This window comes from Sciurus vulgaris, assembly GCF_902686455.1.
Source record: "Sciurus vulgaris genome assembly, chromosome: 6".
In the NCBI taxonomy this organism is placed as follows: domain Eukaryota; kingdom Metazoa; phylum Chordata; class Mammalia; order Rodentia; family Sciuridae; genus Sciurus; species Sciurus vulgaris.
Window position 1 is genome coordinate 127,143,463 of NC_136466.1, and position 274,730 is coordinate 127,418,192.

At 37.1% G+C, this 274,730-nt stretch overlaps 4 protein-coding genes and 1 pseudogene across 9 annotated transcripts; 3 read left to right on the forward strand and 2 right to left on the reverse strand.

Annotated features, from left to right (window-relative positions):
* Positions 1–27,107: 27,107 nt before the first annotated feature.
* IL6ST (interleukin 6 cytokine family signal transducer) lies at positions 27,108–73,645 on the forward strand. Its single transcript, XM_079145263.1, has 17 exons — positions 27,108–27,297; positions 38,347–38,434; positions 43,495–43,573; positions 46,427–46,732; positions 47,781–47,901; positions 54,272–54,438; positions 54,991–55,145; positions 56,262–56,421; positions 59,269–59,351; positions 59,975–60,185; positions 60,739–60,921; positions 62,754–62,855; positions 63,011–63,157; positions 63,568–63,708; positions 66,169–66,265; positions 67,994–68,075; positions 68,556–73,645. The coding sequence occupies exons 3-17, from the start codon at positions 43,510–43,512 to the stop codon at positions 69,294–69,296; spliced, it is 2,760 nt and encodes a 919-aa protein (XP_079001389.1). The 5' UTR covers positions 27,108–27,297; positions 38,347–38,434; positions 43,495–43,509; the 3' UTR covers positions 69,297–73,645.
* A 19,086-nt stretch (positions 73,646–92,731) lies between these two features.
* On the reverse strand, positions 92,732–182,665 carry IL31RA (interleukin 31 receptor A). The gene is made up of 15 exons (XM_079145264.1): positions 182,456–182,665; positions 135,038–135,128; positions 130,476–130,593; positions 127,947–128,119; positions 124,413–124,564; positions 118,022–118,175; positions 112,344–112,423; positions 109,885–110,101; positions 105,154–105,336; positions 103,715–103,816; positions 102,530–102,676; positions 100,395–100,535; positions 98,321–98,414; positions 97,093–97,174; positions 92,732–95,632 (listed from the first exon to the last, which is right to left on the reverse strand). The coding sequence occupies exons 2-15, from the start codon at positions 135,090–135,092 to the stop codon at positions 95,171–95,173; spliced, it is 2,160 nt and encodes a 719-aa protein (XP_079001390.1). The 5' UTR covers positions 135,093–135,128; positions 182,456–182,665; the 3' UTR covers positions 92,732–95,170.
* Positions 139,942–141,755, forward strand: LOC306663856 (methionine adenosyltransferase 2 subunit beta-like). Its single transcript, XM_079144444.1, has one exon. It carries the CDS (start codon positions 140,040–140,042, stop codon positions 141,009–141,011), a length of 972 nt encoding a protein of 323 aa, XP_079000570.1. The 5' UTR covers positions 139,942–140,039; the 3' UTR covers positions 141,012–141,755.
* LOC306663463 (large ribosomal subunit protein eL19-like) lies at positions 149,966–159,358 on the forward strand (annotated as a pseudogene). The gene is made up of 2 exons: positions 149,966–150,031; positions 158,689–159,358. The product of its transcript is annotated as a large ribosomal subunit protein eL19-like (transcript).
* A 6,307-nt stretch (positions 182,666–188,972) lies between the features above and the next one.
* Positions 188,973–241,494, reverse strand: DDX4 (DEAD-box helicase 4; the record flags this gene model as incomplete). 5 transcript variants are annotated; one of them, XM_079143865.1, is made up of 21 exons in its annotated part: positions 188,973–189,098; positions 189,971–190,081; positions 190,239–190,509; positions 191,670–191,769; positions 200,192–200,337; positions 203,670–203,836; positions 205,185–205,314; positions 208,441–208,595; positions 209,776–209,928; positions 210,539–210,681; positions 210,977–211,024; positions 211,120–211,167; positions 213,051–213,098; positions 213,468–213,548; positions 214,492–214,593; positions 222,399–222,458; positions 225,575–225,625; positions 226,901–226,978; positions 230,407–230,484; positions 235,379–235,439; positions 241,423–241,494. In XM_079143865.1, the coding sequence occupies 21 exons, from the start codon at positions 241,492–241,494 to the stop codon at positions 189,012–189,014; spliced, it is 2,190 nt and encodes a 729-aa protein (XP_078999991.1). The 5 variants fall into 5 exon arrangements, with proteins under 5 accessions (XP_078999991.1, XP_078999993.1, XP_078999992.1 ...); XM_079143866.1 differs by having other exon boundaries at positions 189,012–189,089; XM_079143867.1 differs by lacking the exon at positions 230,407–230,484.
* Positions 241,495–274,730: the final 33,236 nt, after the last annotated feature.

A 274,730-nucleotide genomic window follows, 5' to 3' on the forward strand; every position in this document is an offset into this window, starting at 1 on the left:
TGTTATTGGATGGTTGCTTAGCTTGATGTACAACTTCTGAATATTTAAAATACGGCACATGGGCCTTGTTTATACTCTCTCCCAGTGCCCTACAAATGTGAGGAGCAGACTTGGTGCAGGCTGTTACAGCTCCCTCTGGACTCCTTTCTTAATCTCAATCAATTTCTTTTTTGTTCATTTATTACCAGGGATTGAACCCAGAGGCATCTAGTCACTGAGCCACATCCCCATTTTGGAGGGGGTTTTGTTTGTTTTGGGCACCAGGTCTCACTAAGTTGCTTAGGGCCTTGGTAAATTGCTGAGGTTGGCTTTGAACTTGAGATCCTCCCACCTCAGCTCCCTGAACTGCTGGGATTTTAGGCATGTACCACCATGCCAGATTTCTCAGTCCCATTTCTGATAAAGCAGTCAGTGTTGACCAAGTAATGAATTTTAGGAGAACAATATGAGTTTGATTCTACCTGCATTCAAATTCTTGTCAAGAAATCATACATCATGATCCCTATATAATATTCTTACCTAATATTTAGTCCAGGTTTGCTCTGTGCTGATTAGTCTTAAGCACATTACACATATTAACTCATTTTCTCCTTCCACCAGCCTGTGAGAAAATAAATAATATCACTAACCTCACTTTAAAGATGAGGAAATAGAAATGAGAAAGATTAGCTAATTTTTCAACATCATTCAGCTAGCAGGTGGCAGAGCTGGATTCAAACCAGATAGTTTGGCCTTAAAATCCTTTTCCCAACCATAATGCTATTGCCTCCTTAAATAAGAGTTAATATTTATTTTGTATTTGCTGTATAACAGAACTTTTTCCATTGGTAAAGCTACAAAGTCAATAGTATTTCTCTTCAGTGGGGAGGTGCAGGGGTTGAGTGGTTGAGTCCAGGGTCACTCTACCACTGAGTTATATCTCCAGCCCTTTTATTCTTTTCTTTTGAGACAAGGTCTCTCTAAATTTCCAGGCTGGTCTCAAACTGGGGATTCTCCTGTCTCAGTCTCCTGAGTAGCTGGGATAACAGGCATATGCCACCACACCTGGTTCCTTGTATCTTTTCATTTTCAAGCATTTGTTACCATGCCCAGCTTATTTCTACATTTTTTAAGTGGCAAAATGATAATTTAGCAAGGTTGGAAGATCCTTCTGAATATATACCTCTAGCAAGCTAGGTTGGTACATTCAAATTCAGTTAATCACATTTCAAAGCACATGCCCTTAACCAGACCAATCGGGCTTGTTCAAGGGCTTTTCCTTGAAGGAGAATATGCATGTTGTAAGGAGAACATGCACATCTCAATGGGACAGATGGTGACACCACAGAGGAAATTCATCTGTGCTCTATGAAGAAATAAACTCTTTTGAGTAATCTACTAATTTGAGGAAGTTAAATGGATTAAGATTACAGATTGTGTTTCATACTGGGACCTGCACTTGCATTTTAACTTCTGTGGCTTGAAACGAAATCCCAGAGTGAATCATTACCATCACATTCTGACTTTAAGCATGTTTTCAGTCCCACTAAGAGTGAGTGACTCCTTAGGAATTTATGAGCTACCTGAAACAGGTGAGGTCTGAAGCAACCTAACCTCTTCGATCTGTTTCATTCTCATTCAATACGATCCCAGGTCTCAGATAATATAATGGATCTCCCACAAGAGAGATGGTTGACTCCATATGAAAGTTTGTCAGCTAGGAAGCTTTTCCCATGATAACTAACAGTTACCTTGCTTTAGGATAAATCCTCATCCATGTGGTTAAAAATTGGAAATCTGATGATATTCAGGGTGTCCAGCAAACATGCCATCTCACCTATGAAGGTTCATATCTAAAAGTTCACTGGCATCAAAGAATCACCAAGGATCAAAGTGAATCAAAAACTTCAACTTCTGCCCCTATTTTGATGACCCCCAGAAATCTGCCATCACTCCATCAGGGTCATTCTTATAGTACAGGAACTGATGGATTCCCATGGGACATCTTGGCTCTGCATTGCTTAGGGTATTTTCTAGTCCTTTAGTTCAGCACAGGACTTGGTTTGCTGATCTTCACTGTCTTTGAATTCATTGTTCAATTAGGGGAAGAAGCCTGCTTAGAATAGGTTAAAATAGGAACTCACAATCAATGTGAAAAGAGCGTTGGCTTAGGGGAGAAGAAGGTAGCCCACACGGTATTATTTCACTGGAAGATCCTGTATCTCAAAAGAAAAACCAGACAAACTCTGCTCCCACCCCCAGATTCCTTCCTAGTTAATGTCTGACATTTCTATTGGTATACTTTAATTTCTTGAGCTAAACAAAGCCCTGTGTTCTTGTTTATAATTAGAATATTCCCTTTATCAGAAATATTCCCTTTATCAGAAAAGATGGTATCTAATTCAATTATATGCAAATAATAGTACAGATTAGTTTAGGACCATGGTTCTCAAATTTAGCCTGCGTCAGAATCACCAGGAAGGCTTTTTAAAACATAAATTACTGGGTCATACCCTTAGAGTTTCTGATTTATGTAGGTCTGGAATTGGATCCAAGAATTTGTGTTTCTAGTAAGTTCCCAGATGATGCTGATGCTACTGGTCTACAGACCATACTCTAAGGACCCTGAATTAATAGTTCTTAAGTTTTTTTTTCCAAGCTCTGACACACCTGAGGATAGGACATGCTGTTGTCAGTGATATAGGATCAGCAGGATAGTGATCATGTTTGCAACTTAAAAGTACCAGAAGCTATAAAATATATATATATATATATATATATATATATATATATATATATCAGCCAGGACTCTACTCCAGACCAATGAACTCAGAATACCTGGAGGTGGGCCCAAGCCCTGGACAGTTTGTGAAATTTTCCCAGGTGATTATATGTGTACTCAGGGCTGAAAACCTTTGCTTCATGAAACCCAGGGACAGGGGGGTAGAGGGGAAGGGTCACGTTTTCACAGCCTTTCCCCAGGTATTTTTAATACATCCCCTCCATGGGCAACATTCCCCCCTCTCCCATTTTATAACCAGGTTAAAAGTCAACTAAGAATGTTCAAAAATTATGGTTTATATATGGCTTCCCCCAAAGCTAGATGGTCAGGGTCACATACCTAGAATTCCTTGTGATTAACTTTTCCTTTTTTCTGTAATTGGATAGGAGGATAAGAGGCAAGATGAGAGCAGCCAGAAAATAAAGAAGCTTGAATAAACATGATCAGTTCTTTTTTTGGCCTTTTACCATGTCCCATTTTTAACTCTCCACCTTCCTTCTATACTTACCAATGTCTGGACCAGAGAGAGGACTGACTCTCATTGACTGAGTAGAAGACCTGGTGCACCCTAATTTTTTTTTTTATTATCTAACACTTTTTGACAACAAAGATGTACAGCCCAGAAACAGGTGGTGCTCTTGGAGGCAAGATCTAGGTGGGCAGGACATTGAGCTTACCTCAACTCCAGGAATACCTGGAGCCAAAGGTGTGAAACTCTTCTGTCAATCAGCTCAAAATCAAATGTTGCTAGACATTGACCCTGAAACCCAAGGTCTCCATTGCAATGTTAGCACTCCCTAAGGGACTAATGGTAAGGCATTTAACTTCATGGAATCCTAAGTTTCCCTACATGTAGAATAAGGAGTACATATTAACTTATCTACCAGAGAGGTAATGTGAGACCAACTAATGTGTTCTTAGCTAATCATAAAGCAAAATTTTAAAAAAATCTCAGACTACAGCAATATTCACTGGGTTAGAAAATATTGCCATTTTTAACTTCATAATACTTCTGTGTAACTCATTTTCCTCCTACAAACACACAAGAATTCCAGAGTTCATAATTCAGTAACTATAACTCTAACACATGTACATATAATTCAACCTTTGGCATAAAAAGTGGTCCATAAATATTTGTTGACTAAATAATGGATGACTAATCAATTGATTGAATGAAGGCATTTTCAAAATCAAATGCACCACTAATAAATAAAATCCCAAGTACTTATTCTAAATAAATAACTCAGTGACTAGTTCCTGAATTGAAATAATTACCATAGTCTACAACAACCTTGCATTAAGGATATTGAATATGTAAAATAAGCAATAAATTTCAAAATTAATCAATTTACTCATGGGTGGGTTTGACATATTAAGTAGAAGCAGAAAAAGTGATGGCCACACTAATGAGATCCAATGCGCCTTGCTATTCCATGACCGGGAAGAATCTAGTCCCCAAACCCCTATTTCTTGTTTCCTGCTCCCCTATTTCTTGTTTTCCCTAGCAGTTAGCATGTCCTGAAACAGTGTATAATTGACTTTTGTATGATGTTTATTATTTCGTTCTTTCCTCTCCCTAATACATTAATACCATGAGGACAGGAATGTTTGTCTATCTTGTTCATTGATATGTCCTGGCTTTTCAATATCTAACACACAGTAGGTGCTCAATAGATACTTGTTGAATTAATAAGTGAATATATTATTGAACAACTTCATTCATCTCACTGCTATATGATATTTATAAGCCCCACACCTACCTCAGGTCTGCATGAGAACATAGAGATTTATCTGGTTCAGTGATTCCCAAAAGCTCATTTAGTGACAGTTTTCAGCAGTCCTTAAGGAAAATGTGTATGTAAATTCACCAGTTGTCATTCTATCTTATTCTTCCTTTCTGATGTTAAAATTTTTTTTTTTTTTTTTTTTTTTTTTTTATAAAATGGTAGTAATAGCAGATAGTAATTGGATGGGTGTCGGGGGAGTGGAGGGTATTTTCCTTACGTTAGGAGGGATGTGGTGGCTAAAAATCTCTGGTGTGTGTGTGTTCTGATCTAGCAAAATAAAAAGTTAGACATTTCAATGTTAATCATAAAGCACCCAACTATATTTTTTCATTTTATTTTTATAATTGTATAGTCTGTGAAATCCCAACTTTTTTTCATATAGTTTCATACTTGCTAATTCAAGACTCTTGGATTATAAGTCCCAGAAAAAAACTTACATAAAAACTATGAATATTTCAGGTAACCACAAGTTTAACTGACATATAATGTATTTTCTGGTGTTTTGTTCTGCTGTTTTGTTTTGTTTTGTTTTGTTTTGTTTTCACGGTGCTGGGGCTTAAACCCAGGCCTGTGCATGCTAGGGAAGCACTTTGTCTCTGAACTACACACCCAACCCTAAAAAGCAAAACCAACATTTATATTACATATGGCCCATAAGATATGGAATCTAGCTCATAGAAAGTTATGTCAATGTATTGGTCAAAATGTACTTATTCAGTTCTAGACACCATCATTTTGACAAGGTTGACACAAGCTGAAGTGATTTTGAAGTGGGAAGTCGGTCTAGACAGAAATCTAGAAATTGTATCAGACGATGAAGAATGGTACTCACTGTGCATTTTTATTTTAAAGAATGTGTTAGGATGAGCATGATAGCTAAGAACTTTGATATACAAAAAGGCAGTGTATATAGTCAGTTTCAGTCATCTCAGCCTGCCATGACAAATTACCATAAACTGGACAGCTTGAAAACAAAAATAAATTTATTTTTCAGTTTGGAACCTAGGAAGTCCAACATCAAGGTGCCAGCTAATTTGGTTTCTGGTAGGGCTACCTTTATGGTTTGCAGATGGTCATACTTTCTTGTGTTCTCCCACAGCCTTTCCTAAGAGATTCTCATTCTCTCCATCCCTCTCCCTCTCTCCCACCATCTTAAACTAAACCTATTGGATTTGGATCCCACCTTTCCTCTTTTACCTTCATTATGGCCCCAAAGCCCTGTCTCCAAATATAGTCATATTGCAGGTTAGGGCCTCTAAAACTTGGGGGAGAGGAGGAATGCAATTCAGTTCATAGATTGGTCTATAGATTTCTACAAGTGAATGTATTGAGAAACACAGAGGAAATACAGTGAGTGAGACTCACTGTAAGAAAATATTCTAGCTAAAGTCATTCAACAATAAAAGTAATTGCCCACCCCGGAAATACAGTGAGTGAGACTCACTGTAAGAAAATATTCTAGCTAAAGTCATTCAACAATAAAAGTAATTGCCCACCCCGGAAACTTCCCTTCTCTCAGGGATCTTGAAGGAGGAAACTCCAACAATGAATGGAAGTTTAGAACTGAAGACTGTTAGGAACTCTCCAGCTCAAAAAGTCTACCATATTTATCTTTTTAAATACTGCTTTCCTAGTAGACTCACCCCAAATTGTCCTTATCCTGAAAGATTGGAACCGTATGTGGTTATTTTGGCACAACAATAAAGTCCAGTAAAAGACTTAAAACAACAAAGTTCAAACAATTTTGGATTAACTAAAATTTCACAATTCTTAGTTTTGCAAAGAGCCATGAGAAGCCTGTGATTCTAATCTGGAGAGTGCTTGGGTTTGTGATTTTGTGTGGGGTTGGGAGGAAGTGGTTAAGAAAATTCTTAAACAGCATCCCAAACCCTGCTTGCTATCAGTTTCTTAAGAAAGATCTTCAGAAAGGGTAGGTCTGATTCCATGAATAAGATTAGAAATGTCTAATATGTATGATCATTTCAAACCTACTCTTAGGTCAATTTTAGGCAGAAAAATCCAAGAAAAAGAAACTAGATTCAGAAAGAAAAACAGAAATATTCTTTTATATTTTTCTTCAAGAAATGACATGACCTCCTACTAAAGCTTCCAGATGTTGTTAATTTTCTACAAAAACTTTTAGTTCTAGATGACCCAGAAATACTTGGCAACCAACACCATTTATTAGTTCTGAAGTCTTTTTTACTGTAAGCTAAACTATGATCAAAGTTGTAAAAAGACAGTATTTTAGCTTAATACAAAATGTTTCATATTTTTACAAAAATTGTTTTTCAGTGAACAGAAGCAGAAAAATGAGTCAGTTGCAATCCATGCCCTATTATTTAGTAAAATGAATCATACTCATAAGAATATTAAGATAAAAGAATAGCCAAGGCTACAGTTATGAAGAGTATAGTTTCAATATAGATAAAAGCAATACCCCTAATTCACAGCATTCAGTATCCAACAATATTAAATATAGTTGGTAAGGATTCCTGCTCCCAGCCCCCACTGCCATTAACATCTTGGGACATAAGACAGAGAAGAGATCTCCCAGTTGGAATCACACACTTTATCAATGTATCCTAATTCACAAGCCAGTGTTCACTTGTAGAAAAGGGTCCTTGACTTGAATTCAAAGCTCCTTGTGGTAAGGTGATCATGTCATTTATATGTTAAAATGACCAAGATACTTTTGAGAGTGAAGGGGAACATAATTACACTGGCTTAACATGCATAAACAGGAACTATACCAGGCAAACCAGAACATTTTTTTGCCATGTCAATAGGATACTCTGTGGTTGATGCCCTAATACGTTCCACCCCAATGGATAATTTTAGATAGTGGTCCTCAAGGCATGATCCTGGAATAGCATAACCAGTATCACATCGCAACTTGTTTGAATGCAAAGTTCAACCCCAGACCTACTAAATCAGAAACTCTAGGGTAGGGCCAGACAGTAATGTTGTGTTTCCAAGTCCTCTATTGCAGAATGGTGGCAATGGGGCAAAGTGGGTACCATCAGCATGAAGCTGAATTGAGCACCAGAGATAGTCAAGGGGACCAAGATATCCTCTTCCCTCACAAGCCACACTCCAGATGCCATACAGAAAGGGGGCTTGAGGTTTGTCTGTAGGAGAGTAGTAGGGAACAGTCAACACCTCCTTCCAGGACCATATGCAGCCTAACCTGAAGTCACTGTGCTCTCCACTATTCTACTGCTGATAGCTGTATCTATGGACTCTATAGGAAAGTTCATTGAACTAATTAAAGTTGTTTAAACTCTCAGAGTTTTAATTTCCCCAAATGTAAAATAGGAATGACAGCACCTTTCACACTGGTTTGTTGCAAAGATTAATTGGGATATAAGGAACCCAATGAATACATGCAAGAAAGGGTAACATATGATTATACTTCTTATTTAGGAATTGAAAATTTATCTCTGATCAGTTAGAGGAAACAGCATAACTTATTCCTACATGAAAAAAAAGTCATTTTTTAATAAAAATCACAAACTAAGGTTTACAGTTTTCTGCATTTAGGTTGAACCATTGAGTCCATCTACAGACACTAAAGTGATTTCAAACAGTACAGTTTCTCTTCTCCTACCTCCTACCACTAAAATAAACACCACACAAGAACTTTGATTCATGCTTTCATTTCTTTTTTCACCTCCATGCATGCAGAAAAAGTCACACAAGGAAGTTCAGTGTCTAGAACAGCTATTTTTATTGTGCCCTTTACTTAGACAATTGAAAGTATGGGTTGCTTTGAACATCACTGGGAAATTTTCTACCTAACCTCTGAGACAATTCCCAAGTGAGTCAAACTTTAGGAAAACACCTAGTTTTATGCTCCAGCACCATGTACCTGAAAGCAAGTTTTCAGAATCCAGTTGATCCTTTGCTAAAGTCTTCTTATGTGCCTAAGCAGCAGGAATCAGATTTAAGATGCATACACTCTTTATAATAAGCTGAGCTTTCTTACTTATGACTGTCTTGGCAGATTTAAAAAGAGATTGCATAGATTTGGGAAAGACAAAAACTTTATGTCAGTATTTCAATATATTTTAGTAAAGTATTCATTCCAGAATTTTTTTTGCTCTCTGTGCATTTCTCACTTACCAATCTCCCCAGCCTCCGTTTAAGGTGAAAAAAGACAATACTAGCCGAGAATAAAGGTACCAAACTTCACTTTCAAGTTAAAAATCCTGGTCTAGGTGTAAGTCAGAAATATTTGGGAAGACTGTTTGCTAGCCTGTCTTAAATTGCTACTTCCACTAATATCAACTTCCCACCCCAGGAGAGGTAAAGACTTTTTAAAGGAGGGAGGGCAAAGACGGAGAAATGAGAGTAAGCTAGAGAACTGTATAGGTAGTGAAGAGCTAAGGAAAGGTCTTCCATCCAGTCCTCTACCTTGAGGTCAGCTCCAAGGTGGGGAGAAATGATGGAGGCTCTGGAGAATGTTGGGGATCCACTGGCATCTGGAACCCTTGGAGGCAGCAGCCACGCAGACATTTCTAGAACACAGTGTTGGAACAGTAGTTAGGGAATGATGGCCCTGTAAAGAGAGTGCCCTAGGTAGGGAAAGCCTGAGCAGCCCCCTGAATCTCTAGCAACCCAAAGAAACACAGAGAGCAAAATTGCCTGGTGCCCTCTGAAATGGCAAAGACCTTAGCAAACAAAGGGCCCAAGGGGTCTTCTAATCCTATCCGTGGAAAATGGCATGAAATATACATGCAAAACCCAGATGGGATCAAGGACATCTCTGAAGGTGCCTAATGTGGAAATGATGACACCTGAGGATCACTTGAGGCTGTTGTCTGGCTCAATAGATGCTGGTGCACATCACAGCTGAGAACAGAATCCCTCTTCTACTGACTAGATGTTACCTTACTCCAGGAAAAAGGAGGGAAAGGAGAAAATCCCAAAATTAGTGGACTTATATCTGAAATCATTGAGAAAACTCAGAATTAAATTTATTTCATTTTCTGTCAGATAGATTAGGGTGTTCAAATACAGATTAAGGTTGGTTTTCTTTTCTTTTAGGACAATATGAGTATCATTCTCATATTACAGCTGATAGGTATAAGTAGAAGAAAAGGAAAGGTATATTGGGAGAGGCTGACGCAGCCACAGAAAACAGTGGCCAGGATTCAAGAGGGATGGAGATCAGAACTAGAGAGTCTCCAGGTCCCTAGAAAACTACTCCAACTGTCTCTTAAGGCTCTGTGGTTTCTTATTTAGTTTCTCTCTCCCTCCTTCTCTCTTCTTCTCCCTCCTCCTCCTTCCCTTCTTTTTCTCCTTTTCCTTCTTCTCTCTTTCTCCTCTTTTCTCTTCTCTCTCTCTCTCCCCTCTCCTCTAGTCCAGCTTCAGCTTCACCACACCCAGATCCTCTACCACAACCAAATGACTATCCTCCTCCAGTAAGTTATCAAGAGATCCAGGAGAAATACAGAACCAGACACAGTGGTGCACACCTATAATGCCAGCTACATTGGAGGCTAAAAAAGAAGATGACAAGTTTGGGGTCAGCCTGGGCCACTTAGTGAGCCCCTGTCTCAAAATGAGATATAAGGGGCTGGGGATGCAACTCAGTGTTAGAGCCTTTGGGTTCAATCCCCCATACCCAACCCCCACCCCCAAAAATGAGAGAGAGAGAGAGAGAGAGAGAGAGAGAGAGAGAGAGAGAGAGAGAGAGAGAGAGAGAGAGAGAGAGAGAGATTGGGATTTTTTTTAATTTTAATTTATTTTTGTTTTGTTGGTATTTTTAAGGTACATCTTTCATTATGGTTTCAAACAAAGGGTGAATCTGATCCATGGGTCTGGAATTCCTCAGAGCTAAGGCCTTACACAAATAGAGGAAAGAAACAATGGCAATGTGTAAATTTTGCATTATAACCGAGGGCTCCACACAACCAAGTATCAAAGTGAATTCAATGTCTTCAATGTCGGTGATGAAGTGCTCCACTCCTGCTCACCATCCACCAACTTGTCCATCTCTAATGTCTCCCTGACCTCATTCCTATTTCCAATGATGACCAAAGGAAACTAAAATAACACACATGTATTGGATCTCTTCTCTGTACCAGGTCTTTGTGCCAGTTACCTGTAAGGTTATCTGATTTCAGTCTTTCAGAAACCTGAAATGCATGCATTATGACTAACCATTTAATAGGTGAGCAGTCTGAAACTCGAAGAACACACAGTTAATCATCAGTGATTGCACCAGGCTTTAATCTCAGATCCAATATACATAATTTGCTCACCATATTCCTCTGTTAAGCCCTGTCTATTCTATCTCCCAGGCATCATCAGTCCCACCATCCTCCCTCCTTTCCAGAAGTTGAAACTTCTCTAGTTCAAACCCTCATCAGCACAAGCACAGACCCTTGAAGAAAAACCTAGACTCATTTCCTCCAGTCTCCTGCTCTTGCAGCTCATCACCCACAGTATGAACAGAATTTGCTTTCTGAAGCACAAGTCTGTTCACAGAAGTTTTCTACTTTAAAAACATTAACACCTCTTTACAGTATGAAGTTCAAACTCCCTATGTAGCATGGCATCTAAGGAAAGACTCCATTTTCCTGTCCCATTAGTTTCTCACCCCTGGACTTCTGTCATAAGACCTCTTCATCATGCTTTGTCCTTTCACATTCCAGCTGCTTCCTCTTGCTGTTCCATCTGCCTAGAGCTACCTCCCTCTGTTTTCTCAATTGGTGAGCCCTTATTCACCTTTCAAGAGCCCAAGTCACAACTCCTCTCAAAAGCATCTTTAAATCTCTCCAGGTAAAAGTAATTTGTCTTCTGAACTACCATGCACTTTATTCACCTGGTCAATATAGCATTTATGATATTGCATATGTTGAGTGAGACTAACTTGTAGAATAAGGAATTTTTCCAGTCTACCATTTTACCTAGTGTATTAGTCCATTGTGTTTTGCTATAACAGAATATCTGGTTCTGAATATTTTATAAAGAAAAGAAGTTTATGAAGCTCCTAATTTTGAGGTTGAAAGTCCAAGATCAAGTTTGCCTCTGGTAAGAAAGCACCCTGACTGCATTGCAGCATGGTGAGAAGCAGAAAGGAAAAGAGTCATGTGCACCTTGGGGTAGGCTCCTATGCATAGGGTGGGCCTACCTCCATAACAAGATTGGCATTAATCCTTTCTGAGGCAGTATACCCTTAACCTAATTACCTTACATTAGGCCCCACCTACTAAAGGTGGCAGACCACCTCTCAACATCACTCCAATGGCAAACAAGGTTCAGCACATGAACCTTGGGGGTGACATACTCAAACTATATCCAAACTATAGCACTGATTTCCTTCATTCCCTTTTTGCTCTGTGGTCTAGAAGTCTCCGACTTCAGTTCCTTGTCTAAGGTAAAAAGCTACTCAGTTGGAATCATTTGCATTTGCTGTGCATTTCTCAAGGACTAATACAGATATCTGGGAGGAAATTATTTCTTAGATGAATATTGGAAAGTGGTGAGCAAGTTAGGTGAAGAAAAAGAAGATGGAAATGATAGGCCCAAAGAACAGCATAAGCTGACTTTTCTTGGCATAGAAACAGGAAAACAGTATATTGGATGCTGGCCCAGGAACCATTAGCAAATAGGTAATATGAGAACCTACAGTTGGAGGTCATGTTAGGAGATAAGGTTGGTGGCAGAGGGGAAGTAGTGGAGAACTTATATGACATACATAAAGGGCTCAGGCAATAGGAAAGCACTGACAGATATTCAAGGAGATTAAGATTTTTAGCATTTGTGCATGATAAATTTGACAGTTTTACTCTGGTTATAGTACTCCTACCAAACCAGTGACTTACAACAAACATTTTAAAGTATCTTACAATTTTCAAGTTGGGAATTTGGGCAAGGTTCAGCTAGACAATCCTTCTGCTCTGTGTGGCATTGATTAGGGTCAATCAGCAGAATTTATCTGGTGGCTGACCTGATATCAAAGTTCCAGAATGGCTTTACTCACATGTCTGGTACATTGGCAGGTACAACCAAAGGTGGGGATCAGCTAAGTCACTCTTCTTCTCCAGGTGGTCTTAGCCCTGTCCAGGTAGTCTAACAAGATAGTTGGACTGATTGCATGGTGGCTCAGGACTCTCAGAGACCAAGGTAAAAGTTCATCTTAAAGGAAAGTCCCCGACTGGCAGAGGATCACTTTCTTTGTCCTCCTTTGATCTATGTACTACTGAACCTGCCCAATTTCAAGAAAAAGAAAAATAGACTCAACTCTCCATAGGAGAAAATTGAAAAATTTGTGGCCATCAGAGTATGAGGATGTATAACTGGAGAAAGAGGGAAGCCACAGAGTTCCTTTAAAGTTCAGTTCCAGAAGCATTCATGTGTGAATGCTTCCAGGAACTTCTCTTAACACTTTCCTCATTAGTACTATGACATTGCTATAATCATTCATTTATTTATCTATCTCATTAGACGTTTAGGTCCTCAAGGACAACACATATGTATTCCTTAGATCCATATCTTAGTGCAGGCACATAGTTGATGCTCAATAAATGTTTATTGAGTGAATGAATTGAATAAATTAGAATGGTTAGGATCCTCTTAATTTCTGGAATTCAGGACAACTTGCCTCTTGCTTGATATAATTTCCTTCTCCAGATGCAGATCTTCTTATTGACTTAAGAAAAGTTTGATTTGAATGTGTAAAATTCATATTTTTTCAGATCATATTATAGGAATGTTTAATGTATCCTATAAATCTAAATTATACTCATGCAGTAAAAAAATTTTAAATACATTTACAGACATATGTGAATACAGAGAATATTTGTCCATTGTTACTATAATTAGTAAATATTTTAATGAAACACTAATGAACAGTTACTTCTTTTTTTAATTTGTTCTAATTAGTTTTACATGACAGCAGACTGCATTTCAATTCATTGCACACAAATAGAGCACAGCTTTTCATTTCTCAGGTTGTACATGATGTATAAAATTCACATCAATCATGGCTATTTATGTGAAGAACTTTCAACCTTTGCCCACTGTATTAGTTCTTTATTATTGCTGCATAACAAATTCCTGCAAACTTAGCAGCTTTAAACAACATACACTCATTATCTTACAGTTTCTTTGGTCCGGGAGACTAGGTATGACTAAGCTGGGTTCTCTGCTTCAGGTCTTAAAAGGTGCAATAAAATTGCTTTTGGAGGATGCTGTCTCACCTGTGGCTTGAGTGGGGAAGGACCTAGCTACATTCCTTGAGGTTGAAGGACTTCAATTTCTTGCTGGCTCTATGTAGGAAGAGGCTGCCTTCAGTTTAATCCGTGACTGTCTTCATATGGAACCTCACAACATGGAAGTTTTTTTCATTAAACACAGCAAAACTGTCTCCTTAAGAGACAATCACCTCTTTTTCAAGATGGAGGAATAGAGAAGTTGGTTTTCCTGTCTGCTTTATGGTGTGAAACCAAGAAAGCAAATAGGCAGCTTCTTAGTAAGAAGGGTGAAAAAAGGGAGGGAAAACTTTACTGGTATTTAATATTGGGCATTCGAAGCATATTGGGGACTCAGGAGGTTGGATATAATAAAATAAGAAAGAAATCCCCAGGGCTACCACTGCTGCTATTGCCAGAGGTACCAGCCAGAGCAGTCCCTCTGCAAGCAAAGTGGACAGATAATCCACATTTTTAGGAGGTCTGAGGCATGTCTGGGTATGGAGATATGACCATGAGCAACCAAAGACACTTCCCGCTAAACTGAGAGACCTGCTGCATGATATCCTTGTGTGGGAAAGAAGCTGCACTTCTACTAGTGGCCTGCAGAAGAAGAAGGAACCATTTTGCAGTTGAGATGCGGGGGTAGCAGCAGGGGAAGCTGATTCCTGGCAAACCTGAGTTTGGGCCAAAATATAGGCCCGGCCAAAGACACACCACACAAGATAGAGTGTGACTAAGTACAGGAGGAAATCAAACATGGAGGGGGGTCTACACAGAGGAATACTGATCATGGAAACCCACCTGGCTCTCCCCCTCCCCCTTCAATTTGGCCACTTGAAAGACCAGCTGGAAACCATGCGCCTGGCTGGAAATTCCAAAGGGCAGGGGTGGGGGAGATTGAGTTTGGAGCCGGAACCCAAGAGAGCAGGTAATGTGGGATCTGCAGGTGATGGAGGGGACTAAGAATTGGTTCCTCCACTGCATGAGTGGAACCCAGGGGACATCCCTGGGGTGCAGTCTTCCAGTATGGATTGGAAACTGCTGGGACCTGGAGTTGTGCTGATTTAAAATCTTCAGACCAATTGCCATTCAATGAAGAACCTGGAGCCAAGCTAAGCTTAAACCTTGCCTCCAAGAGTTCCACCCCAACAACCCCATCCTAAGGGTGGGGAACACATCATACTCCAGGCCACCCTACCTAACACTACTGAGAAGGGAAGCTGAGACTCTTTTGACTTCCAATGGAAATAATTCTTTAACTTTTCACCAAGCTCTTTTTAAAATTTTTTTATTTAAATTTTTTTCTTTTTTCTTTTCTCTGTTTAATTGCAACCTGAATGGTTCATGGGCACTTACATATATTCCTATTTAGATTTTTTTTTCTCATTTCTAGCATTTTTGAAGCCAGTTATTTTTCATGGAACAGTATTTTGAGGACTAGGATGTTTAATTACTGTATTTCAGTTTTGTTTTGTATTCTTTTATTTTTATTTTGATGTTTATTTTTAATTTTATTTTTTAAATTTTTACTTTATATATTTTTTCCTCTCACTGATCTGTTTCCCTTGATTCTCTCTCTTTTCTTCTGATAACAGCAAATCTCTATTGTTATCTCTGTCACTCTTACTTTAATATTTTTGTTTTGTTTTTGTTTTGTACCAGGGATTAAACCCAGGGTCTGTTAACCACTGAGCCACATCACCAGCCCTTTTTATGGTTTATTTTGAGACAGGGTCTTGATTAGTTGCTTAGGGCCTCACTAAGTTGCTGAGACTGGCTTTGAACTTGCAGTCCTCCTGCTTCAGCCTCCCAAGCTGCTGGAGTTATAGGTGTGCACCACAGCACCTGGCTCTTCCTTCAATTTTTTACTTCTCTTTTCTCTCCTCTTCCCTTATAATCATCACATCCTACATCAATTCCGTTATCTCCTTGTCCATCATTTGAAATCGTAAATCCTTTTGCAAACTTACAGTTATTATGTTGGGCAATAATTGACCACATCATTTCTGTTTATTGTGACAACATTTTAGATGTTAAAGCAGGAAATACTGGCTTAATGTTATATATTGTTTGCATCGGTTATTATTATTTGTCTCCTCCTAAATGTTGAGGTACTGGAAACATTCAAGGACACTGTAAGTCCAAAGGGTGGAAACTCTATTGTCTCAGATCCGTACTGGGCATACACAGAAAAAGCAAGGGAACAAATTGCTACAAACAAACCAAGATACTTCAGGAACAGAATCCACCAACACTACAGTGGAAGAAATGTCAGAGAAGGAGGTTAGAACGTTTGTAGTTAAAACTGATCTGCAAGTTAAAGGACGATATAAGGAGTGGAATCAGAGAGAAAATACAGAAAGTGAAAGATCATTTCAGTAAAGAGAGATTTGGGAAAAAAAATCAACCAGAAATCCTTAAAATGAAAGAATCAATAAACAAAATTAAAAATTCATTGGAAAGTATCACCAGCAGACTAAACCACTTGAAAGACAGTTTCAGACAGTGAAGACAAAATATATAATCTTTAAAGTTGACCAAGGGAAAAAATTTCAAGAGACCATGAACAGAACTTCCAAGAAATGTGGGGTAACCTGAAAAGACCAAACTTAAGATTTATTGGGATAGATAAAGGCTCAGAGATACAAACCAAAGGAATGCACAATCTTTTCAATGAAATCTCCAAAAGTTTAAGAATGAAATGGAAAATCAAATAGAGAAGGCATACAGGACACCAATATACACAAGTACAACAGACCCAACTAAGGCACATTATTATGAAATACCTAACATATGGAATAAAGATAGAGAAAAGCCACAAGTCCCATTTAAAGGAAAACTAATCTGGATCTCAGTTGATTTCTCAACCCAGACCCTAAGCTAAGAGGTCTTAGAATAACATATAACAAGCTTTGAAAGAAAATGGATGCTAGCCAAGAATACTATAGCCAGCAAAATTAAGCTTCAGAACTGATGATGAAATAAAAACCTTCCGTGATAAGCAAAAGTTAGAATTCACAACTAGAAAGACTGCACTACAAAACATACTCAATAAAATATTTCATGAAGAAGAAATGAAAAATAAAATGAAAGCCAGCAAGGGAGGAACTACATTAGAAGAATAGTTAATCAAAGGAGAAATTAATTAAAATTAAAAACCAGAAATAAATCAAAATGAGAGTGTTGTCAATAATCTAGATTGGATTAAAAAACAAAACCCAATAATATGCTGTCTCCAAGAGACTCACCTCATAAGCAAAGGCATTCACAGACTGAAGGTAAAAGGATGGGAAAAAACATATCATTCAGGTGAATCTTGTAAACAAGTAGGAGTTTCTATCCTTATAACAAATAAAACGGACTTCAAAAGTTACTAAGAAGGGAGCGAAAAGGTCATTTCATACTCTTTAAGGGAATTATACATCAACAAGACATAACAATCATAAATATTTATGCCCCAAACAATAGAGCATCTACATATAATCAAACAAACTCTTCTCAAATTCAAGAATCAAATAGACCACAACATAGTAATACTGGTGACTTTAATATGCCTCTCTCAACACTGGATAGATTCCCCCAAACAAAAACTAAATAAATAAGTTATAGAACTAAAAAATACAATATTTAGACTTAACAGACATATATACAATATTTCATCCATCAATAACTAAATACACTTTCGTCTCAGCAGCACACAGATCCTTCTCTAAAATAGACCATATCTTAGGCCACAAAGCAACTCTCAGCAAATACAAAAAAGTAGGGATAATAACTTGCATTCTATCAGATCAAAATGGAATAAAGTTAGAAATCAATGATAAAATGAAAAATAGAAAGTACTCTAATACCTGGAGACTAAATAATATGCTATTGAATGACCAATATATAGCAGAAGAAATGAGGGATAAAACTCAAAAATACTTTGAGGTAAATGAGAATAATGACACAATATATCAAAATCTCTGGGACACTATGAAGGCAGTTCTAAAAGGAGAGTTCATTCCATTGAGCACATTCACTAAAAGAAAGTTACCAAATAAATAAGCTAACATTATATCTCAAAGCCCAAGAAAACAAGAACAAATCAACACCAAAAACAGAAGAAGAGAGGAAATAATTAAAATCAGAGCCAAAATCAATGAAATTGAAAAAAAATTTAAAAATTGATGAAACAAAAAGTTGGCTCCTTGAAAAAAATAAATAAAATTGATTAACCCTTAGCCAAGCTAATGAAGAGAAAAAACTCAAATTACTAAAACTCATGATGAAAATGGAAATATCACCACAGACACTACTGAAATACAAACAATAGTCAGAAACTATTTTGAAAATCCATACTCCAATAAAACAAAATCACAAAGATATCAACAAATTTCTAGGAACATATGACCTATCAAAATTGAATCAGGAGGACATAGAAAATTTAAACAGATCAATTTCCAGCAATGAAACTGAAGACACCATCAAAAGCCTACCAACAAAGAAAAGTCCAGGACCATATAGATTCTCAGCCAATTTCTACCAGATCTTCCAAGAAGAACTTATACCAATATTCCTCAAATTATTCATGAAATACAAAATGAGGGAACTCTTCCAAACTCACTCTATGAAGACAAAGATATATCAAGGAAAGAAAACTTGACCAATATCCCTGATGAACATACATGCAAAAATTCTTTTAATAAAATACTGGCAAATCACACACCAAAACATATATAAAAAATGGTGCACCATGATTGAGTGGGGTTCATTCCAGGGATGCAAGGTTGCAAGGTTGGTTCAGCATGTGAAAATCAATATACATAATTCATCATATCAATAGACTTAAAGAGAAGAATCACATGTCAGTGACTCTTATCTCAGTAGATGAAGAAAAAGAATTTGACAAAACACTAGAAAAACTAGGGATAGTAGGAACATACCTCAACATTATAAAAGCTACATATGGTAAACCCAAGGCCAACATCATTCTAAATGGAAAAAAATTGAAAGCATTTCTTCTAAACACTGGAACAAGACAGGAATGCCCTCTTTCACCACTTCTATTCAACACAGTCCTTGAAACTCTAGCCAGATAAATTAGGCAAAAGAAAGAAAATAAATGGATACAAATAGGAAAAGAACAGCTCAAACTATCCTTATTTGCTAATGATATGATTCTATTTTAAGAAGACCCAAAAAACTCCACCAGAAAATTTCGAGAATGAATTTAATTCATTAATGAATTAAGCAAAGTAGCAGGATATAAAGTTAACACCCACGAATCAACTGTGTTGCTATACATCAGTGATGAGTCAACTGAAAGAGAAATTAGGAAAATTAAACCATTGACAACAGCCTCAAAAAAAAAAAAAACTTGGGACTCAATCTAACAAAAGAGGTGAAAGGCCTCTACGATGAGAACTACAAAACACTAAAGAAAGAAATTGAAGAAGACCTTAGAAGATGGATCTCCCATGTTCTTGGATAGGCAGAATTAATATGGTCAAAATGGCCATACTACCAAAAGCACTACACAGATTTAATGCAATTCCTATTAAAATTCCAGTGATGTTCTTCACAGAAATAGAAAAAGCAATCATGAAATTCATTTGGAAAAATAAGAGGCCCAGAATAGCCAAAGAAATCATTAGTGAGAGAAGTGAAGTAGGTGGCATCACAATACCAGACCTTAAATTATACTACAGAGCTATAGTAACAAAAGTGGCATGGTATTGGCACCAAAATAGACACATAGACCAATGGTACAGAATAGAAGACATGGAGACAAACCCACATAAATACTCTTCTCTCATACTAGACAAAGGTGCCATACACATACATTGGAGAAAAGATAGCTTCTTCAACAAATGGTACTGGGAAAACTGGAAATCCATATGTAGCAGAATGAAATTTAACTCCTCTTACCCTACACAAAACTCATTCAAAGTGGATCAAGGACCTAGGCTTTAGACCAGAGACCCTGCACCTACTAAAAGAAAATGTAGGCCAAATCTCCATCACGTCAGCTTAGGAACTGAGTTCCTCAACAAGACTCCTAAAACGCAAGAAGTAAAATGAAGAATCAATAAATGGGCTGGTATCAAACTAAAAAGCTTCTTCACAGCAAAGGAAACAATCAAGAACATGAAGAGAGAGCCTACAGAATAGAGGAAAACTTTGCCACCTGCACCTCAGATAGATATTAATCTCCAGGATACATAAAGAACTCAAAAAACTTAACACACACACAAAAAATAATATCCCAAACTATAAATGAGCAAAGGAACTGAAAAGGCACTTCACAGAAAAAATAAATATGGTCGACAAATACATGAAAAATGTTCAACATCTCTAGCAATTAGACAAATGCAAATTAAAATTACATTGAAATTCCATCTCACTCCAGTCAGAATGGCAATTATCAAGAATACCACTAAAAATAAATATTGATGAGGATGTGGGGGAAAAGGTATACTCATACATTGATGGTGGAACTACAAATTGGTGCAACCACTCTAAAAGCAGTATGGAGGTTCTTCAGAAAACTTCAAATGGAATCACCTCTGACCCTGTTATCCCACTCCTTGGTATATACCCAAAGGACTTAAAATCAGCATGACACAATCACATCAATGTTTATAGCAATTCAATTCACAATAGCTAAGCTATGGAATTAACCAAGGTACCCTTCAACAGATGAATGGATAAAGAAAATGTGGTATATATACACACAATGGACTGTTATTCGACCAAAAAGAAGAATGAAATTATGGCATTTTCTAGTAAATGGATGAAACTAAAGACTATCATGCTAAGTGAAATAAGCCAATCCCAAAAAACTAAAGGCCAAACGTTCTCTATGATATGTGAATGCTAACACACAATAAGGGAGTGGGAGAGAAGCAAAGAAGGTCATTGGATTAGACAAAGGGGAATGAAGGGAAGTGAAGGAATAGGAATAGGAAAGACAGAATGAATTGGGCATAACTTTCCGATGTTCATGTATAAATAAACACATGACCATTATAACTCCACATCATGCTCAACCACAAGAATGGGATCCTAATAAGAATAAGTTACATTCCATGTGTACACCCTACCATCATGTATATCTAAAAAAAATATAAAAACTTTTTTTAAAAGACCATCATTACAATGTCATATAATAAAGAGCCCACAACAAGGCAGTTTGATTGACTGATTGATTTTGGTACTGGGAATTGAATGTAGGGGTGCTTTAACACTGAGTTATACTCCCAACCCTTTTTTATTTTTTAGAGACAGGGTCTGGCTAAATTTTGGAGTCTGGCCTCAAACTTGTGATCCTCCTGCATTAGACTCCCAAGTCTCCAGGATTACAGGCATGAACCACCATCCCTGGCACAGTTTCATTTTTAAAAACCACAAGCAATGAGAGAAACTAGCAAAATGGTCACTTAGATCTTATATAACCTAATCATGTATATCCCTTCACACTTAAGGGGAGGAAATCACATGGGAAACACTAGGAAGCTGAAGACCACAAGTTCACCATAAAGTCTGTCATTCACCTTTACATCAAAATAATCATCATTTGACATGTGAGCTAGATTAACTTTGTTTCCAGTTTCATTTGACTCTGATATTAAATTTGACTCATTTGTTAATCATGGAAGATTGACTTATCCTAAAATTCTAAGAAAAATCAGAGTAGCCAATTTTCTGCAAATTCTGGTCCTCTCAGGGAGTATATTCATTTAATTTTTGCCTTTTCAATGACCACTGTCATGTTCCTTTAAGGAACCCAACACACTTTTGCCTAAGTCATTATTTAACACAATCTATAATATCTCTTTATTCAAATCCTATGTACAGTGGTAGATATCTATACAAGCCCACAAAATAATTTATTTTTAAGTTCATGTTGGTACTGTTTGTACCTCCTTTGTTTTAGTATTGTCAGACTTGGAGCCAAGGAATCTCTTTTGCAACTGCAGAATATTCTTTCCAGGAAGATAAGTGAAATGAGAGTAAACAAAGGAAAGTGTTTGCCTCCCAAACTCCCCAGAATGGGATTCTGAAGCAAGTCTGAGCCATTTTGAAGCTGCAGTCCCAAAACCTGATTACATTATCCTATGCACACATCTAGGAACAGGATGCTCCTAACTGCACTTCCACCCTGGAACAATCCTGGGCACGATTGCCCAGTCCCCGGCCATTTGACAGGGTTTCCCCAGAGGTCCAGAAAGCTGAGCAGCTAGACCCCCTCCTCTTCAATCTGCATTCATGGACAACTTTTACAGAGGGAAGCACTTAATTTATTTCAAACTCTTGCTCTATTATAGTTGTGCAAATATGAGTAATATAGAAAGTTTATGCTAACTTCTCAATTTTAAAATGACAGCTAGGAATCAGAATTGTGATCCCTTGTGACCTTCTAACAACTGGAAGGGAACTGGAGGGGTCTTCTGAAGTACGGGTCATGTTCTTTCTTGATCTAAATATCAGTTATCTCAGCGTGTCCAGTTTGTGAAAATTTTTCAAGCTATACTTTTATGATATATAGATTTTTCTTAATACATGTTATTCTTTGATAAAATTTTAAAATGATAGTCATGTTTATTAGTTTTATTGCCATGAAATTAATTTTGTCTGTTTTCCAACTTAGAAATTTAGTTACAGCTTGATTTAAATTCATATTATATCTCAAGTTCCTTTTACCAAACGGATTACAATGTAGTTCAACCTGCTTCATTTCAAGATTTATACTGAAGTAGCTACTTTTCATTTTGTTTGACGGATTCCATGTTATCTTACAGAGGTTTTAAGATATACAAAGAAGTTATCCCTGACTTACTACTGAGTTAATATTTAACTTTTTTAAATTTCTAGGACATTTAATGCTAATAATGAAAAATATAAAACAGGACTGAATTTAGTAGGAAAAGGAGCAAAAACATGGGAGAGAATGAACTTCTACAAGAAAAGGGAACTTTCTTTCTCCAAAGCAGAGGGCAAAAAAGAGGAAAAGGATAAACATATATAGTAGTTGGATCTTAGGCTGAAGAAAAATCAAAGATGCTCAAAAAATAATAGTCTTTATTTCTCTGGGGAATAATGAAACAAGGTTCTGTATCAAGAATAAATGACTTAGTGGGGCTAAGAGTTCAAGGAAAAGGGAAATAGGAAACAGATTGACAAGGTAAACATGGCTGAAAGTCAAGAGAACTGAAGATACTAGTGAGAGTGCAGTTAAAACAGTTGATAAAAGGGTTCTCATTACTTAGAAAATAAGAGAAGGTAGGAAATAACTGATAAGCTATAAGAACAAAGACTGGAAGTCACACTGAGGACAAATTGCAAATTCAGTGGGAATGAGCACAAAGGGGAAGCAGAGGGAAAGGTGGCTATGGGTAAAAAGAAGGAAACAATCCAAAATTTTTGGAGGTAGAGTAATTTCTTTCAATGACTAGGTTGAAGGTGTGGATCTTTGTATGGGTTGCTTCTAACAGTGAAGTTGATCACTGGAAAAGAAAAGGATGTGAAATTGTGAGGTCAGGAAGCTGATTCATTAACATGGATGCTGAAATCATTAATTGATACAAGACATATGGTTAGGTTTAGGACTGACACAGAGTTTCAGAAATACAACTGGGCCTAGACAAGAAAGTAAATGGATGTTCTGCTCAGGGCCAGATTTAGGTGAACAGGAAGGCAGGCAACAATAGAAAGCTTGCCACCTGCAATTTTTTCCCATTTACCTTTGCATTTTGACAGAACTTGCTCTCTTGTTTTCTTTTTTCCACCCTCTCCCCAACCAGGAAAACTGTTATCATCAAAGTGGTATTTGGTATCAACCAGATGCCACAACTACTTTTAAAAAGTTGCCCACTGCAATCTTTGATGAGTTTTTTCTTCTTTTTTCTTCTTATTGGTGCATTATAATTATACACAACAGTGAAATTAGCTATTACATATCCATATGCATACAATTTATAATAGTATAATTTGATCAATTTCATTCTCTTTTCCGTCCCCATCCTCATCCCTTTCCTCTTCTCTACTGGTCTCCCTTCTATTTTCATAATATTCCCCCTACACACACACACACACACACACACACATGTTCTCTCTCTCTCTCTCTCTCTCCCCATCTCACACACACTTTTGTCTTTCTAGCTTCCACATGAGAAAACATTTGACCTTTGACTTTATGAGTTTAGCTTATGTTAGTTAGTTCCATCCATTTACCAGCAAATGACATAATTTTATTCTTTTTTATTTCTGAACAAAACTCCATAATGTCTATCTACCACATTTTCTTTACCCATTCATCTGTTGATGGACACCTAGGCTAATTTTGTGACCTGGCTATTGTGATTTGTGCTGCTATAAACATGGGTATGCACTATAGCATGCAGACTTTAATTCTTTAGGATAAATACCAAGGACTGGTATAGTTGAGTCATGTGGTGGTACCATTCCTAGTTTTTCTAGGAAACTCCAAACTGATTTCCATAGTGGTTATACTAGTCCACAGTTCCACCAACTGTGTAAGTTTTCCTTTTCCCCATCTTCTCCAGAATTTGTTGTTCGGATATTTATTTTATTTTATCGTACTAGGTATTGAACTGAAGTACACTTTACCACTAAGCTGCATCCCCAACCTTTTATATTTTGAGATAGGGTCTCACTAAGTTGCTTAATGCCTAAATTGCTGAGCCCAGCCTCAAACCTGCAATCTTCCTGCCTCAGCCTCTGGAGTTGCTGGGATATAGGCATGCACCACCCCACCTGGTATAGTTTGTATTCTCGATGGCTCTCATTTCAATGAGGTAAGATGAAATCTCAGAGTTGTTTTGATTTGCATTTCCCTAATTGCTAAAGATGTTGAACATTGTTTCATATTTTTGTTGGCCGTTTGCTATTTCTTCATCTGAGAAGTTGCTGTAGTTAACTTCCCCATTTATTGATTGACTTAGCTTGTGTGTGTTTGGGGTGTGTGTGTGTGTGTGTGTGTGTGTGTGTGTGTGTGTGTGTGTGTGTGTGTGTTTAGGGGTGTGGGTGGAGCTCTTTATGTATTCTAGATTTATCCTCTGTAAAGAGTTGCTAGTAAAGATTTTCTCCCATTCAGTAGGTTCTCTTCACACTATTGTTGCCTTGGCTGTGCAAAAACTTTTTAATTTGATGCCACCTCATTTGTTAATTCTTGGTATTAGTTCCTGAGCTTTAGGAGGTCCTGTTGAGGAAATCATTGCCTATGGCTATATGTTGGAGTATTGACCCTGTTTTCTTCTGTTGCAAAATTTCTGTTCTGATTCCTAGGACTTTGATTCATTTTGAGTTGACTTTTGCAGGGTGAGAGACAAGGATCTAGTCTCCTTCTACATATAGACAACCAGTTTTCCCAGCTCCATTGGTGTAAAAGGCTGTCTTTTCTCCAGTTTGTTTCTGGCATCATTATCAAGGATCAGATGACTGTTTCTGTGTGGTTTGTCTCTGTGTCTTCTATTCCGTTCCATTTGATAGGGCTTTTTAATGACAAATTCTTAGCCTGAAGAAGTCATTTCAGGGCCAGTACTCTACAGAGGTGTCTGCAAAGTCATGTAAGTCCAGCAGAGTAGATGTTTCCTGCAGTCTTGCTGATCTGAAAATTCTCTCTCAAATATTGATTCATCATTTTAACCTAGGTCTTTAGCCACCCACACAAAATGTGAGTTTCTTGGCAGCAGGGACTAGGCTAAACCAATATAAAAAACACAAAAGAACCTCACTTTTCAGAACAGTGCACCAAGGTAGGCTAATGTGTGGTTGTATACTGATCCCCTTCTATCCACCTCAACTCCTAAGAAATATTTTCATCATATGCCATGATTTAAAAAAAAAAAAAAAAAAAAAGGCTGGGAAGCATTAACACAGAAGACATTCAATAATGATAACAGCTAACATTTATTGAACACTTACCATGTGCCAGATACTTCATGTATTTTAACTCATTTTATCTTTGCAATAATCCTATTAGCTTGTTACCATTACTTTCATTTTGCAGATGAAGACATTGAAAAGACTTACCCAATCTCAGTCACAGAAAGCAGCAGCACCAGGATCCAAGTGTAGACAGTCTGGTAACAGCCACACATTTAACCACTGTATATTGTCTCTTAATCTTTGCTGGTTCAATGTAAATTTTCCAAATTTTTATAGTTTGTCGTAAAATAAACACCCCTATAAATGGCAAAACTAGAATACAATCTGGTCTCCTGCAGGTTAGATATGATGATAAGGAGCAGCAAGAGATGAGTACTTCAGCTGCAGTATCATTCTGAAGTTTGCCTGACACTCCTTTAATAGGTCCACGTCACTGTTTTTTAAATTATTTATTCAGCAACTAAGATATCATAATTTGTTGTTTTATTACATCTGAATCCTCAGAATAATGAATAACCTTAGTAATTGTTAATCAGGGGTATAATTTGTTCACTAAACCATTATTGCCTTTCTATAGCCTGCCATTCTTCCACGGTAGATCTGATGTTGTGTTTCTTTACAGACACACCCCTTATCTTTCAAGCTTTTCATCTTGCTTTGGAAAAAAATATGTGTACCAGTGCAAGCCTTTATATTCATTTTCCAGGCAGCAGGGTCGGGGAGTAGGGGTGAATTCAATGAAATTGGTTTTTACTAGGTGTTTCTTTTTATCACAGATGGGGAGGCACAAACCGCAAAAAACACTTAATTTCTTGGCAGGTTACCAGTTCTGGGATTCACTGATTAATCATACCCAATCTCATTTACTAACTTAAAAAAAATTATACCGTGGCAAGGTTCGTTTACATGACTTGGACCGAAGCCGCCACCACAATCTGCGGCAATCTCGTGTCCAGTCACAGCCACCAAGCCCTACACGGTCCCCAAGGCGCTCCCACGCCTCCCCGGTCCGCAAGGGAGCCCGGCGGCCCCTCGCGGTTCCGAGTCCCTCGGGAAAGGCCGCCAGAGGAGACCGAAGGCACCCTGGTGGCGGGGTGGGAGGCGCGGGCGGCACCACGGCTCCAGTTCCTGACCCCGTTATTCCACGGAAAAATGGAACATTCTGCCCCTTCCGCCCGTGCAGGGGCGGTGGGGGACGCCTTCGATCTCGTCTGGGAGAGACGACCCAGGCGCAGCCACCGGAATCCGGGATGCCGGGAGCCGCGTTACGGGAATCTCAGCCGCCTGCAGTCCCACCTCCTCGTCGTCGGCGGCCCCTAGGCCAATGCTGGGGTGCGCTGGGACTCGCAGGAGCCAATCAGCACACAGGCCCCGGTTCGGGGCGGGGCGCGGCGGGGGCGCCGCGGGGCGGGGTTAGGGGAGCGCAGCGCCCTGGCGCGGGAGGAGGGCCGCGCGCCGCGTCCGCAAGGAAGACGCTGCGAGCGACCCCGGGTTCCGGCGGGCAGCTAGGGGACTCGCGGAACTCTGCTGCGACCTCTGGTCGCTACTGAGCTGGGCGCCGCGCCTGCCTGGCCGACGGGTCGGGCCGGGCCTGGCATCGAAGGGGACACGCGCGGTGGAAACGCTGAGGATCGAGGCACTGCGGCCTGAGGTGAGGAGGGCCAGGGCGGAGTGAAGGAAGGGTGGTGTGGCGCGGGGTAGGGGCTCGGTCGGCGCGAACCGGCGACCCGGCTCTGGAAGAGCCGCCCCTGCGCGAGGGAGGCGTCCCCGACCGCGCGCGTGTCCCGAACTTGTCAGTCCCAGCATGGAAATCCCCACATTCCTCTCTCCCTGCTCCCACCTCCGAATTCGACTTCCCCAACTTTGTCACCTCGATTTCTCAACCCTAGGTACAGACCTTAACCCGACCACGCACACACTCGGGCGCACACGCTGGCACACCCTTCCTAAGCTCCCGCCTAGAACTCCCTTGGTGATCGTACCTCTGATCACCAGAGCCCACGTTTTTCCAGTTCCACTTCAATGCCTTTAGCCCTGTACTTGACCCTTCATTCTCTACTCGGAGCTCGATTTCTCTCCCCCAGAGCCTTCTTTTCATACTTAAATCGTAAGTCAGCATTGTTGCAAGTTCACAGTGGTTATAAGTATTATTAACATTTATTTTTGTCTTTTCTGTGTATTGTTTTGACCAATCCCACATACCACTGTATCCTAAAGAGAACAAATTCGTCTTTAAGATTACATTTCTTCCCCAAAAATTAAAGGTTTTTACAAGTAGCAAGGTTTTGTTCTTTTGTGGATGAACATTTACTCTTACCGCCAAACCAAAAAAGAAAGGTCAGGATTAAAATAAGATTTTTATTAGAGTTAAAAATAAGGCTTATCTTTTTTTTTTCCTTTTTTTCTTCAAAAGGAAATTCCTTTCAGTTTAATTTGTGTAGTATTGAGTATTTCAGCAACTATACTGCTTTAAAATAATTATTATTGGAAGGGCAGGATGAATCTTCTAAAAGATTATTTAGTTTAGTCCATGCTGTAAACAAACCCTTTAGACTCTGTGTGACTGCCAGCTTCAAGTTGGAACAGCTCTTAATTTGAAATTACTGACTCAGATCATCATATGAGCTGTTCGCCATTATCTTGATTTCCTAAATTTACATTAATACATATTTGTAAGAATTTTTGGACTATAAACTGGAATATTACATTTATAGAACGAACTTGAGATTAAGTTAGGCTGAGCTTTCCAAGTACTTCATTTTGGGCATAATTTATACATTTGTTTTTAATCACAAGTGAAAGAAAAAAATTACAAAGAAGAGTCAAAAGATAAACTTTGTAGTAGAATTTTTTTCCTCATCTCAGATCTGTATTAACAATACTATTAAGTTTTTCATAGGTAATTTAGAGCATTGTAAACACTGCTGTCAGCTAATACAGCATATTCTTATGTAACTAAAAAGTTCTCATTTTTATTTATGAGTTGCAGTGTTTTGAGTTCATTTAAAATTTTTTTCCTGAATTTGGCATTGCAGTTAAATGTTAGAGTGGATGTTGATTATTACATACCTGTGAAGTAGGTGTTACAGTATCTACTTTATAGACAAGGAAACAGGCTCAGGGTCCCTCTGTAAACTAGATCTGTGTGACTCCAAATCCTTTGCTCACAAACATCTTGTGTTGATGTTTTTCACAGAAAGTTGAGTGCTACAGTTTGGTTTGAGATCTTAAAAGCTAAACCAGAACTCCTCTACAGCAGCAGGCATGTTCCCCACCCCACCCCCAAACCAGAACTCCTCTACAGCAGCAGGCATGTTCCCCACCACCACCCCACAAACTATTTCGGAGCGTCTCATGTTAATGGGAGTCAGAATTCCCTAGCCTTAATGTAGCTTGGCTCCTAGAGAAGCATGGAATGTTCTCACAGGCTTCTGTATTTCTGTTATTGCAAAGGCAATGTAATCAGAGTTGAGCTTTCTATTGAGCTTTATTATTTTATGCAACAAAACTCAGCATTAACTACCTGCCACAGGCACTCGAAAGATGCCTAGATGTCATTAGGACCTTCAAAGAGTTTACAAAACTTGGGTTGAAAAATTACATGGATGCAAAGCAGTTTTAATTAAATATAGAGTGATACAGAAAACGTTACATATATTAAAGAGTGATCACTTAAGGATTAGAATGAACAAGGAATCTGCTGGAGTTCAGCCTTGAAACCTGGGTACATTTTGGATGAAAGGAAAAATAGTGGGAGCCCTTTTATAATATAGAACAGAGGACATAATATAGAATGGAATCTAAAGAATGTAATAGATGACTAGCATGTGGAAAGGGTCAGGAATATCTAAGGTATATTAATTATAGTAACCAATACATATTGAATGCTTATTTTGTACTGGTTATATGTTTCGGGCATTTTCCTCCTAATAAAGCATTTAAACCTCATAACCTTATGAGGTAGATCTTTTTTACACAAAGGGAAAGCCAAGCACAGAAAGATTAATTACCTTGTCTAGCTAATAAGTGGTAGATCCTAAATTTGTATTTAGATAGTCTGGCTTCAGAATCTGCGCTCTTAACCATAATGCATATGCTTTTTCATTTGTCATTCTTGAGTGACAGAGAGTAGAATAATGTGGCTATACTAGAGATCTTTTAAGCCCATTCTTGGGCTAAGAATGTGTCCACTTGTAGAGTGGATAAATAAATAAAAACCCACTGTTGTCCACTGGGTACTTAAAAGTATGTTAAATATTAAGACGTAAAATAATTATTGTGCAAATTTACAAGTCCTTTTAGGGAACTATATAAAAGTGCACTGGGAACAAAGATGTTTGTGAGAATGGGGGAAATTCCGCAGAAGAGATGTTCCATCTGAGTTAAGAGTAGAGCAAAGCTGAGTCAGGAAGGCATTGTAGAGGCAGGGCATAGCATAGAAAGAAGTACAGACTCTGAAAGAAAAACATATGTTAGAGGAAGACTAGTAGTTTGCTGTGGCCTGAGCTTAGAATCTAGAGATGATAGAAGGGAACAATGAAAGATAAAACCAAAGTGTGAATGGCATGCTGAGGCCAAACAGAAAGAAGCGTCAATATTTGCTTTGCAGTTGGAAAACTACAAAAATAATTTCAGCATGATTGGAGTAAAAGCCAGATTGCTTGCAGTTCTCTCTTTAAGTATGGTAGTGAGGTAACTTGAGGTAGAAGTCTAAAGAAGGATTTTATTTATCTGTTTTGCAGTGCTGGGGATGTAACCCAGGACCTCCCATATAGTAGGCAAACTCTGTGACTGAACTACAATGTCCCTCCCACCCCCAACCCAAGTGCCGAGTCCCTTTTTTTAAGAAGAGAGAGACTTGAATATTGGGAAAGATCTACTGGAAAAAGCAGGCACACCAAAGCCAAATTTTGAGGTGCTTCAAGTAGCTAAAGTGTTTGGCATTATTGTTCACCCTGTAAAGAGCTTTTAAGAGTGAGTGACAGCTTTAAGGTAGTGTTTTAGAAAGATTCATCCACCAACAGTGTTCAGAATGCTTGGGAGGTAGGAAAGAGACTGGAAGTAGGAAGGTTGTTAAAAGTAATGAGGTGACCAAATTAAATTGGTTGCGATAGAGGATAAAAAGAGACAGGTGGGAAAGACATTGTGAAAGAAGTCTGCATGAGACTTGTAACTGAGAAAAACCAAAGTATAATGGACAAGTAAGGGAACTGTGGACTGTATTGACTCAGGCAGTTGAAGAGGGTGGGGAAAAAGTCCCTGTAAGCCCCTATAATTTAAAGAAAAAAAAAAAAAAGTGTGTATTTATGTTTATGTGCATGCATGAACATGTACACATATAGGTAATGTTTTCAGGCCTTTTAAATTGATTTGAGTCAGAGACAGAATATGCACGATGATGATATAATGGGGGAATTAAAAGAAAGATCCAAGCCAGAATTCTTGAAATTATTTGGTTTTCAGGTAATAATTGAAGTCACATGTATTCAAATAAACTTCCATTTTAAAAGTAGCTGCCAAATACTTTATTATTCATAGCCAGGAAATAAAAACCAGCAGAGAAATCAGTAAAGGAGACAAGAATCAACTGCATCATTTAGTTACATAGGAACCAGAAATAGTTGCCACAATGCTACAGATCTCCCCACCCCGTTATATAGTATATTTAGTGAGATTTAATAAGAAATGTTAGCTGATAGAGGACTCTTTTATTGTATGACTATTGTATAGATTATTGGGATTTTTTGGTCTGTTTGTTTTAGATTATTGCTTTAAAGCTGCATGTATACATACCCAGAGCAGAACTCCGTTCCCTTTAGCACAATAAATTAAAATTTGTTCTGCCTCCAGATTTTCATTTTCTCTTCAATAATCAGTTTCATCCTTTGCTCTAAGGGAGATTGATTTAATTGTTACTTCTGAATAGTGTTTTATGTCAGTGTCTTCTGCATAGTCTTTTTGTTTTTGTTTTTGGCAGTACTGGGGATTGAACCCAGGGCCCTACTCTACCATTGAGCTACATCCCCAATGCCTTTTTAAATTATATTTTGAGACAGAATCTTATTAAGTTGCCCAGGCTGGCCTGGAATTTGGGATCCTCCTGCCTCCTGAGTAGCTATCTCTTGCATTTGGATGTTCTGTTTTATATATGCCCCCTCAATCCCACCACTTATGCAAAGTTAACTCATCAGAGCTATATGTCATATAGCACAACTCTGGTTAGTAGACAGGTATCCTGGGATTTTGCCATTGCTAATCTTAACTGACAATTAGAATCAATGATTTAAAGTTTATGTGTATGCTATTTCCTCTGTCAAGAAAACTCTTACACTTATTTTCTCTCTAAGCTTTGAACTTCTTGAATGCAAGAATTATTTTTTTGGCTTCAATTACATTTGTAATTTTTTTCTTTTTTTCCTTCTTTTGCTCTACTAGGAATTGAACCAAGTATACTTTACCACTGAGCTACATCTCTAGACCTTTTTTTTTTTTTTATTTTTTTTTATTTTGAGACAAGGTCTTGCTGAGTTGTCCAGGCTGGCCTCAAACTTGTGATTCTCCTGTCTCATCCCAAATCATGGGGATTAGGCATGCACCACAGCACCCAGTTTGTAATGTTTTATTTCTTAAGCAATGGTGAGAATATGGGTGCTTATCAAAGTACTCTTTGAAACCTCTTCATTTGACTAATAAAATAGTCAAAGATACTTTGTAAAAGGCCTTCTCTGTGAGGTTATTAATACATTTCATATTCTCTTCCTGAAACCTTGCAATTTTGTTTTTTGCATTTATTTTTTTTTTTTTTTTTTTTTTTTTTTTTTTTTTTTAATTTTTGGGTGCTGGGGATTGAACCCAGGGCCTTGTGCTTGCAAGGCAAGCACTCTACCAACTGAACTATCTCCCCAGCCCCTTGAGCTATCTCCCCAGCCCCTATGTTTTTTGCATTTAGTTCTGTAATAAAGCTGGAGTGTTATGTGCATGTGATAAAATAGAGCTCTTTATTATTGTTTTTATTTGTTTGTGGAACCAGTTGTCCTAATATTTATTGAATAGTCCTTTTTTACCCCAGTGATGTAAGATGCCTTTTTAAATATTTCAGATATTAAATTCCTAGTTTATGTGTATGTGTTTTTTGTTTGTTTATTTTTTGTTTTTGAGATGTGATCTTACTATATTGCCCAGACTGGCCTCAGACTCCTGGTCTAAAGTGTCCTCCTGCCTTCTGAGTATCCAGAACAATAGGCACACACCATTGTTCCCATTCTATAAATTTTTATATGTACTTGAGTATGTTTTAAACCATTGGTTTCGTTGTATATTCTCCTATGCCAGTACCATGTTTTAATTACTCTACCAGTATGTCTTAATAGATGATACAGCAAATATTCTCTTTATAATTTTGGCAAGTTGACTTTTGGCTATTTTAAAATTTTTTATATGAAATTTTAAATTGGTTTGCAAAATGCCGTAATTCTTTGCTATTTGAATTAAAGTTGTATTACACTCATTGGGTTTGATCCCCACCACATTTAAAAAAAAAAAAAAAAACTAAGTGAACAAAATGAAGGCATTGTGTTCATGTTCATTTACAACTAAAAATATTTTTTTAAAAGTTATATTGCATTTATGTATTACTTTGTGAATAATTGATAGCTACATATATATATTTATTTAATTATTTGTGTGTGTATGTGTGAGAGAAAGAGTGGTGCTGGGGATCCAATCCCGAGCCTCATGAATGCTAGGCAAGCACTCTTCCATTTGAGCTAAATCCCCAGCATGCCCCGCTTTTACATAAAGACCTTAGATATTATTAATGTACCTTTTAGTAAGGTTTTATACTTTTCTCCATAAAGTTCTTGGATAGTTCTGATTAGATTTTCTCTAATCTCTGTGGCTTGAGGTGCTTTTATTAGTAGGATTTTTTTCTATTACAATTTCTAATTGGTTATTATTAATATATAGGAAAGCTATATTTTTTAATAATCTTTTGTTCAACTACTAAGTTAAACTCTTAATCCTAGTAGTTTATCATTTTCTCATTTTTGATAGATTATCTTGTGTACAAATTTTTCTTTTACCATTTTATCTTATTTTATTTTTGGCCCCCCCCTTCTGGAACAATGTTGAATAAATGATGACTCCAATAATCTTGTCTGAATCCTGACTTTAATAAAAATCTTCCAATTTTTACATTTAAACCTATAAACGTTTACTGTAGGTTTGTGATATTAGTACTTAAGGCAGCAGCAGCAAGAGCTGTACTAATAACAGCTGTTACCATTATTGAGTATCTACTCTCAACCAGATAGATTCTGAGCACTTTGTGTGTTGATTAATCTTTACAGCATTCCTAGGTGGTAAGCAGATGATGATGTTATGTCCATTTTTACAGATAAGGAAAAGAAGTGAGGAATATTATATAACTTTCCCAAGATGGGGGACTGGGATCTGAACACAATCTGGTTCAGAGTCCCTCCTCTTATAATACTTCATTAAAATAATAGTCTCAAAAGAAACAAAAAGGTCTTAGTTTTCTGATGCTTTGTTATTATTTTTAAATTTTAGGTGAACAGTTATTGAATATTACCATATGCTTTTCAAGCAACTGTTAGAATGATTGTGTTGTTTTTTCTTCTTTATTAATGCAGAAACATTAATATCTTTTTTATTTTGAAGTACAGTAGTCTGCCTCTGTCTACAGAGGTTATAATCCAAGATGTTTCAAGGATATCTGAAACCATGGATAGTTCTGAACCCATAAATGCTGTATTTTTTCCTATACCTGTATATTTATGAAGTTTTATGTATGAATTAGGCAAAGAGAATAACAAATAAGGTAGAACAATTAAAATAACAGTGTACTATATTATTTCAAACTTAACGAATTATTTACTTTTGGAATTTCCATTTGATATTTTTGAACCTTGACTGACTGACTATAGGAAACTGAAACCATGGAATAGAAAACCGTGGATATAGGTTTATATGCTTATATTTTTAAGCTAAGTACTTGTTCGTATCACATTTTAGTTTTGTTTTCAAATATATTTAGACTTTTTTACACAAATATTTGTAATAATTTTGACAATATTTTTGCTATGTAATTTTTATTTATTTGGTATCCAAATGTCTGTGCAACTTACATTTCCAACCAAAATGGAGTAACAAGGAATGTTTTTTGATTTTACTACCAAAAAACAAAACAAAACAAAAAAAATATGAAACAATGGTTATCAAGGCACTGAACATCAGATGATGAAAGATAGTGATGTTGATCGATTGATTGATTAACTGTCCAATTTGATATTGGGAATTGAACCCAGGGGCACCTAACCACTGAGCCACATCCCTAGCCTTTTTTATTTTTTGAGACAGTATCTCACTAAATTGCCAAAGGCCTCACTAAGTGAGGCTGGTTTTGAATTTGCAATCCTGACTCAATCTCCTGAGTCACTAGGATTACAGGCACGTGCCACCAGGCCCAGCAAGACAGTGATCTTGGGAGATGAGAAACAAATGAGGTAAACCCTGCAATTGCTCTTGCTCGCTGCCTTGAGAGGTTTTAAACCATGACACAGGTAGGAAACCCATCACTGAGGCTACTGGATACTGTTGATTTGAAGGATGTGACTGGGGAGACCAGAGTGGCTAGTAGAGTTTACAGAACACAATACTGAAGAGAGGACCCTACAGAGAATTCTGGAAAGATTCAGAGGTTCTTTTCAACTATTCAGATGATTACTGATCAATGTGAGCCTATAAAGAAACTATGAAGGGCAGGGGGAAAAAAAAGAAGAATTAGAAGTAACAGGGCCTGACATTCCCACAAAGTCTGAAATAGTGCCTCTTCTCACCAGTCAGGTTAGAAAACATCTTAGTTCACAGGCTGTTAGGAAGAATATACAGAAGAGTCTTACCTCAATAGAGGGTTTATAATTAGCCCCAAGTATATCATCTCTAAAAACTCAACAAACTTGAAGTGTAAGAAATATGATGAAAACTATACTAAGGGGCATCACAATCAGATTGCTCAGTTGCTCAATCAAATTGATAAGAGATAAATCCTATATATAGCCAGAGGGGATAAAAAGACTTTTCATGCAAAAGATTAATAAAAGTGATAGCTGGGTGTTTTTTTTTTTAAAGCATACAAAGAACACTGATTTCAAGATTTGTAAACCTGTAGTTATCAAACAGTGTAGTAGTTGCATAAAGATAAGTAAATAGGTGAATGGAACAAAAAGAACAGAATTTTGCAGACTGCAGCCCACTTCCTATTTTTATAAAGTATTATTAGAACATTAGCCATCCCATTTGTTTATTATCTTGGCTACTTTTGTGCCACAACAGTAGATTGGCAATTTCAGCAGAAACCTCATGGTCCATATTTACTTTCTAGCCCTTTACATAAAAATTCACCTTTACATAAAAATTGCTAGAAATGAAAGTGCAGAAATAAATCCACATATATATAGACAACTGATTTTTCACCAAGGTGCAAAAGGTAGTTCACTTAAGAAGGAATAGCATTTTCAACAAATGGTTCTAAAACATTTGGTTACTTATATGTACAAAATGAATTTAAAATTCCTACTTACACCCTGTATAATTATTAATTCAAATGATTCAAAGACCTGAACATAAAACCTAAAACTTGGAGAAAACAGGAAAAAGAAATCCTTGTGACTTTTGGCAAATATTTCTTAGATACTACACCAAAAACAGAGTCCATTAAAATAGACTTCATTAAATTAAACCTCTGGTTTTCAAAAAACAATGTTAAGAAGAAGAATAAACCACAGGGATAAAATTATGTGCAAATCAATTTTCTAATAAAAGCCTTGCATTCAGAATATATTTTTAAAACTTTTAAAATTTAATGATAAGGAAACAAGAAACCTAATTTAAAAGTAAGCAAAATATTTAAACAGATATATCACCAAAGAGAATATATAGCTAAATATACACTTAACTAAATGACCTAGCAATTCTACTCCTAGGTATTCCCCATCCCTCTCCCCAGAATTAAACCATTTGTTCATACAAAAACTCAGCACTAAATTACAGTACATTCATTGACATATTATGTATATATTCAAAAACGGAAGTTTTTCTCCATCTGACATAGGTCAAGTGCTTTCTACACTAAGTAGATTATAGATTCTAGGAATATAGCTGGGAACAAAATAGGCAAAATTTCTACTTTGTATTCTTATATTGTTTTGGCACAGATCATGTATTAGTTTCCCAGGGCTACTGTAAAAGACTACCACAAATTGTGTGACTTAGAGCAACAGAAATTTATTCTCTCAAGGTTCTAGAGTCTAGAAGTCCTGAGTCTAGAAAGAAGCCTTTGCTTCTTCCTAGCTTCTGATTATAGCAGTTCTCAACATTCCTTAGCTTGCAGCAGCATCAGTCCAGTCTCTTCCTTTTTTGTCATTTGACATTCTTCTGTGTCTCTCTTCTTTAAAGGACACCATTCATTTGGGTACTCAGAGCCCACTCTATTCCAGTGTGACATCTTAACTAATTACATCTACATGGCACTATTTCCAAATGGGTCACATTTTCATATATTGGGAGTTAGGACTTCAACATATCTTTGGAGGAATGCACTTGAACTTGTAGATCCTTCTGCCTTGGTCTTACAAGTTATAGGGTTGTAGGTGAGTGCCACTGCACCTGGCAGGAATTAATCTTTGTATTAACTTAGATGTGCAATATATAGTGTTAAGTGAAAAAAAACAAGTAATAGATTATTTATCACTTGTGTGATTCCATCTTTGTAAAATAGAAAAGTGTATATTTAAGCAATATAAAGTTATAATGTATTCATAGAATATTTTGCAAGATTATTTGGTGGAATTACAGGGTATTTATTTTCACATGACATTTTTCTACTTTTCATTTAAAATTTTTTTAAATATAAATATATTTCCTTGTGTTATTAACTTATATCAGTCTTAATGTGTTTTAAACAATAATGGAGGATTCCATTCTTGGTCTAAGTTTTAACTGTATTTCAAAAAGGAGTCACCACTACTCATACTGGAATTTAACCTAGGACTGAGCAAACCTTAAAATGAATTTGTGACCATTTATGCATGGAGTAGTTTGGCAGTTGGAGAATTAGCAGTCTTAATTTAGTGCTATCAGAAGACAAAAGATAGGATTCCATTAAAGTACTACTTTTATAAATTCAAGAAAGCATCCTTTTCACATTTCTGTGGTATTCCATAGATATCAAGGAATTTGGAATTAAGTGTGAGTGAGCCTTAATGTTTTCTAGTATGTATCTAAACATAACACTAGACCAATGTGGTCCCAATTACTCTGGAAGCTGTGACAGAAGGATCACTTGAGCCCAGTAGTTTCTGGCCAGCCTGAGCAACATGGCAAGACCCTGTCTAAGAAAGAAAGAAAGAAAGAAGGGAGGGAGGGAGGAAGGAAGGAAGGAAGGAAAGAAGGAAGGAAGGAAGGAAGGAAGGGAGGGGGAAAAATAAATACATAACACTAGGCTATTTAATACTCTTACACAATTTTGATGGGATTATTTTATTCTGAAGATCAAAGGGTCTCTAAAATGGGATACTTTGTGCAAACCTGAAAACTAATAGCAAATAAGGATTTTAGAAGTATATATATAACGAATGTTACCAAAGTCAGCTTTCTGAACAAGACTGTTCTTTCCTTACAGCAAAACCCAATAAAAGAACATGACATTTGGAGGTAGAAGACTTAGTTTCAAATTCCTGCTCCTTCACTTACTATATTTGTGAATTGGGGTAAGTAATTTGTCTTGTCAGAATTTTTGTCTTTTCTTTGCTAAAGTCCAGTAAATAATCGCTGCCCTACCCACCTGCTTCCCTAGGATATTGGGAGAATTAAGTGAAATAATTTATGTGAAAGTATTTTGTGTAAGGTAAGAGTATCCAAATGTTAATGAACTCATAATTGGTTGTAATGGAATAGGGTAGATAGTTTTTTAAGTAATTAATTTAATAATTATTTAATGTAAGTATAATCAGCATTTTGCAAATTAATTTAAATTAGCAATGTACTATAAAAGATAACATATAGAAATTTCCCCCATCCTAATCCCTGTTCAACTTATTCATTCAATAAACATGGCTTTGCTTTGTATTTCATAATTATACTTTACATGCTGTTCTACAATTATAGTAGTAATCTAATCATAGTAACAAACTGATAACTCTACCTCACATGTAACGCTAATGCATTTTTCATGGGTTTTTTTTGTTCTTGAGTTAGATTTTTAAGAAAAAATAAATACAAAAATCACAGTCTCAGGCAATAAAAATTTATAAGGGGCATAACTCAGATATTCATCAATTATAAGTCTGCTGCTTTTCCTCCTACTTAGAAAATCCTTGGAAATGAAAGTGAGAATAAACAGCTAGAGTAGTTATCTCATATTCTAATTTTTTAAATAAGTCATTCATAAACTTTGTTACTTTAACATTAATAGTATCAAATTACTTGTGACACATTTCATAGCTACTTTTAACACACTGCTATGCTGAACTCCCATGGTTGAAGAATTACTGTTATAGAAGATCCACTCAGTTCTTTGCTTTGTCTGTCTATAAGTCATGATTTGGCTTTATATATACAGATTACAAGAAAAATAAATGTAAGCAGGATTGTTGCAATATATGCATAGAAAATTCTACAAGAAGTTAGGAGAAGGTAGTGCTATTAATAGAATTTTAAATTGAGTGTTTACTGTCAGTAAAATGAAAGGAAGGAAAAAATAAGCAGAATACTGTTAGTTCTGTCAATTTTAAAATAAGACAAGGCCCCAAATGAAGTTAACTGTGTTGCATATATTTTATAAATTACTGTTGTCTCCATCTCTTAGATTTGTACTGTGAAATCAAGTGTTTTAATAAATTTTCCCTCTCACTTCTCAATGATTATCTTTAAAAATTAGGAAATGTTACTTTACAACTGTTAAAATGTGAATCTTTTCTTTGCCCATGTCCTTTTACTTGTGTCTCATGACACTGCTCAGTTAAATGAGTGCTTTCAGGTAATCACAAATATTTTCACTATAATCATAAATATTTTGTTTTGTATTTTGTTATAAGAATATAGTACATCAGTAGAAAGATTGCCAATTTTCCAGAACTGTAGAGAAATCTCTATACAGTGTGAGCCAAGTATTGGGTAGAATGAGCGATCAGGCACATTACCACACATATTTTCTTTGTTTTCTGTTTTCATTAGCAGTTAAACAGTGTGGTAGAGTTTTCTGGAATGGGGTCATTAAAAGTGCTTCCCACCACCACCCCCTCCTTTTTTTTTTTAACCTTGGTTGGAATCAAACCCAGGGCCTTGCACATGTTGACATGTACTCTGCCACTGAGCTGTGTTCCCATTCCTAAATTAGACTATTTAAAGTTGGGGAGTAAGGAAAGAAACAGGTGGAAGAAAATGATTCCTGCAACTTAGTTCTTTTATACCTTCTAATGCAATCTAAACAATTCATTATCAATTAATTTTGTACGAATTGATTTACATGGTTAGTAAACACATGGTCAAGTTAGGATATATATTTAATAACAGAATATTCTGTTCTAAGTGTTAATACTGTGAAGCACCAATCAAGAAGTTAATAGTTAGGAAATAAAGTTCGCACATTCTCTTTTATTTAAATTGTATGATTTCGTTTTTGTAGTAGTAGGGATTGAAACTAAGGCCTTGCAAGTGCTAGGCAAATACTCTACCACTAAGCTACATCTCCAGCCCAAATTATGTATTTTTGCGTAAATACTGAAGTCACATTGGTTTATCACTGGAAAGTTGCAAAGAGGGTAATAGAGGGTTTCCCTCCTACCTCAGTTTCTCAAACACCCAGTGACAGCCAGCGTTTAAACTTCTATCCCTTCTAGAAATATTTTATTCATGAATAATGAAATGGGTATTTTTTTAAATTTTGTGTTACCCACAAATAATAGCAGATGTACATTTCTGTACCTTAACTGTGTATTTTAGGTTACATTATGTATCTATTACACAGGACTTCTTTTTTTGGAGGGTAAGGGGGTACTGGGGATTTTGAACCCAGGGGCACTTTACCACTGAGCTATATCCCCAACCTTTTTTGTTGTTGTTGCTTAGGGCCTCAGCCTTCTGAGTTGCTGGGATTGCAGACATGTGCCACCTTGCCCACCCTAGAATTTTTTTTTTTTTTTAATGACTACATGTATACAGTGTTTAGGCATACCATAATTTAGTGCCCTATCAAAAATCTTTAGGTTATTTCAACCATTTACTGTTGAAAACAGACCTGCGGTGAATAACCTTGTACATGAGTTGTTTTGCTCATATCTGAAAAGATAAAATAACTAGAAATGAAATCATTAGATTCAAATGTATATGTATTAATTTTTACTGATATTGCAGTATACCTTATATAGCTATGTTCCTTATCTGGGTATAGCCATCTTTGTTTTTAATTAAGATCTAATTTACAAATAATAAGAATTTATAGTTTTAAGTGTACAATTTATTGAGGATCTAATCCAATTTGTACTGTAATCTGCAAGTGAGTAACAATACCTTTATTGCTTAATCTCACAACATTGTGTTGATAACTTTCTGGGATTTATGTTTTTGTCAATATTATATAAGTAAAATGGTATTGGGATAGTTTTTGGTTTGTTTTTGTGTACTTTCTTGATATTACGTAAAGCTTACACACTCCAAAGTCCAAACTTCATGAGCATACAGCTCAGAGAGTTCTTAACATTGTCCAGGTCAAGATACAGAACCTGCCTAGCACCCTGGAATGTACCCTTTTGTTCTTTTCCCCATATAAAAATAGCCACTCTTCTGACCTCATCACCAAAAGTTAAATTTTGCTTGTTTTTGAATTTCATATGAAGGAAATCATGTGGAGTTTGCCTTTTTTAAATGTCTGGTTTGTTTCATTCTGTATTATATGTGAGATTGATCCATGCTGTGTGTACTTGTAAATAATTCTTTTTCATTGTCATGACTCAGTTACTTGAAAGAATATACCACAGTTTATCTGTTCTAGTGCTATGGATATTTGGTTGCTTTCCTTTTGCAGCATTTTTTTTTTTTTTTTTCTTTTTGGTGGTAGGGATTGAATCCAGGACTTAAAGGCATGCTAAACAGATGCTTTACTATTGGGGCTATACCCCCAACCTTTAACTGATAGAAAATATTCTGTGTATCTTTGGAAGAGTTAAGCATTGGTTTCATTTGGCTCTAAATCTTGTTTATGTAGCTTGTGTTTGGTTATAATTGAGGTCTAATTTAAATACCAGAATTCACCAATTCTTGATATACAATTTGATAGGAAACCCGTGAGTCTTTTGCATTTCTGCAGTCTTCTGAGCAGAAGCCCTGACTGCCTTTTTTTCTGAATTATCTTTTCAAGTTTGTTGGAAGATAGAAATAGTTTCTTCTTGTATAGCAAAGAGCAGGTTTTCTTACAACTTTAGTAGATAGAGATAATATCTCCTTTCAGAGTAAATGGCAGGCATATTTCCTGCTTATATTTAAAGATTTGAGTTTCTTAATCTTGGTCTCTTTTTCTCTCTGCTGTAAGGTGTCACCTGACTCTTCACAACACCCTATGGAGACTTAAGGCTTCAATTGCTGGAAAAAAAAATGTCCTAACTCTGACTACTGCTATTATTAAGAGTAATAAAGTCTTTTCTCTCTGACTTAAGAAGTTTCATCTTTCACCAGATTCCCTGAAACTCTGGCAGGCTAACATGTTAGCTCAAAAGTAAGGTAAAATCTCACCTCAGAACCTTTGTAGTTCTTGACAAAATTCAATAAATTTTGTCAAATCTGTAGCATCTTATAGCCAGCACCACACTCAGGTCATAGAATATTTCCATCACCCCAAAAAGTTTTATTTGTGCCCCTTCTCTACTTCAGACCAGGTGCTACCTGTCACCTTAGTTTTGCTATTTCTAGAATTTACTGTAAATCAAATTATATATTACAGCCTTTGTGTCTGGCTTCTTTTATTCAGCATAATGCTTTTGAGCTTCATTCATGCTATTGCATGTATCACTAATACATTCCAATTTATTTTGGGTTGTTTCCAGTTTAGAACTATTATGAATAAAGCTGTGAACATTTGATTATGTCTTCATGTGGACATGTATTTTTATTTTTCTAGGGTACATTCTTAGGAGTAAAAATGTCAAGTCTTACAGTGTGCTTTTAACTTGATAAAGAACTGCCAAATCGTTTTCCAGAGTGATCATTTTTCATTCCTATATGGGTATTTTTATTTTGTATCTCTCATTTCCAGTGAGTTTGAAAGTTTCTTCATACATTTTGCTTACTTATATTTCCTTTCCTATAAACTGCCTGTCAAATATTTTTGCCTATTTTTCTAGCAGTCTTAGAATTTTTCTAGTGATTTATAGCCATTTTTCATATATTAGGGAATGTTTCTGGTCATGTTCAAAGTTACAGACTTTTTTTTCCATTTGCCAAGTGTCTTTTAAAAGGTTTCTTATAGTGGGTTTTACCATGAAGAAATTTGTGTCTGAAGTTCTTAGTCTCACAGTTATTCACTGATGTATTAGACTTCATATAATATAGAAACAGGATTGATCTCTTAAACTGAAAGTATAAATTATGTTTTCTGTCACTTCTATGTAATAACTTCAGCAGGAATAAAGAAAAATATCCTGAAGACTAACTTTCTGCATTCTCGTAAGAGTTTTACCACCATTTAGAAAACAGTTACATAAAAGAAATAGGAAATAGTGTTTTAAGCTAGGTGTATATTAAAAAGTATTAAAAATAATATATGTGTCTGTTACAGAAATATCTATGCAAGATGTTGGCGTTGCAGATTTGGCTAGTGAAAGCTTTGCTTATTTTCCTCACAACTGAATCTATAGGTAAGGTTAATGAAATGTCCTACCTTCTAACTCCACAAATTAGGTTTATGTATTTTTATATACTTATATAATTACACTTATGTTTAAAATCACATTACTATGCTTATGTTTATTCTTTCTAGTGTTATTGAATGTGTAATGTTGCTTTAAAATGATTTTAATGAATAAAAAATACTCTTAATTTGTTTTATGTAAATTCCGTCATTCAATAATCATAAATGATATTTAGCTATACTACAGTATCTATAAGGTGGGGAGGGCAAAAAAATTATTAAAATTAAAGAATTGGAGAAAAATATGTTAAATCTTAGCGCTTCACTTCTTAATTGCCAAAAGTGTCTCTGAGCAGTGTGATTGTATTACTGTTATGAAGAGATAGCTGAAGCTATTCAAACTGTAGTCTGTAGCCTGATGTCCATCTGAGAACTAGTCATTACTGATCCACCATGAGATAAATACAGAAATAAAGAACACACATTTAGAAACTAACAATTTGGTATAGCCATGACATCCAAGTACAGAATTAGTGAACGTAGCAAACAAAAGTGTAAGTCTGATGGATTGGAAGAAAAAACCGATCTTTCATCAAGATAGTTTAAGAAGCCTTGCTTCTTAAGTCCCTCTCCAGGCCTTCCTTATTTTTTTTTTTTTTTTTTTTTTTTTTTTTTTTTTTTTTTGTGGTGGTGGTAGTGCTGGGGCTCAAACCCAGAGTTTCACATATGCTAAGCAGGCACTCTGTTACTGAGCTATATTCTCAGCTAACCTTCCTTGTTGTTGCTTTTTCTGTTTTGCAGTATCAGAGATTGATCCCAGTGGTGCTTTACCAGCTGAGCTATATTCACAGCCCTTTTTTTATTTTTTGGGACAAGGATTCAATAAGTTGCCCAGGTTGGCCTCAAATTTGTGGTCCTCCTGTCTCAGTCTCCCAAGTAGCTGGGATTACAGGCACACACCATCACATCCAGTCTAACCTTCCTTATTTCTTGAACCCAATTTTCTTTCTTGTATTTTTCTCCATTAATTATTGATTAGAGTAGCCCTATTTTCTTTTCCAACAGTTCAACTTTTCAAGTATTGAAAGACCACTTTTCTGTGTCTCTGGGCCCTCTTTCCCAAACTAAACTTAGCCAGTTATCCTAATCATTTATTTTAGGATGTGGCTTCCAATCCTGCACATGCTCACTGCCCTCCTCATTCTTTTCTTGGTTGCCTGTATCACATCATGTTACCATCCCAGTTCTCCACCTTAGCAGATGTAGGACTTTGACTCATCATTTAGTCTGTGCCTCAAATTTTCACGCCTGTAAGATAGGGATAATAATGATCCTTAACTCTAGGCTTATTGTGACGATTGAGTTAATATAGGCTAGTGTACAGCTAACAGTAGACATTACAAAAAGGATAGTTATGGTATATTATTATAAAAAAGATTGAATAAAATGCACTTTATTTTAAAAATATATCAGAACTAGACACTAGACATGGTCTGATTAGTATCTCTGTTACTTACTTTGATCTGAACATCATTTTTATAAAGTAATAGCTTCCTAGCTGCTAAAATATAGCAATGTTTCATGTTAAACTAGTGACGAACAAAAATTCTCAGGTTATTTTCAGATGAATTACTTTTAAGCCATATACCTAAATCAACCTAAATTGGAGATACTTTCTCCATTGCAAATGTCATTGTATTGGTTTTAGCCTATTCTAATCTTTCAACAGAATTTTTAATTTTTTTTCTCTTGGAACTAGGAATTGAACTCAGGGCCTTGTGCATGGTAGGCAAGTGCTCTACCACTACGCTGTATCCCCAGCCCTTTTATTTATTTTTTTTTTATTTTATTTTTATTGACACAGATCTCACAAGTTGCCTAAGCTGACCTCAAACTTACAATCCCCTTGTCTTAGCCTCCCAAGTAGCTGAGATAACAGGTATGTGCCACCATAGCTGGCACATTTTATTTTTTGACCCAATATAATTGTTTTTTATTAGGAACTCTTATCCCATGCATTTAAAACTAATACATTTCTAATACATGTAAATAAATGTAATTTATTAAATTTCTAATACATTTACATTACATGTGGCTAATGTATTTATTGTTAAGACTAATAAGAATTCCTATAAGAAATAGGAAATTCTATTCCCTACATTTGTTGTTAAAATTAATACATTTGGTCATTTAGTTACATTCAGTTTTTGTTGCCCCTTACTATTTCCTTTGTTGTCTAAATTTTGTTACGTGGATAATACATTTCTGTCTTTCTGTACCCCATCTAAACCACCCCTCCTTGCCCAGTAGCATTCAGGACTGGAGAAAGGAGACTACCACTGCCTATCTTCTGGAGAGTTTAATTAAGATTCTGTTCAAATCAAGGAACAGGACAGATGGTGGGCAAATATGAGTCATGCTGCAGTCAGTCAATATTTCCTAAGAAAAAATGTGAATATTTTATGAGCTGAAGCATCTACAGGTTTTCTTAATCTAGTTTGATATCTTGTGTATTTCTTTACAAATAGACATTAAATTCAAACCACATTAATTGTCAGTTGTATATCTTTTTTTTTAGGGAATATTTTAGTGAAAGTTGGAGTCTTCATTAAGTGACACCAGCTAGAAACCATTTTGTACCAGAAAAACTTTTTTTTCTTTCTTTCTTTCTTTCTTTCTTTCGTTCGTTCGTTCTTTCTTTCTTTCTTTTCTTTTCTTTTCTTTTCTTTTCTTTCTTTTTTAAACAGTACTAGGGATCAAACCTAGGACCTTACACATGCTAGGAAAACACTCTACCACTCAACTATATCCTTTGCCCAGTCCATTTTTATGTTTTAAAAAATTTTGTTCCTTCTTTCAGGTGAACTTCTGGATCCCTGTGGTCACATTGACCCTGAATCTCCAATAATACAACGTGGCTCTAATTTCACTGCAGTTTGTGTGCTAAAGGAAAAATGTATGGATTATTTTCATGTAAATGCTAATTACATTATCTGGAAAACAAACCATCTTACTGTTCCTAAGGAACAATATACCGTCATAAACAGAACAGCAGCCAGTGTCACCTTTACAAATGTGGTTTCACCAAATCTTCAGCTTACTTGCAACATTCTTACATTTGGACAGATTGAGCAGAATGTTTATGGAATCACAGTTCTTTCAGGATGTAAGTTTTGTTTTTTTTTTTTGTCTTACTTCTGATTTTATCATGACTATTGAACTACATTTTTAATGTTTTCCTTTAGTCTTTTTGAAATGGGGTAACTTGTAGGCTCAGTGACTTCTGGATATGCTTTTAAAAAAAATAAGCATAGAAGTAGGACCTACATTTGCATTAATATTCAAAAATCCTAAAGAATAACACAAGCATTTTTCCAGTTTTCTAGAAAAATATTTTGGCTTCAGACTCCCCCCCATAAAAGTTATTGTTGATTTTGAAATCTGTGAATATATTCATAGGAAATTTCAGTATCCCATAATTGCTGTGAAAATGCTATGTAAAGCAGCATCCTCAGAGTGGTAAATAAATACTGGAGAAAGACCTTCTTAATGATCAAAGTAAAGTATGTAAACTGTCCCAGTTGTGGTAGCACATGCCTGTAATTCTAATGGCTCAAGAGGCTGAGGCAGGAGGATCATGAGTTCAGAGCCAGCCTCAGCAACTTAGCAAGGCCCTAAGCAACTGTCTCTATAATAAATTATTTTTTTAAAAGGGCTGGGGATGTGGCTTAGTGGTTAAGTGCCCCTGGGTTCAACCCCAGTACCAAAAAAAAAAAAAGAATGTAAATTATGATCCAAAAATAGGTTATCAGATTTGCAGATGACTCAAAATTTCAGCATTTGCTTTTCTTGCAGTAGAGTTTGGGAAAATAGTAAGAACAGAAAGATAAATGAATAATTTTTGCTGCTACTAAATTGCCTTTTATCAGCAGAGAAATTATTGATTTTTTTTTTAGCCAGTTATTAATGAAAGTTGATTTTTATGTAGAAAATTAATGTGAAACAAACAAGTTAATGACAGCTATGATATAAAATATGTATTACTACCTATAATTGAGTTTTAAAGTTTGATTAGAAAGAAATTAACTTTTTAGTCACCAGTCTTTCATTATGTCCATAATTTTGTCTTGGGTTTGTTTTTCTGTCTAAGGGGATATATAAATTGGGTAATATTTGTGGATGTGAAGATTTTTTAATTGATCATTTTCTTTTAGTTCCCCCAGAAAAACCTAAAAATTTGAATTGCATTGTGAATGAAGGAAGAAAAATGATGTGTCAGTGGGATCCTGGAAGGGAAACATACTTGGAAACAAACTTCACTTTAAAATCTGAATGGTAATTTATTTTAAGTTTGTGCTATGTTGGATTTATTAATAAGACTTTTTACTGGAAGTTTTATTTTATCAAGCAATAATATTGAGTCTAAAATTTTAAACAGTATATCTTCTGTTTTAGAATATCTCAAATATATATGAAAGTAGAAAGAATTTTATAATAAATCCTCCTGTGTACCCATCACCCCACTTCAACAATGATAGCGCTCATGATCAGTCTTACTTTATGTGTATCCCACCCCATATTATTTCCAAGAAAATCTCAGACATCTTCTACTCATAAATATTTCAGTACATAGCTCTAAAAGACAAGGACTTTTAAAAAACATAACCACATACCATTATTATACCCAAATAATTTAAAGAACTTTAGTATCAGTTTTTTAGTTAGTACTAATTTCCTCAGTTATCTCATAGAATGTGTATGTATGTACGTATATGCATGTTTGTGTGTGGGTGTATTTTATATTTGTTTGAATTAAGATCCAAATAAACTCCATACATTGCAAATTGATACTTGTCTCTCTCAAACTACACTTTCTATCTGCTCATTTTTTCTTTTTCCTTACAATTCAGTTGTTAAGATAACTATTATACATTGTTTAACATATTGTCATCCCTAAAAAGTGCCAAGAGCTACAGATTTGATTAAATTTGGGTTTGATTATTTTTCCCCTAGAAAATATTTCATAAGAGTGGTATTTACTTCCATGAAGATCCACTGCATAATGTCTCATTGAAATTTTTATCTGATACTAAAATTGAGCCTTGATTTCAGGTGTTGTTGGCCTATTCATTCTTTTTACAATTTCTCATTAGCTGGGTGTGATGGCTTATGCCTATAATCCTAGCCATTTAGGAGTCTAAAGCAGAAGGATCATTGTGAGGCCAGCTTTGGCAATATAGCGAAACCCTGTCTCAAAATAAAAACAGGACTGAGGGTAGAATTCAGTGCATAAGACCCTGGATTCAATCCACAACACCAAAAAAAAATTTTAAATAAAAGAAAAATTTCTCATTGGTTTGTTTCAGACATTAAAAAGTTGAAAGAATTTCATAGTGAATAAATACATACATACCCATTATCATTTAACATTTTTTGTATCTGCTTTATTATGCATCTATTATCTATATATCCTTCCATATGAATTGATAAATGGATCTATCAGTCCATATTTTTTGTTAATACATTTCAAAGTACAGGCATTAGTACTTTTTTTCATTAAAGACTTCAGTATATATATTATTAAATTACTTTTTTAAACATAAAAAAGGTTGAAAAAATCATCTAGATTCTCCAATTAACATTTTTCTATATTTGCCTTATCTATTTATCTATGTCTCTTTCTCTTCATCTATCAATCCATCTCTCTTTTTAGCATATTTCAAAGTGCAGGCATTGATATTTTGTATCCTCAAACACCTTTGCATATGCATGATCGAATTCAGTATATGCTTGCAAGTTTGATTTTGTTTTTAGGTAAAATTTACATATAGTGAAAAACACGACCTTAACTGTATCCTTCAGTGAATTTTGGCAAGTGTGTACACCTGAATAGCTCAGACTAAAATGCGGAACATTAGTAACACTCCCAGAAAGCTCTGTCATGCTCCTTCTCAGTCAATCCCAGTCACCACCCCACCCCATGAGGCCACTCCTTGTCTGAATTTCTTCACCATAGAGAATATATTTGCCTGTCATATTCATGTAACAATACAGTATACACCCTTTTGTGAAAGGTTTTTATGACTCAGTACAGTGCATCTGAGATTGAACCTTATCACATCCCATTAGTTTTTCCCCTGAAGCTCTGACCAGTCATAAATGATTATTTGTATTTAAGTTCTAAAAAAATTTGGTTTTTTTTTTTTGGTTTTGTTTGAGTTTTTTTGTTTGTTTTGTTACAGTAGTGAGAATGGAACCTAGAGCTTCATGTATGTTGGGAATGCCAGGCAACTGTACTGCCACCGATCTACAGCCTCAGTCTTTTTTGTTTGTTTTTTGTGTGGTTTTTTTTTTTTAGTTGAGATACTTAAAACTTTCTTATATTGATAGGTTACTTTCTTCAGATAGGAGAAGCAAAACAGTGTTAATATCTTATTTTTATTACCAGTCTTATAATGATTCTGTAGCATCCCCAGAAGTAGATGAGGGATTTCCTCCCTAATTACGAACTTATATTTGAACATATTTGATATATTTCAATTCATTATAGTTATTATTCTTACTGATGCTCATACTGTCCCATCCTTAAGTTGGACAAGTTATGCAAATTAGCTTGTGACTCCTTTGTCACAATTTCATTAGTCTTTGATGTCTTTCTTGATTTCTGATAGGATATTTTCCAGGGTCTGCTTTTTTTATTCAACCATTTCCCAAGTGTCCCTGGTTCCATTTAGTATGAACTACCATAATCTATCCAACATTTATATCTCCTTTCTTCTGCACAGAAAACTCTTAATTCCCAACCTACCAATATAATTATTAATTTACCATATCCCACCATAAACACAACTACAGAATAAGAGTCAGTATTAGCATCAATAGTGTGATTACTGAACATTTTAATATTTTTTCCTGCACAAAGAAAATATGTAGTCAAATCACTGTATTTTGAAGTACTTGAAATAGTTACTTTCTATGTGGTTGTACCATAAACTCAATACATAAATTAATATTTTTTAATTTTTCTTTCCCTTTTTTTCCTGGTGGTACTAGTGATTGAACTCAGTGGTGTTCTAGTACTGAGCTACATCCCCACCCTCTTTATATTTTATTTTGAGACATGGCCTTGCTAAGTTGCTGAGGCTGCTCTCAGACTTCTGATCCTCCTGCCTCATCCTCCCAAATCATTAGGATTTCAGGCATGCATCACTGTGCCTAGCTAGAAATTTTTCTGAATAATAATGTAAAATAATAAATTATCCCAGACTGGGGATATAGCTCAGTTGGAAAGAGTGCTGGCCTCTCAAGCACAAGGCCCTGGGTTCAATCCCCAACACCACAAAAAATAAATAAATAAATAAATTATCCCAAAAAGTCAAATCTTTGAAGTAAAGTATATTCATAGAGGTCTAGGTTCTATACTTGTCTCTTCTTTATTATTTCCTTCCTTCCCCTAAAGGTTATCCATTTGGGATTTTGGTTTGCTTTATCCTTTTATTTTTAAAAATAATGTTTGTATATAAATATTCTAATGGAGACATAATTTATACTCATGTGACTAAATAGCATTACTTGAAATTCTCTGTGGTGACAGAAATCAGAAAATAGTTGCCTGGTTTGGACTACAAAGTGACTGAGGAAATTATCTGCCTTGAGGAGCTGGGGTTGTAGCTCAGTGGTAGAGCACTTGCCTAGCATATATGAGGCACTGGTTTTGATTCTAAGTACCACATATAAAAAATAAAGGTCCATCAATGACTTAAGAAAACTTTTTAAATGAAGTTATCTGACTTGACAAATTCTTATACCTAACTTTTAGTGTGTTGTGCTTGGAGAAGCATATTTTGCTTAAAGAAGGATATTGCTGGCACAGTAAAGATTCTGTTTCCAGGAAAGAGAAGAACAGTACAGTAATTCCCCCTTATCTGCAGTTTCAGTCTGAAAATATTAATTGGACAATTCCAGAAATACACAATCCTAAATTTTAAGTTGCACATTGTTCTGAATAATTTGACAAAATCATGTAGTGTCCCTCTCCATCCTGCTCAGGACACAAATCATCCCTTTGTGCAGCATATCCATGATGTTATATGCTGCCTGCCTGGTAGTCACTTAGTAGCCATTTTGGTTATTTGATTGACTGTTGATAATGTGGCAGTGCTTATATTAAGTAAAATTTATTTTACTTAGCAGTGGTCTCCAAACACAAGAGTAGTAATGCTGGCAATTTGAATATGCCAGAGAGAAACCATCCAGTGTTTTTTCTTTAAGTGAAAAGAAATAAGTTCTTAAATTAACAAGGAAAGAAAAAAAATCATATACCAAGATTTCTATGATCCAAGAAAGAATGAATCTATAAAGTTGTGAAGAAGGAAAAAGATAATTATGCTAGTTTGGCTATCAGGCCTCAGACTGCAAAGGTGATAGTCACAGTACATGACAAATGCTTAGTTAAGAGACATTCTTATTTGTGGATGAAAGATATGAACAGAAAACATGTTATAATTGATAGCAACATGTTACACCAAAATGCATTGAGCCTATGAGAAGATTTCAACAAGTGATCTCCTGAGGCAAGTGACACCAAGACATTTACTATAAGTAAAGGATGGTTCTGTGGATTCAGGAATACATTTGAAATGAAAAATACTGAAGAGGCTACATCTGCCAGTGAAGAATCTGTTGGTAGAGTTGAAGTTGATTAAGGAAAAGGGATACCATCTGAAAGAAGATGCCCAGTAGAACCTACATTCATTAAGGTACAAAGGCACCAGGGCATAAAATATAGGAGGACAGATTAACTCTGGTATTATGAGGCCACACTTCAGGCAGATGAACTCACATGCTATCAACCAAAAAAAAAATTGCCTGTGTTTTAGTAACAATCATGTTTTAATACCAGAATTACCAAGTGTGGGTGATAAGCCATCTGGTTTATGGAATGGTTCTATCAATGCTTCATCCCAAAAGTAGAAAAATCCTTAAAAGAGGAAGGATTGAAAGTTAAAGTCATACTGATAATGGTGCATCTGACAATTTTGAATCTGTTTGCTATGAAAATGAAAAGGTCAAGGTGATGTTTTTACCTCCAAATACAATTTAATTGCTTCAGCCTCTTGACCAGAAAATAATTGACTTGTCAAGGGCACATGTGGCCATCTGGTGTTTGATTACATTCAATCAGCAATTAATACAGACCATAATTTGCACATAATGTGGTGCAGAAAATCATTCACTATTGCTGAGGTAATAACATTTGTCAAAGCTGCAGTGGATGAATTAAGACTAGAAACTAGCAAAGTATGATGGTGCGTGCCTATAATTCCAGCTGCTTGGGAGACTGACACAGGAGGATCATAAATTCAAGCCTGGGCATCTTAGGCCCTATCTCCAAAAAAAAAAAAAAAAAAAGGCTAGGGATGTAGCTTACTGGTAGAGAGCACTTGGCTCGCATGTGCAGTGCCCTTCTGTTCAACCCAGTGTGATTAGAAAAAAAAATCCAGAAAATGTAAATACCCACTATAAGAATTTATAGAGTGAAGTGTATGATTTTAAAGGATTCTCAGGGAAGTTAGGAAAATCATTTACATAGTAGGACAAGTTGATGGAGAAGGATTTGCCAACATGCTTACTGAAGAAGTAAAATACTATATTGGAGGCCTTTGAGAAGTATTAAATGAGGAATTAGAAGAACTTGTTCAGTCCTCTACAGAGGAAGAAGATGAAGAAGAAGAAACTGAAACAGAACCAGCAAAGTGAACATTCCAGAAATTTGCCAAAGTTTTAATTGCACAGACATTAAAGAACAAAATTATGTAATATAATCATCGGATAGAATGCATTAAAAGCACTTTTATGATCACCAAAGGATTATATCCTCTCTAGCAACAGTGTTTCAATGAGTTAAAAAGACATAACAATTTCCAATTATGATGTTCTTCCAAAAGGTTTCAGGGGGAAAAAAAAAACTTTGACTGTCAAGGATCCCCAACTGTTGACATCATCTGCTGCAGACATCATCATGGTTTTCTTATCTATGATCAACTGAAACATATGATTCTCCTCCTGACTTATTGTCAGGAGGACAGTAATATTCAGTTATTTTCTCACAATGCCTATATCATTCACCTCACTTCGTCTCATAATGTAGACACTATATCATCTCACATCATCACAAGAAGGGTTAGTACAAGAAGGTTTTTAGAGACCATATTCACATAACTACAGTATATTGTTATAATTGTTCTGTACTATTATTAATTTCTTCCATACCTAATTTATAAATTAAACTTGATCATAGATATATGGGTAAAAACATAGTGTATATAAGGTTTGGTACTATCTGAGGTTTCAGGCATATACTGAGGGGTCTTGGAATGTATCTCTTGTGGATGAATCAGGACTACTGTACAGGGATCACAAGGAAATTGATAATTTTTGGAAAAGAGTCACAAGAAATAGAGCATAAAGTTCTAAAATACAGTATTCTTTGATTAAAACTTTGAAATAATTTTGTCTTAAGATATAGTTTTATAGAAAAGCAGGTTAATTTTTAAGAAAAGTCACTTGATTTTAGTTACAAGCTAAAATAAGTGCAAACTTTGCTGCAACAATCTGAGTCTTATCAAATTCTTTTCAAGTAACTTTTCACTGTAATTTTTTCAAGTCTAATTTTAATGACTAATTCTTCCATTTTTGTATTTAGGGCAACAGAGAAATTCGATGATTGTAAAACAAAACCTGACACCCCAAACTCATGCCTTGTTGACTATTCTCCTGTGTATTTTGTCAACATTGAAGTCTGGGTAGAAGCAGAGAACGCCCTTGGGAACATTACATCAGATCATATTAATTTTGATCCTATAGATAAAGGTAGTTATAAACCTGAATTTGAGAATTTAGTAGATTAATGATGTATCAGTTATTTTTCAGATTTTAATTAATGTAGAAACAAGCATTTAACAGTGATTTTACAAAGTCACTTCTTTTTATTTGTTCTATCATCAATATTAAATAAAATCTGGGAAAAGAAAATTAACCATAATCCAACCACACTAACAACGATTTTCACTTTAAATGTTATCTTCTAGTATTTGTCCCATTCTGTTAACATTTTATACTATTGCAATCATAATATACATGTTCCATTTTTATTCTTTTCACACTTTTGATTTATCATATTTACTTGCTTTTGATATCTGAACCTGAAAAACATAATATACTAAGCTGACAAGGAAAAGCAGTTTCTTTATAAATCTTTTCTTTCCATTTTATAATATACCACAACATTTTCAGAGAAATTAGTTTATGTGCTAAAAATAAGTGACTATTATAAAGAAAAATGTAAAAAGAGTATATTTCATTTTCTTTTTGAAGTTGTAAAAGTATAATGTGATCAACATTAGATTGTATTTTATTCTTTAGTGAAGCCTAATCCACCACGTAATTTATCAGTGAGCAACTCAGAGGAACTGTCCAGTATCTTAAAATTAACATGGATCAATCCAAGTATTAACAGTGTGATAAGACTGAAATATAACATTCTATATAGGACCAAAGATGCCTCAACTTGGAGCCAGGTAAATTAAAAGTTACTGTTTATTCAAGTAATCTTTCTTGAACCTGTAACTTAAAAGTCTCAATCATTTTCTGAATGTCTGAATTTCTGGTTATGTGAAATATTTTGCTTAACCTCTGTTGTAGATCTTTATTTCTAACAAGAGCAAACAGGAAGACATTCAGATAGAAAAATACAGCTATGTCGTATACAGTAACCTTTAAATGAAATGTGGAAGTGATGCAGGGTGACAGAAAAGCACATTTTTGATGGGAGGTAAAAGAAACACAAATAATAAGCAAATTAAGTAGAGGAACAAAAATAAAGAGAGTATAAGGATGAAGGTAGAGCAGGTGTTGGCACACTACAGTTTACAGACAGTATTCAACCTGCCATCTGATTTTGCAAAGTTTTATTGGAACACAGCCACACTCATTTGTTACATACTATCTCTATTTTTGTGCTACAATGGGAAGAGTTGAGTACTTGCAACAGAGACTCTCTGGCCCTCAAGTCTAAAATAATTTACTATCCCTTTATAGAAAGTTTGCCAACTTCTGAGGTAGGAGGTGGGGTGTTGAAGGGTGGGCTTGGCAAAAGAGAGAAGGGATAAAAGAGAAATGAGATAAGCATGTTTATTTCCCCTGCTCGTTCCCTGAAGCAGGATGTGTCTGTCCACCTAAGATCGTGCCCATCAAGGCAGCCCTCTCTATTGGACCCTCTTCTTTCAGGCTCTGGTTCCTTGCCTCATCCCTCAGGCCTTAAAGATGGTAACAGCTACAAGCCCCAGACTGTTAACTGCACTAAGGAACCCCTGTACTTTTGTTCATAGTCCTTTTACAAAACCCTCTTCAAATTCATTCTTAGTGGGATGTGTCATCTGTTTCATACTGAGATCCTGAGTGGGAGGGAGGAAAAAAAGAGGAAAGAGGGAGAAGGAAGGAAGAAAGGAAGATAAACAGATGTTTCCATACTCATCAAACCTAAGAATATTTACTGATTTTGACTTGCATTTATTTCTCTCAGAGGTCAAGTTTAATTTGTTAGTCTTATTAAATTGTTTTCTAGAATTGTACGCAATTTAGTCCTAATTTTGGGGGATTTGTTGTTGTTGCCGCTGAATTAGCTTTATTTTCAGATTCCTCCTGAAGATACAGCATCTACCCGATCTTCATTCACTGTCCAAGACCTGAAGCCTTTTACAGAATATGTGTTTAGGGTTCGCTGTATGAAGGAAGATGGTAAGGGATTTTGGAGTGAGTGGAGTGAAGATGCAAGTGGGATCACATACGAAGATAGTAAGTAAATAAATAAATGAAGATATAAAGCCAGTAGAATTTCTGTGAATCATGTCTGGTTTTAATAACAGATCTCATTGCTTCTTATTTTATGATCAAACTAAACTTTTATACTTTCATTTTTTAAGGATATCAAGATAGATTTAGTATACATTATTGATAGTTTATATCTATTTTATACTTACACTTTCATGGAAAGGTACCTTAAATGCCATCAAAAAAACCTTTAACTGTTGATAAGTACAGAACATTTTATTCAGGAAGAGTGGTCCCACAATACCCCTAACTAGAGAAAATATATTTCTCATATCTTTTATTCATTTTTTTCTATCAGCACTTGGTAATCCCCTGGAAATGGAATGATCTGGGATCTGAATTGGTTGATTTTCATTTTCTTTATTCCCCTCATGGATAATAGAAAACGTATAGTGAAGAATACAGCAGGGTGTAATGTCTAAAGTAAGATTTCCTGCACAAAGCAGCTAACATTACCATGTCTCTTGTGTAACCATCAAGCAGTAATCCTGTGGCATATAGATTTTTCATTTTGGACCTTTTCCTATTGCAGTTTCACCCTTTAGTTGTCAGCAACAGCAGCTCTGCTTATCTGTATCCCTTCACTTCCAGCTGTGTTGGAGGTTTAGGTCATTGTGTGAATTGAGAATGTTAAAGGCCCAAAAGTAATCTTCTCCCCTGAGAATTTCCTCTTTGTGCCAGGAAAGAAAGCAATCCTGCTATTTGCTATTGGAGAGTCCTCAACCAGAATCCTTTGACTTGACCAGGAATTCTTAAACTAGGATTCTTAGGACCTTTAGAGTTACACAGTTCTTTGGAGAAATTCATGAAACACTTCAAAATGCAAGCAAAATATTGTGTGGTTAGTATTAGCTTGTACATCTCTCTAGGGTGAGATCTCTTATCTTAGATAAGAGATCTTTAGAGGCAAGAACATGAACCATTGGACAAAGCTTTTCCTAAACTTAAAGAATGTAGCCTCTAGTATTTTTTTATGTTAGAAAATATTTCAGGCCAATAAATTTTTCCTTAGAACATCATGTTCTTCACTTTGTGTGCTGCACCATACTTGTGTATATGTTTATTTGAGCCTTTTCCCCAGATTCCTGACCTGTTTGTCCTATTCTGTTTTGTCATTTATCATTATTTCTTCATGACCAGCATATCACTGCTTAGGTTTTATTCCGATCCTGACTTTACTCCATTGAATACTGTACTTACAATTTTACTTATCAGATTTTTGAAATATCAGATATAAGAATGTTTTTAAACCTAATTACAGTGGTCCCTCCTTATCTGTTTCACTTTCCTTGAGTTCATTTTCCTATAATCCAAAAGTACAGGATGGAAAATTTCAGAGATAAATCCTTAATAAGTTTTTAATAACTGTTATTACTACATATCGTTATTATCTCTTACTGTGCCCAATTTCCAAATTAAAGTCTATCATTAGTATGTATGTATGTATAGGAAAAACATAGCATATATGGAATGCAGTACTCTCCAGAGTTCCAGGCATCTACTAAAGTCTTGGACTGCATCCCCTATAAGAGGAGACTACTATACTGGTACTTTACACTTTTTTTGTTGGTTTTTTGTTGTTGTTGTTTGGTTTTTGGTTTTGTGTTTTTTTGTTTTTTTTTTTTTTTTTTTTTGAAACTAAGGATTGAACCCAAGAGCACTCTACCTCTGAGCTACATCCCCAGCCCTTTTTATTTTTTTATTTCCAGACAGGTTTTGATAAGTTGCCCGGGGTGGGCTCAAACTTCCAATTCTCCTGCCTCAGCCTCCCAACTGACTGGTATTACAGGCATGGGCCACATGCCGGGTGATATTTGACACTTACATCCTCCTATCTCTTTGAATTATCCCAACATAAAGTAATAAACTTATGTTACATTTAGTTTCTTTTTATAATCTATTTATGTGCTTAGAGGTTTTAGGCATGTATTTTTGTATTTCTGTATGATTTTTCAATTTGATATTTAACAATAAATAGTACCAACTTATTTATATCATATACACACACATACACACACACACACACACATATATATGTACACACACATATTTGGTGGGGTGGGGATGCTCGGAATCAATCCCAGTGTCTTGCCCAGTGAGCAACTCCAGGCCTGTTTTCTTTTTAAAATGTTATTGGTATCAACTGATTTTTTAAAATTATTATAATTGTAAGATATGGCATTCAATAGAATGAGAAAAGATTTAGAATAAAATTAAGCAGTAATGTGTTGATCATGAAGAGGCAGTTAAATGACAAAGCAGAGAAGAGGGAATAGGCAAATCAGGAAGACCAGAGGAAAGGCTGCCAGCACAGAGATTAACGTGGTTGTACATATGAGTATAGTGCAGCATCTGAACAGAATAAAGAACATAAAATTATAAGAAATAAATAATGACATCTTTTGATTATGACTCAGAACACATTTTTATCTTTATAATTTTGAGATTAGAAAAAGTTCCTTTAATCTGTAGGTAGGCTCAGTGGCACAGGCCTGTCCTATAGTCCCTGCTACTTAGGAGGCAGAGGCAAGAGGTTTACTAGAGCCCAGGAGTTTAGGGCCAGCTTGGGCAACATAGCAAAACCCTATTTCAAAAAAATAAATAAAGTAAAATTATTATCTAAATCATCAAGCGGTTACCCTGTCTGAAGAAAAACTCAGATATATCTTGATGGGATAGGGAAATGCTGTGAACAATTAGAGACATCATGTAATTGAAGAGCAAGAATATTAAGAACAAAGTAAGAATAATGGATAGGATTTTACCATATTGTTCAGATAAAAATATTGTAAGTTTTTGTGCTTTCTTTAGGACCATCCAAAGCACCAAGTTTCTGGTATAGGATAAATCCATCCCATTCTCACAGCTATAGATCTGTACAACTTATATGGAAGGTAAAAAAAAAAAGTTTCTATTTTTATCTCTTATAAATACATTTTAATGTTATAGTGTTTTAATACTTAAATTTGACATCTTAATATCAGCAAAGCATTTGATATTTTTAACAAACAGAAATACAAAGCTTTATATAGACCATAAAGAGATTAAGTTCATAAATTGTAAATAATATCTCGGGTTATTTCAGCACAGTTTTCCGAAAGTTCAATAAGAGGTACCCTTTTGTGTACTTCATTGAATTCACCAGGGTGCCTCATAGAAAATAATAAATGTTTGCAGTAATCAAAATGTATTCTAATAAATTGATACATGTACCTGAGTAAAAAGAATAGGGAGAAAATACTCAAGTGTAAATAATATAGACCAACATGGCCATAATGTAGAATTCTCTGCAGAACTAGAAGCTAACTGAATAATGCTTCTTCCCCTTGTTCACTTGAGCTTCATGCTTTTACTCTTCATTCAGTGGGTAGTGGTATTACTTCAATACTGAGTGCAAAATAAATTTGCCAGTTTCTTTCAATTAAATGTTTAGAGGTTTGACATAATGGCAGAATTTGTGAATATAAAACAATTATTCAAAATTTATTAAACTTTTTAAAATAATATTTTATTACAGACATTGCCTCCTTTTGAAGCCAATGGGAAAATCTTGGATTATGAAGTGACTCTTACAAGATGGAAATCATACTTACAAAATTACACAGTTAATGACACAAAATTGACAGTAAATCTCACAAATGATCGCTATACTGCAACTCTAACAGCAAGAAATATAGTTGGCAAATCAGATACATCCATTTTAACTATTCCTGCCTATGACTTTCAAGGTTTGTGTCTGTAAGATGGAGCCTGGTTCGTGGATGAAAAGGGTGGTTTAGGTATAGATAGGGATCTTGCAAAAACACAAGCAGTCTAAAATTATCACTTTGGTATTAGGGATGATCGTATTTTCAGAAATCAGTCAGAAGGCAGATTTCTTCAGAATATATGGAATAGCTTCCCATCCCTATGTGACTCACTTAAACTTTGTAGCATGCTACTGAGCTCATTTAAGCATTTTCTGATTATTAACTGATTTTAGAAATATTTAAGGTTTTGAGAACTTTCTATGCATATATTGTTTATTGGAAGCTTTCAGAGAAGAAAAAATCGCTGTTACAAACTTAAATACACAAAACACTTGAAGAATTTGGGGAAAGCAAGAACTTAAGTTTCAAAATAATTCGACATATAAGTTATAGTAAAGTACTTTTATTCATCAAAATAAATGTTATGTGCAACAAAACATGATAAATCACATTTAGAAATGACTATAAGAGATTGAAGTTTCAAATTCACAAATGTTCATTCATTGTATCGGCATCAAACTTTGTTTTAAAGCTACTCACCCTGTAACGGATCTGAAAGCATTCCCCAAAGATAACATGCTTTGGGTAGAATGGACTGCTCCAAGTAAATCTGTAAAGAAATACATACTTGAATGGTGTGTGTTGTCGGATAAATCACCCTGTATTCCAGACTGGCAGCAAGAAGATGGTACTGTGCATCGCACTTATTTAAGAGGTATACCTGGCTAGAAACATTTAAGTTGATATCCTTTTTCTAGTGCCTTTAGACAGTATTTTCTTTTGTATATTCTTTTCTGGTTTATAGGCATTGGAGTCCATTGAAAAGAACCAATTTATCATAACCCTACTAATTACTAGATATGTGACTCCCTTGCAAGTCACATTTAACCTCTCGGAGCTATGGACAGAGAAGGGGTAATACTGTATTTTTTTAATACTGCAATATTGTTTTCATCACCACAGGAACACTCACAAAACTGTAAAGTAATGGAGAAATATAAAATAATCTAGTCTTGGGTACTGATTGGTTGTATCTTTTCTGTACCTGACTTGACTCCCTTATCCTTCAGATGAGAAAATAATTCCATAAAGCATCTGAGTGATTTACTAAACTTCTTATAGCCATCAAGTAGAATGCCCAACCAGAATGCAGGTTTCCTTATACTTTTCAATTTTAAATGCTAACAGACAGAAAGTAATGTTTTTTGTTTGATTGAGTTTTTTGATTTGTTGTTTTGGTTGTTGTTTGCCATGCTGAGGATTGGACCCAGGGCCTGGCATATGCCGGGCAAGCCCTCTACCACTGAGCCACATCCCCAACTCCAAAACATGTTTTGTAGCATTCCAAAAAGAATTATTCTGTGTAGTAAGTTACCACTTATGTGACTGTAAAGTGATGTAACAGCTATAAAGATAAAACAAAAGCATTCAGTGAGTATTTGCTTTTTTAATAAAGAAGGGGACAGTCATTACAGTTTAGCTGTGAATAATATGATTAGTCAGAGAAAAGGCTAAACAGAGAGAGAATCTGCCATAAAATTTTTGAGTTTTATTCATTAGGTTGTTTGGCTTTTACTCACCTATTATTTAATGTACAGTTTAAATACACTCAATTGTCTAGTTTATCAACCTTCATTGTCAAATAAAAACAATGGTGGAACCAAGGAGAAGACAGATTGGAAATAACTAGACAATAGAAACCTAAGAAGCCTAGTGTAGGTTCTGGAAACATCAGGGTTTCCAAGGCTCAACAGCCCTGAAAGAATCATCAATGTCACAGCAGACTTTAAAAATAGCTCATTTCTTGGTAATATGGTCTCATCAAAAACAGGTAAAATTAATCTGTTTAAGAAGGCAAAGGTACATATAACTTCATGAATAATAGTTAAGGAAATACAAGTTCTCATTGAAGATAAAAGCTTCAATATAACAAACACTATTTTCTGATATGGATAGATAATACACTGTATTAAAAGAAGGAAAACTATTGCATGCTAAAAGAATAGATTACTTTGATAATTTTTAGAGATTTTTTAATTAAAGAAATTCTGCATTTAAGATAAGTTTTTCTTTTAAAATTGCAGGGTAAATTGTCACTTTTTTTTTAAATTATCTTTTTTCCCCAACTCTCCTGAGAAGCCAGAACCCTTAATGCTTTCCCATAGGTCTTATTAGTGGCATCTTGCTCATTAGGCAATTCTCAGAATTAGGTAATACGATTTATGAGTTGTCAAACTAAGTAAGATCTAGAATAATTTGAGGTCAGTGTTTTATAAATCCTGAATGTAAACATGATCATTGTTTATATTAACAATATAAATATTTTTTATACACTGTATTGGCAATAAAAATAACCTTGACTTTTTATGAATAGTTTTACCCTAAGCTTGTGTCCCATGCACAAAAGATAATGCTTACTTAGAAAACTGCCATTTTAAAAGAAAGGAAAAATAATTGGTAATGAAATTATAATGTAAAAATAGATAATGGAATTAATTTGAATTTTTCATTATCAAAAAAATGCTTATTCTGCTATTCTTATTTTAGGGAAACTAATGGAGAGCAAATGTTATTTGATAACTGTTACTCCAGTATATGCTAATGGACCAGGAAGCCCTGAATCTACAAAAGCGTACCTTAAACAAGCTCGTAAGTCCACACTTCCTTTGAAAAATATTGTTTAGTTTTAACAAAGACCTTTTATCATCTTTAAGTAAGGATACATCTCATTATATCCAAATAATTCTAGTTATTTTCTAAACTCTGTTGCTTTTCAGTTAGCCAGTACATTTATTCTGTTACAGCACCTTCCAAAGGACCTACTGTTCGAACAAAAAAAGTGGGGAAAAACGAAGCTGTCTTAGAGTGGGACCAACTTCCTGTTGATGTTCAGAATGGATTTATCAGAAATTACACTATATTTTATAGAACCATCATTGGAAATGAAACTGGTAATAAAACTATATCAGTTACTAAGAATTAGATTTTTTTTTCCTTAAGCTAGTAAATAATAGTTTCTCACCTGTGGCATTATCCATCTTTTTATTGTGTATATTGTTCTTAGGAGACACTTGAGAATGTCATGCTTCTGTTCATAAATTTATTTTAAAAAGTATTATGTTGTGCTTAAGGAAGACTATGTCAAGAGTTTTGAAGGTTGTTTTCTGGGAAAATGTTTTTATTACTTTTTTTTTTTGCGGTACTGGAGATCAAACTCAGGGCCTTGTGCTTGCAAGGCAAGCACTCTACCAGCTGAGCTATCTCCCAGCCCTTTTTATTACTTTTTAATCCTTGCACAATGCCAAATATAGGACAAAGCAAAGATCTTGAATTATTGAATAAAGTTGTTTATTTCTTCCAGCTGTGAATGTGGATTCTTCCCACACAGAATATACACTGTCCTCCTTGACCAGTGACACTTTGTACATGGTCCGAATGACAGCATACACAGATGAAGGTGGAAAGGATGGTCCAGAATTCACTTTTACTACACCAAAGTTTGGTAAGAAATGTTAAAGGTTTGATTTTTCTTTTCTTCTTTTTCCTTCATTTAATCAGACTAGAAATGGGCTTACTGTGCTAAAATTTTGTTTCAAAGTTATACTTTTAGCGGATAGGGGCATAGCTCTGTGGTACACAAGGCCATGTGTTTTACCCAGCACCAGAAAACAAAACAAAGTACCTTTGGATTCATTAGAAATGAAGTGTTCATAAATTATGATTTTTACATTTATATGGTTTCAGTTATTTGACCTTTTTGGTGTTTTACTATTTCTGACTGAATTCACCTACACTCTGAGTCCCACCAGAACTTGCATATCCTCCTCAATGGGTTCATTTTTTTCCCACTTTATTAGTTATAGTAGTTTTCCATCTTCTCTACTCTTGTTCCTTCCCTTTATAATCAGGTTACTTGAAAAACTAGTACCTGTGGCGTCTTCACTAGTACCTCCAACTCAGTCTTTAACCTACTAAAATCAGGCTTCCCACCCCACCGCTGTTCTGACACCTCTCTGGTGTTCTCGTTGAAGACCTAGACATCATATCCACTGTGTACTTTATCATCTTTACCTTTTATAGGATCTGTTGGCCTTTCCATCCTTGAAACTCCCTCCTCCCCTGGTTCATCTAATCGTATTCTTTTTCTAGTAGCACTCTCCTAAATATTCTTCCTCTCTGGCACTTCCCTCTTTCTTTTTCTGTTTAGTTTTTATATCATCTATTCCCCAGAGGTCTGTTCTTAGCTGATTTCTTCATCTGCTATTCATACTCCCTGTCCATGACTAAACCATCCTCTCTTTCCTTCTCAGATACATTTCTCTTTCTTTGTTCCATGCCACAAGCATCCAGCTCTGCCAAAACAAATATAGATGTAATTACAAAAAAAAAAATTGTTTCCCTTTTTTCCCTCCTTGACACCAGTGTCAAGTTCTATCAGTTATACCTAATCATTGCTTGCCCCTGTGCTTTCAGAATCAGCTTGTTCTGACTGCAAGCTCCTCATTACTCAGTCCACCTTTCCGCACATTGTTCTAGTGTAGGTCCTCCTCTTTTCTTGTTTTGGTTGTTCCTGTAGCCTTCCAAAAGAAGGCTTAAATGCATTCCTTCTTCTCCCACTATTTGAATTACTGTAGAAATTACCTTATTTTCTTGCACTGTATTTGTGGCTCTCACCCCCAAATGCCAACAAAGGGAATGATAAATAGCAATCTCCATGTCCCTAATTAGTTCATTGATTGCTGAATGAGAAAATAAATGATGACTACATAAAATAGATAATAAAAGGTCCTGAGCATTCCTGTTAGGGCCAATAATGAGTACAGTTTTGAGGATAAGGTTTGTCCTGTGTAGTGACATGTTAATAGATATATAGCAAATGATACTTGAAATGAAGCATTGAAAAAAAAATAATAAAACGTGAAAAATGTTTTTCCTAATTACAAAAGCAATGTTCATTTTAGGGAATATATACAGTAAAATATAGAGGAAGAAAAACCATTCTTAATTCCTCATTCAAAAATAATCTAACATCTGTCTTTTCTATGTATAACTTTTTTTTCCAAAATTAGATCATACATACTAGTATTAGTGCATAATCTGCGTTTTTTCAATTACTTCCTCATGGCGTTCATTATGGCTTCCTCACATGGCGTGGGTCTTGCCCCATAGAATCTTATAACTTAGTTGAAGAAACATGACAAAAATAACTAAAAACGGCTGTGTAGATAGTGAGTGGGGTTTAAAGATGGTAGGGTTTTCATCTTTAAAGTTTTCATGGAGAAGGCAGTGCTGGAGCCTTAGGTTTAGGATGTGGACAGTTAAGAAAAAGAGGATGTCATAGAGTAGCATGAGCAATGTCCACGACATGAAAACATAAAAGCCACCTTTTCTCTGCCAGTCTGCGTGCCTAGTGAGCATCTCTCCTAAAATTCTCAGCCCTATATCCAGTGTATCATCTTTTTAAAAATAACTTAAAATTTTTATCTCAATGTATTTTTATTCCTTATAGAAAAGTTAGATTTGTAGTTTAGTTGTTTCATAGCTTTTTCAGTTCCACCCAGTGTTCATATTTATTCTGATATGATTTTTCCATTATACAGTGATGAATATTAGAACTCAGAGATAAGCTTTTGCTAAAATTCTGAGTGCAGATCATAAATGTAATGAATGGTTAGGTGTGAAAGCTCTAACCTACCAAGTAGATTGTCTTTTGAGTCATCTCATTCCCCCCAACATGTATTTTATGCTTACTACCTCGCCAGGTTATTATGTAAGGAGAAATGGTTAGGATATAATTTACCAGGGGAGAGAGGAGAGGAAAAAAACCACTTTAAAGTCTAAAAGACTGAAAAGTCAAATTAGGAAAGTACTTCATCTTTTCAACAGGAATTGGTTGGGAGGTTGTGTTATTTCCCTTTTGTGTATGCGTCAACAGTTATTTCTCATCACAACCTTTTTTTAGCTCAAGGAGAAATAGAAGCCATAGTCGTGCCTGTTTGCCTAGCATTCCTGTTGACAACTCTTCTGGGAGTATTGTTCTGCTTTAATAAGAGAGACCTGTAAGTACCCATATTTATATTTTTGCATTCCCCTTAGCATTATTGATCTATAATTTACATACAGTAAAATTCATCCATTTTAAGTTTATAGTTTGATGAGAGCTTGTAAAGGTGCACAGATGAATAACTACCACCAAAATCAAGATGTAGAACATTTCCATCACCTAAAATTTCTTCATTGCTTTATACTTGCCTTCCTCCCTCAACCCCTGACCTCAGGCAACCACCAGTTTGTTTTCTGTAACTATAGTTTTGCCTTATCTAGAAATTCACATCTTAGAATCAAACAGCTTGTAGTCTTTGTGTATGATATCTTTCACTTAATATCTTTGAGATTCATTCATGTTGTTGCATTTACTACTTTTCTCCTTTTCATGGCTGAATAGTATTCAATAGTATGAATATGTCAAAATCTATCCGTTATGGAAGTTTAGGTTGTTTCTAATCTTTGGCCATTATGGATAATAGTGCCGTGAAAATTCATTTACGAAACTTTGTATGGGTGTATATTTTCGTTTATCTTGAATAAATAACTCAGATTGGGAGGGTTGGGTTCTATAGTAAGCATATGTTTAACTTTGTAAGAAACTGCCAGACTTTTTCAAAATGACTACACCATCTTCCATTCCCACCAGCAGTGTTCTGTACCATCACCCACACTTGATTCTGTCAGTTTTTCATTTTAGAGAGTGTGTAGTACTGACTCATTGTGGTTTTAATATTCATTTCCTTGATGATTATTAATGGATCTTCTCTTATGTCACATATCTTCTTTTGTGATGTGTCTGTTGAAATTTTTTGTCCATTTTTAAATTGAGTTGTTTTGTTGATGTTGAGCTGCAAGAGTTCATGCTCTCCTTACTAATTTTTGCCAAATGTGTTTTTGCAAATTTTTGTCCCAGGCTGTACATTGCCATTTTGTTTGCTTCACTGTGACCTTAGAAAAGCAGACATTTTAAACTTTGAAATTCATTTTAATTTCTGCATTCTGTGTCATGTTTAAAAAATCTCTGCCTGACCCAGTGTCAAAAATATTCTCTCCTGTGTTTTCTTCTAAAAATTCGGTAGTTTTCACTACCGTGTCTGCAATTTATTCCGAGTTAATTTTTGTGCATGGTGTGAGTTCAGGGTCAAGGTAGATTTTTATCCTACAGATACTTAGTTCTAACACCATTTACTTTTTTACATGATTATTGTTTTGCTGTTATTATTTCACTTGCCTTGGCACCTTTTCCAAAAGTCACTGGTCTGGACATAAAGGTTTGTATCTGTTTCCGAACCCTTGGTTCTGTTCCATTACACTGTGTGTGCATTCTCATGCCAATCCCACATTGTCTTGTCCTTTTTGAAAAAAAAAAAAAAAAAAAAAAAATTGATCATAATTTGTATTAGTGGCTCTTGATAATTGGAAATTTTTGCTTTTAATTTTTTTTGGCCAAATTAAATTTTTAAGGGGTTTTATTGTAGGATGTAAGAGACTTCAAATTGAATACTGATTGAGTTTTAGTTTTTCATTATAAATATATTAAGATCCCTATGTATTTTTAACAATATTTTTCTATTTGTCACAAGAAAAATAATTTGTTTGGCTTTAGGGTAAAGTAGGTATGTTTTGTTCTTTAGTTTAATTGATTTGCTTCTTAATACTATTAATTGACCTATTCAGAAAGAGAATATTATTTGTTCATTACATGTGGTTCTACATATGCCTTTTCTCCCTCTCTTCAGAATTAAAAAACACATCTGGCCTAATGTTCCAGATCCTTCAAAGAGTCATATTGCCCAGTGGTCACCTCATACACCTCCAAGGGTAAGATAAATGCTTCTGAGTTGTTTGTAAATCACAGATATATTAGGATACATTTATAGAGTTCAACCAAAAGATATTCAGTCTGAATCAAAAAGTAAATGAGCCAGGTGCAGTAGCTTGCACCTGTAACCAGCTACTAGACTGGACTGTAGGCATGCACCACCACACCCAGCCTGATTTTTCTTGTTTCCTAGTTTTTCTGTCCTTTTAATCATAGGCTGCCCTCTCTAAGCATAAAATATTACTGTTTGTAGACCATTAGCTATCAAAACATGACACCAACAGTATTGATTTAGAAATTCTAAGGAAAGAGACATATTGCTCATTCTTAGCTCATTTTATATAACATCTGCATTTTGAATAGTTGACAGTCATTTAGTGACATTACTTCCACACCCACTAAAAGTTATTGAGAAGTTTCAGAGATATATTAACTAAGTGTTGTGGCATAGTTAATAATCCACTTTTTTTCTTTTCTAGCACAATTTTAATTCAAAAGATCAAATGTATTCAGATGGAAATTTCACTGATGTAAGTGTTGTGGAAATAGAAGCAAATGATAAAAAGCCTTTTCCAGAAGATCTGAAATCACTGGACCTGTTCAAGAAGGAAAAAATTAGTACTGAAGGACACAGCAGTGGTATTGGAGGGTCTTCATGCATGTCATCTTCTAGACCAAGCATTTCTAGCAGCGATGAAAATGAATCTACGCAAAACACTTCGAGCACTGTCCAGTATTCTACTGTGGTGCACAGTGGCTACAGACACCAGGTTCCATCTGTCCAAGTCTTTTCAAGATCTGAGTCCACCCAGCCCCTGTTAGATTCGGAGGAGCGGCCAGAAGATTTGCAGTTGGTAGATAATGTAGACAGCAGTGATGGCATTTTGCCCAGGCAACAGTATTTCAAACAAAACTGCAATCAACCTGAAACCTGTCCAGATATTTCACATTTTGAAAGGTCAAAGCAAGTTTCATCAGGCAACGAGGAAGATTTTATGAGACTTAAACAGCAGCAGATTTCTAATCAGAATTCACAGTCCTGTGCATCTGGGCAGATGAAAATGTTTCAGGAAGTTTCTGCAGCAGATGCTTTTGGCCCAGGGACTGAGGGACAAGTAGAGAGATTTGAAACAGTTGGGATTGAGGCTGCAATTGATGAAGGGATGCCTAAAAGTTACTTACCACAGACTGTTAGACAAGGTGGCTACATGCCTCAGTGAAAGACTGATTCCTTCAACTTCACCTATGAAATAAAGCTAAAAATATTTTATCTGTGACTTCAGATAAAAAAATATCTTCACTCCCTGAAGATGAGTATTTGCCCTGAAGGACAAAAATCTCACCTGAACTGTTTTATTCCAGAACATCTGGGATTGTACTTTAAGCACTACAGAAACTGACTTTATCCTCTGAATAGCTGAATGACTTTGTGCTGTTTTACAATGTTTGCACTGAAGAAAAACAGAAAGCTTGTCTGAACTTTATGGAATTAAACTTTGTGTTTTGCTACGTAGAAAATAGAGTATTTACATAATGAGTAGCGATCGAATAATTTTTCTTATTTGGGTGAGAATAATCATCAAAGAAATTGGTTTAGGGATAGTTAATGTAAAAAAGAAGAGCAAGATCTAGATCCTCTACTTCATCTGACATCATAATTTAAAAAGAGGTCCATAAGGCATGACTGAGCCCAGCGTTCAAAGTTTCACCAAATAAATGGTAGGGGTGGGTTCATTTATAGGACACAGAATATTCTTTAGTTCCCTTGTTAAGGTAATGATGCTGCCAATTGTTATTTGAGAAAAGGAATTCCGGATCTTTAACTTGGCAGATTAAAAATATTTTTAATATTGTATAATCAATCTCACTAAATTAAAAAAAAAATTGACAACCTCTTTGAAGGTCCATTTCACAAATTGAGCAGAGTGCCCTTATAAGAGCTAGGAATAAACATCACGAACTGTCTCAAGCATTTTAAAAGTTGTTTGCCATTTTTAAGGCTTAACATTTTTTATATATGTGTGTAAACATCAGTGACCCTTGTTAAGACTTCACAGAATTTGGTTGACAAAGCATTTTATACAATGTCAGCAGTTTAAAATGTATTTTTATTGAATATGCCTTGTTTTTAAGTATGCCAAGGTTAAAATTTTTCTAATAAGCATTTGAAGCAAACTGAGTTAGAGGGCAGTATTCATCACAACAAAAAGCAGAACCCTAAAAATGTATATATTGATTATAGTAAATATCAGTTAGCAAATAACCTTATTGTAAAGAAACCTAATTGAGAGGTTTTTTTGTTTTGTTTTACATGGGTAGGGGCATCAGTTTTTGTTTTTGAGATGAGGTCTTTCTGTGTGGCCTGGGCTGGCCTCAAACTTCTGAGCTCAAATGATCCTGCCTAGCCACCTGAGTAGCTGGGACACAGGCATGTGCCATGCATCTGGCAAGGGATAGTATTTTAATATCTGCCAGTTCTGAGATAGAGTGGAACTTAGTTCTACATTGTGATTTAGGAATATTTTAAACCTCTCCCTTCCAGTTCTGTTCTTCAGTGGAGAAGCAAGCCAGGCTTCCAGGGTTTAGCATTGAAGTCACTAACGCATTTATGCCATCCTCTAATAACTGTATGTGACCTGGAGGCAGGGGTTAAAGAGTGGTTGAGTAAGAAGACTTGTCATGCTCTATTAGTGGTTAACTACTACCATCAAGCGAATTCAGAGGGGAAAGGTTTGTTTTTCTACTATTAAGTTTCAGAAAACAGGCAGACTTAAAATAGTTTATAGATGTTATTTTGAAAAAAGGTAAAAAAATTGGAATGTATTTACAGTTGAATTCTTTTTACTCAGAATATTGACCTTATTAGGCTTCCTGTTTTATCATTTGTATACTTACATTTATATAATGCCTAATACTTTTCTGCGTTCTTTCACATATGATCTTCGTGAGAGTAGATGCTTTATTGTGATATTTAGTTTCCTACTTTAGGCAAAACCGACATGAGATTAGTAAAATGATAGAATAAGTAGATGAAAATAGGGCACAGAGAGGCCAAGTAGGGACAGAGACCCCCAAATTCACACTACAAGATTACAGTGTCACCAGCATTCTAGATGGGTCATCAAACGCTGGTCCAGATCAGAACTAGATGTGTCTTTCGCTATGTATATTTGTTAGGAAATTTGTACCTATTTTATTTTCTGTTTCCTCAAATTAAGTAGTAATGTTATTGTGATCATGTTCAGCTCTAACCTTCCTCATAACAAATAAGCAGTGTTGTGAAGAACATTGTGAAGTTTGTACATTTGGGGGAGCACTTATTAAATGTGAACTCATGATCCAAGGGTATGAGAATAGAGGGTCATGGAAGAAAAGACTGCATGTAAGTAGATTTGCATGTTGAATCTCATATAGAACATGGGACAGTGACAGAATGTCACAGAGCACTTTAGACATATTAAGTGGTTACATGGTTACTGTGCAAAAATTCGTTCAGGAGAAAAATATTGACGCACCAATAAGTAATGTGCATTTTTGCCCAAAAAGAAAAGCAATCATAAAACTTGTTTTAAATACAAAATTACTTTTCTAGAGCATGTTTTAGAAGAATCTTTTAATGCATGTACATTGTATTGTAGGTAGACAGAGAAATCCCATTTATTTATGTAAAAACTAGTTTAATAAAGTTAGTGGATCTATTACTCTTTAAATCTTCATTGTGGTTTAATGCTGGCACACCAGAAAACTGTCTGTGGACAAAATTAATACACTGCTTCTAATGCAGTTTGCCCCCTTTAGGATTAAAGAAAAAAAGAATATAACCTGTTATATGTGCTGCTATTGTAATTTAAGTGTCACTTACTGGTCTGTTTGGTATCTTACCCTTAGTTCTCATAAAGGCATAATACTGAATAATTATTAGAAAATTAAAACTTCAGACTTTTTTTCTATTAAAATCTAATTTTTTTATCCTTTTTTAGTATGAATCTGTGAGTACTCAGGAACATACCCAACATTTGAATAGAACCAGGGAAAAAAACACAAAACTATTTATATGTCATCATGCCTGTTCTCTACCTAGTTCATTTAACTTCAACCTTATTCCTTGAAAAGTGATTTTACCACCTGAAGTCACCCGCTACCCTAGCTCTTATCATGAAATTAAAGGTTAATGAAGTTTGTATACTTCTAAGACATTTATTAAAGCTCATATTTAAAATAGTTTTAGAAATAGAAATCAAATAATTTTTAAAGGTGTCATTTTTGCCCATATTAACTAGTTAAAACCATACATACAGGTAAAAGTATAATAGTCATATAGAATTCCCAGAAATATTTATCTATTGGTGTGTGTTTAAACCAAGGAAATCAAGCAGGAGCAATCTTTCTCCATTCACTTATATTCTACTTCATTCTCCTATTTGATTTTACTCAGCTGGTTTTAAAAGCAAATTTCTGAATTTGCTTGTATTTCAGTAAAGTTTACTTGTGTTTCAGTAAAGTTTTATTATGGTGAAATGAGTAAAATATCAAAAAACAATAAGCTATGTAAAACAATGTTATTTAAAGGAATTGGAATAGTGCTTTATTGTAAGCATTACCATTAGATTATATTGCCCAGGTAAGATTGCTTTTTAAAAACTTTTTGTACTTTTATGTAAATTTAGAAAATATGCAGCCATAAAATGGCAAGGTAATTAGGATTAGCCTAAAATCAGGGATAATCACAGACTGCAAAGAAAAAAAGGTCTATACTAGCAAATCTACAGCCTAATTCTTTAGAGTGGTCCTTGGCAGCAGTTCCTATTCCAACTGTTAATAAATTGGATTCAGATATAAGAAGAAATTTTCTAAAGCCGAGTATAATAGCTTTTTATTAGTTGATTTTTCATCATATATTCTCTGAATCTGTGCATTAGCATGATATTCTAGAACACACAGCATTAGATTAAAAAGGTGGCAGCTCAGGGTGAGCTCTTCTGTTACTTGTTCCTATATTTTTAAAGGCTCTTTGCAGTCAGTAACTCCCTCAGAGTGGTTAATTTTATTACCCAATTGTTGACAGTTGATGGATCATGATAAAAATGCACTTAAGGCCAGTGGTGATAAATATTCCAAATCTTTTATCCCTTGAACACATGCTCTGTCTGGTAGCTACAGGTTTCAAGTGTTGTTACATGAATAATAAAATGATGTGTCAGAAACAATATAAAGGTGGGTATTTGAAAACTGTTTAGTCTTAATGTGCATTATATCGAATGATATACGCTAAAAGTAAATGTGCAATTTGCCAGCACGACATGCAGTGATTAGCATTAGGTATGTGTCCTGTGTATATCCTAGCCATGCCCTGTTTCTTATGAGTGCAATCCTTTGTGTTCACATGCTGTCTCGCTCCACCTCATCTGACTTCATTTAGGAAGCTCTTGTATGTATTTTTACCTTTGTAGTGAATTGCATGTGCTAATTAAAACCATGGCTGTGATTTTATGTTAATGTAACTAAATATTATCATAAATGTTTATATATCAGCTCTAATCATTTAAGAAATAAATTCTCATTCAAGTTTTTTCTGTGTGGTTACAACCATGTGTCACGCGTAATGCTTGCGGTAATGTCAGTTGACAGTACTGGTATTGGTTAAAAAAGGGTCTTAGTATAAACAAGATGTTTTATGAGCTGTGGCTTTTTAAATGTTCATTTGGCATTGTGGAATAGGATTTAGAAGAGCAATACACGGTATTAGCCTTAGTAACGTAGGATGGAGATGGCAGATTCATTTACCAGCCTTCTAGATTTACTCCCAGTTCTGGAATCCCAGCAACTTTTTCCTTCAGGGATGAAAGGGACCTAGCGCAGAGGTACTTGCCTTCTAATGGACTGTGTGTGCCCACACTGTGCTGCATTTTCCCCCCTTGTCAGGGGAAACCTAAAGCAGGTTGTTACAGTTTGGATGTGAGGTGTCCCCAAAAAGCTCACATGTGAGACAATGCAAGAAGATTCAAAGGAGAAATGATTGGGTTGTGAGAGTCTTAAACCAATCAGTGAACTAATCCCTGAGTTAATGGGATTAACTCAGTGGTAACTGAGGTGGTAGGGCATGGCTGGAGGAGGTGGGAACTGGGGGCATGGTTTTGGGGTACATATTTTGTATCTGGCTGGTGGAGTCTCTGCTTCCAGATCATCATATGAGCCACTTTCCTCTGACACACTCTTCTGCTATGAGCCCCGAGGAATGGAGTCTGCTGTCCATGGATTGAGACCTCTGAAACCAAGAGCCCCTAAATAAACCTTCCCTCTTCCCAACAGTTGTTCTGGTAGGGTCTTTAGTCACAGCAGCAAAAAACTAAGGCACAGGTTGACAACAGAGTGTCCCACTGTGTCCTGTTGAGATCACTGAGTAGGAGTTTATGAAACATGCAGTCAACAAGCCCACCTGGAAGGAAAACATCTTAACTATTAGAATTTTGTGCCTCCACATTATGATTTCATCTAATATATGCAGTGAGTTAAAAAATATACAAACCAACATTTTATCCCTTCAAATATATCAGTTTATAGAAACAGTATCTTGGCTCTAGACAATGTGTTTTGTTATTTAAAATCACATGTTTAGGTATGCCTGTTTTTTGTTTGGTTTGTTCTGCTTGGCAGTACTGGGGGTCGAACCCAGGGGAACCCTACCACTGAGCTACATGGCCATCCTTGTTATTTTTTGAGACAGGGCCTAAGTTACACAGGCTGGCCTCCAACTGACAGTCCCCTTCCTTGGGCTTCCACATAGCTGAGATTACATGAATGGGTCACTGTGCCTGGCTCAGCCTGATATCTTTAATGTATAGTGCCTCTTGTCTGATCCTAATTTGTACAATGGATATAGCCCTTCCTGCTTCCAAAAAGATTGCAAATTTTGTTTTTCTGGCACTGAGGCCAAGAAATGATTCAGGATTACTTAACTTTCCATTTAAGCTTTGTTCTTTCTGAAGTAATATTACACATTCTTTTTATACTTTCAACACACAAAACAGTACCTCAAACTATATATATGCTCTTCCATACACAGTTAAGTTCAATGCTTTGGCTAGTTAATGGGATAAATGGGGAGAAAAGGAGAAAGTTTGGTAAAGCAGCAAGTCTGGAGGCAGTTAGGGCCCTGATGCATGTTTGGGCTGCCTGTCCACCAACCTAGAGAGCCCTTAGCCAAGCTACCTAATTTCTCAACAGCCTAAACCAGTTCTATTTCCACTGAAGAGATAAAACTCACTTTATTCAAAATTCAACATTTTTTAAATTATATTTTCTCTCAACTACCAAAGCATTTGTTTTTTTTAACTTGGGTTTTTTGTTTGTTTGTTGTGTAGCAGCAGTGGGAATCAAACCCAGGGCCTCATTCATGTTAATAAAGTGCTCTACCAGTGAGCTCCACCTCTATCCTCTAAGGGTTTTAAGCAGATGAGAAGGCATAGCTTAGTTTTAGAAATCTGTAGACAGAGCATTAATCTCCAGGATATACAAAGAACTCAAAAAACTTGACACAAAAAAAACAACCCAAACAATAAATGACAAAGGAACTAAAAAGGCACTTCACAGATGAAGAAATACAAATGGTCAAAAAATATATGAAAAAATGTTCAACATCTCTAGTAATTAGAGACATGCAAATTAAAACTACCCTAAGATTCCATCTCCAGTCAGAATGGCAATCATAAAGAATACAAGTAACAATAAGTGTTGGCGAGGATGCAGGGAAAAAGGTTCACTCATGTGTTGCTGGTGGGTGCAACCACTCTGGAAAGCAATATGGCGATTCCTCAGAAAACTTGAAATGGGACCACCATTTGATCCAGTTATCCCACTCTTCGGTACATACTCAAAGGACTTAAAATCAGCATACTACAGTGATGTGCCACATCAGTGTTTTTAGCAGTTCAATTCACAATAACCAAACTGTGGAATCAACCTAGCTGTTCTTCAACAGATGAATGGATAAAGAAAATGTTCACATACACAATGGAATATTAGCCATGAAGAAGAGTGAAATTATGGCATTTCCCAGTAAATGGAAGGAGCTGGAGAATATCATGCTAAGTGAAATAAGCCAATCCCAAGAAACCAAAGGTCGAATGTTCTCTCTGGTAGGTGGAGGCTAACGCACAAGGAGGGAGGGTGTGAGGGGAAGAACAGAAGTACATTGGATCAGACAAAGGGGAACGAAGGGAAGGGAGGGGAGGGGAATAGGAAGGACTGTAGAATCAGACATAACTTTCCTATCCTTGTATTTGAATTCATAACCAGAGTACCTCCGCATCATGCACAACCACAAGAATAGGATCCTAATTAGAATAAGTTATAGTCCATGTATGTATAAAATGCCAAAATATACCGTCATGTATATCTAAAAAGAAAAAATAATTTTTTTAAATGTGTAGACATTCCACCCTAGTTCTTTTATATTTATTCTTTGTGATTCTAGTGATGTCATTTTTACATGTCAGGAAAATATAACTAGAATCATCATGCTTGAACTTTTTTAGTAAGAACTATCCCCTACTTTGTGGCATTTTATTTATAAAATTGTGCCTTTGTATGACATTCTAGCTTACTGAGATAACAGGGTAAGACATTTAGTAGGAATCCTCACAAACAAAAGTGAAGAAAAGAAACATGAAATGTTTGCCAGTTTGCTTCCTCATAACCCTGGCTGTGGACAGTTCTTTCAAGGCAAAGTAGTCAGAGGAACGAAGCAGCCATAGTGGTTTTGAACAGGACTTGTTCAAATGCTGGATGACACCCACCCAGCCACTAGAAGTCGCTTGCCTCACACCAGGTCCACTTTCTCAAACACTGTTGTCTTAGGAACAGTCCAAGATACAACTATTATGTATATACTTGGGTCCCATAATGGTAGTAAATTGTTTTCTTCCAACTTTGACTATAACCAGAAAAATGCTATTGACTAATAATAGCTTTTAAATGAACTAACAAATTATTTTTTGATTCTATAAACTTCTATGAGGGAAAAATTCTTCTAAATGAAAGGCCTAATAAGGAATATCTTAATAAAAGAGTGCTCAAAGTCACTAAGGTTCTGGCATCAGAAAATTTTTCTACACAGGCATTCAAAAGTAAAGTTGGTTTGGGTTTTGCGGCTGTTAAATCTAGACTTATAAACACCAGGGCTACTGGGCCAGCATCAGAGCATAGGAAAGGAAATCTAAGTTCAAGGCTGATCATGTCGCTGGGGTAAGAAGTTGTTCTCTGCTTGTTCAAGGTGGTTCCCCTTCAAGGCAAACCGGCACACATTTCTGATCAGCTAAGAGGGGCCACATGGTGGCACGAGTGTCCAAAGGTGAGCAAGCACTACCATCTGTGGAACGTGTGCTTTGAGTCATTAAATCCTTGGAAATATTTATGGGGCAAATACCAGCACCATTTATAGACTTGGACTGAGAGGTTGCATAATTTGCCGAAGGTCATGGTCAACAAACAGCAAAGTGGAATTCTGACTCAAACCTGACTCCAAAGCCTACATCCTTCAGTGTGTGACCAACAGTTCAAATGGCCTTCAGCACGCCCAGGGCCCGCTGGCAACAGCTTGTGGAGAACATGTTTGCCAGAGCTTCCTGACCTTGAGTGTTTCTCCTCTCTTGTTGCTGCCTTCCCACCCATGAACACTGTGATCGGGGCCCCTCACGTTGTGCACCACCGCCCACCCCCAACCCCCCCACACACACTGGTTGTGGCACCCTAACCAACCTTGAAGCCAGAGCAGTGCTTTGAACAGGTTCTTCCCACTTTTGCCCTCTTCGGACTTTGTCCTGGGGCCTGATCTTCCCCTCTAGCACCTGCAAGTTCGCTCAACCCCTGTGGCAACACCTACAGGAGAGGTGAGCATTTTCACGTAAACACACTTTCACAGGAGAAGCACATTCTCATCATCTTGGCCAAAGAGTCCTCTATTGCTGTCATCTGGCCTGATACAGCTGATGACAGAAGGATGATCCTGTTCAGACTTCCCTGGCCTGTCCCATCTCAGGAGCCTCTCATTTCTGGAGGCGCCTACAGCTCCTGTCCTCCTCCTGCATCTCCACTGGGGGGCAGCCCAGGCAGCCCGCTGGTCCAACTGCTCTGACAATCCATTTGCTGTCTGGCACCTCTTTCCAGCCTGACATAGCATCTTCTCCAGCTGCACTATGTTTGCAGACCATACTGAGTTTCCTTGAACCTCCCAGCCTATGCACATGACTTCCCCTTATAAAATGTTTTCAGGTCCCAATCCCCATTCAGCTGAAAAATTCTTATTGTTCACCAAGAATCCACTCAGAGATTCTTCTTAGTGAAACTTTCTAATTTTCTCCTCTATCCTTCGCCCAGAGTGAAGGGCCTTCTCTGTCCCGAGACCACACAGAGGGCCTGATCCTCCTGGAGGGGCCCAGCTTAGTCACCACCAATCCTCTGACACTTAGTATAGTGCTTGGTCTATAGCATGCGTCTGTTAAAGCTTGCTGTGTGAAGAGATAAACAGACAGGAGTGGAGGCAGCGTTTAATTTTTAAAGGTGTTTTTGTGTAACCCAGAGTCATACAGTACATGGACAAGGAGGGTTTTCCCTCCCCCCTATCTCCAACATGAAGCCATCTTTTGATTCCTCTCCACCCCACACCCACCTACTCCAAGGGCAAAGGCTTTCTTGAAAAGCAAAATACACACTGAGTTCAAAAGCAAAATTTTAGAGAAAATGAAAGCCAGGATGGATCCTTACAAGTCATCCATACAAACTCCTTATCCTGGTGACAAGGAAAATGGGACCCTTAGAAGTCAAATCCGTATGCTTGCCAACACCACAGGGGAAAACTCACACTTTGGGCACAAAAGAAAAAGAAGGCAGCCCTTCTTTGTTCAGAGAGGAAGACAAAATGAATACCAGGATCAGGTTTAGCTTTAAGAAAGAAGATCTGTTCAGGAGGCCACAGCAGGAGGATCACAAGTTTGAGACCAGATTGGGCAACTAAGTGAGACCCTGTCTCAAAATAGAAACTGAAAAGGGCTGGGGATGAGCTTACTGGCAGAGAGTGCCCCCTGTAAGATATAAAGCCATCTTTCTCTCCCATGACAGGAATTTCCCACCTCCCAACGACCTGTCAATCTGTGTTAGCCCGCCTCTCACGTTACAGGAATTTCCGGCTTACGTTGCTTCCTGCCTCCAGCATTACATCCTAATATATCATTGGTCCGTCAGTCAGTCTGTAAGAATTCTCCTCTGCGATTGGTTCCTCTCAGCCCGCGAAATTCCTACGTCTGAAACGACGAACCAAGCGCCATTTCTTCTTTGCTTTTCCCCCTTTCCCCGTGCAGACGTGAATTCGTCTGCACAAAATAAATGGTTCCTTGTATGAGACCTGTATCTGTGGAGCGTTTCTGGGAGCTAGCGACGAACCATAACTGCGCGCCTCTTTTTCCAACCTAACACCCCCGACTTCAATCCCTGGTATCAAAGGAAAAGAGAACACATCCCAAAAGGGTGTAGGTGCAGGCCACACAAACAGGATGCAACTTACCTCCTGAACCAAAGATGAGGCAGCCCCAATCCCTCAAGAATATCCTAAAGAAAGTCTTGGGGTGCACTTAAATCATAAGCATTAGAGATGCTGATTAAGATGTTCCCTGTACATACCTTAGATGACGCAGGATAACCCAGGAATGTAGAAGGCTGAAGTTTTTCACTCATATCTTATGAAACAATTCCATTCAACTCTTCATCTGCACTGGGGCATCAAGGTCTCTGCTTGACAGCACCAGATGCCCTTCACGAATCCTCAGCACACTTTTTTCTTTGATCTGGGTGGAGCAGGAAAGGGGGCTGAGGCCAGGAGAAAAACAGGGTGACAAAGACCTTCTGAAGCAGCATGATGACCATCAGATCCAGGCTCCAGGAAAAGAGGGCCGGGAATGATCCAGGTGGCTAAGGAACCATTACCCTGCTTCTGGGTTTGTAGAGAAGTCCAAACCCAGAGACACCCTGAGACACGGAGGGATGCCCGAGGCTCTGGGCCCTTGAAGCCAGGCCCTCCTCCTATCCCTGTAACAGAGACCCATTTTATGCTTTGAACATGATCCTGGCAGCTCTAACATTGCAGCTTATTTTTAAACGGACATTTTGTTGTTGTTTTCCTTTCTCTTCTCCCTTTCCCCCTCCCTAACCTTGGAGGAAGCATGGATGCCCTTCTTCCCAGCCTAGGCTGAGTTCCTGTCCTTGAGCTCATACACCACAGGAATGAAGTCCCTCAGGCTTTGGGACTGGCGCACCAGAGAGCTAGGAAGCAGCTCTTTCAAGGTTACAAGGAAGTCATGGCCCCTGAGAGGGCACAGCTGGAACGCAGGCTTTCAGTCACCTCCTTGAAAGCCCTCTGTTCCCCCGACAGAATCACAGCCTTGGGGTTTCTTCTTCGCTAGCTAAGCAATAAAACATCTTTTTCCTCTTTCTCAAAACCCGTCCTCATTGTTAGATTGGCACTGAGGACGAGGACTGAGCTTTCAGTCATACTCTGGGACCAGCAGGGCTTACCTCAGGGACCCATGGCATGCCCTTGCTGTGACTCTACCTACATCTAGGAGGGCGAGGAAGTGTTTCCGGCCTGTGACTGCCCTGGCTCTCTAACGAGGGCGTCTCCTACCAGCACATGGCTACGAGCTGAGCTCTCTCAGAATCATGGGCCCTCGCCCTTCAGGTGTCTCCCTCCCTCCTTCCTGGACCTGAGCACCATCTCACTTCCCCAGGCACTGCTCTGGGGCTGCAGGCTTACTATGAAATTCTGCAGTCCCTCCAGCCTCCCCGTCTTGGACTGCATCAGGGAAGGTCAGAGGCAGGAAAAGAGGCCGGCAGGGGGTTCTTGCCCCAGACTCTGCCCACCTTTTTATTAACAGCCAGTTTACACCCTCCAGAGTTCAGCTCTCCTGATTACAGAGCCCCACCGAGGAACTCTATGCAATGCAAAGTTACCAGTGGAAAAGGCGGGGGCTAGGGAGGCCCACAGACTTGCTACAACTTGGCGAGGCTCAGTGAGTTCATCCCTGATAACCACAAAAAGCACAGCTGTTATTCACGAAGCACCTTCTCCATGCTGAGCATTATGTTCAGCACAGTATAATTCTTCCTTCTCTTAATCTCTCCTCCATCATACCATTATTTCCCCCATTTTACAGATAAACTGAGGTGGAGAGTCATGGAGACCACAGCTGAGTAGGTAGCAAAGCTGGGGCTCATAAGCAGGTGCAATCCCAATCTCTTGCTCCAGAAGTTTGATTGTGCTCCACCTTAAAAACAGGAGCACCCAAGATAAGACCTGCTGGTGAGGATTGGGGAGTCTTTGAAAAATACACTGGCTAGTACCCGGTGTGTGTAACTACATACAAGCTCTGCCTCTCCTGTCGCTGTGTCTGGCGGCCCTGCAGAGGATGGCCCCATCTCTGCCGGCTGCCATGTGCTTTGCTCCCCTCTTTCTGCTCCAGTGGCTCCTCTTCATGGCTCCCCTGCAGCTGCTGGAGCCCTAGGCCCGCACCAAGAGTCAAAAGTGCCTGGAGGACACATACCCAAAGGGGGCAGCCCCTGGCAATGGCCCTGTTTCGGCCCATGACTGTGCAGGCCCTTGCCTTGGTGGCACAGATTCTGAGCAGAGTCACTTAACTTCCAGAGACCTCCCCGGGATCAGGCAGGAGCCGCCCTGCAGGACTGGGTCTGAAGCCGCGCTCTTCCCTCCCCAGTCCTCCTTTCTCCCTTATCTGTTTCACCTGTGATAACGTTAGTTACACCTGCGTTTTTCTCAGGCTTTGCTTATGGAGAACTTCACCTAAGCTACCATCCCTAAACCCACTTCTGTACAAATACGGTCTTCACGTGACCATAGGACCTAGTCCTCTCTCTGGGGTAACGCTGGGAAGGTGTACACAGGAGGGGGCCAGGTGAAGGCTGGAAGGAGAATCACTCAAACTCAGACTCCCCAAACTCCCAGATCTATCGGGACGACCTGTTCGTGAGTCATATTTAACACCCAGTGTGCCACCAGCTCCACTTGGAAATAAGGAGGGGGGCGGGGGACCGGGTCCTGTCGGTACCTTCCTGCTTCTCGGCCCAAATGCAAAAAAACCTCTGACCCACACCTCCTCCTGCAACCACCCTGCCTCCAGGGGCAGTGTATTGCCTGCTTCTGCTCCACGTTCCATCTTAAATGCTTCCACAGAGGTTTAGGGGCTAGTTAGGTCCTAGTGGGGCTTTTATTATTATTTTATTATTATTATTATTATTATTATTGTTATTACAACACGCAGCCAGAGATATTCTGTACTTCTGGTTCTAGACATGCTGGAGTCAAGACCCGTGAGTTCTTCAGAGATCTAAAGAAATGTACTTGACATGAAGACAATGAGTCAATTCAATTCAATTATTCAATTCAATTATAGAATTGAAAATGAAGAATGTTTCCTTAAGTGAGAATGTCAGTTTCATTCTTTTTAGAATTTAATTAAAATGGTATTACATTTGTAAGCAATTTACAAATTAGAATAGATGGAATGAAAGAATGGACATTTTTTTAAGCTGTCTGAGGTCATCCTCCCAGTTATCTTAACTCCCTAAGGTCACCCTCTCAGTCATCTCAACTCCCTAAGGTCACCCTCCCAGGAATGGGAACAAAGCCCTTAAAGCTGTTCCAAGAAACAGCCCCAAACAGAGAATAAAAGGGTAAATTGAGCCAGATAGCCAGATAGTGATCAAACAGAATGATTACCAGAAACTATTGACCAGAATCTACGCCCTGTTGTAAAACATTGTGAAACATGTTGTATGTTATCAGCAAACCCAGACCCCCTTTGAAATTTCCCGGCAGCTTTGTCCCCCTTTTCCCTTTCATGTGCGACCCCTCCCGATGTGTGGTTTCTGCCTTTATAAACCTACAAGATTTTCTGCTAGGGACTCAACTCCTCGAGTTGGGTCCCAGCGCGCTGGAATAAACACCTCTTGCGGTTTGCATCAAGTGACGCCTCCTGCGGTTGATTGGGGTTGCCGTCCATCCATGGGACAGAGTTGGGGTTTCCTTTTTGGGGGCCTTACAGATTATTGTCAACTCACCAGAATCCTAGTAAGTGCAGGATGATTCCTGGGAAATCAGAAAACAAAATTATAAATCAAATCATTTCCAGAAGAAAACACAAAAAACCCTTTCAAAATGTTTGCAACCAAAAAACATATTGAAGCCAGAATTAAGGACAGGTAGTTAGTGTAGAAATAGGGAATCAGGTCAATTGGAGGAAATGAAGGCATGAAGCCATCTGCCTCTGGAAGTTGGAGACTGCCCCTGGAAGAATGGAATGTCAAGGATCTCCGGAGCCCATTGATAACCAAATTTACCTGCCTCTATCAAGGACTGCAAGTAAGGAGGGGCTAATTAATGCCCCCTGGGCCCTTGCCTGCCTGAATCACCTTGGCCCTCCCCCTGCCCATGGCTTCTCACTTAATGCAAAACCAGGCCTAGTCACGTAGGCAGGAAGGAGAGATGAGGGGGGAGAGAACTGGAGAACAAAAGAGAATTTAACCTATGAAAGATGGAGGGTGCGCTCACTTCTTGGGACTTTAGAACATCAGCCATGGCCCCCTTCTTCCTGCCTGCTGGGAGAAGTCTGTATTATTACCTTTAAATAAAACCTGCTTAATATGGTTGCCTTGGAGTGCTTCTCTAGTGTTCAATCTTCAACATTAGAGGGAGCAGAACTCATCACCAATAAACGGCGGTATCAGTATCATATATGAAATGTGGAGATTTCAATGATTTGACAGTATGTAAACCCCCTGGGACCTGGGAGAGTTCAGGAGGACCAGCTTTTAGCACAGAATACCCCGTCCTCACCCACTTTCACTAACCAGTAACTCACCCACCAAGACTCTGGGAGACCTGTCAGGGGCTAACCAGAACCCACCTGATTCTGCTGCAAGTTACTGGAGAGGGGACACTCGAGCTATTTAATCTGAGGAATGAGCAGAGCCTCAAAATGAGGACAAAGATGGACACAGCCACTTTGCCAATGGCTCGCCTGAGCTTTGGTGGATGCCCCATGACACCAGTGCCCCTTGGGAGAACAAGTCACGTGAAGAGACAGGAAAAGCAAACCCTAAAGTCTGGGTCCCACAGCCACACTGCCTGGCTCAGTGGTGAAAACAAATCAACCCATTTTAACTCTGGTTAGCCACAAGGTGGAGCAAGGGGACCGTCCTGTTTGATACCGTTGTGAGAAAAGGAAGGAATATCTCCTGGGTCCCTTCCCTATGGCCAGGAATATTGAGGGGCTGTTGGGGTCTCGAGGAGCATTATGGGAAGTAGGAGGGGCCTGGAGTCTTATGGGAGGTGGGTTGACTTAACGACCAACCCTGCCAAGGAAGCAGGGAGCAAGTGCCATCCCCACATCCTGAGGGCCTGGGAGCAGCTCATTACCTCACACCAAGATGACGTCAGCAGCTGTGTAACTCTGAAGAGGGATGGGATCTGAGCTCCTGAAGGGTCTCACCATCCCACTGTGCCCAGGACACTCAGGTTTAACACTGGGTCCCTCGTTCTCATAACCCTCAGATGCACATGAACAGGCACCCTAACTGCAGCCAGGATCCACTAAGCTACCAGAGTCACGAGTTGGGAGGTGGGAGAAGCAGGGGCCATGGAAACCCTAAATCTTCATGGAAACGCTAGGTCTTCATTGCTAGGATTCTGTAGTGTCTGGCACACAAGCAATGAGCCAGAGAAGCCCTGGCTTGTCATGGAACCCATAGCCTACTCCCACAAAGGTGTGGCCTGGGGAAGTGAGGGCAACAGTGTACAAAGACCCGAGACCCTTTATCATCCCTCACCACCTTCCTGCTGCTCCTCGCTGCCCCCCTCCCAGGCCGGAAGCCACAGCCAGTGGAGGGAGAATGGGTGACAGCTGGGTGACCATCCATATTCAGCACCTGAGATTGGCTCTGTCCCGCTGAGGATCAGTCCCAATTTGACACTGTGATTCTGACTGTCTGTCACGCTGCCAGGTATCCCAGGGGCCCCAGGAGCCCCAGCCTCTTCCACCTATGAAGTTAGCTGTGCCCTGACCCTGAGCAGGAATCAGCTCTCACAAGGATTGGGACTCATCTGGGCCCTACAGGTCCACTGTGCCATGGGCAGCCCAGTGTTGGGTCCCATTCAGGAGGATGGTCCTGGACACACTCACTGGGGTCTCCCAGTCAGTGAAGTTGGGGAGGGCCTGGAGCAGAGTATTCAGTCAATCACAGCCCCGGGGTTTTCAATCTGTGGTTTTGCTCGGATTGCTTGTTATAGAAGGTTCTGTTTGGGGTTTTCATTACTGTTGTTTTCTGATGTTTTATTTGCTGTTGGAGGTGGCTAGCTAGGACCTTGGTTCTAGAGTTTGATACATGCTAGGAAACACTGCTCTGGGTCCTGGAGAAGATGACTTTGGATGGAACATTCACCCCTGGGTTAAAGGATAAAATGTTCTCTGGAACCAGCCCATGAGATGTCACAGACACGTCTGCTTAGGAGGTTGTTGTTTTATCAACAGGAAATCAACTTCCAGCAAGCCTGTCATTTTTCCTGGAACTCATGTATGTTCCTGGAGGACAACAAAAACTGGCTGATAAAATGCATCTTGGGAGGGGCCCCACAGACCCCTTATTAGCACATGCTGACACACAGAGAAAACATGCAGCTTAGCTTCTAAGCAAATATGTATTATTGATTCTAAAGGTCAACCAGATATTTGTGCACGTGTGGGTGTGAGTGTGTGTCCTTTGGGTTGTTTCCTATGAAGGGAGATTTGAAGTACAACAGCTCCATGATGTGTACACATCCAGCTGTGGTTTTGACTCTCCCAGCCTGCTGGGCTATTCCCTAGCTGGGGTGCACTTTTGTGGAACTCTGAACCCTCTGCAGTCCTGAAAGTTTGTTAATCCTTTGAACTTCTGAACTGAGATGGATGTTGGTTGGGATCGGGACTCGCTTCCCTTGCTCCCTGTCTCAGGGGCCTGCTCTGATGGGCCAAGTCTCCCAGCCAGCCAGGACGGCCCCTGGTTCTGTCCCTAGAGCCTGCAGCCCCTGCTCCCCCACACTTTTGGTCTGGGAGCAAAGATGATATGCCCTGGTTAGCTCTGTGCCCCACACGAGGTGGAGGGCCTGTCCTTGCAGAGCAAGGCCTATGGGAACATGGGGGGCCTGTGACCTGGCGTGTCTAATTCTGGGGCACTGTTTGCAGGTCTGCTGGGTCAAATCCAGGATTTCTAGGCAGCTTTGCAACAATAAAATGACATTTTGATAAATTTCTGGGCTCAGTTCCTGGTTCCAATATCACGCAAGTCTGGTCTCCGGGCCAGGAACATTGAGAAGTAGACAAACATGACATCCCAGGGGAAAGTTCACACATGATGTTGAGGCTTTAGTTAGGGGCTTACTGATGTGCTTCAGGCTCAGAATGAACCCAGCCCCAGCAGGCAGACAAGGGGTGAGTGCAGAACTGAGAGAGGCATCACTCTGGCTTGGTAGAAGGAGGAAAGGGCCAGGGGCCAAGGAAAAAGCCATCTTCTAAAAGCAGGGAAAGGTCAGGGTGGTGCTCCAGAAAGGAACATAGCCCTGCCAACACCTCCATTTTAGCCTGGTGAGACCCATGTTGAACTTCCAACCAATACTATTATCAATTAACAAATTGTGTTGTTTAATTAAATTTATGATCATGTGTGGAAGATGGACAACAGCAATAAGACAATCTTAGGACTCTTTGAACTTTTTTAAAGTGTAGCACACGAACCAATAATTTAAAGGAACTTCACCCATGGCCATACTAAGGAGTTTGGATCCAAGTCACGAGTCCTAGGGAATTAGGCAGCAGGCAAGAGATGGAACGGATCTGTGCATGGAAGCAGCACTCTGGAAGTAACATGGGGTAGGAAACAGGGATGAAATCACAGAGACCAGGGAGGAGGCTACTCAGAGATCCAGGCTGAAGATGATGAAGGCTGGTGCTGTCAGGGATCAGTGGAATGGTGTGGAAAGGATTGACAGGAAAAGAAGTTTTGCAGAGAAGAGTATAAGGATTGGCCACCCACAGGAGGTTAGTGGAGGAGGAGGAAAGAGTTTCAATGACTCCAAGTGTCTAACTTAGGTAACAAGGGGAATGGGAAGATCAAATGATGAAGAGGGGGTTGGGTGTGACTCAGTGGCAGGGGGTTTGCCTAGCATGCTCAAGGCCCCGGGTCTCATCCCTGGTAGCAAAGGGGGGAAATTTGGAAGAGGAGAAGCAGGTTGAGTGTAGGAAGTACCAAGTAAGAGTTGGCTTGGACATGTTCATTCCCGATGGAGACTTGATGCAGGGCTCAGCTGAGCAGCGAGGGTGGAGGTGGAGATCTGAGGATGCTCAGGTGCAGCTGAAGTGGGTGTGGAAGGCAGACAGCAGGACTGAAACCCAGGGAACTCCCAGGTTCTAGGGCAGGTTAGCCAAAAGCAGTCTGAGAAACAAATGGCAGAGGAGGGACTTGGGAGGAATGGGAAAAGGAAAAGGGAAGGAGTGGGGGAAGAATCAGGAAGGAATGGGAAGAGGAAAGTCACCTGCAGGACCCATTCCAACCATGGCGCCAAGTCCACCCTTCCACCAGACCCCTCTTTGCCCCGCCCAAGTCCTCCAGGTGCTCCTGGCACCTGCCTTCTGTCATGGCACCTCTTCTTGCATCTGCAGCCATCTCAAGTCCACCCTGAAGCTCAGGGTCCTTTGGTCTTCTACTCGTCCTTTCTGTGCTGTGGGCATGGACATGCCCCTCCCTCATCCTACTCCCTGGAGACATTTCTCTCAGACTCCTCTCACTCTAAAACCATCTCAGAGGTCCTGGGGGCACCCAGGGGAGAGGGAAAGGATATATGTGGACCACCAAGAAAAACACTCAGGGGTCTTCCATACCACTAAGTCACTCCCCTTCATCTTTCTCTGACCTCAGGGCCTCCTTCATTCCCTCCTTCCTTCCTTCCTTCCCTCCCTCCCTCTCTCCTTCCTCCCTTCCTTCCTTCCTTCCTTTCTGTCTTCCTTCCTTCCTTCCTTCCTTCCTTCCTTCCTTCCCTCCCTCTTTCCTTCCTTCCTTCCTTCCTTCCCTCCCTCCCTCCCTCTCTCCTCCCTCCCTCCCTTCCTCCCTCTCTCTCTCCTTCCTTCCTTCCTTCCTTCCTTCCTTCCTTCCTTCCTTCCTTCTCCCACACAGTAATTGTATATAGTTATGGGGTACAATGTGACATTTCAATGTCATATTACCCTGTAATGATCAGGGTAAGTGGCATATCTATCACAGACCTGTGTGTTTGTGTGTGTGTGTGTGTGTGTGTGTGTGTGTGTGTGTGTAGCATTTAAAATACTCTCTATTAGCTATTTTGAAATATTCAACTAACTGTTGTCACCAGTTATCCTAAGCCATCTTTATTACAACCAGAGACAGAATAGTACTAGGGGGATCAGAGGCCTGGGTTCCAACCCACCACTTCCTGTTGCAGAGCCTTGACCAAGTCACTTAGCCTTTCCAAGCTCAGTTTCCCCATCTGTAAGGGGACCATGCTGACCCCACAGAGAGGTCCTGAGGACTTCTGGGTAACACATGCAATGTCCTTGGCACAGTGCCTGACACAAAATAAGTGCTGATAAACCTTAGTTCTTTGTCACCTTAGTAATGAACAGGACGGGGAAACTGTGAAATACCACCCTGCTCCAGGGCTTCTCCCGGAGGGATGACTGGATATTTGCCTTATATTTGGGCATTTATCCATCTGTTCTGATGACCTTGTTCTCTGTCCCAAAATTATCTGCTTTCAACTGGTTGCTTCCTATGCCTCTAAAAAATTGAGTGGTGCAATCCTCTGTCTCCCAAAAGAGGAAAAAGATGCTTGGAGAAGCTGCTGCACAGAATGGGACCCTACCCTTAAACCATATAAATCCAGCAGGGGATGAAGATGGCGGGGGGTCCTTTCTTTTCTTTCCTTTAAGATGGAAGTGCTGAGAGGGAGCATGCTTAGCAGCTACAGGAAGGAATGGCTGAAGGGAAGTTGAACCTGCCAAGAGGTGGGGGGCAGAGCTCAGGGAAGGAGCAGTGCCATCTGCAGGCTTGAGCCCTTCCCAGGAGACTGGCACAAACTCAATAAGGTGGCGATGTTGTCATCTGCAGAGAGCAGTGAGGTGAAACTTGGAGAGAACCCCGAGAGCTGGAAGGAGTTTGGAAACACTGCCATGAGAAATTAAACAGGAAGAAGGGAAAGACCTGTCAAATACTTGCCAGGAAGTGTGAAGCGTGGGCTAACCTGGTGAGTCCAGGTCACCTGTGGCTCTTTCCCATAACCACCAGACTCCCCTGACCTCTGTCATGTTTACATTTTACATCTGAATAGGCAAAACTTTAAAAGAGAAGCACAGCAATACATAAGAATGGCATTATAGATTTATTGTCTGATAGGTTAAAATACAAGTGCATTTACAATAAAGCAGTTTAAAAGCTATTCCCATTGCCATGGCCATGTTTCCATCCTCGACTTGATCGTGCACACCATCTACGTATTGCATGGACAGATGATCAGTCTGTGGGAAAGAGCATGCCCAGCCTCCTGGGCACACAGGTTCCATCATCCTTGTCGCCATGATCATCCAGAACACTCGGCAAGCCTCTTTTGGCTTGCACATTATGATTTCTATTTCCAAGTCTGGCCTCAGGACACATTTCTGGCATCTTACCCCACACATATATTAAAGTTGGGCAGGACCAGAGAATTCCATTCCTAAAAGTGAAATTGGTAGTACATGCATCCAGCTTCCCAGAACAAGCATGGGAGCCTCTGCTGATTGCAGGTTCTGCCCTCACCCCAGTTCTTCCTCTTGCTGTCTCCCACACCATTCTACCAGCACAGGCAGACATCTTGCTCAGGACCACCCTGCACGGAGCTCAGTGCAGAGGGCAAAGGTGGCCTCTGGACACTTCCAACATGAACTAGGGCTATTTGTGCTGCTGAGAAAACTCTCCCATTGACCCCAGCGTCCAGTGACAGCTGCAGAGGGAATGTGGTCTGTTAGCATCCTTTGTCACATTCCATTCTTTTGGATCCCCTCAATATGAGTGCAAGACACCAGCATTGCAACACACTTTGATTACAGATAGGCCTTGTTGATAATTAACATTTCCATCAAACAATTAATGAAAGAAAAGTTTACAGCAGTAAACAGATGATTATCAATACAAAAGATACCTCAGACACCTCTGAGGATACTGTAAGTAAGAATACCCAAAAGGGGAATGCAGTCTTTAATCTTAAAGCTACGACCAAGCTATGCACTTTTGGAAACAGCCCCAAGGAGTCAGGACAAAGGTGAGAAAAGAAAATTTTGTACAAAGATGTTTGCTGCACTCTCTGTACTAGGAAGATATTTAAAATAATCTATCAGTTAGCTGGGCGAGGTGGCACACACCTGTGATCCCAGTGGCTTGGGAAGCTGAGGCAGGAGGACTGCAAGTTCAAGACCAGCCTTAGCAACTTAGCAAGGCCCTAAGGAACTCAGCAAGACCCTGTCTCTAAATAAAATATAAAAGGGCTGGGGATGTGGCTCAGTGGTTAAGCAACCCTGGGTTCAATCCCTGGTACAAACAATAATAATAATAATAATAATAATAATAATCCTATGGACTAAGTAATTCCTTAACAAACCACAATATGAAGGTACAATGCAGAATTATGACCATTCAAAATGCTATAAATTATATTCATGCATGAATTTTATATATGAACTAATAAATGAAAGTAAAGGTAGAATACACTAGATTCAATATATACTTGCACACGGATAAAATGTACACAGGTACACACATATCACGCCAGGAGTGTATTAGGAATGACATAAATAATTGGTATTTAGAGCTCTCGGAATTGTTATTGTAACATTGAGCCCAAGACAAGCTTCAACTTGTGAAACGGGAGTTGGGGAGAGATCTAGAGCTATCTGTGGATGCTTGAGTGGCACCAAGGAGAAGCCTGTGGGTCTCAAAGGCAGAGGTCAGGCAGGCCAAGCTTTCTCAGCCTGGGCACTGCTGTCATGTGGGTCCCGATCATTCTTCAGTGTGAGGAGTGTGGTGTGCGTAGTAGGATGATCACCAGCACTGCTGGCCTCTATCCACAAGATGCCAGTAGCACCCTCCTACTCCTGACAAGCAAAATTATCTCCAGGAATTGTTCAACCTCTAAGAGTGGAGGTTGTGAGGCTAAAATTACGGTCAAGGACCTCTTGTGAGAGTGAAGAACAGACACCAATCTCCGCCTCAGCTGTGGGCAGGAGGCAGGAAGTGATGAGGTCTCGGGGGAGCCAGAGCGTGCGTGCCCATCTAAAGTGGCCAATCCCTATGCAGCTGGAGGTCCAGAATGACATATCCTGACTTTTTTTTTAGATTAGCAGCTAATTCAAAGTTAAAACATAATGCAGCCGGAGCCTCACATGTGTGAGCTACAGCAGGCATCCGCACGCTTTCTGCAAAGGACCAGATGGCAAATGTCACAGGCGCTGCAGGAGCAAAGTCCCATCTGACTTTGATGGGGAGAAGCAGTCACGGATGACATAGGAACGATGGTGGGTGAGGCTGGGTCCCAATTAAGCTTTATTGATGGACAATGAAACTTGAATTTCGTATGCTTTTCACTTCACAAAATATTCTTTCTTTGATTTTGTTTTCAACCATTTAAAAATGCCAGTACTTTATTAACTGATAGTCCTACCTAAACGAGACCAGGATTTGGCTCAAGGACCATGGTTTGAGCCCCCCGGGCTGTAATGTGCCTGCAGCAGTGGTAGTAACTAAAGGCATCCGGGAAAGGAGGACAGGTCAGCCCCAGGTGGCCGGACGGCCCGGCCCACAGGGAAGAGCAGCAGGCCTGAGAGGGACCTATGCTGGGGCGGTTCCTTTCTCATCTTTTCCCCCTCCTGCCTCTTCCAAAAGCCCCGCACAGCGTTTCCACATTGCTGCCTCCTAAGGGACCAGAAGGAAGGCTTCCCTGTGAAACAAATAAATAAATACCACAGGTGGTTTCTCTGACTTTACATTTTTTTTTTCTATCATTGTAAAAGAAAGGACATCACTGGGCATCAACCCAAATGTTTTGCAGGGTTTCCAGAACCTTGGGAAACTCTTTTAACAGGAATTTTGTCTGTTTTTTAATGACTTTGCTGAAACACAAGTCTTCTTGTTGGTATCCTCACAATGTCTCTTTGACAGTAAACCGAGAAAACACAGATGGCCTTTCTCTAGCCACAGAAGAGCCCGGAATTCTGGGAGTAGGGAGTAGGGACACTTGGGAACTTGATCCAGAAGAAGTCACCCATGGTTTCTGAGCTTGGTGGCCTGGTCCTGAGTCTGCCCTGGAGAGCTCAGTGAGTGGACCCCTGGATATGAAAAGCACCCCCTGAACTGGCTCCAGTGAGACCCCTTGCTTCTACCTGGAGCGAAGCAGAGCCTCAGCCCCCACCCCTTGAAGGCGACAGAAGTAAACAGGCTGAATGATGAAGGGAGGCGGCTGGGAAGTGGAGAGAGGAGAAAAAAGAAAAAACAAGAAAAGAAAGAGGAAGGCGGAAAAGATGCTCTGGGAGAAGAAGTGAGAACAGGGAAGAAGAAATGAAACAGGAAGGGCTGGGTGGCGTCTGCAAACTACCAAGTCAGCTTCGGTGACTTAAGCAGGTGGGGGCAGAGGGCCATATTTTCATCTTGGAATCCAGTCACTGGAGCCATCTGGGGCGCTTCTCACTCCCCAGCCATCAAACTCTTGGCTGTTTAGGTTCAAAAGCCTCATCAGGTACGAGACAAGATGGGGAGGACCAATTTGAGGGTTTCCACCCCCATCCGCCTCCCACAAAATGTCAGAGGATTCCCCCAGCCAGAGGAGGGCAGGAGGGTCAAGGGAAAGAGGAAATAGTTGTAGGAGTACCTGTGCCTTCTCCGCCCCTCAGGACATGACAGGAAGCAAGGCAAGAATCGCCCCCTCAGTGTTGAGTCAGGGGTGAACGAGAGCCCACCTAGAACCCGGGGGGGTGGGGTTCAAAAGCACCCAAGCCACCACGGTAGGGCTGGGGGAGGAGAGAGCAGGTGGCTATAGATCTGGGGTACCCCTTTTACTTGGTCTCTTTCTCTTCCCAGGCTTGAAAGCAGGATGAAGGGACAAGGGGGTAAGTGGAGTCTAATAGTCCCATTCCTCCACGCCTGCCTCAGGCTCCCTCCCTCACAGATTTACCAGGAGTCTCTGTTCTGAAAACTAGGCCCAAAGAGTCTTGGGGCTGGGACTGCAGCCACCTGAGACCTCAGGAGGACTCTCATTGGAACACAGTGAGGAGGGGGAGAGGGTTGGGAGAGCAGCGACACCTTCCTGTGCCCAGGGTAAGGATGCAGCTGAGGAGAGTAGCAGGGGACTCCACAGGGACAGGTGGAGATACAGGCACAACATAAGACCAGCAACAAAACCATGGCTGGAAATATACATGACCCCAAAGGACTCCACTGGTGGCCACCCCACCCCACAGATGCTGCTCCATTGAACACCCTCAGTATCAGTCCCAGGGAGGACCAGGAAGGTCAAAGTCCCAACTGTAACCAAATTACAAACTCAGAGGAACTCAGAAATCACCATATTGGCCTACCAGATTTGAAATGTCCTGCACTAGAGATTAATTTTAGTTATAGGAAAGTAAAGTTGGTAGCTTGTGAAGTTCATATCTGTGACCCAAGTACTGACTTCTAGAACTCTCTCAGAAAAAATACTATCTGACTTCCTGGCTATAACGCTGGGTTCACAGTCCTCAGGCTGCTCAGTCATTGCCTGGCCACCCCAGTATCCCCAGGCCATCATGCCCTCCTCCCCCACCATGCAGACCACAGTTCCCAAGGTCTCAGGAAGTGAATCCTGAATCAGCACTTTCACCAAAGGCTCCACTGATTGTCACGAGCTCTGTGCTTAGCTGGAGCAAAGGAGCAGAAGTCCTCGTGATGGAATAGCAAAGTTGCTAAGCATTGCATGTCCCCAGGCCCCGCTCAGCCCCTGCTGGGAAGAGGCCTTTCAAGGGTGTGCTCAGCAAGTATTCCTGGGCTCTGAGCAGTATGAGGGGTCAGCAATCCTATACAAAAGCCACTGCAACATTTGGTGCCTTTTTACCCACAGGCCTGGGGGCAAGATGGAAGGGCAGCAGAAGATGGGAAATGGACTGCAGGCTGGGGTAGACCTGCTGCCCAGTCCAGAGTCCAAGCCCTGTGTTCTCCTGGAACTTTTCCTCATCCCTTGATGTATTAGCAGTCAATGTGCTATAAACTAGGGGTAAAGGGTTTAGGATGTGGTTTGGTGACAAGAGTGCTTGCCTAGCATGTGTGAGGTCATGGGTTGAAAAACCAGTACAGAAAAACAAACAAACAAACAAAAACCTACCTAGGGTGAAGAGTCCTAGGTGGGGTGTTGCCATACACACTTAAGATTTAGTAAGGACCCTAAGGAGTCTCAGGCACACCATTCAAACAGTCTACTCCATTTCAGGCCCCTATGTTGAGAAGAGTAAGGTATCAGGGCTTCCTTGGGGAGGGCAAAACCCAGGTTCCCATCAAAGCACCAAGCACCAACCAAACAACAATCTTCTTTCACAGTCCTCTAGGAACTCTAAGGGATAGCCCTGGCAAAGGCTGTGATCATGACTCAATTCCTGGGGAGACCAGTATATCCACCTAAGAGGTCCTCTGAGTTCAGAACCTAGGTCCTTCCTTTTTAGTCAATGTGTCAGGGAGTCCTCAAGTGGAGCTTATTATCTGAACAAAAGAAAAGAAATTATTTTCCTCTACAAAGCACTCAGGCTGACCATGTCCCTTTTTCTTCCCAGCACAAGTTCACACCTGTGCCAGGCAAGCTCAAGTAGTAGCTCAAGGCAGGGGGAATTTCAGTCCAGACAAAATGGGGAGGGGGACAAAGACGCACTTCTTGCAAGTCTTGATATCTTCTCTAGGCCAAGGTCATCCACACTGAGACTCTGAGGGTCTCCCACCATTAAACTTCTTTCTTAGTGTGGTCTGGAAGTTTTTCATGCACAAGAAATTCTCTGGTTGTCACTGAATTTTTCAAATATGGATTTGATGCTCCTTCCTCACAGAAGTAGTCTTGATCTACACTTTCACCAGAAGAGAGAAGTTGTTCTTCAGCTTCTGAAAAGTTCTCTTCTGACATTCCTAAATATGAGAGTTGGGATTTTCCGGAAGGAATCTCAGTTAAAATCTTAAGACTCTTTCCCGGAGGACAGTCAGGCCTGCTGGGGGAGGTTACATATTCATTCTTTTCTCCTCCCAAAATGTTTTCCTGGCTCTTCTCGGCTTCTTCTGTGGACACCTCTTCCAAAAAATTCTCAAAATTCACCACCAACTTGTCAGTGAGGTCACTGGGGGCAGAATATGATTTTAGGATGCTGTCTTCTGTGTTCACAGAATCATCAAACTCCTTAAGATTTGACTTATTCTGGAAAAGAAAAAGGAACATACCTCAAATCATCATTTGAGGGCTACATTTGGTATAGACCAAAGCTCATTAAGTTTGGGACACCAAAGTCCCACCTCTCAAACAGCATCCCACCTTCCTCCCTGGATCAGAAGTGGTGGCCAGTCATCTCTTGACAAGAGTGAAGAAACAGGTCCTAAGAAACAGTACCCTGTATTCAAAAAAATCTTCTATAGAGCTCAAGGCTGTTTTCCATACAATATTCATAAAATCCCAGGTAAGGTGGAGCACCAAATTTAGAATTCTTAGAGATGGAAAACCTACCACCCTGACAGTCCTGCCCAAGACCACCAGAAAATCAAAGGGGGTCTTCACAGCAGGGACGTGTCCTTGTCATTTTGTATCCACAGGCCCTCACCCAGGCCTGATACACAGTAGGTGATTAATCAGTACTTGCTGAGGATTGGCTTGCAGATTACTCAAAAAGTACTTCAGTCATCAGACCACACAGAATATGAATTCATTTATTCTCTAGATAACTTTCAATAAGTAGGAAAGCAAAGAGGGTGATTTAAGACTGAGGAGAGAGGAAAAAGAAATGAAATCCATTTTAACAAAAATGTCCATGCCAAAAATGACTTCTGAAATTAAATAAGGGTCAAATATTTTAAATTCCTGTATCAAGGAAAAACTGGTAACAGTCTTTCAACAATAAGGATTTAAAAGTTATTATATTTGATGCTTAAGCAAGAGATTATACCTTAGAAATTTCATAACAGTTTTCAATTTAAAAACTTAAGAAAAAGGAGGGTTTTTACTTAAAGATAGTATACTAGAAAGCCCTAACTCTAATTACACAAGTTCTCCAGCTGAGAAAAATTTTTGAGGCAGCCTTTGGATTGCCATGACCATCACCACCCCCTCAGGATCTCTAGGTGGTCCCTAGGTCTAGGTGTTCTTGGCTGCCTTTTAAATGACCTCAAATCTTATAACCAGGCTACCTCTTCTCCTCCTCCTCCTCCTCCTCCTCCTCCTCCTCCTTCTTCTTCTTTTCTCTCTCTCTGTCTCTCTCTCTGTCTCTCTCTCTGTCTCTCTCTCTGTCTCTCTCTCTCTCTGTCTCTCTCTCTCTCTCTCTCTCTCTCTCTCTTTTAGGCCATCAGGTCATTGGGGATAGAGCTGGGGTCTTTCTTCTGCCTCAAGCTTCACAGGACCGGCCCCATGCTGAGAACACACTGGATCCTTGTGAATCTGCTAATAAGTCCTTTCCTCTTGTGCAGAGCACAAGGTCAAAGTCATTCCAGGAAGGTTGATTCCATCTGCCCTGCCAGATGTTTCCCGGAACTTTTCGACCTTGAGTTCTCTCTATATGAATCCTTAAAAAGAGCCCGGCTCACGACTCCCCCACAGCTCCACTCATCTGGTCACTTCCCACGACCGACCTGCGAAAGGTTTCCTGAATAGAAACAGCAGTGTTTGTTTACCTTGCAGTCATGTCCATGCCACGTGGCTATACTACTTTCAGCAGGGTTGGGGATATCAGGCCAACAGAGGTGAGACAACTTGCTAATGAGAGAGAAGAGATTAAAACAGGCGGTAAGTTCAGGAAGCATCTTACACATGCTGCGTGGTAGAGTCAAAACAGTGGGGTTTGCTAAAGGGAATGGCATGGCTCCCTATGAAATAAGGAGAAGCTGCTGGCCTCTTGGCAGAGATGGGGACAGCAAAGTGGTTTGGGGGATGAAGTTGTGAGTTACCTAGGGGATGTGATAGGAGGAGACCTCTCCCCTTGCAAAGCTGTTCCTGCTTTCTTCTCCCTCCCACCCCTGCATCTCCACACCTGCCCCCCATCCACATTCACCCCTCTGAGATTTATTCCCTTGGAAAGGCAACACTTTTAAGCTACAACTTTAGTGCAGTGGATTCCAATTTGCAGCACCAGTGTCACTGAGAGTTCATTAGAAATGCAAATTCTTGGACTTCACTCCAGAACCCAGAATCAGAAACCCTCGGGGCAGGGCCCAATTCCTGATGCATGCTAAAAATTGAGAATAATTACTTGAGTGTATAATGTACAAAAAGTTTTGTGGATAACTTGGACACAATCTATAGTTGATAACTAAGGATGACATTAGCTTAACTATTAAGTGAACACAGCTGCTTGACCCACAACTGTCCAATGTGGACAGAGAGCTCTATCAGGGAAGGGCTGTCAGGAAGCCTGAGGTTCACTGTGAGGAGAAACACAAGACCCTGAAGACAGTCTTCCTTCTCCACATTGGCCAGGGTTAGAAGGACAAATGTCCCTGCAGCCAGTCCTCCAACACTGCGTCACAAGCAAGAAACAAATTTGTGTTGTCATACAACTGGTCAACACTCTAACTCCAGAAGTACACAACTCCTGCTCTCCTCTTGTCACTGTCAGGGGTCCTCACAGCAACTCTAGTGTCAGATGGCAAGAGCAGCAGACACTCCCTGGCCTCAGAAAGGCCCAGACCTGATGTGTGGAGCCATGCAGGCGTGAAAGCCCTCCTGCTTCATCAGGATTCTCATGACCCACACAAAGTGACCACAATCTCAATAAATATCTACCAAATAAACAGATGAATGAATACTCCCTTCATGGTGCCTTCTTGAATCAGTTGCCCATGATGTCTTCCACCCTTTTTGGTCCCTAGTTTTTAAAGCACCTACTGTTACCTATAAACTCACATTGGCTTTCTGAGACCAGAGGCCACAGTCAGGACAGTGAATATAAGAAGTCCTCCTCCAACCAGAGAAGTTATAAGGACAATCTCAAAGACACCTTTGGGGAAAGAAGAAGAGAAGTCTTCTGTAAGCTGAGTTCTTCACTCTCTTGACAAAATCAAAGATTAACTTTTTCTTCTAGTAGCTCATCAATATTTCTTATTAGTTTTCCTTCAATTAAATTCAATTTCTTTCAATTAAAAAAAAAACCCTGAGATTTGTGGTTCCCCACCTAGTTGTCTGCTCCCTGCCAAATGTAACAGACATTACGACATTGTATATTGATAGACACTGAGCTTACCAAAATCATCTTCCATCTTCATACACTCAACAAATACTCAGCATTTATCAAACACTCTTTTGGGTAATAAACAGCAATAAGCAAGACATAGAAGATGCCTCCTCACATGGAGTTTATGTTCTAATACATGGATTAAGCCAACAAATAACAAGATGGCTTCAGATAAAACAGAGTAATAGAGAAACGAGGATAAGGTAGAAAGTAGGGTAGAAGCATCGGATAGGGTAACCAAGGAAGAAGTGAAATGTAAGCTGACCTTAACAACGAGGAGCCTACCACGCAAAAGTGTAGAGACGCATTCCAGGAAGGAGCAAAAGCTTTGAAGCAGGAACAAGACAGAGAAGACAGGAGAAGCGACAGGAAGTGAGATCGACAAGGGGTGGGTGACGAGGGACCGTGAAAATCATGGGAAGGAGTCTGGATTTTATTTAAAATACAAGGACAGTCACTGGCAGGTTTTAAGCGGGGATCATAGGCCTGGGAACAGAGGTGGCTGTGTAGAGAACGGATGGTAGAAGTCAGAGATGGAGCCGGGTGCTTTATGATTATAGAACAGACTAAGGGAACTTCTAGGCTTCAAGACAGAATCTTGCCTTCAGTTTGAGCCTTGGCGAAAATTCCGTGAGCAGAAACAATTTGTGCCTGGTGTTTTGAAAATACAACATGATTTTTTAAAGACTCTTATGCTGCAATACCAAGAAGAGTTCCAAGAAGGCAATGTTAGTCCATAAAACAGAACATGTTTTCTATGTAAAGACACATGCTGTATTTTCCAGAGCCCTGTTTTATCTTTTAAGAATGTAAACAGCAAGAGACTTTCAAGAAAACTTCAAGCAATTTTTAGCTTACACTAATTATTGCAAAACTTAGTAAGATTCTTTCACTTTTTTCTCCTCTTTTTTTTAACCATTTTTTATTCATTCTAATTAGTTACATGACAATAGAACTCACTTTGACACATCATACACAAACGGAGTATAACTTCTCATTCTACCAGTTGAACATGATGTAGAATCATTTCTAATCTAAAAGACTGTTCATTCCTTAAAGTTTTAATAAGCCCTGGAAAATCTAATCTATGCTATCAAGGACTTAGCAAAATTAATAGTTTCTCTCATTCTTCTTCCTTTTTTCTTCTTCAACTCCCTCCTTACTCTTTCTCCTCCCTACCCTTCTTGAACATCTGCCTTAATAAGCCATCATATGAAGATACAAAATTATTTGTTATATCTATTAAATTATTCTTCACTATTTTAAATGCAAAAGCTGGTAAGATGAGCAAATTATACACCTTCTTGCTCAAAAAATTCCACAAATGTTTAGACTGAGTTCATCTTGTGGATCAGTGGTCCTTGATCAACCAAGGTTGTCTCTCCAAGGCCCTACTGTGCAGTAACTTCTCACATTCAGAAACTGATGACTATGACCTTAGGGACTGGCTTGTCATGGGAGCTGGTATGGTGCTGAGACTGAAGTTGGTATTAAATTTACCACTTCTCCTGCAGGTGGTTTGGGGCTACCAATGGAAAGGAGCAAAATAACTGGTCTTCTTAATTCAACTCTCAATTTGCCTGCTCCCTGACCTCTCTCCTGCCTTATACGTCTGCCAAGAAGGCAAATGAGTCAGAAAGCAGGTGGCTCTTCTCACTTAGGTACTGCCCTTTCATCTGACTTCCCTTAGCTTTAGAAAATGTCACTTCGGACTGACCTAGTGTAAATGCCAAGAAGGATACTCACTGAGGGACAAGGTCTTGAAATTTATCTTGGTCCCATTTATTCCCCCAGCTCTGGTGCGAGCCAAGACGTGAGCAGTGTAAGAGGTCCTTCGTGTCAGAGATTCCAGATCATACTGCTGGATGCTGGAGCCGACGGTCTTGGCTAAAGGAAAAATACTGAATTCAAACACCACTGTCACACTGGACTGAAAATTTCATTTTAGTAGCATGAAAATAAGAGCATTGGGACCTGTACTTCCATCACTTATTCCAACCTCTGTCCATGGCCTTCTTAAAATTAGCCTGTCAACATGGACCAATGAGCTAAAACAATAAAAACTCTTAGAAAACAAACATAAGGTAAATCTTCACAACCTTGAATTTCATGATACTTTCTTAAATATAATGCCAAAAACACAAGCAACAAAAGGAAAAAATAGATTCAACTGAACTTCATTAAAGTTAAAAGCTTTTGCTCATCAAAAGAGTATCAAAAAAATGAAAAGATAATTCACATAACTGGAGAAAATATTTGCAAATCATGTTTGATAAGGAGTTTATATCTACACAACTATAAAAAAAAATTTGTAACAGCAACAAAAAGACAACTCAATTTTAAAATTGGTGAAGAGATTAAAGATAGATTTCTCTGAAGAAGATACACAAATGGTGGACAACTACATGAACAGATGTGTAACATTAGGGATTAGAGAAATGTAAATAAACGAGATACCACTTCATACTCACTGCGATAGCTATAATAGTGTCTTTTGAATAGATAAGTAAGAAGTGTTGGCAACATGCAGAGAAATTGAAACCCTCATACATTTCTGGTGGGAATGTAATCACTGTGAAAAATAGTTTGGTGGTGTCTCAATAAGCTAAAGCACCATGTGAACCAGCAATTCCACTCCCAGCTATACACTCAAAAGAATTGAAAGCAAACACCCAAATAGATATTTGCACATCAATGTTCATAGAAGCATTATTCATAGGATTCATAGGTTCAAACAACCCAAGGCCTCATCAAATGATGAATGGGTAAACAGAACATCGAATAACCACACAATGAAATATTATTCCATCACAAAAAGGCATTTTAATGTTATAACACAAATGAACTTTCAAAGCCACATATTGTATGGCTTTATTCATTTATTTATTTATTTTTATTTTTCATCCTTTTGAAGTACTGAGAATTGAACCCAAGGGAGTGTGCATGCTAGGCAACCACACCCCAGCACTGATTATATGTATCTAAAATATCCTGAATAGGCAATACACAGAAACACAAAGTAGTCTGGTGAATTTCGGAGGATATGAGAAGAAGAAGATGGGAAGTGACTGATTAAAAGATTCAGAGTTTCTATTTGGAATGAGAATAGCAAAGTTCTGGAAACAGGGGTAATGGTTTCATAACATTGCAAATATTCTTAATGCCACTAAATTGTACACCTTGTTTAAGAGGGTAAATTTTATGTTACATGTATTTTACCATAACAAAACCAAAATATATCCTAAACAGGAATCCAAGCATATCCCAGAATTTAGGATATCAGGAAATACTGTGGACTCAAGAAGAAAGCATGTCATGGTGGTGGGCAGTAGAAGTCATGCTAAAGAGCCTTGAACTAAGGTAAGTGCCATCAAAACAGGGCCTGTCCCTCTGACATGCACTTTTTTTTTCCCTTTTTTGTTGGTGAGTCATAATCATATATAACAATGGGATTTGTTGTTGCCTATTCATACATACACACAATATAACAGTGTAATTCAGTCGTTTTCATTCCCCAGTCCCTCCCTTCCTCCGTCCCCCTGGTCTCCTTCCTCTATTCTACTGGTCCTCTGCAATTCTTTAAACCAGGCATACTTCTCCCAGGAATAAATAAATGATCAGAGAATTTCGGGGTGGGGGTTAAAATCACTCAAAAGCTGTTTGAGATCAATTCTGTCAACTCCTTCCATTCCTGTAGGACTATCATGTCACTCTTATTTAACCCCCAAACTCAAGAGGGACCCAGTTTTCAGCAAAGCTCAAAGAAGCTAAGTGGTTCATGCAAGGTCTCAGTTTACGACCACAGGAGCCACGATACAAGTCTATCCATATCCTCCATCTGAGGAGTCGTGTTTTTTCACCTTGGTCATGAGCACACTTACAGAACTCTTTTCCACCTTCAGCTTGGTAAAATACGGTGTAGTTGCTGATAAAACCTTTTCTCTCGCTCTTGGGAATCTCTTTCCATGTGATTGTAACAGTCTTCACACCAATATTTTCTGCCTTGGCCACAGGACCTTCCATGGGAGCTTGAGAGGACAGAAGATAAATGACCAAACGGAACATACCCCAGCAGATTTTCCCCACCACACCCCAAGGTTGTGTCCATACTCAGACCAAAACCACAGTCCTTGAAGCTGGACATGGGGGTTGAAGAGGGAACTGATGAGTCACCTTATTTGGAAAGATTGTTTTCTGCAGTCATGCATCTTAAACAATAAGAAAAGTGGTGTCAAAGACCAGAGGAAAAAATGCTTTCTTATATTCCCTTTGCTTTGATGTGGCACCAAGTTCTTTCATTCAGGTTCTAAGTGTAGCTATGATCAAATTGTTGAAGACTGTCTCCATGGGCTACCTTTGTATATATAGCAGGAGATATTTTCTAATGCTGAATCTGAAATACGTTAACTTCCACAGAGATAAAAATAAAATCTGAGCAATTCACCACTAACGCACTTATTACACAAAAAATAATTTTAAAAGGGGAATGAAGGGAAGGGAAGGGGAATGGGAATAGGAAAGATAGTAGAATGAATCAGACATCACTATCCTATGTGCATATATGATTAAACAACCAATGTAATTCTACATCATGTGCAACCAGAAGAATGAGAAGTTATGCTCCATATATGCATAATATGTTGAAATACATTCTATCATGTATAATTAATTAGAACAAATAAAAATAACTTTTAACATGTTTAACTTATCATGAACTCTATAGGGTCCCTGAGTTGGTCTTAATTATTATTTCTCATTGCAACTCTATTTGCACTAAATTTCTTGGTGACTTTGGGCAAGTTGTTTCGCCTCTCTGAGTCTCTATTTTCCATTTGTGAAGTGAGAGGATTGAATTTGATGATCTTAAATGTCTCCCCCATCCTTAAAATCTAGAGACTCTAAAACTGACCCCAATGTGTCAAACACACAGATTGCTACAAGAAGAATGTGCAGCACAACTGGATCCTCAGGCACCCGTGAATGAGCTATAGACACTCACAACCTTATTTGAATGTTGGGCAGTCCCCACTGTTTCCCTTCACCCACAGGGCCTTGTCCATACATACTGCCTTCTTTAGCATAAGCCTGGATGGAATATGGCTCTCCCACTTCGTCTTGCAACAGTGGATACACAGAGATGTTATAGAGGCAAAAAGGTTTTAATTTATCTATTGAAAAAAAAAAAAAGAAAGAAACTAAGCAAATTGCAGAGTATGGCAGACTAGAAGGAATGCTTAATGTCTAAGATCATAACTTAAAAGATATTCCAATATTCCAAGGGAAGATATTTCATTTCTCTACAGTTTCCTCATCTGAAAAATAAAGAGGTTGGGCTGGATAGTCTCTAATGTCCATTTTTTTAAAATACTTTGCTAGTTGTCAATGGATCTTTTACTTTATTTAGTTATATGTGTTGCTGAGTATTGAACTCAGGGCTTCACACATGCCAGGCAAGCTCTCTACCACTGAGCCACAACTCCAGCCCTAATGTCTCTTCTTGTTCTAAGATTTTCTAATTAATTCTTAGAATTAAACTCTGTACCACACTAATAAAATTACAAAGCCATCCAAGTAAGAGATCTAGTCCCTTCTCCATTACTGATTTGATCATATGACCGAGGGTATTGCAGAATTTATCTTTAAAATTTATCCTTCCAGCGATAACATATCACCCTGGAGAAACTCAGATACCATGAATTCTGCCTGCATCCCTGCATGCATGTATGTGTGTATGTGTGTGTGTGTGTGTGTATGTATGTATATATATATATATATATATATATATTTTTTTTTTTTTTTTTTTTTTTTTTGGTACCAGGGATTGAACCCAGGAGTGTTTAACCACTAAGTCACATCCCCAAACACCTTCTTTTTAAATTTTAATTTTGAGACACAGTCTCACTAAGTCGCTTAAGACCTCTCTAAGTTACTGAAGCTGGCTTTGAAATTGCGATCCTCCTGTTTCAGTCTCCCAAGCTACTAGGACTACAGGTGTGCACCACCACACTTGGCTAATATAATTCTTAATATGGGTGCCATTAAGCATTCAGAAATGGCTGGAGTAATAAGCTAAAGCCTCACTTATGCATCTTGCATGGGGCAGGGACTTACTTGAAAAGACAGCTATTCCCTGTATCAGTCACCTGAGAAAGGGGCCTTAATCAGGCTCTTAATCAGGCAGCCAGAACAGAAAGGAGTATCCTAGGTAGGACAAATAGGATCCAATCTCTGGTGTTATCCCCAGGATGATCAAGATATCTGGGAAGGGCTCTCTGATGGTGGTGTTAGGATGGTGGAAAGGTTGCATGTTCTGAGACTCACAGCTTTCTGTGCCAGCTACACCTGGGAAATGTCAAATAGCCTGACACTTCACTAAGCTTGCCCAAGCTTGTCAAATGCTAATAACTACATTTACAGTTTTGAAATCAAAGTTAAAGATTTAAAAGCCGATTAAAATGAAACCAAATCCTGCACAGAGGGAACTTGCAGGTATGGCACCAGCTACCTTGTGGGATTGTCCAGTTGCTGGCCTGAGACACAGATTCCCAGGAAATGTCAGAGGGCTCCAAGTCCAAATCTGGGAACCACTCAACCATCCATGTGTCCACCTCTGGAGCAGAGCTTTGCCATTCCACCACCAGCAGGTCTTGGACAAGGAAGACCCGCATGGCCTCAATGCACTGAAATGCTGAAAGAAAACAAAAAGACTGCTTCACAGCTGCCCAGCTCACCCACAGATGTCCCAACAACTTGGCACCCATTGGCTGCCCAAATTGTGAAAGAAGGTCAAAGTTTAGAACCTCTACTACAGCCTCCCCAGATGATGCTGTTTCTGCTTATTTTACTGTATTCTTTTTCTTTACTCAATACATTTGGTGCTTAAATACCTTCTTATCTGCCTTTATCTCTCCTAAATTGACCTGTTTCTAGAAGTAGATCTCAGTAGAGCATAATTACCTAAAGAGATCAACCTTCCACAGATGCTTCTGCAAGTCAAAAGAAAAGCAAACCTGAGACAAAGAACAGATCTCCCAGGTGGTATGTGTATTTTGGAGTTTTGTCCTTGTAAGCCACAGTTCATGGGTCCTTTTCTCAAACTGGGCCTCTATGAGACACACCAGCTGTTAGTCCTAAAAGTAAGGCCAGGTAATTTGTTAACCTGCAATGGTAATGGTAGCTCTGAGAAACAACGGCTAAGGCATGAAGAACATGTGAAGCTGAAACAGGGGCCACAGAACAGCAAGGAGCACAGAGGCTGGGTATCAAGTCACCTCATCCCAGAGCTCCTGCTTCCTCCTCCCTGATTCCTCCTGCTCAGAACCTTGAAGCATCCTCAACCACTCCAGCCTGAAGGTCATTGCTGAAGCCTTGGAAATCTTACCTTGACTCTTTTAGACCCTCTCAGATTCCTTCTTATTGTTTGTGTGTTTTACTTGATTGGGATGATTCTGAGATATAATTTATACTCCAGAGTCCCCTGCAGGATTTGGAGGGACGACCTTCCTCAGGACTTTTATCTCAGATTGCACCTGTTGTGGGTTGAATGCATCTCCCCAAAAAGATATTCTCAGTACTGTGACCTTATGTGGAAACAAGATCACTGCAGATGTAATTAGTTCAGATGATGGGACTTCAACACAAAATGATCGCTGTCCTTATAAGAAAAGGGGAATCTGGACCCAGAAACAAAAACACAGGAGGCTGGCCCTGTGAAAACCAGGCAGATTGGAGTTACTGGAGTTAGTGGAGCTTCCATAAGCCAAGAAATACCTGGGGCTACTGGAAGCTGGAAGATGTGAGAAGGATCCTCCCCTGAAGAGTATGGAGGGAGCATGACTCAGCTAACACCTTTAGAATATGAGACAATAAATTTCTCTTGTTTTAAGCCATGTGGCTTGTGGGATTTTGTTACAGCAGTCCTGGGACTAAAAAGCACCTGTGATTCAGTCTCCTCCCCTGCCTGACCTGTTTCCTTTGTCTGCATTCTAATCTTTCCAGAGACATTTTCTTAATAAATGATTTGCCCACAAATCCTGACCTGAAGATGAGTCAGCACTGGTTGCAAATCCCACACTCCTTCTGCTCACCAATCCTGGAGTTCTGAGGAGTAGGAGGATCTGGGTCTAAAGTGCCCAGTGTGCTACCAAGATTGAGGAGATCATGAGAGGCATGGAAACAGCTCCAGGAAGCCATGAGGCAATCATGAAAGAGGAAGGGCCCGGCCTCCTTGAGGGATATTCATATAGAAGTTTCTGAATCATTCTACTGAATACAGACTAATTGCTGCCTCTTCCATCACTCAACAAGAACTTTTGAGCAATCACTCTAAATACCACACATCTTCTGGAATGGTAGGAAACATGTTCCTCTCCAGAACATGAGGAAGAAAAGGAGGAAGGGGCTTGACTACCAACACCATGATTCCTTGTGATTTGCATGAGGACAAACACACTGGATCCATCGGATGCCATTCTCAGGTGGTGCTTCCCCTTTGCGAACTCTCCTGACCCAACCTGATCTCTACCCGGACACAGTTCCTTCCTCCTTCTCAGGCCCCTTACCACCATGTGGCTATGCTTTTTCACACCCTGCCTCAGAACACTCTGCAGCTGCCTGCTGGCTAAAGTCTCATAAAACTCCCATGTTCAGGTGAAAGGAGCCTGAAGATTTATCTATTTCAATCTTATTCTCAAGATAAGAACATGGAGACCCACAGAGGTAAGTAAGTAACCAGCTCAACATCACACGGCATCTGTGACCAGAATTAATACCAAATCCAAGACTATGGATAAAGTATATTGTACCATTTTGGTTCATGTAGATCAGGGGCTGGAATCCCACCTCAGAAACCTTGGACAAGTTATTAAACTTTCCTAGGTCTCTTCATCTCAAAAATTACCTAATAGCATCTACATCACGGGTCATTTCAAAGCTAAAATGAGGTATATTGCCTGACACATATAAGTGGACAATATGTAAAATTATACTTACTTGATGCCAGTTATACCTAAAAAAAATTTATAACTATTCTCCAGTTACCTCCACTTTATTAAGCAAAATTCTGAAAACCATTACTTTCTTTTTCTTTTTTCTTTCTCTTTTAGTACTAAGGATTGAACCCAGGGGCACTTTACCACTGAGTTATATCCCCAGCCCTTTTTCTTTCTTCCTCTCTCTTTCTTTCCTTAATTTTTTAAAGCAATTAACATATTATATAGGTTTATTCAAAAAATAATGTATTCCCCCCATGTATTCTTTTTTAATTTGTTCTTTTTAGATATACATGAAAGTAGAGTGTATTTTGACATATTATACATACATGGTCAGCCTTTTTTTCTTTATAGTTTATTTTGAGACAGAGTTCATTTTTCTTAGGGCCTTGCTACATTACTTTCTTATATGTGTAGTGCAGGAATCTGTAAGCTTCCTCTGTGAAGAGCCAGATAATAAATATTTTAAGCTTTGTAGGCTAGATGGTCTCTATCACAACTACTTTGCCACTGTTGCACAAAAGAAGACATGAACAATATATAAACAAACAGGTACAGTGCTGTTCAATAACACTTCATTTACAAAAGCAGGTATCAGACCAGATTTGGACATAAGCTATAGTCAGTCAACAACTCTTCTAGGGTCATTATAACTGATGTTTCTAATATCTTAGAAACTGATGTTTCTAAGACAGAGAAAACCTAAGTGAATTTAGCATAATTTTAGCAAAAGCATATTTTATAGCATTTTTAAATTGATAATTTATGTCTAATAGTAATTCAATTAACCAGAAATTTTATTACAAATGAGCATAATAATATTTATCACTATACAAAGCATTTTACATACAGAATCTTATTTACTCTTCACAACAGCTCTGTGAAGTAGGTATTATTCTGTAATAACTCCATTTTACAAGAAGCCTAGGTTTAGAGAGATGAAGTAACTTGCCCAAGGTTAATGGCATCTTGTGCAAGTACACAGATTTGAACTCAGAGCTTGTTGGACTCCAAGGTCCATGTTTCTATCCCCTACTCTTTACTGCTTCCCACTCTGGGGCCACACCAGAAAACTGAGATTAATATTCATCAAAATGCATTCTAGCAAAGAATACCCATTCCAATGACACGTGCATTAATCAGAAACTTCATCATGAGAGTACCAGACAGGCAGGAACTAGGAAGTCAGGAACCAAAGACTATGGGGAATACCTGTAAATACTAACTAACATAGTATCAAGATTTTGCTCAACACACAAAAACATGAATATCCAGGAGTTCTAAAATGCAGGGGGAAGTTGGTTAAGTTTAAGAAGAAAAGGAAAAGATGGCATACAGACAAGTCTAAAGCTAATTGGGTAAATCTCTGAACCACTGTGGGGCAAACAAAGAGAGAGAGGTGGAGGATGGGAAAGAGCGCTCTTTAACAATGGCGTTGACAAATCCCCACTGAGGGTGTTCTCATGCCAACTGCTCATGCTACTGTAGGTACTGGAAAATAGATTTTTTTTTTTTAAAGAAAAGGAAAATAGAAATCCCCACCCCCATGGGACTGAAAGAGAAAAAGGTAGTAAATGAGAAAATATATAGAATGATAGATAGTACTAAGTTCAATAGAGAAAAATAAACCAGAAGAAGGAAAATCTTGCAATTCTCCAAAAAGAATCCAGAAGGCATTTTCATCCAAAACAGGATGTAAAATATAAGTTTTCCTGGGAACAGTAGGATCTTCAAAACTACTTAATCAAAAGTATAAGGAGTCACTGACTAGCAAGTACACACATTAGAATTTTTCCTAGTTTGGGAGTCAAAAAAGGAAGAAAACAGGAAAGTGAGCATTCAGCCCACAGCTGGGGACTGATCAAGCCCACCTGCAGGAGATCAAGGGAGACTTTGGTCACTGAGGATCAAGGTCTCAAATATCGCCGTTGCAAGTGGCTCAACCTAGCTTTCATCCGCTTGGACCAGAGCAAATGTGAGCTGCGTGGAGAGCGCCTAGACTTATGCCTTTGTATTCCAACATTTATGACGTCTCTAATTTGTAACACAAGCTTTGTTCCAAAAAATATTTACTTCGGGGGCCTCATTAATTACCAGCAGATTTGTTTTCCACTACAACCTAAAATAAGTCCTCATTCCCTTATCATTTTGACTCAAGAGAAGCAACTATCCTTGAAAGGGCAGGGACATACTTTGGCTAGGTGGATGGGACCAGGCACCCATCAAGAAGTTCACACTCTACTTACGCTTCTCACCAACAGCTGGAATCCTCATGGTGGCCACTGGAGATTTCCCAAGAGAATTATAAGAAGTCACGGACACCCAGTAGGTCTTGCCTCCTAGATGCAGCTCACATTGTTGGGTGGTGGTACTAATTGTCTGTGTGAGGTTAGTGTTGTTTTCTGGAAAGTATGATATGATGTAGCCAAATGTCTTCTCCAGGACTGGAGCTCCTCTTGCTTTCTGAAGCCAAAGGAAACACAACTTATTGCCAACATCAGGGAAAAAAGTGGCATTGAGTCAGTGGTGATGACGGAGTGTGGGGGTAATGTTAGCTCGGAGATGCTGAACTACAATCAGGGAATTACCTTTCAGTGATGAATAACATGCACCACTACAGTGATTAACCTTCAAGTACCAGAAGAGGAGATTTACTAAAAGGTACCATGGTTTCAGCTCTTAGCATAAGTTCAATTTCATGAGACTATATGAGGAGAATGCCCAAACCACTGTAAGAAAGACACCTCCATGTCATTCTGGCTGTATCTTTCTCTCCGTCCCACACAGGCAAAAGGGTAAAAGCTAGTAAGCCAAGGCATTCACTCTGAGCAATCTAAAGTCTGGTCCGGCCCTGACTCATGTCTTCCTGGAAGCCTGGAGGGCTGGAGAGTACCTGTGCCCGTGTCTTTCATCTCCACACCTCCCCATCTAAGGATACGGTCAGCTTCCCTGGACCAAGCACCCCAGCCAGGCATCCAGCTGAGGACTAAGACGTTCTGGCCTGCTCTACCAGTCTCAGACCCTTGGTGAGAGGCCATTAGTGGAACCCCGGGGACTGCAAGCCAAACTCTTATTTTCAGTCTTAAACCCGGACCTTGAACCAGATGTTTTGCCTAGAAATCACCATTCTGAGCATTTCCCAGGATTTATAGGACTTCTCAGTGTTTTTGCTCTCTCTTGCTGACTACAAACATAGATGCAGAAGAATGACTGGATACCTAGTTCAGACAGGGCTTTAGAAGTCACTTTGGCCCATTGCTTTCCCAGTTCAGGAATTTCCTTTACACAGACCACAGCGCAAGAGACCAGATAAAACCTTACTAATGACTCGGATGTTTTCTCTCTCAAGAAAACCCATTCTCTTTTTAAAACAACAGCTTTGAGATATAACTCATATTCTATAAAACTCACTGTTTAAACGTGTGCAATTAGATGGTTTTCAGGATATTCACAGACTCCTACAACCATTACCACTATCTAATTTTAGAGCATTTTAGTACGTTCTTTTTTAACCAACTCAAATTCCTAGAAAAAGCTTGTCTGTTGAGGCAAAAGGAAAGTCAGCCCCCAGACAAGGGGAAGTAGGAGGAGGGCATTGAAGCCATCTTGCCTATTTCACAGGCTGGCTTACTCAATCCTTAGCCACCACTGTGTAGCTAAGACCACATGTGGGTGTGCGTTATTGTTTACTCTCCCCCTCAAAAAAATTGTTGACTGAGTCATCTGTTTCCACTCTTGATAAAAGAAAGAAATCCCAGCATCTGGGATTGATTCTCAGAGATTTCCCAACACTGCTGGTTATGCTTTCCCCTGTCTGCTGCCTCTGTAACTTGAGGGTGTCCCCCTTGGGCATGAAAGGAAAGGGGCAAAGGCAGGGAATCACCAAGCCTCCAGTAACTGGAACTGGGATGTCATTTAGCTAACCAGAGTGATTTCTCCATTTTTAAATGTATTTTAACTTGCCTGAACTTCAGCAAGGATGGCATGGTCTAAAGAACATTTTTTTGAGAATTTTGGAGACATCCAAAGAGATATCTTCTTCCCCTAACTTCCCATTTATTCTTCCCTACTTCCCATGAAGTTTTTCCCTCTCTATTTGTGCTTTTCCTTCCCTGATTATCACTTCTCCCCCTTCTTTTCTGTCCTTCCTTCCTTCTCTTATTACCTCTTCCTTTCTCTTCTCTGCATTACCCACCCACCTTCTCCTCGTTCCTCACTCCCAGGCCTCCATCCTATAAAGGACCACTTGGCCCCTGTTCAGTCTTTGCACTTCACTATCCCAGGATTTGAAAGAACACATGTGCCAGATATGTTGGCAATGACCTGAGGACACACCGGTGAACTGACCCCTGTCAGTGTCCTCTTGGGTGTGTAGGAGGAGCCTTAACACTGTGTTCTAGTGGAGCCAGGGGAGATAGCTCCTGGCAGAAGGCCACAGTGCCTCCTGTATTGCACTTCATAACAGTCCTAAATGTCAATGTTTCAGACCAAAGAAGAGGGTCCAGGGTCTGTAATGTGCATCAGGACATCTACACAATGACCTCTGGGCCTCTTCTGAGCTGGGCAAACACTGAGATTTGAGGCATCATACGCCCTCTAGGAAAGGAAATTCGGGAGGTAAAATTTCAAGAATCATAGTGTTTAGAGAGATAAAAGACCAAGTATTTTTAAACAGGAAAAAAAGAAGAACTCAGAGAGAAGTCACCTTCCAGAGCAACTGTACTGGCCTCCTTCCATCTACCTCAGCTGGTCTCAGGACTCTCCACAGATCCAGGCCACTTGGAACTGAAAGGAACAAGAGCAGGTGCTCAACTTAGATGGAAATTGCCACAGGAGATGGGGAAAGTTAGCTGTGCTACCTTGTGAGAAAGGCAATGGGGAAGGGTATGCTGGAGGGAGCCAGCTGGAGTAAGGCAGAGAGAAGGGATGGTAGTCTCGCAATGACCAACAAGGTAGTCTTCACTTTGCGGTTGAAGAACTGGAATGAACCAAAGCTAAAAAAAAAAAAAAACAAAACTGCTCATCCTGGCATGCAGTGGTGCATGCTGATAATCCCAGGAAGGCTGAAGCAGGAGGACTGCAAGTTCAAGGCTAGCCTGGGCACCTGAGACCCTCAGCAACTCAGCAAGAACCTGTCTCGAAATAAAAAAGAAAAAAATACACTGGGATATAGCTCAGTGGTAAAGTTCCCTGTGTTTAGTCACAGTACCAATACAAAACAAAAACAAACAAACAAACAAACAAACAAACAAAAAACTGTTCCTCTCCAGTGCCAAAGAAAGAAAGGAAGGAAGAAGGAAGAAAGGAGCTCGGGTCTGATAACTTAATGTAAGGTAAAAAGAAAAGCATAATACGACCCCATTGTAATATAATTAGTCACTCAAATCTGGATGGAAATGTATCCATAAAGCTGGGAATGACAAAGATAATTGATTAAGAAAATATGTATATTGAATTCCATGTCTGTGTCCAAAAAGAATGAACTTGAGGACTTACAATGGTATAAGATACAAGAAAAAAATTAAAAAGAAAGGAATAAGGAAATAATCTTCACTGTTCCTTACTGAACCCTAAATTTTTATTTTATTTATTTATTTGACAGTACTGAGAATTGAACCCAGGGTTTTACACATGCGAGGTAAACATTCTACCACTGAGTGACATCCCAGTTCTTTTTATTTTATTTTGAGACAGGGCCTTGCTAAGTTGCTGAGGTTGGCCTCAAACTTGCAATCCTCCTGCCTCAGCCTCCAGAGTCACTGAGTTATAGGTGTGTGCCACCATGCTCAGCTAGTGAGCTCTAAATTTAATGCAGGTCTTCCCAACAGGAAAAGTAAAAAGGAATCATTTCTCAAAACCTGATAAAAAGAAAACACAGAAATTCATATGAATTTTCTGCCTGTGAACACTAAGTTCATAAATAGAACTTATCATGTGGATCCTCTCAAAAAGGACACAAGGCAACATAAAAACCAATTTCCACAATCCCAGGTGAGCAAAAGCATGGAAATATAACACATATATGTTTCTCATGGTTGTCATCTATAAAGCTCAAGGGCATAAATTCTGAGTCAACTTCTTCCAATAAAAGTACAGTCTGAGAGTATAGGGTTCTGATGCTCTAACCATACAGAAACAAAATATACAAAAACAAGGAATTTACATTTTCTCTCAAATGCTTCAATCAAGTTTTGGCAAGGGATGAATCACCCGCAACTTATGAGTTCAGTGCTCTGACATGCATCTGCAATGTCAGAATGCCGAACTGCTGATAATAGAATGACCCACACACTTTAGCCAGGAGAAGCAAGCAAAGGCTCTAGGAGGCTAGTGGCCTGCAATTTGGGGCAGAGAGGAAATGTCCCTAATGAAGAGTGGCAGCTGTTACTTTCAGAATTCTTTCTTGAGGAAGTTGTGTGACTAGGGATGCTCTAATTAGGTCCACAAAGAATGGAGCCTACTGCTAAGGCCAAGATCTGAACTATTTTAGTACTGAAAGACTGTCTTTAGGGATCTTTTTAACTTTAAATGAACGGGTATCTTACAGTGAAATTAGAGTCTCCAAATAAAGACAACCTTTTAATGTAGAAAAGTACACCAAAGGGCAATTATGCGAAAAACTTATTGTCCTCAATGGAGAGTCACATTTCTATGACTACTCTTGCAAAAGCCAAAATATGGGTAACACAGGTTAGCTATTAGGCTTAGCATCTCCCAATGAGATCTACTATATTTTATTTAAACTGCTTATAAGAAGATCGGAGCTGTTTAGATTTTACGTGTGACTTAACTTGAATTCCACTGAGATGTTGTCTTAAAAACTCTGCCAGGAGTTTTCTATTTCCCAACAGTCTTTGTTGAATGACAAGACAGAACAGCCTGTACTCAATTTTCCCAGGGAGGAACAGGCTGGTCTCAGCCTGTCTACAAGACAGTGATACATAAGCACAGGTAAAGAAAGCCCCTCTCAGAGACAGCCTTAGTATAGGCCCACAAGACCATCAGACCTTCAAATGTAACACACAGAAATGGAGGAACTCACTCTCTTTAATTTGTAGAATTTTTCTTTTCCAATCATGTGGAAAATCAAACTCAGGGATAATAGTATTGATAGTAAGAAAGAAAATTCTAAACACAAAGTGATCATTATAATCTAATCCTAAATATGCATCTCAAGGAAAAATAAATAAATTGATTATTAAATAATCATCCCAAGCATTTTGTTATTATTTTTAAATTTTTGATTAGAAACATTAGTGAAATTCTCCTTCAATTTATCTCATGGGTAGCCATTTAGTTTTAGTAGATAGCAATAATGAATGAGTTTGGGCATTTTGAAGTCATTATTTCTTGCAGATATCCAAATAGTCTTCCCAATAGACTTCCCAACCAATGAAGTTCTTAGTAAAAAACTGCCTGACTAGCATGTAAATCTACAATTATTACAGTCAACTTTCCATTAACCATGAGTTAATAATGAATTTACAGCTTAACCAAAGGGTAGTAGGAGTAGTAACTCTGCCTTTGTGAAAAAAATTGAATTTTTCCAACACCGCCAAAATACCTATGTATTCTAAGGCATCAATTGCCTGGACTGTTTTAGTAACACTAGGATGCTGTGCTGGTTCTATCACAATATGGGTATCCCCACAACCACCAGCAAGCAGACACATACTGATGCCCTTGCTTAAGACCAACAATAATAATAGCTACCTTTTAGCAAGTATCACTATATTAAACATTTTACCTGAATTATCTCATTTAATCCCAAACCATATATTTAGATATAGCAATTCTCATTTCTGAAGCATAAACAATTGCCTAATATCACAAGTTTCTAAGTAATAAAGTTAAAAATTGAATCAAATCATAATGATATCATTTAGTAAGTAGATATTTAATGCCAAAATGTAGGTAAACAGCCCTATTAAATCCAAAAGAAAATGGGAAGTACCTCACATTTAACTTAGTATTTTTCAAATATTTAGAAATTGAAGTCGTGTGTACTAGACAACTTGCATTTCACTGTAAAGTAGGAAAACAAAGGGTTTATGAGTTGGAAAATCAGAAAGTAGGACTTGCTGGGGGGTTGGAGATGCATTTTCCTCAATTTCCTCTGGGATCCTGAAAATATGGGGGAGGGGGAAACCAAGTTTTTTAGGGGTAACTTGAACAAATAAGCTTTGATGGATTTAATTAGCAAATGAGAACACCAGCATCAAGTATTTCTGCAAATTACTTTTTTTTTTAATTTCTTTTTATAGTTGTGTATAGATGGCATGTCTTTATTTTGTTTGTTTTTATGCAGTGCTAAGGATTGAACCCAGAGCCTTGTACATGCTAGGCAAACGCTCTGCTACTAAGTTACAGCCCCAGCCCTGCAAATTACTCTTAACCAAACGTCCTGAGTTAATAGATCAGATAAAATTGTAAATATTGTTTCTGACAGCAAAACAAGTTGAGAAAATTTAACATTAGGTAGTGGCTGGACTATGAAGAACTAACCAGACTTGAGACTCTGAGCCATAATGGCACCAGACAAGAAGAGTGACAGGCACAGAAAGAAGTGCCAGATAAGGACTGGGGTTGTGGCTCAGTGGCAGAGTGCTCGCCTAGCACGTGTAGGGCACTGGGCTTGATCCTCACCACCACGTAGAAAATAAATAAATAAATAAAATAAAGGTATCATGTCCATCTATAACTAAGATATATATTTTTTAAAAAGTGCTGGACAAAACACCAGCCCACCCAAGGTAGGACTTAATCACAAAATTACCTGCTGGAAGGTATGGCAGAGAAAAAGGTCAGCGATATCACCAGGGCTTCATCATACTACTTTAAAGGGAAGGTTTAACTAAAACATAGGCAACATGAACTGATTGTTTCAACAAACACCACTGGGACTTTTTTTTAATTGTGTGATTTATGTGCTGTTTGATATTTGTAAACTATTATATTTGTATTGATTGGACATTTAGAGATGATGTCTATAGAGTGTCAATATGTGCCAAATATGTGGATTTTTAAGTTTACATTAGATCCACATCTTGGTTTTTTTAATTTGTTGTTTTGTTTTGTTTTGTTTTGTTTGGGTACCAGGGACTGAACCCAGGGGCACTAAACCACTGAGCCACATCCCTAGCCCTTTTTATATGTTATTTAGAGACGATTCTCACTGAGTTCCTTAGGGCCTCACTAAGTTGCTAAGGCTGACTTCGACTTGTGATCCTCTCGTCTCAGCCTCCCAAGTAGTTGGGATGAGAGGCGTGTGTCACCACACCCAGCCAACACCTTGTTTTAACATCATTTTTTATTTTTATTTTTTTAAGTAAATAAACATATATATATGTGTGTATATATGTGTGTGTGTGTGTGTGTGTGTGTGTGTGTGTGTATATATATATATATATATATATATCCCTTATCATGCATTAGGCACTGTTCTAAGCATTTAATGGTTTGGGGTTTTCTATGATTTTTCTCCCTATTCCTAAAACAGTGTATGTAAGAACAGAAGCTCAGAGTGAGAAGAGCCTTTGGAGTCTGTCTAAGCCAATTCCCCCATCTGTTGTAAGAATCCCTGTTCTGGGCTGGGGAGATAGCTCAGCTGGTAGAGTGCTTGCCTCACAAGCACAAGACCCTGAGTTCGATCCCCAGTACCGAAAAAGAAAAAAAAAAAAAAAAATCCCTGTTCTGAAACCACAACCACTAAAGGGGAAGTCCAGGCTAAGCATGAACATCCAGTGGGGAATACAAGACTCAGAAGCTCAGAAGGCATCAAATTATTTCCACATCACAATGGTAAATTTGCCAAATATTTGTTAATATCAACTTGGTGTTATGGGAAATTCACCCAGGAGCCAGAGAGGTGAACTGTTGAACCAGAGTACAGAACTTGAACCCAGATGTTATCTGAGACCCCTATGGAACTTGGCTCTCTGTAGGGCTTATCTTTTTCCTTGCTGTCATTAAAGGTGATTTTTATTTTCCTTTCATTAGTTATACCTTTATATTTTTAGTAATAGCTCCAGGGTTTTAAATAGATATTTTCAGTTTATAATAGGATAACTTTAAATGATATAATACATAATACCACTTCAGATAGAAAGTAAGAACCTTATAAGAACATTAAAGATGAGATCTTTTGCCTTTGGGATACAAAGACGCTGAAGTAACTAACACCCTCGGATGAGCACAGCTTATTTCCAGGAGCTCAGTGGCGACCATGAGGGCCTGTGGAGAGGGAACACACAGACTCCTCAGGGACTGGGATCACAGAATTCCATGATTCCCAAGCCTGGCACCTGACAAAATCCACCAGGTCTAGGCAGAGGCAGCCCTACACCAGAGCACATAAACAAGGAATTACAGACAGCAGCTTGCCTTCTTCCTCAGTTATTCCCATTTTTTCTTGGCTCCAGTCACTCCAAAAGTATGACCCGTTGACCACACATTGCATGGCTACGATGTATTCTGTGAAAGCTTGAAGCCCTTTGAGGTTGTAGACCAGGTCATCACTCTGGAAGTTGACTTTCACCTACAAGACAGAAAAGGCCCTCAGCTGAAATGGGGCAGCACATCTTACCTTTTCTGCTTCAGTTCTCAATGCTGTCTTACCTTTTCAGAACTAGAAACAGTGTGTCTCAAATTTTAAAATATATCCTTTTCATAAATAAACCTCCACCCATGCCTGGTGACAACTTGAACCTAAATAGATGTAATCACCCCCAAGAACCGCCACCTCCCTCCCATTTTCCTGTCTCTAAGTTTCTGAAGCAAAGATTACTGTCTCTGGGCCTGGTGAATGATGTTCTTGAAAATTCAAGGCAGAACTGCATGACCCTGGGCAAACTGGGCCTCAGCTTAAACTCAGAAGTGATTCCAGTACCTAGAAATACAGCCTCACAGAGCAAAGGGGCAGAGATCTTAGCAGTATCAGGTCAGGGATGAGATCCAAGAAAGTTAAGTGACCCCAAGAAAATCTCAGCATTTGTGAGCAATGGAACTAGAACCAGAACACAAATTTCTTCACTACTAGCTTCTTTCTTTTACCCAAATATTCCATTATAAATGATTAGTCCTGGAGTGACCAATCAAGCTGCTAAAAGTCTCACCAACCCAGATGTATAAATTTGTTTTTATACTCTCGTGGGAAGAATGGACAATTAATCAGTTCCCTTTTCTCAATCAATGTCAGTTTATCACTAGCAAAATGAAGGTGGTATTCTATAAAATTTATAAAAGTCTCTTCTGGAGTCAACCTTCCAAGAGAAACTAAACTTTTCAATTTTTTTATTTCTGAGCACAGTCATCACTGGAACAATGAAAATGTTTAGCTGTTGGTTGTTTAAACTTATATTGAGTTAATAAAAATGAATTTCACTAACAGGATGTTCACTTTATTTGTATAAACCTAGCGAGAGAAGGAAGTTCTGATGTTGCTTACATGTATGTAACAGCTGTGAATGGAAGTACTTAATTATAGGCTCCAGGTTTAAAGGTAATTGGGCAAAAAGAAAAAGTGTGTCTGTGACAGAGAGCTGAGCATCCCAGCTGCAGGGGCACTTCTGAACTCCCAGCTAAGCTGGGGGCAGAGAAAGGAGGTGGGACCCAGAGGCAATAACAGCATTTTCACAGCTAAAGCCCAGACTCCTGGAGCATCCTCTTCTAAACAGCCCCAGGAGATACTATGGCAGCAGACGAGGGTTATGGGAAGGAAAACTCGGGACAATCTGTCATTCACCATAGGGTTATAAAAATAATTCTAATCCATATGCCAACTGTAAGGAAGTCTAATAATGCTTTATTTTACTTTTCAAGCCTTTTAAAATATGAAATATGTACTGGGCATGATGACACATGCCTGTAATCCCAGCAACTCAGGAGGCCGAGTCAAGAGGATTGCAAGTTCAAAGTCAGCCTCAGTCACTTAGTGAGACCCTCAGCAATTTAGTGAGACCCTGTCTCTAAATTTTTAAAAAAAAAAATTGTTTTAAGTGCTGGTTGTGTGGCCCAGGGGTTAAGCACCCCTAGGTTTAATCCCTGGTACCAAAAAATTAATAAATAAGAATAAAAATAAAACATAAATATTCTTTTATAAAATAATCTTCCTAATTTTTCCTCCTGTTCTGCTCTTACTCTCAGCACACACTTGGCCCACTTGGTGCTTCTCATCATGCTTGTGCTCAGAAAGCTCTGCCTAATGTAGCCACAAACCTTCTGTTCCCAGCCCCAGCTACAGAAGAACCAAAACAGGCTGTTCAGTCTTTTCAACACTTTGCCTTTAAGGTTAATTACCTTGGACTTACACCTTGGCTTTGTGTCTAGTCTAGGAGCCATTGGCTCTCACGGGGTCCAAGCCTACTGATCTTTCATACACAGGTTTAGATCTAAGGCCTCCCCACCCCCACACAGGCACTGGAATCCTACCAATACACTAATTAAGTCCATCAGGTTTGTTTCTAAATCTATGCTCCCTGCCAAATCCTAGCTCATCCAAAGTGTTTATCATAGGAATGAGTCAGAAGTTTTGGTGCAAAGCCTAAATCAAACTCTTTAAACAGTCTGAGGTCCATTTCTAGGATGTCCACAAGGCTTCATCATATACAGGGGCAAAGCCTGTAGACAAGGACCACAGGAAGGTTTGGAGGTTGTTGAAGTATGGTCACATGAATGACAAACTTGGAGTCAGAAAACCTGGGCTTAGGTTTGCAACATGCAGACCTGGTGATTTTGGTTTATTAAGCTCTCTACATCTCAATTTCCTAATCTATAAGTGAGGATAGCAATGCCTCATTTATAGGATATTTGCAATAATTAAATAGGTGACATATAAGAAAGCATTTTATTACACATATAACATCATACAAATATGGGTCTTCTTATATGGACATGTTGGAATTTTAGGATTAGTTTTACATGGTTTTGTTTAGTTAAACTAATGTTTGTTGAGCACAGGCATGTGACAAGCAAAGGGAAAACAAACCTGACCACTAAGATCCCTGCATTTGAGGAGGTTACAGCCTAATGAGGGGGAATCTAATGAGTTTAAATGCGTTGATTATGAAGTGCCAGGACAGACTTACCGAGGAAGGGAACCTCACTTAGACCCTAGAAAAGAAATACATCAGACCTGAGTTCTGAAAGGTGAATGGGGGGCAAGGGCAGAGGTACAAAAGCAGAGGGTGTTCTAGGTAGAGACACAGAAGAGTGAGATAGTGTGATGCAAGGAAAACAAGCAATCCGGAATTACTCCTGAAGTAAGGGCAAGGTGAAAGGCAGGTCCAAGTCTCAGGATGGTTAAGGATTTGTACCTTTTTCCATCAAGAGTGTGAACCATTGAGATGAGGTTGGAGTGAGCTGGGTTGAGTTTACCTGGGTCTAGAACTGAGGAGACTTGCTTGTGTTTGAAATCTAAAAGGAAAGAGACAGTATTGCATGCACCTTCCACCTTCCTTCTCACGGTCTCCAAGAGAGCAGGAGGAAGGACATATCACCTCATGGACAGGGAGAGAGGAGGCAAAGATGAATGCAGATGGGGGTGATTTTGTCCGAGAAGTGGAGTATAGGATGCCAAGAGTTGGAGTAATTTTTGCTTGTCACCCTCACTTTGTGTTAAACATGGTTTAGTAATTTGTCAGAATGATGTAGGCTCTGGTTTGTTTTTCTTGTTGAATCCTACCCTAGAACCTTTCGTGACTCTAGGACCCTATCTATAGAAAGAACTGGGGTGACTAGCCAGTAGCCCACCCCAGCAGTTCCTTAGGTTCGCTGAGACTAAGGCACAGGGCATGAAAGAAGATGAGCTTGTGCTGGGCCGAGGCCTGCTCTGCTTAGGGGCTCCCTGAACTATAAATTGGTGAGTCCAGTGTCACATAGTCAGGTTCTAGGAAAAAGATTCCAGAGTTGGCTCAGAAAGGAAGCTGGGAGGAGGACAGTGGTCCACATCATTCTCTCTGAATACAGGACAAATGAAACCTAACCAATTCTCTTTTCTGAAAGATTTCCAGAACAGGAGAGAACACAACAGAAATAGTGTCTGAGGATTTCTACAAAGAAAAGGGTCTCATGATAGCCTCCTGGACATGATGAAAAAAGTAGGTGGAATGACTGTCATGAGAATCAAGTATATTCATAGAAACCTGAATAATAATCACACTCAAAGAGGGCAGCATTGATGTCCCTGGACAGTCTACTGGTCTACCACAGGGCTCTGACGCAGTTCCTACTTTTGTTAATGATTAGACAAAGTTAGAGAACTAAGTTATCAAATCTGTATTTAAAAGGAAGTAAAATGTAGTTTTGGGTAGCAGAATGAAGATTCTAAATGGGCTAAAATGATGAATAAGACCAAAATGAAGAAATTCAATAGGAACAAATAGAGCATCTGAAATTTGGTTAAAACCCAACAAATTGCTGGGTGTGGTGGGGCACACCTCTGATCCCAGAGACTTGGGAGGCTGAGGTAGGAAGATTGCAAGTTTGAGGCCAGCCTCAGCAACTTAGCAAGGTTCTGAGCACCTTATTGAGATCCTGTTTCAAAATAAAAATTAAAAAGGGCTGGGGTGTGGTTCAGTGGAAAAGCACACCTAAGTTCAATACACAGTACCAAAACAACCCACCAACAAATTGTACAATAGTGAAGATATGTTCTTCTAGCAAGACTTGTGAGTGGGGAAAAGTCTTAAGAATTTAATTAGCTTAATAATGTGAGGAGGTCACCAAAAAATGAAGCACAATATACTGTCAGGCTGAGTTGAAGGAAATAGAAGAATATCTTCTGAACCCCAAGGTAAGAAAAGGTGTCTTAAGACACAAAGAGCATTAGGCATAAAAGAAAAGTTTGATAAAATTTAACAGTATCAAAATTAAGAAGTTCTGTTCATCAGAAGTCATCATTAATAAGAGAGCAAAAAGGCAAGCCATATAGTCAAAGATGTTTGCAAAATAAACAAGTAATAGACTCATAAATAGAATACATAAAGAGTACCCAAAAGACAATTTTAAAAAATCAGATGGACCAGGTCTGGGGAGGTGGCACAGTGGAAGAGCACTTTCCAATCATGTGCAAAGCCCTTGGATCAATTCCAGTACAACGAATAAATAAATAAAGTTAGAAAGAAATTTTTAAAAAACAAATCAAACAAACCATACAATAAAAGTGTGCAAAAAGTTTAAATCAGCACTTCAAAAAGAAGGAATAAAAATGGTTATTAAACATGAAAATGTATGCAATCTCATTAAAATCAGGTAAATGCAAATTTAAACTATAATTCCATTGTGTTCAGCCAATGGAATACTACAAAGTAATGAAAATGTGTAAACTACAGCATTATATAATATAAATGAATCTTTTTTATTTTTTTAGAAGAGGAAAAATGTTTATTTTGGCTTATGGTTTTAGAGGTCTCAGTCCATGGACAGGTGACTCCATTGTTCTGAGTCCAAGGTGAGGCAGAACATCAAGACAAAGTGTACGGCAGAGGAAAGCTGCTCAGGTCATGGCAATCAGGAAGAAGAGAGAGAACTCCACTCACCAGGGACAAAATATATACCCCAAAGACATACCCCTAGTGATCTATCTCCTCCACCCACATCCTATCTGCCTACAATTACCCCCAGTTAATCCATTCAAGTGGATTAATACACTGATGAGGTTAAGGCTCTCATAGCCCAATCATTTCACCTCTAAGCTTTCTTGTGTTGTCTCACACATGAGCTTTTTTTTTTTTTTTAATTTTGCTTAACAGTTTTTTTTTTTTATTGTAAACAAATGGGATACATGTTGTTTCTGTTTGTACATGGAGTAACAGCATACCATTTGCATATTCATACATTTACATAGAGTAATGATGTTTGATTCATTCCGTTATTTTTTTCCTTCCCCCCACCCCTCCCACCTCTCTTTTCCCTCTATACAGTCCCTCCTTCCTCCATTCTTGCCCCCCTCTCATACATGAGCTTTTAGGGGATTTCTCATATCTAAACCATAACACTTGAAATTTGGTCAATAAAAATTTATTTGAATAAGTGAAGTCATTTAGAATTATATAAATGAATCTTAAAAGCACAATATTCAGAGAATAAAGCCAAATATAAGAAATATAAATTGCATAGATTCAATTTGTGTGTTCCTCATGTATTTCTACTGGGCACTCCTTCATCCTTGAGGACAGGGAATAAGAGCATAATCATTTAAATTGTATATTTCAGGAATACAGGCATAAGGGTAAAATATTAAAAGCAAAGAAATGATTACTGTGAAGACAGGAAAGCAGTTAACTGTAAGAGGAGAGTGTGATCATCGGGAAAGGGTAACCAAAGGACTCTGGAATGCTGGGAGTGTTCTGTTCTTGACTTTGGTAGCTTTTACTGCTAACTTAATAGCAATTTGTTAAATGCAATATATGTTTTGTTTAGTTTCCAAAATGTGTTATGCTTGAAATTATTACTAAAGGTTGGAAAAATTAAAAATGGAAATGGTCAAACCACAGCATATCTGATAACCAACATAACTAGAAACAAACCCAAGTAGAATGCAAAAGTAAATTTTTCATTCTTTAACATGTTGTTGTACTCAGACTGCAGTACACCTGTGATAAAACACTTATCCAATCTAAAAGATATAAACAAGCAACTGAAAAGTACAGTACTCAGTTTGTTCCTTTTCAATTTGCAATGTAGAAAGTGAAAAAGATATTCTAGACGAACAAAAATTATCAATGAATTTCTTCCTCAGGCCCACTAACAGAACTATTATAAAGGTATAACTTACCCAGTGGGTGCTATTTACTGTCCTAAATCGAAGTGTGTAATTCAAATTAGATGATGAAAATAATGAATCATACAATTCCCATTTTATTTGCATCATTTTTTTGAAGCCCAAAATTGGTTTCACAGATAGAATCTTGGGTGGTTCCATTTTCACTGAAAATAAAAATTACATAATTCTCATATTTGCAAGAAGACAAGAAGATGCTAGTAACATCCAACCCAAACTGAAAGGACAATAAGCCTAGAAAATAGATAGTAGTACATATTTTGCTGTTTGCTATCTGTAGATGGCATTAGCAGGGAAGTGCAAAAGGAATGCCACCCTTCAATTACCTTCAAAAAAGGAATACCCAATGAAAATGGGATTATTCCTGTGATTTTTCTGCAAGTCAGTCTTTTATTGATTGGGTCATATCTTATGCCAGAAGGGAGATAAATAAATAAAAATAATAATCAAAACCAAACTATGGTTACATAATAAACTGTAATAGAAATTTAAAGAGAGATCACAAACCAGAAAATGAGCTTTTTCCCCTTATCTACTCTTCCCTTGGCCTCCCTCTCCTTGACCCCCAGGATGACAGAAACCCCATTAGAAAGCACTTCTCATTTTCTTTTCACACTGCAGATCTTCTAGCCCCAATTTTCTCTCTTTGGAAATGTGTGTTTTTCTGGTTATAAAACTAGCATATGCTCAAATTTTTTTAATACAGAAAAACAGGAAATTCTTCAAAACTTTTTTTTAAGTTTTATGATATTCTACCTTATGGATAAATGAAATTTGTTTGACCACTTCTCTATTATTGGGCATTCACAGTGTTTCCAATATTTCATTTAAAGTTCCTTAACGACAGAGGCTGGTCTTGATCGCAAAGTCCAGAATTAAAACCTGGCACATAGCCAGTATGAAATCCTTGTTAAGTGAATGAATAAATAGATAATAGTTGAATCTTTCTCTGCATCTCTAATGGTTTCCTTAAGTCCCTTAGAATAGGTTGGCTGGTTTTTCAAAAGGAAATAAAGATATTTAGGTAATAGTCACACAGTGCTACTTTGTCCCCAGGTAGGCTATACCAATATCAGTTTCCATCAATAGTGTGTGAATACCCATCTCCCCACAGTCTCATTAGCTAGAATTTAATAGTATTATTTTAATATTTGCAAGACCTAAAGGATTTGGAAGAGCAAAACCCCTAGTTAGGGCTATAATATTAAAAACACTGACTGTATTAAAATATTTGGAAATCTGTTAGTGACTACTCAAAAAATAACGTGTACTTTTTATGCCTGTACTAAAAGGTGATCAATCTATATGGCTACTCCATAGATGGAGCTATAAACAATAGACATATTTATTATTGCCATAAGATTATTGATATTTAGGGAATACTTCATAAGTATTTTTTCAGGTGAATCATTTTGTTGACTCCTCTCAACCACATAATATTTATGATGGCTATTTTACAGAAAAGATTTAGAAAAAGTTAAATAAATTTCTAGTAACAACCAAGATAAGACTCATTTATACCTACACCAAAGTTCCTGCCTATATTCATTACATTTAACTGTTTTTGGTCAGAGTAAACACAAATCCCCATTACTTCACCATTCAACTAAACAACTCTATCACCAAGGAGATATGTTATTAATTTTTTCCTCTGACTAAAAGGCTTTCAAAATAGTTCATTAGGAACCAGTGTATATTGAGTTACACAAGCAAAATAGTGGGTTAGGAAACTCCAAGTTCTTGTTCCTCTATGGAAACATTGAAAAAAAGAAAAACAAAAATGGACAGAAACTGAGTAGTCTAAGCTTGCAGGAACTCTGGAAACCTATGTGAGGTTTACACTAACCAACCTAGAATATCCAGTCAAGAAAATGTCACTTTCAGAAAAACACTTTATGGCAGTCTTATTTGCCCTTGCCCCCCCCCCCCCCCCCCCAGCTTCTGTGATGTATCAGTGGTCTTGGTATGAAGGAGATGGCAACCCAGTTCCTGGTTCTCTTCCTCCAACTGGAGGGAACAGAGCAGAACTCTTTTACAACATTCTAACCTGCCTGAAGGCTAAAGGATTAGGTTGGAAAAGAGTCAGGTACAGCTCATGAAAGCTGTAGGAAGACTACACATCTGCAGAAGCCTGGGGCTAGAAATTATGTATGGAGGCATAAAATAGACTATATAAGGTCTAAATAGACTAAAATAGACTATATAAGGAGAAGCTTGGTGAGATTCTTTGGAAAATTAGAACACTCAAAAGCAGCTCTGTATATAGAGTGGGGAAGCACCATAAAGACTCAGGCAAGACGCATGCTCAGAAAAGACCCAAACAGACTGTAAACCTTCACCGTGGGTGAATTCCAAGGGTCAGAGCAAGCCTAGATAATCTGTGAAAGATTGTCCCAGGAGAGTCAGTATGCAAACACTAGGAGAGGTGGCTATTTTTTCAAATATAAAATTTTCAACAACAATAAAAATTACAAGGAATACTAAGAAACAAAACATGGCCCATTCAAATAAATAGAAAGCTCAAACATCAAACTTGGTAAGTGAATACTTTAAAACCATTGTATTATATGTGCTCAAAGAGCTAAACAAAAACATGGAAAAATGACTAGAGGAAATCAGAAAAATGGTATAAAAACAAAATGCAAATATTGACAAAGAAATTATAAAAAGAAATAAATTCTGAAGCTAAAAACTGTAACTTAAAAAATTTAGTAGAGAAATTCAAGAGTAAGTTTGAGCAGGCACAAGAAAGAATCAGCAAACTTGGAAACAGGAAAATTGAAATAACTAAGTCTGAAGAGCAGAAAGAAAGAACGAGGAAAAGTTAACAGAACCTCAGAGATTTGTGGGACATGATTAAGTAAACCAATTACACAACTGGGAGTCCCTGAAGGAGAAGAGAGAAGGGAAATGGCAGAAACCAGCAATTTGGGAGCCTGAGGCTGCAAGTTCAAGGCCAGCCTCATCAACTTAGCCAGACCCCGTCTCAAAACAAAAAAATTGAAAAAGGACTGGGGATGTACCTCAGTGGTAAATTTGGTACAGTGGTTCAATCCCCAGTACCAAAAAGAAATAAATAAAACCTGGGAAAAAAGAGTCTTCAAAAAGATTTTAAAAGGTCAGAATTAATGAGATTTTTTTTTTAAATAAGAGTTTTATTCCTCTTTGTAATGTGTTAGGGAAGGGGTATTTTTGTTTAACTGAGTACAATTTATGTTACAAACTGCAAGAAGAAATCAGTGACCAGCAAGAGAGTTCTTTTTTTCTTATTTGACCAATTCCTTCCTTCCTTCCTTTCTTCTCACTCTGTCCCTCATTCCCTCCCTTCTTCCTTCCATTCCTCTTTCCCTTGCCTTTTTTCTTCCTTCTTTGATAACAAAATGAGTTTTCTGAATATCCATAACACATACCTACTATTCTCTTAAACAAAGGGAATACTTTTGAGACTACGGATACTTCTTTAAAGACAGAAAAAAAGAACAGTAATGATTCAATAAAGAGTATATAAGAATATCAAAGAACACTTACTTATGGTATTTAAGGTCCAATGTGTGATATCAGATGTAACTGTACCATCTTTATTTTGAGCTTCCACTTCAATGGTGAAATAATCTGGGGGTGTTATCGTTGGACTGAAAAAAGAGCACCAAGTGCCTGTCGAACTATTGGCTTTACAAATGTCACGTTTATTTCCATAAGAGCTTTGAAGGAAAAAGTGATTCAATATGAGTTTAGTACAGTATTTTGGAAACATAGTCATACTTAATATATGAAACAGCATTTTTTAGTTTTCTTCTGGGTTCTCTTGAGGTCCAGGATGGTCTTTTTCGGCCCAGGATTTGGTTTCCTTCTGCTTCAAGGAAAGGTCAAAGTTACCTCGTTCCTTTCTCCTGAGATGCTATGAGCCTTGGAGACCTTCTTTGCAACCCTGTGAGCCCACTTAAAAGCCACATCACAATGTTTTTCCTATTGGCAAGAAATAATGTATAGGCCCCTGAAATTCCAGATTATAGCTTTAAGACTTCATTATTTTTAAAATAGCGAAAAGGATTTATTAAATAAATTATGATAGATATATAAGTAGGATTTTAATTATGCTTTTTAATATATCTATATTCACTGATATGTAAAGATGGCTATATTCTCATTTTGGTGAAAAAAACAGGATGCATATCATGGACGAAATGACCACATATTTATGTAACTATTCATAGAGATGGCTGGAAAGGTCCTAGTAAAAATGTTAAAGTTGTTACCTTTGATGCTGTGATTTTTTTTACACTCTTTATGTGTTTCAGACTGGACTTTTATCACTAGTATATGTTGTTTTCAGAAAACTCATTAAAATACATAGATGGCCGGGTGTGGTAGAACACACCAGCCACTCAAGAGGTTGAGATAGAAGAATCACAAGTTCAAAGCCAGCCTCAGCAACCTAGTGAGAACCTGTCTCAAAATAAAAAATAAAAAGTGTTGGGGATGTGACTCAGTGGTTGAGCACTCCTGGGTTTAATCCCAGGTACCCCCCTGCAAAAAAAACAAAAACAAAAACAAAAACATAGATGATGATAGATGGACAGACCCTATCAAGATGTAATGTGCACATATATTAGCAGGAATCAGATGGGTGGGTAAAACCATAGCAAAAGTGATTTTGGGAATTGCGGAGGAAGTGGCGCCGAACGTAAAAGGAGGTTCAGCATGTAATGTGCCAGTGTCTGCTGGGATGGGAGAAAGGAAAAGAGCTTAGACACAGAGAATCATAGAATCTTGAAACCAGAAAGGATCTCAAGGAATTCCAATGGTTATTACACAGTGAAAAATGGCCCTCAGGGTAGTGTTGTGTCATAGTTACAGATGCAGGCTCTGGAAAGAGATTGATCTCTGTCAAAACTATTCAACACTACTGCAGTAGCCCCCAAACTGCTGTGGACAATTTGTAATAAATAGACGAGACTGGTTTCCAGTAAAACCTTACTTATGGACACTGAAATTTGAATATCATTATAATTTTTACATGACACAGTTTTCTTATTATTATTTATGCTTTTGATCATTTTGACAACATTAAACAATTTTCAGCCTGTGGGCCACACAAGAACAGGAGATGGGTTGTATATGACCTGTGGCTAATTTTCCCACCTCTGCTTCACTGTCTGATCCTTTACAGAAAGTTTACTGAGCCCTGTGTGAAAACATTTCTCTGACATAGATACTCATTAAATATATCAATACTACAAAAAAAAAAAAAATTGTTTGCTTTTTTCCCTTCCTTTGTAAAACAAAAAAGTATTTCCCTTTCAAGACAAGATCTTGTGCTTAAAAAAAAAAAGTTTAAAACCATAGGCTCTCTTTTTGAAATGGAAAAGATAGTAGTTCATCTTACAATAACTCTCAAAATAAGTTCCTTTATTTTTAGGGAAGCAAGAAGGAAGTGATAAACTTTATGAGCTACTTTCAAAACTTTTTTTAAAAAGTACACAAACTAAAACATCTAACTTTTGAGTAGGATGATAATTTTTAGTTATAAAATTTTTATTCTGATAGAAATAGAATTAAAAAGGATGCTTTCAGTAGTGAAGAAAATTCTAGAATCACTGTCCTGGTGGAATACTGTTTAGGGTCACACAATAAATTAGTGGCAGACTGAGGTAAATTCACTTCTCAGTGCTGGATCTGAGCCCCACTTGCTCTGTTTTCATCCATGAAGAATGAATAGTTGTCTAACATGCTGGAAAAAAGAGGGGTGTGTTGAATACAGGAAATAAATAGACTTTTCCACTGTGCTGGTAACTGGCGACTACTCTCAGCCAATCTAGCAGCTCTAAGAGGAGGTCATCATGCAGCTCTATGTCCCCTCTCTCTGTCGCTACAGATCCTGTCAACATGGACGTAAGTAGCCAAGATGTCACCCTAGCCATTGGATATACAAAGTGATCACACAGAAACTGTAATTGGGAAAACGTTTTACTTCCTAGGTGACTTTGCTCCCATGCATCAGGAGCCTCTGCCTCTTCCCATGCCCCCCAATGAAAGAACACAAGCTCCCATACTTACTAAGTTCTCTTAACAACATATTTGGTATAGCTGGTTTCCTTCTCTGGACTCCAAGTGCAAGTTAAATTTTTCTTATAATATAAGATACAAGAAGTGTTTTCAGGCTTAGCTGGCAGAGCTAAAAAAAATTACACAAACACAATTTCAGTACACAATAAATATTGCCATTTCAATGAAAACAGGTTAACAAAAAGCTGGATTTGTTGGTTTAGTTACTAGCTATAACAGGTTCTCCTAATCAGATTCATGATAAGAGTCTCCTTCTAGCTCTTCAGTCATTTCCTTTGGAGAGTTAGAATTCTACTTTTTAATAATTATGTTTTACATTCTTATGAAACATTTGAGAAGCAAAGATTATTTTTAAAAAAACAGGCAAACATTAAGTATTAGTGAAATACTAAGGCATCAAATTATAGAATCATTCTGGATAATTGGGAAACATCATGCAAGCAAATACAAAATGCTGAACTATGCCATACTTCAACCGTAAATTGATGCATAAGCTGCAATAATTTTTCCCCCTGAACACTGTATGACAGGGAAATGTCTTCAGCTGTATTTTTTTTTTTTTTTTTTTTTTTTTCGGTGCTGGGGATTGAACCCAGGGTCTTGTGCTTGCAAGGCAAGCACTCTACCAACTGAGCTATATCCCCAGCCCCTCAGCTGTATTTTCATATCTTGCTCCTGGTAGTTCCCCACCCAATAGGAAAACCAGATGCAGGGATCAGAATGGGAATCTAGACCCTTATGGAGTCATAGGTAGAACTCAGGAACATTAATGAGAAAACATATACATCTTTATTTTTCACTAATCTATTGCTGAATCTTAGAATTTCCTTCTATCATGAATGCAGTCAACAAACTTACAATAATAATATTATTACCTGTGACTTTATCACAAATATTTTCATGTTATATTTCAGTTGTTGTAGACATACTGAAATATAAAATACTATTGTCATTGTTTTTAAATTAAGGTAATTATTAAGATTTGATTATATTAGACCTACGTTAATTATTAGATATTATATATTATGTTAATAAAAAGCACATATTATTACCCAGCCATAAAGAAGACTAAAATTATGGCCTTTGTAGGCAAATGGATGAAATCGGAGAATATCATGCTAAGTGAGATAAGCCAATCCCAAAAAACCAAAGGACAAATGATCTCACTGATAAGCAGATGATGATACATAATGGCAGGGGGAGGGAGGCAAGAATAGAGGAAGGATGGACTATATAGAGGAAAAAGAGGGGTGGGAAGGGTGGGGGGAAGGAAAAATAACAGAATGAATCAAATATCATTACCATATGTAAATGTATGATTACACAAATGGTATGCCTCTACTTCATGTACAACCAGAGAAACAAGTTGTACCCCATTTGTTTACAATAAAAAAATCTAAAAAAGCACATATTTCTTACTACATCATAAATTTGATTCTTTAATACTTTGGTAATTTTATTTCAATATGTTTGGGTTTCTTTGTAATCTTATATATGTTATTTTTGCATTTACAAACATCCTAAGAAGGGTCCATAGGCTGCACTTGAGGAGCATGGGGTTCATCTCACACACATACACAAACACACACACACACACACACACACAAATTAATAACTAAAGACAATTTTAGATTAAGTGCCATGTTTATCTTTGAGATTCAAATTAAGTTGTTTTTTGAACATTTGGTAAGACCATAATCTTAAAAAGAAAGCATATTTGAGACAGGAAGGCCACTTACTAAGTTAACTTCACATGTCAAAGTAAGGCTTTAGTTCTTCCTAGGAAGGAATTTCCTATCAGACAAGAAGTAGAAAAAGCCTATCACATCTTTTTTTTTTTAATTTTTATTTGTTCTTTTTAGTTATACCTGATAGTAGAATGTATTTTGACATACATACATGGCGCATAACTTCCCATCCTTGTGGTTGTGCATGATGGGGAGTTACGCTGATCATGTATTCATACATGAACATAGGGAAGTTACATCCAATTCACTGGGCTCTTTCCCATTCCTATCCCCACCTCTCTTCCCCCCACTCCACCCTGTCCAATCTGGTGAACATCCCCCTGCCCCCTATTGTGAGTCAGCAGTCATATATCAAAAAGAACATTCAGCCTTTGGTTTCTTGGGACTGGCTTATTTCACTTAGCATAATAGTCTTCAGTTCCATTCATTTACTGCAAATGCCATAATTTAATTTTTCTTTATAAGCCCATCACTTCTAGCAAGTAAAATATGGAGGAAAAGAGAAGGGAAGGAAAGAAAGGTACAACAGAAAGCTCAGATGTCAGTGTTCTCTATGGAGCAGTACGATCATGCAGCTGTGTCTGAGGAATGATCTGAGCTATAGCTTATTTCGCTAGGTACAACCTGGGGAAGACTGCAAGCCTGTAGTTTAAAATAAAGTGGCACTCTGACCAACTCACTCTCTGTCTCCATGGCTCAGAGAGAATGGTGGTATGTGGATATATGTGCATGTGAGTATGTATGCTATGTGTGGTATATGTATTGTATAGTGTGTGTGTGGTGTGGAGTGTGTGGCATGGGTATGTGTAGTGTCTATGTGTCATATGTGTGTAGTATGTAGTTTATGTAGTGTGTGTGTAGTATTTGTGTGTTAGAGTGTATATGTGTACTTTATTTGTGCAAGTGTATACATGTGGCCCTTTGGCCCTTTGTCCAAGTTCCTTACAAATATTCACACGATGTTAGCCTTCTTCCCAACCTGCATTTCACCAATACCCACCACACTTACTCTGGGCAGAATTTCAAAGTTAACTCTTGGCTACAGAATAGGGAAACAAGAAACCCTCTTCTGTCTTCCCAGAATGTTCTTGGTCTTAAACTACATTATGATCTTCTAAAATCACACTTCATTTTATTTCCTTCTTCATTGTAATTCTACCTAGCATTGGCTGAATCCAAAAATCAGTCACCAAAATATCAAAAATGTAGGAATAGACACTAATGGATCAAAATCTACCCCCATGGAACCTCTGGGAATCCATCAAAATACCAAGGGCATTGTTCACAGAAACAGAAAATATAATTCTAAAACTTGCTATGGAACCACAAAAGATTCAAAATGGCCAAAATAATCCTTAAAAAGAACAATAAAGCTGTAGTTTAACACTTATTAATTCCAAACATAATACCACATGATCTCACTCATATATGAAATCTAAAAAAAGATGATCCCACATAAGTAGAGAGTAGAATGGTGGTTACCATATGCTGGGGTGGTTAGAATGGATGGAAAGATAAGAAAATATTAGTCAAAGGCTGTGTAATTATAGATAGGAGGTTTATTTTTTATTGTCCAGAATAAGCACATGTATAGGAACAGAAAGGAAATAAGTGATTTCTTGAGACTAGAAGAGGTAGGATATTTGGGGGAGAAGGAGAAAAGTGAATGACTACTAATGGTTATAGAGTTTCTCTTTGGGGTCATGAAAACTATAGAGATAGCTGCACAACTCTGTAAGCATACCAATAACCAGCAGACTGTATACTTTCAATGGATGAATTGCATTATATGTGAATTTGGTCTCAATATTTTTAAATATTGAATTCACATATAAAAGAAGCAGCTTCAGTTAACATATATTCAAAGTAATAAGCCATAAAGGGAGCCACATATCTGGTCTTCAGGACCAAAAATGTCACAGGTATCAGGAGAAAGAGCAACTCCAAAAAATGGTATTCCACTCAACCTGGGTTGTTTTTAATGGGGCTACACTTGTTTTGCCCTTACTGCTTGCCATGTAGCAAGAGAGACCAACAGTCTTAGGAAGGACATTTGATACTGCTATTGGCAAGAGATTTGTGCTAGATAAAACGAATATTCGTCAATATGTTCAGTGTTCATCAATATCTGCTCCTCTTGGACATACCAGAGGATTTATTTCCTTGATCCTTTGAAATCAGGCATGGGCATGTGGCTTCCCTTCACCATTGACATATGAGAAGTACTTAAATTCTGGTAAATAATACCTTTTCTACCCTCCCAGAGCCCAACATGCACTGATTCTTAATTTATTAACATAAAACGGAAAGAAACTAAGAGACCTTAGATCTGCCATTATTCCATGAATTTTAGGCCCATAGTGTTGGGTCGGTATGCTGTAGAAATATGCTGCTGCCTCATGTCCCTTTATATCCTTGGAATTTATGGCAAATAATGTAAAAATGGTATAGTTTTGTAATTATGTGTGTGTGTGTGTGTGTGTGTGTGTGTGTGTGATCTAAAACCACTGCAATTAACACAAAAACTAAGGAGACAAGCTCTTACCATCATACTGTGACAGTGACCTTAACTTTTTGGAGGTCATATAGGCCATCTTGTCAAATTTGCATATATAGGAGTATACATAAACTTTCAAATGCAAATGTGCTTGCACACACACACACACACACACACACACACACACACACCATACACAAATTCAGGGCATTCACAAATTCCCTGCTGTCCATAGGTGGGTGTTTTTATTTGCTCTAAAGTTAAAAATTTTTGTCCAGGGAAGGCAATAAGAACCCAGGCTGACCTACCTGTCAGGCTGAATTTGTAGAGTAAAGGGAGTATCCACAGTGCCCACATCCACATTTTTCCTGAATTAGCTCACGAAGGCAGGAGAGAGTGCTGAAAATGTCACCAGAGAGATTATTTCCTGACTCTTTTTAACAACTCTATTCAAGTGACACATTCTGGGGATTTTGTGGGTAGGAAGGGTTTCATTTTTATTCTATTCTATCCTGTTTTGTTGTCTGTGATAACATAAATCCTTTCCTAATCACCCCATCAACCCCAGTCAACAGTTTCAAATGTGTGGTAACAGTAGGTTTTCTTTTTGTCCACAATGCACTCCACTATGTAATCTGAAAAGTACAACAACCACCAAGAATCTGCTTCGTGAAAAAAAAAATACTATGTGTCTGTTCAGCTATGAAGTCATCCTCTGGCATTTGCCTTAGTTCCCAAGCACAGCAGTCAAGTGGAACAACTCATAGTTGTCCAAAGCACCATGCTATTTCACATCGCCATGCTTTGTATATGCATCCAATGCCCCTTTCCCTTTGTGATATTATGATATGTATTTTTTGGTCTTCATCAAAACTGCCTCCCAAAGACAGTTCATAGAAACTAGAATTTCTCTTTTCCAAGGTGGGTCATAGAAACTCTAATCTTCTGCTTTTGTCTTGGAGCTGGCCATAATGAAATTCTCTGACCTATTCTTGTCCTCTCAGACAGGAGACCGCAGGATGCCCCTTATTCACCGGTCTTGCCCCATACTCATGAGGAAAAAACATTTCATGCACAGGCTTTGCTGGCTTTCCCCCGTCTATCAGAAATCATGCCCATGCAATTAAGTCTCCATAAAAATCAAAAGGACTGGGTTCCAGGAGCTTCCTGATAGCTAAACAAGGAGACCCCTAGACACCCCTGAAGCTCTGCACCCCTCCCCTCATACCTTGCTCTATGTGTCTCTTCATCTGTATTCTTTGTAGTATTCTTTATAATAAACCAGTAAACCTGTTTCCCTGAGTTCTGTGAATCATTTAAACAAATTAATTGAACCCAAGGAGGGAGTAGTAGAAACTCCAACTTACAGCCAGTCAGTCAGAAGCACTGAATAAACAACCTGGAAATTGTGATGGCATCTAAAATTGGGGACAGGGATTTCTGCAGACTGAGCCTCCAACATGTGGGACCTCATGCTACCTCCAACAGAACTGAAATGGCTTAGGAGACAGCCAGCAGGGCGCAGTGGTGAGCACCTAATCCCAGTGGCTCCAGAGGCTGAGGCAGGAGGATCTCATGTTCAAAGCCAGCCTCAGCAAAAGCAAAACACTAAGCAACTCGGTGAGACCTTATCTCTAAATAAAAAACAAAATAGGGCTGGGGATGTGCCTCAATGGTTGAGTGCCCCTGAGTTCAATCCCTAGTACCCCCAAAAAAAAAAAAAAAAAAAAGAGAGAGAAAGACACTCAGCTAGTATCTGCTGCTACAGAATTAACTAACTGCTTGCTGGTGGGAGAAACCCCCACCCACCTGATGTCAGAAGCATTATGTGATGATTATGGTATGAGAGGAAAATCAAGACATTTTGTTTTTCCTGACATGCACCCTTATTCCTGGGCAAATTAATCATCTTTCTAGACTCATTTCAAGACTAACCTTCTCTAAAATGCTGTCCCTGAATTCCCACCCTGAGCTATATGGTCAGTCTCTCCTTTGGGTCCCCCCTCTCCAACATATCACCTGTGCTGTGGCACTGTCACACTGAATGGTGTATAACAGTTTACTTGCTGACTTCCCTGTACACATCCAGTTTTGTGAAAATGAAACCTCTCTTATTCCTCTTTGAGGCCTTAGTATCAAGGTAATGCGTGCTACATAGTAGACATTCAATATTGCTGTGCATCTAAGTGTTTATTAGAACAAAAAGACGGCTGACTCCTTGTCTTATCCCAGATGAGATGGCAACAAAGTCTAAAGATAAAACAAATGCAAAAACAGGAACTCATTTTTTCAGAAGAAATAAATGATGCTACATTTTCATCTGACACATCCATAAGAAAAAAGAAAAAGAAAAATGGGTTTTCAATAAAATAAATCATCTCAGAAAAGGTCACATTACAGCTTTTACAAGGATAAAATGTTCTCATACATGAACCAAATGAATACCTAAGTAATCCAAAATGCCTGAAGTAATAAAGCAGAATGACAACATGGATCTATAAATATAAAGATACCCTCAATAAAAAGACTGGTCACAGGCTTCCAGGTAAGAGGTAGAATTGAAGTATCCTTTATGTGATTACAAGTGAGAAGAGTCAGGGCAAGAAAAGAGAAATTATATCCTCAGAAGAAAAAGAGAAAGTTCTGAGACTCAAGAAAGAAGTAATGGGAAAACTAAACGGCACAGAGAAGCAGAAAGGCAACTCAGAGAGAAGAACAAAGCAATTCGTGACCCCAACACTGGCTCCCTGCAGGGAGACCGGATGATGCCGCAAGTACACGTTATTGTTACTTGGTTTGTTTTCTCCTCTCTGAGTGGTATTGGGGATCAAGCCATCAAGTAAAGGATGCCAAGAAGATCCTCGCATAAAAGTATAAGAGAGAACCATTCCAAAAGATGCACAGATCTCAATATAGAACCACAAAAAATAAAAAAGCCAGAGTTTCATAACTCTTCAGTAACTGCATCCAAAGATATCAAAGTAGATAAAATGCCAAAGAATTAAAAAGATTGATTTTTAAAATGATCAGTGACATCAAAGAAGACACAAATAAACAGCTGATGAATTAAGGAAGAGAATACAAGATGTGAGAAAACAATTCAATAAAGAGATAAAGATTCTGAAAATAAACTAATCAGAAATCTTAGAAATAAGATTGAGGAAAACCTTAGAAGATGGAAAGATCTCCCATGTTCTTGGATAGGCAGAATTAATATTGTCAAAATGCCAAAACTACCAAAAGTGCTATACAGATTCAATACAATTTCAATTAAAATCCCAATGATGTACCTTACAGAAATAGAGCAAGCAATCATGAAATTCATCTGGAAAAGTAAGAAACCCAGAATAGCTAAAGCAATCCTTAGCAGGAAGAATGAAACAGGGGGTTTCGCAATACCAGAACTTCAACTACACTACAAAGCAATAATAACAAAAATGGCATGGTATTGGCACCAAAATAGACAGGTAGATCAATGGTGCAGAATAGAGGACATGGACATAGACCCAAATAAATACAATTTTCTCATACTAGACAAAGGGGCCAAAAATATGCAATGGAGAAAAGATAGCCTCTTCAACAAATGGTGCTGGGAAAACTGGAAATCCATATGCAACAGAATAAAATTAAACCCCTATCTCTCACCCTGCACAAAATGGATCAAAGACCTCAGAATCAGACCAGAGATCCTGCATCTTATAGAAGAAAAAGTAGGTCCAAATCTTCAACATGTCAGCTTAGGATCAGCCTTCCTTAACAGGACTCCCATAGCACAAGAAATAAAAGCAAGAATCAACAACTGGGATAGATTCAAACTAAAAAGCTTTCTCTCAGCAAAGGAAACTATCAGCAATGTGAAGAGAGAGCCTACAGAGTGGGAGAAAATCTTTTCCACTCATACTACAGATAGAGCGCTAATTTCCAGAATCTATAAAGAACTCAAAAAACTCTACACCAAGAATACAAATAATCTAATCAACAAATGGGCTAAGGAAATGAACTTCACAGAAGAAGATGTACAAGCAATCAACAGATATATGAAAAAATGCTCAACATCTCTAGTAATAAGAGAAATGCAAATCAAAACTACCCTAAGATTCCATCTCACCCCAATTAGAATGGCGATTATCAAGAACACAAGCAACAATAGGTGTTGGCGAGGATGTGGGGAAAAAGGTACACTCATACATTCCTGGTGGGGTTGCAAATTAGTGCAACCACTCTGGAAAGCAGTATGGAGATTCCTCAGAAAGCTTGGAATGGAACCACCTTTGACCCAGCTATCCCACTCCTTGGCCTATACCCAATGGACTTAAAATCAGCATACTTCAGAGATACAGTCACATCAATGTTCATTGCTGCTCAATTCACGATAGCCAGATTGTAGAACCAACCTAGATGTCCTTCAATTGATGAATGGATAAAGAAACTGTGGCATATATATACAATGGAATTTACTTGGCCATAAAGAATGATAAAATTATGGCATTTGCAGGAAAATGGATGAAATTGGAGAATATCATGCTAAGTGAGATAAGCCAATCTCAAAAAACCAAAGGACGAATGATAAGCAGATGATGACATATAATGGGGGGGTAGGAGGGGTTAGGGTTAGGTTTAGGGTTAGGGTTAGGGAGGGGGGCAAGAATGGAGGAAGGAAGGACTGTATAGAGGGAAAAGAGGGGTGGGTGGGGAGGGAGAAAGGGGGGAAAATGGCAGAATGAATCAAACAACATTGCCCTGTGTAAATTTATGATTACACGAATGGTATGCCTTTACTCCATACAGAGAATCAAAATGTATTCCATTTGTTTACAATAAAAAAATAATAATGGAAGGGGTATTTAAAAAAAGAATAAAAGAAAGATCAGTGAACAAAGAAGTAGACACAGGGGAATGAAGGAAAGGGAGAAGAAATGCATAAGGAAAAACAGTGGAATGAATCTGATCTAACATTCCTATGTGCATAAATAAATATACCACAGTGAATCTCACCATTAAGTACATCCACAAGACACTAATTTAAAAAATCTATAAGTAAATAGCAGAGTAGAAGGAAGGGAACAGGAGTGAGAGGATAGGAGGGGAAGGGGAAGTACTGGGGACTGAATTAGAACAAATTATATTCCATTATTTATAATTATATCAAAGTGAATTCTATTGTCATGCATATATAATTTACAAACAATAGAAAAATCAGACGTTTGGAGCGTGCCTGCGCTCTCTGAAGGCAGAACAGACAAAGAGCCAGGCAAAGAAGGCAGTTGCTGAGACCTATCTCGATTGTTTTCCCGAAATAATTTTGGAATCATGCCTGAAATGCCGGAGGACATGGAACAGGAAGAAGTAAACATCCCCAGTAGGCGGGTTCTAGTTACTGGTGCCACTGGGCTTCTTGGCAGAGCTGTGTACAAAGCATTTCAGCAGAATAATTGGCATACTGTTGGTTGTGGTTTTAGAAGAGCAAGACCAAAATTTGAACAGGTTAATCTGTTGGATTCTAATGCAGTTCATCACATCATTCATGAATTTCAGCCTCATGTCATAGTACACTGTGCAGCAGAGAGAAGACCAGATGTTGTAGAGAATCAGCCAGATGCTGCTTCTCAACTTAATGTGGATGCTTCTGGGAATTTAGCTAAGGAAGCAGCTACAATTGGAGCATTTCTCATTTATATTAGTTCAGATTATGTATTTGATGGAACAGATCCACCTTACAGGGAGGAAGACATACCAAGTCCCCTAAATTTGTATGGTAAAACAAAATTAGAAGGAGAAAAGGCAGTCCTGGAGAACAACTTAGGAGCTGCTGTTTTGAGAATTCCTGTTCTGTATGGGGAAGTTGAAAAGCTTGAAGAAAGTGCTGTGACAGTCATGTTTGATAAAGTGCAGTTCAGCAACAAGTCAGCTAACATGGACCACTGGCAGCAGAGGTTTCCCACACATGTCAAAGATGTGGCTACTGTGTGTCGGCAGCTGGCAGAGAAGAGAATGCTGGACCCATCAATTAAGGGAACCTTTCACTGGTCTGGTAATGAACAGATGACCAAGTATGAAATGGCATGTGCAATTGCAGATGCCTTCAACCTCCCCAGCAGTCACTTAAGACCTATCACTGACAGTCCAGTCATAGGAGCTCAACGTCCACGCAATGCTCAGCTTGACTGCTCCAAATTGGAGACCTTGGGCATTGGCCAGCGAACGCCATTTCAAATTGGAATCAAGGAGTCACTCTGGCCTTTCCTCATTGACAAGAGATGGAGACAGACAGTCTTTCACTAGTTTGTGTTATTTTTTTTTAAAGTATATAGTATGTGGCACTTTTTAAAGAAAAAAGGAAATAGTTTTGTATGGGTACTCTTTAATTGTGACTCTTACAATCTTTCAGGTAAATGATGCTCTTGCACTAGTGAAATTGTCTAAACTATAGGGCAATGATGCTTTGTTTAGTGATTTTTTTTTTGTTTATCATTTTTGTTCTGGCTTAATTTGTGGTTTGAGTAAATAAAATTATGATTCTTAAATATTTGAGAGCCAGGATGAAACAGATCTGCTGTAGATTTATTTTGGATGAAATGCATTGTTCATTGCTACAACTTCGTGTTTTCAGGTTTTTTTTTTTTTAAGCTGTTGACTCTTGTATGTTGATTGTTTTAAAGTGTGAAGTCATACAAAAAATCATTGGTGTTCATTATTTGCTTTGCTTGAGCTCAGATCAAAATATTTGAAGAAAGAAACTTTATTTTTGCAACCTAAGTACAGTTTTTATGCTTGAGATACTTCAATGTTATGTATATGGAAACTTCTACAGCTTGATGCCTCCTGCTTTCCTACCTGTATGGTGAGCGCTTGAGAGAGGGTGTGTGTGTATTTTTAAATATAAATATAGAACTGTTCTTTTCACCCCATGTTGCTAAGTGGTATTTCATATATGTGGTTATAATAATAGATCTTGTAATTCTTTTGACCACTCATGAATAATAAATATGTACTGCTGGCATGTAAAAAAAAAAAAAAAGAAAAAAAGAAAAAAAAAAAAGAAAAATCAAACATGGCAATATAACTCAAACATGATTAATTCAGTAAACCATCAAATGATAAGAATAGAAAAGAAAGAAATGAACGTAGATCATTAAAAACAAGAAGAAAAACAACAAACTGACAGGACAAGTCAATAACCTTGAATATAAATGGTCTGAATTCTCCAATTAATAAATACAGACTAGCTGATTGGATTTTTAAAAGGACCCAACTGTTGGCTGTCTGCAAGAAACTCTCCTCATAAGAAAAGACAGACAGAATAAATTACTAAGACTGAAAATGAAAAAAATGGAGAACAATATTCTAATCAAATGGTATCCTAATAAAGTAGGAGTAACTACACTTATATCTAACAAAATAGAAGTTAAGCCAAAATCAGTGAGAAGAAACAAAGGAAATATCCATCAAGATATAACAATTAGGCTGGGAATATAGCTCAGTTGGCACAGTGCTTATTCTCACGAGCATAAGTCCCTGGGTTCGATCCTCAGCACCATTAAAAAAAAAAAAAAAAATATATATATATATATATATATATATGTATAACAATTACAAATATACACCCACCAAATGTTGCAGCACCCGATTTTAGAGCCCACTATAGGACATAAAAAGGAGATATAGGCCCAAAACAATGATAGTGAGTGACTTCAATACCCTACTCTCACCAATAGTTAGACCTTCCAGATAAAAAGTCAAGAAAAAAAAATCAGAAAAAAAATACTATTGATCAAATGGGCTTGACACATATAGAATACTTTATTCAACAACTAGAGAATATACATTTTCAACATGTTTTAGTTAGCTTTTTCATTATTGTGACAAAAAGACCTAACAAGAAAATTTAGAAGAGGAAAAGTTTATTTTGGCTTATGGTTTAAGAGGGCTCAGGCCATATACAGCCAACTCTATAACTCTGAGCCCAGGGTAAGGCAGAACATCATGGTGGAAGGGCATGGAGGAGGAAAGCAGCTCAGGACATGGAAACAAGAAATAGAGAAAGCTCCACTCACCAGGGACAAAATATAAATCCCAAAGGCACACCCCACTCACCTATATCCTCAACCATACCCTACTTGCCTACAGCTATCATCCAGTTAATCCATACCAGTGGATTAATCCACTGATTAGATTATATCGCATAATCATCTCATTTTCATCTCTGAAAATTCTTGCATTGTCTAATACATGCACTTTTGTGGGACACCTCATATCTAAACTATAACATAAGCACATGAAACTTTCTCTAAAATAGATCATATTTTACACCATAAAGGAACTTTTAACAAATAGAAAATTTTTAAATACTTTTTCCATATTATCATACCATAAGAGAAAAAAGACAAATAAACAGCAAGACAAATGACAGAAAATATACAAACACATGAATAATGAACAGTACACTTTTTTTTTTTTAGTTGTCATTGGGCCTTTATTTTATTTATTTATTTATATGTGGTGCTGAGAATCGAACCCAGTGCCTCACACATGCTAGATAAGTGCTCTACCACTGAGTCACAACCCCAGCCCCTGAACAACACACTTTAAAAAAAAATTTTTTTTGTAGTTGTAGATGGGCAGGATGCCTTTATTTTATTTATTTTTATGCTGTGCCGAGGATTGAACCCAGTGCCTCACACACGGTAGGCAAGTGCCCTACCACTCAGCTACAGCCCCAGCCCCAGAACAATACACTTTTTAACAAGAAGTAGATCACTGAAGAAATCAGAAGGAATATTTTAAAATTTCCAGAATCAAATGAAAATGAAAATGCAACCTGCCAGAACATATGGGACACAGCAAAGCAATTATAAGAACAAGATTATAGCTGTACGTGCCACAGCAGAAAAACAGAGATCTCAAACAAATGGCCTAATGATTCATCTTAATGCCTTAGAATAATGAAAGCAAACCAAAGCCAAGATCAGTAGAAGGAAAAAAATAAGAAACATCAAAGCATAAATACACGAAATAGAGACTTAAAAAACAACAACCAACATAGCTGTTCAATTCACGATAGCCAGACTGTGGAACCAACCTAGATGCCCTTCAGTTGATGAACGGATAAAGAAACTGTGGCATATATATACAATGGAATATTACTCTGCCATGAAGAATGATAAAATTATGGCATTTGCAGGAAAATGGATGAAATTGGAGAATATCATGCTAAGTGAGATAAGCCAATCTCAAAAAACTAAAGGATGAATGATCTCACTGATAAGCGGATGAGGACATATAAGGGGGGGTAGGAGGGGTTAGCGTTAGGGTTAGGGTTAGGTTTAGGGTTAGGGATAAGGAGGATGGTAAGAATGGAGGAAGGAAGGACTGTATAGAGGGAAAAGAGGGGTGGGAGGGGTGGGGGGAAGGGGAAAAATAATAACAGAATGAATCAAACAACATTGCCCTATGTAAATTTATGATTTTTAATAAATAAATAAATAAATAAATAAAATACCATTAAAAAAAAAAACAACCAAAAAAGGATCAATTATACAGAGTTGGTTCTTTGAAAAGATAAACAAAATTGATAAACCCTTAGCCAAAAGGAAGACTACTCTGATAAAATTAAAGACAAAAAAGGGGGATTTATGATAAATACTACTGAAATTCAGAGGATCACTGGGAAATATTTTCATAAGCTGTATGCAAATAAATTGGAAAATCTGGAAGAAATGGGCAAATAAGACACATATGACATACCAAGATTGAACAGAGCATATAAAAATAAATAAATAAATAAATAACAAGACTTGAGAATGAAGCAGTAATAATAAGTCTCCTAATAAAGAAAAGCCTGGGACTGGATAGATTCACTGCTGATATTACCAAACTTTTAAAGAATTAATACCAATGCTCCTCAGACTATTCCATAAAATCAAAAGTGAAGGAATTCTTTCAAACTCATTCAATAAAGCCAATATTACTCTGCTACCAAAACCTGATATGGACCCAACAAAAAAAGAAAACTATAGACCAATTTCCTTGATGAACATAGATACAAAAATTCTTAATAAAATGCTTACAAATTGAAGTCATCATCATATTGAAAAGATCATACATGATGACTGAGTTGGTTTCATTCCAGAAATATAAGATTTGTTCAACATATGCAAATTAATAAATGTGATTTACCACACAAATAGAATCAAGGATAAAAAAAAAACACATGACCATATCAATAGATGGAAGAGAAAAGCCTTTGATAAAAGTCAACTTCTCTTCATGATAAAAACTTTGAATAAACTAGGTATAGAAAGATCATACCTCAATATAATATAATAAAGGTTACATATGACAAACCCATAGCCAACATCATATCAAATGGGGAAAAAATGAAAGTGTTTCCTCAAAAATCAGGAATGAGATTAGGGTGTCCATTCTCACCACTCTTATTCAGTATAGTACTGGAAACTTTAGCCAGAGCAATCAAGCAAAATAAATAAGTAAAAAGGACATGATTAAGAAAAGAGGAAGTCAAATTATGCCTATTTGCAGGTGTTTTGATTCTATACATAGAAAACTGCACAGTCCACCTGAAACCTTTCAGAACTGAGAAACAAGGTTAGCAAAGTAGCAGGATAATTACCCTATGTACGTGTATGATTGCACGAATGGTGTGACTCTACATCATGTACAACCAGAGAAATGAAAAGGTGTGCTCCATTTGTGTACGATGACTCCAAATGCATTCTGCTGTTATGTATAACTAAATAGAACAAAAAAAAATGTAGTGGGGTACAAAAGGAATATATACCAACAATGACTCACTGAGAAATAAATCAGGAAAGCAATCCTGAAAAATTGATACTGAACAAAAAGAACCATGCCGGAGGCATCATAATACCTGATTTTAAAATATACTATAGAGCAACTATAAGAAAAGCACACGGAATTGGCTCAAAAATAGACATGTAGACCAACGGGATACAACAGAGGACCCAGGAACAAAACCATGCATCTATGGCCAACTGATTCTTAAACGAAGGACAAAAACACATTAGAGAAAAGACAGCCTCTTCAACAAATGGTGCTAGGAAAACTGGAGATTTGCATGTAGAATATTGAAATTAAATTCCTATAACTTTGTATAAAAATCAACTCAAGATGGATCAAAAACTTTTAATGTAAGACCTGAAATTTTGAAACTACTTTAGGAAAACACGGAGGAAACACTTCAAGATATTTATGCAGGCAACAATGTCCTGAATAGGACTCCAGTAGCTCAGAAAATAACAGCAAGGGTTGACAAATGGGATTACATCAAATTTAAAGACTTCTTCACAGCAAAAGAAACAACAATGTGAAGAGACATCCCACAAAATGAGAGAAAATCTTTTCCAGCTATTTATCTAACAAAGGATTACTATCCAGAATATATGAAGAACTAGAAAAATTAACACCAAAAGAATGAGTAATCCAAGCTGGGTGTGGTGGAACACGCCTGTAACCCCAGTGGCTCAGGAGGCTGAGGCAGGAGGATCACAAGTTAAAAGCCAGCCTCAGCAACTCAGTGAGGGCCTAAGCAACTTAGCAAGATCCTGCCTCAAAATAAAAAATAAAAAGGGCTGGGGATGTAGCTCAGTGGTTAAGCACCCCTGGGTTCAATTCCTGGAAAGGAGAGAGAGAGAGAGAGAGAGAGAGAGAGAGAGAGAGAGAGAGGAGAGAAAGGAAGGAGGGAAGGAAGAAAGGAAGGAAGGAAGGAAGGAAGGAAGGAAGGAAGGAAGGAAGGAAGGAAGGAAGGAAGGAAGGAAGGAAGGAAGGAAGGAAGGAAAAGAACCTCATTCTTTTACATAATCAATATGTATTAATAATTACAATAAAATGGTTTAAATTTTAAAAAAATACTTGTTACATCAGAGCAACAATTAGTGCCTATGCTACTGTTAGAAGTTTTTTTTATTTTGATTTTTTTGTCTCTCATGAAAAAGCCACTTTGATTTAAATGAGTACAAAACAAAAGGGAAATATTTTTTTGTCAATGAAGAATAAATGTGTCTTTAAAAATTAATCATAACACTAATAGCATTTTTGTGTCTAATTATTCAGAACGTTGTCTCACTTTTCTCCATCTCTTGGGCAGAAGACACACCTTTAATCTTAGCTTCCATTATTTCCATATAAAAGCATATCAGAAAGTGAAAGAGGTCTCACTGTGGAGACAATAAAAACAGAAATGTTGGCAGTTCCAATAATTTAATAAACGAGTGACTGTGTCAGCTAAAGCTAAAACTGTTCCTCTGACAAGTGTTTTTGCATTTTTAAATCTTATGACTATTAAATATTAAATAAAATATTAATATATTTAAATGTTTTTAAGTGAATGGTAAGTATTTCTCGGTTCCTTTAGCATGAGACTGCTTACCTATTATTTTTGAAATGTTTTAAAGAAACTGCAAAATAAAAGCCGACTGTACTAAGTCACACCCAGACACAAAGCTGGAGAAGTTGTAGCAGTTGAAGAGAGTAGCATTCTAAAAGCTAAGACCCCTATGTTCTAACCCTGGCGCTCTCGTGTACTGGCTGGCAATGACCTCAAGCATTCCTGGATTCATTCACCACTGACCCAGACACAGGTTAGGGGCTGGGAATAAAAGAAGAGCCCATCCCTGACTTCAGAAAGCTCACATTCTAGCTCAGTGATTTTTAATAAGGGAAAGAGGACAAATGACAGAGAGGAGAGCAGTAGCATTTTTTTTTTTTTCAAACTTCAGTTACTACAGTGAGCTACTGTTACTGATGATCTTGTGCTGTAATTCCTCCCGTGGTTTTGAGCATTAAAGGGTTGAGGGCCGTGGGTCTGCTCATAGAGACAGAGCATGGGCATTAATTTCAGGTATCACATAGTAAGTGCTGTACACAGAGGGCACAGAGCACCTATGGAGAGAAACGAGCTAATGACTGTGGAAAGCCAATGAGCATTGCCATTCTGACGATTCCCTTCTTCTAATGACACCTTTATTCTAATGCTTGTTCATCCTCCAGAAACTTTTCCACTTTCCTCTCACACCAAAAAGAACCACCACAGAAATGACTGCTTATTTGTAAGAAGTGAAATCAAGAATCAATAAATGGGATTGTATCAAACTGAAAAGCTCTTCACAGCAAAGAAAACAATCAAGAACATGAAGAGAGAGCCTACAGAATGGGAGAAAATCTTTACCACCAGCACCTCAGATAGAGCATTAATCATTAATCTCCAGGATATATTAAAAAAAACTCAAAAAATTAACATAAAAAAAAGAAAACAACCCAATCAATACATGGGCAAAGTAATTAAACAAGTACTTCACGGAAGAAATATGAATGGTCAACAAATACATGAAAAAATATTCAACATCTCTAGCAATTAGAGAAATGCAAATTAAAACTATACTGAAATTCCATCTCACTCCAGTCAGAATGGCAATTATCAAGAAAACAAGTAACAATAAATGTTGGCAAGGATGTAGGGGAAAAGGTTCATTCATACATTGCTGGTGGGACTGCAAATTGGTACAGCCACTCTGGAAAGCAATATGGAGATTCTTCAGAAAATTTGTAATGAAACCACATTTGACCCAGTTATCCCATTCCTCAGTTTATACCCAAAGAATTTAAAACCAGAATACGACAGTGACACAGCCATATCAACATTTATAGCAGCTCAATTCACAATACCTAAGCCATGGAATCAACCTAAGTGCCCTTCAACAGAAGAACTGATAAAGAAAATGTGGTGTACATCACAATGGAATATTACTCAGCCATAAAGAAGAGTGAAATTATGGCATAAGCCAATAAATGGACAGAACTGGAGACTATTATGCTAAATGAAATAAATCAATTCCAAAAAAACAAAGGCCGAATGTTCTTTCTGATATATGGATGCTAACACATAATAAGCAGGGACAGAGAATAGAAATTCAATGGATTAGACAAAGGGGAATGAAGGGAAGAGAGAGGAGACAGGAATAGGAAAGACAGTAGAATAAATTGGACATATCTTTCCCATGTTCATCTATGAATACACAACCAGTGTAACTCCACATCACGTACAACCACAAAAATGGGATCCTAATTAGAATAAGTTATACTCCATGTATTATAATATGTCAAAATACACTCTATGTCATTTATAACTAAAAAGAATCAATATAAAAAAAATAATTGACTGATTATTGGTAGGAAATGCAAACTAATGTGAAATAATTCCCAGGAGTTTAGAAATAAGTTCAAGTGAGTTCATCTAGTAAAATCTGTGCACAAAGCTGATCCTAGTTACCTGTGGTGGGTAACTGTGTACCTGAAGAACCTGCATTTACTCAGAATTCCAGTCAAGGAAACCTGTGCATAATCTCAGACAGCTGGAATTGGAAAATTTTCATTGTTGTTTAATTGCAGGAAACTTTGCAACTAATTGTATCCTAAATGGAAGGACACTTTAAGGGCAGAAAGAAGAGATCAGCTTTGAATGTAAAACATTAATGGTTAAAATGCAAAAGCTAGGGCTGGAGTTGTGGCTCAGTGGTAGAGCACGTGCCTAGCATGTGTGAGGCACTGGGTTCAATTCCCAGCACCACATAAAAAAATTAAATAACAAAGGTATTGTGTCCCTCTACAGCTAAAAATATTTTTAGATAAAATCCAAAAGTTAATAGTTTTTAATCCAGTTATATCTACATGAAGAAATGATGAAATTTCCTGTCACTGGAGCAATAGACTCTAGCAGGGTAGCCACAAGACCTCACCACAGCCTTGATGAAAGATACCTCAAAACCAAAAATCTCCCTCCCTGAAGATCAGACTCTGTGAAGCCTTTTCAGATTACTGATTTAACAGAAGGGACGTGCACCTTCCAGTCAACAGAAACACTATCCCTCACATGTTTCAATGCCAGTCTTTTGAAGGCAAATTGTCCTCTCCAAATCTGAGATACGGGAAATTCCCTAAGATTCTTCTGTGCTCTTGAGGAGAATCATCAATCATTTCCTGCATCCCTGGCTCATCAGCCTTCACTTTTGAAAATGGAAAAGTTCTGAATAACTGGTTTTCAAAGGAGGCCACTCCCTAGAAATAGAGAGTCTCATACTGAAGAGACTTCATTTGAATAAAACATTTACTGGAAGCCTAGAATTTTCAAACAGTACTATGAACATGCCATGCTAGACTAAAGGACTCTTAAATACACAGTGATGCCACTTAAGTAAGGGATGATGTCCTACGTAAACCTACAAGCAGCCATCATTAGGACTAGGATGACTAGAAATAAATCCAAGCAGGTATTGCTGGCTACCAGCAGTGGCTGGGGACAAGGCAGGAGGGCGAAGCAAAGCAAGAAGCTACTGCCTCTGACAGTACATGCTGCAAACTTCAGCATGTTAAATTATTCCCGTCTGCCTACATCCTATCTCCTATGACCAAAGTTAGGAAACTACAATGTGGCTGTTCAAGTCCCCTGCACTCCCCCAATAACACACTCTCACACACATGTACTGTCCTCTGGCAAATCAGTTCTCACACCAGGCTGTGTCCTGGAGGCCAAGCTTTATCTTATTTCACTTGTACAAAAATGTACCACCTCATGATTTTCCCAGGACTGACTCCACTTCTTCCATTCAGTCATTCACTCAACTACTATTTGTTGATAGCCATTCTGTGCCAGGTACAGAACAGTAAAACTTTAAACCAAGTTCCCTGGTTGGTGAGAAATTCTGAGGGATTGACTGAGGATGGGCGGCTTACTGCTTGATTCCCTCTCCCAGGGTTAGCAGTCTACAGCTACTTGACTCTATGGCCAGAGGGCTGTCCCTAGAATTCACTCCTTCCTCTTTGCCCACTCTAAAATCCCCACACTTACTATGGGAAGCAAGCAGCAGGCTGCCCAGCCTTCCTTGATCTCTCAGAATTCCTCACAGACTAGAGGGTTTGGCTTACAGTTTTACTTTCATCGATCAAATACAAGGGTTCCCTGTTCTCATTCTCTTTTCAATGTTGATTTGGAGCCTGCAGATATCATTGTAGTAATAACAATGGCCTTAGGGTTACAAAGCACTTTTCAAGTATTTTTTTACTAGATCCTTCCTCACCTTTGAGGTAAATAAGGCAGATATTTGCATATTTTATATTTACTTATATGTTTTATATTTACATTTGTGTATTTTATAATTCATTTATTATTATATTTTCAGTTAAGTTATATGAAATTACTATTTTCATAAGCCAAATTTTTACCTAATAAGTAATAGCATCCTTATTTTTTGGATGAGGACACTGAGTACATGCCAATCCCAAAATAAGAGTAAGAGCAATCAGATGGCTGCCTTCATTTTAAAACCTATAAACTCACTCCATACAAGAACATTCTGAGATGACCAGAAACAAGATTGGAAAGAACAACAAAATAATGTAACATAAGAGACTATCAAGTGCTAATTACATGAATTTTATCCTCTCCTTAAAATCCCTATAGAGTTGGTATCTCCTCTTCACAGATAAGGAAATCGAGGCTCAGAGACATCATGTGAACAGTTAAAAAATAAGAGTGTAAGTGGCATAAAGAGAATTCAAAACCATACTGTCTGATTAGCTCTCCACTAAAGCCACGTATTACTAACAATTGGTCTCCCTAGCTCTCCTGCCGTGAAACACCAATACATGCAAGGATTTTTTTTCTGCCTCTCCTAGTATAATTTTCTCTACCTTGAGTTTCTGAAAGATAAATTCACTACATTTAAATATTTTCCCCAGTCTGATTCCTGACACCCATGACTCCCCAACCACACCCAGCATTTTAAAATATTACCTGCCAAAAGAGTAGATTTCCTATAACTGCCAACAATCAGTCTGATTAAGGAGTAATTCGTGTGATAGGTTCTGACCCATAGTTTGACTGAAGACAGCAGAAGAAGATTCTTACATGGTAGGAAAAGAGGGCTTGGGCTGTCACTGTTCTAAATGAGTTGGCACTCACCTTACTACTTGGTGGTATCCCACAGGTGCTGGTTCAAAGGATCCACCTCAAAGGCAACTCCTTCCCCTACAGCACAAATCAGGACTGAGAGGATGATCTGGACTTTAATTTATATTCTGCATTTCCTCTCTAGTTGTTTGGGGGCTTTTCCTTTGCTTTTAAGCCCAGCCCAACCCACGGTGGCACTTATCCACTCATGCTGGGAAATGGATTGTATTATTGTAATTGAAATAAAGAAATAAATAAATAATCATCTGCATCTGTCAAGTCACTCAACTTTAAAGAAGTGTCATCTGAAAGAACCATAAATAAAAGAAATGACTAAATTTTAAAGTTTCTATTCAGGAAGTTCTTATGAATGTGGTAATAGGTGAAATCCTAAGAGTATTTTAGCTTGAAAACAGAAATATACAATCATGCAATTATCTTCAAACAAGGAAAAAAAACCAATGGAAAGGAAAGAATGATAGCTACTCAGAAATAATGTTTATAATTCTTATTCATATGTAAAGGAAAATTCACTGAACTGACAGGCAAGAGCCTCAGATTAGCCACTATTAACAATAATGATAATTAATAATATGTAGAGCTCTTACTATATGTCAGGGATATTACTAAAAAATTAAATTATCTCATTTAATCTTCATAATAATCCTCTGACATTGGCAGTACCCTTATTCCTACTGTACAGATGAAAAAACTGAAGTCAAAACAATTGAGAAACTGTCCAAAGTTAAGTAGTAAAGTCAAGAATTGAAACAAGGCAGCCTAACTCTGAATTTCTATAAACCAAAGGGTTAAATTGGGATTTCTGGTATCCCTTTGGGCACTATAATTTTTACGATCTTTTATAACTAACTGACAAAATCATAAAGAAAACAGACTAATGAGTAGGTTATGATGCAATCAGAAAGAAACCCCCCATTCACAATAGCCTCGAAAAAAATAAAATACTTGGGAATCAATCTCACAAAAGAGGTGAAAGATCTCTACAATGAGAACTACAGAACACTAAAGAAAGAAATTAAAGAAAACCTTAGAAGATGGAAAGATCTCCCATGTTCTTGGATAGGCAGAATTAATATTGTCAAAATGGCCATACTACCAAAAGTGCTATACAGATTCAATGCAATTCCAATTAAAATCCCAATGACGTACCTTACAGAAATAGAGCAGGCAATTATGAAATTCATCTGGAAGAATAAGAAACCCAGAATAGCTAAAGCAATCCTTAGCAGGAAGAGTGAAACAGGGGGTATTGCAATACCAGATCTTCAACTCTACTACAAAGCAATAGTAACAAAAACGGCATGGTATTAGTACCAAAATAGAAAGGTAGATCAATGGTACAGAATAGAGGACACGGACACAAACCCAAATAAATACAATTTTCTCATACTAGACAAAGGGGCCAAAAATATGCAATGGAGAAAAGATAGCCTCTTCAACAAATGGTGCTGGGAGAATTGGAAATCCATATGCAACAGAATGAAACTAAACCCATATCTCTCACCATGCACGAAACTAAACTCAAAATGGATTAAGGACCTCGGAATCAGACCAGAGACCCTGCAGATTATAGAAGAAAAAGTAGGTCCAAATCTTCATCTTGTTGGTCTAGGACCAGACTTCCTTAACAGGACTCCCATAGCACAAGAAATAAAAGCTAGAATCAACCACTGGGATAGATTCAAACTAAAAAGCTTTCTCTCAGCAAAGGAAACTATCAGCAATGCGAAGAAAGAGCCTACAGAGTGGGAGAATATCTTTGCCAATCATACTTCAGATAGAGCACTAATCTCCAGAATCTATAAAGAACTCAAAAAACTCTACTCCAAGAATTCAAACAGTCCAGTCAACAAATGGGCTAAGGAAATGAATAGACACTTCACAGAAGAAGATCTACAAGCAATCAACAAACATATGGAAAAATGTTCAACATCTCTAGTAATAAGAGAAATGCAAATCAAAACCACCCTAAGATTCCATCTCACCCCAATTAGAATGGCGATTATCAAGAATACGAGCAACAACAGGTGTTGGCGAGGATGTGGGGAGAAAGGTACACTCATACACTGCTGGTGGGGCTGCAAATTAGTGCAGCCACTATGGAAAGCAGTGTGGAGATTCCTTAGAAAACTTGGAATGGAACCACCATTTGACCCAGCTATCCCACTCCTTGGCCTATACCCAAAGGACTTAAAATCTGCATACTACAGAAATACAGCCACATCAATGTTCATAGCTGCTCAATTCACAATAGCCAGACTGTGGAACCAACCTAGATGCCCTTCAATTGATGAGTGGATAAAGAAACTGTGGTATATATATATATATATATATACTATGGAATATTACTCAGCCATAAAGAATGATAAAATTATGACATTTGCAGGCAAATGGATGAAATTGGAGAATATCATGCTAAGTGAGATAAGCCAATCTCAAAAAGCCAAAGGACGAATGATATCGCTAATAAGTGGAGGTTGACACATAATGGGGGGGAGGGAAGGGTTAGAGTTAGGGTTAGGGAGGGGGGCAAGTATGGAGGAAGGAACTACTGTATAGAGGGTAAAGAGGGGTGGGAGGGGTGGGGGGAAGGGAAAAAATAACAGAATGAATCAAACAACATTGCTCTATGTAAATTTATGATTACACAAATGGTATGCCTTTACGCCATGTACAAACAGAGAAACAACATGTATCCCATTTGTTTACAATAAAAAAAAAAAAAAAAAAAAAAAAAAAAAAAAAAAGAAAGAAACCCAACCTAAGTTTTAGAACAAGGTATGCTTTGTAGTCCTTTTTCTTTTAAAACCCATTCCTCATCTTCCTTAAGCAATACTCTACTAACTAGAAGAGGTTAGCAGAAACAAGGATGAGGGAGTAGTCTTTTACATAGTACATCATAAGTATCAGATACTTAAGATCCCATTATAGTGTACTATGTAGGAAAGGTAAATGTTAGTATAAAAATACCAAGCACTTCTTTAATTTATTCAACCAAACAGATGCAAACATCTATTATATGTACAACACTTTACTTAAAGTACTGTGTGTCACAGAATTCCAGTTAAGACATGGCCAGTTAAGCATCTGAGTTTATCTCCACTCTGTCAGGAAACTCCAGAGAAATCATAGTAAATGTATAGGAAAAGTATAGAACCACAAAGCAAAGCACGTGGGAAAAGAGACAATAGCACATAACAAAGATATTAACAAATTTTTGGAAAATGAGAAATGAATCAGTGGTAAACTAATTGGTAAAGATGAGAAAATTGAAACCTAGAATTCATAAAAGGGATGACAAGAAGAAGGAAGCAGAATTGTGCCATGAACTCTCACACAGCTCAGGAATTTGAGACACCATGTCAGTTTAATCTACTTTCACTATTCATGTCTTTCTTATTTTTTACTTCACCTACTTGCTAAGATTTATTTGTAACTTCCAAATCAATACTCACCATGCTTTTTCATTAGTTCATAGACAGGGAGTATCAGGAAATCTAAGTCACCCTGTGCATGCATCCCCAGCTGAGTTGGGATGAAGCAGCACTCTACCTCTTGTTTGACCTCCCAGACTATTCACAAGTGCTCTTCCGATGTCTTTTTTTTTTTTTTTTTTTGAATATTTTTAATTGTAAATGGACACAATACCTTTATTTATTTTTATGTGGTGCTTAGTATTGAAACTTACATGTGCTAAGAAAGCGCTCTACCACTGAGCTACAACCCCTATCCCCCAAACCCCCTTCCCATGGTTTATTTAGTGCCACAAGTTTTGCATTTTGGTGTCTTTTGGTAGTGATTTCACTATTTCAAATGGCCCCGGAGCATAGTTCTGAAAATATGACCAGAGGTTCAAGGGAAGCCAACCATGTATTTCTCTTGCAGAGAAGGGTTCAGTATTTGCTAATTCAGTGTTTTCAGCATATTTGTAGAACACAATTATCAGGAATAATAAGAACTGACTGTAATTGTGGGAAATGAAAACAGGAAGATTCTTGAAAATCTGAAAAAGACCATCCAACTTCTTAGGTCACAAAGTCAACTGACTAAATTTCTCCTATCCAACAATGTGTAGAAAAGAATCAGAATAAACAAAGGCAATGTAGAAAGAAAAATATTTTTTAATTATAAACTATTAGTTAACCCTCAGGAAAAAAAAATGAGAAAAAGATTGTACCTATAAAATAAGATTAAGAGTTACTAAGTGCTAAAAAATATAAATAAATAAGAATAAGATGTTAAGAAAAAGGCATAATCAGAGAAAAAGAGCTTCCAGAAATTACTAATATGATAACTGAAACTTAAAGCTTAGAAAATACAATTGAGGAAGTTTCCCATAAGACAAAAGAAAAGACAAAGACATGAGGATAAGTCATCATCTTACTATGAGAAGTTACATAGAGAACAGAGAAATGGAGGGGAAGAAATAATGAAATAAAAGTTCTAAGAATTGAAGAACGTCTGTTTCAGGATTAAAAGGCCTTTGCTGTCCTCAGCCAAATTAATGAAAATAAATCAACACTAAATTGCAAAACAGTGAAGATGCAGAATATTAAAAATAAAGAGAAGTCAGGTATTGTGGTGCATGTCTATAATCTCAGCACTTGGAAAGCAGAGGTTGTTAGGATCACTTGAATACAGGAGTTTAAGAGCATCCTGTGAAACAGAGCAAGACTCTGTCTCTTAACAAAAAAAAAAAAATTCAAGGTGAGGGAGAAGGGATGGGAAAAGGGGAAAGAGGAAATGCAAAATGAAATTGACCAAATTATGCTATGTGTGTGTATGAATATATCACAATTAATTCCACTTTTATTTATAACTATAATGTATTAATTTTAAAAACATCAATAAATAGAGGGAAAACCAGGAGAACAGGGGAAGAGGATTGAGGAAGGGAGGAGGGAAGGGAAAACGAAGTACTTGGGATTGAATTGAAGTAATTTATATTATATGCATTTATAAATATGTCAAAATGAATCCTACTATTATGTATAACTATAATGTGCTAATAACACAAAAAGAATAGTGTAATAAACAGATAAAAAATAAAGAGGAAAAATAAAAAACTTTTCGGGTCAGGAGTGAGGATGGTTTCAAATTTCTCAGCTTCTCATTAGCAAAACCAGAAGCTAGAAACTAATGGATCAATGCCTTCTTTATTTAATTCTAATGGAAAATTACTTCTAACCTAGGATGTTCTATAAATCCAAATATCAGTTTGGGGAGGAGAATAGAACACAGGCATTTTTTAAAAAGCAGTGTTTAAAGAAATATTTCTCCAGGAAACCTTCTTCAAGATGTTATTGAAAAGCACACACAATCAAAACAAGAAGATAAACCAAATTAAAAGGGAAAAAATAGACTCCTGAAAACAAAGAATTTCAAATAGGATAGAATTCCAGAAATGATGACCAAGGAAGATCCCAAAATTCAAACAGTGCAACAGGCTTAGAGAGAAGATGGTAATTGATGAATTGCTGTAGGGTCAGTGTGAACAAGTGTGAGAGTTAAATATTCCAGGGTGCCTGTTATGGAATGTGGGGAACACCTTGTTGAGTTCTTCCTCCAGAAGCTCTACCACACTCTCATAAAAATGATTGGAGAAAAATCCTGTTGGGTTTCTGGCAGGGAGAAGGAAAGAGTAATCATTGAGAAATATAGCAGAACATTCTGTTCTTCTTAACAAGGAGAAGGGAAATACTGAACTACAGCCTCTCTAGAAATCCTGTACCACCTAGGCGGTGAGGGGAGAGAAAGCTTAGACTCATCTGTAAAATTCACAGTCCAAGAACACATGCTCACTAAATGACTGAGACCCAATCATAGGGCTATAGAACCCTTCCCCTCCCTCCACACCTTAGCACCACGCTGCTAAAGGCCTATTCTCCACAGTTCCTTTTATCTATTACATTATGTCTGCCTCTCAACAAAAAATTACAAACTATACTAAAAGGCAAAAGGCACACTTGAAATAAACAGAGAAAGCATCAGAAGCACACCCAGATTTGGCAGGGATATTAGAATTACTAGACCATGAATTTAAAATAACTATGATTAATATGCTAAGGGCTCGAATGAAAAAAGCAGATCGCATGCCAGAACAACTGGATAATGTATGCAGAGAGTTGAAATTCTAAAAAAGAATTTAAAAAAAAAAATGCTAGAGATCAAAAACTCTAGCAGAAAAAGAATGCCTTTGATGGGCTCATTAGTAGACCACACATGGCTGAAGAAAGACTCTGAGCTTGAGAATAAACAACAGATTCTCCAAGTGGAAATGCAAAGAGGATAAAAAATTCTTAATAAATAATAACAGAATATCCAAGCATTGTGGGACAACTAGAAAAGGTTTAATGTATGCATAATAAATAGGAATACCAGAGAGAAAAGAAATGAAATAATAGAACTGCAGCAATATTTGAAACAATAAAGACTGTGATTTCGTCAAATTTATGTCAGACACCAAATCACACATTAAGGAAACACATAGAACAGCAAGCAGGATATATATCAGAAGAACTATACCTAGGTATATCACATTCAAACTGAAGAAAGTGAAAAATAAAGAAAAAAATCTAAAAAGCCAGAGGGGGAAAGCACCTTACCTACCGAGGAGTGAAGAAAAGAAACACATCCAACTTCTCTTCAGAAACTAAACAAGGAAGAAGAAAGTGGGGTGAAATATTATAGCACTGAGAGAAAAAATACATTCACCTAGAATTTTATGTCCTATGAAATTATCCTTCAACATGAAAAAGAAATATATTCTCTGACAAATAAAAATTGAGGAAATTTGTTGTCAGTAGACCTGCCTTGCGAGAAATGTTAAGTTTTTTTAGAGAAGGAAAATGACATAGGTCAGAAACTTGGATCTACCTAAACAAAAAAAGAGCATTAGATAAAGAACAAGTGAAACTGAAAAAATTTTATTTTTCTTATTGTGAATTGACCTAGCAGATAAGTGTATTCAAAATAGTAATAGCTCCTTTCGCAGCCGCAGCCGTGAGTACACTCAGGCTTCAGCAGACGCTTGCCTTCAGCGTTCTGCCCTGTGGGAAAAAGGAGGTCTGGTTGGACCCCAGTGAGACCAGTGAAATCGCCAATGCCAACTCTCGTCAGCAGATCCGGAAGCTGATCAAAGATGGGCTGATCATCTGCAAACCAGTGGCTGTCCATTCCCGGGCTCGATGCCAGAAAAATACATTGGCTCGCAGGAAGGGCAGGAATATGGGCATAGGTAAGCTGACCGGCACAATTAATGCTCCAATGCCGGAGAAGGTAACCTGGATGAGGAGGATGCGGATTCTGCGCAGGCTGCTCAGGAGGTACTGTGAATCTAAGAAGATTGACTGACACATGTATCACAGCCTCCACCTGAAGGTAAAGGGGAATGTGTTCAAAAACAAGCGGATTCTCATGGAACACATCCACAAGTTGAAGGCCGATAAGGCCCACAAGGAGCTCCTGGCTGACCTGGCTGAGGCCCGCAGGTCTAAGACCAAGGAGGCACGCAAGCCCCGCAAAGAGCTCCTGCAGACCAAGAAGGAAGAGATCATGAAGACGCTGTCCAAGGAGAAAGAGACCAAGAAATAAAGCTGCCCTCTTGTGTCTGTACATAGTGGTCTCAGTCCTTTAAATAAAAACAAGCTTTATCTGTTTAAAAAACAAAACAAAACAAAATAATAATAGCAACAATGTATTCAATCATTATCATTTGGAGGGGGTTTGCCTGGTTGTGTTTTGTGTGTGCTTGTGTGTTGTTTTGTGTGTGAACCCATGGACACTCTACCACTGAGCTACATTCCCAGACCATCCCATTTTTTTTATTTTGAGAAAGGGTCTCAGGCCCAGGTTGACCTAGGACTTACAATCTTCCTGCCTCAGCCTCCCAAGATAGTGGGAAGTGGGAATGAATATAGCTTATACATAAGTCAAAAGAATGACCGCCATTATCCAAGAGACAGGAGAAAGGGATTGGGATTATATGCATTCTAATATCATTTGAAAGTGGACTTGAATTAGTTGTACATGTATTTTTCAAACTCCAGGGCAATTGCTAAAATAAGTTAAAAAGTTTAATATGATAAGTAAGAAGTGAAATAGGATCATATAAAATTCTCAATTAAAACCACTAACACAGAAAAGGAGTTGAAGACAATAAGAACAAAGAACAAGGAAAACAAATAGAAAACTTTAACAAATATGTTAGGTATTAATCCAACTATATTAATAATCATTAATCCAACTATATTAATAATCCTTTTAAATTTTAGTGGTCTATATACACCAATTACAAGGCAGGGATTATTCAAGTGGATCAAAAAATTGAGGATTGACTCAGGAGGCTGAGACAGGAGGGATTGTGAGTTCAAAGTCAGTCTCAGCAATGGTGAGGTGCTAAGTAACTCAGTGAGACCCTGTCTAAATAAAAAATACAAAATAGGGCTGAGGATGTGGCTCAGTTATCGAGTGCCCCTGAGTTCAATCCCTGGTACCCAAAAAAAAAAAAAAGGATCAACATCCTGTAAATGTTGTTTACAGGAAACCTACTTTCAACATAAAGATTCATATAAATTAGAAGGTAAAGGGATGGAGAAAGATATGCCACAGTAGCAACTAATTAAAAGAAAGTAGGAATAGCAACATTAATCTCAGACAAAGCATTCTTCACAGTAAGGAAACTTATCAGGGCATTGCATAATGATAAAGGGGTCAGTTCTCAAGAAACCTGAACAATCTCTAAACTATTCTAAAAACAGTGTGTCAATACACATGAGGCAAAGACTGAAAGAACTATAAGGAGAAGTAGAAGAATGGACTATTTCGGCTGAAGACTGCAGCACTCCTCTCTCAGATATGGGTAGATCCAACAGGTAGAATATAAGTAAGTAGATAGTTTAACTGAAAATTCACAGCTGCTTAATTTTCTTCATCCTTTGAAAAGGAGTAGCCACTAACTGGCAACATTCAAGACCCCCCACAGAGAACTTAACAGGGAATGGAGGTCGTATTTCCCACTACTGACTTCACTACTCCCATCTAAGGCACTTCAGAAAAACTTGGCATATTTTGCTCTTTCAAAATTATTAGAAAACACTGTTTACTTCCTGAAGAATCAAGCAATATTTTCTGAAATCCTAATTTTTTTGTACTATGATTTCCAGGACCACAGTTCTCCCTCTACCCCCTTTTCAAGCCCTGTACTAATAATGTAATTCAGAAATACTAATTGATCATGCTCTGGAGTTTGAAAAATACATGTACAACTAATTGAAGTCCATTTTCAAACTGATCCGAAATATCTACACTGATCATGACTAAGATCCCAGGCCAATATAAAAATATATAAAATAGATGCCCTGAATGGGCATATCTGTGAAATGGGGAAGATTAATGTGAATTGAAGTAGCACAGGGGCAATTTGAACATGCAGGGCTTACTGAACCTAAGGGAGTATATTTGTACATTTCTCATTACTATAACAAAATACCTGAGGTTGAATAACTTTAAAGAAAATAGGTTTACTTAGCTGACAATTTGGGGGTTTGAAAGTTCAGGATCAGAGGGTTCCATTGTTTGGCCTCTAGTGAGGGCCCCCTGACTGCATCACATCATGGCAGAGATACCACAACAGCAATGCATGCAAGAGGGTGAGTTTACATGTGAGACATAAACCAGAGAGGCTGAGATTGCTCTTTTACAACTACACTCTCATGAGAACTAATCAGGGACCCATGAGAACTCTATCAATGCTTCTGAGGACAGTGCCCCAAATGACTCATTTACCTTGCTCTAGGCTCCACCTCTTAAAAGGACCCACAACCTCTTAACATTGCCGTGGGGGTCAAGCTTCCAAGACATGAACCCTTGGAGGACAAACTATACCCAAACCTTAGCAGGCAACAAGATATGCTGATGAAGGTTAAACCAGGTGGCAGCATCAGGAAAGGAAGAGATGGGGCAGATCTGAGCATGTAAAAGAGAACATGACACAGTACATCAAATAAAACTGGTTGGAATGGAGACAATACAACTGAATAAAGTAACTTTGAGGCTGAGGGGGGAAAGACTTAATGCATGCCTTTCAACTCCACACTTCAAACAACTTAATGTCAGGTCCTGTGCTTGACCTGGGGAAATACAACGAGTATGGCAAGAGCCCCGCCCAGGAAAAGTGCACAGTTTAAATGGCAAAACGGACATGTAAACAAAGTGCTATAAATAAAAAGCAGCTGTCAAAGAGGTGTGCACAGAGTGCTACGGGAAAAGGAAAGAAGAGCCATTAACTTAGCCCAAAGGGAAGAGCACCCCAGAAAGTTACTATGACAAAGAAACTGTTATGGCAGATCATGTTACTTGGAAGGAAAGATACAAAATGGTAAAAAAAAAAAAAAAAAAATTCCTGGTAGGGGTGGAGAATACAGACATTTGCTATGATTATTCCTCCCAGAGTAGGTCCAAAGGTGGCCCCCAGAAGATATGTCCAACTTGTACCCCAAAATATTACCTTAAGTATAACAAGGGTCTTTGCAGATGTAATAAAGATGTGATCATCCTGGATTCAGGTGGACCATAAATCCAATAACCAGTGTCATTATAAGAGACAGAAAAGGAGGGATAATTCCTAGAGAAGGCCGTCGGGGAAAAGCATGTGACTATGGAAGCAGAGATTTTCATGATGCATCTACAAATCAAGGAGTACTCAGAATTTCCAGAACTACCAGAAGCCAGGATATATCCAACCCTATTGACTACTTCATTTTGTACTTTTGATCTCTAGAACTATGAGGAAATAAATTTCTGTTGTTTTTAGTCATCAAGTTTGTGGTAATTTGTAATGACAGCCATAGGAAACTAATACACCATCCCATTCTTATTGAATCTCAGGTTATAAGTGGCCAAGCTACCCTTTCAGATTTCTCACCTGGGAATGGGAAATAGAGTTAGCCGTATAGTGGTGGACAAGGGTGCTATCACATCAAGGGTCCCAGCAGCCATGTTTAGATATGCAAAGAAAGAAAGATTAAGAAGAGGGAAGTAAAGAAGATCAAAGAAAGAAACAAAGATGAGAGTCACATGATGGCCAACGTTCTATTCCCAACTTCCAGATGCCCATGTGGAACATGTGAGACCCTGTTGTATTAATTTCCTACCTGTGGATATCCATGACATTGCTATTATATATGATTACAATAAGCTGCTGCATATTAAAGTTAGCCTAAACAAGTTTTTGTTCCTTGCAACCAAAATGATTCTTAAAATGATGCTTAGGAGTAACTTGGTTTTAAGAAAATATGAGGTGATGGAAGTAAAAATGGAAATTATTAAGCAAATAAATTCAAAGTATAAATTGATCAGGAAACAAAATGTAACAAATGAGAAATTTTAACAACATAAGAGCTCTCTGAATAGAAAGCAAACAAATTTTCTCTAACAATATGGCATTTTGATTATTTCAGACCCCAGATTAGATATTCAAATCAGGGAAGAAGATGACAAAGAAAGAGAATCTCAAAGATCCAGAGACTGAAACAATCACAGCTCTATTGATACCATTTATATGCCTCCACAGAGTAGATATTGTGGTCTCTGCCAAGGATCAGGTCTCAATATCTTATATGTCAGATTAATTACTTGATTCTTTTAGTCTCTAAATATGTATTAGCATCTATTACTATTTACTAAGGATAATGAAAATCCCAACTGTTAACTGTCAGTGGGCTCATTGTAGGGTGGATGTAGAAACAGGCCACTGTTAAGACCAGTGAGAAAAATACAGAAGTGAGAAAACATGGGCATGTTTAGGGCAGTTGTATGGAAAGTTTGGAAAAAACTGTCAAAAGGAATAAATATGCTGGGTGCAGTGGCGCATGCCTATAATCCCAGTGACTTAGGAGGCTGAGGCAGGAAGACTGTAAGTTCAAACCCAGCCTCAACAACTTAGCGAGGCACTAAGCAACTTAGCAAGACCCTGCCTTAAAATATAAAGGGCTGAAGGTGTGACTCAGTTGTTAAGCACCCCTGCATTAAATCTCTGGCACCCCAAAAACAAATAAGAAGAAGAAAAAGAAAAGAAAGAAATAAACATTCATACCAAATCCCAAAGAATGAGTAGGCAGATGTACACCAGCAGAATAAAGCAACAAACAGAAGTGTAAATATCTGGAATGCAGAAAGACTGGAAGGTAGAATGAAGTTCACTCTAAAAGCAGCAGGTCCTTCAGCATGTGCGCTGTGTTAGGCAATGATCAGATCAGGGATGGGAAGGCAGAGATTTTTCTTTTTCTATTCTATTTACTGCCACATCCCAGTAATTAAATGCAATGATCAGTCATCAAAATGTAAGGTCCATGAAGGCAGTGATTGTCTTTCTTGGTCACTGTGAAATCCATGTAAGTTAATCTAATGATCAATTCTCAGGTCTCATTTTACTGACCTCGTAGTAGCAGCATTTGACACAGTTAGTCACTCTCCTTGATAATTCACCTCCTCTTGGCTTTGAGGTAGAGGTGTGCTGGTAAATGTTTAACAACAAGTTCTCAAAGAAAATTTTTAAAAGCTCTGATTCATTGCATTTGCCAATTTCTGTGGTATAAATACTCCTATGATGTGTAATTTCAAGCTACCAATGTGATATTACACTAGAAAGAGATGTGCAGTAGCATATATCATTGTTTGGGCTACTTATTACTTTTGATTTTGACATAGTTTATTTAATAAGTTCATATAATTTAATTTTTAATAATGGTTAGGCATGGCAACTAAATTCCTGAAAAATCAGATTTCAAAAATCATGCTTCTTTTCAGTTGATCTCGAATTTTGTCAACAAAGTTTTTAAAAGTTTGTTCAGAGCTGACACTACTCATAAATGTGACACATTCATTATTTTATACATTTACTTTTTCCCCATAAAAAATCTTTGATAAACATCTAAAATGTCCATGTTTAACATAATTGAGATGAAGCTGGATCAAATACTGGTATTATTTTAATAAATTACCTCAAGTGTTTGAGTGTTGCAAATTTATTCAACCAACCAAACAAAATAAAAATGAAAATGGCAAGGTATATATTGTAAATAAATCAAAACAACCAGCATGTGTAACAGAAAGAGCAGTGGCACATTAAACCAAAGCTAGCTGAATACCAAACAATGACTGTCTATTGCATAGTAAATAGACTGAAAACAGTTCCAGGTGAGACAAGACTTTTGAAATTTGAATGCCTTGGTTCTCAGTATTATCATTCTTCATTGAATTTATTTCTTATTAAAGTATGTAGTCTCTAAGACTTTTTTTTCTGACCCTATTATGTAATTTTTAGCATGGGTAGATGGGAGCATCACTGGTATGTTACTGTACAGCTGACATGTGTTTTTTGTCTATTCTTCATTATCTTAGTAGTTCTCATGCTCTCTATGTACCATAACCAACCTATTGCCTATGAGAAACATGTAAGACAATGTACTTACTTGTTACAAATTTATAATGTATTTTTCTATCTTGTTTTATATACATGCTATATAACATTCAAAAGAATTTTTTCTTGATTGAGAAAAGGATACAAAATGCAAAATCCACAATTTTGAAAACTGCCAATTGATTTGCCGTTTATTATATTGGGTGCCTTGTCTTTCTTTCTTTCTTTCTTTTTTTTTTTTTTTTTTTTTTTTTTTTTTGTGGTGCTAGGGATTGAACCCAGGGCCTTGTGCTTGCAAGGCAAGCACTCTACCAACTGAGCTATCACCCCAGCCCTGCCTTGTCTTTCTTGAGTTTTTAGTTAGCTAATGAATGAATATATTATTTAGACACTTTTGGGTTTTAGTTGGGATTTTACATAGCTTGCGTTCTAATTCTTTAGTTCTTTGCTGCTTATATTAATGCATAGAATTATTTTAATAAATGTTATAATAGCAACGTAAAAAATTTTTTTAAATAAATTCCTGAAAATTGAACAATCACCTTTCATGAACTAATAATACAAGCTGGCTCCAAGACACCATTGCCTCCAGGGTGGTAAAGCTCTCATTATATTCCCATTGAACTATGCTGCTCTAGAGTTTTACTTTAACCTTCCCCACCAACTCTCTTTTCCCCTATTCCACCTTCAAAAATCTTCAACTATACTACTAATTTTACATTCTCAAGGTTTGTAAGGTTTACATTATTTTAATTATGTCTTTCATGTGTTTATCTATACCTTGATTCAAAAATTTAATCATCAGTAGATGGAACTTAAAATATTATAATATGTAATCAGTAACTTCAGCAGAACCAAGTAATATTTTATACTTGTAGAAAAAGAAGTGTAATCTTATGCCCCTCTAACTGTAATACTACATTGCATTTCAAGACTCAGTCAACTGAATTATCTTTTCTGAAACTATAATGATTTCTCAAATTTATGTCACCTTGTAGTGCACCTGTTTGTACAATGACTTCCTAGTAGAGCTTTTTATGGTCACTGAAGTTTTTATTTCTATATTCTTAAGAAAATAGAAGTAACCTCTGCCCTTGTCTAATACTGAAATCACCCACCTTCTTCACCATATATATTGTAAAAGTAAATCCATTTTCTATTTGACACATCTTCTTAGAGCCAGCAACAATAATGTTTTAGCAGCAGGCCATGGACACAGCAGAAAGAGTATGTGCAAGTGAGGGAAGGGTAGCAACTAGTTTGAAAGAAGCTTGACTCTGAACTGAAGGCTGTGAAGAAAGGACACCCGGGCAGGGTGCCTAATGGAAGGGATTCTGTTTATCTTCTCAGAACTAAGAACAAGCTTGAACATAGATATAGTTGTAGCTGGGAGATCTTTCCACCAGACAGCTTCCGTCTCCTCACTAAAACAAAAGAAACATCCATCTGCTACAAGAAAGTATCTACGGACATGAGTACATTTTGAAACAGCTGAGGAGAGGAACTAGCTACTGTGGTGAAGACAAGATTAGTGCAGCAGCATCCAGGATTCTCCATCACCTACAAATGAAATATTCTTAGTTTCAGATGTTCATTACTGAAAAAAATTCTCATATTTCTGCAGCATTCAACTGAAAACTTCAGCTCTGTGATATTATTTCAACAGAACAGAATTATGGTGCTAAATCAAAGACTATTTTCCTGACACTGCCTTAATTGGAGGTTGCAAATGTTGTTATATAAACTCCCAATTCCCTCTGGGCATAGTGGCACATGCCTGTAATTCCACCCAGCCGCTTGAGTTGAATCAGGAAGATCACAAATTCAAAGCCAGCCTCAGCAACTTAGCAAGGCTCTAAGCAACTTAGCAAGACCTTGTCTCAAAATCAAAACTCAAAAGGACGGGGGCTGGGTACTGAGTCTGTAGCTCAGTGACAGAGTGCTTGCCTAGTAGGTGTGAGGCACTGGGTTCGATTCTCAGCACTGCATATAAATAAAATAAAGGTTCATCGACAACTAAAAAACAATATTCTTTCATAAAAAAGGCTGGGAATGTGGTTCAATGGTTAAGCACCTTGGGTTCAACCAAGGTACCAAAAAATAAATAAATACATAAATAAATAAACTCCTGATTCCCTCCTTATCCCATTATAATAAGAATAACCATAGCTAATTACACAGAAATCTGGAAATGAACAATTATAGCTCTTAAAACTAAAAAAATCAATAGCAGCCTTTCTCATCCAGGCTCCTCATTTGAACCACAAAACACAGAAAATAAGTGATGATTTTGCCAAGAACAGGACATAATTAGTATCAATCAAGATGCCCAGAAGTTCATTCACATAATATGCAATAAAATGTTATATATAATGGATGCCTTTAGGGCATTAGGCTTAAGTCTTATGCAGATGCCTCAGAGAGGCCAGCTGAAGTGGGCTTCCAAAAACATATTTGGAATTGCTGGATGTTGAACCATTATGATATTTGAAGTACATTTGTGATTTAATAAACACATACCCTGATAACTCTTCTTTAAATTAATAAGTTCTGATTATCTTTTTAAAATTAAATCTTTAAACTGTAAAAACAATAATTTCACTTTCAGGTTTGGGAGTGTAATCAGCTAATCACAGAATGTGGGTATGATTCCACTAATTCAGAAAAGGAAAACCACAACAAAATGCCAAAACCTCTGTGCACACAATTCCACTTCAGTAAGAACACTGATGGGAATTGAATAAGACACTTTCAAGTGGAATTTCTGAAATCTCCTTTCCTGAAACATAATAGAATCACATAATACCTTTCCAAGGAAATACAAATGGAATGCATTGCATTAGGCTGCCAAGAACTAATGTAGTATCACACTTTCTGGAAACTGTACAAGTCTTCCAAGCACTTGCCTCATTAAATACTCTTCAAAAATCATTCATTAAGACCAGTGAATGTAACTGGGCATGGTGGTGCATGCCTGTAATCCCAGAGGCTCAGTGGCGGGGCTGAAGAAATATCTCCTCTTGGAGAGCGTTCGCCTAGCATGCGGAAGGACCGCGGTTCGAATCCCAGGCCGCTCAAATGACAAAAAAAAATAAATAAATAAAACTCGCAAAACCAGAGGCTCAGTGGCTGAAGCAGGAAGACTGCAAGTTCAAAACCAGCCTCAGCTACTTGGCAAGGCCCTAAGCAACTTAGTAAGACCCTGTCTATAAATAAAAAAATAAAAGTGGCTACGCTGGGGATGTGGCTCAGTGGTTAAGCGCCACTCAGTCAAATCCCTGATACAAAAAAAAAAAAAAAAGGACCAATGAATGGAAAACAATATTTGCATTTTCCCATAATTAAGCGTAGCTCAAAATACCAAATGGTTTTCCATATTATTGCAATTAAAAAGAAACCATGGAGAAACAATGGACACAGAGAGCGGCTATACATGTCTTCTTTCACTGTTTTATATTACATAGGCCACAGTCAGTCATATGGGCATTAACTGGGAGATTGTTTAGAAATGCAGATTCTTGTGCTTTGCTGGACCTACCTCTCAGTTCAAGTTCTCCCTCTTCCCAATCCTGCTTCGTATTTCTCCCTTTCAAGGCATTGATAAGCATGTTATACCCAAAAACCCAAAAGTAAAGCAACCACAAGAAATTCTCACCATATAAGAGAAAGTCTACCCAATTTCTATGAAGACTGGCATTTGATAGCATATTAGGCATTTCACATTTATTCAATGAATGAATAAATGAATCTTTGTATCTTACAAATCTCATGGCAGTCTTTCCTATCCAACTGTATCTCTTTTCTATAGCTGTGTTTCTCCACTTTTAAAAATCTCAATGTCTAATGTTATTCTTTGTAATTTGTATTGGGAATATAATGCCCTTTGGGGTTTTGATTTTAAATAAATGAATCTTTGTTTTTGGTCAGTCACTTTTCAAACTTCCATCGCCTATATTTTCTACAGATAGGTCATGTGACCTGTGGAATAGCGTCACTCAGGGCCCTACACTTAGAAGGTCCCTGCTTTGGTTTAATGCCTTGCTATTGCTGTCTTGACATTATGTAATAGTTTCTGGACAACAGACCCCAAATTTTTACTTTACACTAAGTTCCACAAATAATATAGCTCCTCCTGTCTATATAGGTCTGGTTCTTAATAAATGATGCTAACCAAAATCATCTAAAAAATTATTTTCCAAATACACTTGCCATACTAAGAATTCATTATTGTAATTTGTTTTACTTTGACTCTACTCTCAGATACATTTGCTATGATTCCTATACTCCCTTGTCTAGTCACATCCTATCTCTCCTTCTGCTTCCTCTCCTGGCACAAAGGATGGGAGCTACACCCAAAGAGATTCTGGTACAATCATCCAGTAATCGTTTACTATGCACCCACATATTAAATTCATATGCCAGTACTACACAGTCCCTACTTATGAAAGGTTCACAGTCTCAGCAGAATGTGATACATATTTACTATTAATCTAGGTGAACTGGTAGGAGAAACTTTATAAAGTGAAAGGTCTCAAATAGTGTTATAGTTTGGATCTTAGGTCATCCCCAAAAGTCCATGTGGTAAAGGCTTATTTCCTGAGTGGCACTTTTGGGAAATGGTAGAACTTTGAGGAAGTGGGACCTAGCAGGAGGTATTTAGGTGACTGGGACAGGCCCTTGATTTTGGAACTTTGGCCCCCTCCTCCCTTTCTTTCACTTCATGACCATGAAGTTAGTCGTTTTGCTCCACCACATGCTCCTGCCACGATCTACTGCCCTGTCACAGGCTTAAACACAATACAGCCAACCAATCATGAACTGGAATCTCCAAAACTATAAGTAAAAATGAACTTTTTCTCTTCATACTTGATTCGCTTATGTATTTGTTATGGTGATAGAAAGCTGACTAACACAAAAAGAATTTCAGTAAAGGAAGGAAATGTGGCCCCACAGAGTAACAGCATTCTGGGTAAAAGACTGATAGGTGCTTACTCCTAGAGCATAGTGGAAAAGGAGGATTTTGAGGAGCAGAAGACACTTCTGTCAAATGATAGGAGTGAGTTCATCCTGAGATATCCTGGAAAGGCCCTCCCATGACTCACACTCTGGATGATTGGGTATCACAAATCAAAAAATTAGGAACCATCGTGAGTCTCAAAGAAAGGAACATCATCCAAATGAAACTTTGGAAGGGTAATTTATTGGAAATAATTATTTTTCAAATTGTACCCTAGAAGCAAGAGAATTTACCATTCTCTTCCCTTTCTTCCTTCCAATAGTTCTTAATATCCATCTTTTTGTAACACTCCCTCACTCAAAAAATATCAAATGAATCATGTTGATAAGAATGCTAAAGTGATACATGAAGGTTCCTCCATGGACACTGAGCTAAATATTTGGAAAGGGCACAGTCATCATCAGGAGAGGTCTGCCAGGTTTTGACACATTTGGCCTAACTTTGGTGCCAGGTTTTTTCACATCATAACCAAAGCATCCATTTTTTTCAAGTTCTTTGAACAACACAGGAAGCAGATACTACCTAACTATAGTCTGAGGGGCAGGGGCAGAATCAAAGCTAAGGTTTGTAAAAATCAAAATCCCTACTAGAGAAGGGTTTTGTCATGGAGAACACCCACTGTTTCTGATACCAACCTGCCCCAAAGACAAGAGAAGGTATATATCACACAGTAGGTAACTACAATCTTCTCCAGAACATTCCTTGAAGTCTGTAGAATATGTGAGGGGAAATGGGAGGAGTTAATTGATTGCAAAGGAAGCCCTGTCATAAGTGGAACAGGGAGAGCTGATTTAAAGCATACACATACTCTGTATTTATCTTATGGGTCCAGAGGAGCAGATAAAAATAAAGAAAGGTTTAAGTCTAGTAGTGTAAAAGCAAAGGATCCAAACACAGCCTTTATTATTCCTAGTGTGTTTAGTATATTCAATGTCAATAACTCAGCCTTGGCCAAGCAGAGCTGAAGCCTAGAGAACAAAGACTCAAACTGCAACTTAACAAAGACTTTTAAAAAATGAAAACAGCTGAACAGAGATCTTGCCATATGGGTAAACTAAAAAGTTAAAATATACAAAGAAAAAGGATCTTGAAACACTAAGAACATAGATATCAACCAAGTTGGGAATAAGATTCCTTTCTTAGTAATGTGTCTCTCATCTTATCATCATACTGTATATTTGCTAATGTTTTTTTTATTTATTTGGTTGGTTCGATTTGGTTGGATTTTTTTGCAGTGTTGGGGATCGAACCCAGGACCTCACATATGTTAGGCAAGTGCTCAACCACTAAGTTATACCCCAACCCTGTTGTAGATGTTTTATTAGCAAGGAGTAATTTTATGAGATTCTATGTTCATTGCAATGGGGACTTCTATGTTCACTTTTTTTTCCTTTATTTTTTGGTGCCAGGGATTGCACCCAGGGGTACTCAACCACTGAGCCACTTCCCCAGCCCATTTTTTATTTTTTATTTTGAGACAGCGTCTTACTGAGTTGCTTAGGGCCTCACTGAGTTGCTGAGACTGGCTTTGCACTTGAAATCATCCTGCCTCAGCCTCCTGAGCTGCTGGAATTATGGGCATGTGCCACAGTGCAGCTTGTATTCACTTTTTATAATAGAATCTTTACCTTTAAGATTAATATACTTGTGTTTGTGGAAAACCTTGTGTTTATATAATATCATAGAAAATTGAAATTGAACTTCTGTTTAGAAAGTAGAAAACTACAAAAGACCATCACCTCCATCTTAACAACAATAAAAGCCAAATTTCATAGAAAACTTTTCCTCAATCTATCAAAGAGCTAGAGTCATTGGCAATCAATAGAATGAATTCTAAAGAGGAACAAGTACTGCAAGGAGAGATGGAACACATGAACCATCTCCTCCCTTAGCAAGCACAGGAAAAAAGAAGTGGCCACCAAACAAACTGGTTAAAGGCTCAGTAAAATTTGTAATGAATTCTAAAGACAAGTGTGGACAAGCATGTCTGTTTCAAATAATTTGAAGACACCAATACAAAGTAGCTCCTACCAGGGTCCTCTACTAAGTGCTCACAAGAAAGATTACAGCAGGGAAGAAAACATGACTTCTTTCACCCCAACTGCTTTCCCCAGTATCAAAAGCATAGGGAAAGGAACCCTGGCACTCCCAGAGCATAAATGAAATTCCACTGCATCTGTAGGAGGAGTAAAAGAAAAGTCCTTCTGCTTCTGGGAAATGGCAGGAAATCCTCTCATTCCAAGACAGGCAAAGATCCATTTGCCACAGGGAAGGATAAAAGCAAACAAATCCCTCTACTAATGGTGAAACCAGCCAAAGCCCAGGATCCTACACTTTTATCCACAAAAGGATTGTTACCACTAGGAAGAACAGGAAATTCCCTAGCTCAAAACAACTGCAGACCCAAGACAAAATTTGGCTGTCACAGAGAGTGTTGTTCTTGGGAGTACCCTCCCTTAAATATGGGTTAGTCCAATAACTTATTTCAAACAATAGAACATAGCAGAAATTATAACTATGACAGACTCAGATCTAAACGAGTTTTAGCAGTTTCCATTTGTGCATTACTGGAAGCTCTGAACTCACATGTAAGAAATAGGGCTATCTGCTCAAAAGCTCCCATGAAGAGAACATGAGGAAAGAAGAGGTGAAAAAGAGCACAGGCCCTAATACTACACAGCTAAGAACCAAGGAACCCAGTCATTAAGAAGAACTAAGGTCAAATATATAAGTACCAGTTCAGTTATTGTAGCCAGCCATTTGATCCATCCTCCTGAGAAGCCACCTTGGACATTTTAACACAATAGACATCACACAGAACAGTGATAAGCCATCCTGCTGTGCCTTGTATGAATTCCTAACCCATTGAACCAGAAGTGTATTAGTCAGTTGTCTATCATTATAACAAAATACTCAAGGCAACTAACTTTATAAAGGTTCATGTAGCTCATAGTTTGGGAGATTCAAAAGTCCAAGATCAAAGAGTCCTATTGATTTGGCATCTGGTAAGGGTGTCAGATGATGACCCATCATTGCAGGAACACATGTAGGAGAAAGCAGTTGCATCTTGAGCCAGGAACAGAGATGGTGAGCAACACTGGGATTCCACAATCCTCTCCGAGAGCATACCTCAATGACATAAGGACTTTCAGTAGGCCGTAACTCATAAAGGTCTGTAGCACCTCCCCATACCACCACCCTGGGGACCAAGCTTTTATATATGAACCATTGGAGACACTCAACATCTAAACCCTAGCAATAAGAAATAATAAAATGGTTGATATACCTGAGCACAGTGGTGCATGCCTGTAATTCCAGCAGCTCGAGAGGATGAGGCAAGAGGATGACGAGTTCAAAGCCAGCCTCAGCCAAAGCAAGGCACTAAGAAACTCGGTGAGACCCTGTCTCTAAATAAAATACAAAAAAAGAGCTGGGAGTGTGGCTTAGTTGTTGAGTGCCCCTGAGTTCAATCCCCAGTATCCCCCTCCACACACAAAAAAAGGTTGATTTATTTTTATGGTTGATGTTTTAAGTTATTCATGCTTTCATGCAATGCTTTCTCTCAAGTGAACTAGTGACTCACTTCTAACAAACAACACAGCAAAAATGATGGGATGTTATTTCCAAGTTCAAGTTTGGGGACTGCAACTCTTTATCTTTCCTTCTCATGACTTGCTCACTCTGATGAGGCCAGCTGCCATGTTGTAAACTGTTCTATGGAGAGGCACACGTGGCAGGGAACTCAGGGCAGCTCTTGGTCAACAATTGATAAGAAAACTCAGACCCTTAGTTCAAAAACGATTTGAATGATCTTGGAAGCAGATCCTTTCCCAGTTAAGCCCTGAGTGACTATATCCCAGCTAATACCTTAATTGTAGCCTCGTGAGAGAGTTCAAACGAGAGAAGCAGCTAAACCATGCTCAGATTCCTAACTCACAGAAAGGAAAAGATACTAAATGTTGTTTTATGTCACTCCATTTTGGGGTACTAAATAAATTTTAAGAAAATAGAAAAAAAGAAAAGTTGTCACTATATATCTATCTATACATACTATCAGTACGTAAAGTGACTCTAGCCAGAGTTTCTTAAGCAGGGGTGCACATCAGAATAACCCAAAGCTAAGGGTAATGTTATAAGGAAGAAATAAACCTGGTGCAGTGGCACACACCTATAATCCCAGCAACTCAAGAGGCTGAGGTAGGAGGATTACAAGTTCAAAGCTAGCCTCAGCCATTCAGCAAGGCCTTAAGTAACTTAGTGTGACCCTGTCTCAAAATAAAAAATAAAAAGGACTTTGGATGTGGTTCAGGGGTTAAGCACCCCTGAGTTTAATCCCCAGTATCTCCCTCACCCACCAATAAAAGAAGGGAGAAATATATAGAAAGGTTTGGGGTAATGAAAACGAAGACAGACAGTGGTGACATACACCTGCAACCCAGCGACTTGGGAGACTGAGGCAGGAGGATCACAAGTTCAAGGCCAACCTCAGCAACGTGGCAAGATCCTTTCTCAAAAAAGAAAAAGGGTTGGAGTATGGCTCAGTAGTTAAATGCCCCTGTGTTAATCCCCAGTAACAAAAAATAAATAACAATGAAGACAGAGTCTGTTTCACTTTAATGTCATCAGAATCATATCCCCAGTCCTTGATCTTGTGCAGGTTTAACAGCTAGATTTTGAAAAGGCTCCAGTTGAATTTTGGAGAAGCCCCTAGAACATTCCATTTATTCTGCCTGGCAGAGCTTATGGAACAGTTCATGGCATTCCTCACACAGTCCAGTGAAGTGACCTATTTCATATGTGAATTTTCTTCCCAATTCCCTCTCGTTAGTGAGACCCATGAGCTAGCCAAATGAGTGGTTTCATTTTCAATCATGTTGTTTTTCAAAACTCCTAAACAAGCCTTCAAGTCATTCCCAGCAAAGCTTGGCATGATTTGAGGTTCTAACAATCCCTGGAAAAGGTAAACATCTGTGAAAGGGAAAAATAAAGACAGTGAGAAGGACATAAGATCTGATAGGGTTTTTTTTTTTCCCCATTTTTACTATTAGCGAAATCATGTTGGCATTCTTGGGCATGTATCTGTCCCCATACTGGATCACACTTCTAAAATAAATAAATTTCTAGCTGCACACTTTCTGGGTGAAGTAAGTATTTGTAACACTCTTGATACATATTGCCAAATAGCTTTCTAGAAAAATTATGCCTGTTTATGTTCCTGCCAATAGCATGGGAGTGTCAGATGTCAGAATTGTGATTATAAATATTGATAGAGATCATCCAGTTTGGGATCACTGACCATATTTTAACACTATCAACCTTTTTACCAAAAACAATAATAATATAGACTGATTGAGAGCTTATAATATTCCAACTAGTTTACTAAGAGTTTTACATGTGTTACCTCATTCAGACCTTCCAGTAACCTATAGGTTCAATATCATCACAATTCCTTTTATAGATGAAAATAATTAAAACCCAACCCAAAGAGGTTAAGCACCTTGCCTAATGATCATAGCAAGTAAATGGTGGATTCTAGATAGAACCCCAAGAAGTCTGATTTCTATAAGCATTATTCTTTGCTTTTATAGCAAGGCAGAGATAATTAGTTGAGGGTAACTACCTGAATGGTTATCTGCACTGTGCCTGGCTCATGAAAGTTCTAACTTGAACAAAAACATTGCTACTCATTGTAAATAAGTCAGTGTCTTGGTATTAGCTTTTTAAATATTTTTTAGTTGTAGATGGACAAAACACCTTTATTTATTTTTATGTGGTGCTGAGGATCAAACCCAATGCCTCACACATGCTAGGCAAGTGCTCTACCACCGAGCTACAACCCCAGTCCTTGGCATTAGTTTTTTCCCCAGCCTCTCCCTTCTAAGGGTGTTGTAGCTGAGGGAAATGAGTCCCTGTTGATTCTATGAATTCCAAATAATTCTAACTATTTGTATGCAGGTTTGCTTCCTTCCAATGCACACTGAAATATGGCAACTGCATCTGTTTCCCAGGAAAAACATCTTCCCAAGCTGGGAATGCTTCTTGTAAAGATGGTGCCGATATGAACTTTATAGAATAAGGGCTTTGTGGGGGACAGGTGTGTGTGGGTGGGAGAGGGAGGGGGGGAGAGAGAGGGGGGAGAGAGAGAGAGAATATAGAGAAAGGGAGTGAAAAGAAAAAAGAAACTATTCTCAGAGAATTGAGAAAGAAGTGAGTCTTGGGAAGCTCACCAGAACATTTCAGGAAGGCTTAAAATGGAGATGCCAAGGACATAACTGGCCAAACTCAAGATCTCCTGTACACTTTTTACGAACATGATCTAAAAGTTTATCATATATCATCTAACCTGCCTTTCTGATACTGGTACTTTTTGGATTTTACTCAAAAGTGGCAAGCTTTTCACATAATTGTTACCTGACAGCATTGCAGGCATAAATTGCAAAATGTGTCCTGCTTTCAGAGATATTAAAACATGGGAAAAGGTGCATCCTAGAATTAATGAGATTAGTTTTAACAACATTGGTGACTTCCTACTTGAGAAGTATGATTCCTGGCCAAAAAACCTGTGTGATTTTTCTGGCCTGATCATAGGCAATTACGAAGACTTTGGCTGGCAGGCCGCAGGGGAAAGCTACCCTCCCTAAATCAGACCTGGTACACTACCAGTGCATTACAGTTTCCAGAAATCAGTCCTCTGTGCAGCCATGGTCTTACACATATCTACATTCCTGGCCCAGGTACTGCCACTTGAAGATCTCATCAGAAAAACGTGAAACCAGTTTTCTCCACCCTGACTCAGTGCACAATACTCTTCTACTCCTAGCTCTCTCCTCTTCCTCCCCACTGCTCCTAGGCCCATAGAACTGCCAGAACCGTGATGACCCTCTCCATGTGTGCTGATATATCTGATCCTCAACCAGTGGGCCATTATATGGGGGGAGGGTCAGGGCATGAAATGGGCAAGCAGGTGCTTTCTTCACTTTCAAACCTTGTTTTTATACTTTTATAGTACGTGGATGAAAGGTTTAGCTGTCGCTTTCATTTTGACTTCTCCTTTAATCCACTATTCCAACACCACCTGGAAGCCCAGCTCTCCCCACCCAGCTTAGCTGAGCTTCTGGCAGTACTCAGGTCAAACAGAAAGCAATAAATCAACTTGAGCACAAAGCAGGGAACATCTTTAAGATATTTATTAGCCAGGATTTCTACACTGCCCTTGCTGTATACTCGAGCAAGTGTTGAGTTACTGGACTTAACACACACTGATTTGGATGTACCAGATATGAAAAAATTCACTAATTAAATGGGTAACAATTCACACCATTGTAGACATTTATTTGAAAAACAAATACTGGGAAATACTGGGATATTACCATGAGTAAGAAAGAAATTCAGGGAAGGGAGGAAAATGTGAACTATAGTAACAAAAGGCTGTATGAAAGAAGGCCAACTTGAGTACATCATTGAACTAGTGAAATTTGGGTCACCAGAGGAAAAAAACACATTAAGAGTATAAGATTCCCATTTTCAAAGACTATAGAGTCCTTTTTCACACTAAGGAATATTTTTAAGAAAAGATTTTGTGCATTAAAATTGAATGCTCCCACAACAATAAAATAGGTTCCTCTGGACTGAAATGGAATGGGAAGTGTGATTATTTTTCAGAATTTCAGCCTTGTTTTGACAATATTCATTATCCCTTAATTTGTGTTCCCCAAGTTCAAACAATGGATTTCAGAAGGTACAGCTTAAAATTACCCTCAAAACTGTTAAGCTAAGCCATTATGTGGCAATTAATAGGGAAGTTGACCAGAATTGCCAACCTTTGGACTTGAAAAAAGTATTCCCCCCAAAAGGTATAACCATTCTGCAATTTTGATTTCATTGAATCTAAATTTTAAAATGGACTTAAGCTAGTAGAAAACTTTTAAGCATATTTGGAACAACTTTGATATTGAATCAATTTTCTAACTGCACATTTCATAAAATCTAAATACAGATCAAGTATACCCAATGAAAACTTAGCATTCCAATTGAGGTATAAAATATGCACCAAATTTCAAAGATTTAGTTCAAAAATTTCAAATATTTCAGTTAATTCTTAGATTACATACTGAAATGGCAATACTTAGTATATATTGTTTATATATGTGACTCACATTCTAATTCTATTGACCTGCTCTAGAGCAATGATTTGCCCAGGAAAAAAATGTAAACAATACAGGGTCACTTAATTATAAAACATCTGAATTGGTGAGGCTCTACTGGGCCTTAACTCATTTTCTTTCTGTTCCCTTTTTTACTTATTCTTTTTAGATATACACAACAGAGTGTATTTTGATGTACTATATATGCATGCAGTATAATGTATTCTAATTAGGATCCCATTCTTGTGGTTGTATTGATGTGGAGTTACACTGGTCATGTATCCATATATGAGCATAGGAAAGTTATGTCCAATTCGTTCTACTGTCTTTCCTTCTCCCATCCTTCCTCCCTTCCCTTCATTCCCCTTTGTCTAATTCAATGATTTTCCTTTTTCCCCTTCCCCACCTCCCTTGTTGTAAATGATGTGCACCAAACTCATAAGAGCAAGAAAGATTGCTGGCCCAGGATTTAAAAGATTCTTACTGATAGAGGATTTTAATTACAGAATAGTATCCCAATTTGGCAACTCCAATATATTAGGAGTATCTCAGTAGCTTAAGGGGAAAGTGTCAAAGAAACAGCTTTGCATTTCTCCATGGATAGTCTTAGAAGACGTTAGCTAACAAGTGAAGCCACTAATAGCAAAGACTTTAAAAGTTGCAAAACTTAAAGTCCTAAATATGAATGAAAACCAAATTTTATCTTAAATTGTTTATTTCATAAGCAGATACAGATAAAATTATGTTTTCACCTAGCAACTTCAAGTCATTATGGAATTAATTTATTGTTATAATTACCTGTATTTCTATGGTCATTCTCCAATTCTTATTGTATATTCAGGTAGCAAACAGCATGAAAAGAAAGTGTTCTATTTAAGATTCTCTTAGCAATCTACACGGATTCCTCGCTATCTAAAGCAGATCAAGAGGTCCTTGTTCTGACTCCACTGAGTAAGGAAATCCCTTACTATCCTAGAAAACATCCCATTTCCTCAGCATTGACAGTGTGTGTCAGCTGACTTCCAGATTCCTACATTTTTCAGCTTCCCCTATGGTTTGATATGACCAAGTTCTCAACAGGAATGTGAGATATATTTGCCTAAGTCATAAAAATCTTTCATTAAGTCCAACTCTACCACCCACTCCTACTCTATCCTTTTTTCTACCTTGATGAAGAAAAGCTTACAGACCTTTTAAGTCATATATCCAAGGTTGCAGAGCCACAGGATGGAAGGTAGCTGGATTCCCAAATAACCACTAAGGCCACTTATCTACAAGAACACACTTCTTGGACAATTAGATAAGCAAAAAATATACCTTTATTTTGTTAAGCCATGACAGTTTGGGGATGCGGCAAGAAAGCATCACCCTAAAGATATAATCAGTGACCCAAAGGACTGAAATTTGGCCAAAGGATAAGACATTTTCACAACTCTCAGATAATCACTGGGCAGCAAAATAACCCGTCTTTTGATTTTATCTTTTCTCTATCCCACCACCCTTTTACCACTTTCAGTTGTATTGTGTACAAGACTGTCACTAGCCAAACAGGTAAACAGGTGAATAGTCAATACATATATGAAAAGGTGCCTAATACCACCAATCTATGAAAACCACAGTGAATGGTTAGAATTAACAACACTGGAAATACCAAGAGATGATGAGGAGTGGAACAAGTGTAACACTTTTATAATGCTGGTGGCTATATTAAATGATACCACCATTTTGGAAAACTCCTTAGAATAAAGTTTAAATATAGCACTTTTTGATCAATTCCACCCACTCTTAGGTATATGCCAGATAATTAAGTGCTTATGTTAACCAAAAGACTTGTAGAAGAATATCCATAGCAGCTTTATTTATACTAGTCAACTGGAAACATCCAAATGCCCATTAACAGGAGACTGGAAATATAATTTGTAGTATATTCAAATGAAAGAACAATATACAACAATAAAATTACTGACACAAAGTATTGATGAATTTGAGATGTTATGTTGAACAAAAGAAATCAGACACAAAAGAGGGCATAATCTAAGATTCCATTTATATGAAGTTCAAGAACAGGCAAATCCAATTTATGGCAAAAAAAAAAAAAAATCAGACAAAAGGAATGAAAGGAAGGGAACTGCCTAGGGTGATAAAAATTTTTCCATATCTTGATTTGGGTGATGGTTATAGAGACTATATACAGATAAAATTGTGAGCAGTACACTTAAGATTTGTAACCATTTATTTATTTTTGGACACAATATCTTTATTTTTTATGTGGTACTGAGAATCAAACCCAGTGCCCCACACATGCCAGGCAAATTTGCTCTACAACTGAGCCACAACCCCAGCCCTGTAGTCTATTTTTTTTTTTTTTTAATTTGTGAAATTTATTTCATTTTCTTTTCTCTTTTGTGGGTAAGGTGGTCCTGAACCAAAGTCTTCATTCATGCTAACTAAGCACATATTCTACCACTGTACTACATCCCCAGTCCCTGCAAATTTTATTTCAAATTAAAAACTAATAAAGTTAACCTCCTCAAGATCACACAACTGAACCTTGGTCAATTTGAATCATTTCATGAAAAGTAGGGTTTATTTCTAATGAATTATATATACCAATAAGAAAACTCTAAGAAGTCTGTTTCTACTTAGCTTTAGAATTAGCATAACTCTCTGAATACATTTTCTTTATAGTATCCACATATGGCAAACTATTTATTTAGGCACAAATTAGTATAAATTCTACTCCAAAGGACAGTATTTACTTTGTGACACAAAGCAAATTCTACTTATAGATTTGAAATAAATTATTGAAACCTAATTTTCTCAGATAGCTAATTGGTAACCCAATAAAATACCTCAGCTGAAGAACAAACATGTTAAGATGAAACTATCAGAACTTGCATTGGAACATTTAACTGGCAAGAACACATTGGGGAGTATCCTCAGTTGATTAGCATCCCTGAGCTGTAATGAGTAAATCTCCAGTGGTGGAACACTCTAAGACTGATGAAACACTTGATGAGTATATAGTAAGATGCCAAAATGATCAATTAAGAAGCATCAATCATGGTGTGTGATATGCCAAGAGAAAACTGTATTTGTAATATAGATTCAAACACTATAGCCAGAATTGTGACCACAGAGTTAAGAATTGTCTATTAAAAACTGTTAAGGTATCTACTGCAATAGATCTGAGCATCAAAAAACAAGTGTACCAGCAGTCAGTTATGATATCCTGCATTCTTACATAGGGTCTGCCTTTTTAAAAATGTTCTCTATGACTGCATAGACTGTGTGATTTCATCAAATGAGACATTCGGGGAAACATTCAGTTGTCTTCCTTTTACACATAAGCAAACCAAGGCCTAAAGCTGATCACTGACATACTGGACACCACATAAACTGGCAAAAAAAAAAAGGCCAATGTTAAGTTTACTATGACCAGTTACTTATTATGAAGCATCATCATGTTCACATATTATACATAAGACCTCTCTTCCAATACATAAAAGTTCTTGAACTAAAGTGTTTTGATTTCTGTTGAGAATTTTTATATCTCCCACATGGAAATCAAAAAGAAAATCAAGTTAAAATAAATATATCCAGAACTTTGGTATAAATTCATCTTATTAAGTTTGTTGTTGTTGTTCCTGAACAGTGAAAAAGAATCTCACAAAAATAGGAGACTCCAAATCCAGAAAACACTGATGGAAACAAAAACCTTTCAAAGGATTCTACAAAGTAAATAGAGATGTCTACAAAACAATCATTCAGGTAAAGGTCTAAGGAATTTACCGGTGTCGCCAGCTCCCGATCCAAAGAATAAATCTCCTTTGCTCACTTCAATTTCCAGGAGCCAGCATTAGTAGTGTTTCTATACACCGACTTTATGGCTGGCTCCCCATCCTATCCCAACATGGAATCCCTCAGGACACCATCTCTGAGAAGGGCTCAATCTCCAGTCCCCAAAATCTTTGGGTGGGTCTGTTAATTGGTTTCAGAGAAGGGTTGACAAATCATTTTATGTCAAACGTGGGTCTATAATTTACTTGATCCAAGAAGATTAGGAACTGCAACTCTAAAGTGAGAGCCCAGAGAAAATCCGCGGGGTCAGTCAGCTGCGTCCCACCCCACAGCGCCACTCACCGGGATGCGGCCAGCCGGAGCTCCCAGCTGCAGCGGCCCCTTCAGGGCTGCTGGGCTCAGTCCCCTAGGATTGACCGGACCAACCTCCGCTCTGCCTGAAGAAGGCTCCTGCCGCCAGCCGGGGGAGTGGAAGGACCACCGGCTCAGGGCCGCCCCTGGGCGCCGCCTCCTACGAGCTGGGAACGCGGGCGGAAGCAGCTTTCCAGGACCGGCAGCTCTGCCGTGAACCTAGTGGCACACAGCGGCCGGTCTGCTCAGACTCGGCTCTTTTCTGGACCCTCAGGGTAGGCTATGGGAAACAACTCAAGTGCGTTCTGGACTAATTTTTACAAAAGAGGTGCACAGGGCATGGTTGAACGTACCAGGAGGGAATCTAAAGTCGGAAAGCACAAACAGCCACAGGCAAGTCGAAGTTTTTAGGCCTTCCGAAGATGCTTCAAAATAGTAAAATGGTACCCTTTTCAATACATTTAAAAAGCAGTTAAGCGACCTAAGTTCTCTTCTTATATCTGCCCTAACTAGCTCTGTTTGGTGAGAACATGCTTCAGTAGAGCAGTTTTCCCATCTATCAAAAGTACATGTCAAAACAAAACAAAACCCTACGCTAGGGTTTCTTAAGTTTTAAAATAAGAAAAATAAAGCTTTCAGTACAGTTTTTCTTCTGGTGGCTTTTAAAATTATTTTTATGTTATCATGATTAGAAATACCAAAATGGGAATGAGTTTCTGTACAATCAAGGGCAGCACACAAAAAAACTGAGAATAGATGAGGGATAAAAGTAGAAAAACCAACCACCAAAAATTAAATAAGCTGGTGGGGGGGCAAAAATCATCCAGGGCCAGGGGTGTAGGAGGGGGGCAAAAAAAGAAAATCATCAAGGGTCAGGGGTGTAGCTCAGCACCAAGAGCTCTTATCTAACAAGAACAAATAGATCCCCAACACCACAAAATAACCAGGGTCACACCAATGAAAAGCTGACTTTGCATAAATAAGGGGACCAATATAGAGGCACCTATGCAAATAGCATAAATATGAAGTTAGGGGAAATACAGAAGGGTTAAACTCACCAGGGCTTCTCCCCTGTACAGAAATGGCATCAGTGCTGAGCCATATGGGATCAGGAGAACCAGTTCCACTTTGCACCAAGACCCCGGGGGGTGGGCAGTACCTATAGGCTATTCACCCTACATGCAATCAAAACCGCCCTCACCTGATGCTCTGCTGCGTCAGCACTACTCCCAAGCATTCACAGACATGGCTGATGCTCAGCAGTCCACATCTGAGGTAGGTGGGTGCTTTAGGTCTTTCACAGCCAAGACACTCCTTAGCAAGAAGAGTGAAGCAAGAGGCATCACAATAACAGACCTTAAACTATACTACAGAGCTATAGTAACAAAAATGGCATGGTATTGGCACCAAAACAGACATGTAGACCAATGGTACAAAACAGAAGACACGGAGACAAACCCACGTAAATACAGTTATCTCATACTAGACAAAGGTGCTGAAAATATACATTGGAGAAAAGATAGCCTATTCAATGGCACTGGGAATACTGGAAATCCATATGTAACAAAATGAAATGAAACCTCTATTTCTCACCCTGCACAAAAAACAACTCACAGTAGATCAAAGACTTAGGAACTAAAACAGAGACCCTGTGCCTAATAGAAGAAAAAGTAGGCCATAAATCCTCACCATGTCAGTTTAGGACCTGACTTCCTTAACAAGACTCCTAAAGTGCAAGAAATAAAATTAAGAATCAATAAATGGGATGGATTCAAACTAAAAACTTCTTCTCAGCAAAGGAAACAATATTTTGGAGAGAGTTTACAGAACAGGAAAAAATCTTTACCTCACACACTTCACATAGAGCACTAATCTCCAGGATATATAAAGAACTCAAAACACTTAACACCAAAAAAACAAACAGCCCAATCAATAAATGGGCTAAGGAACTGAACACACTTCACAGAAGAAATACAATCTATCAACAAACATAGGAAAAAATGTTCATCTCTTGCTATTAGAGAAATGCAAATCAAAACTGCTCTAAGATTTCATCTCACTCCAGTCAGAACAGCAATTATCAAAACTACAAGCAAGGGGCTGGGGAGATAGCTCAGTTGGCTTGCAAGGCAAGCACTAGGCCCTGAGTTCAATCCCCAGCACCGCCAAAAAAAAAAAAAAAACAAGCAATATTAAAGCTTGGCAAGGATATGGGTAAAAAGGTACACTCATACATTGTTGGTGGAACTGCAGATTGATGCAACCACTTTGGAAAGCAATATGGAGATGCCTCAGAAAACTTGGAATGGAACTACAATTTGATCCAGCAATTTCATTCCTCAGATTATACCCAAAGGACTTAAAATCAGCATGCTACAATGATGCAGCCACATCAATGTTTATAGCAGCTCAACTTACAATAGCCAGATAGTGGAATCAACCTAGATGCCCTTCAACAGATGGATAAAGAAAATGTGGTACATGTACATAATGGAATATTACTCAGCCAGAAAGAAGAATGAAATTATAGCATTTTCAGGTAAACGGATGGAACTGGAGAATATCATGCTAAGTGAAATAAGCCAATCCCAAAATACCAAAGGCCAAATGTTTTCTCTGATAAGTGGGTGCTGATTCACAGTGGGAGTGGGAAGAATGAAGGAACTTCGGATTGTACAGAGGAGGGTGAGGGGAGGGGTGGGGGCAGGTGGGGATGGGAAGGATGGTAGATTAATACTCTATATACCTGTATGAAAAAAAAAATTTTAATATCACTGTCAAAAAAAATTAAAAGTTTTTTTAAAAGGGGTATAATGAAAAATCAAACCTTATCAGCCACATCTGAACCTACACCTACTAAGATTTTAAAATGTTTTTAATATCATTTTTTTAGTTGAAGGACACAACACATTTATTTATTACTTATTTATATATGGTGCTGAGGATTGAATCCAGTGCCTCACACATGCTAGGCAAGTGCTCTACCATTCAGCTACAACCCCAGCCCTACACCTGAGATTTTAAACAGAAACATATAAAAGGCACAAAGGAATGAGGAGAAAGGCACGAAAATTTGACAAATCAAGCAAAATCAAAGGCACAAAAATTTGACAAATCAAGCAAAATCAAAAACTTTAAAAGTAATCTGGATGACTACAACCAAGCAGTTGAGCTGCACTGCCGAATTTGAGTAAAGATAGCCCTGAGTTGTATTAAATATATAACGTATGAATTATGAAGGCTTAAGATGTCAGATGCCAAGAGCCAAAAAACAAACAAACCCATGCTGAAGTAAAACAATGATTTCGTAGGTTAAATTACAAGAATTAAAGAAGTACTAATGAAGCAGAAAATTCACTAATACTACATGGGAGGGCAGGTCTAATATTAAAAATAGTTGCTAAAAATATAAATTCAAAGAGTAGGGGCTGGGGTTGTGACTCAGTGGCAGAGCACTCACCTAGCATGCATAAGGTACTGGGTTCAATCCTCAGCCTCACATAAAAATAAGGTACTGGGTCCACCTACAACACACACAACACACACACACAGTAAAAATTCTACAAGAACATAGGAATAAGCAAAGAAAAAAATTTTAAGATATTACAGGATTAGTTCAGCAGTTCTGGAATCCAAAAAAACAAAAAACTAGGGAAAACTGAGAAATTACACAAAAGCACTGGTAGGCCCACCCCCCATTCTCAAAGGAAAGACAATCTTCAAAGTACTGCCTAGGACTAAAAAGGCCCACTCATGATTATAAAATTGAAGAACAGTATTTACTGTGATCTTTTAAGGAAAATTAACTTTAAGCCTAGAAAGGCAAAAATATTGAAAAAGGAATGTCTCCTACAAAAAAACAAAACAAAAAACCCAGAATATTGCTTAGAATATGGTCCAAACTTAAAAGATTTGATCCTCATCCTTGTGACCATTCTCCCTACAGACACACAGAGGTTGTAAAAATTAAGGAATAAAGGAAAAATTAAGATTACTAACTGGCACATCCAGTAAATAATATTTACATAGATACAGTGTAAATACTGGCTATTAAGTTTCAATTTTATAATCAACCTGGAGATACAATGAAAAGATTTTATGGCAATAGAATAGAATGTAAATATTAACTTTGAAAACGTCAATATATAGGTTACAGATGTGGTGTGAGAGAGAAGCTGGGAAGGAAAAAGCGTGTCAAAACATACTTCTGAAATGAGGCGAGTTCAAATTTTCACCTATCAAATATTAACAGGTGTCTAAACATGGCATCTGAAAAAAAAATATGTATGATGGCAACAAACAGGAGTATTAAAGATGGCCAATTATGGGTTGTGGGATAGCAATTTGGAAAAGGAGGGGCAGAAGAATACTGCCCTTTTTTTTTTTTTTTTTTTTTTAAATAGTTTTGCCCTCATTTATTTGTAGATGGACACAATACCTTTATTTTTATGTAGTGCCGAGGACTGAACCTGTGCCTTACGCATGCTAGGGTAGTACTTTACCACTGATTTACAACCCCAGCCTGAATACCACTTTTTATTATAAACACTTTTATCACATTTTATTTTCTAATCAGATGTTACTTTGATAATTTTTAAAGAAATCATTCAAACTTTTACCTAGAGATAAGTTAACTGAACATAGGGACATTAACAGTTGTATGGAATGGTGATAGGATTATGTATGACCTTCCTTTCACTTTTAGATCTGATTCAACAATGCTACTTATGGTAATTTGACAAATCAAGCGAAATCAAAAACTTTTAAAAAGCAAGCAGGACGGCTATAACCAAGAAGCTCTCTGACCAAATGAAAAAAACTAAAGAATGGACTGTAAATGTTCCCTGTATACGACATAAGTTAGAAAATTAAGACAAAGCAAATGTTACAAATAACAATGCAAACATGTTTATTCATGTAAGTCTTTCCCAGAAGTGAGATTACAGAGTGAAATATTTCCCAGATTTTTGTTCACTGAACTTCCCTTTGTCTTTGTGCATTCATCTATTAGTATTCCTACATGTCAATATATAAAGAATTACACATTAATAACCAACTGTGATCATAGTAATGTTCTTCCTAGTCTACTTTTAACTCTTTCTACATAGGCAATTATTTTCTTTTGATCAAATCTGTTCATTGTTATCTTTGTGAGTTCAGTCCTCAGAGCTTAACTTGAACCTTTTCCCCCAATATGAAGGTTTTTAACTATTTTTGTAGTCTGAATTTTTTTGTAGTTCACATGAAATTTTTAATATGGCACAGGGTAGACATGTAACCAGTTATCTATCTGCCAAATACTTTCTTTTCCATATGTGATATCTTATTTATTAACTAAATTCCTATAACAAGATATACATTGGGAATATGTCAGTTTGGGTTGTGTTTAGTTAAATAACACTCAAAACTGATCATTTTGTCTCAACAATATTTACGTCTCACTTGTATCTTAATGTTTGGCTCATTCATTTAACTTATTAAGAACTTACACTCTAGGCCTAGAAAGTTCAAAATATACAATGGTAAATGAAAAAAGTTCTTTCCCTCATTAATCATAAAAATGAATAAAAAATTATGACAAAAGTAAACAGACTTGTTAACTGGGTTTGAGTTCTGAGACTGACTTTCAATACATCTATGTATTAATGTATGTTATACATTAATATTTAATTTGTATAAGTTTTTTTTTTAATTGGGTCTATGTTGCCTAGAATGGCTTGAGCTCGTGATTCTCCTGCCTCAGCCTCCTGAGTAGCTGGGATTACCGGTGTGCACTACCATGCCCAGCTCTTGTGTAAGGTTTTATGTTCACTGCACTGGTTTCACAGATGCAATAAAACAATATTTCAAAATATAAAAGTTGAGAACTGTCCCATGTAACAAAGAAAAATTTAAAGTGCTATTGGAAAACTTAGGGGAAAATGTGTTTCATCTTTTATTTCCAAGGAAAGTCTGTATATTATAAAAACAAACATTTGTTATGCCATTGAGTACAGAGTTCACATTGCAAACTAACCCTCTTCATCACACAGCTGATCTCAAATCAAAATCACACTGAAAGGCTTCAGTCTTCCACTTTTTTGTTTCATGAAAATCATGTTATCACATTATAGTGACACACTACTGCTTTAAAGACTCAAGTGGAAATGAGACTCAACTTTTTGTAAACAAAAGTGCATCATATCCTATTGCTTGTCTTAAAGGAGCAATAAACACTATAGTAAGACTTAGAACTTAGACATAAAACATGTCTAAACCCCGAAGAATATATTAGAAATAAGCAAGACATTTAGAATGCTTTAATATTTCCAGTTAACACCATTTGTATCAGTAACTGCAACGTTGTAACTTTAAGCATTTCACATAACTAGTCAATAAGGAATTTTTTAAGGTTGGGAATGAGAACAGAAGGATAGGAAATACAAAAATGTCAGTTTTCACACTTCTGTTAAAAATTTAAAAATCAAAACTATTTTCTTCTGTGCATCAAAACAGATGTTCTTGAAGCTTTTTTTTTTTTTTTTTTTTTTTTTTTTTTTTTTTACTTTTAATCCCATGACTCATCATCTACTGGATTGGGAGATTGTGAAGAAGAAAACCCTGCTGTATTCAGCGTGCTCTTGCCCTGGTAATTCTTAAAAAAAGAAAGAAACATTAAGTTATGACAGCTTTGAAGTTACATTACCCAGAATGAGCAGGGACTCAAAATTTCCCACTTGTCTGTCCCAAATATATTAAGACCTTCATTCGCTCTTATTGAAAAAACAGGTGTATATCAAACTGTTACAGAAGTCTAAACTGCACAGAATAATTTGACAAGACAATTTTTTAAGTCACTAGGTTTTGGCAAGTTGAGAAACTTCATGTGTTACACTTTAACAAATATTTAATTCATATGTTCATTGTTTCTGTATAAAGGTATGCTGCATAAAAACTGACCTATCAGAAAGACGTAGCCTCACGGCTCCAACATTTTGTCTTAATAATGTGTTCAAACTTTCAAAATTAAAGAATTCTGTAGATGGGGGAACTTTAGACTATGTAGAAGAAAATGAGGGGGGGTATGTAAAATGGTGGAATGAGACAGACATCATTGCCCTATGTATATGTATGATTACACGAATGGTATGAATATGCATTGTGTACAACCATAGAAACGAAATTACCATTTGTGTACAATGAATCAAAATGCAGTCTGTAAAAAATTGAAAGCTAAATAAAAATAAAATTAAAAAAAGAATTTTGTAGAAAGTTCAGGAAATCTCAGACTTTAAAATGTCAGCAAATTGAAGAATGGAGGATATTTGAATATAACTCTCAGTTAATTCTTCACCTTTAAAACCCAAAATATGTATGTATATAAAATTTTAAAGAAACGAAGTTGCTGCCATTTAGGCATGAAAACAATGGTTTAGATCAATTACTGATTATATTTACTTCACAGTATCAAGTATATTTTCAAAGAGCAACTAGAAGCCAAGTTCTGAATTCTTCCCCTTAACTAACCTTTCTAGTATCAACTGATGCAAATACATTTCCTCTTGTACTACCACTAAAGCCAGGAACATATGTACTAAAGGCAATTTCTTCCAACCATGCAGGTACATCCTGTTGAGCCTTTAAAAAAAAAAAAAAAAAAAAAAAAAAAAAGAATTATATGCAACATAAAGTCTCAAAGACTGGGAAAGTTTGCTTTTTTATATACATATGCATAAAATATCTCAACAATAAAGTAAGGACACCATCCATTAAGGTTTATAATTTTAAAACTTACATCTGACAATACTTTCACTAGAGGCTGTGCTAAATGATTATCTGACTCAGGATCAAAAAAAGAAATAGCTCTGCCAGTATTCCCACAACGCCCAGTACGCCCAATTCGATGAACATATTCATCAATGGCAGAAGGAAGATCAAAATTGATAACATGTTGAACATTTTCAATATCTAGCCCTCTGGCAGCTACTGAAGTAGCAACAAGAACAGGGCACTTTCCACAACGAAAATCTCCAAGAGCTTGCTCTCTCTCTCTCTGTTCCCGATCACTTGAAAGAAAAGGAAGCGTGTATTAGGACAACTTTTAAGAAAATAACATTCATCATACAATTTTTTTAAATAGTAAAAATAGCAGCATTTAATGTCTACTTCCTACAGACCAGGTAAACAATATGAATGCCTTCCAATCCACCACTATTTTATCCTTCCAATAATACTTTGAGTTGGAACAATTATTCCATTTGCAGATGGTGGTAACAGCTAATATATAGGGCCAGAATACAAGCTCAAGTATGACAAAGTTGAATCATACCTAGTAATAATCTCTATGTTTCTAGTCCTGATAAAAATTATACAACTACTTGGTTAGAAAACTTGCTCAAAAAAGCAGTTCATTTAAAGTACAATTCCAGAATTCTACATATTAGATGGTTAATATTTTAGATCTACTAGTAAAATATCAGAAAAGTTGTAGTGATTATGATTTTTTTTTTTTTTAAACGGTACTAGGGATTGAACCAAAGGCCTCCCACATGCTAGGCAAGTGCTCTACCACTCAGTGAATTCTATCCCCAGTCCATGTTATGACATTTTTTGGCACTTCAATTAAAATGAAACAAAACAACATTAAAAAAAAAAAGTGGAACCAGAAAGATTCAGCAGAGGAAAAACTTAAATACCAAGAGATCTTTAAATGAAATCTCCTGAGAAGTTCTTCCTTCTCATGTGAGGTGCCCAAGGCAGACCTTTCAACCTGCTCATCCCTACCATTTAGGTCCTATGAAAATGAAGAATAAAGATGAAGAATAATAATTTAGTCTTCCTGGGCATACTTTACTTTCCTATGCACAGAGGGGAAATAAATGGGGAATAATAGTGTACATCTTAAGAAAATTTTGATTCCAATCCTATCAGAATTAGACATTAGTTCCAATTACATATTAGTTCCAGTCATGCATCACTTAACAATGGGGACTTATCCCAAGAATGTGTCATTAGGTTATTTCAGCATATGTAAACATCATAGAACATACTTATACAAACTAAGATGGCTACAACACCACTAAGCAATATAATCTTAAGTAACCACTATAATATATGCAGTCTGTCATAGACCAAAATGTTGTTGTATGACCCATGACTGAATATATACTAAAGATGCCCAAACGAAAGTGACTGTCCTCCTAGGAAATCATATTAATTTACTCACCCATGAATACTTGTAGTTGATATTTTTTCTTGACAAAGAAAAGTTGCAATGAAATCTGCTTTCTTCTTAGTTTCAACAAAAACCATAGTTCTTTCATCACCTACAAAACAATAAAACTGTTAACATTCAAACTGTAAAATTAAAAATAAAAAAAGGGGAATGTTTGAACAGGAAACTTTTTTTCATCAAACCCAAGTACCAGCACCCAGAGCCAGGTCTGGTACTTGAGAGGAGTCAAATGTTTCTCGAATGGATGAATGTCAAAAAAACAAGTTTTCCCAGTTAAGGGATTTAAAAAAGTACCCTGCCTTTTCTCTTCCCAGTCCAATTCAGGAACTAGAAATTTAGGGACTGATAACCTCCTGCCAACTTTTAGGAGTTCCAAATTTGTCTCAGTCCTTTTTCCCAAAATATCTCAAGTATTTGTAAAGTTAAATGACAGCCTTATCTCAGGGTCTTAACTCATCAATAAATACTTACTTGTTAGCTTAAAGTATTTAACTGGTAGAAATCTGAGAACAGGCCAGAGATTTTCCACACAGTAAATTTCCCTATAAGTTGAGATGATAATTTATAGCTTCAATAGAAGGAATAATTTATTGTTGCTCATATCCTCTCTCCCCCATTTCCCCATCAGCTCACTGCATTCATTTATTCAACAGTGCCAATTAGATGCCCATCACTATTCTAGGTGTTAGTAATACAGAAATAAAGCTCCTGCTCTCACTAGAGGGAGGCACAACATAACATGTTATTTGTTAAATCCCGAAAAGAAATCACCAGAATCAAGATTCAGAGATTACTTCAGATAGACTAATTAGCTGATATCTGAGGAAAGCCAGAAATAAAGGTGGTGAACTATGCAAATACCTGAGGAAAGAGCATTACATGGTAGAGAGTAGATCAGGTTCTGAAATAGTGTTTTCAGGCTCAAAACAAAAGAGACCCGCCCCCATATGGCCTGTCCATTCTGGGCAAAGGGAATAGTTAAGTACAAAGGCAATGAGATAGAAGTGTGCCTGGTATATGTGAGGAATACTAAAGAACAAAATGTGACTGGCATAGGGTGCACCAAGGAGAAAAGGAGATGAAGTCAGAGTAAGGGAAGTCATCATACAAGGGCTTTGAAGGCCACTTAAAGAACATTTTTACTCTGAGAAGGGAAGCCACTGGGTTTTGAGCAGAGAAGTAACACCTTTAACTGAGAAGTCAATGGGTTCTAAATACGTTTTGATGGTAGAACCAACACGATTTTCAAAACAGATGTGTAATTAAAGAAATAAATCAAGGATGAGTCCAAGATTTTGTGCCTGAACAACTGGAAGAATGGAACTCACTCACATTTAAGTGATATGGGAAGACTTCAAGTGGGGAAAGAAAAAAAAAAAAAAAAAAGTTTGGGAGTTGATATTTGTCTTAAATCTCTTATTAAACAACCAAGCAGAGAAATCAAAAAGGCAACTAGTTCCTATAGTAATAGGTAAAAAAATCTTTGAGACACGGTTATTTCATATTTATTTAATAGTGACATTTTTATGTTTTATCAAAAATTATCTTTCAACAGTTTTGGAGGTCATTCCACAAGATGCCCAATGCCAAAGTGATTCACATGAGAAAGCCAGGTACATAGCACTGCTGTGCATCTTAATCCCTGGTCTCACCTTTCTTGTTTCCCACTGTTAATCCCAAATGGCAGTAAAGATTCAACTCTGCTGACTCCATTTCTCTAGTTTTTTTCCTCTCTACTAATTTTATATTTGTTCTAGTTTGGACAATAGCTATTTTCCATTAGTGGAAGCAATGACTGCAGAGTTTTATGAGACCATCTGGTGGTCATTGATTATTTTCTGTGGGGTAAGAAATACAGAAGATCCATCTTGTAAGTCTACTTCTTTAATTATTTGTCTATTATGAGCTAAAGTCAATTAAAAATCTAAAAATTATTCTCCCTTTGGCAAGCTAGATTATATTTTTTGTATTTTTATGTTCATTCTTGACATGGCTGAAATAGTAAAATTAAAACTGTAAGTTATTTATCTGTAATTCATAAAGGGCTTTATATCACTTTGAAATCATCTCAATATCTTACAGGAGTATTAATACACTAAATAATAAAGTCTCAAATTAAAGAAGCTCTATTTAGATTGGTTTAAAGAGATGAAATAGAAAAATGTTATCAAGATTCTTAAAATTCCCAGAAAATAAATTGAACTCATATTAACTGTATTAAACCTTTTGAAAAAATTCATTATAGGAACTAAACATTAGATATTTAGCTACCAGATATTAGATACTATATACGTGTGTGTGTGTGTGTTTGTATATACACACACACACAATTTTTTTTTTTTTTTTTTTTTTTTTTTTTGCAGTGCTAGGAACTGGACCCATGCCCTTGAACATGACAGGCAAGTGCTCTACCACCAAGCCACAGCCCTATCCCTAAATCAAAAACATTTAAGAATGTTCACTTAATTAAGATGTTAAGAATGTTCACTTAATTAAGTCTTTAATAAATGAGACTAACTTAATAACTTGGGTTTTCAAACACCATTTTTTTTCTCCTGTTTATCAGTGTTAGGTATCAAACAAACATACATCTTATTCTATTTGAGTTTGGTTTTCCTAATGTATACAGATCTACCAGTCAAATAAACTAAAATTATTCCTCCATAATGTTTAAGAGTATAAACATGTAAGTTGGGTAGAGTGGTGCACACCTGTAATACCAGTTACTCAGGAAGCTGAGACAAAGGATCACAAGTTTGAGGTCAGTCTGGGCAATTTATCCTGTCTCAAAACTGAAAAAAGGGCTGAGGGGGGTCACTTAGTGGTAGAACACTACTGGGTTTAACTCTCAGTATCATCCTCCCCCAAAAGAAAGAAATCTAAACATGTAAATTTGCATTCAACTAGATTGATTCATTATTCAACAGTATTCACATTTTGAAGAACATCATTTTGAAGATAATTTGCAAATTTTTAAGGTAACGTAAAACAAGAGACAATGCTTACAACTGACGTCTCTCAATATTATACCCTTGTCCCCAGGGTAAAACAGAAAATACTGTGGCTAAAAGTTATAATCAACATAAGTGGTCACAGATATACTAGGAATAACAGTGACAGAAAAATACAAACAATGTGTGCTTTTGTTTTTAAAGGGAAAAATAAGTGTTCCTAAAGTGGTGACTCTCAAATATTTTGGTCTATGTCTCCATGTTTTATTTTTAACTCATTATTGACAATCCCAGAGAGTTTTAATAAGTTACAACTATTGATATTTACCATATTAAAAATGAAATCCAAGGAAAAGTTTAAATATTTGAACACACTGCATGTTAAATAATTCTTAGTGTAACTATGAAAATTGTTTTTACCTTGGCAGACCCCTTTAAAGGATCTCAGGAAACCTAGAAGACTTGCTTTGTTCTAAAGTATTATGTTCCAGAATACTAAAAAAATACAGTGAAAGACAAAATTTGGAAACTGTATTTTGTTTTGATTTATAACACTTGAGTCTAAAAAGAAGCTATGAAATATGATAAAATTTTAGCAAAATTCACTCAATTTGGATGGAATTACTTCTTTAATTTACTGTTTAACACCTTCACTTATAATATGAAACATTATTCTTTACTTTCCTTGTAATCAGTCTAGATAGCAGAGATTTTTGACTTTATAAAGTCTTTTGATTAAAGAAGAGGAAAAGACCCCCACTGATGAAATGCAACCATGATATTAACTTCCATATTTATTTCTAAATGCCTTATTGTCATATGATTAAATTGGTAGCCAAATATTGCTTCTCAGACACCCATGGCTCCTACACTAATCAAATATTCAACTCTCCTCTGAAAACTCTTTTGATTTACCTTTTTTAAGATCAGAACATTAAAGTATAAAAAAGAAATCTACCTTTAAAATTTCTGAAAGCCCCTGGAAAAGACTTATTATTTCACCTTATGAAAGAAAGAATGCTAGAAATCATTATACTTTTGATACATTAGTATTATGAGAGTTGTGTGGTAAGAGCTGTCAAATCAGAAGAGACACTAAGCTTATCTAGATTAAAGAGCGTAAGTAAAATCTATATTTCAAAAGTACACATACTTCATGGGAATTCCCTGGAGATTTGTAAATTCTCTTACTGTATATAATCTCAGCGTTCAGGAGAAATCACACATCAAAATACTCTCAGCAAATAATACTATGACATCTCCCTGTATTTATCAGAGTCCTGATACAACAATACAGTAATGGCATTCACAATTTCACTTATTTAAAATATTTATTTGGTTACAATCTTCTTTCCTAATTTGAATTTAGTCAATATTCTCAACTAGGAATGTAGATTAGGCTTACACATGAAATTTTGTGAAAACAGATGTCTGAATCTTATCCTACAGTTATTGAATCTATTCTTGGCACGAAAAATTATGTCTAATCATTTTCATTAATATTTTTTGCAGTGCTGCACAATGAACAAGCTAGGCAGAGCTCTAGCACTCTATCATTGAGCCACCTTCCAACCTGATTTTACTTCTTTGAAAACAATCAACATCAGAGATGTTTTGTCTAAATTTTTAGTATAGCTTTACCACCTTTATTTTATATGAAAAGCACATTTTAATCAGTTGCATTTTTTTTTTTTTTTTTGGTACTGGGGATGGAACTGCCAGGGTTACAGTTAACCACTGAGTCACATCCCCAGCCCTTTTTTATTTTTTATTTAGAGACAGGATCTCACTGAATTGCTTAGGGCCTTGCTAAATTGCTGAGGCTGGTTTTGAACTCACAATCCTGCCTCAGCCTCTAGAGCCACTGGGATTACAGGTGTGTGCCACTGCACCAGGCTTCAGTAGCATTATTCTTATTGTGAACACACAACAGTTTCCAAATTTAATAATTCTCAGTAACAAATTGTAAGTCATTAAGTGTCTATCTATGCTTTTGCTTTGTCTTGATGCTTGCCCAGAGGTGGTGCTGTAAGCTACAGATGAGACCCTGGATCTTAAAGGATTCCAAGTCTTGTAAAAAAGAACTGTACCAGGCACTTCAAACTACTGATACTTTATAAATAGTGTTTTATGTAGATGATTCTAAGTTAACACTGCTTTGACAATTTTCAGTCCATATCACTGAACTAATAAGCAAGATTTCTAGCAGTAGTTCAGAAACAGAATCATGAAAGTATATTCCTAACAGAGTCAATGAAACAGAATTACATTAGGGTTGAATGAGCTAACAGAGGAAATCTGATTGCAGTCATTTGTTTGAAATACCGTTATTATTTTAATGTTTTATTTTCTGGATATATCCAGAAGCCTTTTTCTTCTTAACCTAGCTGTAGCCCACAGCAATTTAGTAGAATCTTCTTTTGTAAACTAAAATGAAATATTTTAAAATAGTATATGATCTCACTTTTGATCAATACTTTACCCAACCCAAATTCAGAAACTCTTACTAAGTTTCCTTACTTCTCAAGGCAGTATAATTATTTGCAGTTCAATGAGAATTTGCCCTCCCTCTTTTACCAAGCTATAAATGTACAACTAGATTAAGCACTAAGAGCTTACCTAGAATTCATATTTCAAAATGGCATGATATATAGGACCAGATACTTTCTTATTTTCAGTCATGGGGATCAAACCTAGGGTTTCACACTTAATAAGCAAGCACCCTAGTTCTGAGCCACTTCCCAGCTTTCCTAAGGAACCAATGCCTACCTACAAAACTCTCCCAGATAAGGGGACCTGGTACTTGTCTTACACAGCCAAACCTTGGAGGTTTGTAAGGAAGGTCAGGAACTTTAGGAAATCTTTAGAACCTTCAGAAGAGAGAAATTCATTCAAATTTCTAGGTAGTAAAGGTAAAATCTGATGGTTTGAGACTTAATCTACTAGCCTTCAGATAAGAATAGAGGGCTTTGTGTATGTGGGTCTGAGGATCAAAAGCAGAATGCTTCATGTGCTAAGCATGAACTCTACTACTGAACTGCATATCTCAATACTGAGTTTCCACATCTGCTAAATAATCTGAAGATATCTATGTTGTTAATGAACAGTCCTGCTGCATTGATGAGAATAAACAAGTCGAACATAAGATGATCAACTTTATAATCAAGCTGATTATCATCATGAAGTAGATGTAGGCTGTCAGGAAAAACTGTGTAAGACTTTGAAATCTGCAAAAAAAATTACTATCTAGCACACCCTTTGGGGTTATCTGTGCTTTCCATCACTTTTTTTTTTTTTTATTCTGTAATTATTGGAAATGATAACAATACAAAGGAATTTTTTCCCTTAAACATAATTATATTGCTTTGAGGAAATTGACCAGTTTTACATCTATTGTAAATGAATTTTAGCATTTCTAATAATCTATCCACACGTGTTCTTTGAATTCTCCTCTAAACTGGCTGGAACAACTTACTGGTTCCTTTGGTAATTAAAGAACTCAATAAAATTTTTTACCCCCAACAATTTAAAAGTAAAATTATTTTAAAAGGCAGTTGGTTACAGTATTCTGAAATAATGAAACCTAAGCATTTTAAAGGCAAAAGCAGAAAAGAGTAGCAAAATTGAAAAGAACAGAAAAGGCAATAAGTTATATAAACAAAAATATGTAACGTTTGAGGATCTGAATGGATACTCTATATAAAGTTAAAAACACACATGAGTAATTAACCCTAAACTACACAAAATTTAACAAATAATACAGAAGCATATTAATATTGCTCATATACACTGACCTTTTCTCAAGAGCAAACCAGCTCTTCTGGAAAACTCCCCTTGGATTATTCCCAAAATAAACTTTATTCCACAAGTTCACATATTATATATCTTAAGGTGACTATACTAGAAATATGTTCTAACTTCAGCAAAACCATATAGTGATCATTTCTTCTGCATTTGGAGCTTCAGTTTATACTGGGCATGTCACTTGACCTCTCTGTATTTCAGTTTCCTCATCCCTAAAATGGGGACAAAACCTACCTCATAAAGTTGTTCTGAAAATTAAATGAGTTCATACATGTAAAACAATCAGAACAGTATATGGTTCACGGCTATTATTTTTACTTTTATGTGCCTTTATGGTTTGGATCTGGATTGCCCCTGACCCAATGCTGCAATGTTCAGAAGTGGAGTTTTTGAGAAGTCTGGATCATGATGGCTCTGATTTCATCAATGAATTAATCCACTGATGAATTCACAGCTAAACAGCTACTGGGAGGTGGCAGAAATGGAAGGAGGTTGGACCTAGTTAAAAGAAGTGGACCCTTGGGGACTATATCTTGTCCCTCGTCCCTTTTTCTGCTTCTCAGCTGCCCTAAGATAAGCAGCTTTGTTTCACCATGTCTTCCACCATGACATTCTGCCACACCACAGGCCCAGAAGCAAAGGAGTCAGCTGACTACAGATTAAAACATATGAAACTGTGAACCAAAATAAATTTTCACTTCGTTAAACTGACTGCATCTAGCTGGGACAGAAAGCTGACTAATACATGGGCTTTTAATATGTTATGAAACATAAGTACTTGGTTTAGGGAGTTTTTTTAAATAAAACAGTCTTCTCGTCATCTGAAGACAAGTAGCCTTAAATGTTTTCAAAATCACCTTTCCATTTTTTCTTAGTGCTCTTTATTAGAACTGATTTCAGGGGCTGGGGCTATAGCTCTGTGGCAGAGTGCTTGTCTAGCACAGGTGAGGCACCTATTTCAATCCTCAGCACCACATAAAAATAAAATAAATGAAGGTACCGTGTCCATCTACAACTTAAAAAAAAAACTGATTTCCTTCCTTTTCATTCATCCAATTCAAAATTAATTAGAAAAGGAGATAAGTTATATAAACAAAAATATACTGACATGCAAAATGAATTACTAAAATGGGAGATTGTGAATGGGGTAAAAAGTACAAAACATAAGAAGACCGCCTTCTAACCTGTGAGGTGGTAACAAGAAGGTATCAAAATGACCACATGGGAAAATTATTTCTAGTCTCAAAGCTATCTCAAACAAAAAATTACTCTTTAAAACTGAAAATATTGGGAAGGGGTAGAGAAAAATATTTCTTGTAGGTATTGCAAAGGATAGAACTGGATCTCAAGCCCCTTCAGCTTTGAAATTCTTTGAATCTATGAGTTTGTTTTTGATGGAAAACAGTGATATAAAAATGTGTTACTACTAGGCCATTCTAGTTTTCTAAACCAAATATACATATATACACATGTGTGCATGTATATCTACACACACGTGTATTTTTTTTCTTATGGAATAGTTTTTAGTCAAATACTGTTGAACTAAATTTCAAATCCTTCCTATATTCAACCTCTAGAGAAAAAGGACTTTTTTTTGTAATTTACACAGAAAACTCAATCATAAAACCTTTTATAACAGAGCTTTACAGGAAGAGGAAACAAACAGTAAAAGCTATGACAAATATTTTAATGATTTTTAAAAATTAGCCATTTTTTAAAAAAATCAATATCATGACAAAAAATATCAATGTAAGATACCTATGTTTCGTAGAATTTCGACAAGTTTTTCTCTTTTTGAATACTGGCCAACTTGGAGAATGGTCTGCTGAACATCTCTACATGCTCCACCCACTTGTCCAACAGCAACAAACAAATAATTCGACTTTAAAAACTCCCCAGCCAACCTTGAAAGACAAAAGATTATTCCTTAGCTTTATACTCCTCCACTCATGCTCATGATATTTGCTGAAGTCCTACAAGTTTTACTTCCATATTTACTAGACAGCAGATGATTAACAGTATTAAGATAAGGTGGTTATTTATGTCATCCAAGTAGTATTTTCAAAGATCAGGATAAAGTGATAAGATTTTGCAAAAACACATAATTACTAGCAGAAAAGTTCGTATCAAATTATGGATATAATAATTTCCAGTGTATCTGCTATCCATATAAAACTACATAATATGTGTATAGAAAAAGTGAGAACTAAAACAGACTACAACAAGCAGAAATTTTTTTATTAAAAATTGAAATGTAAGACTGAGCTATTCTCCCCTTCTTGCTTCTTATACACATCATTGCTAGGAAATATTTCCTGATTACCTGTTAAACTACTCTGCTTCAAATGAATGATTATAAGCAAACCAGATAACAAATTATTGCTTTTTAGTTACAACACATATTTTAAATAAAATTTGTACTGCACAGTTGAGCAGGAAAAAAAAAAATGTGATGAGGTAAGAGGCATAGGGGTTAGGCTGTGTAGGCCTGCTCCGAAGATTGAGAGGCTCAAAATCCTGACATACAGTAATTCACTATTAACAGAAAGTTGAGGTCTGTTTTGGGTCATCCATAAATATGGTTGCTTTAGGGGCACTGCCAATTAGAAAATTGAGTTTTTAGAGATAAATGGGAAAGTCCAAGTTTATCTTCAGTCTTCTTCCCTCCTTATATAGCAGTTCCTTACTTTCTAGCTGTTTCCTAGAATGTCATAAAAATAGCTCAAACTCAGCATATCCAGAATCTTAATAAATCATTGCCTCTTCTTTCTCCTTACCTGCTCTCTTACCATAAAAGCAAAGCTTCTTTTTGATGTGCCTCCTTCAAGAGTCAAGGCATCCCCTCTTTCACCCAGGCATAAAACCTTGAAACCATCTGAAATTCTTTATCCATCATTCTTTCATTTTCTAAAACATTTACTGAGAGCCCTATGGCAGGTATAAATGGTTACAATGTACTGGGATCACAAAGATGAATATGATGATGTTTGCCTCTGAGGTGCTTGAATTGAGTAGGATAAATATATTAAAAAATTGTTGTAATTCAAAATTAGAATAGTTAACATTTATTGAGCAATTAGTTCCAAGAAATGTGCACAAAGTGTTTTATATAGTTTTTTTCACAAGATATACTGCAGGAAATGAATGAAATGAGTCAATTCTTAGAAGAGTCTTCACATTTGAAGCTGGACCTAAGGAAGCAGTAAGAAAAAATGTGGAATTGAAGAAGACTGAAATTAAGGTAGGAAATGAAGAGGAAACTAACAGACTTGAATAATAGAGATAACTATCAAGTGAATATTTTTGAAGGATAGAGTTATAGGCATGTGAGGAGGAAATTATCACAATTCAAAGAATTTGGGTTTCAAAAGATAAAGATGCCATCAATCCAAATAAAGAAAACTGGAAAGATGGAATTTTAAAAAAAGTAGGTTCAGGCTGGGGATATAGATCAGTTGGTAGAATGCTTGCATAAGCTCCTGGATTCAATCCCCAGCACTAAAAAAAAAAAAAAAAAAAAAGTAGTTTCAGCTTTGGACATCAACATTAGTTACTGGCAATTCATCTGAGAGAAAAATCATTTTCAGAGTTAAATCTAAAAGTCTGGGGGTTCAGGATACAGACTATGGGATATTGGGAATAACTCAGAGTTACAGTTACAAGTGGAAGCCAAAGGAATGGATACTATGAAGGTTCAGAGAACATGCAAAATGAGAAAAAGACTTTGGGCAGAATAATGGGGAACTGTTAACATTTAAGACAAGACAGTGAAGTAATGAAAAATTCAGGAAACAAAGAATACAGAAAATTCAAAGTCAAGGAATATTATTTTGTTGATCAGGGCTAATAATTAAACATGGCTCGTAAAATATCAACAAGTAGTACACATTAGTCACTGTGGGTAGCCAATATCCAAAAACTTTCCTATTTTATAGGAAATTCAAAAATAAGGAGCAGGAATATTACCTGGTAATTAGGTAGACAATAATCTACTTAATGTTACCAAGCTAACGGTAGGAATCAGGTACCCTATTTCAGATTTAAGATACAAGTCAATCATTAAGAAATTATTTTATCTAAGAAAGAAAAAGCCCTGCCAACTGACCCAGTGCTTTATGATTTAAGATTTTCCCCCAGTAAATAACTTTCTAATTTTACACACAGATTTTTTTATCACATAATAAGTAAAACAAAAAAATAGCTAGCACAAATATCCAAAGGCTCTTCGAGTGTATGATACACTAGCATGGAATCCCACATAACACTTTCTCAGACCAGATGGCCAACTTTACAGAAAAGAAACAGGCCTATGACCCTAGGATCCACAGGTCATATCATATACTGTACCAAGTAGAAGCTGCCAGGCTGAGAAAACATTGAAACAGTCTAGAAAGAACAGTTCACTGGTGATATTTAAGCCTTTTTTTTTTTTTTTTTTAAAGAGGGCATCATCTAACAGGACATAGTAACTCTTTGAACCCAAGATCTTTATATGGCACATGAACCTAGGAACCATGTGATGCAAGCAAGATTTATCATTATTCCCACAAGGATTCACATTAGAAATCTGTGCTTCCTGTCCCCACCTGTCTCAAATCAAGGCTCTGCAGGAATAGAGCTCTAGGTTCCCAAAGAGAACAGTTCCTAGAGAAAATAGCAAGGGTCCTTCTGCTTTTACCTGGATATTCCAGGTTCCCTGTGCCAAGCAAGAGACCAACTGGTAGATAGTAAGAAGATGAGCTGCCATCCTATCAGGAATGTATCACCCTCACCTCTGAATTCACCAGACCACAAGGTCTAGAGTATAACCTCAAACATTATCAATAGTCAATGTCTGAAATGTCCACCAAAGGCCCAATTTCAATTAGGTTTTAAAATAAGAATAACTTCATTTACTACACACTTATTAAATCCTAGCTAGGTGTCATGCAGTAGGCAGCAGCACCAACAATTTCTCTCCCTCTCTCTCTTTCTCTTTCTCTCTCTCTCTCACACACACACACACACACACACACACACCTTCAACAGAATATAATTCTAAAGCAAAATCAGGAATAAAGGTAAGTAACAATGAAAAACATGTAGTAAACTTTCTAGGAATACATCTACTTTTTAAACTCCCTGTGTAAAAATCTTAAAGACAAATCTCTAAAAATCAGTATTCACATTGCTTCTACTTCCATAGAGTAATTTGTGTATATACAAATTATTGTTAAGAACACACAAAAACACTTACCTTTGAATTTCTTCCGGAAAAGTTGCACTGAATAAAAGGGTTTGACGCTGTTCCTTTGATGGCATTCCTGGGCAAGAAATTAACTTCTTCATTTCTGGTCCAAAACCCATATCCAACATGCGATCAGCTTCATCCAAAACTAAATACTTAACTTGTTTGAGGCCAATCTTTAAGGATATTTTCAAGGGTAAGAACAGAAAATTCATACTTGTTTATATTAAACTAAAATACTCTCCACAATTCCAATTGTTAAGATATTCTTAGGAACAAAGACTAGGAATCAAAGCATAAAATGATGAGAATTGTTATGCTCATCACAGATAATACTATTAGTGCTTATTTCTGCTCTCAATTCTAACATATGAAATATTCTCTAAATTAAGACTAAAAGAAACCAAAACATCTCTATCAATACTTCATAAGAGGTATGAAGTATTCTACAATCACTTGAAAGTTCTCTATCTGTACTAACATATTAGCCACTAGCTATATACAGCTATTAAACAATTGAAACATGACTATTGTGACTGTGGTACTGAATTCTTATCATTTAAAAATTCAAATAGTTCACATGTGACTTAATGGTTACTTGTAATGGACAGCATAGATCTACACTGAACTATCTGATAAAGACTCCTTAATGTAAAAAAAATCTAACACGACATCTATGAATATCTTCCAACTGCCAATTTTTTTCTAATCCCTTTTAAAATCCTTAATAAAGCCTCCCTTCTCTAATCACTCAGGAACAACTGGGAAACTTCTCTTACCTTTGCATGAATAAGAACAACATTTATTGGTATAAATAGACTATATCTGCAAAAACACAAGTACTACCATGAAGAAAGATAGTGAGAATACAAGGTGGATTTTCTCTGGATACTTTTAAGTATCCAAAGACAGGTGCCTTTATGCAGAAAGATCACATTTTAAATAACCCCTTTTGAGAAGAGCTTAAAAAAAATAAGGTTCATTAAAGTGAAGTGAAAGAGTTGATTTAGAGAAGCAATAATATAGTATATAAATTCCTAAGAATGCAAAGCCAGCCTCAGCAAAAGCAAGGTGCTAAGCAACTCAGTGAGATCCTGTCTCTAAATAAAATACAAAAAAATAGGTCTGGGGATGTGGCTCAATAGTCAAGTGCCCCTGAGTTCAATCCCAGCTCATAAAAAAGATACATATGAAACCAGATAAAAGTATTACTTACATTTTTCTTCCACCAAGGTTTATAAGATATGGATTTTGGAATCAGACCCATAATCTAACCCTATCACTTACTACAGTTTAGGGATCTAAAATAAATTACACAATGTTACTGAGTTTGTTTACCCAAGTATAAAATGAAAAATATCCTGGTGAGATTATTGTGAGAACTATATGAGAATACATTCAAAGAATCCAGTGGAGCTTAACATATAAACAGTGTTCTAGTAAATACATCTTTCACTACTCCATTACTCTCCTTTTCGCTATAAGATGTAAACCTCACAATTTTGTTATACTTCTAAGACCTACCTTTTCTTTACCTATGATATCCATCAGTCTTCCAGGAGTAGCACATAATATATTACAGCCTTGTACAATTTGTCGAATTGAATGTCCCAACTGGGTTCCCCCATATATAACAACAGCTCTTACACAAGTCCTATAAACAAGAAAAATGTCATTTTCTAGTTATTTGAAAATTAGACATCTGTCTCTAACAACATGCAAAACAATATCTATTAATATTAAAAGAATATACCTGATGACCTTAAAATTTTTAAATTCTGCTCAGGAAGAATTTGAAAAACAAATGACAGAAAAACAAAAAGAATTTTGCAACATATCTGACAAGTCTCATTCAAATACTGAAAAACACTAGTACTCTCCTCCCCAAACATACTCTCACCAAAAATAAAAAAAAAAAAAATATATATATATATATAAAGATAGTAGCAAATTGTTCATAAAATACAGAAAACTTTTAAACATTTTCTAGAGTTCAACATTACTTTGAAAAGGAAAATGAGTGAATACTAAGACAACATTTTCCCTCAGGTATGGTAATACCATGTTAGTCTAGGTATTAGCACTCACAGTAAATTAATACAGCCTCTCTCACAATTTTAGTTTCTATTAAAATGCCATTATCTGCAGTATCAAAAGACTGAAAACTAAGTGTCTGTAAGTGAAGGACTTCAGAATACCCACAAAGGAATACTGCATTCATTAAAAAGGCTACAGTTCTAGATTAAGCATTATCTCCAACATACATTGTGTTATGTTAAACAACTTAGATGGCAACAGTTTAATATGCTACCATTTACAGAGAAGAAAAATCAAAGTATAAACACATGCAGTGTTTCTGTAGTGATTCATATGAAACTCCTAACAGTAACAGAAGAGAGGAGTCAAAGAACCAGGAATCAAGACTATAGGAAAAAATTATCTTTTATTAAGTAAACTCTGCTTTTAAAATTGTTATTACTGTGAAGACTAAATGAGTTAAATATATAGAAAACCCTTTTAACAAATGCTAAGTAATTGATAACTTAATTATTACCATTATTATTTTACATTTACCATAATTTAACCAGTACTCTACTGAAGGACATTTAGATATTTTTCAGTCTTTTTATCACAACTGGTAAAAAATATCCATATATAAATATCCATGGTTATGTACACATATTATGAGAATTTACCAACCATGTTTTTGAAAAATATTTATCTTCTTAAGAGCCTAAAAGCAGTATAGTACTTGAAGATTAGCAAGAAATAAACACTAGTATAGGCAATCTACAGACTTTTTTTTTCTTTTTGGTTACTAGAGATTTAACCCAGGGGTGCTTTATCACTAGCTACATACATCCCCAGCCCTTTTAGTTTTTATTTTGAGACAGGATTTCACTAAGTTGCTTAGGGCCCCCCTAAGTTGCTGAGGCTGGCCTTGAACTTGTAATCCTCCTGTTTCAGCGTCCCCCAGCCACTGGAATTAGAGGCATGTACCACATTGTGTGCAGCTACATCGGCTTTTTCCAAAAGATTATCAAGTTTTAAATTAACTTGGTCACTATTTTCTCTCATTTAAAATAAACTGACTTATTAAAAAAAAAGACTAATGATTTCTACATAGAAAGCTCAAAACACCATAAAGAAAAACATTGTTTCCAACAGATAAACTGTACATAGTAGATAACTCACAAAGAAAAAATTATTAAATATTTTAAAAAGTAATTAACCTGATAATAATCAAATAAATGGAGAAAAAAATGAAGATACCTATGGTAGTTTTAAAATACATACAAAAATTCAAAATTCCTTCTTAACCCCATAAGTATGGCTAAGGCTGGCTTCATGGGTGGGCAACCTATGCAGTCACAAAGGGTCCCAAACTCTAAAGCTGTGCTTGGTTTAATGCTCTGCTGTTACTATTTTGAAATGTGTAATAACTATAGAACAAAGTGATAGTAGATGACAACGTAATAACCAAGTGTGAGGTTCCTTGAGACTGTTCCCTGAAACCAAAGCAGCCTCCTTCTTGTTTTCTCTTTAATCACTCAACCTAGGAGAGGCCAGCTGCCATTTCCTAAAGAAAATGAAGTAGCCTACGAAGAGGGTCAAGTCTCTGAATTCCTGACTGACATCTTGCCTGCAACCTCAAAATTGACTCTAAATCAGAAGCAGCCAGCTAAGCTATTTCCCAATCCTTCAGCCCCTAAGAAGATGTGACACAGTAAATGTTTATTGTTTTAAGAATTATATATATATAAAAAAAAATTATATTTTTTAAGGGTTGGGAAGATAGCTCAGTTGGTTCAGTGCTTGCCTTGCAAGCCTAATGCCCTGGGTTTGATCCCCAGCACCGCAAAAAAAAAAAAAAAAAAAAAATTATATTTTTTAAAAGTAACTTGTTAGGCAGCAATAAATACAATAAAAATATTGGCAAAGGGTATAGTGAAATCGGACTCTCATACACTGCTTAGAAGTGTACATTAGTGCAAGCTTTAAGTTCACGCTCAAAGTATTAAAATAGATGTAAATTGGGCTGGGGCTATAGCTCAGTTGGTAGAGTGCTTGCCTTGCAAGCACAAAGCCCTAGGTTCAATCCCCAGTACCGCAAAAAAAAAAAAAAAAAAAAAAAATGTATATATATATATACATACAGATAGATAGATAGATAGATGTAAATCTATTTCACAGAGATACTTAAAACAGAAAAACTAGCTGGGCATGCTAACACACAACCAAAGCCCCAACTACTTGGGAGGTTAAGGCACAAGTCCATGGAAAACACAGCAAGACTTCGTCTCATTAAAAAAATTTTTAATTAAAATGGAAAAGCTTTTTGTAGCAATTTTATCATGATTTTACTTACAACAGCCTCAAGTTTAAAAGAAACTAAATGCGTCAAAACTATTGAAGTGTTTGCATGAAAATTTTAAAATCATTAAAAATTAGGCCCAATTATGTGAAAGTAGTTTTCTACATTGCAAAGTTATAAAGAGTAACTATTCTGAACACCAAGTATATTTTTAAATATGCATTAAAAGCTACCAAAATAAGACCAATATTTTCACTATTTTCGTGTTTTCTGCATCTATTATCTAATTTTAAATAGGCATGTTTCTTTTAAAAAATAAAGTATTTCATAAATAAAATAAAAAATATACTTCTAACAAGTGATACTAAAAATTACATGAGTACGCTATTACTGAATTTCTCCTAAGATGGAGAAAAAAAATCTAAGAAAAATTATTTTGTGAATGACATGTCAGATTGCACTTACCCAAAAGAAAATTTTCTGGCTTCCAAATAAATCTGGTTGATCAATTCTCGAGTTGGTGCTACAATAATACACTCTGGTTCCTGCAGTTCTTTAAAACGACTGGCAGTTATTCCATCACGCATCATATGAGCCAAAATGGGCAAGAGAAAAGCTGCCTAAAAGTTAAATTGCCTAATTTATAAACTTACAGTGCATCACTTTTGTCCCTATAGAAAGCTATTCGTCATGCCTTTATAGCCTTTAAGATTCTTCTTCCATCTTGCTGGTAAATTTAGGATGAGAAATGAAAACAATGTCAACCAGTTAACATTGAGGTCTTCAGGCTCACATTACACAACATAAAATATTTAATAAAATTAAGCTTTCCATCAAAATTTGTCAACCTTTCAAGAAAATAAGCATACTCATGTATGCAGATCAACAACATTAATTTACTTATAAAAGGGAATGTAGATATAATTTGATGCCAATTCCTTGCATTCAACAGTTATTCTAAGAGTTACTATTTGGGAGAAGTAAAAAGTTATCAGAAGTGATCTATAGGTGAAGCAAAAATCTGAAAATCATGATCTGTGTCACTACATACATTACCCTACTGAAGTTACACTGGACAAGAGAAATTTTGTGCTAGAGTTTCTCATTTAAGCAAATAAAAGTAAAATCTACCTCCAAAGCCATGCTTAAGTCACTCATCAGTTGCTATGCACCTATATTCCTCTTCCATCCTATTGTGGAGACTGATTAAGACTAAAATGGGATGAACCACGACTCTACAATCCTGGAAATAATAGCCTCATCTCCATGAAACCCAATTTAACAAATAAACCTTCTAGAGTCATCCTAAAACCAACTAGTCTCATCATATTTCTTTTAGGGGTAACATAACCTGAGGTCATTCATACTATGGACCAAATACAATGCATATAGTTGCTTCTCATTCTTTATCTTTTGATGCCAAGATTGTATTGGATATTACAGAAATTAGTTTCTGCTTTTCTCAGTGCTTTATACCTCTGGTGCCTTGATCTTCAATCATTTTGTTTTAGATACTAGTATGTACCAGAAAGAAGTAAACAGACTTGAGAACAGATTAATCACCCATGAAATGCAATACTACCTTAAAAATAGTTCAGAATTCCTTCAGAAGTACACAAAACCCAAAAAAACAGAAATCAGAAGTGAAAACAGGAATATTTATGATGTTTCACTAAAATTATCTATAAAACTTCTATGAACAAAAGAGATTCAAGCTACTTAGGAAGAATCAAAGTTCCAAAAAAAAAAAAAAAAAATAGTTTGGATAAAGGGCAAAATACATTTGGGATAATGACTTACAGTTTTCCCAGACCCTGTCTGAGCACAAGCCATCAAATCTCGTCCTGCTAGTATAATAGGAATACTATATTTTTGCACAGGAGTAAGTTTAGTATAACCAGCTTTAGCAATGTTGTTATTCAGTGTCTGACAAAGATTAGCTTCTTCAAAAGTCTAAAAAGAAAAAAAAAGCAAAGATTAAATTCCCTATCATACACATCATTCATAAACATATTCCATTTGAATCAGTTTTCAGTTTTTATTAATTTCACTTTGCTAAAGTTAATAGTTCCCGTTCAAAAGTAAATATCCAAGGCCTATTTATTATGACATGATAGCATTAGAAGCAGTATCCAAAACAGTTATTCTAAAAACTTTTTCTGGCCCCCTTAAAACCTGCGAGATTCGAAAAACTGATCAGTAACAAGGGTTCATTATTACAATTAACAGGGCATAAAGGTGTTCCCAACTTTCCTTAAAAAATCCATTCCTCTAAGATGTACTTTTCTCACATACTTAGGATGCAAATATATTGAATCTCTAGAAAAAGTATCCTTTTTAACAAATTTAAATAAAGTTCCCATTCTGCTATGAAAAGTGGGAATGAAATCTAGTACTCTTTTTTTGACATAGCAATTAATTCTACTGAAGATGGCAGACATGTTTCCAAATTTCCAAAGATATACTAAAAGTGAATTTTTGTGTTGTTATCAACTTAAAATAATATATCACACAATTCTAAACCAAAGTTTGCTACACAGCAATACAGAAACAATACACTGACCAGAATTGCTGGTGGTGCATCATGTCCAGACACTTCTACAAGAATAGTATCATATTTGTCAAAGTTTATGCCTGTCTGATAATGTGCAAAGATGGAATCCTCATCTTCTGGAGGAGGAGGAGGTATGTAGGTCACTTTTGGGCCTTGAAATTCAAATAAAAAATGCAACTTATATTATTACAGACTAGAAGAAAACAAAGGAAACAGACAAAAATCAAGTTCGAAGTACTGTAGAAGGACTGGGGATATAGCTCAGATGGTAGAGTGTGTGCCTCACATGCACAAGGTCCTAGGTTCAATCCCCAGCACCACAAGAAAAAAAAAAACTGTAGAACTTCATACTATTCATCACTAAAGGTTCTACTGTTTGAATTTTTAAAATTTAATTCTACTTTTAAACATTTTAAATTTGTATAGATCACACAGATGTCAATATACCTTGAATGTCTCCACTTTCTCCTCCTTCAGCTTCTGACTTCCAAGAATCTTAAAGGGATCAAATAAAAAAGAGACAAATTCTTTAAAAACTAGGAGATAAATCTCATTATAAAATTAAATACTTTATCTAAAGTAACACTTACTCTTTCCAGAGCCTGTTATTACTTCTTCATTTAAACCTTTATAACCACCTATTAAAGAAATTAATAGTGATAACTGGTCAAGATATAAAGGTATGTGCATCTTTACTTTTACTGCTTGTCCTCAAAAAGGACACATTCTAAAAATGGACCGGTATCTTTAAAGTCCCTTCTCACAAATAACTCTAGAGACAAGAGAAATAAAAATTGGGGTTCAGTAATAAAGCACTTGCTTAGAATGCAACAAGTTCTGGGTTTGATCACCAGCACTGTTTAAAAAAAATAAGCAGAATCTTGTACATTTTATGTTTCCTTAATATTCAAAATAATGATTTTAGGGGCTGGGGTTTTAACTCAATGGTAGAACTCTTGCCTAGCATGTGTGGGGGAACTGGGTTCAATTCTCAACACCACATACAAATAAATCAAAGTTCCATCAACAACTAAAAAAAATTTTTAAAAAAGAAGCTTATTTTATGCAGATGAGACTATTCTACATTGCATTATTTCTGGATATGTCTATGACAGCATTTCTAGAATAGACTGGCATCTCAATCAGTGACCAGGGAGAAAGATTCTCCATTCAGTCAAAGTGATCAGGCACTATCCAATCTGCAGAGGGCCCAGATAGAACAAAAAGGCAAAGGAAAGGTTAATTCTCTCTCTTCTAAAGCTGGCCACCCTTTTTCTACCCCTAGTTATCAGAAGTCTAGGTTCTCCAGTCTTTGGGTTCCAAGATTTCCACCAGAAGTCCCCCAACCCAATTCTCAGGTTTTGGGCCTCAGATTGTTAGAACACTGGCTTTCCTGGTTCTGGGGCCCTGTGACTTGGACTGAGTCAAACTATTAGCTTGAAGATAGCTACTTCTGGCTGGGGATGTAGTTCAGTTGGTAGAATACTTGACTCGCATGCACAAAGCCCTGGGTTCAATTCCCAGCACCACCAAAAAAAGAAGATAGCCACTTCTCAGTCTTCATAGTTATATGAACAAATTCCCTTCTTATCCATCCATCCATCTCTTATTGGTTCTGTCTCTCTGGAGAACCCTAATTAACCAATATTTGCCAAGGATAATACCTTATAACCAGGATAGTTTCCCATTACTGATGAATTTTAAAGAGTAATCAGGTTTATTAACTCTTTTCTGTAAGTGACCTTTCTGATTTTTAGTTAACTACTCATCTACTGTGCCACTTTAGGTACTGACTGCATTAGATTCAAGGCTAATCAGATATAACACTTTTTTTTAAACATATGAGCTCTGTTTCCTTGTTCTTTATGTCCACAGTCCTACATTTGTGGAAGATTTGGTTTAACTAGTCTGTAACAACCTTTTTCTACAATGAGGAATCCAAGAGGCTGGTAGAGGAGTCACTCTGCCCTCAGACTAATAATGATTACTGATAATCTTTCAATACATCAAACAAGTTTTATTGATTACTAATCTGGAAAGCATGTTCACATTTACATATTTACACTCTGGAAAAAATCTTCAACATAAGAAATCATATATACTGAACTAACTCTATCCCTTACACCAAATAAAATATTTATTCCATAAGAAAAGCACATTTTAATAATGATTTATACATATAAATATATCTCAATATTTAACAGCTGCACAGTACCACATCTTAAACAGTTACTGATTGATGAATTTTTGGTGATTTTCAGTTTTTACTTAGTATAAACAAAGACTCAATGAATGTCCTTGTACATATATTTATAAGCATATCTATAGTATATAATTCCTATAATGGAAATTGCTTAATCAGAAAGAAAATATCCCAGAGAGTATTAAGAACTCCCCACTACAGGCTATATAAATTTATGTTCCTCACAGTGTACAAAAGTATTAATGGAGAACATAAACCAAAACTTAAATTTAGATTACAATAATTTAAAGCTGTCAGGTAAACCAAATAAGAACCTACCTCGACCACTTCCACTGCCACTTCTGCTTTGATAAGTGTCACCATTACCTGTAAGGCATTGTTTTGAAGAATATTTAAAGAAAATATAACTCCCACTCCAAGCACATACAACATATTGCTACTTCTGTTCAATATACAGTAACTACTCAGGATTCCTCACCCCTTAACCCTCTTTTTTCTAGATTTAAACCTTAACTTTCATTTGACATTTCATCGAGACTTTTTTTTTTCATTTTTTTCTTCAAACCACACAAACTGTTTTCCCCTAACTTAAAAACGTTTTTCTTTGAAACAAGCTAAACGTCAAAATATAAGAAAATCATGAACCAACCTAGTATAAATATATACATTACATTTACTAATCATAGTGCTAAAGGCATAAAGGATTAGTGTTGAGTAACATGTTTTATTTCTCACCTGCACCACTTAATGCTGGTCTTCTAGAACCAAAAAGGCTACCAGCACGCTGTGTCCCCTCATCTTGGTCATATTCATTACCTTGATTTGGAGAAAATATAATTATATTACTTTTAAGAAGTTTTTAATCATTCAGTAAAGAGAAAAAAAGGCCAAGTCATGGTATCAGAAGTTAAAATATGTGGGCTCATATAGTTTAACAAGAATCATAATGAATATTTTTCGAAGTAGTGCACAAAGGATTTCTCTACAAATTATATCTTTCAATTACAAATTCCTTTCTTGAAAACATTTTAGTTAAACTATTTTATAAAAAAAGTTAGGGTCAATACTATCCTACAAAATAAGCAAAAGATAAGTCTCCTGCCAAGGTAGCACTTCACACTGCATCATTTCACTGCTTATTCACCAGCACAGCATCTCTACTCCCACTCTTGCCAAATCTAATCTTAACAGCCCTGCACAGAATCATTCATTAAAAAAAAAAAAGGTAGGGGGACAATTTACTAATGCTTTACTAAATGCTTCACATTTATTAAATCTTAATTACAAATTGTGATGTTTTTAGCTTCCAAAACCACTAATCTGTCATCCTCTATTAAGAGACACATGTACCCCAACAGTGATTTATGAAGACAGCACCTTAGCTCTAAGGAGTGATGGCTGGAGGAATTTTAAGGTAGAAAGCCACATTAATAAAAGAAGGTATGCTGAAGTGTAGAGCCATACAGAAGGCCACCTATTGATAAGGGAAGCCATATTACCAAGGCTCTAAAAAAACTTAACAAAATGCAATACTAAAAAATTGAGTCACATAAAACTTCGGAAAAAAATTCATATATTCCAATTTAATCAATATGCAATTTTATCTAAAAGTAATAATGTTATATAACATGGGTGATTAATTTGTATCAGACACTGTGCTAAAATATTTTCATTTACTCCTAACAACTTTATGTGATTTTTTTAAAAAATCATTTCCTTCTTAACAGATGAAGCACACCATTTGCAATCCACTACTAACTTGGTCTTCCTAAACCAAATCCTCCACGGCAACCTCGGAAACTACCTCTTCCACCTCTTCTGGATGGCCCTGAAGCTTCCGAATCATTTCCATCTTGATAGCCTATAATATTAAAACACACACACACAAGAACAACACAAAACAACAATAACAAAGAAATCTTGGGGACATGATGACCAAATTTGTTTTGCATATTCAATGGCTTTAAATAAATACTTTTTAAGGCATTAATGGACAGTTCCTAAAAAGAAAAGCCAGAATTGATCAATAAAAGTTAAGATTTTACTAATATAAGTAGATATGGCTATGATGAGAAAAATCCACTGCTTGCTTTGAGGAACTAAATATGAGTAATAGAAAAGTGTCAAAAAACACTGAATGTTGTCACAACTGCACCATTAACTGGACTTCTACAATCTACAGAAGGATTAAATTAATCCTAGGCTTGTATTTACTCCCAATAGACGCCAAATACCTTAATCAAAGTACAGACAAGTAAGCACGTATAAAATCTCGATTCACATTAAACGGGTCAATTTTAATTAAACTGAAACCCAATAGACAGTGAACAGTTCAAGTAAACTTTAATTCCACTTAAGGCAAAACCAGATCAATTCCAAACCAAAGTGTCAACTAGGCAGGAAATAGAGAAAGTGAAAATGTTTAGTTTATGTATTTGCAACTATTTATACCTAACGAGGATGATCAATACAAGTATAAGTCCTACACATGCTACTTATTGATAGTAGATTACATGTTTTACAAGACTGTTTAAAAATGAAATAATTAAAAGTAGATTCGCAGTTCTGCACCTATCACTCAAAACTTACACTCTTCGATCTGTCAACAGTATATATCAACAATTACTTTTACATTCTAAATTACTTATTTGTGCCATTATCTTTTAAGAAACCTTGTCAGGATTTCTCTCATTTCAAAAAAAAAATAGTTTATATTGTGGAGTCTACTTTTTAAGGTGTAAGTTACTTTCATAAAAGTATAATATGTACATATATAAATTTAAAATATAATAAAATGAAAACCATTTAGAATGAACAGATAATTCTTATTCTATTTTCCATATTTGTTAAGTGCTTTCATATTTTCCATTTCTAAGTTAAAAAAATTTGCTCAAATCTTTTGATTTAAATATTTATCTGTTTAATTTGTCCAACCCATCCATTGTTTTTCATTTTAATCACTATTCTTTTCTGTAAAAATACAAAATGAGTCCTTTTTAAACCTATCTTCCTTGTCTTAGTCCATGACTATTTAATGCCTCAGCATCTTTCATATCTACATCTTAATACCACCAGAGCAGAAACTCAGACATTTAAAGAAATATGCTCTTTCCTCAGAGTTGAAGCCTGTTCTGAGTTATATAACAAGACTAATAACTAGAGATGAAAACGACATGGGTGTTACAATCAGTTTTGCACAACCTTGTTTTAAGGGAAGGCAGAAACTCCCTGTATACTTCCATAATCTTAAAAATTATCTTGTTGAAATAAACAGGTTGAAAGGAAGAATAAGAAACAAAATTTAAAATAAATGAACCAAAGTCACACTTTCAACATAAAAATCTAAAAATTATTGAATAAAAATGTCATAAAAGATAGGCATATGTTTAACCTATAAAAATACAGACGAAGGGCTGGGGTTGTGGTTCGGTGGTAGAGCACTCACCTAGCATATGTAAGGGACTGAGTTTGATCCTCAGCACCACATATAAATAAATAAAAGTGTTTTAAAAATACAGACAAGAAGTATATATGCCATATGTCAAAATACATTACCTCTGGGAGGGGAACAATATAAAATGTAAAGTTAAACCATCCTTTAGGCCATCTAACAATTCTACTTTTTAATGGCTTCGAAATAAATATTAAAAAATATTTGTTAAATCTAGGTAGTAACATATAAGTATGTAATCAAATATTCTTTACCATTCTGCATCATTAAAATATTTAAAAATCAATCACTTTTAATGTCATTTTTTCATTAGCTAACACCAATTGTGAGGACAGCAGTGCTGCAGATCAAACCCAGAGCTTCCTTTCATGCCAGGTAGATGTTCCATTAAGGCATTAAACCCCCGTAAGTCATTAAGATATTTTTTAAAGTAAGAGGAATCCTTCTGGAGGTATACTCTGCATTTTATAAGGGACCACTGACAATCTCTTAAAATTCCTGAAGAAGTTTGGTAACAATCTTCAGAACCATATGTCTGATTAAAAGGAACATGAACATCTTTTTTTAAGAAAAGTATTTATCATAAATTTGTTTAATGAGGTCAATACATAAGCCTGTGGTATATAAAATTAAATTGTTTTTATATACTATCAAACAAATAGAATGAAAAATATAAGCAATAAGCACCACCACTAACATCAATGAGCAAAAGCAACTCCAAATTTTGCTACTCTAAAATGGCAAGAAAAGATGATTAAAAAAAAAACCATCAGAATTTTTTCCAAACTGATAATGAATCAAAGGTTTGCAACAATCCAGGGAACATTAAAAAAAAAATTTGTAGCATTTTAACTTACCCTGGTCCCATCTCTTGGCAATTCCACTTCTAAGTTACATAATCAAAAGATTTAGAAACAGGGATTTCAAATAGATAACTGCAGATGAATGTTCATAGTAACATTATTCACAATGACCAATACAGGAAACAACCCAGTGTCCACCAACAGATGGATAAATGAAATAAAGACATAAAATGGAATATTATTCCACCATAAAAAGAAATGTAGTTCTGATACACGTGACAACCTGAGTGAACACTGAAAACACGATACTAAATGAAATAAGCTAGACAAAACAGGAAAAATAATGTATAATTTCCACTTGTATAAAATATCCAGAACAAGAAAACTTTATAGAGAATGTAGAATAGATGTTACCAGAGATTGGGTATGGTGAGTTAACTGCCTACTGGGTGTAGAGGGTTTCTGTTTGGGTGATGAGAGTGGTGATGGTTACACAACACTTGGATGTACTTAATGTCACAAATTTTACAATTTAAAATAATTAAAATGGCAAAATCCTATTATGGTTTCATAGAAACACAGCTAAATTTTTTTCCAAATCTAATTATCAATCTACATATCCAAGAAGCTCAACTCAAAGGAAGATAAACCCAAAGAGACTGACACGGAGACACAGCCATACAAAACAGTGACATATGCTGGGCACGGTGGGGCACACCTGTAATCCCAGTAGCTTGGGAGGCAGGAGGATCTTAAGTTTGAGCCCAGCCTCAGCAACTTAGTGAGGCCCTCAGCAACTCAGCAGGACCCCATCTCTAAATAAAATATGAAAAGGCTGGGGATATGGTTCAATTGGTTGTACACCGCTAGGTTCAGTCCCCTTACCAAAGTAAATAAATACAGCAAAAATGATGCTGGGACAACTGGATATCCACAGGCAAAATATTACCTTGGACTGCCAACTTCACACCGTAAATGAAAATTAACTCAAAATGGATCAAATATAAGAGCTAAAACTACAAAATTCTGCAAAGAAACATACGTAAAAAATCTGTGACACTTCGGATTGGGCAACAGTTTCTAGATGACACCTCAAAGCATAACAACAAGAGGAAAAAAGATAAATTAGACTGCAAATAATGTCAACTTCTGTGCTTCAAAAGACACAATGAGACAATGAAGACAACTCAGAAGGGGAGAAAATATTTGCAAATCATTTATCTGATGACACTCATATTGAGAGTAAGTACATAAATCTCAGAATAACAAAAAAAAAATCATCCAATTGTTAAAATGGGCAAAGGATCTAAACATAAACAGGTATTTCTCCAAAGATATACAAATGACCAATAAGCACACTGAAAAACTGCTCAACATTAGTCACCATAAAATGTAAATCATACCATAACAATCAGTATTAGTAAAAGATGTGGAGAAATTGGAACCCACCTACATTGAGGGTGGGAATGTAAAATGATGCAACTGCAATGGAAAACAATTTGAATTGCTGAAACAAATGATTTTTTTTTTCCTTATAAACGTAAACACAAGCGGCTGGGGGACTGTGGCTCAGTGGAGGAGTGCTTGCCTAGCATGTGTAAAACACTGGGGTTCTGCACCACACAGAAATAAATTAAATAAAGGTATTGTGTTCATCTACAACTAAAAAAAATTTTAAGTTAAACACAAGAGCTACCCTAAAAAACCATGTGTTCACACAAAAACTTATACACAAATTTTATAGCAATATTAGTCATGGTAGCCCAAAATGGAAGCAACCCAAATGTCCTTCATGGAAGAATAAACAAAATGTGATATATTCACACATGGAATATTACTCAATCATAAAAAAGAATGAGTACTATCACATGCTTCACAATGGATAAATCTTGAAAACTTTATGCTAACATTATGCTAAGTGAAAGAAGTCAGACACACAAACTACATATTAAATTATTTCCTTTATATGAAATTCACAGAATCAACAAATCCACAGAAAGTAGACTATGAGATATGGGAAGAGGGGCAGATGGGACTGAGTGCTAACAGGTGTAAGATTTCTTTTGGGGAAAAAGGAAATGTTCTGGAAATAGTGATGATAGTTGCACAACAGAATTAATATATTTAAAACCACTGAGTTACACACTTCAAAATGGTGAATTTTATGTTACATGAAGTGTTAGTTCAATAAAAATGATATGCATCACAAAGTATCAAAAACTCAAGTATAGTAATATGTATTGAGGACTCGAGAGAAAACTGAAAAATGGCTAATGGTTAGAAAACATTTAAGGCCTAAATAAGTGGGGAAATTCATGAACTGGAAGACAGACTATAGCAAAGAAGCAAATTTTTCCCAATTTAATCTATGGATTCAATGCAATCCCAACAAAAATTTCATTACGTTTTTACTAAGGTTTGAATGACTGTGTCCCTCCAAAATTCATGTTCAAATCCTAACTCCCAAGGTGATGAGACATAAGGTAGGGGCCTATAGAGAAGTCATTAGGTCATGAGGCTTAGCCCTCATGAATAGGATTAGTGTTCATATAAAAGAAGCCTCAAAGAGCTGTTGTGCCCCTTTCACCATGCAAAGATGCAGAAAGAAGGTATGATCTACAAATGCACGAAATGAGTCCTCACCAGACACTAAATCTGCTGGTGCCTTGATCTTAAGACTTCTCAGCCTCCAAAACTATGAGAAATAAACTTGTTATTTACAAGTTACCAGGTTTAAAATATTTTGTTACAGTAGTCCAGACCAAGATTTTTTTTCTAAAAATGAATAAGCTGATTACAAAAATCACACAAAAATCCAAATGACTAAGAATAACCCAAGCAATTCTAAAAAGCAACAAACTTGGAAGACTTACACTACCAAGTATCAGGACCCATTATGAAACTATTGTAATTACATTATGTACCAAGGTGCAAAAAATAGAGGAAGTGATCACTGGATTAGAGCCAAGTTTAAAAACAGATACATAGAGCTGAAGTTATGGCTCGGTGGATCAGCACTTGCCCAGCATGTGTAAGACTCTGGGTTCGATACTCAGCACCACATATAAATAAATAAAATAAAAAGATCCACTGACAACTAAAAAAAAACATTTAAAAAAAAAACAGATACATGTATTTCTGTGACTAGTTAAGGACAAAAGCAATACCATCCTGTAATTGGAAGAAAGAGTCTTTTCAATAAGTGACATTAAGTCAACTGGATATCCACCCATACAGAAAAAACACACCTTGATTTTTATATAAAAATAAATTCCCAGTGGCTCAGGAACCTGAGTCAAGAGGATTTCAAGCTCAAAGTCAGGCTCAGCAACTAAGTGAGGCCTTAAGCAACTTGGCGAAAAAAAACAAAAAAAAAATTTTAAAAAGGGCTGGGAATGTGGCTCAGTGGTTAAGCATCCCTGGGTTCAATCCCCAGTACCAAAAAAAAAAGGGGGGGGGGGCAGGCACTAAACATAAAGATAGTAAACTGTGCATGATTAACATGAATAACTTCTATTCACCAAAAGACCTACAACATAAATGCCATACAGGAATGTATGTACTATTCTTGAAACTCTGCTGTAAGTTTTAAATCATTTACAAATTAAAAGGTAAAAATAAAGATGCCCAATAAAAAAAATGGGTATGAGACAGGCACTTCACAAAAGATGCTGTCCAAATGGCCAGTTGCAGCACTCAACATTTCAGTAGTACAAACACTGCAAATTAAAATCGTAATGGGATACACAGCAGAACGGCTAAGATGAAAGAAAAAAATGTCAAGTGCATTGCTGAGGATGTGGCAGTATCTCAGTATAAATACTGAAAACATTTGACAATAGTTATCAAACCTAAAATATACAAAGCCTGGAAACTACCAATTCTATTTCTGAGTATGTTCCAAAAGTCATCAAAACACTAGCAATACTTTTGTAATAGCACAAAACTAGAAGTAATCCAAATAGTCATCATTAGAACAGCTGAAGGAAAGAATACTATTCAGCTATGATAATGACCTAAAATTATAACCAAAAATATCAGTAAACCTCACAAATACCTTAAGTGGAAGCCAGATACTTTAACAGTATGTACTGTTTGATTCTCTTTATATTAAGTATAAAAACAGACAAAATTAATCTACACTGCTATGAAGTCATAATAGAGGTAAACCTTCAGGGCAGGCATTGTGAGTGAAAACAAACTTTTGATGTGCTAGTGATTTCTATTCCCTCATCTACATGCTGGTGAACATCAGGTGTGTTTGGTTTATTAAAAAAAATACTGCCTTATGTGCTTTTAATATATGAACCTTTGTCATGCCATACTTCAATATAAATATGCATTTACCAAGTGACCACTATATGCTAACTTAATACCCTCTGAAGGCATGTCTACAGTGAATCGGAATCAACTACTCTGTAAAATGACTATGTCCCTGCTAATCATCCAGCACTGGTCTGTAAGTCAGAATCAAGAACACACAGCTTCAAATGGTTTTTGACTGCCTCAAATATGAACTATACTAATTTAGTTAAAATGAATGTAATGGGAAGATATTCACTATTCTCCTGGAAATAAACAAAAATTTTAAAACAGGCATATTTTCAATGTGTCAAAAACTACTTTAAAAAAAAAAAACAGTTTGAAAAGATAGGTCTGGGTTTTTTCTTAAACTTCTGCTTCATCCTAAGTTTCAATTCAGAAAACAGTCTTCCCTCATTCTTAAATCCGGTATTAGCTTCACTATGGAAGGGCTACCATTCAGCCAGCTTATCATGTAATGGGCAAAAAAATGTTCCCAAGTTGCAGCAAAACATTGATGTATCTGACTACCATGTTGTCCCAAACAGAAGGCCTTTAATCAGGGATCAACACACCTGTAGTAATTTTATACTAAGTTCACTATGGCTTTTGTAGGTTTTGTTGTTCCTGTTTCAACATATCTCCATATATAATTGAAAACTAAGTATAATAATTGTTATACCCTTTCACCTCAAATTCATTAAAGGTAGAATTAGTGGAGTAAGAGGAAATAATGCTATATTTAAACAAAAACTAATCTACAATTTCTTCCCTCCCCCAAATTTCCAGGGACTCTCCTCAAAGACAAACACATCCTCTATTCCATCTGAACTGTGACTGACAAAAATTTCACATCCTCTTCTGTAATTTATAACACATTATTGAGATCTCGGGGTGGGGGGGCGGAAGCCAGTGATATTAGAAAGTGAAAAAAGGGGCACCTACTGAATATTCACTTAAGTATTAGAAGCTGAAAACATATGCATCAAGGTATTTTTCTTAAAGGTTTTCACCACCAGAATTTTCTCTCTTTCATCTCCTCTAAAAATCAGTTTTGCCAGTTTAGTATCCTTGTTTCAAGTAAAAATTGTTCCAAAACATAATTCTTACCACCTCTCTTGGAAAACCCTCTGTTCCGTGTTTGATTATCTTCACAATCATTGTTAGACTCTTGAATAAAAATTTAACATGTGAATAGCATCCAAATAATTACTTTTAAAACATAACACGTATATTACATTGTCACAGATAAATATTAAAAATTTTTTTCATAAAACATTTTAATTCTTGAAATAATTTTAACAATGGAAACTTACATTTTAATTCTTGAAATACTTTAACAATGGAAGATACTGTCTCTAAATATTAAACATTAAGTATATAACTGAAAACGCACTATTTCCCAAGTGTTATCTTAGGAAAAATAAGCCAAAAAGGAAGAATTTCATAAATGTCAATTTGATTAAATATAGTTTCACCATTATCTAAACTATTAAGTATTCAAGTGATTACTTAATGTGAACCACAGACCACTAGAAATACATGACAATACTATTTATAATATCGTATTTTTCTGTCATTTACTGTTCTTAATAATGGAGAAACTGATGCTTTCTTAAATATATATGCCAGTTTTTCCTCATCTGTCCTAATTAAATAATTTAAGGATATCCTGCCTTTTCTGTTTTTAATGACATTAGCAAGCAACATTAAAGGGTTTTTTGTTTTTTTAACAATAGAGTAAGAGAATCCCTAGGAGTTACCAGGAGAACTGGTTATAAATAAAATGCCCAGGTCCCACTCCAAGAGTTTCTTCAGAGAATGTAGAGTGACTATAAGGTAGGAGTGATTTTTCAAAATTTAAAAGTTCTATGTTACTAATATAACTTTAAGCTTTCCTGAAGATTCAACCAAAGTCACATTTGAGAACTAGAGATGATTTCAAGAGATCTATGTAGCAGGGCACAGTGACGTACACCTATAATCCCAGCGGTTCAAAAGTTCAAAGCTGGCCTCAGCAATTTAGGTCCTAAGTAACTCAGTGAGACTCTATCTCTAAATAAAATATTAAAAAGGGCTGGGGATGTGGCTCAGTGGTTAAGCACCATTGGATTTAATCCCTTGGACCAAGAAATAGAGGAAAAAGAGATCTTTGTACATGTAATTAATGTTCAATAACTAAGAACTTTAACAATAATGATATCAAGTAACCAAACAGCTTGTAAGCCATCAACTAAATTCCTGTGTAAAAAGCACCAGTCTACTTAATGTTTTCATTTTACCAAAAATAATGACCCAGAGAGGTCTAGTTACAGGCTCCTATTTGAGCTGTGGTAGACAACTGACAAGCATTCCTGAAGAGTCATCTAACAAGACAACTACTTGGACAAAATTTAATGTAAATGAGATTAACAGGAAATGAATTTTAGAAGAAAGGCTGGCCCTGATATAATGATAATAGATAATATTTGTTGCCTTAAAGAAAAAATTCTACTGATTAATTTGGAATTTGACAAAAACAAAAAAGTCTTACATTATTCTTTGACCACTCTGTCTCAAATCTAGGGTTTCCAGCTCTAAAAAAAAAAAAAAAATCCTGAACTCCTACACTACTCCAGCCCAGACAACGGGATAGTGGGGGGGCACAAAACACTACTTCTGTGAAAGTAAACATTTCTACCTTGATCTCCTCCTGAGTTTGTCACTACTTTTGAGAACAAAAGAATCTGGACCATATGTTATTATTTTTTCATTTAGGATAACTAAGAATAAAAACAGAAGAAAGTGAACCAAAGTGAAGAAAGCAGACCACTTTGGAGAAAGTAAGCTCTCTCAAGTCTGGGAGAAACTGTGGAATTTGTGGGAGTTCCTTGGCCCACCATCTCTAGGAAGGAATGAAAGATAACTGGAAGGTCTTTGCAGAAGTGGAAATAATTGTAAATATTCAATGGGTTAAAAGTAGGGAAGTTAAAATAGAAACAGTAGAAATAGTAAAGAAAAACATGGTGATATTTTTTCTCTAATAAATACTAGTTCTATGTTGTGTGCTTTCATTTGAATAGGAAAGAAAACAAGCAAAGAGAGAGAGAATGAAACTGGGAATAGTTTGGGGAAATCATCTTAAATGATATATTAAAATCCAACCTTATTTCAGAAGATTTTTAAAGTGATCAAGGTCTGGTTCTTGAGTTTAACTTTGTGAATCAAAGAGATTAATAAAATCAAGCCTCAAACATCATTTCCCCCCCTTTGATGCCAAGTATCAAATTCAGGACTTCATCCATGTTCGACAAGCACTCTACTGCTGAGCTATAAACCTAACCCAAGCCTCAAGCATTTAATGAAGAAATACGGTGATCACAAATGTATGTGATCCTGAGTTTTGTGCTTTCACATGAATTCTCACTTAGTCTGTCTAACAACCTATAAAATGGTCTCCATTTTACAGACTATAATACTATGGATTAGAGATATTAAGCAATTTATTCCACTATCATTCAATTAGCAGGTAGCAGGATGCTCCAAAGTGTATGCTATGAAGATTCCACAACAAAGGTTATCAAAGGAGGTATCATAATCACCAGAGATGCTTTTTAAATATAAGTTTCGAAGTCTCACCCAAATATTCACAGTTTTAAGAAAGCGATATTCATATGGTAGTCCATACTCTTGATAATATTATTCTAGTCTCAGTATTTTCCCAAACCAGAGTGTATCTTTGAAAAAATGTTTTTAACTTCAGCAGTAATTCACAGACTCTTTCTCACAGACTTAAATTGTGAATGGTACCAAACTGTATTTATATATGGAAATGAATTATAATTTTGGATTTGCTCTTTTTATTGGGGGGGGATGGGGGTTTGCTAAGGCACATCCCCAGCCCTGTTTTTTATTTAGAGATGGTCTCACTGCCTTGCTTTAGTTGAGGCTGGCTCTGAACTTGTGATCCTTCTGCCTCAGCCTCCCAAGTTGCTGGAATTATAGGGCATTCACCACCATGCCCAGCTGGAATTGCTCTTTCTACTATCATTTTTTCTAAAGGTAATACAGCATTCAAAAGTTGTACCTCCTAGATTAACGAAGGCAGGTGGCAAAAGACCAAATTAGGATGCCTGAATTCTTTATCTACAAACCAATATCTCTGGCGAGGGCCCCAGATACAGCTACTTCATAAAACTGGCTTTAAATAAATTAAAATTTGTTCAGATTAAAATACTTAATTTCTCTTTAGCATGTCTCCTTAATATTACATTTTTTAAAAGTAACTACAAAAACAAGGAACTTACCTTTCCAGAAACCAGAACTATCACCTTCTTCAAATTTGTTATTTGAAAAACCTAAACAAAATATAAAATAAACCTGCAAACTTTTGAAAGCAATTTCCTATACCTATATGGTTAAAAAAAAAAATCACTTTTCAGAGACTTATTATAGTATCCCTTTAAAGTAAGATAAAGCATAAATAATTACACAGAGAGATACTGAATGAGAACTCTGATTCAGGCTGTACTAAGATTTTAGCCTTATGTCAGCTCCATTCTCTCAAGGTCAAAAACAACTTTCTTTTCAGTCAATTTTATATTTCATCAAATGTCCTAAACTCCTCTACATGTATGTGGCAAGAGAGTGGTGTATGTCAGTATAACAACTGTATACTATCTATTCAAAATACCAGAAATTTAAAAATTTTACAAATGAATTTGCAATCTCTTCATCTATCACAGGACAACTAAATTATAATCCAATACATAAATTTTCCCTTCTCAGTAACATGGAAATCCTGTTAATTTCTTCTACTTTACCATTTACTAACAAAAAAAATCTTTCATCAAGGTCCGCTTTCAAATTTGTCATTTCATAAACACCTATGTCTAAGAAAGACAACCTTGCTATATGATTGAATAACAAAAGATTTTTCCTTGAACAGATATATTATTTCAAAATATATAAACTCTAGAGAAAGAATATAGTCCCACAAAATCTAATTTGAATTCTTTCATTCATCTAAATATTTGCAGTGTTTGAAGATGTTTCAGAAAAGACTATATTCTACTGACTTCTACAACTGCTGCTTCCTCCTTATTCTTCCTCTCCCTAAGAAGAGTCAGTGCTGAGTTTCAAAAATCTTGGGAAAGTTTTCCACCTACACATAATTTGAGTTGATTATAAATTCTGCGTTAATTATAATTTTTTAAAATTCTTAAGGAAAAAATGTAATTTCAAACTACTGGTTCCTGGTTCAACTAAAAATGGGTATTCAGATTCACTTATGAAGGTCTAAGATGAATCCCTTGGTAAAGGATGTTGAATATTAAAGAACTGGGATTCATGAGTAAAGTGAATCCACCTGAAGAGAAGTTACAGCAAGTAGCATGGCTGTTTAAGGGGGGAGAGGGGAATGGCAAAAGGAGCAGCATAAACATCCAAAGCAGCACCAACTGCTATTTTAAACTATAACTAGGAGAATGACAGTACTCCCTTGTGATCCTCATAAATTCTTGAGAAAGGCACATACTTTCTAGGTATATTAAAGGGAAATATGAACCCAAAAACTGAAAATTTTGAGATCAACTCAAGTTTTTATTTTTAAGATAGTATAAACAAACACTTACCTCTGTTTCCAAAACCCTTTCCAACTCCAAAACCGCCCACTGTGGGTGTATTCTCTCTTTTATTAGACTCGCCAGCATCTGAAAGTTCAGACAAACTATTTAACATAAAATTAAACACATCCATGGTGGCACATGCCTGTAATCTCAGGAACTTGGTGACTGAGGCAGAAGGATCAGAAGTTCAAAGCCAGTCTCAGCAACTTAGTGAGGCCTTAAGCAAATCAGCAAGACCCTGTCTTAAAATTAAAAATAAAAAGGACTGGTGATATGGCTCAGTAGATAAGGTCCCTGGGTTCAATCCCCTGCACCCCCAAAAAATTGGGATGAAATAAATCTTTAGGGTAAGGAGATTTTCAAGGACGGGAAAAGAACAGTAAAAGGACTTAAAATTAGTATGTAACATACTTGCAGCTTTTTAAAAAATAACTACAATATCAAAGTACAAACATAAATCTGATAGTGAAATATGAGTTTCTACTATTTGTTAATTTACTGGAGGATCTTTAACCAGGAAACAAACTTTATGATTTTGTATATGCTGAATGTTCACCTTGATAGACCTAGATATTAGACTCGGTGTGAGTTACTGTCATTGAAAACTTCACACGCTCATCCTGATTTTTAACTGTTCTTTTTATAATTCATTTTCCTAGTACTTGAATCTCTTTCAGTCTTCCTACTAGTAAAATTAAAATTAGTGACTACTTAAGAAAAACAGCTATGAATACCACTCAACATCTTGAGTCTTACTACTATTTGCCCATGTTAACCTTTGTAGCTTTATTTCCCACTACATAATTTGAGCAAACATTTTAATTCACACCAAATAAGTTCCCCTACTCCGCATTGTGAAATTCTAATACTGTGTACCTTCCTTGCTTTCCTATTTTTCCTATCAGACTTCTTTTCACCCTTCAGAAGATCAATTCTTCTATAAAATCCTTCAGCACTCCAGACATAATCCTTCCTCTGCACTGCCAATTGCACACTATCTGTACCTCTTTCTAGTAAAATACTTCTTTTCACATGTTTCTGTACCACTAAATTAAAAATCTTGGCCAGGCATTATGGCCTACACATGTAGTTCCAGCTACTCAGGAGCCTAAGGCAGGATAATCACTTGAGCCCAGGAATTCAAGACCAGTCTGAGCAAGACTGTAAGACCCCATCTCAAAAACAACTTAAGGGCAGAAATGCAATATCAAGGAGCACAGACAAGAGAAGCAAAGAAAAGTGAGAGAGAACAATAGAAGGAAAGAAGGAACAGCAGAAACTGCCAAAACAACATAAACTGACACTCTAAAATATCACTATTTTTCTTAAGCATTCCCTGTGATTCTTATAAATTACTTTATCTCTACAATATTCTGTTAAATTTCTAAAACCATGTGCAAACTTGCATATGTCCAACTAGAGGTATGTGATTCAAGAAGTTAAAGCTGGGGCTGGGGAGATAGCTCAGTCGGTAGAGTGCCTGCCTCGCACAAGGCCCTGGGTTCAATCCCCAACACCCAAAAAAAAAAAAAAAAGAAGTTAAAGCTGCTTAGTCATACTTCACAGAACATGAAAAGTGAATCAATATTACCTTTTCAGTAATTAAGTCAACTTTAAAAACACATTTCTAAGTGTACAATTTTTATTCAGAAAAATTATCAGAGATTAAAACATTATGTCAGATAAATCATAAGGAAAAGAAGAAATACTCATGGGTCTAGGAATTTGATTGTATGTCTGGTATAAAAATAGCTTTTTTAAGTATTGACTTCAGCAGAGTCCTGTCGAGGATTCAATGAGTATTTCAACCTTAAACATATAAAAATGATTTGTGACAAAATCTAACATGAAAAAGTATCACACACTCTTCTAATATTAAAATTTTAAAATATATCTAAATACATTAATATTTTACAATATTAAAAATTAAAATATTCTCAAGTATACTGTTAAGGTATTTATTATTTCTATAGTTAGCAATAGTTAACAAAGCCCATATGTGAAACTCTTGGCATAATTACATGATCCAAATCAGCATATCTTGATATGCAAGCTTTAAAAACATGATATGTGTATATATATATATATATATATTTAAAAAATAAATTATGTCCACTAGAAGGAACATGTCCAAATATAAAATTCGAATCTGTATTTGCTGTATCTAAATTGAAGCTGTTTTCCAAATGTCAAATGAAATAACACATATTAACCTTTAGATTCCAATGATGTAAAAAGTAAATGGAATTACCAATAAAGTTTTTCAAAATAAATTTAAGGAGAAGTGTTATGCATAATTAAAATTACTAAATAGCCTTGCTATGCAATCCCCTAAAATAAACAAATTTTCTTTTTTCTGGTACTGGGAATTGAACCCAGTGATCCTCTACCACTAAGTTACATCCCCAGTCCTTTTTTCATTTTGAGACAGGGTCTTCTAAGTTGAACAACCTGGCCTCAACCTTGCAATCCTCCTACCTCAGTCTCCCAAGTCAATGGGATTATAGGCATGTGCTACCATGTCAAGCAAGTCATACTGATTATTAACTTGAGGTTCTAATTATGTTATTGCATTATAAAAATATGATTTAGAATATTTTCAGCATTTTAATATCAAGTCTGAAAAATGGATTATAGGAAAGTATCTCACTGTGTTATCACCTGTCAAATCAAATGTTGGCAATTCTAAAAGTAAAATTTAAGAACCCAAGCTTGGAAAAATAACCTCATAAACCTAATACCAATAAGTTAACAGAAATGTTTCCCATAATGTCTTTTCTTAAGAAATACAAAACTCATGCCTGTAAACACAGCAGTTCAGAAGGCTGAGGCAGGGCACAAGTTCAAAGACAGCCTCAGCAACTTAGCAAGACCCTGTCTCAAAATTTAAAACATGCTGGGGAGGGGCTAGGGTTATAGCTCAGTGGTAGAGCATTTTGCCTAGCATGTGTGAGGCACTGGGTTTGATCGATGCTCAGCACCATATAAAAATAAATAAATAAAAGGTATTATGTCTATCTACAACTAAAAAAAAAAAATTTTAAGGGTTGGGGATATGGCTGAGTGGTTGAGCACCCCTGGGTTCAATCCCTGGTACCAAAAAAAAAAAAAAAATCTATATATAAGAATGTGTTTGTGTGTGTGTGTGCACACACATGTGTACTATATACATATATTCTCATCTGAATATGTAAAGCTCTTTACAAACATTCTTCCCAAGTTAATTATAAGAAATCAATAAGCATAAAGAAATTAAGAAACACCTCTGTGGAGCATACAACCAACTAATCTATTAACTAATCAGTCCAGTCAACTTAACTATGTCCTACTATCCCAAAGAAGTAAAACAGCAAAAAAGAACATTTCCATTTCAAGAAATGATGAACTCACTATTCAAAAAAAATCAACTACATGTTGAGTTATAACACACTTAGCTTTGCACCAAACAGCCATGAAAGCCTCTATTCCATTATCCAAAAGTCCAGGAGATTAAAGAAAAACAAAGATCTTACCTCTGTTTCCCAAACTCCTCCCTGAGGCAAATCCACTTCTCATGAAATGATCTCTTCGAGTAGGTCCATCATCCATTTCTAAAGCAAATGACATTTTGAAAGAAGTCAAATAAGTATCCAGATAGCATACAAATTTTAAGCCTCTTCAATGTGCCACATACAGCAAAAGAGGAATTTTATATAGCAATAAGAAAGAAATGAAGAACCTACAAGAAAAATGAATAAGAATATGAATAGGTAACTCTTGAAAAAAAAAATGGTGACTAAATCTTACTCATAATTAAAAACTGAATATCAAAAGAAGGAGACAGCAATTTTTGACCACAGGACTGGTTTTAAATTTGCTAATATCCAGAATATTCAAGGACACATGTGAAACAAACATAAATCACAAACTATATTTAGACTATAAATTGAATCAATCTTGACTTTAAATTAAAAGGTGTATACTTTTTGAGAGTACATTAACAGCAGATATAAAGTGTTTTTTTTGTTGTTGTTTGGTTTGGTACTGGGGATTGATCCAAAGCGTACTTAGCCACTGAGTCACATCCTCAGCCATTTTTTTTTATTCTGCATTTTGAAACATAGTCTTGGTAAAGTTGCTTAGGGCCATGCTAAGTTGCTGAGGCTGACTTTGAACTTGTGATCCTCCTGCCTCAGCTTCACAAGTTGGGATTACAGACATCCATAACCATGCCTGGCAAAACATTTTTTATAAGCACCAGTAATAGCAAAATTGAGGGAAAGAGAATAAAGTCAGTCATCCATAGAATGCTATCACATTAATTTCACAGAAATATTTAGCACTTGACACTACAGAACTTTCTTCCACAAGAATGTTTATTTAAAACCTGATAAGCAGGCCACAAAGAAATATAACAAATTTTAAAAATTAATACCATATACACAAAAGGCTTAGAATCCCCTTTATATCTGGAAACGATTTATTTTTCTTTTTTCTTTCTTTTTTTTTTTTTTTTTTTTTTTTTGATAGCAGGGATTGAACTCAACACTGAGCCACATCTCCAGCTCTTTCTTACATTTTATTTAGAGTTTCTCAGGGCCCCACTAAATTGCTGAAGCTGACTTTGAATTCACAATCCTCCTGCCTCAGCCTCCCAAGCCACTGGGATTACAGGCATGTGCCACCGTGCCTGGCTGGAAATGTGCATTTTAAAGCACTTCTACAGAACTCACAACTCAAAGAAATACATCACAATGGAAGTTTAAAACACTTAGAATTAGCTGATGTGATGGCACATGTAATTCCAGCTCCTTGGGAGGCTGAGGCAGAAGGATCACAAGTTTGAGACCAGCATCAGCACCTTAGCAAGACACTCTCAAAAAACAAAGGACTGGGGATGTAGTTCAATGTAAGGTGCCACTGGGTTCAAGCCTCAGTGCCACAGAAAGAAAATAAATAAAACATTTAGAATTATTTAAAAATGTTACATATTGATAAATTTGTATACTAGAAAATAAATCAATGAGCTTAATAGTCATTTCAATTAAGAATGTTATAAAGGAACAAAATCATGCAAAAGTAAAGAAGGAACAGAAATAAAGCAGGAAACAAACATACGACTCAACAAAGCCAAAACTGATTCTCTGAAAAGACCAATAAATAAAACTTGCCACAGGGCAAGCATCTCAAAGTTACAAGATGAAGATGACTGAAGAATTTCTCTAGACAACTTTATTCTCCTAATTTAAAACCTTAAAAGAAATGGAAGCCAAGCAAAGTAGCATATGCCTGTAATCCCAGCTTCCAGTTACTCAGTAGGTTAAGGCAGAAAGATCACAAATTCAAGAGCAGTCTGGGCAACTTAGTAAAACCCTATCTCAAAATAAAATTTATAACTCTCAAAATAAAAAAATAAAAAATTTTAAAAAGGATTCAGGATATAGCTCAGTGGTAAATCACTTGCCTAGCACGTGCAAGGCTCTGAGTTCAACCCCAGTACCAAAAGAAAAGAAAAAAAAAATTGAAAAGTTCCCCCCAAATTAACTCACCAAACTCAAGAAACAATGAGAAAACACACACACACACACACACACACACACACAGATGTCCTACAGAAATTCAATCAGACTTTAAATTTCTAAATCAAGCCTAGAGAGGGTTTTACAGGAGAGTTCAATCAAACTGACAAAGACCAAATCATTCCAATGTCATATGAATGTTCTAGAAATATATTTACCAACTCATTTCACAATATCAGAATAACCTTAATATGACAAAACAAAATTATAAGCCCCTGTTACTAACAGATACAAAATCTCAATATATTAGCCAACCAGGCCCCACAGTAAATTCAAAGCAGATTTAATTAAACTTTCGCTATCTTGTACTATGTCTTCATTTAGTGGGAAGGCTTTCTAAACAATGTAGCTGCTAAACAAAATGCCTAGAGCAGAAAAACCTTAGCCCATATTCGGCATTTTTTGAAGAAAAAAACAATATGGTTATATTCTTCATAATCTGTTTTGATAAACTGTCAATCATGTCTGGAAGAAAAGAAAATTTTTATTATGTATGCATAAGCAAAATGAGATCCTAAAAGCTATAGAAATTTAAAAAAATTTTTTAGCTGTTGATGGACCTTTATTTTATTTATTTATATGTGGTGCTGAGAATTGAACCCAGTGCCTCACCCATGCTAGGCAAATATTCTATGAGCTACAATCCCAACCCTTTAGAAATGTTTTTAAAAGTAGTCATATACAAAGGGTTGGGACTTAGAATATCAAACTTCTTAAAACCATCACTAGAATTTCACACACTATCAAGCAATATAAGATTCAAAGTGAAAATTATTTCCAAGTTAAGATTTTGCCCTTATATGATCAATGAAGCATGAAGTTAAGACACTTTCAATTTCCTTTCTCTGAAAGCTGAAAAATGAATTCCAGCAAAGTGAGGGTGGAGGGTTCAAGACAAAAGAAACACAGGATCCAGAGAAAATAGAATGGGAGAGAGCTAGAAAAGTCAGTCTATATTAGAACAGCTGGATGGAGCATTCAAATCCTTTTCCAATTAAAAAAGGAAATTGATGGTTCACATTATATGTTAGAAAATAAATGGATAGTTGTGCTTCTGGCAAAGTGTTTGGGAATGAATTAGCAATAGGAACACAGAATTTCAAGCTAACAAAACAAGATAAAAATTAACTAGCAAAAACAGAGGATTGAATAAAACAAATGAAATCATATTATGTGGTTCAAAAGTAAATGGCATATGGGGGCTGAGGTTGTAGCTCAGTTGTAGAGCGCTTGCCTCGCATATGTGGGACACAGGATTTGATCCTCAGCACCACATAAAAAATAAAGGTACTGTGCCCATCTAAAACTAAAAAAAAAAAAAAATTGTTAAAGTGAATGCCACATACATACTATAAAGTAGTAACTTTATAAAAGAACTACTATATAGTAGTAACTTCATAGCTTCTAAGCTCTGACATTTTAAAGTCAGGTAATGAGAACGTTTTTCACTTAATTTTGGAAAGAATTAGATTATAGTAGTTGCTTATAAAGTTTCCTGTGACTATAAGTAAAATATGTGGTACGGTAAGATTCCATTTCTATAAAATAAATTTAAAAACATGTTCAAGTATATCATTCTAAGAGCATAAAAAGGGCGTGGAATTCAAGGGCAGGTAAGCAAAGTGTGTGTAATAAAAGGAAATATATATAATGCCAGTGGAATACAATTACTTATGTGGGGATATATGTAGACATCTAAAAAAAATCAAAGTTAACGGACTGTCAACAGTGGCTAAATCTAGAAGAGAAAGTCAGAATTTCAGATAATTTTGTTTCTTCCTAATTTTTTTTTTGGCAATAAACACATTGAGGTATCAGTTTAGTATATTTTCATTTGCCTGATATATTTTATAATAAGAAAAACTATTTGTCTGATTTTGTTTCATTAGTCTAAATACTCACAGAACTATAAGCAAAATCTTGGCTTTTATTTGGTGGTTATTTCAATCTAGCTTTCTGAAAATAGAAACTCAAATCCATAGAGACTCATAGCAAACTCATAGTCACTCAATTAACAAAGTACAATTGGTTGCCAGGGGCTACAGAGAGTTGTGGGAAGTTATTATTTAATGGGTATGGAATTTCAGTTTAGGAAGATGAAAGTTTTGGAAGTGGAGGAAAGGTGGTGGTTACACAGCAATGTGAATATACTTAATGTCACTGAACTATAGACTGAAAAAGGTTAAAATGGCAATAACCACAATAAAATTCTTTCAATGTAGTAGCAATCACATTTCAGCCTGCTTCAAACTTTGACAAAGCAAAAGACTACTGTCTTAAGTTTAACTTCCTAGACTAAGTCCTTCCACTTCCACCCATCTTGCCATCCACATCAACCCTACATTAAAGAGAGTGTATGTGTGCTGGACAATTAAGGTGGAGGCATGCAGGTGGTGGGGCAGGCCAGGCAAAAATAAGTTCAGAAGGGAGTTGAGAGCAGCAGGAAAGGCAGGGCTCTTTTATCTTAACACTCATTTCTCCTCTTCTCTTAGGACCTATCTGAAATTAGTTTTCTTATCTCAAAGAAATTCATGATATCTTTATGGCATGCCATGTGTGGCTTGAATAGTTGTTACCCTGGCCAGTCACCATTGAAATCTGCTTCAATAACATAACACATAGTACACAACATCATACTCCCTTATGTCAGGTACCCTAACAATGCTCTAGCAACCTGGAAGTCAAACATGCATCTTCCAGGTTCAACAAAGGTTTTATAGCAACCCACTAACTATACTAACACTATACTTTCCCTTCTCTCTCCTTCTCTAGCTAGAAGTGCCCCCATCCCAAGATATCCAAATTAGAATGAATTCTCACTAGGGACTTAAAACAGCCCATATCAAGATATCCACCAGTCTGCTCATTATTCAGTAAATGAAATCCTAAATTTAAAGAGTTTCATCTTTTTTACCCTGACACATACCTGATGATGAAGCCGAAGTCCTGTTAAAAGTGTCACCATTTGCTCCAGAAGAATATTTATCCTGTAAGAAGGAAACCAGTTTTCTACTTTGCATAATATCATCTATTTCACAAACAGAAAATTACAGTAGTAACCCCTTTTCTAGTAGTATGTATTCTAAGACCTCTAGTGGATGCCTGAAAAAATGGATAATATCAAATTACTGATTCATACACTCTATTTTTTCCTACACAAACATACCTGTGATAAAGTTTAATTTATAAATTGGGTACAATAAGATATTAACAATAAAATAGAAACAATTATAATAATGTAATAAAATTTATGTAATGTGGTCTCTCAAAATATCTTATCATGCTGTACTCACTCTTCTTGTGATGATGTGAAATGATACAATGTTAGGTAATAAGAGGAAGTAAAGTGAGTAACACAGGCATTGTGATGTAACATTAGGCTAATGCAATGTCAGGAGAACATTGGTGATCTTGGATCATGAACCCATGAAAACATCTGATGGGTAGTATATACAGCACAGATACATCAGACAAAAGGATGACTCACATTTTAGGCGGGCACAGAAAGACTGCAGGACATTTCACAATGATACTCAATGGTGAACAATTTAAAACTTATGAATTGTTTATTTCTGGAATTTTCCATTTAATATTTTTGAACCATCATTAACTTCTTCAGGTAATAAAAACCATAAAAGGCAAAACCATAGATAAGGGATGAGACTACTGTATGACAACTGAGCTTTGCTCAGAATACAACAATAGTAGATAATAAGGGTTCCTGGGTCATTGGATATTCCTTTTATTAATCATTCTAAGACTTACTCACTTAAATACTGCAATTATAACATATTAATATAGTAATTAAAATGGTGGCAAACTACAGTTAAATCTGGTGATCCACCCCATTTTTGTAAAGTTTTACTAGTGCACAGACTCTCACTTACCTAGGTATGCGTAAGGTTGTTTTCAAACTACAACAGCAAAGTTGGAGTTGAGACTAAGACCTGCAAAGTCTAAATAATTGCTTTCTGACATTTTATATAAAGGGTTTGCTGTCACCTGACTGAAAAGTTAAGTTATTTAAGTCACCCATATACTTGAAAAGTACAATCAAGTACTATTATCATATAAATAAAATCTGACCAAAGTAACATGAATAAACCAATGCCTGCCAATAAACAACACAGTTTGTAGAGTTCAGTATTTTACATTATACTCATCAAGTGCTATACAAAGTAGAACACAGAAGGATATTAGTGGATTAACAGTTTCTATAATAATGAAATTTTTAAAACTTCCATTGTGCTTATACGAAATGATTAATGTATCCAAATTTTTATAAAGGAAATCACTCTAAGAAAATTCACTTCTTCACAGAAAATAATTTCTTTATATGCAAGTACTCCAGTTCCTCTCCTTTTCCGTTTCCTTCTCTTAGTTCAATTTCTACTACTCTTGTCTTATCTCATTGTGCTTTAGTCATAGTGGCTGCAGTAAATTGTATAATGGTCACTTACAGATAACCCTAATTGCCAGAATTTGTAAATGTTACCTTATTTGAAAAAGGGTCATGGCAGATGTGATTAAGAATTGTGAGATGAGGAAATTCTACTGGATTATCTGAATGGGTCCTAAATGCAATCAAAAGTGTCCTTAAGAAAGAGAGGGAGGGATAAAGGGAGATAATACAAACACAGAGAGGAGAAGGCTAAGAAATGCAACCACAAACCAATGTCCTCTTACAGCCACCAGATGCTAGAAGAGGAAAAGATTTTCTCCAAGAGCTTCCAGATGGACAGCAGACCTGCTGAAACCTTGATTTTTAACTTCTGCTTCTAGAACAGTAAGATAATAAATTTCTCTGTTACCTTATATTACCCAGTTAAGGGTAATCTGTTGTCACAACCATATGAAACTAACACATTCACCTTTTTCCTGGTGCCCTAATATATGTTTGTTTCCTCCTTAGAAGCTTTGCAAATGATGGCCTGTTGGGTCTGTTTCAGGTCTCCTGCTCATGAGTCACTATCTGAAGGAAGCCTTCTCTCTCCACTTGAACCAAATACGTGCGCAAGCACGCACACACACAATTCCTTATTTTTTCCATAGCACTTTTTATCATTTGTAATTTGGTTCACAAATGTGCTTATTCTATATCCCCAACTAAAATACAAGTCTTCAATAGCAAGGACTTTATCATGTTCAACACTATCTTCAGCACATAGGACTCAATAAAATTATGTTGAATGAATCAGAAGGCTTGTCAGTTTGCTATTAGGACACCTAGCTATAAATCATTTGAAATCTCCTAAAGCACCTAAATGAACCAATTTAGTAATTTCAAGTCAGATATAGTGGTGTACACCCTTAATTCCAGCTACTTGGGAGACTGAGGCAAGAAGATCACAAGATCAAGTTCAGCCTGAGAAATGCAGCAAAACCCTGCCCTAAAATAAAATTCAAGACAAAGGTAGAGATGTAGCTCAGTGGGAGAGCACTTGCCTAACATGTGCTAGATAGACCCTGGGTTCATTCAAATTTCAAAATATTTAATAACAATAGAATTTTCCTTTGCAGCTACAAATAATTATTTTGATAAATACATTTCTTTTCACCTGTACCCTTTTCGATTCTGCAATGTCATATACAAGCTCATTTTCTAAATTATTACTAACTTTGTTACTGCTGCTTAATAAAATTACCACTATGGAGCAATGATCTCAAACTGTTTCCACTTTAATCACAAGAGTTATTTTCTGAAATGTACCACAAAAATGGAAATATATCATATAGTAGTGACCACTGTATTTAATCACACAGTCATCTAACAAAAAACACTAACAGCTAGTAAGTAAACTAAATATCTAATTCACTCATCATATCCATACATTTGAATACTCATCCCTATAAGCCTACAATGTACAAATGTCAACCACTGAGATTTCTGGAGTTTATAACTGCTAAGTTATCAAATTTTTCATAACCTCACATCTTTCATTTGTCTATTCCCCCCAGGTGGTACACTCACTTCAAAATCTAGATTTTGGAGATTTCGAGTTTTTCTGTGACAGAAAGGGGGCAGGTCCTAGAGACTGAATCCAGAGGCACTCAAACACTGAGCTACACCTCAACTCTCTTTGAGACAGGATCTCACTAAGTTGCCCAGGCTAGCCTCAAACATGCAATCCTCCTGCCTAGGGAATCGCCGGCTGTATTACAAGGTGTGTGCCATCACACCTTTCTAAGTGCTACCAGAACAGTGCCCTAGATAGTGCTAAATTGTATAAGCATATATGAAAATACCTCAAAAAGTAAAAAGCTCCTGCAAAGTACTCATAAAAGTCTGATCATAGATACTGCTTAAACTGATATTAATCCAAAGCCTGTTTCAAAGCTACTTTAAATTTAAAAGGAAAGCCCCACTTACTCTTGAAATGCAAATTTATTTAGAACAACCAAACTGGTGCCTTAAAGAAGAAAATAGCAGGGAATAAAAGACCTCAGGTTGGGGGCTGAGGTTGTAGCTCAGTGGTAGAACGTCTGCCTTGCAAGTGTAAGGTACTGGGTTTGATCCTCAGCACCACGTAAAAATAAATAAATAAAATAAAGGTACTGTGTCCATATAGAACTACAAAAATTAAAAAGTAAAGTGCATTTCTTAAAAAAAAAAAATTCAGATTTTTTTCCTCTATAAGGATGTCATTCATCCATCCTTACACTCTGCACTTCTTTTTTGTAAAATATTTTTTAGTCGTAGATGTACACAATATCTTTATTTACTTATTTATTTGTATGTGGTGCTGAGGACAGAACCCAGTGCTTCACATGTTTGAGGAAAGTGCTCTACCACTGAGCTAGAACCCCAGCCCCCTCTCTGAACTTCTTAAACAAGGAAAACAAAACTACTGACTACATCATGTTCAAGTCAACTAGGCCAAGTTACTAATTGCACAGGCCAAGTTACTAATTGTAACAGGTGTCAAGTTCACAGATAAATGTAAAAAATTTACTATAAATTGTGAGGTGGAAGGATCAACATAAATTCACATTCAATTTAGTATTCCGAATGTCAAGATAAAAGGTATGTTACTGAATAGTACAATGATTCCAAAAAAGTGAACTTGCAAGATGTAATAGCTAATCCTCAATTTCAGAAACCCAATGCAATACATATGCACAACATACTACAGTGCACTGTGCTGTTTGAAGAGCGCTTCATTTAGACAATCATCTCAAACTAAGAAAAAATAAAAACTGAACGACTTCAAGTCCAAGTGAAAGAAAGTCTATCTGTACACTAAACTTCGTATTATAGCAAGTCTATTAAGAAGCAGAGGGGGGGAAAAGGAACCATAAAATATTCTCTGACCACATAATTTTATTTTTGAGAAAAAAAATAATTCCTAAATTAAACAAGTAATAAGTTGTAGGTATTTATGACAATGCCATAATGAAAAACTAACACCACCTTAAATTCCCACAAACAGAAATCATTCATATTATGACAGATCCTTTCCACAGTCTCACATAAGAAATTATTTGTAGGAAATTAATAATACGGAATAATTAGTGAAGAGAGAAAAAAAACAAAAAAGCTGGATTCAAAAATTACTGTGAGGGCTGGGGTGTGGCTCAGTGGTAGAACACTTGCCGAGCATGTGTGAGGCACTGGGTTTGATCCTCAGCACCACGTAAAAAATAAATAAAGGTATATACATATTTTTTAAAAATTACTGTGATAGGGCTAAGGATATAGGTCAGTGGTACCATGCTTGCCCAGTATGCACCAAGCCCTGGATTCAATTTCAGTACTAAAAAAAATATATATATATATTTTTTAATATGTATATATTGCATAACATCATAAAATGTTTTATGATGTATAACATCATAAAATGTTTTATGATGTATAACATCATAAAATGTTTTATGATGTATAACATCATAAAATGTTTGGAAAAATAGAAGGTAGCTTACTAAGATTTTCATGAGTGACTATGCTAGAGAGCAAGATTCTTAGGTGATTTTTCTCCTTTTTTCACAGAAATGTTATATTTTTATGTTGCAAAAAAGATTATAAAAAGATATTATTTCTAAAATAAGTATGACAAGAAATATGATAAAATCAGATTAATATTTTGGGTATTGCAATTCAAACTCCACATATCAATCAATTCCAATTAATTTAAAGAACTGCTTATTTTATATATATATATATGTATACACACACACACACACACACATACAAATACACACACAATAAGGATTTCCACAAAGGCATCACTTAAAATCACAAAGTATCAAAACTGACTTTTGGGCTGGGATATAGCTCAGTTGGTAGAGTGCTTGCCTTGCAAGCACAAGGCCCTGGGTTCAAAAAAAATTGACTCTCATATACTCAAATAGGAAATTCTGAAGGGAAAAAAAAACTTTTAGAGATAATGTCAACTCAGTAACAATTCTGCAAAAACAATCCCTTAATCTATATTATCTTCTAGATCTCACTGTATTAATTTTTTTAAAAGTCAGAACTGAAACCCAGAAATCTAATCCAGTGCCATTGCTTCTGAATTACAATGCAACTTCCCAAATTCCATTCAAGGAAAAGATTTGATGACCTGTAATATATCAAACTGATGGCACCATCTAAATCAGCCTAAAATACCTTAAGAGACTTCCTTGAATAAAAACCAATTTTTAGAATTCAAAATATCACTCAGAACCAAACTGTTGGCAATTTTTCATATAAGTGTCCCTCAGAAACATTCAACAACAATTGTACAAGCTTGCTTTCACCTGTAAGTACTAAATCACTGAGATTTAAATAAGTTGTGCATATCACATCTAATTTAGCTTTTAATTATCACATTAACAGATACATAATTCTATTAGAGGCATTCTTTCTCATTCCCCATAAAATAGATAATAACAATCACAAAGTTAAACACTATAATTTAAAACTTCCCCACCAGTTTTTCAACTTTGGTAAAATCCTATCATTTAATAACTTCATGCTTTAAATTTTACCTTCTCAAATACAGGAACATAGGAAGACACATGAGGTTTGATGATTTCTGCTTCCCAATCTTCATCTCCCATGGTGGCTTCAAGTTCTATTTTTATTGGGGGGGAGGGGGGGAGGAACAAAAGCACTTTGGCCTTGATTAGACAAGAACTGTATCTTTAAAAGTACAAACTCTTCGTCCAGGGATGTAGCTGTGTGATGAGCAAATGAGGTGCAAGGCCCAGGGTTTGATTCCCAGCACACCCACACCCACCAAAAAATTAAAAAAAAAAAAAAGTATAAATAATCATTGTTTGCCAAATACCTCTTGGAATTGCTCAATTAAGTGTTAATCTTCCCAAAAGGATTTTGCAAAAATGGGGAATTAGGTCTTGCTTATCTAAAAATGGCATTGATATTCATCCTTTTTATCTTTCAAAGCCAGTTGAACCACTTAACTAATCATTCTAGCAATCACCACGTTCCCAAAACGCTGAGGCTTTGTCCCAAAGTCTCTCTCCCTCAAAGTATACCCCACAAAGTTTGTTGGCTATTAAGGGGAAGGGAAATTTTTAAATACTACTCAAGATTTTCCCCTTACTATGCTTTCTCCTTTTACTCCCGTCCAAAGGTGGACAGGAAGTCTGATTTAAGTATCTTGTTCGCTTGGAGTTGGAGAGGTGGGGGAAAGACAGAGGCCTTCGAGACTGGAAGGGAAGAGTTAGAACTAAATCTCTCCAACAAAGGACAACTACTTCCCCCAGGAATGTTTGTTCGCAAATGGTACTGTAACAATCTTTGTACGATAAGCGCTGGGAAAAAGACCCTTCGCCTCCCCTGCAGGCCTCAAGCCTCAGGTCACCCACGGGTTTCAGGACCCAGGGAGGAAAGGGAAAGGCTCACAAACACGGCTTCGAACCCTTGTCCAGCCCATCCAGTCTTCCTTTGGCACAAGGCCCAGCTACAAGAAGCCCGGAGGGCCAGGCAAGCACCCAAAGAAAGCCACGCTCCCACTCACCTCTCCACTCCCGGTTCTCTCTGGTCCTCACAGGATCCGACGCCGCTTAAACGGCTGCACGTGCGGACGCAGCCTGCGTCAGGTGCGCAGCTCCAACAACAAATAGCACCAGGCGACCAGCGCCACCAGCCAATCAGCGCTCGGAGGGTGGGCAGGGTCCCGCCTCCCGCCGAGGCCCGTACGTTCCCTATTTGCTCGTGTTCGAGGCTTCAGTGGGAGGAACCGCTGGTCGCCTCGCCGAGGATCGCTTTGGGCTTGTGGGTACACTGCTGGCCGTGGGCTCACTGTCTCCACGTTCGTGGGTGGGATCGTCATTCTGGAGAGGCTCTAGATTTAATCTGTGCAAATGCTGCAAGCAAAAGATGCCCACCTCCCATTTTCTAACAATACAACTAAAAGGCGGATGGAGTAACATCCTCCCTCAAGTCCTTTCAGTCTTCTCTCCCCCTTTGCCTCGTCCCTGGCGGTTGGCCTTTCTGGTTTTCAATTTCTAAGGTGATGGCTCCACATCCGGGAAACCGGTGCCTCAGTGTGAGGCTGAGGCCAGTAGAGTGCTGTAACCCTTTTCCTCCCTGTAAGAAGGGTGAGGATGAGGCTCCATTCTGGTGGTACCCCAGGATGCTGTGAAGTTGGTGGTTCACCTCCGTGAGAAGGAAACAGCCTCTGCTCCAGAAGGAAGGAGGGAATTGGTGCTGGCGTAGGTTGTTTGTCAAGGGCTAGATTCACAGTCCTCTTTTCTATATCCCTAGGGGCAATGACCAAAACGATGACCAAGGGTTATTTCAATATTTAATGCTCTCATCAATTGAATATTCTCCTCCTGCCCAATTCAAAATTAGGAAAGCCCCTCAGTATTTTCCCCATCCCTTCAACATAAAGTTGCTCAAAAAGCATAGTTAAAACTTTGCTTTTATTTCTATCATATTTCTCCAAATCTTTAAAGAAATTCCTAGGTATGTCATTTAGGAACATAAATCCTAAGTGCTTACAGACTCAGGCTTCAAACTTTTAGTCTCTAGAACCACTATTACTGTTGCAGCATCAAGAATATGTTAGGATTTATCTAGTTAGCACTTAACTATCAGACTATTCACAAAGTGAATTGTTCTTAAAAAAATTATATTTAACAAAGGCCTAGCCAAAATACATTTTAATATAAATGTCATTTAAAACTGGGAACTGGGCATGGTAGAATACGACTATAAGCCCAACTGCTCAGAAGCTGTGGCAGGAGGATCACAAGTTCCTGGCCAACCTGGGCAACTTAGCAAGAAAAATTAAAAGGGTAGGGCTGGGGATGTAGCTCATTGGTAAAGAACCCCTAGATTCAATTTCCAGTATTTTATTTTCAATAAAATAAAAATAAAATAAAACTTGGACAGTGTTCTAAAATGAATATATTATTTTAAACACTTAACAAACATTCTCTGCTATCAACTCTGGGAGGGAGTTACTTTCAGGTATCACAACAATTCTTGTTGCTTTCAAGTTCCTTATTTTCATAACTATGTGAAAACAAGCCCAGATTATGAAAAAGTATATTAAAATGAGAATTTAACTTCAATATTGAGGAAAAGATAAATGAGTAGTGGGTGAAAATAATATAATTCAAAAGTTGAACACAGTGAAAAAGAACAAGCATGCTTCAGTAAACATTTGCTCTCTCATGTATATACCAATAAAATGAAGCCAATATATTCTATTTTCTGGAACGATCTTAAATTAGTAGTGGTAATACATTGTAACATAGGTGAAAGACTAGAATTCATTTCCTCGTTAAATGGACTTTAAATGAGCACCTACTATAAGAGATGTTATACTGGGTACTACAAGTAAAATTAGCCCGTGTTTCAAGGAAGTCAAAAGAATGAAAAGCATAGTGTATAAGACATTGTGTTAGGTACTGCAAGTAAAATTAGTCTTTTTCAGGGTGGTGAAAAGAATGACAGTGGTAGCCAAACCCATTGGCACACACTTGTATTTGTCTCGGGAAGCTGAGACAAGAGGATTGCAAGCCTGGTAAATTACGGAGATCCTATCTCAAAATAAAAAGAGTGGGACTTATGTAGCTCCGTGGTAGATCTCCCCTAGGTCCAATTCCAGTACTGGGGGAAAAAGTGTTTTGGTTTTTATATTTTTTTAAAGAACTGGGGATGTAGCTCAGTGGTAGAGTACTTACCTAGAATGTATGAACCCCTAGGTTTAATACATAGTACTGTTAAAATATAAAAATAAAAATGAGGGCTGGGGTTGTGGCTCAGTGGTAGAGCACTCACCTAGCATGTGTGAGGCACTGGATTCAATTCTCAGCACCACATAAAAAAATAAAATAAAGGTATTGTGTCCATCTAAAGCTAAAGAAAATTATTTTTTAAAAAAAGAATGATAGAGGCTGGAGATATAGCTCAGTTGGCAGAGTGCTTGCCTTGTCTGGGTTCAATCCTCAGCACTACAAAAAAAAAAAAAAGATTTGGGCTGAGGTTGTAGCTCAGTGGTAGGGCACTTGCCTAGCACATGTGAGGCACTGGGTTCGATCCTCAGCACCACATTAAAAAATAATAAGTACAATAAAAAAAAGAATGACAGTATTAACTGGAATTTTAAACTTTATTTCCTCCCTCAAAAGTTTCATTAGAGAGAAGGCAGGCAGGGAAGGTGAACCTCCTATCATACAGAGTTTCTCCAAATTCTCCAAGTCCCAACTAATTAAGTAGTACAACAGTTTTCTCAAGATTCTTCACAATTTAGAAAGAGGCACTAATTTCTCCAAGTTAATATAGATATAGAGAACTGATATTCTTGTCTTTTTATATTTCTAGCATTATCTCTACATTGTCTGATGTTTTTTGAATTGACATAGTCTGTGTCTAGCACCATGTGAAGGCTTATAAAAATTTCTTTTTCACAGGTAGGGCTGAAGCTCAGAGGTAGAATGCTTGCCTAGCACTCATGAGTTCCTAGAGTCAATTCCCAGACCAGAAAAAAAAAAATTTTTTTTAAATTTTAATCCACTAGCAGGTCAAAAAAAGGATAAACTCAAATGAGGGAGAATGAATGCTCTTTCTTAGGTGCCATAAATAATTGAGAATCTCCTACTCTGCATATAATCATATATTTAAAGATGAAATAAATATCTTTTAAGTTGGAACTATGTCATATATGTAATATCAACACAAAATAGAAGGGGAAGGATTCACAATGTCTTCAAAATACCATCATGCTACATCAATTTAAATTCAACATAGATGGGTTTTTGTACCAAACTGGGTGTAAAGAGACAAAATTTCTGTATTTTTCTAATAATAACTAAGGCAATATTTACCGAAGTGTGGTATATGTTCCGCTTTTCATTTTGATTTTTTTCAACACTTATATTTAATTTTTTGTTTCTATTAGAAAACTGTAGCACACCCAATGTGAGTTCAGAAATACAATTGTTTAGAATGAAGCTAAAGTAAATAAAGTTTTTTAAAATTTCTACTCATTTAAACAAAAACTATATAATAGTATGCAGGAATGGCCAAATCCTGAGGATAGTATTCAAAGGACTAAAGTATGGGAAGCACTGGGAAAGACTCAACTCTGCGGGCTGGTCACTAGGTGGGTATTCGCTATTGTGAGTGAAGATGTTTCACCAGCACCTCTTCCGATTCTGTGCTCACTTAGCAACTTCCTGATTAATAATTCAACTTCTCAAGTTACTTTAATACTGGGGAAAAGGTGACATAAATAGGACATATCAGCCCTACTTGCTCCCTGATATGAATGAATGCGTTGAGGTTCTGGTTTTGAAATCAGTCTTGAGTTTAGCTAGTGTTCCTGAGAGGTCCTACTTGTAATCAACCAGCCCTCCTTGATAATACAATACATTAAGTGGCACTGTGAACACTGCTAGAAATGTATTTAATGAGTGAAAGATAAAAGTCAAATACTATGTCAGAGTACCTTGAATAATCCTTCCTTAGTCTAAATGGTGCTTCTGGCCCTTTGCCTTAAATCAATGGTTCATCCGTGGAACCATGGAATCTGATAGTCACTAGAAAAACACTGGGCTGGGGAGATAGTTCAGTTGGTAGAGTGCTTGCCTTAAAGCATGAGGTCTTGAGTTCGATCTCCAGCACCGCAAAAAAAAAAAAAAAAAAAAGAAATCTCTCGTAGGAAAACACTAACATACTAGAGCCAGCCCTTTCCACTCCCATTAGATTGTTATCTGCCTCCGAGAATAAAGAAAACTGACTTCTCTATGTTCCAAATAGCAGTGGAATAGTGATTTGTGAATGTCATCATCCCTCATCCTGGGTATAAAATGGAGGAGGAGGAGGAGAGGAGAAGGGAGAGGGGAAAAAGGGAGGGAGAGGGGAATGGGGGAGGAGATGGAGAAGGATGGAGGAGGAAAATATTTAACTTTAAGTGTAGTGCCCAGATCCATGAACCTTGGTCAGATCTGGTCAGTAGTGAACAGATGTTCATGAACCTTGACCATGAATGAATCTTTTCTACACCTTGTGAGAATAAAAGATTGAAGAGGAGAGAAAATCAGGGAGAAAATCAATAGCAATTGACTGTTCAGTATTTGGTAATCTCTGTCCATTTATTAATCATATGATGTTGGGAAAATTATTCAATTTCTTTCATTAAAATGAGGATAACCAGGGCCACTTGATACAGTTGTGTGCTGTATCCCTTCACAGGCATGTCTCCCCATATCCCCATTTTCTAACTCTCACAAAGGATAATTCCCTCTATCTAAGAACTTAAAAGATTTCTGTTTTTCTGGTTGGTCCCTGACTGACATAGGGGTTTTACGCACTGAATCTACCTTTTAGAATTCTAAATCTTTTATATGTACTTAATAAAAAGATTATCACTTTAGGACTGCATAAGAAGTCATCAATACTTACTGCTTCTACTTTCTTACCTTCTTTCCATCCTGAAACCATTTCAATCTGACATCTGCCCCATTGCTTCATTGAAAGTGCTGTTGGCAAAGTCACATTGACCTCCCTTTTTCTAAATGTCGACAGTTTTCAATTCTTAACCTAGCAAACCTCTTAGCAGTTCTTGACACTGTTAGCTGCTGCTGCTTTATGAAAATGCTCTCTATGTAATTGGATAGCCATGTGGAGAAAGATAATATTGGACCTGTTTCTCATACCATATAACAAGATAAGAAATTCAAATGTAAAAACAAACTATGCAAATACTAGAAGAAAATGTTGATGAATCCCATATACTTGCAAATGATTTTATGTGACTACAAGATTAAAAATGAAACTTCTCAGTGCAAAAAAATTACCATAACAAAGTCAAAAGATAAATGATGAACTGGAAAAAAAATACTTCCAACATAAATCAAGAAAAAAGGGATGAAATCTGTAATAAGAGCTTCTAAAAGTAAAAAAGAAAAAAATCAACAAATCTAAAGAAAAATGGGCAAGAGATATATAAAAAAAGAGTTCATAGAAAAAAGAAAAGCAAATAGTCCTTGAATGCATGAAGAGATTGCTGAAGTAATTTCTTCTAAGAGCAATGCAAATTAAAATAACACTGAAATACATTTTTCTCATGGGGTGGAATGGTAGACATTTGATAAAGTATACCCTATTAGGCTCTGAAATAACAGGCAAATTGCTGTTGGAGATACTTCATGGCATAACTTTGAAGGAAGAGAATTTGATAATATTTAGCAAAATAACATATCATTTACCATTTGATCCAGAATGTCTCTAGCATTTCTCTCTAATATACACTGACAAAAAGTACAAAAAGATTCTACACAAAGTTATTAACTGCGGGACTAAAAGCCAAAGATTGAAAAAGTCCCAAAAGGGCCTCAATAGCTAATAGAAACATCTAACAATGGAGTATTCTACAGCCATAAAAAGTAAAGAATATTATGTCTATATACTGCTATGGAATGACCAGCAGGATGTATTACTGTAAATAAGACAGAGTAATGTGTCCAGTATGTTAGATATCTAAAAAGAGACATGGCATATTTTTAAGTATAAATCAAAAATTAATAAAATGACTGCCCTCAAGAAAGAAAAGAGGAAACAAGAAGTAGAAAGATGTGTGCTAGGAAATTGGATTTGGTTGTGAAATCATTTGTTTTAAAAGCAACCTATAATTTAACACAAAAGGAAACAGAAGCACTTTAATAAATGGGTGGTTACAATAGCTAAGCTATGGAACCAACCTAGGTGCCCTTCAACAGATGAATGGATAAAGAAAATATGGTATATATACACAATGGAATATTACTCAGCTATAAAGAAGAATGAAATCATGGCATTTGCTGATAAATGGATGGAACTATCTTGCTAAGTGAAATAAGCCAATCCCCAAAAAGTCAAAGGTTAAATGTTCTCTCTGCTATGTGGATACTGACTCACCATAAGGGGGGCGGGATAGAAGTTCATTGGATTAGACAAAGGAGAATGAAGGTAAGGGAGGAGGAATGGGACTAGGAAAGACAGTAGAATGAATTGGACATAACTTTCCCATGTCCATATATGAACATACAACCAGTGTAACTCCACATCATGTACAGTCACAAGAATGGAAACTTATACTCCATGAATGTATAATATGTGAAAATATACTGTCAATAACTCCAGTTTCAAGCAGAGGATATCTGTTTCTAGGTGAGGCAGTTTTTGCTGCTTATCGATCCCCTGCTGTCTACCCCATTTGACTGCTGAGATTACCTGCAGTCTGCCAGCATGTCGACGCCTTTTTCGAGTGCAGATTGCTCACTGTCAGGCGCCTATCATCCACCGTTTGCCTGCCTCTCGCCTGTCCATCACCTGCCTTACACTTATCCATCACCCAACACATGAGGTTCACCCCCCGATTGTCCGACAACAGTCAGCAAACTGATTATTGTCCGCCAGTGGAGCACCAGCTGCCTGCTGTTGCCTGGAAGTTCACTGTTACAATACCTGCAGGTTTGATTACAAGTGGCTGCTGCCATTTTGAGACAATAGCCAGGCCCTGTAGGACCCCTGGACAGACTAACTGAGCCCCATCTCCAGGATCCCTCAGCCTGACCGATCACTCCCTGCTTCTGGGGCCCTCACATTGACTGACTGCTCCCTGCTGCTAGTGTCGGGGTCTTAAGCCCCCTTGCTCTTCTCAACCAGTGACAAGGGAAGGGGACACTCCCCAACAAGGTCAGACCGGGATAGGTAGGGCCAACTGACTGCCCACTCCCAGCCCTCCAGGCGGAGGACAATCAAACGTGTCAGGGAGACCCGTCAGAGCAGGAAATCGTTTATTGAGGAAATCACACAGCTTTTATGTAGGGTGGGGGCTAGGGAGGAACCAATCAGCTTAAAGGTCAGCAAGGCGGGGGGGGGGGGGGGGGGGTTCACGCAGGTGAGAGTCCCATTGGACTATATGGCAAGCACAAGCTGATCACGTTCATGGAACTGTTGTTAACCAATCCGTGACGGTGGTCCAGTTTATCGTCGTGAACCTTTGAAACCGCCTTTGAGCCTTGATTTTGCTCACTCACCAGGGAGTAAGGAGTCAGCCTGAGTTAGTTAACGTCTCATTAGTCCCAACATGCCAGGACCCCCAGACCAACTGACTGCGCCCTATCACCGGGACCCCAGACCAACTGATTGCACCCAGCCTCCAGGATTCCACAACCACACCAAACACACCCAACCTCCAGGACCACTGCCTGACCAATCACATCCCGCCTCCAGGACCTCCTGCTGACCACGGCCACACCCTGAGCTGCATCTCCCCATTTGCCAACACATTTCGAGCCAGAGCAGCAATCTTGGATAATCCTGGAAGCTGTAGCTCCGATCTTTAGGTGGGGCAAAACCCATCCTGAGACGCCTGCTGGAGACTTGAAGCTCATTGTCAGGTACCTCTCATGCATCAGGCTACTGAACTCTGGGAGGTTTCATTACTATATGACTGTTACACTATGGATTTTCTTTTTTCTCCTTATTGAAAAAATGTTTTTATTTCTTTACTTTTCTTGCTTTCTTTTCCTTTTGTTTACCTGTTCCTTCAGAGTCCCTTTCTCCCTTTTTTGCATGCTAACATCCAATTTCTTTTGATTACACTCTCACCCTTTCTATTATCTAGAACTTCTGTATATTCTTTTCTCATGCCATTAACAGCCACATTCTACATCACTCTGCATCCTCTTTGTCCTCCATTTGAAACTGCAGACCTTATTGCAAATCTGTTTGTTTTACTGAAGATAATATTTGAACTCATTTTGTTTATTATGACAATTTTGTTATTGTCCTCATAGGGGCTATTTGGTCTAGGATTGCATAGTGTCTGAATGGGGCACTGCTAATATTGATCTCCACTTAAAAAAAGGGTTTTGGAAACCTATAGAGCCACTATAAGCCTATGGGGGGAAATCTGTAATACCCCAGATCTGCACTGCCAGAGGGGAAGACACATGAACAACATGAAAAAACAAGGGAAGAAAATGATCCAAACAAATCTAGATTCTATATTAATAGAATCCAATGACAGTATGTGAGAAGAAATGTCAGAAAAGGACTTCAGATTATACATGATTAAGATGATTCGTGAAGCAAAGGATGAGATAAGAGAGCAAATGCAGGCAATGAATGATAATACCAATAAGCTGAAAGAGCAACTGCAGGAAGCAAAGGATCGTTTCAACAAAGAGATAGAGATTAAAAAAAAAAAAAAAAAAAAAAAAAAAACGGAAATCCTTGAAATGAAGGAAACAATAAACCAAATAAAAAACTCAATGGAAAGCATCACCAAAAGACTAGACCACTTGGAAGACAGAACATCAGACAATGAAGACAAAATATTGAATCTTGAAAATAAAGTTGCCCAAACAGAGAAGATGGTAAGAAATCATGAACAGAATATCCAAGAACTATGGGACATCATGAAAAGACCAAAGTTAAGAATTATTGGGATTGAGGAAGGCACAGAGATACAAACTAAAGGAATGAACAACCTATTCAATGAAATAATCAGAAAATTTCCCAAACCTGAAGAATGAAATGGAAAATCAAATACAAGAGGCTTACAGAACACCAAATGCACAAAATCACAACAGATCCACACCAAGGCACATTATAATGAAAATGCCTAACATTCAAAATAAAGATAGGATTTTGAAGGCCGTGAGAGAAAAGCACCAGATTACACATAGCGGGAGACCAATACGGATAGCAGCTGACTTCTCAACCCAGACTCTAAAAGCTACAAGGGCCTGGAACAACGTATTTCAAGCTCTGAAAGAACATGGTTGCCAACCAAGAATCTGATACCCAGCAAAACTACCCTTCAGATTTGAAGATGAAATAAAATCCTTCCATGATAAACAAAAGTCAGATTTGAAGATGAAATAAAATCCTTCCATGATAAACAAAAGTTAAAAGAATTTACAAGTAGAAAGCCTGCACTACAGAATGTTCTCAACAAAATATTCCATGAGGAGGAAATGAAAAACAACAATGTAGGTCAGCAAAGGGAAGAACTACCTTAGAGAAAAACCACTCAAAGGAGAAACCAAGCCAACTTAAAAACCAAAAATAAGCCAAGTGACTGGAAATACAAATCATATCTCAATAATAACCCTGAACATTAATGGCCTAAACTCATCAATCAAAAGACATAGACTGGCAGAATGGATTAAAAAGAAAGACCCAACAATATGCTGCCTGCAAGAGACTCATCTCATAGAAAAAGACATCCACAGACTAAAGGTGAAAGAATGGGAAAAAACCTACCACGCACATGGATTCAGTAAAAAAAAAAGCAGGGGTTTCCATCCTTATATTAGATAAAGTGGACTTCAAGCCAAAGTTAGTCAGAAGAGATAAAGAAGGACATTCCATACTGCTTAAGGGAACCATAAATCCGGAAGACATAACAATAGCAAATATTTATGCCCCAAACAATGGTGCACCCTGTACATCAAACAAATCCTTCTCAATTTCAGGAATCACATAGACCACAGCACAATAATTCTGAGTGACTTTAATGCACCGCTGTCACCACTACATAGATCTTCCAAACAAAAACCAACCAAAGAAAACATAGAACTCAAAAACACAATCAATAACCTAGACTTAATACACATATATAGAATATTCCATCCATCAATAAGTGGATTCACTTTCTTCTCAGCGGCACATGAAAACTTCTCAAAAATAGACCAGTTGTTATACCACAAAGCAGCCCTTAGGAAATGCAAAAAAAATGGAGATACTGCCTTGTGTTCTATCAGATCATAATGGACTGAGAATAGAAATCAATGACAAAATAAAAAACAGAAATTACTCCAACACCTGGAGACTAAATAATATGCTATTGAATGAAACATGGATAACAGAAAACATCAGGAAGGAGATAAAGAAATTCTTAGAGTTCAATGAGAATGAAAATACAACATATCAAAATCTCTGGGACTCTATGAAAGCGTACTAAAAGGAAAATTCATTGCATGGAGCACATTCCAGAGAAGAATGAAAAGTCAACAACTAAATGACTTAACATTACAGCTCAAAGCCCTAGAAAAAGAAGAACAGAATAACAGCAAAAGTAGTAGAAGAAAGGAAATAATTAAAATCAGAGCTGAAATAAGTGAAATTGAATCAAAAGAAACAATTCAAAAAATTGACAAAACAAAAAGTTCTTTGAAAAAGTAAACAAAATAGACAAACCCTTAGCCACACTCACAAAGAGAAGGAGATAGAAAACTCAAATTACTAAAATTCATGATGAAAAAGGAAATATCACGACAGACACCACTGAGATACAGAACATAATGAGAAGCTACTTTGAAAATCTGTATTCCAACAAAATAGAAACTACCGAAGACATTGACAAATTTCTAGAGACATATGCTTCTCCCAAACTGAACCAGGAGGACATACACAATTTAAACAGATCAATATCAAGCAATGAAATAGAAGAAGCCATTAAAAACCTACCATCCAAGAAAAGCCCAGGACCAGATGGAGTCTCAGCCGAGTTCTACAAGACCTTCACAGAAGAACTCATTCCAATACTTCTCAAAGTATTCCAGGATATAGAAAAGGAGGGTATCCTACCAAACTCATTTTATGAAGCTAATATCACCCTCATACCCAAACCAGGAAAAGACACATCAAGGAAAGAAATTTTAGACCAATATCCTTGATGAATATAGATGCAAAGATCCTTAACAAATATTGGCAACCCGTATCCAAAAACATATTAAGAAAATTGTGCACCACGATCAAGTGGGGTTCATCCCTGGAATGCAAGGATGGTTTAACATCCGTAACTCAATAAACGTAATCCATCATGTCAATAAACTTAAGGATAAGAATCATATGGTTATATCAATTGATGCAGAAAAAGTGTTTGACAAAATACAACACCCCTTCATGCTCAAAACACTAGAAAAAATAGGGATAGTAGGAACATACCTGAACATTGTAAAGGCTATTTATGCTAACCCCATGGCCAACATCATTCTTAATGGAGAAAAACTGAAACCATTCCCTTTAAAAATGGGAATAAGACACGGATGTTCTCTTTCACCACTTCTATTCAACATTGTCCTCGAAACTCTAGCCAGAGCAATTAGACAGACTAAAGAAATTAAAGGGATACAAATAGGAAAAGAGGAGCTTAAGCTGTCACTATTTGCTAATGACATGATTCTATATTTAGAGGATCCAAAAACCTCCTCCAGAAAACTTCTAGACCTCATCAATGAATTCAGCAAAATAGCAGGCTATAAAATCGACATGCATAAATCTAAAGCATTTTTATACGCAAGCAACGAAACAGCTGAAAGGGAAATGAGGAAAACAACTCCATTTGCAATAGCCTCAAAAAAAAAAAAAATACTTGGGAATCAATCTAACCAAAGAGGTAAAAGATCTCTACAATGAAAACAACAAAATTTTGAAGAAAGAAATTGAGGAAGAACTTAGAAGATGGAAAGATCTCCCATGTTCTTGGATAGGCAGGATTAATATTGTCAAAATGGCCATACTACCAAAAGTGCTATAGAGATTCAATGCAATTCCAATTAAAATCCCAATGATGTACCTTACAGAAATAGAGCAAGCAATCGTGAAATTCATCTGGAAAAATAAGAAACCCAGAATAGCTAAAGCAATCCTTAGCAGGAAGAATGAAACAGGGGGTATCACAATACCAGAACTTCAACTATACTACAAAGCAATAGTAACAAAAACGGCATGGTATTGGCACCAAAATAGACAGGTAGATCAATGGTACAGAATAGAGGACATGGACACAAACCCAAATAAATACAATTTTCTCAGACTAGACAAAGGTGCCAAAAATATGCAATGGAGAAAAGACAGCCTGTTCAACAAATGGTGCTGGGAAAACTGGAAATCCATATGCAACAGAATGAAACTAAACCCCTATCTCTCACCCTGCACAAAAATCAACTTACAATGGATCAAGAACCTTGAAATCAGACCAGAGACCCTGCATCTTATAGAAGAAAAAGTAGGTCCAAATCTTCACCTTGTTGGCTTAGGATCAGACTTGCTTTTGTAATTGGAAATCCATATGCAACAGAATGAAACTAAACCCATATCTTTCACCATGCACAAAACTAAACGCAAAATGGATTAAGGACCTCAGAATCAGACCAGAGACCCTGCAGATTATAGAAGAAAAAGTAGGTCCAGATCTTCAATATGTCGGCTTAGGACCAGACTTCCTCAACAGGACTCCCATAGCACAAGAAATAAAAGCAAGAATCAATAACTGGGATAGATTCAAACTAAAAACCTTTCTCTCAGCAAAGGAAACTATCAGCAACGCGAAGAAAGAGCCTACAGAGTGGGAGAAAATCTTTGCCAATCATACTTCAGATAGAGCACTAATCTCCAGAATCTATAAAGAACTCAAAAAACTCTACACCAAGAATACAAAAACCCAATCGACAAATGCGCTAAGGAAGTGAACAGACACTCACAGAAGAAGATCTACAGGCAATCAACAAACATATGAAAAAATGTTCAACATCTCTAGTAATAAGAGAAATGCAAACCAAAACCACCCTAAGATTCCATCTCACCCCAATTAGAATGGCGATTATCAAGAACACAAGCAACAACAGGTGTTGGCAAGGATGTGGGGAAAAAGGTATCATAAATTGCTGGTGGGGCTGCAAATTAGTGCAGCCACTCTGGAAAGCAGTGTGGAGATTCCTTAGAAAACTTGGAATGGAACCACCATTTGACCCAGCTATCCCACTCCTTGGCCTATACCCAAAGGACTTAAAATCAGCATACTACAGAGATACAGCCACATCAATGTTCATAGCTGCTCAATTCACAATAGCCAGACTGTGGAACCAACCTAGATGTCCTTCAATTGATGAATGGATAAAGAAATTCTGGTATATATATATACAATGGAATATTACTCAGCTATAAAGAATAATAAAATTATGGCATTTGTAGGCAAATGGATGAAATTGGAGAATATCATGCTAAGTGAGATAAGCCAATCTCAAAAAACCAAAGGACGAATGATCTCACTGATAAGTGGATGATGACACATAATGGGGGATGAGAGGGGGGAAAGAATGGAGGAAGGAGGGACTGTATAGAAGGATAAGAGGAGTGAGAGGGGTGAGGGGAAGGAAAAAAAACAACAGAATTAATCAAACATCATTACCCTATGTAAATGTATGATTACACAGTGGTATGCTGTTACTCCATGTACAAACAGAAACAACATGTATCCCATTTGTTTATAATAAAAATAAATTTAAAAATAAATAAATAAATACCTTGCTCTAACCAAAAAAAAAATAAAAATAAAAATAAAAAAATAAAAAGTTAATAAATGTGTGTTTAGTTATGGTTTGTCCACACAGGGAGAATTATTTCAAATTATTTAAAATACAATAATCTACCCACATGTCCCTAGTTAGAAGAGGCCCCAAAGGAAAAAGAACTGTAAAAAGTTAATAATTTTGGAAATCTTAGTTTGTAATAAAATGATATATAATTAGATTAATGTTAAGAACTAAGGTATGAGAGATAACAGATTAAATATAAAACAAATAAATATAAAATAAAATAAAATACAAAGGATTAATGAAATGAAGAGTTTGTTCTTTGAAAAGAAAAGCAAGATCAATCAATACTTAGCCAAACCAACCAAAAGAAAAAAAAGACCTAAATTTATAAAATTAGAGATTAAAAAAAGAAAAATCATCACAGAAATCCAGAGGATAATTAGGGACCATTTTGAAAACTTATTCTCCAATAAACTGGAAAGCCTAAAAAATTGAGTACATTTCAAGGCACATATGACTTGCCAAAATTGAATTAAGAGTACATGGAAAACCTAAACAGACAAATAACAAGCAATAAGATTGAAGCAATGTTGGAAAAGTCCAGTACCAGATGGAGCATCAACTGAATTCTACCACTCCTTTAAGGGAGAACCAATGTCATTGCTCCTCAAATTATCCATGAAATAAAAAGGGATGGAAACCTTCCAAATTCATTCTGTGAAGCCCGTATCACCCTGATATCCAAACCAGATAAGGAAACATCAAAGAAAGAAAACTACAGATCATTATCCCTGATGAACTTAGATACAAAAATACTTAATAAAATATTAGCAAATTGTAGCCAACAAAATAGTAAGGAAATTGTACAAGATAAGCAATTTGGTTTAATTCTGGGGTTGTAAGGATAGTTTAGCATACACAATCAATAAATGTAATTCACCACATAAATAGAAGTAAGGACAAAAATCACCGTCATCTCAATAGACACAGAGAAAATCTTCAACAAAATCCAGCACCCATTCAAGATAAAAACACTAAAGAAACTAAGCATAGAAAGAACTCACCTCAACATCATGAAGCCTATAAATGACAAATCCAAAGTCAACATCATAGTGAATGGGAAAAAACTGAAAGCATTTCCTTTAAAATCTAGAAAAACAGAACACTGTTTGCTCTCACCACTCCTGTTCAATATAGTTCTAGAAATTCTAGCTAGAGCAATTAGGCAAGAGAAAGAAATAAAAAGGATAAGAATAGAAAAGGAGAAAGTCAACGTATCACTATTTGTAGATTATATAAACCTATACTTAGAAGATCCAAAAAATTCCACCCCCAGCAGCTCAGGAGACTGAGGCAGAAGGATTTTGAGTTCAGAGCCAACCTCAGCAACTTAGTGAGGTCCTCAAGCAACTCAGCAAGACCCTGTCACTAAATAAAACTATAAAAAGGGGCTGGGCATGTGGCTCCATGCTTAAACACGCCTGGGTTAACCTCTGGTACCAAAATCACAACAGCAACAAAAAAACCCAAGCAAACAAACAAACAAACTCCCCCAGAGTTAATAAATTCAGTAACATAATTGGTTACAAAATCAACATGCAAAAATTAAAAGCTTTCCTATACACCAAAATGAATCTACTAAGAAAGAAATTAGGAAAACAATCCCATGCATGATAACCCCCCCCAAAAAAAAACCCAAAAAACAAAACCAGGAATAAATCTAACCAAGGAGGCAAAAGATCTCTGTAATGAAAACTATAGAACATTGAAGAAAGAAACTAAAGAAGACACTAGAATATGGAAAGACCTCCCATGCTCATAAACAGGCAGAATTAATATTGTTAAAATGGACATGTTACCAAAAGCAATATACAGATTCATTGCAATCCCCATCAAAATACCAATGATGTTCTTCACAGAACTAGACAAAAAAAAGCCTAAAATTAATTTCAAAGAATAAAAGATCTAGAACAGCCAAAGCAATTCTTTCTTTCTTTTTTTTTTTTTTTTTTTTTTTTTGGCACTAGAGAATTGAACTCAAGGGCACTTAACCACTGAACCACATCCCCAGCCCTTTTTTGTATTTTATTTAGAGACAGGGTCTCACTGAGTTGCTCAGGGCCTCAATAAATTGCTAAGGCTGGCATTGAACTCAAGATCCTCCTGCCTCAGCCTCCTGAGCCATTGGGATTACAGGTGTACGCCACAGTGCCTGGCTAGCCAGAGAAATTCTAAGACAAAAAAGCAATGCTAGAGGCATCACAATACCTACTTCAAATTAGACTATAAAACAATAGTAACAAAAACTGCATGGCTAAAAAAAAAAAAAAAAAAAAAAGGCATGGTACTGGTATAAAAACAGACACGGAGACCAATGGAGCAGATAGAAAACACAGAGACAAACCCACATAGTTACAGTCATCTGATCCTTGACAGAGGTGCCAAAACACATTAGAGAAAAAAATAGTCTTTTAAACAAAAGATGCTGGAAAAAATGATTATCCATATGTAGAAGAATAAGATTAGATCCCTATCTCTACCCTGCACACAAATTAACTCAAAATGGATCAAAGACCTAGGGAGTAGGCCAGAAACTTTTCGGCTGCCAGAAGAAAATGTAGAGTCAATACTCCAACATAGGTACAGGCAACAACTTTCTCATCTAAAGCCCAGGAACTAATACCAAGTATTAAAATAATGGATGTCATCAAATTAAGAAGTTCTGGGGTTGGGGCTGGGGCTCAGTGGCAAAGCACTTGCCTAGCATGTATGAAGCACTAGGTTCGATTCTTAGCACTGCATACAAATAAGCAAATGAAATAAAGGCATGCTGTTCATCTACAACTAGAAGAAGGAGGAGGAAGAGGAGGAGGAGGAAGAGGAGGGGGAGGAGAAAAAGGAAGAGAAAAAGAAGGAGAAGAAGAGAAGGAGGAGGAGGAGGAGAAGAAGAAGTTGTTCTGTATTACAAAAGAAACAATCAAGAATATTAAAAGATACACATTGTTGGTGGGACTGCAGATTGGTGCAATCACGTTAGAAAACAGTATGGAGATTCCTAAGAAAACTTAGAATGGAACCACCATTTGACCTAGCTATTCCACTCCTTGGTTTATACCCAAAGGACTTAAAAGCATCATACTACAGTAATGCAGCCACATCAATGTTAGTAGCAGCTCAATTCACAATAGCTAAACTATGGAACCAACCTAGATGCCCTTCAACAGGTGAATGGATAAAGAAAATGTGATATATATATACACAATGGAATATTACTCAGCCTTAAACAAGAATGAAATTCTGGCATTTGCAGTAAATGGATGGAATTGGAGAATATCATGCTAAGTGAAATAAGCCAATCCCAAAATACCAAAGGCCAAATGTTTTCTCTGATAAGTGAATGCTGATCCATAGTGGGGGGTCTGTAGGGAAGAATAAAGGAATTTTGGATTATGCAGAGGGGAGTGAGGAGAGGGGTGGGGCAGTGGTGATGGGAAGGGTGGTAGAATGAGACAGACATTATTATCCTATATACATATATAACAATTTTTTAAAATAAAAATAAAAATAATTTTTAAAAAGAAAAAGGAATATTAAGAGAAATCCCTTGCCAATCACAGAGGATTAATATCAAGAATATATAACACCAAAAAAAATCCAATTAATAAATGGGCAAATGAACTAAACAGACACTCCTCAGAATAAGAAATAGTCGGACCAGGACTGTGGCTCAGCAGTGGAGCACTTACCTTACATGCATGAGGCACTGGGTTTGATCTTCAGCACCACATAAAAATAAATAAAGGTATTGTGTCCACTTACAACTAACAAAAATATTTAAAATAAAAGAAAGAAATAGTCAACAAATATGTGAAAAACTGTTCAACATCTTTAATGATTAGAGAAATGGATATCAAAACTACTCTGAAATTTCACTCCAGTCAGAATAGCAACCACCAAGAATACAAACAATAGTAAGTTCTGGAAAGATATGGAGAAAAAGGAACACTTTTACATTGTTGGTAGGGTTATAAATTAGTACTGTCACTATGAAAATCAGGATGGAGATTCTTCGAAAGACCAGGAATAGACCCACCATATGACCCAGCTATACCACTCCTCAGTATTTATCCTAAGGAATTAAAGTCAGCATAGTATAGTGATACATGCATACCCATGTTTATACGTGTTCAATTCACAATAGCTAAACCATAGAACCAGGCTAGGTGTTCACCAACAGATGAAGAAAGAAAATGTGGTATATATATATACAATGAAGTTTTATTCAGTTATAAAGAAAAATGAAATTATGTTATTTACAGGAAAATAGATGGAACTTTAGAACATTATGTTAAACAAAATAAGCAGAACTCAGAAAGTCAAGGATCATGTTTTCTTATATGAAGAGAGAGAGGAAAAAAGAAAAGAAATATGGGGGAATCACATGAAAATAAGGGAGTAAAGTAGAGGAAAGGGACCAGGGGGAGGGAAGAGAGGAAGAAAAGGTAATGGGGAATGATATTGGCCAAATTATACTGTTATATTATGTGCATAAATCAATATGGAACAATGAATCCAAACATTATATACAGCTATAATGTATCAATAAAAAACATGGGAAAGAGAAGAAAAAAGAAAATAAGGGTGAAGGAATAAGTCTGTATTTTAAAATTTTTATTGATGAAACTATTGATATGAAACCATGATATATTACCTGGAAAGAAATAATTTCCTAACTATCCACTAAAAAAAACCTAGAAACAATGATCAATCCACTAGCAATAAGCATGTTAGCACACAGATTGTGGTCTCTCCAAGAAATCAACCTCCTTAGCAAAAAGCAAGGAAACTTTCAAAAACTATCAAAGTATAAGAAGTCAACTGAAATGGGCTCTCACTGACCAAATCTGGGGCAATCTGAGAAACAAAGTAAACAATTATAGTAACATAGGTTATATATAACATGGGTTATATATAACCCATGGAATAAAATAAGAACCCTTGATATGTATTGATAATAAATAAGAAAATAAGAAAGGAAGAAAATCTCTTTCAGCAGAATTCTAACTAATGAATGCAAAACTAATAGAGACTCTTAAATCATTTTGCAACTATCACAGTAATATTCGATTCTTGCTTACTAAAACCAACAGCTGAAAGTTTAATGGAAAAAAAGGACATTAATAAAGTGTTAAAGTGTCTCCCCATAATTTTTTTTTTCGCGGTACTGGGGATTGAACTCAGGGTCTTGTGCTTGCAAGGCAAGCACTCTACCAGCTGAGCTATCTTCCCAGCCTCCCCATAATTTTTTATCAATTAATTATAAAGAAAAAATAAGAACTATAGAATGGAGAAAACTGGAAGGCACTTTTAACCAAATGATCAATTAACAGTACTATACCGGTTATATATTACTGTATAACAAACCATTCCAAAATTTGATGACTTAAAACAATTTTTTATTGTCTCTTGTGGTTTTGTGGATTGAGGGGATTCAGATGGAATTTTTCTTTTTTTCCTTTTTCTTAGTTGTAGATAGACACAATACCTTTGTTTTATTTATTTACTTTTATGTGGTGCTGAGGCTCAAACCCAGTGCCTCACACGTGCTAGGCAAGTACTCTACCATTGAGCTATAACCCCAGCCCCCGGCAGGATTTTTCATGCAGTCCATTTAGATGTTGGCTTGATTCATGTCACAGTTCAATATTAATGTTCAGCTCCTCCCTGTGTGTTAAACATGACCTAAACATATATTTATTTAGGTGCTTCTCTTATTTTCTTTTGTGTTAAAATTTCCTTTTGTGTTGTTTTTTAAATTTTGATTTAATTGTTTTATACGTTTGTGTAATGGTCACATGATTTCACAAAGTAACTCAGAGCAGTCTAGCACACATTTTTCTTCTTTATTCAAACGAATTCATGACTTCTTTATTATAGCTGGGATAGCTAAACCAGTTGGGCACTGACCAATCATCTCTCTTTCTCCAAGTGGATGTTTTGGGCTTTCTCACAGGTTGGTTGGTGGTCTCAGTCAGATACTTTATGGTGGCTGCTTACCCCCATAGTGAGAATTCCAACTGAACAAACATTCCAAGGATAGTATTCCAAGAGACCAGGGCAGAAGCTGCAAGACTTCTGCAGATCTAAGCATAAGAAATAAAGCAGTCACATTTACCACATTCTATTGTTTATGAGACAGTCACAAGGTCAGTCCAAATTTAAAGAGAAGGAACTATATAATGCCATGAAAACTGGAGACATGGCTTACTAAAGACACTGTAGTTGAAAACCAATATACACCAGTTAAACACTTTGACATTCTCAAATCCCTCTTGAACCCCAATAACTGGAATCTTTGCTCTTACAATGCTGTCCCAAAGTTCCAATAGGATTTTGATACAGCCAGTTATTGGTGGCGAGTTCTGCTTCCTCAAATACTGAATTTTGAACATTAGAGAAGCACACCTAGGCAAGCATATGAAGCGGGTTTTATTTAATGTAGTAACACAGACTTCTGGGAGGGAGAAGTGGGCTATGGCTGGTATTCTGGTATCCCCAGAAGTGAAAGAGTCCTGCCCTTTTACACACTGAAGTTTCCTTTGTTCTCCTGCTCTCATCCCCCTTAGCTCTCTCCTTTCTGCCTACATAACTAGGACCAGGAGATGCCCATGAGATGGCAAAAAGGTGAGAAGCAGATGGGCGGGAGGAAGGGTCAAATGGAGTGATTCAAACAGGTAACAGCCCAGTGGGTATTAATTAGCAATTCCCTGCCTGCAGCCTTTTGGAAGGGGTAGTATAGGCAGGTAAGCTTGGTGATCAAAGGGCTCTGGAGACATGATGTTCCATTCTCCCAGGGGCAATTTCCAACTTCCCAGACTCCAATGGCCTCCATTTTCTCTATTCCACCCTATTTGACCCGATTCCCTATTCTACACCAACTGTCCGTCTCCAATTGTGGCTTCACTTTCTTCATTTTCATTCTTTTCTCTTTTTTCTCCTCTGAATGTGTATATTCAAGTACCAATCTTTGAGCATATTAGTTCTTTCTTCTGTTAAATTCATTCTTATCTGGATGTCTTCTTATGAAAAGGGAGCTGAACCGCAGCCATGACAGGTTGCGTTTAGGGCCTGAAAGATTTCAGGCCTAGATTTCTATCAGGAGCTAACGAGCCAATGCCTAACATTCCAAACCATATATATCAATATGTTAAGACCTGGGTACCCTAAGCCAATGCTAACGTGCTGAAAGATCACACACATGCCGAAAGACCAGCCAATCGTGTACCTTGCTTTGTTCAAATTTCCCGCTCTACGCGGCGCTCATAAAAATCCTGCTGAATTGAGACTCGGGACTCTCAGCCAGTACCTGCTGCGACAGTGAACGCTTTGAGTCCAGGCTCAAGCTTGCAATAAAGATCCTTTTGCTTTTGCATCAGAGATGGCTTCCTGGTGGTCTTTGGGGATTCATGATCTAGGCACAACACTTATTGCATTTTTAAATCTCAGTATATTTTTAGCTCAAAGATTTTTTTTTTTTTTTTTTTTTTTTTTTTTTGGTGCTGGGGATCGAACCCATGGCCTTGTGCTTATAAGGCAAGCACTCTACCGACTGAGCTATCTCCCGAGCCCCAAAGATTTTTTTTAATTGCTTCAATCTCTGTTATTTTTTGCTGTTATTGGATCATTTTATGCATTTTCTTGAAGCTCTTCAAATTTCTTCAAAACTGTTTTAAATTCTGCATCTGAGAATTACCCAAGTTGACAGTTTCTGACATCTTATTTTGACCATTGTACAGGTCATGATTCCCTAAAAGTTCTTGATGCTCATTAGTGTGTGACATTGTCTAAGCATTGAAGGATTAGATATCTATTCCAATTTCAAATTTGGCTTTGTTTTTGCCTGTCTTTCTGGAAATTCAAGCAGGCTGCTTATTTCTCTAAGTCTAAAGTCACCTCTACTATTTCAGCACTAGGTAGAGCCCTAAATTCAGGTTAACTTCAAGTTCTCACTATTTCAGCACTAGAGGGGATCCAAACTAAGTTTGTCCAAATCTACACTTGATGCATCCTTCAGCATGAATTGGGAGAGTACCTCAAAGGGTAGTCCATCCATGCAAATGAAGCCAGAATAGGGAACAGGTAGTTAGTGTAGAAATAGGGGATCGGGTCAAATCGAGGAAATGGAGGCCATAAAATCATCTGCCTCTGGAAGTTGGAAACTGCCCCTGGAAGAATGGAATGTCAAGGATCTCCGGAGCCCATTGATTACCAAATTTACCTGCCTTTTATCACAAACCTCCACCTGGAACAAGGGTAGGCCCAAATGCCTCATCCACAGGCACCAACCTGTGATCAGGAAATGAAATTCCCTCAGAATTTCACCTGGGCAGAATCACCATAGAGAGACCAGCCCAGACTCCTATGCCACACCTGTGGTTATGAACTGCAATACTGTTATACCCTGAGGCAACAACTAGTCAAGAGCAGCACAGTGCTAAGGTAGGGCCAAGGCCCATACTGCTGTGGGTTGCCTCCTGCTGAGGTGGACTCAGAGTCCAAGACTACTGCAACCAGCCATGGGTGATGTTAGCTAGAACAGAAGTTATAGAGGACAGAGCTGCATGTCTTCCCTGGCACTGGAACTATTCCAGAGGCTCTACCTATAGGCAAGACTGGAGACAGGGGCTGTGAGGATCTGCCTGCCTAGTGCTAGGTTTCAGCAGCCTAGCACTAAGTTCTAAAGCAAACTCAGGAGCTTGTTACCCTGTCCTGCCCCCAGTGAATGGAGTCTTGCTCCACACTATGTTGTCTGAGGTTGGGATAGTATTGGTTAAGGTAGTCCTTTGGCCACTAAAACTAACACTAAGCTAGGTCACATGAGTCTGACAACCACAAGGACCTGCGCAGTCTCAGGGTACACCTAGGCCCACACTCTAACTAGTGATAATGAAAGTGGAAACCTCCAGGTGCAGTGGCACATGGACTCCCAGCAACTCAGGGGCTAAGGCAGGAGGACTGTGAGTTCAAAGCCAGCCTCAGCAAAAGCAAGGCACTAAGCAACTCAGTGAGACCTTGTCTGTAAATAAAATACAAAAAAAGGGCCGGGGATGTGATTCAGTGGTCAAGTGCCTGGTGCTGCGGCAGAGTTAAGAATTCCATCTGCAAACACCGGCCAGAGGATAGGTGTGCTGTTGGAATTTTGGGGAGGAGTGGTGGAGACAGTCACTCATCTACCATGGGTAATACAAAGCTGGGTCAAACCTGAGTCTTACAGCTGCAGGGACTTGCATGATGGGGTGGGGCGGTGGAGGGTGACCAGGTCCATTCCAAGGCTAGCAATGGTATAGGCCAAAACTAGAGTCTGTCCCACTGACATGCAGGCTGAGGCTGGCCTTAAACTTTCAATTCTGCCTCAGACTTCAGAGTCACTGGGATTAGAGGGGTGCATCAACATTCCTGGCTATTAAAAAAAAAAAAGTTTTTTAAAGGAAAACGTAGAAACTTAAAGAGATATAAAAAATATAACCAAGTGCAATGCATGGGTTTTGTCTGGATCCTGACTCAAACCAACTAACCAACTCTTTAAAAAATGTACGATATAATTCAAGAGATTTATAAACTGAAACAAATTATTTAAAGCTAATATTGAAGTTTTAGATATGATAATGATATGGTGGTTATAATTTTTAAAGGAGTATTTATATCTTACAAATATACGGTGGGGTGGGATTATAGATTAAACAAGACGTGGGCCTGTGTCGATTATTTTTATAAGTGATAGATACATAGAGGTCATTATGAGGGAGATATAGAAGGCAGTAAGATGGCAAGGGAGGAGGTCAGGGGCAGGGCCAGAACAAAGGAGCACAGAGAGGGTCTTCTCATGGGGTCAAATTCCTGCTTGACCAAAGTGCTCATGGACACAAGCAGGGGACCCAATCAGATAGACACTTCCATACTTGTGCTCCTAAGCAGGGGGATCCAATAGAAAAACTAAAACAGACACATGGATGATGGGGTACCAATCAATAAAAGTGAGGAGCACATGGACAGGGGAGGAGATAAGGAAAGGAGGAAATTCCAGAGACCTAAAAAGAACAGGTCAAAATTCCCCTACTGTATTCCCAGCTCTGGGGTCCCTTCTCTTTGAAGAAGTCTACTCTGTCTCTTCTTCAATAAACCTGCTGCTTCTTTGCTATCTCTGTTCTGTTCTTCAATTCTTTGATGAACAGAGGCAATGAACGCAGTATCCTCAGAGAAAAGTAGGGAAAAATTATATTCCCTACTTTTGTATATATACAAAATTTTTCAAAAAAAAAAAATACTCCTTTCTCTAGTTATTCCTGACTTTCCTTCTATCTCTATGACCAATTCCCTCTCAATTTTTTAAAATGTTTTTTTAGTTGTAGATGAACACAATACCTTTATTTTATTTATTCATTTTTATGTGGCACTGAGGGATGGAACCTGTAAGCTCATGGCAAACAAATGACGGAGGCAGGAGATAGGAAGCAAACCTTGGATCAGCAAGCTTTCCCTTATTCTGCAGTGAGGTTCATGGATCAGGCATGGGAGGGCCCATTTTCTAGGTATGGAGTTGACTCCCAAGTTACAGAAGGAGACTGGGTTTTATAATTTCTTTGGAGACTGCGGACATGCAGTTTTGACAGTCAGGAGCTAGTTGTACAGGTTAGAACTTTACCTTAGGGAAGATAGTTGTAAAAAGGTTGAAATGTATTGTTGTCTGGGGAGAGGAGTCCAGATGGGGGAAGGGTGAGTACTCGAATCTTGCCCATTGCTTTTCTGTCTCTGGGATCCAGTGTTTCCCAGAATTTCAATATTTCCTGTGCCTCCATTTAGGACTAATTTGAGATGGGGGAAGGTCAAATTTAGGGCCCAGCATTCAGTATTCGCCCCTTTCCTTTTGGGCCCATTGTTATTAGGAAAGGGTGCATTGGAAGAGGTTTAATGTTTGGCTAATTTCCCCTCCCTCCCCACCTCCCCCCAGCCACACTGTCCCTCCGATTTTCTTGGGGAACTGTCTTGTAGGATTATTATTTTCCATAACCCTTCAGAACCCAGTGCCTCACGCTAGGCAAATGCTCTACCACTGAGCTACAATCCCAGCTCCTCAAAAATAATTTTTTTTTTTTTTTTTTTTTTCAGATTCCTCCTCTCTACTTAGTCATTAAATGTTGGAATTTCTTGGGATTTGTTCTTAATTCCTGGTCCCATCCTTTCTTTTTCCTGAGTGATTTTTATCTTCTCTCATAGTATATGAATGTATAAATCAAGAACTTTTCAATGGAAAACCTGACTCACTTTAGGAAAAAACTAAATGGGAAATTTATTGTTTAGACATCTGGGACAAACACAGAATCAAGATCAGAGTTGTAGGAACACAGACTTCACTCTTAGACTTAAGAACTCTCTCTTTCTCCATGCTTCAAGCAGAAATGTCTGTTTTACCGATGGGTTCTCTCCACGAGGCAAGGGAGATGATGACCACTATCAGGTCCAGAATCACATTCACCTAATTTAGCTATCCAGTGCCAAGTGAGCAACTCCATAAGGAGAGTTTCTTTCTCTAGGGAAACAAGGGTTAACCTTTTGAGCCATGTTTCCTACCTTTGGATAATCATTATTTCTATGGGAGGATAATATAGGATGATTGATTGTCTAAGCCTGGGTCCAACCAAGGTAGCAGGGTCTATTATCATAAGAAAGCACAATTTTATTGGACAAATAAAAATAGCTATTCCAGTTCCCTAAACAAAGGAACAATTACAATTACCATTTGTATGTTAACAATTCAAATGTAGAGCTCTCCTGCTCCAGATCTATCCATTCAACAACCCACCGAATATCTCCAATTAGACATTTTACAGGTATTCTACTCTCAAGGTTTCCAGTGCTTCGGGGCACAGGGGCACATGCCTGTAATCCCAGTGACTTGGGCAGCTGAGGTAGGAGGATCACAAATTCGAGGCCAGCCTTAGCAATTTAGCAAGGCCCTTAGCAATTTAGCAAGATCCTGTCTTGAAATAAAAAATAAAAAGGGCTGGGGAGGTGGTTCAATGGTAAAGCACCCCTGGGTTAAATTTCCAGTACCAAAAAACAAAACATAATAAAACAAGATGTCCAATGCTTAATTTATTCTCTCAGTCTTTTCCCACAACTTGCTTTCCCTTTTTGTTCCCAATCTTAATTCAGGACACTACCATCCACACACATGTACAAGTCGCATAACTGGGGATCACATTCTTTACTCCTCAATATCCATCACTCCCCACATTCAGTTAGCAAAATCTGTCAGTTCTACCTCAATAGCTCTATTCCTTGGATGTCTCACTTATCTGTCACTAACACAGTTTTGGTGGCCATTACCTCTCATCTAGACTAGTACAAGTCATATTTTCTGATCTTTTGATCTAAAGTAGTACCCTCACCCTATTTTACTGTATCACCCAGTTTACTTATGTAATAAAACTTTACTTTATTTTACTTACCATTGAATAAAATGTTTGTTAATTATTATTTATTTCTCCTACTTAAATGTAAGTTCCTTCATAGCAGAAAACATGTTAGTCCTATTTACTCATAGATTAAGGTGATTTAAGTTTAAATCAACTTAAATAAGAATGAATACCAGTTGTTTAAAAAGAAACCTATGCATGGGGCTGGGAATATAGTTCAGTGATAGAGCACTTGTTAGCATATGCAAGGCCCCTGGTTCCATCCTCTGCACCACACACACATACAAACTATGTATGTTTAGTTGGATAAAAATTATCATTCAGGGGCTGGGGATATAATTCAGTTGGTAGAATGCTTGCCTCACAAGCACAGGGCCCTGAGTTCAAACCCCAGCACTGCAAAAAAAAATAAAAAAAATTATCCTTCAACTAGTAAGTTTCTTTTTTCATTCAAATCTGGATTTTTCAAAATGTTTGACACAGTAATTGTACACATTTGTGGAATAAAGTATGATAATTCAATACATGAATACAATCTATAATCATCAAATCAGGGTAATTAGCATTTCCATGTCCTTAAATATTTATCATTTTGTATCAGAGACTCCATTTCTTTGTAAAATATATAATAAATTCTTATAAATAATAGACATTCTACTGTACTATAGAACACTAGGTTAAAAAGATTAGGTAGAGTTTATGCATAAAATTTGGGTCTCCTGTCTCTGACTTTCTTATTTATGGTATTCTCCTTACTTTCCAGCAGCTTTCATTGTCTCAAGTAACCCTGTTTTCTTAGACCAGAAAAACAGACCTAACAGAACTCTAGCCACTTCTCATATTGTAGGTTAGAGTTAAATCTGCAAAAATGAAGAAACTCACCCAGTGTTGTACACTTCTCCAAATATCATCTCCTCTCTAGAGTCTGTTTTTGTCTTCTCTCTAATGTAAATAGGTAGCATTTTCTCTGTTCCTGAACAGGGCAAGATTTATCATTGTTATCAGGGGAACTTAGTGTGTTGGAAGCTTATGCAGCTATTACCAAAAGAGACTCCACTCAAATATTTGATAGGAGATTTAAGTTTTCATAGAAGAAATGAGCCAGGATTGGAGTTTCTAGTGTATTAGAACTATAAGTTCTAAATTAGAGAATTTTGAAGAATTGAATCAGTCAAGTATGGTGGTGCACGCCTATAATCATAGTTACCATGGAGGCTGAGACAGGAGGATCACAAGTTCAAGGTCATTCAGGGCAGACCCTGTGTCAAAATTTTGAAAATACTAGGGATGTAGTTCAGTGGTAGATAACCTGCCTAGCATGAAAGAACCCCTGGGTTCAATCCTCAGTACCCCAAAGAAGGAGGAGGAGGAAGAGGAGAAGAAGAATTGTATCAATCCTGGCTGTTTCCCACATAGTAATTCTTTGCCAATCTGTGATCCCACCTCATTTTTGGTAGTTTATCCAGACTCTTTCCAATCAACTCCCACTCTTTTCTTCATATATCATTTACTTTTCTAAAAATTTTCCTATTTCATCTAGTTTAAATTGTTCACATACAATTGATTATAGTATTGTCTTATAGTATTTTTACTTCTATAAGGTTAGTAGTAATGATCCCAATCTCATTTCTGCTTTTAATAACTTGCATCTTCCTTTTCTTGCCAGTCTAGCTAAGGTTTGTTGACATGTTAATCATTTGGAAGAACCAGCTATTGGTTCCATTGATTTTATTGTTTTTCTATTCTCTATTTCATTTATTTCCAGTCAAATCCTGATTATTTTCTTCCTTATGCTAGCTTTGGATTTAGTTTGTCCTTCTTTTTCAAGTTCCTTTGTGGTTTGTTATTGATGTTGTTTCTTTTCTTTCTTTCTTTTTTTTTTTTTGGCAATACTTGAAATTGAACTTAGGGCCTCGCACATGCTAGACAAATGCTCCATATCCCTATTCCCTCCCCTGACCCCCCCCCAACCTGTTTTTAAAAATTTGAGACAGGATCTCATTAAATTACTCAAATTGGCCTTGAACTTGTGATCCTCCTGTTTCAGCCTCCCCAGTTGTTAGGATTACAGTCATGCATACTGCACCTGACTACAAGTTCCTTAAGGTAAAAAATTTTGATTTATTGATTAGAGCTCTTCTTTTTAAAAATATTTTTAGTTGTAGATTGACATAATACCTTTATTTTATTTATTTATATGTGATGCAGAGGATGGAACCCAGTGCCTCACATATACCAGGCAAGTGCTCTACCACTAAACTACACCCCAGCCCAAAGATTTTCTTTTTCTAGTTTTATGTATGTATGTATGTATGTATGTAGTTCTGAGGATTGAACCTAGCGACTCACAGGTATTAGGCAAGTGCTCTAACCCTGAGCCACAACCCTAGCCCAAAGATCTTCTTTAATGTAGAGATTTATGGGTATACATTTTCCCAGAAGCACTGCTTTTGCTACATCTCATAAGTATTGGTATATTGTACTTTTGCTTTCACTTATCTCAGAGTACTTTGTAATTTCTCTTTTAATCCATTGATTATTTAGAAATTTATTAATTTTCACATATTTGTGAATTTTCCATATTTGTTTTATATTTTTAATTACATTCCATGCAGATAGGAAAGATACTTTGTATAATTTCAATCCTTCAAAACTTATTGAGACTTATTTTTGAGACCAAACATATTTTTTAATTGTTTTAGTTGTAGATGAACATAATATCTTTATTTTATTTTTATGTGGTGCTAAGAATTAAACTCAGTGCCTCACACATGTGAGGCAAGCACTCTACCACTGAGCCACAACCCCAGCCCCATACATATATTCTATCTCAGTAAATTTTCAATGTACACTTAAGAACATGTATTATTGTGGCGTAAGATATGTATAAATGTCTCTTCCATCTAGTTGGTTTATTGTTCAAGTTTTCTAATTCCATGTACATCTTCTACCTAGTCCTTTATTGTCAGTAGGGTATTGGAGACTTCAAGTAGTGTAGAAGTATTAGCATAGAACTAATATTACATCTTTATACATTGTGTGCTCATGAACATAGATTTGTTATTATTTTATGCATTTGTCTTTTAAATCTTTTTTGACTTACAAGTCAAAAATACAAACTAATGACTTTTATACTTATTTATGTAGCTACATTTACTGGTGTTCATTTCTTCATATGGCTGAATTACTGCCTACTGTCTTTCCCTTTCAGACTGCAGTAAAGACTTCAGCATTTCTAGTATGGAAGGTCTAGTCATGATAAAAAGTTCCTTTTTTTGTTGTTCTGAGATCATCGTCATTTTTCCTTCATTTCGTGAAGAACAGGTTTGCTTGATATAGAATTATTTTTTTTCTTTTAGCACTTAAATCATGTCATCCCATTATCTGTAGACTCCATGATTTCTAATGAGAAACCAACTGTTAATATCATTGAGGATTTCTTATCCATCATCAGTCACTTTGCTCTTGCTATTCTCAAAATTCTTTTTCTTTCAACAATTTAATGATAGTGTTTCTTGGTGTGAATCTCCTTGAATTTATCCTTCCTAGAGTTCACTGCATTTTTTAGGTGTATGGATTCATAAAACTTTTCAGCAATTTAAATATTGTTTACATTCCTTTCTTTTCTCCTCCCCTTTTGGAGTTCCCATTATGCATGTGTTTGTTTGATAGTGTCCCACAGTTCACATCAGCTCTTTTCACTTTTCTTCATTCTCTCTTCTTTCAGTTACTTAAACTGGATCACTTCAGTTGGCCTATCTTCAAGTTTCCTACTTTTTCTCATGCCTGCTCAAATCTGCACTTGAACCCCTCTAGTGAATTTTTCATTTCAATTATTGTGCTTTTCAACTCCAGCAATTCTATTTGGTTCCCTTTCTTAATTTCTATCTCTTTAATGATATCCTCCATTGGAAAACTGTTTTCCAGTTTCTTCTAGTTCTTGCTCATGGTTTCCTTTAACTGTTTGAACATATTTAAGATAGTTGATTCAAAGTCTTTGTGTAGCAATTCTAATGTCTGGGCTTCCTAAATGAATCTTCTAACATTTTCCCCCTGAAAATATATTTTTTTTCTTTATATGCCTTATAATTTTGTTCATTGAAAACTGGACATTTTACAAATTATGTGACAGTTCTGGATACCAGATTCTTCCCCTTCACACCAGGGTTTGTTGTTGCTGTTTATTGTGACTAATTTTTGTCTGGTTAGTGACATTCCTGAACGAATTCTGTAAAGTCTGTATTCTTTGTTTTGTGGCGACTGAAATCTCTGTTGGTTCAGTGGTCAATTAGTGGTTTCATTTATTAAATGCCTAGAGCCAAAAAAGGTAAATAGCCAAATACAAGAAAACACTGTCAGCCTTTCACAATTAACTATACATTGGGATGCTCTTTGAATGCTTAGCCAGGCAGCTTACAATACTGTCTTAACTTTCACTGAACTTCCATATAGGCTGAAGTTGAGTCAGAGGAGCATTCTCAGGTCTTTTCTGAGCATATATCCAGATCAGGACATTTACATGGCTTTCTAGATTCTCCAGAATCAAAGGAAGCTTTTCAGAGTCCTTATTCACTCTAGTAATTCCTTCCCCAGTTAATTCCTCTCCAGTATGGTTGGTCTGTTTATTGCTTGCTTCAACTGTTATACCTTGCCCACCTCCACTCCCCAACACTGCAGTGGCTAAAGTCTATGTTTAAATGTTTTTGACAAATACTGCCCTGGGGAAGTGCTGAGGAAGATTAAACTAACACAAGCCCTTAGCTGTACCTTCAGGAACAGCCAGACAGGTCAAAACAAAACAACTATATCAGGAGTGTGGGCTGTCATCTTCAAAGCCACCAACCTGGGAAGAGGAAGATGACTGCAGAGTTCTGACCAAAATTCAGCATGTTTCCCCTCTTCCTCCCGGCCCCAGCATTTTTTGGGTCATTATAAGATTTTTAAAAATTATTATTTCTAGAGTTCTAAAATTTTTAAAAAGATGATTCCAATAGTTTTGCCAGCTTATTCATTGCCTTCATGGACAGTTACCAAGTTCCCTACGCTGCCACTTTTGTGGACAACACTCCACACCATTTACTTCTGAACTCCCCAGACTTATTTTTCTCAGTCTGGAATGCAGAGAATAAGAAAATTGCTATCACTGAAGCTATCAAAAGAATGTAATGTTGATTTGAAAACAGGGTCAGAGAGCAGTTGCAAAAGCAACTGACAGGATCAGCAAAGTAACTTTTCTTTCTTAAAGGCAACATTCATTAAATCACCTGTCTTGCATTCACCGAGTCCTAAATAACAGAAGTATTTGATGGAGTTTGTGAACACACTTTAGGATAAGTTGAATAGTGAATATTTTGCCACTTGAAAGAGGTGTTTAGCCTCGGCAAATCAATTAAATTCTTTAAGACTTTTTTGGGGGAGGTGGGGGATTATCTTTGAAACAGGGTCTAGCTATGCTGCCCAGACTAGTCTCAAACTTTCCATCCCCTTGTCTCAGTATCCCCAGTAGGTGGAAGAGAGGTGACATCTGCCACCAGTATGCCTAGCTTAAAGACTTTTTATCTGTAAAACAGAGATAATATATACTTACAGAACTGTGATAATGGCTTAAAAGGAGATACATGTAAAATACTTGGCATTCAGTAATTTGTTAAATTTGGATTTTTAAATTTGGTTCTTGATCACATTACAGTACACATTGTTGGTTTGGTTTTTTTTTTGTTTGTTTGCTTCCTTTTTTCTTTTCTATGAGTCATTGCTTAGGGGTTGCCATATGGTTTTCGGGAATTTACTTTCAGCTGACTTTTCTAACAATCACATTAATTTTTCTTAGGTTGTATATTTATTTGCATTGGCTTTGGAGAAAACTGCTGGGAAGAAGGGGGCTAAAATCCTCCCAAAGTCCCTCTCTTATAAGGTCTAGATACTAATTTATCAATATATAGAAAACCAACCTAAATGTCCATATGATGGACAACTCCAGCTATTCTATTTGGTTCCCTTTCTTAATTTCTATCTTTTCTTTTT

Coding starts and splice junctions, on each gene's coding strand:
- IL31RA (XM_079145264.1), bottom strand. CDS start 135,092: ATGTGGATGTGGGCACTGTGGATACTCCCTTTACTCTACAAATTCAGC. Junction 130,594..135,037: donor CTACAAATTCAGCCTGACAG/GTAGGTCAGCCT, acceptor AATTTTTTTTAG/CTCTGCCAGCTAAGCCTGAA. Junction 103,817..105,153: donor CAACTGGACAATCCCACAAG/GTAGCTGGTGCC, acceptor TTTTTTCAATAG/ATAAATTAAAACCTTTTTGC.
- LOC306663856 (XM_079144444.1), top strand. CDS start 140,040: ATGCCTGAAATGCCGGAGGACATGGAACAGGAAGAAGTAAACATCCCC.
- IL6ST (XM_079145263.1), top strand. CDS start 43,510: ATGTTGGCGTTGCAGATTTGGCTAGTGAAAGCTTTGCTTATTTTCCTC. Junction 46,733..47,780: donor AATCACAGTTCTTTCAGGAT/GTAAGTTTTGTT, acceptor ATTTTCTTTTAG/TTCCCCCAGAAAAACCTAAA. Junction 62,856..63,010: donor AGCGTACCTTAAACAAGCTC/GTAAGTCCACAC, acceptor ATTCTGTTACAG/CACCTTCCAAAGGACCTACT.